Source organism: Mauremys reevesii, linkage group 13, assembly GCF_016161935.1.
Source record: "Mauremys reevesii isolate NIE-2019 linkage group 13, ASM1616193v1, whole genome shotgun sequence".
Taxonomy (NCBI): domain Eukaryota; kingdom Metazoa; phylum Chordata; order Testudines; family Geoemydidae; genus Mauremys; species Mauremys reevesii.
Genome location: NC_052635.1, coordinates 31,467,580 through 31,711,372, shown reverse-complemented (window position 1 = coordinate 31,711,372; position 243,793 = coordinate 31,467,580). Strand labels below are relative to the sequence as shown.

The window sequence follows — 243,793 nt, the reverse complement described above, 5'->3', positions numbered from 1 at the left end:
TTAATAACTCTGAAATGTTCATAACTGAACAAAACATGGTTATTTCAAAAGTTTACAATATTGACAATACAGCTTTGAAACTACTATGCAGAAGAAAAATGCTGTTTTTTTGTTGTTTTTTTTTAAAGTAGTAGAGTCATAGAATATCAGGGGTGGAAGGGACCTCAGGAGGTCATCTAGTCCAACCCCTTGCTCAAAACAGGACCAATCCCCAGACAGATTTTTACCCCAGTTCCCTAAATGGGAAGTTCTACTAGAGTTATTTTCTGGGGTAAGCTACTCCAGCTCCTCAGGCAGCACAGCCCAAGGAGTCAAACTTTCATCCCCAGTGGTTGCAATGCCTATATCATCATTCACAAGGCCCAGGGGCAGATCAGCCAGTGGCAGCACTCAGATGCCTCCACCTAGCAGTGGCCCCATCCTCTTCCTCCTATAGTTTCAGGCAGCATCGAAGCAAGCCCCTCTCCTGCCTGCCTCCACTACCCTAGCAAGAGGTTCATGCAGCCCCACATCTCTGGAGCCTGTTACACACCAGGTGTGAGGCAGGACGGCTTGAGGCAGGCCCTGCATGCCCCATCAGCTCTTCCCCATGCTCCTGCCTGCAGACAAAGCTGCTGCTTCAAGCCAAGGCCATGCCTCCCACCCCTGCACCTGCTGCCCCCTTAGAGGAGCACCACCCCTAGGGTTGCCAAGCATCCGGTTTTCAACCAGAATGCTCAGTCGAAAAGGGACCCTGGCTCTCCGGTCAGCCCCACTGACCAGGTCATTAAAACTCCAGTCAGCGGGGCTAAATGGTTCCGCGTGGCTCCTGGAAGTGGCTGGAATGTCCAGCTTCTAGGCACAGGAGCAGCCACGGGGGCTCCACTCACTGCCCCAAGCACAGGCTCCGCAGCTCCCATTGGCTGTGAACCACAGCCAATGGGTGTTGTGGGGATGGCAGCCGCACACATGGGCAGTGTGCAGAGCCCCCTGAACCTTCTGCCTAGGAGCCAGCAGCTTCTGGGAGCTGCTTGAGGTAAGCTCTGCCCAGCTGGAGCCCAAACCCCCTTCCCCAGCCAGCACCTCACCCCCCACACCCTATCCCAGCCTTTCACCCCCAGCTCTGAGCCCCCTCATGCATCCAAACTCCCTCCCAGAGACTGCACCCCAGCCCTGAGCCCCCTCCCACACCCAAACTTCCTCTGAAAGCCAGCACCCATCACCCCCCTACACCCTAGTCCTGCACCCCAACATCCCACACCCTAATTCCCTCCCAGAGCCAGCACCCCCCCACACCCTAACCCTCTACCCCAACCTTCACCCCTTACCCCAGCCCTGAGCCCCCTCCTCCACGCCCACCCCCCAGAACCCCCTGCCACACCCTAACTCCCCCCCAGAGCCAGCACCCCCCCACACACACACCCTAACCCTCTACCCCAACCTTCACCCCTTACCCCAGCCCTGAGCCCCCTCCTCCACCCCAACACCCCACCCCAGAACCCCCTGCCACACCCTAACTCCCCCCCCAGAGCCAGCACCCCTCACACCCTAACCGCCAGCCCTTCACCCCTGTCGCTGCCGGATTCAAGTGGGTGGGGCGGGGCCGCGGGGAAAGGGGGTTCCGTTTTGTGGGCGGGGCATTAGAAGACGGGTAACCGTAGCGCCTGCCCCAGGGGGCCGCTCTTACCTCAGCACTGGCACCCCGGGGGCACCAAGTCCACGAACAGTAAGTGGGTTTTGGTGGTTTTATTTCGAACCCACCAGAGCCAAGCCAGGGCTTTGTCCCGCCAGAGAACGAGCTCACCCCTCTCCCCGCACTGCGACCCACGGGCGGCTGAGGTGGGGCCAGGCGGCCGGCCACCCTCTCGCCGGGGGAGGAAGCTCGGCCAGGCCTCGAGTTAAACACCCCCGGCGCTGCCGGGCTGCCCTCGAGCGGGCACCTCAATCCAGCCGGGCCGGGCCGGGGCTGCCGCCCCCATGGGGGATCATGACTGGGAGCGTAAAGCCGGCAGCGGGCGCCGTTCTCAGGCCTCCCCGCCCACCAGCCTCCTTTATGGGCTGGGCTGGGGGAGCTGTGAGGGTTAAAAGATGACTGGGCGGGTGCCTCGGCTTGTTAGCGGCCCGTACTGCAGCCTAGCAAGTGCTGCGCTAATTGCTCTTTTCTCAGGTGTGACGCTGGCACTAAGCTGGGAGCGGGCTGGGCGTTTCCCTGCCGCGTTGGGCCCCAGGGAGTGGTTGGGAGGGACCCTCTGCCCGCGCCCGGCAGCCTGGACCCGGGGGGCGCGTTTCACATGACAGGGATAACGATGGGGTTTTGTTGCCATCATGTGGCTAAATGTAGGAGCTAAACTAATGTAAAGGCGCGGGCAGAAAAGAAAAAAGCGTTAGAAACTAGTATAAGCTAGAGAGAGACGGAAGGCAACAATCTAACACTGGGGTAAATCCAGGGAACTCCCTTTGCAAATTTTTTTTTGCAACGCATTCGTTAGCTCAAAAGAAGCAATTTTGTATATCAACATTATTCCGAATTATAGTTGTGTATAGATTATTCACATGCTGGTGATGGGCCACGGTTTGGTTTCACAAAATCAAAGCTGGTTCAGTTCTGGATTACATTTTAATTGAATGACTAGTGGGTTGTGGACAGAGAGTTAATAAAACATTTCTGGTTTTGCTACATCTTGTCCAACTGTTATATATGATTTAAGTACTATTGGTTGGCCCTATATGCTATATGAAGCACTGCTTGCTGCCTAAAAGATGCAGTTGGGTAATGATGTATGGATAGACCCTGAGGATGATCTCATTTTAGGAAAACTAGCTGGTGTGTGCATTTGCGTGTTTGTGAGGCTCACAGATGAAGTGGGTCTTTAAAAGGGATCTGAATAAGAGGGTTGGGGGCTTTTGGTACTGCTGTTAGGAGATCATGGAAGGAGGTGTGAAAAATGGAAGTGGGAGAAGAAAAGGGTGATGGTGGGGACGGTGTAACCAGTTGAGCAAAGGAGACAAGAAGGGGAATACAGTAAGAAACTGATATGTAAGCCAGGGTGGAGCTTTGTAGGGCCTTGAAGCTGATAACTTTAAATTTGATGGAATGGGCAAAAGGAAAAGCAGGGGCGATATTGGAAGAGGAATGACAATGGCTGTTTTATGCTGAATTACACTGTAGCTAAAGGCAGCGTTTGCAAGGAGGAGGTGAGGAACCAGGCTTTTCTGCTTATGGTTCCCCTCCTCCAGCCAATAGAAAAACTACCTGAAACTCGGTTCTTGGGGACCACATGGACTCCAGCCTGGCCTGGAGCCATGCTGAGCTGAGAATCCCCTCTACAGGTCTGGCACTTTTAACTGCACTCTTATCATCCATAATTCTGAAGACAAGATGTCACTTTACATTGGTGACAGTTTGGCCATTTATTGATGTGTCCCCCAACTGTTTCCTTCTAATGAGTCCAACTGGCATGCTTTCCATTGTTGGGGGTAACAGATGTGCTCACAGCTGCACCTGCTACTCTTACTCATTTTTCTGAAGAAAATATTAATAAATATTCAGTGGGAAAAGGTGAAAATTGACCAGGTTTGGTTTTTTTTACATTCATTTACACAAAATGCCCTAAGTTAACATATACAATACGCTTGCTTTATAACTTAGCATCTTTGTTTTTAACTCCTCCTCGTGTTTAGAGGCATGGCATGCAGGTAAACACCAGAGTAAGCAATGGTAGAGAAGAGATTTCCTATATCATTCATTACTGTAGTGAAAGCCCGTGCACAATTATTGTAGTGAATCTTTTGCATGATGTCCCATGTGTCTACTGAATACCTGTGCCCTATTGAAGTCAGTGGCAAAACTTCCACTGACTTCAAGGGTGAAATCCTGGTTCCACTGGAGTCTGTAGAATGTGGACATAAGAAGAATTAAGTAAAGAAAGTCCCAGCAGACAGAAAGGAGATGGGGGTGAGTGAGGCATAAATTATCAGCCAGAAAGGAAGGAAAACACTAATAATATAATACTTTAGCACTCATATAAAGCAGCAGGAAGAATTAATCCAGCCCTAGCAATCTGCCTTTTAGGATGACAAGCTGTAACATATCTGTCAAAAGTAATTTATTTCAATTACAGTGTTTCCCAAGTCTGTTACAGCCCTGCAGCACCTGTGCTGCTCTGGTAGGCAACAGATTCAGCAAAACACCTACAATAAATCAGCATTTACAACCTACATCCCACCCAAACTATGTAACAGATGAATGATTGCCCTTAATTGCAGTAGCATCGTAATACAAGTTTGAACTGGATCACAGAGTTTTCTTCCCAAGAACTCTGAGAAACTTAATGAGACTTGAAGTAAGGGACCTGCTGCTCTGCATCACCCACAGGCATCATTTGTTTACAAACACTTATTTCTGTGTTAAAAATGCTTACAGCAGTGGACCCCAAGCCCAACAGTAATGGTATTGTGAGGCTATAGCATATTGGTCAATACCTCTAGAACACTGTAGTATATTCTTATAAAGTCTGCATCCAGTTTAAAATAAAGCCGACAGTAATGATCAAACATAATCTCAATTTATGGATTAAAAAAGTATTCAGCAAGAACTTTTTTCATGGTTCAAAATGTATTTTGGTACTTATGCAAATGCCTTGGCTCCTGAGTCTATGGAGAAAGTGACTTTTTTGAGGCATGAATCATAACCCACTGAAGTCAATGGGAATCTCTCCATGGCTTTCCACAAGCTTTGGAACAGGCCCTTAGTGCATGTATGCTTATTTGAATGGAGCAAATTGACAGCTGATACAGCTAACTATTCCTGCTTGTTATAAAACAGCTTTGTGTTTAATAGCACATTATCTAAATCTCAACTATAAATGGTGCTATCACTCCACTACAATAACCGTGATAGGTGGTTTAAATGCCTGTGGCTTCTTTGAATTATATATATATATATATATATATAGCTCATTTCTGGACTTCTGGGAGTGGGTCCCTCAACCCTGCTGCTTTGCTGAAGTAGGAATGATTAAGCTTCTTTGGGATTTCCCATGACATAAGTGCACTGAGGTAGGGGCAGCGGGGGTTAGTTTAGTAATTACTTAGCCCATTAGCCAAGCTAATGGTTTAAGGCCCAGTTTGTGGCTGGCATAAATAAATGTATAACGCTGAAGTTAATGGAGTTTGCCTACTTACTCCAGCAGTCAAGTCGGCCCTATAGGTTTCATTTCATGACTGACACTTGAGAAGAGCTCTCCACTTCCCTTACAAGATATTTTAAACTTAGAAGGAGAAAGTAATTTTCACGCTTGTGCTGTGGAGTGAAGGTCAATAGGAAAATGATTATTTAATCAACAATAGATGGGAAGATATAAAGTCTTCTAAATACAGTGCTACACAGTGAAAAAGGAACACAGCCTGTGCCTAAACAATGGAACAAATGGTTTCTCTGGAAATGCAAGGCAGTGACTAAACAAGACACAGCTTAGTGCAGCTTGTTTTTCCTCTATGTTTGGAAAGGTATTTTGCTCCCTGAAGTGTTGACAAGTCAGTGGCGACAGCGTTTGCTATATTCTGCAACTCTTATAGTCCCATTCAAGTCTTAAGAGGCCAGAATATAATCTACCAAAAAGGATAGCTATCTTTCACTGCCTCATTTTTACGTAAGAGGATGGTTCAGAGGGAGGAGTGCTGATCCTCTGTAAGTGGAGAGGCTCGAATTATTAGCAGTCCTACATTAGTAATGTCATCAGTATGTCTGTTAGGCAAGGCTCAGTTTACTCACCTAGGGCTCAGAGGTGGCCTACACTACACTTGACTCAAGGGTCTTGGTCACCTCATAGCTGCCCCTCACCTGGTTGCTAGTGTAGTTTATAAAGGGCCTTAGGCTGCAACAATGTTTGAAAATATTTTTAAACATGGCTACAAACAATAGTCTGGACCAAGGGTTGGCAACCTTTCAGCAGTGGTGTGCCGAGTCTTCATTTATTCACTCTGATTTAAGGTTTCATGTGCCAGTGATACATTTTAACGTTTGTAGACGGTCTCTTTCTATGTCTATAATATATAACTAAACTATTGCTGTATGTAAAGTAAATAAGGTTTTTAAAATGTTTAAGAAGCTTCCTTTAAAATTAAATTAAAATGCAGAGTCCCCCGGGCCAGTGGCCAGGACCCAGGCAGTGTGAGTGCTGCTGAAAATCAGCTCGCATGCCGCCTTTGGCACACGTGCCATAGGTTTCCTACCCCTGGTCTGGACTGTGCCTAGGGAATGGGTATTCCCAACTGCTAACCCGGGACTGATGTGTATGTGCAGGTAGCCAGCTATTTGCCAAACAAAATGTTCCTAGATTCCCTCAGACAGGGAAGGCTGAGGCCATGCTTTTTAGTGAGAGGAGGACACCTGTCACTCTGTGTCTGGAAGCTGGTGGCATGCCAGGTCTGTGGCACATCATTGCTCTTGCTGGCACATGCCACTCAATGTTACTGAGTCATAGGAGAGATGGACACAACCAACGAGGAGAGCAATGAATGAATATGGAGAGAGCATATGCAGCAATACACAGGGGAGAGCAAGGGTGGGTGTGTGTGTGTACAAATATGAGAGCGACCAAGCCCTAGAACTCTGTTGGGGTGGGGGGTTGGGGGTGATGGAGGGTGCAGGGAAGGAAAACCACAAGCACATAAGCGAGCTTGAAAATGTCTGAACACGTTCAGAAAGCAGAGTCTCTTAACTCGCTTCAGAAAGAATGAGCTATTGGGTAAAATGAGCCAGCCAGTGCCTCCGAATTCCATAAGAAACAATTAGTTGATTGGCAAGTTCCTAAAAGCTGCAGCTTCACTGTCTGTCAATGGCCTACAATTCCCTAGAGCTGCTGCCTTTTGGAGGTTTTACTCACACTTGTGTTTATCTCATGAGAGCCTGTCAGTCAGATTTCCCCCCGTTTCTCTGGTTTCTTGTGCTAGTTTTGTGGTCAAATTTAATCTCTATTTATGCCAGCCAAGCCTATTGCAGAAAGACTTTGCTTTGTCCTAGATTCCCTCTCTCAGCAGGCCATAAGGCTAGCGACTCCTCTGCTGGAGAACCATACTTTGTTTTTGTTTTTGTGCTGTGCTATGCCCAGACCCGAAACAGATTTTTTCCCCTCCTACCTACTGTAAGCGAGTGTGGATAACATACTTTGCAGATGCTGCGTGGCTGATACTTTTGAGCCAGATGCTGAGATTAAATTATTCTGTTGTCAGTACTCCACACTCACCCTGCAGGAAACTCTCTCGCTCAGAGCTGGCAATGGATCTTTATTTCCTGTAGTGGCAGTTTTGAGATTCTCATCAAAGGCTTGACCGCTGTAGCTGTTGTATCTTTAAAACCTATTTAGCTTCACACCTGTGTGCAAACAGTAAATATGCTGCATTGGTAATGAGGCCAATACATTGTTACTCTTTCTCTGTTTTAGGGAAATGCCCATTTAATCCTCTCCCATACGTCCTTCTTCCAAACCTTCCTCTGCTGTGAAATCTACAAATTACTCCCATCTGGCATTGAGTAGGCAAGAGGCAAACTCTGACTTCTGCTGATCTGCTAAACTTTGTTTTATTGTTACTATCTCCTCCCAACCAACATCCACCCAATTTGTCTGTTTTGTACACCAGTGGTGTCGTGTATGATATGTAGATTGTGGCCTCTCTGGGGCTGGGGTTGTTTTACTTGTCACATGTCTGTAGACTGCCTGGCTACATGAAGTCCTGATCCTTGACTGGGGTTTCAAGGTGCTACTGTAATAGAAATAAATAATAATAAAATCTGTGTGGAGAATGAGAGATTTATCCAAGCCCAGGGAGCCAAAATGTTTGACATTGAGGGTTGCCAAGGCAGCTCAGCAGGAGCTTGTAGGCTGAATCTAATTTGCATATGCATTTATTTACATAAATATTTTTGTCAAAAATAAATGTGCCGAGCTGTAATATTTGCTTACAGTTTATCTTCCCTTAATAGATGAACAGATGTTGTTTGTTGGCCAAGTTCTCTGGCACTTAACATAATTCAGGTGACTGTCTTTGCTCCTCACCCTGCCATCACAGGGAGTTCCCACAGACTGTAGTCTTTGCATCTCCAGTCTAAGTTCTCCTACTCCATCTCTAGCTCAGAGGGAAAGCAAGAATTCTACACATCTGCTAGGTCCAACAATGCATGGAGAGAAGAGAAGGCAGGTGTTCTATTCCCTCAAAATGTAAACGTAGTTTTATTTAATGCCTTTCATTCATCACAAGCTACTTCTCCCCACCCACCGAAACCACCGAAAACAAGATGGCAGCATAAGGCACCGTTTAGACACATGCACAGTCCACATACCATCTAGATCAGGTTTAAAAAACATAGCTACAATTCTTACCAACAGTCCCAAATGTCCTCAATACTAATGTACACAATATGATTGTCCACAGAGTTTATCATAGAGAAAAGAATTATTAAATTAGAATTGTAGGACCCTCTGCCCTCCCCCTCCCCAAAAGAAGATAAAAACACAGATACAGAGCTTAATACCAGAGTAATGAGATTAGTTCATAAATTAAAAAAAATACAAAAAACCCCAACTATTTCACTCTTATTTTCAGAAAGTCCCACATGATGTAATGAAGAGTCCAGTGAGCATGCCCAGAATTCCATGCTGTGTCCTTTTCCCCCATTTCAAAGCAAGAAAACTGACAAGTAGACCCAGGACTTCCAGTCTTTTGTGTGCTTCAAAGTCATTCACATGGCAATAAAACAGTCAAGAGTCCAGTATCAGCTCTAAGAATCCATTTTAGCCAAAAAACTGTAGGATCCCCACTGGGTGATTTGAAGGTTTTTCCCTCCATCCAATAGAAGAAGGATTTGATACATTGCTTTCCTGATGCAGATTCTTAAAGGCTTCCATACCATGGGTTCCCTTTGAAGAAAGATGACTGCAATTGTTGTAGGATCAGTTATTTAAAATACCAAAGACTAGGTTGAGCTGATGTCTCTCTGAGTGAAGCTTGCCCAGCGCTGAGACGTTGGGGTCTGCTACAAGTACTCAAGTTCCAGGGCGTGCCTGAGAGCCTCCAGGTCAGCGTGACAGGAGATTCTCCAGAATGGCATGTTGTGCTGGAATGAAACCAAAATATATTTTTTAAACACAAGGATCAAAAGATCTTTCACAATTTGCACCCTGAACAATGGGACGTGTTACACCCTTAGCCATCAACTCACAATATTGCTATAGAGATAAAGGATCATCTTAGAACTTAAAAGAGGGGGGGTTGGTGTCCCCTCTGCAGGTGTGTGTGTGTCTGTAGAAACTAAAAACATTGCAACATGCTGGAAATTGCAGGAACTTCCTGAGTTTGTGAGGCACTTTCACATGCTGTCCTGCTTCAGAGGAAACAAGCGGGGCAGGGCAAGTTTCTGGATGCCTGCAAAGATTTTTGTATTGTTATACACTACAAACTTTACTTCCCATTTTCCCACTGGGTTTAGTGTGAATGTTTCTAGAATAATAATGTTCTTCGAAACAAAATCTTGCTGCTCCTTCCTGATGCTTAAAATCCATTGCAATAGGTGCCTTAGCAACATGACAGACAAGTGCTATGAGATCCTCCACACAGCTCTGCAATCCTTTCCTATAACACATGCTCCAGGCCATGAAAACCACCTTTGTGTTGCCACCGCCCCATAGACTAGGAAGTTATGCAATAAAATGAAGTTGTTTACATAATCAAAAGCATGAACCATAAAGCAGTTGGTTTTATAACAATTAGAGTTCACTCTGCAGGAAAGACAAACCAAACCCCACAGCAATCCGTAGGTACATAGGAATTGCCATAATAGATCAGGCCAGAGGTCCATCTAGCCCACTACCAGCTGTTTCAGAGGAAGATGCAAGAAACCTTGCACCAGGCAGTTATAGGATAACCTCTTGGCATATACCAATGAAGTGCTCCTCATGGCCCAGGACCCAGCAGAACTGGCATGGGTGAAGACTTGCCAAGCCATCTATTCAGCGCCTCCTTCACCCCAAGTCAGCTGGGTCAAGAGCTCTGGCCTGATGGTTGAGGACAGGTGCCAGACCATCCAATGGAGGTGCAGGTCCACTGTTCTATCTGGATGTGTGCCTGTCTGCCACTGATCACTCCATGCTAGAGAATTGGATTGATCTGGAGGCCAGGGTGTCTCACCAGCTGTGAAGATGGACAGCGCTGTTCTGATGCCTTGCCCTTTGAAGGAGACTCCAGTGCCCATAGTCCATCATGGAGCATGCTCACGTACGCCTTCCTCCACCACTTCTGAGGATGCCGAAATGACCAGCAGCAATTCTCTCTCCACTTGAGAGGTCTCCCTCCCGACCCCTCTGAGCTGCCAGTCTTCTACCAGGCCTTCCTCACGATCTGGAAGCTATCTCAGCAGCCGGGTCTGCAGCACACACTGAGGAGGAAGATTTCCTAACAGACCCCTGCTATACAACCTACACCTTCATGTGCAGGCAGTGGAGTCTCACTGGTGCACCAAAGGATGGTCCTGGCTGATGCCACCAGAATCTGAGACCTCCTGGACTACAGTTAGGAGGACACAGCAGTGCTTGGCTAGCGCATGGGGTTGCCCAATCTACATGTCCCCCCTAGTGTGCTCCAGAAGGAGAAGGCAGCCTTGCCCCCAGCTTCTCTCACTTTTCTCACCTTGGCCCTCTGGAGCTCATCATTGGCCTCTGCCCCATGAACCTCTCTGGTCCCCCTCAACACAAACCACCTGAGTTGGCTGAATGATATCCAGTGGCCCTGTCTCCAAACTGCACCCAGAAAACATCTGTACACACTTGTACTTCATACCATCTACTTCCTTGCCCTGACATGCTGCCCCTACTCCAACCGGTGGGGACTTCCTGTTCCCAGGGCCGGCTCCAGACCCCAGAGCGCCAAGCGCGTGCTTGTGGCAGCATGCCGTGGGGGGCGCTCTGCCTGTCGCCGGGAGGGCGGCAGGCGGCTCCGGTGGACCTCCCGCAGGCGTGCCTGCGGAGGGTCCGCTGGTCCTGCGGCTCCGGTGGACCTCCCGCAGGCGTGCCTGCGGAGGGTCCGCTGGTCCCGCGGCTCCGGTGGACCTCCCGCAGGCATGCCTGCGGAGGGTCCGCTGGTCCCGCGGCTCCGGTGAAGCATCCGCAGGCATGCCTGCGAGAGGTCCACCGGAACCGCGGGACCAGCGGACCCTCCACAGGCACCTCTGCAGGAGGTCCACCGGAGCCACAGGACCAGCGACCGCTAGAGTGCCCCCCGCGGCGTGCCGCCGTGCTTGGGGCGGCGAAATTCCTAGAGCCGCCCCTGCCTGTTCCACTCTTGTTCCTTGGCCTGCCAAAGTTTTTAGTTGGTGGCTCCTTCCTGGAGCTGTGAGCAGGGCCGTGGAGCTGGTGCATTTCATGGAATCTCCCGACACCTGCCCTTTCTGTGAAGACAGGGAGACCCTGGCACATGTTTATGTAGCATGCCTTCTGAGGTTCTGGCTGCATCACTTGTAAGTGATGTACAAACACCAGGTGGGTCTGGTTAATATTCTGATAACTCTGTAGGTACAGTTTTGACAGTTGTGACTCGTGTTTAGTACTCTCTGTAGTTTTTGTGGTCACTTCAGTTGAAAGGGATGAATCTCAGAAGATTTGGAAGTTACATTCAGATCTTTATCCAAACTTCTTTGATTTGCTCTGGGTGGCCTAAGATTTGAGATGGTTCTTTTCTTATCCAAACCAGTTCACTCATCCTAGGTTTGTACCAAAGACTGAGGCCTGGTCTACATACACATTTTGTACTGGTATAATGATGTCAGTTAATGCCAAAATAGTGATATCGGTACAATCCCCAGCATGCGTTATAGAAGTATGAGCCTGCCTTAACTGGTTTAGCTTACTCCCCTTACCACACAGAAATAAGTTTAACTGTGGGCTTGGCTACACTTACAAATTTGCAGCGCTGCAGCAGGATGTGAAAACACACCCTCTGCAGCGCTGCAAATTGCGGCGCTACAAAGCGCCAGTGTAGTCAAAGCCCCAGCGCTGGGAGCCGCGCTCCCAGCGCTGTCCGTTATTCCCCACAGGGAGGTGGAGTACGGACAGCGCTGGGAGAGTTTTCTCCCAGCGCTGGCGCTTTGACTACACTTAGCGCTTCAAAGCGCTGCCGCGGCAGCGCTTTGAAGTTTAAGTGTAGCCATAGCCTGAGTCACTAGGGGGATTGTACCACTTTAACTGCACCCATACAGATAAAGCGGTGCAACTTGTGTGTCTAGCTAAAGCCTTAATCTGGTTTCTTAATATTACACATTCTCATTTCCCAAGCAGACAAAATAATTGAAGGAAGAGGATTCTTTCCCAGGGCTACTACCTCCTTAGGACACTGTAGTGACACCAGATGTTCATTTTACATGGTGTCTATTTACACTCCTCTCTACTTAAATACAGTTCAAGCTCCTCTCTGCTATGTTGCCCATCAGTAAAAAAAAATCTTCCCTTGAAGCTAATAATAAATGGAGATATATCTATCTCACAGAACTGGAAGGGACCTTGAAAGGTCATTGTGTCTAGTCCCTTGCCTTCACCAGCAGGACCAAGTCCCTGACAGTTTTGTTTGGCCCCAGATCTCTAAATGGCCCCCTCAAGGATTGAACTCACAACTCTGGGTTTAACAGGCCAATGTTCAAACCACTGGGTACCCCTCCCCAATCAAGTTATCTATTTATCACTTTCTTTGTTCACTTCACACTACACACAGCAAGCAAACACAGGGGCATCTGAAGTGACTACAGTGCATTGCTCTGCAATTTCACTTTATAGGGGAAAAGTTATTTCCTCTCCCATTTCCTCAGACCCCTGGTGGATATAAAATCCCTTCCACTTAAATTATCTATCTTCCTTTCTTTAAAGAGAAGAAAGCTTGGACACTCAGCCACGCCTGCTGTTCAGCTCTTGCAGATTTATCATTTGTGGCTAGATGAAGAAAAACGACTCACTTAAACTGAGATATTATCAGTGCTGCCAGCAAAACAGTGAAAGGCTCTCTCTGCCCGCCCAGTTTTTTGTTTAAAGTCAGGTGTGTAGCTAGCAGCCCTGACTAATGATTGTCATCAATCACAGGCTGTGACAGCTCCAGCAAAGAATGTGTTCTCCTAATGGGAGAGTTGATTAAACCAGGAGACACTAGCAAGAGGCCTCTTGAAACCCTGCCTGTAGAAGGCTGCTGAACCTTCCTGCTGCTTCATACTGCCATGGAGCCTGGCAGCCTTTGATGCAGTCATGTGCACTGACCCACTACCTTTGAAGTATAGTGCAGGGCTGTCAAAAGCGGCAGGCTATTATCACTTCACTTTCAGTCCATGCATTTTGGGTTCTTCTTGGAGGGATTCTTAACCCTTAACGAACCAGCTACGCACCTGGGAATCTGGCTAATTTCCAGAGGTTTTTTTTGTTGGTGACAGGAATTGATGTGTCATGGAGGAAAAGGTTTTCTGGCTGCTTCAAGGCAGGACTGGGGTGAGACCCTGGGGACAGAGCAAGTGCTGACCCACCTTGCACCTGCTGAGATCCCCTCCTCCCTGAGCCTGTGCTCTCAATATGACCAGCCTTGCCTGGCTGCTGCTTCCTGCCGCCTCATTCAGCCTAGGAACCGGCCAGGGGAAGTTGGGTTACACAGGATGGTCATGCCTGGAGCACAAGAGTCTTAGATGGGGCTGCAGGGGGAAGCAGGAAGACACCCTGCGAGACTAGATCTAATGGTGTTTCTGGCAATGTTGAAACCAAAACAATGGCAGATTTCCCATCAGGTTTCCACCCCACAGAAACCCTCCTGACTCTGGGGTTCTTCTCTGAACTGTTCAGGGACTCCAACCCCCACTAACAGGCAGAAACCCTCACAGCCAGTAATCCAAGGATTTGCAGTTTGACAGAGAAGGGAAATCAACAGCTCCACCATCCTCACCCAAACTCGCACAGCCTTAGTGAGTGGCACCCTTGACTCTTCCTCCCTGCGCCCAAAGTCTCTGACTGTGCCCTGCCATGTTCTCTTATTTATCTTTTTTTCTACCGTGAAAATCACTGTAGTACCCCCAGCCTCACCTCCAAATCTATCTTTCCTCATCGCCATAAACCTGGCCCAGCCCTGGATCTTCTCATGCTATGCTATTGTTAGCTCTTCTCTCTGGCATCCTCACTTCTCCTCTCTCCCTCTTCCAGTCCACACAAAATGCAGTCACCAGGATGATCTTTCCTTCTCACTACTCTGGTAATATCCACAGCAGCGGTTACGCATGGATCATACAGGCAAGCTACACAGGGCACTGAGTATGTAAGGGCACCTCTGGCTTAGCTGTCCTCCCACCCTGCATTGCCTGGGAGCGACACCAGTATGGCTGTAGCCCCTTCATCGGTGCCCACCACCCTGCATCAGTAGCACATGAGAGCTGCGGTACAAGCACAGCTCCAGTTCAACTGCCTCCCCTCCACCACAGCTTTTCAGAAGGGGGAAATGTCTGTCTCTTTAAGGGCACGCTCCCATGGGCGCCAACTTATATGGGCTCGTGGAGCTAAAGCCCCAGGAATATTCAAAATCAGGGGCTCTGCTCCACCAATATTTGGAGCTAGGTTTCGCCCCTTTAAATCCCAGCCGCCGCTGGGAATCAGAGGGCTCTGGGCTGCCCACTGCTGCGGAGAGCCCAGAGCCTTTTAAATCCCAGCCGCCGCTGGGAATCAGAGGGATCTGGGCTGCCCGCTGCGGCGGGGAGCCCAGAGCCTTTTAAATCCCAGCCGCGGCCGGGAATCAGAGGGCTCTGGGCTGCCCGCTGCGGCGGGGAGCCCAGAGCCTTTTAAATCCCAGCCGCGGCCGGCAATCAGAGGGCTCTGGGCTGCCTGCAACCGCGGGCAGCCCAGAGCCTTTTAAATCCCAGCCGCGGCCGGGAATCAGAGGGCTCTGGGCTGCCTGCAACCACAGGGAGCCCAGAGCCCTTTAAATCCCAGCCGCGGCTGGGAATCAGAGGGCTCTGGGCTGCCTGCAACCGCGGGGAGCCCAGAGCCTTTTAAATCCCAGCCGCAGCTGGGAATCAGAGGGCTCTGGGCTGCCCGCTGCTGCGGGGAGCCCAGAGCCTTTTAAATCCCAGCCGCGGCCGGGAATCAGAGGGCTCTGGGCTGCCTGCAACCGCGGGGAGCCCAGAGCCCTTTAAATCTCAGCCGCAGCTGGGAATCGGAGGGCTCTGGGCTGCCCGCAGGGGCAGAGAGCCCAGAGCCCTTTGAATCCCAGCCGCGGCGGCTGGGATTTAAAGGGCTCAGGGCTCCCCGCGGCTGCCAGCAGCTCAGAGCCCTTTGAATCCCAGCCCCTGGCTGCTGATTGCCCCCTCCCCGGACCCCCACCCCCTATCTAAGCACCACTGGTCCTTGTCCCCCGTTACCCACTCCCGAGACAACTGCCCCTAACTGCCCCTTGGGACCCCAGCCCCTATCTAAGCCTCCCTTCTCCTTGTCCCCAACTGCCCCCTCCTGAGACCCCACCCAACTTCCCGCCAGGACCCCACCCCCTACCTGTCCCCTGATAAACCCCCTGGACTCCCATGCCTATCCAATTGCTGCCTGTCCCCTGACTGCCCCTCCGAACCTCTGCCCCATCCAACCCCCCCTGCTCCTTGTCCCTTGACTGGCCCCTGGAACTCCCTACCCCTTCTCCAACCTTGTAATCTTGTGGCACTGACGCGTTGTAGCTTCATTTTATATCAGCTTACAGGGCGGGAGTGGGGGGGGCACCACCATTTTGGGCCCCACCAAAAATTATACAAACCTGCCGCCTATGCACGCTCCATCCCCAAAGACATACTGTACCAGCAGCCAGGGCTCAGAGCCACTGCACCACCCCAGCAGCAGCAGTAGCACCACCATTAGTGACTGTCTTCACTGCCATGATGAGAAAGGCATTTCCTAATAGGCTGGAAAGCCCACGAGAGCCCAAGTTGAATGCCATATTTCAGCAGTTTGGCATCTGGTGCCAGTGGAAAGCAGGAAAAGGAGACATAGAAATATTTAAAAAATGAAGAATCAAAATGTTTTGAACTTCAATTAAAAAACAAATCAGTTTTGGATTCAGTTAGAAATCTGGGCAAAAGTCTAGGTCACATCTTACTGTATCTGAAATGTTCTGCTAATCCCTAACTGGAAGTCTCATCTGGTACCTAAAATCAGGTTGTGGCTTTACTTGGACTTTGCCAGTCAGTTGGCATGTGATGCAAAGAATACTTGCTCCGCAGTGTCTCTTTAGAATGCCAGTGACAAAGGGCTGTGTCTGTCCAATGAGTATGTAATACTCTCAGGATTCTAGGTTTGTTATCCCTGATCATGTCACGTTCAGATCCTTCCATTTTTGTTTTATTTGCATTTGATGTGCCTCCCCAGTTTTTTGTTTGTTGTTTTTTTTTGCTTGTTAAAATTAATCAAATAGCTCCATAAAATCATTAATAAAAGAAAAGCAGCCACTCACTATTAGTCTCCTTGGCATTATTTACTGTAACAACATTAGCCTCCATGACAGCACTGAGTATTAATATCCTGAGAAATTCTGCTGGAGTTTGGAAATTATAAGAATGTGGCATATAGATCAGAAACTCCAGAATTCACCATGGTTGCTTCAGCTGACATCACACAAGCAGGGTTTGTTTCATGTGTCTAATGCCATCTTTATTAATCAGGAACAGTTCCTGGAACATGTAATAGCAACTAGCAGTGCTTGAGACCACCTGAAAGGTTGCAATGGTTGCCAGGGCTATGGAAGTGGGATTTGCAATAGGAAATTGCTCACGGTGATGTGAGGATTTGCAAACGGGGGAAAGAGCCTAGCTGTAAACAACGTGGAGGGGAAGACGTTTCATTTAATGCTTAGTTAAATAAAGAGCCATTGAACTGAAAACTCTAAGAACCCGAAATTGTACATACAACTGTACCTTTTTTGCTCCCTGTTCCTCTTCAACACCATCTCCTATTACAACATACACGGCTTTCCTCCCAAACCTCTGCATTATCCGTTCAAAACAGCTCTCTTTCCCTGATCAACCAAAGAGAAGAAGTGTTTGTTATCTAAGAGAACTGGGCAGCCGGGCTGGAATTCAGCTGTGAGGGCTGGGGCAGGGCCTGATTTCATTTGTTTCTTTGCCTTTGTAATTTGGTTCTCAAATTAAGACTTAGGCAACATTCTCTGAGATGCCATCACACAAGCTAGCAGCATCTTCTTTACCTACCTAGTGTTGCCAACTCCCTTGTGTTTACCACAAGTCTTGTGATTTTTGGTGTATTTCTTAAAGCCCCTGCTGCTGGAGACATGCAATTCTCTGGGAATCTCAGCGTGTGTCTATACAGTGGGGTAATGTGCACTACCGGGGGTGTGATTTCTAAAGTGCACTAACAGGTTGTGCAATAATTGGTCTGTATAGACCATGCTGGTGTGCACTAAAGGTTCCCTAGTGCACATTAATATATCAGTACTATGTTAAAGTGCTGCTTAACACACATTTACAAAACAAATTAGAAACATTAATCTTCACTGCACCATGGGAAGTAAAGAATGATCATCACCTCTTTACATACTGGGAAACAGGGACCCCCAGAGATTAAGGCCAACATTCTCAAACTATTTTAAATTTTAAAAGTTTTAATTTAATTGCTCTGACCACGGTCACACAGTGAGTCACAATGGCAGAGAGAGGATGAGATCTTGGGAGTTCCTGGTTCTTAGTCACATACTCAGAACTCTAGACCAGGGGTAGGCAACCTATGGCACGCGTGCCGAAGGCGGCACGTGAGCTGATTTTCAGTGGAACTCACGCTGCTGGGTCCTGGCCACCGGGCCGGGGGGCTCTGCATTTTAATTTATTTTTAAATTAAGCTTCTTAAACATTTTTAAAACCTTATTTACTTTACATATAACAATAGTTTAGTTATATATTATAGACATAGAAAGAGACCTTCTAAAAACGTTAAAATGTATTACTGGCACGGAAAACCATAAATTAGAGTGAATAAATGAAGACTCGGCACACCACTTCTGAAAGGTTGCCAACCCCTGCACTAGACCATCCTGCTTTCTCTATAATCTCTGCATCTTTATACTTCTGGTCACTATAAAAATGAACTCACCAGACTCCTGACCATGACTTTGGAACAATCCAATAAGTCTCCCCCCAGAAAATCCATCACAGGTTTTATATTGAGTCTGGTGCATGCAAGGGAGGAGTTTAATGGGTACAGCATGTATATACTCGTGTGGTGCAAATGTGAGCCATGAAATTCATAGTTGTGCATCTCAGCACTGAGTCCATATGCTTTGATTTAAAAGAGCTCTCAGTCAGCTGTCACACAACATTATTACAAAAGGCATTTCTTTAGGTGCTCACCAAGTGTCTCAGCCTTGCAAACAATGAGCTTATCTGCCCAACACTGCTGTGACGTAGGTGAGTATTACTAGCCCCAATTTAACAATGGGAAGCTGAACCACAGAGCCTAAGTGACTTCCCCTAGATCATACAGAAATTCTGTGGTAGAGTCAGAAATTGAGCCTGCATCTCAGTCCAACGCCTGAACCAAAAGACCATCAGTCTTCCTTCCTTAGGCCCTGTCTACATTCAAAGATTGTAACCAGATATAGCTGTAAACATGGTCGGTGTTAGCAAACAAGATCGTTAATATCTGCTAGCAATCACAGCACATAACCATGACTTTTCTATCTTGATCCATGGTTGCTTTTCTATAACTGGTCCAGTTCACTGTCCAGCCCAGCCCTCCAGTGTAAACAGGACCTTTAGCCATGTTTATGTAACAGGTTTGATTAGAATTCCTTCCTCTCAGATGTGTGAGACAGGGTGTTCCAGAACATATGGCCCACTGGCTGCTAATGCTGTTGGGTGTACATGTCTCCTAGGCACTGTATCGCCCACTGAGACTCTATGGCAGGGCCGGCTCCAGACCCCAGCGCGCCAAGCGTGCGCTTGGGGTGGCATTTTGCCGGCAGGGCGGCAGGCGGGTCCGGCGGACCTTCCGCAGTCATGCCTGCGGGAGGTCCACCGGAGCTGCGGTTCCAGCGGGGACCTCCCACAGGCATGACTGCGGAGGGTTCGCTGGTCCCGCGGCTCGGGTGGACCTCCCGCAGGCACGCGTGCGGATGCTTCACCGAAGCCGCAGGACCAGCGAACCCTCCGCAGTTGCGGGAGGTCCACTGGAGCCGCGGGACCAGCGGACCCTCCGCAGTCATGCCGGCGGGAGGTCCGCTGGTCCCGCGGCTCCGGTGCACCTCCCGCAGGCATGACTGCTTGGGGGGGCCAAATTCCTAGAGCCGCCCCTGCTCTATGGGACAGCTTCCTTGATTCCTCTCATGGTGCACTGATACAAACATGGGCAGTTAGTCTGTTAGATGTGGAGGCACCAACAGGAGGATCATGTGATTGTGTTGTGAATAAAGCTGCAGGAACACAATTCTGCCATGCTCGCTGTAAGTGGATCAGATTTGAGGGCCACAACCTGGTTACAAACAGCCAATTAAGGCCTTAGCTGCATTGCTCTTACCTGTCTTTGTTGCACTGTAGATGTTTTCAATGGGGAAGACTGTGCCCAGTCCATATAGCAGCACTTTAGCAAGGGCTGGTATGAGCTGAGTTGTGGTGACTAACACGTTTACACAGTTAGGCCTAGAAAACAAAGTGGATAGTTGGAATTGCAGTGAGTGAGGCAATCTGTGTCCTTTTCTTCTGTTTGCCTCTGTGGTGGGAGCACAGGGCAGGGTGCAACTGGAGAAAGCTCCGGAGAAGTTGGTGATTACGTGATGGAAGATGACTGAGGTTTTTTGTATAATCTCTTTATTAATTCATTAGAAATGAAATAATTTAAAACAAACCAGTGACAAAGACGGAGACTTACAGTGCATATCGCAACCAGCCACTGAGGTGCTTTAAATGGTGGTAAATCTCCAATGTCATTTACACTGGGTCCCTTGGGTGAACTAAGTCAGGGCTTGTAGTGCTTCTATTTCCTCCTACTGGTCTCCTGCAAATCTGTTTAGTACCTTCCTGGGAATGCTACAAATGGGGTGTCCAGCAGCAAGACAGAAAAACTAGCTGATTTTCTTTTGTTTAGTCCTTTGTATCAGATTGAGCTCACCCCTACCCTGGATAATACAAATCTGGAAAACATGTGCAGATGGGCCTCCCACAGATTTGGCCAGCAAAATCCTATAAACGTGCCCTGGTTTGTTTGGAGGAAAAGAAGGGAAGCAAAAGAACTCTTGGATCTCGTATGTAGGTGATTCCTTAAGCTGTTCTTACCGGGAATGTATCAAATTCAGAGCCTTGAGAGCATGAGTGAGCCAGAGATCAGTCAGAGCTTCCAGTTCTGCTCTTAACTGCAGCCAGGTTTCCCTCTTAGGAGCGCCTATTAAACCTGCAAGCAGGGAAATTAAGCAACATTATTTGTAGGTGCACGGAAAGGGAATGTCTTGCACAGCTTAGTACACAGTATACCAAAGGGCCTCCTGCTCTCTCCTGACCATGTTTGAATCCTACCTCTCAAGCTGCTCCTCTTTCATTCCTGGTGGAGACTCCTTCTAATCTTGCTGCTAGGGAGTGTTTCAAGGCTCTGCCCTGAGTCCCCTTCCCTTCTCCCTCTTGAACCTGCTGCTAGCCTTCTTTTTGGACATCGCTTCGAAGTATCTAGATGGTGCCCTGAATGCCCCCAATGTTTCTCACTCCTATTCATCCACTTCCCTCATTCCCCCTCCCATCGTGACCCCGTCTCTTCTGCACAAGTCACAGTTGAGGGGCATTAATCTGTCACTGGTCTCCTCTTCTTCAACCCACTGAACCTCTAGATGGCTGCTGTGCAAAGTGTTTCACGACTAAGGGCCTGTTGTATGGAGAAACCTTCTCTGAACTACATTAATTGATGTGGTAGTTAGCACTGGCACATTTAGCCAGTATTTTGCTCCACTCTATCTCTGTAGTTAGCAATTTGCATGGCTCAGTTAGAATACTTTTCTGAAATTTCCCGTAGAACTAAGCAATAAAGATTGGGGCTACAGGCATTTCCTGAGACTTAACGACCAGTGCTGAGGGGATAGAGGTCTGAGCAGAAGCAGACTACTGTTGGGTCCTGCTGGTCATTAATCCCCCTGAAAATCTGTTCACAAGGTCGTTATTCCCAGTATATATGGGAAGGTCATTATTCCCACTAAATACGTAAAAGGCAAATATTAGGAATATTATTATTTTTGGTTATATGTTGTTCTGATTCTAGCTCTGGGACACTTGTGCAGAAAAAATCCCAGCCCAGCCTAAGAGAGAAACTAGGTTACCTAAATCAGATGCTCTGAGATCAAGGAGGCTAGACCATCCCATTGTCTTGTGATATCATTTTGATGGGATGTGGGTAGGGAACTGTGACTCAGGAATACTCCTTCCTACCATATACACCAGAGCTCATCTATGCATCCCTTTGTGTGATACCCAAAATATTGGTTTTAGGTTGTTTGAAGGGTGCGTGTATGTTTTGATTTATTGTATGTTTGGAGAGGTGATGAACATAATGTTTTCTGCACCAGCTCTGGTGTTAATTTATTGGGTCACACAGCTTTCTTTTGGCAAAGATATGTGGTTTTAATTGTATTTGTTAGGGATCCCAAGGACTTTGGAGATGGGGTACCCTTTAATTAGGTGCACAAATATCAGCGTGAATGAAATGTACATTTAAAAAAAAAATTATTAACCTATTGCCAGGTTCATCGCATGGATAGGGAATTAGTGCCTAGGCCATTATTATTCGAGTGCTGAATGTGCTAGGCCCTGTACAACAGAGAACAGAAATTAGCCCCTCTTGAAAGACCTTACAATAATTTCATTTAGAGTAGACATAGCAGGCTGTGTGTAAGGCTCTTGAAGCAGGGCTTGATTTCTCCTCTCGTGTACAGGGGAACAGGCATGGGGAACACAGAACTTTACAGAGCCCTCTGAGGAGCAGCAATATTTCATTTCCTGCTAATTAGAGATAGGCCTGAACAACAACCTCTTGTCTGATCAACTCCTGACCTTGGGAAGGGTGTGTGAAATCTAGATCCAGATTTTGTTGCTTGGTTCACTATCTCTAATGCCTTTCATGGGACCTCAGAGCACTTGGCGAAAGCTAACCAAGCCTCACAACACACCCATGTGAGCTAGGTATCAGCCCCAGTCTGCACATGGGAAAACTCTAGTGTAGACAGGCTGCAAGTTACCCACCCTGTTACAATGTGTCAGAGATGGGAATAGGGTAAGGAGCAGTCTTGATTCCCAGTCCCTTGCTCTAAGCATTAGACTGTACTTCCCCCTATAACAAATGAGTTTGCTCCTTGGTTTTGGAGTACCTAGGCTATTCTGTCATGCCCACTGTTATTTAAGGATAACACTGCTGAATTCTTCTGAAACACTTGCCTAGCAGTTCAGTTCCCCAAAGATCAAGGTGCCCTAAGTATGCTGCTCGCTACACACCTGCCTTGTAGTGTTTATCCTGCTAAACAGAGAGAGTTTTTTTGAAAGATGAAAGGGGCCATTCCCTGGCTGGAGACACTCACCTCCTACATTGTTTTTGTAGGTATTGTACATCTCTTTCACCCGACGGTAGCGGAATGCTAATTTCCTCATCCAGTCAACTCCCCCATGAACTCCAGAGCCCAGACACAGATTTGCACCAGCAGTTGAACTGTGAAAGCCATCTGCTGAGAAGTTATATGTGCTGGTGGTGGGGAAGCAGGGGAAAGAGGAGGGGGAAGAAACGGGAAAGAGTGTTAGTGCAATTATATAATACAAGGTTCTTTCCAACAGGGTGTAGAAACAAGTGAAGGGGGTGGGGGGAGAGGGAGACCAGATGTTGCTGGAGAGTAATGGAGGCAGCTGGTTAAGCACAGGAGGAGGAGGGATAAATCTCTTCTTGCCCTACCGGTGTTTCTGGTAATACCTATTAATTTGTGGTGTGCTAATTTATTTGTTGGACTAAATCTTCAGTCAATTCCCATTACCACTCCCGCTGAATTTGTGGGTACACCTATTTGCATGCACAACTCTCCCCCAGCCCTTCAACACACACTTATACAAGCAAATTAGGCAGACTGACATAGAGGGCCATTTTTTTAATCAAATGCGGGGTATGTACTTGCATGCGCATTTTACAATTGTGCATCTGACGGTTTTAAACATCTGGCATGATAATGCCAGATCTGTACAATAAAAGGTATGGTTTTCTTGTGCAACTGGATACAACTACTGATCCTATATGGGGATTAATGGGGTGAAAACCTATTTTCAGGCATGAAGAACTAACAAGATTGCCAAAGGTCTGGAACCCAGCACTGCTCCCATATCTTCATGTGTCTAGTTTCTACACATCTCTGAAAACAATGAGGAATTTATGGGGCACAAACAGTGAAAATGCCTTCTGATGATGACATCGTACATGTTGGTTACTACCACCCATTCATTGTGAGAGTCTTAGAACTACCTTGAACACAGAGAAAAACAGGACTGTCCTCTACATGAAAATCACAACTGGGCACCGAATCACTATGCATGCCTGGCTTACTGAAACACAGCTGCTAATGCAGCTATCTGTCTGCAGAAATACTCTGATGTAGATCTTTATGATTGTTTGGCATTATATGTTAATACCGGGCTTTGAACCTGTTTTAGAAAAAGAAAATAATTAACAGTGGAATGAAAGGGTAGTGGCTGCTTACAACACATGGTCCTAAACATTCTCCACCAAAATCTCTTTAACGCTGCCCAAGCAGAGCCCAGAAGAAGAGAATAAAATGGGTATGGCATATAGGAAAGACGACAAAGGGCTTGTCTATGCAGGAAGTTAAGTCAAATCAACTAAAGGTGAGAATTTAAAGCACGTTAAACTCCTGTCTGGATGCTCTCATTCAGAAGTAAAGTGACATTTTATTTTAATTTAGCTTAATTCACTTCCCAACATTATTTTGGTTTAATTTCCCTAAGCATATGAGAAGTATGTGAAAAGCAGCAGAGATCTTTTGGGCTGGGGCTTGTTGCAGGATGAAAAGAGATGCTGTTAGCAGATTGCTTTCCCATATACTCTCAGAACAGGCGAGGATTATTTGCACTAATTTACTTAAGGTAAAATCCAGTTTATCATTTGTATATGTCTGCACTCATACTTGGATTTGCTATGCAGTAGAGCCTGCTTATAGGCTAATAAAACAGCCTGAAAGTGTCCCGTTCTTTCAATGCTTTGCAAAGCATAAACTACACTCCCAAATGACATGAGACCTCCTCTCCAGGGCCAGATTAATTCAGGCTTTAGGAGCTGCAGCCTAGGACTCTAGGCTAAGGTGGGGTCCCGCAGGCCAGATGCAGCCTGCTGCTTCTTTTCATCCAGCCCACGGCAAGTCTCTACGCCGTGGGCCAGACACCGGTCCCTGAGCCTCGACGCGCCCCCCTAGGGCTGGCACTGCGAGTGCTAGCTCGCCCATGTGCCCCTGCGGCCCCTAGGCGAGGGCATTCAGGGAATCTCTGCCCCTGCCCCCAGTGCCGGTGCCACAGCTCCCATTGGCCAGGTACCGTGGCCAATGGGAGCTGCGGGGGCAGCGCCTGTGGGCACGGGCAGCATGCACCGCACAGAGCAGCCTGGTCCCTCTGCCTAGGGACTGGACATGTTGGCCACCTTGGGGAGCAGAGCAGTGTGGAGTCAGAGCAGGCAGGGATCCTGCCTTAGCCCTGCTGCGCCGCCGACCAGGAGCCGCCTGAGGTATCATAGAATCATAGAATCATAGAATTCAAGATCAGAAGGGACCATTATGATCATCTAGTCTGACCTCCTGCTAGATGCAGGCCACATAAGCCGATCCACCCACTCCTTTAGCAAGCGACCCCTACCCCATGCTTCGGAGGAAGGCGAAAAACCTCCAGGGCCACTGCCAATCTTCCCTGGAGGAAAATTCCTTCCCGACCCCAAATATGGCGGTCAGCTGAACCCCGAGCATGCGGGCAAGACTCTCCAGCCATACCCTCTGGAAAAAGGTTATATCCTATCATTGACCCATTGTACTATTTACCAGTGTGGCACTTAATTGACCTATTGACTAAGCCCATTATCCTATCATACCATCTCCTCCATAAACTTATCTAGCTTAATCTTAAAGTCGTGGAGGTCCTTCGCCCCCACTGTTTCCCTCGGTAGGCTGTTCCAGTATTGCACTCCCCTGATGGTTAGAAACCTTTGTCTAATTTCAAGCCTGAATTTCCTGACTGACAATTTATATCCGTTTGTCCTCGTGTCCACATTAGCACTGAGCTGAAATAATTCCTCTCCTTCCCTGGTATTTATCCCTCTGATATATTTAAAGAGTGCAATCATATCTCCTCTTATCCTTCTTTTGGTTAAGGAAAACAAACCGAGCTCCTCAAGTCTCCTTTCATACGACAGGCCTTCCATTCCTTGGATCATTCTAGTGGCCCTTCTTTGTACCCGTTCCAGTTTGAATTCATCCTTCTTAAACATGGGAGACCAAAACTGCACACAATACTCCAAATGAGGTCTCACCAACGCCTTATATAACGGGACTAGCACCTTCTTATCCCTACTAGAAATACCTCGCCTAATGCATCCCAAGACCGCATTAGCTTTTTTAACAGCCACATCACATTGCCTACTCATAGTCATCCTACGATCAACCAGGACTCCTAGGTCCTTCTCCTCCTCCGTTACTTCCAACTGGTGCGTCCCCAGCTTATAACTAAAATTCTTGTTAGTCATCCCTAAATGCATAACCTTACACTTCTCACTATTGAATTTCATCCTGTTACTAATACTCCAGTTTACAAGGTCATCCAAATCTCCCTGGAGGATATCCCGATCCTTTTCCGAATTGGCAATACCTCCCAACTTGGTGTCATCCGCAAACTTTATCAGCCCACTCCTACTCTTGGTTCCCAGGTCAGCAATAAATAGGTAAGCGCCTCCTGGCTGGAACCTACACCCCACACCCCCTCCGGCACCCCCACCTGCACCCCAACCCCCTATCCCAGCCCTGAGCCCCCTCCTGTACCCAAACGCCCCCCCAGGGCCCGCAACCCAAACCTCCTGCTGCACCCCAGCTGCCTATCCCATCCCTGGCCTCACCCCAGAGCCCACCCCCCCAGCTGGAGCTGCATCCCCTCCCACATCCCAATCCCCTGCTACAGCCCTGAACCCACTCCCCCCACTCCAAACCCCCAGGGGCCCCACAAAATCTAATAGCCCCGGGCCCACAGGAGAGTTAATCCAGCCCTGCTCCTCTAAGTGAAGCTTTTCTGTGTGGGAAGAACTGCTTTCCCTATGAGGCTTCCATAGTACTCTGTACTGTGTAGCTACATCCATTCATCATATAAACAACCCGTTGGAAAACAGCTTAGGGCTTGGCTACACTTGAGAGTTGCAGCGCTGGGAGTTTACAGCGCTGGTCATCCAGCTGTGTAGGAACAGCGCTGGTGTGTGGCCACACTCACAGCTACCAGCGCTGGTGTGTGGCCACATTTGCAGCATTTGCAGCGCTGTTGGGAGTGATGCATTATGGGCAGCTATCCCAGTGTTCAAGTGGCAGCAACGTGCTTTTCAAAAGAGGGGGGTGGGGTGGGGTGTGACAGGGAGCGGGGGAGAGAGAGAGTGGATTTTTGGAGCCAACACTGTGTGTTAGCTTCCTGCCTTGCAAAATCAGAAAATGTTCCTGACCCCTTACTCTTAACTGCAAACAGCCTGCATCCAACGGACTCCCTTTCTCCCTCCCCCCCGCACAGTTTCTCTCCTCAAGCAAACACTCACTCCCTGCCTGCCTCATTCACAGGGGTTATCTCATTTGATTGTTCACAGTCAGGTACAGATTGATCACAGCAAACAGGAGCTGTTTGTTTTTTAGATAAGCAGCTCCCGGAGCACCGGAGCTCCGAGTTCACAACAAAACAAAGAGAGGCTGCATAACAAAACAAAGAGAGTAATTTAGTTAAAAGCATTCTGGGATATCTGCTAATACCCTGGAGGCCAATAACAGCGCTGGTGTGTGTCCACACTTGATGAGCAGCGCTGGATCACCAGCGCTGCACTCGCTACACCCCAAGCAGACCAGGTGTTCAGCCAGTGCTGCAGCCAGGGAGTTGCAGCGCTAGATGTGCCTTGCAGGTGTGGACAGTTACTAAGTTGCAGCGCTGGAAAGCCTCCACCAGCGCTGCAACTCTCAAGTGTAGCCAAGCCCTTAGTGTAAGCATAGGTCCTGGTTGCCAGGGCTGCCCAGAGGGGGTGGGCAAGTGGGGCAATTTGCCCCAGGCCCCGCAGGGGCCCCCGCGTGCCCTGGCCCAGTGGCCGTCCAGGTCTTCGGCCGCCATTTCAGCGGCAGGGGGCCCTTCATTGCTGCTGAAGACGTGGAGCTACTGAAGGGCCCCCCAGCACCGAAATGTCCCGCGAGCCCTGACCCAGAGGCGGTCCGGGTCTTCAGTGGCATTTTGGCGGCGGGGGGCCCTTCAGTGCTGCTGAAGACAGGGAGTGACTGAAGGGCCCCTTGCTGCCGAAATGCCGCTGAAGACCCGGACTGCCGCCGGGTGAGTACAAGCGCCGCAGCTCCCCCACTTTGCCCCAGGCCCCCTGAATCCTCTGGGCGGCCCTGCCGGTTGCCATACAATGTAGGCAAACAACTGCACATCCAATTTGTACACACAATTACTGTGAATGTACATGCACACTTGGCAAATGCACATGCAAATGTATTGTGTGCATGATTACCTGATTTACATACACACAGTATTGGTGTATGCAAATTTGGAGTAATATTTTCATGACAAAGCCCATTTTTACTGGTCTACCTGCCATTCACAATGTAAGATTGCTGGACACTAAAAATCACTCCTTTACATCAAAGAGGACATTTTATTGTGACACTGAGTTCTGGCTGTACCATTCTGTGCTTTATGATAGGTGACAGATAAGCTTAAATTGCAGGATTGTTTCACTGTGGAATATGTCTAACATCTTCATGAGTTTCTGGTAGCAGTGATCAAATGTACCACTTTTTTGGGAATAATATTCAGTGCAGTATGAAAGAGTCCAAAATGCAGGACTACATTTTCAAAGTACTGCACGGTTCTTAGCCATGAAGCTCATGTCGGGCGTAATCAATGCTATGACCATGGAGTTGTCAACATATCCCACATAAAGAAATGTCACATGGAAAATAAGTGGCTGGAATGCATAGCATTGAGGCAATTAATTCTCAAATTATATAGCAAGTAGAGTAGGGTGATGTGTTAATAGTACAGTTGCCACAGTAACCTAGAGATCTTACAATAAATAACAATCCTGTAACTAGGAGTCAATTCCAGTGGAAAATATGATAATTACATTGTAACTCATAATCATACGATTTCCTTGTAATACCACAGAATATGGGGATACATATTGGACCTTCAGCTGCAAAAGTGGGAACTCTCCCATTAGTTTGGGCAAAGCTCCTGGGAATTCTGGGCCTGAGTTTCATACTATCCAGACACAGCACTGCACAAGTCTAAGGCCACGTTTACACTTACCTGCTGGGTCGACGCGGCAAGTTCGACTGCTCGGAGTTCGAACTATCGCGTCTGATCTAAACGCGATAGTTCAAACCCCGGAAGCGCTAGTTCGAACTCCGGTACTCCACCGCGGCAGGAGGAGTTGCCGGAGTCGACCTTGGAGCCGCGGAGTTCGCTTCCGTGGCGTCTGGACGGGTAAGTGAGTCGAACTAGGGTAGTTCGAATTCAGCTACGTTATTCACGTAGCTGAATTCGCGTACCCTAGTTCGACCCCCGACCTTAGTGTAGACCAGGGCTAAAGCTCAAGTATGGTTTTCAAATGGTTTGGTCCAATCTATGTTGGCTGGTCAAACCATATTTGAAACTGATGTAGCTGAGTTGAGTTCAACCCATTTTCAAACTTGTTTTCCAATATGGTTTAAAGTTTAGTATGGACAGGGCGTGAGAGTAAGGCCTGGGCATATTAGTGTGAGAAAGAGGAGTTTTGTGCTCCCATGCATTGATGAATGCAAGGAGTATGGAAGGGGAAAACAGCAAGATCAAGAATGTTATTTATATTATACCATTGCTCATCCTCAAGCCATTTCCAAGGAATTGTGGACTGTTTGAGCTGGAAGTTCCAGTCTAGAGATTACCTACCTTAGATCTTGTCCATTGTCATCTGATGATACGTCGTCTATGTGTATTTGGTCACAATCCTGCAAAGCATAAACAAACAAACACAGCAAAACCCAAATGAATCAGGAAATGATATTGCCTTGGAATAACAAATTTGAAGGAAGAATTTTATCATAGAATAATCATAGAATCACAGGACTGGAAGGGACCTCAAGAGGTCATCTAGTCCAGTTCCTGCACTCATGGCAGGACTAAGTATCATGAAATGAAAAACACATTAAGGACAGATATTAAGGTAAAATCAGGTCCCCCATGTATTGCTAATACTCTCAATAAATTCCAGTCAATTAATTAGATTACAAGCCAATTTCAGATGCTGCTTGGCCACAACATGAATAGAATTACTGTGCATAAGCAAGAATTGTCTGAGATCACAATAGTTCTTGAATTGCACATTAAGGTGAAAGTGCTTCCTCTTCATACAGAAATGTGTAAAGCCCATGCAAAGGAACTTGTTTCTCTTAACCAGTAAAACAGAGAAACATTAGTAGTTTACATGCATTGTGTGGTATCAGAATCAGCAGCCTTCCCCATTAAAGAGCATTACTGTACCAATAAGAACATTCAGCCTTAATTTAATGGAAAGAAGAAAACCCCTTTTTCTAGGTCTTTCCACAGAAATTTCCTGTCTGAGACGTGTCTTGCTCCTATAGTGTTTCCCCTGTCTTGCTGGGGCTTTACCCTCTCCTGCCCATTCATCAAGAGAAGGGACCCTGTCATACCCCCATTCCACAGAGAGAGTTAAGAAATAATGCACATAAGTAATAAGGAAATCAACACACAGGAAATTTAAACTGAATAGATTATGCACTTGGAGCATGAAATATGTACTCTAGATCGTATCATCTAAATTCTTCATTGTTTGAGTGGTGAAGGCTTTACCTCAAAATCTCAAGAAATGTTATTTCTATGGTTTCTTTCTCTGACTTGACATTGTGATTAAAAGGGGGATGGGAAGAAAGTCAGGAAGGCTTTTTCTCTCTCTCTTCTTTGACTCTTGCAGGGTAGGGACAATGTATGTTGCAAAGGCCCTTGGAAGTCAGCAGATATTGTTCTGGTTTTTTAGCTGATCTTCCCCTGAATTGCAGAAGTGGACAGGGACTCTAAGCAAAACCCATGACACTTAATGTGGGTTTATCTGCTTCACTAGTCACTCTTTGTTATCTACACTGTGAAGCTCTACACAGCCAAGGATTTTCTATTTAAATCCACCCCTTCCGCCAACACACAAAAAATCTTGTGGCTAGATTTCCAAAGGGAGGACATCACAGACGTTCCTTCAGAAATGCATGTAAGACAGTTCTGTTCACGAATCCTACATTTCTGCAGATTGGGTAAAAATTTCAAAATCACTTAGGTGACTGAGGCCATTTTGAAAGTAGAACTTAGGCTCCTAACTCCCATTTTCAAAAGTGATTAAATCGCTCAGGTGCTTTTGAAAATTCTACCCACCATCCCTATCTAGGAAGGCAGAGTTTCCTGAGCTGCAATTGCACTTGAGGGTTGTAATGCAATGGAAGTACATATAATTTTGTGCACATACTTTCCTTTGAAAATGTAGCCCTAAAATTTCAAGAACCATCATGTCAGAGATGTATTAATGCTGCTTCCCTTATGGTATAATGCTGGATCCCTTATGATACAATTCCTGACTTTTGCTGAGTAGGGGTTTCTAAAGTATCTAATCCAATCGGTTCCCATCTCCTCTGTTCCTTGCTTTATAATTAAGGGCAGTATTTTAAGTGAGTGCCGACTCTACAAATGAGAGCTGAGAAAATAAATTAATAACAGATCTCTGCTGGCACACGCCCCCATTCTAAAATTAAAAAAACATTCCCAACAGTGGTTGTGAGCTGTGAAAGCCACGCTGGAATAATATTGTCACAGCCCACTCAGCTTCGGTTGCATTGTGCTGTGCATTATGTAAGGGGAAAGGTATTTGTGGGGGATCTGCTTTTCTCATTTACGAATGAATTGTTCTGTACACTGAAGTGTGACAACAGTAGCTATCACATTTCTGACTTAATAAAATACCATGACACTTGGTGAGACGCTACCTCATAGTCCACCAGCCGACCCGATCATGTTACTGGGTAAAACACAGAGAAGCTAAACAAGGCAAGAATGTAGACCGTGCTTTACTACTTGGTTACCAGACTAATTTTTCATTCTCACAGAATTTACTTGAGACCTTAGTGAGAGGGAAAGTAGGACAGGAATATCTGGGCAGCTGAACAGAAGATCCAGATTGTTTGAATGAAAGTCATCAATGAGGACATTTCCGAACCCTAGTTTTCACATCTGTTGGCTTTTTTAAAATGATACTCTGGGATCTCATAGAGCTACATGATTAGTGTGGTGCATACAGGCTATACCTGATTCAGGAAATATAAGGCCCCAACTACCATACTGAGCCCCTGAGAACCGAACCTTTTCTAAAGTTCTGAAATGTTTGGACCATTCTTTTATTTACTTCTGCATCCAGGTGGGGCCTGATGCAGACAAGCTAAAATAACAGGAAACAGCCTGCGCTCATGATACGTCCAAATTTTACAAAAGGCTCAAGAGGTTTGGAGGAGGATCCAGACTTATTTTCTTAACCAAAATAAACCAGAATTCTGAGCATCTTGAGGGTGCACATGCCCTTACAATTGACATCAGGATATGCCCCTTAGTGTTTTCTCAGTAAGTACAGTAAATATGCGGTTCTCCCAGGTAAAACAGCCACTGACCTCTCATGTATGTGTAGACCAGTGTTTCTCAAACTGGGGTTGCTGCTTGTGCAGGGAAAGCCCCTGGCAGGCTGGGCCAGTTTGTTTACCTGCCCTGTCCGCAGGTCCAGCCGATCGCGGCTCCCACTGGCCGCGGTTTGCTGCTCCGGGCCAATGGGGGCTGCTGGAAGCGGCGTGGGCCAAGGGACACACTGGCTGCCGCTTCCAGCAGCTCCCATTAGCCGGCAGCGGTGAACCGCGGCCAGTGGAAGCCGTGATCAGCCGGACCTGCGGATGGGGCAGGTAAACAAACCGGCCAGGCCCGCCAGGGGCTTTCCCTGCACAAGCGACAACCCCAGTTTGAGAAACACTGGTGTAGACTACAACAGCTGATATTTAGGATATCTTTGGTTAAACAAACAGCTATCCTTCACTGTAGCAACAGGGCCACTGAACAACACTCAGAATGCTTAGCCCCCAGGGATTGCTCCAAAAGGTAGGTTTATAAACACTGTACTAATCTCTCTGACACTTGCATGTTTTTCTGTTTTGCTTGTCTAGACTGCCCACCAAACACATGTGTAAGAAAGAGATGCATATCTTTCTAGATAGAGATGCATAGGGAGCCAGCAGGGTCTAGTGAAATAAGGATGGAACTTGAAGCTGAAGACACCCGAGTTCTAATTCTGCTCCTGCCTTGTTATATTGCCTTGAACAAGTCATTTATCCTCTCTGCTCTTCCATCTAATAAAATGGAGAATGGATAATACTTGCCTCTCAGTGGGGGTGTGAGAATTAGTTCATGTGTTTGCAGTGTTCTGAAGAGGTAAAATGCTATATGACAGTGTTTCTCAAACTGGGGTCGCCACTTGTGTAGGGAAAGCCCCTGGCGGGCCGGGCTGGTTTGTTTACCTGCCTTGTTCACAGGTCCGGCCAATCGCGGCTCCCACTGGCCGTGGTTCGCTGCTCCGGGCCAATGGGGGCTGCTGGAAGCGGCACAGGCCGAGGGACATACTGGCTGCCGCTTACAGCAGCTCCCATTGCCTGCAGCGGCTAACCGCACGGCCAGTGGGAGCTGCAATCGGCCGGACCTGCGGATGGGGCAGGTAAACAAACCGGCCCGACCCGCCAGGGGCTTTCCCTACAGAAGCGGCAACCCCAGCTTGAGAACACTGCTATAAAGAGCTGTATACTGTATCCAGTTGGTGCAGCTATTAAATCAGGCTCTAGAAACAGCTATTGGCAGAGCCTTTGAGTAACTTCTCTCTCCAAGGGGATGGAGTTCTGGGAGTTTTGTCTTTGGGACCCTCCTGATGGGTCAATGTTTTTGATCCACTGCCACTGTCACATGCTCAGCTCAGCCAGCAAAGTCCAAGTTCCACAGGCAAAATGCTAAGAATTCAGCTCCTCCATGGTAAAACAGTGGAAGTTTGGTGGCTCCAGGCCACTTAAACTCTTGAGCTGTTTGCAGCTAATAAAAAAAATGGGTGAATTATTTTTGCAGTAATATCTTCCTAAAATCTCCCTAAAAGGCCCTCTTGGCTTTGTTCATTTTTCATGTGAGAGAATTACAAAAAAATTAGACTGCTTAGTATTTCCTTAGACAAGTTGGCAGCACATCCCCTAAGAGGACAACACTGCTGTTCCCTCCAGCTTTGTCAAAATGTTTAACTTAGAATGTCACACAATTGTGTATCAGCCAAGCAGTCATTCTCGTCTATGAGCAGGCTAGCTTTGGTGTAAGCAGAAGGCGTCCTCCCCCAGATATCTGATTCAAACTGTGAATTAAGCGTTTAGGAAGCCGCATCCTAATCTGGTTGCAGATGATCTACACAAGTGCTAATTGGGCTGTGGAAAGTTTTCAGCCTCACTGCAATGCTTCACAAATGTTTTTCTTTCATCATGCATCCTCTGGGTGTGCTTTAATAGGTGACACGCTATCACCTACAGCCAGCACCCTCAGCTTCCACTGCAGCCCTGAAAACTGCAGCTTATAGCATAAACAGTTCCCATCTATTAAATGGGGATAAAGCTCTTCCTGTGAGTGCCATGTCTACTTAGATTATAAACTCTTCAGGGCAGGGAAGTGTTTGTACAGTGCCTAACACAAACAGGCTTTGATCTCACTTGGAGCCGCTGGGCACTACTGTAACACAAAATACACAATAAATAGCAGGGGGTATCTATCTTATCCTCTTCCTGCTGCTTTAACCCTCAAATTGCCAGCTGGTCTTTGCTGTCATTTTATTTACTTTTAAATATACCTCACTTCACAGTCTTTTCTTGGTAAGGTAACCAATGAATTGGCAGGAGCCACAAGCACTGGCTCACCGATGTGCTCCTGCAGCCCCTAGGCGAGGGGCATTCAGGGAATCCCTGCGTGCTGCCCCCGCCCCCAGCGCCGGCTCTGCAGCTCCTATTGGCCAGGTACTGTGGCCAATGGGAGCTGTGCGAGCGGCGCCTGTGGGCACAGGCAGCGTGCATCTTGCAGAGCAGCCTGGTCCCTCTGCCTTGGGGCCGGACATGCCGGCCACTTCAGGGAGCAGAGCAGCGCGGAGCCAGGGTAGGCAGGGATCCTAACCAGGAGCCATCCGAGGTAGGTGCCTCCCCCGCCCGCCCCCGCCCCCCACACCCCCCCCCCCCCCACCCCCCCCCATCCTCCCCCCAAATCCCCCCTCCCGGACCCCGCCCCCCCCCCCCCCCCCACCCCCCCTCCCTGCCCCACCCCCGGGGCCCCACAAACACTAATAGCCCCCCACCCACAGGAGAGCTAGCCGGCCCCCTGCTCCTGGGAACTACTAGTAAAACTAAAAAAAAGTAAAGGCCTTGTATAGATCAATCAGAAACCTCTTGAAGTCACATGGGGTAACTCTAATGACAAACGGGCATCCAAGCGGCCACCACCCACTGGGCTGGGCTACTGCCGATGCTACTCCTGTTCAGCAGATGGTAGTAGCAGAGATGGGAGAGAGGAGCACTCCAGCCTCCATGTCTGAATGTGTGAGAACAGACTCAACTGCTATAGCAGCATATAATGTGTGCAATTGTTTGGAAGGTGAGCACAGCAGCAGCATTTGGAGGCTCAGCTCTCAGCCTGAACTGCTAGTTCAATATAAAGCTAGGCAGGAAGGTTGTAGACGGAGGGACCTTCGTGCAAGGGGATAACGGGAGACAAGGAATGTACCCAGCATCAAAAAATCCTGGAGCAGCTATTACAGGTATATTCACCAATAGCTGGGAACCACTGTTCCAACAAACTCACCTTGCCAGGAAAGAGGATGGGGTGAGTGTATACAACACACTAGTCTGAATTCTCTCTCTGTGATCTGATAATATCTGTGGTTCCAGTACAACATCCGTATGCAAGTCCTGCAGCTGACTGCAGGGAAAATAGGGCAGTCAGAAGCTTTGCTGTGCCATTGCCTTCCTGGAAATAAATAGATGCTCTTTGTGGACATTGTACTACCACTAATGTTTTAAAGTCCCTCAGTTTCTTCGTTTGCCTTAGGGCTGGCTCAAATAAATGGTTAGTTTCAGTAACTCTGGCCTTTTACAGCTGTGCAGAAATGAAGGCAGCTGTGCTTAAAATGACTGGTCTGAACACAAGTTCTCTTGCTCTGGGGTTTAACAGTATCAGACATCACATTCACCTCCCTGCAGTTTTCTTGTTCCTAATACAAGCTTCTCTTGTGTATATGCTTGAATGCAGGGCAGCCCCACAGGCAGTTTCAGCATTGTACCACAGTCTGGATTTAGCTTACTGAGCCCTACTCACGTCACCATTATGCCACTTGATGGTGCTGCTGTATACTGTAATCTCAGTAGATCTAAACCTGAGTCAGTCTCTATGCTTGTTTTTCTGCTTGTCTCTTTTTTTTTTTAAATAGAATATTGTTCATTGTATCTCTGTCAAGCCCAACAGTTGGTGCCCATACAATCCTCAGCTATCACTCTGCGAATACTCTGGCCTGAAAGTCATTAATTTATCATCTAAGATGCAGGAGCAGCATGGCTAGTGAATAAAGATAGTTGACATTTTTGTGTTGCTTTCTTGAGGGGGGACGGGAGGAGGGCAAGGCAAACATTTTTGTGGAAAGTTTTCATTTCTTCTGAACATTTCAGTTTTTCAGTGAAAAGTCTAATGCTCCCTCTTTCCCCCCCAAAACTGAGGATGTTTTCATTTAGACAACTGGGAAAATTCTGCAAAAAGGTTATGGGAAGAAAATAAAATTTCATGGAAAACACCTACTGCTTTCCAACCAGCTGTACTACAGATATTTGTTGACAACAATCTTCAAAGTTGTCTGATAAGCCTGTCTCTCACCTCAAATCCTCTTTGGGTAATTAAGGTTAGCTGGCGGTAACTGTTCTCAGAACTGGGTTCTGAACAATTCATGTCCTGCAGTCAGACCTTCTCTGCTGAAGGCTCTTGTACTGCTATTCACTCCCACTGACAGGTCCATCAAAGCCATGATGAAGGACCCATTTATTCAGTTTTTTATTTTGTTGTTCTTGTGTGTTACATTTCTGAAATAAAGCAGTCAGACTGACAAGTGCTATAGAAATCAGTAAAATCATTTATTTTCACCAGTACACCTATATCCCATGCTCACACAACTTTGCTATGGATGTGCCAAACTGGCTCAGATAACATAAAATTACCCCACAAGCCCAAGAATCAAGCTGAAGGTTTTTAACAGCACAGGTTTGCTGCTCCAGTGGGCTTGGACTGTTTGGAGAGGGAAGCAGCTGGAGTCTTTGTGAATTTCTTAATACCAAATCGGACCTTTTTGAGGTTTATGCATCAGCATGTATAGTGACAAAAAGAACCACAGAATACTTCCCTCTTTGTGAATTTAACCTGGAACCAGCAAGTTGTGACTAATGTGGACAAACTTAACGGTGACAGAACAGTACTCCAGGGAATGGTTTTACTTAGGCCTGGTCTACACTGAAAAGTTATATTGACATAGCTATATCAATCAGTGGCGTGAAAAAACACACACCCCTGACCAAGGTAGCTATGCCAACATAACCCCCCGTGTAGACACAACTATGTTGATGGGAGTGGAGTTCTGTCAACACAATTAACTTCTTTCAGGGAGGTGGTGTTCCTACACCCTTCTGTTGGTGTAGGCTGTGTCTACGCTACAGGGCTATGCCAGCATAGCTATGGTGGTATCGTCTCCATAGTGTAGACGTAATCTTAACACTTACGTAGTCCTCTTCACCTTCACAGGGGCTATGGAGATATTAATTAATTACTCACTCTACCTGTCTAAGGTAGAAGGGTGCTGTCATCATCACCATCTCCATTTACAGATGGGAAAACTGAGGCAGAGAGGGGCAGAAACTTATCCACTAGGTCACACAGTGCGTCAGGTCTTGCAAGGACTACAGACTAATTCTAGAAATTTTTCTGATATCCCTTCATTAAGGCACCAGAAGCTAAGACTGAAAATCCCAAATCCTGGGTCACTTTAAATAAACCTTCTTCCAGTAGTTATAGGTGAATTTAAGAATTTTTCACCTGCTAAGACCTGAGCTAAGGATTCTGTTCTGCTCGCAGCAGCTGAAATCCTCAACTGACATTTGTAACTGTGGAGGCAGTGACACTCCTCACCCTGCTCTGAGGTGCTTGGCAAACCATCAACTGAATTCAGGTCTTGAAAGATAAGTAAACAAGGGGGAAAATGTTCTCAAATGTAATGATGTGCAGGTTTTAATCTTACACAGCTGTGGTACAGGTCTAGTGGAATGAGCATGGTGCTGCTGCAGTGTAAGCTTGGACAAATCGCTTCCCCCTGCCTCAGTTTCCACACATGTGAAATGGAGTTAACACCATCTACCCACCTCAGATGAAGAGTGTTGGGTATGTGCTAAATATTATCACTTTTAATTTAGTGCCTTAAATAGTTTCTTCCTCTTTTTCTCCATGAAAGATTTTCACTTCACACTTTATGTATCCCCATCACTAAACACTTCTTTGGAAAGCTGGGAGAGGAAGGAAATGTCAGTTCAGGTGCTACAGACCATTTGTCTTAAAAGGGAAATGAAAATTCTTAGCAAGTGAAGTCCCAATTTCTATAGAGAGCAGTACTAGGAAAGTTTTAACTCCTTGTAACCCACATAGCAATTCAATACAGCTGAGAAGTGAAGGACAAAGGAATTAGAAGCCCTCATGGGGCCCATTTCAGGCAGGCTCTGGAACAGTTAAATTCTTACTTTTCCAAATGAATAAACAGACTGAGGAGGGATCTCTGCCCACGGGATGCAGGCACAGAACTGATGTCTTTTCCCCTAGACCATTCCAAGCAATTTCCTGAGTGTATTGTGCCCAAAGCACCTGAAGAGAATTCTAACTCATTCCTTTCAAAGAAATGTTGTCCGGCCTTAGAAAACCCTGGACAAAATTATTATGAAACTCATTTAGACCCATTCCTTATGATGGGATGGTTATAAGCTCAAAAAGCTTTTCATCAACACTCCATAGCTAGTTGCTCAGCTGTACATATGCTAATTTTTCTTGAGCTTCAGCACATGTTCTAAATGGCCTTTGGTGTGTTTTACATCAGTGATGGTATATTTTTACCTAATGCTTCATCATCAGAGCTGGCATTTCCTCAGTTGGGGAAGACTTTCTGGCATTAGTGCAAAGATGCACACATGCTCTCATTCGTGCCATGAGTTTGACAGTCAGGAGCTCTTCATTTTATCTTGTGTGTGTGCAGAATAGAGCTTGTAGAGGAACAGAGACCATTTCAACAGCTTCTGTACTCGCTCAGAACTAACTGTAAACCTTAAACCCCCATAAGATCTGTGCTAATTTAGTTAATGAAATTATGAAATCGCAAATTTCAGAAGGACAAACAACATTGTCCCCATTATTACATTTAGTAAAACTACCAATAGACATCACTGTTACTCTGTTGTTGTTTTTTTAAAGCTTTAGCAAAGCAAAGTTGTCAGAGAGATGTGCCAAGGTATGTTTCCAATGAGCCATCTTAGGCCCACTTCTTTGGGTCAGTAATGAAAGTTTCAGGACCAGAAAACCAAGGGATTCTAAACCAGATGCAGATGATTAAATAGGAAGATGTTAAATAAAATATGCAGTTACATACCTCCAGGTCATTAAAGAACAGATGTGTATCTGCAAGGTTGAAGATCATTTCTTCCATCATAAGACCTATCCGCACAGACGTGGTGGTGTCCTGTTCGAAAGAAAAAAATGTGTGTGGTCTTTAGTCATTTTAATCATCCTCTTCTCCTGATTTCTGGCTATTGGGAGTGAATCTGGGACCTGTCCTACTCGTGCAGCCATTAATGTCATTTACTTCTCAAATATATTTATCATAGGTTTCTACCCTCGAATTTTACTCTGGTATATGGTTGAACTTTGTCCTTTGGTAATGCTTGCAGCTCCCTTTGAACATTAACTCTCCGCACTTAGCACATTTCAGATGAGGACAACAGGAAGCTTTAAAAACTTTAAGCTTCTGGGCTCACATGGGCGGTCAGTATTGCTCCTCATTTTACTTGTAAATGTGACTTATCTAAGGTCAAATAACAAGTCAGTGAACAGAACCCGGGAGTTCTGACTTCCAGCTCCCCTGCTCTATCCATAAAGTCAGACTCCTTTCTCTGCAGGGCATATTCACATCATTCAATCAAGAAAATGTCTTCACTGCACAGTTAACCTGGGTGATTGGCACCTGAGTTAGGCTAGCCTGGATATGAGCATCCCCACAGCAAAGCCATACTTGCATCACTATGTCCTCACTGTTTCTACGTTTACTCATGTGTGTCTGGGGGTATATCCCATGGTTCTTTGCTGAGATACTCTAAGATTCTTTTCCACCTCAATTGTGTGGGAGAACTTGTTTGTACTTTGCGGGAATTGTGGGAAGGACACTGGAGGACTTTCTGCACTTGAGTGATTTAGCCTGCATCCTCACTACAAAGTGGGTGAGTTCTAGCCTCAGTTAAAGTGTAGCCTGGGTTTTAACTCACACTTCCGGCCAGGTCAAGGCACTGCCAAACCTGAGTAAAAGGTTTGTATGTGTGTGAATGGGGAAAAAGAAGGGAAACGGGGGGGAGGGCTAAAACATGGTAAGAGCCAAGGTTAACTCTGAAGTGAAGTTCTTATATCCTCAGTTCTATTCTTGAAATGCCCACCAACTGTAGTGGGGTGAACAGACTAAGTGTTTCTTTTAGGCCTCATCTACACACAACAGCTGTACTACTTTAACTATCCCAGTACAGTTAAACCCCCTAGTGCAGACACAGTTATATCAGTGTAAGTGTGCTTCCGGGTAGAGTTATTCCTATACAGGAAACATCTTTCTACTGGTCTAACTGCATCCACACTACAGTCTGTACTGGTCTAACTATAAAAACACATGTGTAAACCAGACTTCTTATGCTGTGTGTTAGAAATAGCAATATGCCTCAGACACTGCATACTCCAGTTTGACCAGCCCTAAGATGTTTGGTTTTTTTCTGATCACTTCAAATATCAGTAGTACCACTAACAGTAATGCTTAGCTCTTGGACAGCACTTCAGATCTCAAAGTGCTTTACAGAGGAAAAGTTCAAGTTCCCTAGCCACAGGTCACAACACCTCCAGCTTTTACAAAACAAATTTATATCAGTGAAAATTACACACAGAGAGTTATCAAGAAGTCCACATAAATGTACATATCCCATGCCCTGATCCTGCCACCAATGAAACCAGTGGCAAAACCTCCACTGAGTTCAACTACAGCAGAACTGTGCCTCCTGTGGAACTGTTATAACCTTCATCCTCCTAGTTCCCCAACGTTGTTGCTTTCATTCATTGCATCATATCAACCCTTAGATTGTAAACTCCTAGGGGCAGGGACCATGTCTATTTTATTTCTATGCAGTGCTTTGTACAATCAGAGCACTGTACACATTAGAGTAGAATTCCTCCTGGTCACACCATTCTACCACTTGGAAAACAGTAAATGTTACCAAAACAAAATTAAATGAAATAAGATAATCACTTATTTTTCATATCATTAATTTTAAAGCAGCGTTGGAAGGAAGCTCTTCTCATCAGATAAGCAGTCCCACTGTATGGGACCTGCTCTCCACTTGTTGGGAATGTATAACTCCTGATAACTCCTTAGTTTATGAGTTCAAAACTGACAAACGAGCACCTGACACAGCCTCTTCTGTGATTTGTTGCTCCACATTGCTCCTTAGGAATCTGCTGTGACCTATACCTCAACCTAGCTCTCCACAATATTAAATACAATTCTGTCATTTTCCATGTCACAACTTCCCACACACAGACCTTCAGCCCCAAATAATTAACTTGCTGCTCCAAGCCCAGTGTGAAATAATAGGAACAAACATGACATAGAAGAGTCTTAAGTGCTATTCATGTGAAAATTATTTTCTTAATCACTAAATAAATATTTCTGTGACACAAACAAAAATACATTGTTGTTAATTTGGTAAACACCCTCCTCGCTCAAACGGATTTTGCCTGATCAAGTTAAACAGCAACAGAGAGCTTGAAAAAGGAGAGTTTCCACAACAGGCTTTCATTTGTCATTCATCTTTATTAGGTCAGGGATCTCTCATCTTTGTGTGCCTTCAGTGTACATATGCGGTTTTCTCCCACTGAAGTTACAAGTCCTGCTAAGACAGTACAGATTTATATGTGGACTTTGCCCTAATTTTCTGCAGATTTCTGTGGAGTCATGTTATTGCATGGTGAGGTCAGTAATGAATTAGTTAGGGAGGTCTACCAGGGAACACAATGTTTGGAGGCTGAGTATGTTTCAATCAACCTTTGTGGCAGAAGCTGTTGACACGGATGGTGTATCACACAGTAACCTAATTATTACGCATTCTTGGTGTAGCTCTTTAATTAGAGGACAATGGCTGTGGTTTCAGCTTTATGGATGACTCATAGGGACTGCACTAAACTAAAGAAAAGCTCCATCACTCATGCTTGAACATGCTTACCACTGCCCTGGAGAGAACGGCACTTTCTCCTATTGGGTGGAAAGTAAAAATCAAAAGCTTCTCCTTGAACACTCCCGATCCACAATGTTGTCATCAGAAGTCTAAAGTCACTCACCTGCAAGTCTTACATTTAAGTATTTGTTTATTTCATGTCAGTGCAACAATTTATCTCTGAGAATATTTATGTATGGGGATCAAGGATCAGAGTAAGAGCCATGTCTATGCTGTTGATTTCGGCTACTGGAGTAGCCACCGCCATGTGAAATCCTAACACAGACTAGCAAACCTGCTGTTAATGACCAGGATATAGGTCTCATGGATGCAGCAGGCAAGAGTTGAGGATTAACACCAGAGTCAACTGCTAATTACCAAAGCCAGAGTCAGAACCAGGAATCAAAGCTGAGGGTCAGGAATGGGATCAGATACCAAGAGTCAAGCCAGAGTCACAAGTAAGAGCCAGGACTGGTAAATGATTGTCAGAAGTGAGGCATAAAGGCAGGAACTGGAGAAGAAGAAAGGATCAGGCATGGAGCAAGGGCAGGGGTAAGGAGCAGAGTAGGAATCAGGAACAGGATTGAATGCAGGCACCAGTAGGGTCCAACACAGCAGCAACAGGCAATCACCAAGTTGCTCAGACAATTTCCTGTGCCTCCCTCTGTCTTAAATAGCATGGTTGGACCAACTGGTGAAGCCAGGCGATCCTCCAGTCAGGACTCCTGTGGGTAGTGCCTTGTCTGAGGCTGTAGTTCTGCTAGCTCCTTGGCCCACCAGGTTTCAGCTGACATCAGGTGGTGGCCAGGATGCGGTGGCTCTCTGGGAACTCACAGGCCTGGGTTTGAGGATTGGGACATCACACCTGCTATAAGCTGCGATCTGCCTCAATGCAACTTTACCTCTGCTTGAAACTGGGGTAAGACATACTGTTGCAAATCGTGCCTTAAAAAGGGCATTGCCTGCCTACTCTGGGAGTTCACATCAATGCATGTACCTAGGTTGGTACCACCAATGGTTGAAATCAAAGGAAATCATCAGCGTACATGGCGCCATCACATAGTGACACAAGTTAGAGCACGTTAATTCTCTTAAGCATACTGGTGCTTGGGAGGCTTTACTTAATATTTTGTGTATGTGTTTTGGCTATCATAAAAACTCTATGGGCTAGTCTACACTTACCTGCCGGGTCGACGCGGTGAGTTCGACTTCTCGGAGTTCGAACTATCGCGTCTAATCTGGACGCGATAGTTCGAACTCCCCACGCGCTCCGGTCGATTCCGGTACTCCACCACTGCAAACGGCGGTGGCGGAGTCGACCTTGGAGCCGCGGACTTCGATCCCGCGGCGTCTGGACGGGTAAGTAGTACGAACTTGGGTACTTCGAGTTCAGCTACGCTATTCACGTAGCTGAACTTGCGTACCCTAGTTCGACCCCCGCCCTTAGTGTAGACCTGCCCTATGTGAATAACACTGAACTGAATTTTATTATCATGGACTAGCACATAGGCAGTCTGATCTGGTGGTCAGGCCTAGTGGTCAGAGCAGGAGACAGGCGCCTGGATCCAGAGGCAGGGGTTGGAAACAGAGTCAGGAGTCAAGCCAAGGGTCAGATCTGGAGTCAGCAGCCAGGGGTGGGGGTGCAGAACCAGGGATCTGGTACAAGGCAGGATCCAGGAGTAGGCCAGGAAGGCAGGAGTCAGACAAGGTCCAATGTAGCAGCTAGGCAGGAATTCATCTAGGTCCTCAGACAACTTCTTTGCCTCCTTCTGGCTTAAATAGCAAGTCTGAGCCAACTGGAGAGGCCGGATGTCTCCTCCAATCAGAAGCTTTATGGGCAGTACCTCCATTTTGAACTAGGATCCATCAGCCCACACTCCCTGTTGGTACAAGCTGCTAGGTGATGGCTGCCTCTGGGGCGGGGGCGCCAGATTCTTCATAAAAGTCGGGGGCCATGAGGCCCTGCACCCTCCATGGCTCTGCTCTTCCTCTTCCCTCTGAGGCCCTGCCCCCAGGCCAGAAGCCGGAGCCTGGCCAGAGTAACAGCTGCCCAGAACCCTCCACTTGCCCTGAGTGGGGGGCGCGAGAGCCCATGTCCCCATCTTCCATGGCCCCTCACCCAGGGTAGGTGGAGAGTTCAGGGCTCCCCACAGCTGCCTGGGTTCTCTGGATGGCTCTTACCTTGGCCCAACTTCATCTTCCAGCCTGGATAGAGGCAGAGCCTCGGGGTCCAAAGAGCAGCAGTTGGGCCCAGGTAAGAGCAACCCAGTGGGCCTGGGCCGCTGTGGGGAACCCTGGACCATCTGCCTGCCCTGGGGGGGTGGGGACATGGCCAGGGGCTGCTCTTGGGACCCCCACCTAGGTCAGGTGGAGGGTCCATGGCTCCCCACAGCTGTCCGGGCCCCCCAGCTAGTTCTTACCTCGGCCTGGCTCCAGCTTCCAGCCTGGTCGGGGGCAGGGCCTCAGGTGGAAGAAGAGGGGTAGGGGGTCAGGGCCTGTCCTGAAAAGTGGACAGACCAGGGCCTCCCATTTTCAAAAGGCCTGGGTTCAAGACACTCAAAGTTACATCAAGGGACCTGTTTTTGAAGAAAGACGTTGCTAGGAAGGAATCAATTTTTTGTTTTAATGAAGCAATTTATTTCTTCTGTATACCAAGGGCCGTTGCCTTTTAAACCTCTTTTAGCATATCTCATTGTTCGGTATCCTTCATTTGGTTCTTTTCTTTGGGTCTGTTTGCAGCTTTACTGGTATCGATGGCCAAAGTGGAGTGGGGAATGTTTGTGCATAGCAGTGTATGAAGTTCACTTTCTCTTAAACCAAAACAATATGTAGATTAAATTGCAGAGGAGAAAAAAATCTTTCCCTTGAGATAGAGAGTGTGATGGAATGAAAATAAAAACAGAAAAAAGGGGAAGTCATTTGGGGAAATAATTTGGCACTAATGCATAGCTCTGTATGGACACTTCCTCTACAGTGGGATTCTTTTCCAAGTCTTAAACAGCCTGACAAAGTTAAACAGGAAAATCAGCACTTCCAGTATTATTTATTATATGTGTTTGTGCCCAGAAGCACCAGCCAAGGCTGAGGTATCATTATACTAGATACTGTTTTTACTTGTAGATGCATGGATTTGAATTCATCCAGAAATAAGACCGTTCAATATCTGAAGGCAGGACAGACTCTGTCCTCCTCTCTGGGAGGACTTGACTTTCTGGAAGATCACTTTGAACAAGTTGGAAGCACTGTCAGCTCAGTATCAAGCAGATATGTCTAGGGTAGGACACAAAATCGGTGTCCAGATACAATTGTTTGAGATCCATGTAAGCCTATGTAAATAGTTTGAAGCTGATGTCAATACAGGTATCAGCACACAAAGACAGACTTAAGGCCCACAGTAATTGTCATATGGAGACTTTGCTCCACAGCCAGCTTTCTCTTTGCACTCCCTTCCTACCAGGACAGGCTGAGTACTGGACTCAGTCCTGCTCTCCTTTTATGCTGACTGTCACCAAGCCTAAAGAGCTGTTCCAGCAGCCAGTAATCGGCCAGGCAGAAGGGAGCACTGGTTTTGGGAGAGCAGGTATCATAAAAGTCGCTACAGTGGCTCTGCGTTACCTGAGGATCCCCTCAGGCTGTAGGGAGATGCTCTAGTAGCTGGCTAACAGCTTTCGGGCAGCTTTGTATCGGCAGAGGAGTGCAAAGTTGCCCTAATACTCTGGAATGCTGAGCCCTATAACTCTCAGGGATCTGTTTCTTCCCCAGTGTGTTATGCTCGTGTGCACTGAGAACAATTAACCCGAATTGCCCAGTTCAAAGTGATACTTTCACTTTGCACAGGAACCCACTGGGGAGACTGGACCCTCGGACTGCTAGAAAATGAATCTCCTCCCATCAACCAGTCCTCACACTGAAAATGAATTAAATGGGAAATACAAGCCCTGAGTGTTTGTTTAGTAACATTAGAAGAGCGAAGTCCTACCTTTTTACTAATCTCTGGTTATGCTTCAGCAAAGAAGAACAATGAGAAGGTGGGAGAGAAAACAAGAAATAAACCCCTTATACATAAATGCTAGGCTATCACAATCCATCCCTGAATGTGTCACCACACCTCAGCCATACACAGCTACTGGCCTGGCACTTCCTAATGTGGTATAATTAAACAGCCTCACTCAATTACCTGTGAGGTTCGCTTGTGGCAGCGAGATGATCCAGGAGCCCCTAGGGATGTCAGCTGCTGTGCCACCATTGGATGTAACACCTGCTCCTTCCCATGGGACTGGAGAGGCTAGCATAACGCATACAGCAGCATCAGTTTGGAACAGTCCCTTGTGCACTGGGAAGTACAATACAAGGACTGAAGCTGTGCCCATCTAATGCAGGAGGGAAGACCCTTGCACCCTTACCTCACCTTGCTCTCCTGCCTGGGCTGGGCACACCTGAGCGCTTAGCTTGTAAAGAATAGAGAGGTTAATTACACACTCCTGCTGTCAAACACATTGCTTCAGTATATTTCTTCATGGGCAGGAAAATCTCCAACTCCTTCTCCATGAGCAAGGTGGGCTGCCAAAAATGGAAAGACATAACTTTTTCTACAAAGATTTGGACTGATAGTATTTGAACTGGTGAGTGACATTAAAACTGTCTGCTTGTGATGTGCTCAGGCATCGCTGTCATTTCTAGCCAAGGAGGGCTTCAGGATTACATGCTACTGCACAGTTCAAGTCAGGTGCCTGATGCTGTGAGATGCCTTGCACCCCCTATTCCTATTAGACTAAAGGCATCCAGAACCTCCTAGGATCTGGCTCCATAGCTCTGGGGGGAATTATGTTTTGTTCTCTTGCTATAAGAGCAGCCATACTGGAGAAGACCAATGATCTATCCAGTTTCAGGGCTAGCACAGCTTCAGAGGAAGGCAAAACATGCTCAGTCCATCAGGGTGAAGTTTCTTCTTAGTGATTGTGGTGTTATTTTAAGAGAATGAACAGACTCTTCAGAGTGTGGGAGCTGATAATCTGAGGAGGCAGTTGGTTTTAGGTTAGACTGATAGATTGACCTGTATATATGTTCTGTATAAGCAGCAGAGAGTCCTGTGGCACCTTATAGACTAACAGACGTTTTGGAGCATGAGCTTTCATGGGTGAATACCCGCTTCGTCGGATGCATGTAGTGGAAATTTCCAGGGGCAGGTTAACAATGGACTTTATTAGATATACAGTTAAGTTACTAACAATGAATTATTATTAAGACTACTCGAATATAAAACAACACTGATCAGCTAATGCAGGTAACTACAGAGGTTGGGGGGCTTGTTTGAAGCTACCTGCAGACCAGGACACACCACCTCAAAGCAGCACCAGACCCTGTCAGAACAACAGATACAAAACCTGTAGATATAGCTCCACAGCTACGATGATCAACACACCCCACCACAACTCACCTTTCAAGACCCATGGGACCCACACATGCTCTATCACAACGTGTGGTATACCTCATCCAGTGCACTGAATGCCCCAATAGCAACTATGTGGGTGAAACTGGACAATCACTACGTTCTTCAATGAACTTACACAGGAAAATGATACAAGACAAAAAACAGCATATCACCTATGGGTGAACGCTTTTCACAAAGCGATCACTCTATATCTGACTTCTCAGTCCTCATCCTCAAAGGAAAACTGCACAACACTTTCAAAAGATGAGCCGGGGGTGGAGGGGGGTGTGAGGGGTGTTAAATTCCTATAATTTTGCAAGATACTAAAAATCCTGGAATGAATAGACACACTGGATTTATGGTTTATTATAATCTGTAACCTACTTAAACTACCTCCCCAGTTTTTGGGGTTTTTTTGTTTTGTTTGTTTTTTGCCTTTCCCTCCTATGCCTGGAGAGGTGTTAATGGGCCATTTCACCTTGAATGCTCCCTTGAAATATGTGTTAACTACTTATGCTAAACAATCTGTTCCACCTTGTATTTATCTGTGACACTGAGCATCTTTCCCAGGCCTAAAGAAGAGCTCTGCGTAAGCTCAAAAGCTTGGCTCTCTCACCAATGGAAGTTGGTCCAATAAAAGATATTACCTCACCCACCTTGCCCTAAAGTATGCATTAAAAACACATGTATTGTTACCACCTGCAGCTACTATCCCTTCAGTTGGCTGGCCCATCAGAGCCAGTTACCTCCTACTTTATAGCTCTTGGTGATCTTGTAAAAGGAAGTGAGTAGGCAGATTAATCTCTGGCAATCTCTCAAGTGTAAGTCATTCTCTCCTCGGTTTCTGCTTCCAAAACACTCTAGTTCCAAGCTTCTGTCTTGTAGGTAAATTGTTCAGACTTGCATGCCATTAGCAAAGGGGCAGAGCTGGCTGCTTTGATAACACATGCAGGATAACACATTGAGGCAGCTTGTTGTCTGAGTTTGTCTCTGTTTAGATATGTGCCAATTAACCTGACATTCTGGATGTTAGGACAATGTAATTCTGAGCCCACATCTTGAATTCAGATTTTTTTCCTCAAATAAAAAAAAACCCCTAGTATTTAAAACCAATCAGACTTTAAGCTCCTGCCAAATACCTGTTTATGCCGTGAACAAATAATTACTTTTCTACAAGGAAGAAAGTATTAATTAAAAGTATTCATCAGACTCCTATTCTGTGGGGTTTATCTGATGGAGGTGTCAGCCAGAGGTGAGAGATGGATTAGTACACAATCAAGGACTTTCCAAGCTAAATCTGCTCCTTGTGGTTAGCTGTTAATAATGAAGTTGTCACTAAAAGAAAGAATTTAATGGTTTTAATTGGGTTTAATTACTTGGAAACTCCTGGAAAATGGACCAGTTTGTTTGGTTGAAATATATAAAAAAGTGAAGGTTGTAAAGAGCGAGAGAAAGAGAGGGCTGGGCCACATGTTTGAACAAAGACTAGTTGTAAGAATCATTTATTCTTTGGCTGTTGAGTTGCATGCCCTGATCAGAATATGAGAGATAGATGTGGCTTTCTCATCCACAAGTAACCAGCAGGGGTGTGCATGGGTTCTGGTTATTTCTAGTTCAAGTAGGTGTGTTTCTTTATATTGGGTTTTGTGAGGAGGGGGATCCTTCAAAAGTCCAGGGGAGGGGGGGGCATTTATAGAGCTAGACTAATGCTAGATGTAGTCTTCTCCAAGCATTTCGGTTCCTAAATGGTAGAGCTATGATAAGATGGAGGTAAAATTTTCAAAAGTGCTTAAGTGACTTAGGAGTCAAGTCCCATTCCCAAAAGTGATTTAGGAGCCTAACTCTTATTGAAAGTCAAAGGGACTTTTTGAAAATGGGACTTAGTCACTTAAAAATTTCACTCCAGATATACAGTAATAAGTCACCAGGACCAGATGGTACTCACCCAAGAGTTCTGAAAGAACTCAAATGTGAAACTGCAGAACTACTAACTGTAAATCAGCTTCTGTACCAAATGACTAGGGGAAAGCTAACGTGACACCAATTTTTAAAAAGGGCTCCAGAGGTGATCCTGGTACTTACAGGCCAGTAAACCTGACTTCAGTATTGGGCAAATTGGTTGAAACAATAGTAAAGAATAAAACAGAAACATAATTTGTTGGTGAAGAGTCAACATGTTTCTTGTAAAGGGAAATCATGCCTCACTAATTCTTTGAGGGAGTCAACAAATATGGACAAGGGGGATCCAGTGGGTACAGTGTACATAGATTTTCAGAAAGCCTTTGACAAGGTCCCTCACCAAAGGCTCTTAAAGCATAATAAGCTGTCATGGGATATGAGGGAAGGCCCTCTCATGGATTGGCAACTGGTTAAAAGATAGGAAACAAAGGGTAGGAATAAAGAGTCAGTTTTCAGAATGGAGAGAGATGAATAGTGGTGTCCCCCAGGGGTCTGTACTGGGACCAGTCCTATTCAACATATTCATAAATGATTTGGAAAAAGGGGTATACTGTGAGGTAGCAAAATTTGCAGATGATACAAAACTCAAGATAGTTAAGTCCCAAGCAGACTGCAAAGAGCTACAAAAGGATCTCACAAAACTGGGTGTCTGGGCAACAAAATGGCAGATGAAATTCAATGTTGATAAATGCAAAGTAATGCACATTGGAAAACATAATCCCAACTATACATATAAAATGATGGGGTCTAAATTAGCTGTTACCACTCAAGAAAGAGATCCCAAAGTCATTTTGGATAGTGCTCTGAAAACATCCACTCAATGTGCAGCAGCAGTCAAAAAAAACTAACAGAATGTTGGGAATCATTAAGCAAGGTATAGATAAGACAACAGAAAATATCATATTGCCTCTAAATAAATCCATGGTACACCCACATCTTGAATACTGCGTGCAGATGTGGTCACCCCATCTCAAAAAAGATATATTGGAATTGGAAAAGGTTCAGAAAAGGGCAAAAAAAATTATTAGGGTATGGAACGGCTTCTGTATGAGGAGAGATTAATAAGACCTGGAACTTTTCAGCTTGGAAAAGAGATGACTAAGGGGGGATGTGATAGAGGTCTACAAAATCATGACTGGTGTGGAGAAAGTGTTATTTACTCCTTCTTATAACACAAGAACTAGGGGTCACCTAATGAAATTAATAGGCAGCAGATTTAAACAAACAAAAGGGAGTATTTTTTCACACAATGCACAACATGTGGAACTTCTTGCTAGAGGATGTTGTGAAGGCCAAGACTATAATAGGTTAAAAAAAGAACTAAAGTTCATGGCGGTCCATCAGTGGCTATTAGCCAGGATGGTGTCCCTAGCCTCTGTTTGCCAGAAGCTGCAAATGGGCGACAGAGGATGGATCACTTGATGATAACCTGTTCTGTTCATTCCCTCTGGGACACCTGGCATTGGCCACTGTAGGAAGACTGGATGCTGGGCTAGATGGACCTTTGGTCTGACCCAGTATGACCGTTTTTATGATCCCATTATGCCAATCCCATGACCATTTCCCATATGCTAAAAGTGCCCCTGAAACACATACACATGTATTTGCTTTACCTGAACTCTGAAAAATTCAGGTTTATTAGCCATCCTGTGGAGCCTGAGTGAACAGCCCTAATAACCACTACCACTGTAAACTTTGCCAGACAAAAGTAAATGCCAGACAGAAGAAAACCTTCCCTGATTTCTTTTATTCATAGCTGCCTTTTTGTATATCCAGCTAATGTGATTTCGGAAATAACAAAACAAACCCTCCTAACATTATCCAGGGCACCTGACAGGTACCTAAATACCAGCAGTAAATCCCAAAGCTAGCACTGAATTAAATCAGATGAAATGTTCTTTTTGATCTGTTTCATACAATTGACTTGGCTCCTAAAATCTTTTTCTACAGAGAATGTCTAATGGAAAGTTACTACAATACTAAAAATAGTAAGATTTTTTCAAATCCATTTTAACATAGTTGCTCATAGTACAAGCCAATCTTTATGTCTGTATCTTTAAGAACTGCTGAAGTGCTTTTTGCGTGAGTTTATTCCAGTCCAGCCTCTATTGTTTTTCTTCATGGAACTCCGAGTAAGAAGAGCAAAGAACAATTTCTGGTAGCGATTGGCTTAGTTTTAAGCACGCCTTTCTCAGAAGACTGTCCTGATCTCCCCACGAACGTTCCACAATCCTGCAAGTTTGGCTTGCGAGATATAAAATAAACATCTTGAAACATCTTTGGGGCTGAACTGACATTGTGATGTCTTGACACCGAGTTGTAATATGGTACAAATGCTAAGATATCAGAACACAACATGATGATATGGTGACTTTGTCCGAAGAGGCAATGTTCTAAAGATCAATTGATTATTTGTGTTACAGTAATAGCTAGTGGCCCTGACCAAATTCAGGGCTCCACTGCTAGGCAGTGTACACACACAGGCCTTTACTAGACTAATACTTTCTAACTAACATAATTGCAAAGTCTTGGGTAGACAAGGCAAGCTGCCTTTAACATGTGTTAAGCTGATGGGGTTAGCTGGGAATACGGCAGCCTAGACTTTAACTTGACCATTTTAGCATATATTACAGTATGCACTGCCTTGTCCACACTGCGATTTCTCAAACACGTTAGCTAACGTATTGTAACATCACACCTTTAAATCTTAGTGTAGACAAGGCCACAGTGAAAGTCATTCACTACCCCAAAGAGCTTGCAGTCTAAATGCATTATCATCCTCATTTTACTGATGGAGAACTGAGGCACAGAGAGACTTAGTGACTTGCCCAAGGTCACATAGGACATCTATGGCAGATCAGGGAACTGAATTCAGATCTCTTGCCTCTCAGTTCAGTGGTTCCTCTGGTCCACTAGACCAGGGATTGGCAACCTTTGGCACGTGGCTCGCGAGGGTAAACACCTTGGCAGGCCGGGCCAGTTTGTTTACCTGCCACGTCTGCAGGTTCAGCCGATCACGGCTCCCACTGGCCGCGGTTCGCCACTCCAGGCAGGAAGCAGTGCAGGACGAGGGATTTGCTGGCTGCCACTTCCCGCCGCCCCCATTGGCTTACCCTGGAGAGCCGTGTGCCAAAGGTTGCCAATCCCTGCACTAGACCATGCTGCCTCTTCTGAAGGTATCCTCCTTAGTCTGTCATCACTAACTGTAATACAGGGAATGTCCTATTGAACATTAGCAAACCATTAATTTCTGATTGCAGTCCATTTACAGATCTCTTGCTGTTGGAACCCTCATTCACAGCTTATTCAGCGTATGATGCAATTCAGGTTCGCCTTCAGAGGAACTGATCAGCTTATCTGGCACAATACTGCTGTGTTCTTTTCATATGGAGTTTTGCTGGCTGGTGACTGCTCATCAGAATGTAAATAAAGCTGGTGCTTCCTTAAGACTTGCATCTGGCCCCAATTCTGTTTTGGTTATACACATTGCTGCTCCAATTCTCTCATGTTGCATTATTTGTTTTCACTGTGATCTTGACAACAAACATTGTGAAGGGTCCATTCCTTGTAGGGGTTAAAAACTGGCCCCTCAGATTAAAAAAAGGCCTGCGATACCTTTTTGACCTAAAGGAGAATATTCAATATTGGTCAGCAGTAATGTGGATTCCTACTTCTAGGCTCTGGCCAGTGGAGGGCAAACCTGCTGGAATCCTGATTTCTCTTGCTTGGCTAGCAGCCTCCTCAGTCTTCCATGCCATCCTCAGTATACCTTAAAGGTGGTAATATGGATATTTTCACACTGTTCAAAAGCAAATTCTGAAAAGACTCCAAATTATTGATGCTCCTTGAGTTGTGTTTGATAAATATTTCCCGTTGGAGATAAAACAAGAAAATGCACTGTTCAGTTATACTTTGCTGCCAGCGTAAGACAGCTAAAGCGGCAATTACAGATGTGATGAAACCAAAAGGCAGTTTCTTTAGATGAAAAACTCTTTTTTGCTCTTTTGTTATCCAAGCAGCAGATTTAACTCGGACACATGGAGGTCAGATTGAAAACGGCAGTATCGTGCTATCCATCCTGTGTCACTTTTCACACAGCAGCAGCATGTTGAAGTCCAGTGCAGCACTATATGTTAGTTATTAATCACACTTATTACAGTAGTGCCTGAGGGCCAACCCAGAATAGGGTCCCCATTGTGCTAGGTGCTGTACAGAGACTGAGTAGTAGATGGTCCCTGCCCTGTAGAGCTTTCAATATGAATAGACAAGACAGACACGGGGTAGGGAAAGGGATAGAACACACAGGCAGGTGTGGAGTGAAGATGAGGCAAAGAGACAGCGGAGGAGGGGGAGGGCAAAGATGGGAGCAAACAGCCATTCAGCACAGGGCAGAAAAACTCCAGCCAAAATGATGGAAAGTTCTCTGAATGTCCAGAGGTCCCTGCTTGTGCTGCTTCTGGTCCTTCTGTCTGGCTCCTCTCCTGCAGTTTTCCCCGCAGGCCACATTGTGGGGGTGGCCTGGGAAGACACCCTCTGGGTCCTTGGACCCACAGATTGGAAGGGTCTCTCCAATCTAGATCTGGATCCAGGACATGCTTGGGGGAGGGTTGGCCCCAGCTGGACTCCATTTTGCTCCCTGCTCCCATGCAGCAGTCCTGCTTTGACTGCTTCTGGTCCCACTGGCTGGAGTCTTACATAAGAGACTCCTGCCTTTATATGCATGTACCTGTCCAGATATAGTTGGGGACAATGCCTTGAAGCTGTTCTAGTTTTTATCAGAAGATGGATAAAGTTCATTCATTGAGCAGATAGGGCTAAAGTGGATGGATTACTGTGCCTGTCAACAATAGGCCCAAATATGTTCCTGCTTTAAATGTGCAGCTTATGACACGGCAACAAGAATTTCATGGCAATTCAAAGGATCGCTGAGCAAAACCCCAGGAGTCTAATGACCAGAAAAAAATCTATCCTCAAAACTGCAGAGGCATATGGTTCTTAAGTGCAATGGGAAATAATTCCTGTTATTAAGCCATATGAAAGAGTTTATGCTCAAAGGTTTTGTGAGTCTACAATTTATTTCTCATCACCCTCCCTTCTCCCTCATCAGGAATGTAGAAATTCTCATCCAAATTCCCGCACAAAGAAAAGGGCCACATTTTCTCAAACAAGCTCCTGAAGGCCGCATGCAAAACACTGTGCACCTGGGTGGAGACAGGTAATAACGGACACCAAACATTTACACCAGGTGTATCACATATAGAATTACCTGTTTGTGCCTGCATTTTACATGAGGAAGTTAAGGTTTTTAATACCTGCCCCTAAATATTAGAAGAAAACAAAATGTCATGCTCTAGAGATGCTCAGGAGCAGGTCTTCTTAGCTAAACACCATTTCTGAAATGTATTTTATGATAGAAATAATCCTTTAATACTCCTGGATGCCACACGTGCACTCTGCTTGGAAAATCCCTGGTTTACGTAAACTCTTCTACAAGAGATTAAATCTATAATAGCTCTTCAGACCGTCTCCTGTGCCCATCATAGAATCATAGAATCTCAGGGTTGGAAGGGACCTCAGGAGGTCATCTAGTCCAACCCCCTGCTCAAAGCAGGACCAAACCCAACTAAATCATCCCAGCCAGGGCTTTGTCAAGCCTGACCTTAAAAACCTCTAAGGAAGGAGATTCCACTACCTCCCTAGGTAACCCATTCCAGTTCTTCACCACCCTACTAGTGAAAAAGTTTTTCCTAATATCCAACCTAAACCTCTCCCTCTGCAACGTGAGACCATTACTCCTTGTTCTGTCATCTTCTACCACTGAGAACAGTCTAGATCCATCCTCTTTGGAACCCCCTTTCAGGTAGTTGAAAGCAGCTATCAAATCCCCCCTCATTCTTCTCTTCTGCAGACTAAACAATCCCAGTTCCCTCAGCCTCTCCTCATAAGTCATGTGCTCCAGCCCCCTAATCATTTTTGTTGCCCTCTGCTGGACTCTCTCCAATTTATCCACACCCTTCTTGTAGTGTGGGGCCCAAAACTGGACACAGTACTCCAAATGAGGCCTCACCAGTGCTGAGTAGAGGGGAATGATCACATCCCTCGATCTGCTGGAAATGCCCCTACTTATACAACCCAAAATGCCATTAGCCTTCTTGGCAACAAGGGCACACTGTTGACTCATATTCAGCTTTTCGTCCACCGTAACCCCTAGGTCCTTTTCTGCAGAACTGCTGCCCAGCCATTCGGTCCCTAGTCTGTAGCAGTGAATGGTATTCTTCCGTCCTAAGTGCAGGCCTCTGCACTTGTCCTTGTTGAACCTCATCATATTTCTTTTGGCCCAATCCTCTAATTTGTCTAGGTCCCTCTGTATCCTATCCCTACCCTCCAGCGTATCAACCACTCCTCCCAGTTTAGTGTCATCTGCAAACTTGCTAAGGGTGCAGTTCACACCATCCTCCAGATCGTTAATGAAGATATTGAATAAAACCGGCCCCAGCACCGACCCTTGGGGCACTCCACTTGATACCGGCTGCCAACTAGACATGGAACCATTGATCACTACCCGTTGAGCCCAACCATCTAGCCAGTTTTCTATCCACCTTACAGTCCATGTTTCAAACTGTCATGGGTCTGTCTTTCCTATTTTGCATTCCTGCTTCCTGACAGCAGAAATTAATATAATAGTTTGCTCCCGAAATACACATTAGAAAATAATTGAATCACTGCAATTATTTGTCCTTATATAGTCTGCCCTCCCCCCAATAATGAACTAATAATTGATACAATGACATGTCTAAAATAACAGACTCTTTATTACCTGCAATGACTGAATGCTTTTTTTATTTAACTTAAAAAGGCATTAAATACAAAGTTTAGCCTCCAGTGGGTAAAAAATCTCCAACTTCCTCAGAAAATCCTTCCCAAATTGTAGTCATCTTGACTTAATCCAGGATCTACTGAGTGAATTAGGCTGTATTTGTTTTGAAAATCTATTTTATAGAGTTCCAGGGACTCTGTTTTCCTTAGGAAGGGCTTATTCTGCCTTTTTGACCAGGATGCCTGCTAGCAAGCTTCAGCCTAGGTCTCTGCAGGTTGTTAACGTCGTGAGGTACCCAGCACATATGACTAACAAAATGTAAATAAACACAGCTGAGCCAGGGAGAAATTGGAAGGTTTTCTCATTAAAGAAATAAAATAAACAGATGTCCTTAAGCACTTTGGCTCATGTTTGTCAAAGGAATGGAAAACTCTTAGATGTTTGAACAGCAGCAGTGATATAGGGCCACATCTCAAGCAAAAGAAGAAGAATGGGGGGTGGGAGGGAAATCCCTTGGCACTTTGAATTAACTAATAGTCCTCAAGGGAGAGCGCTTTTGATTTGAACCTTAGCAACTTCTACAAATAGTTTTTAACTGCCAAGTAATAAAATGGCTTTTTATTCCTTCTCAGTTTGTAAAGTAGTAAAGGACAGATCCAGCCATTAGAACCATGAATCACCATCAGATTTGATTAAATCCCTATGGTGTTTCAATTGGATAGTAGCTTTGGGGGCCTGTATGAGTACACAGCAATGCACAGCACAAGCTGTTTTAGGCATAAAAGTGAAGGCAGAAAGAAAATCAGGGCTGGGATTTTGAAAGGGCCTTGTGTACAACTGGTCGGAAGTTCTTTGATGATATATTTTTTGTCTGAAAATGCCAATTCCCTTTTGTCAGGAAGGTTTCTTAGGTCCAGGATGGAGTTTCTGGACAAAACAAGAGACACCCACCCACCCACCCCAGGATAGCCAGTAGCCCAGTGGTTAGGGTATTCACATGGGATGTGGGAGGACACCATGTTAAACGCTTGCTCCAAATCAGGCAGAGCAGGAATTTAAATGCGGGTTTCCCACATCCCAGATGAATGGATGACTGGCTACTCTGGGGAAGGTCTCTCTCCCTTGTTTTTCCATGAAAAAATTAAAAAGATCTCAGGTTTGTCAAGGTGCAGTGAATCTATGCTCAGTTTTGGGCAAACCTGAGCCAATGTATAGTTTTGGGTGGAAGCTGTATAAAACTCAGCAGATTTAACCTCACTTCAACTTGAACCTGGTGATTCTAGATTAATTTCACTTTGTAATCCAGGGATCATTGTTTGAACCCAAAACACAGAGCAAGACAGCCAACCTTGCCTGTGTTATCTCATAAGATTAGTTGAAATTGATTCATTTCCACAAAACAGAAGCTTTTGACAGATTGACATTTTCCAATGGAAAAACATTCAATTAGAAAATTTCCAACCAGCTTTAGTATTTGCAGTGGTACAGATTACACCTGTTTGAAACTGGGGTAAATTCCACTGTGCTTTGCACTGGCGGTTGCTAGCCACTGATGGCTGGAACTGAGATAAATCCCCCAGGCAGATAAGGCCTGAGATGGTATAGTATAAGAAAGATAGCTAATTTTAAATTCTCCCATTCTCAAGAAACTAACATCCAGAAAATGAGTGTCAGGGCATAACTGTTTCCAAGGTTTTTGTTTAAAAATTAGACACAATGTGCTCTGTTATGCATTTGCAGTGGTGTCTGTTAAAATCAAGTCACTCTGAGATGCTGTCTAATTCCAGAAGGTGATGTGCATGTTACGTTCAAATTTACAGATCAAAACCCCTTGTTGACTTTTAGACAATATTAAAGGGTTGATGAAGATCCATCAAAATTCCATGTTCTGATAGCAACATCAGCTGTTTTCTGAAATTTTCAGTTTTTTAATTCAGTGCTAAAACGAAATCCATTCCATTTGTCCCCAAGGCTTGTTATATGGAAGGATTATAATATAATATCATTATAATATTAGATTCAGTTCATTAGTCACTTCTTTTTAATATTACAGTAGCACTCAGAGACCCCACCTAAGATTAGGACACCATTGTGCTAGGCACTATATTAACAGAGTAAGAGACATTACCTGCCCTGAAGAACTTAGTTTAAATATACAAAACAGAAAAAGTGTGGGAGTAAGGAAGTATTATTATCTCCTACTTAACATGCCAGAAGCTGGGTAAAAAAAACATATTTAGTGTCCCTCTTTTTCTCTTTACCATTCATTAAAGAAGTATTAGAGTGAACTATGAAATAATTGTGTTTCACTGCTACTGGGAAGGAATGCAGAAAAGACCCCTAACAACTGGGAAATGCAAATTAAAAAATCTGTTGACAATTAAGATTATAGAAGCTATGAGGAACGGGTTTAGAAATTTCCCAAAATTTGGGCATAGGGACAGGAGAATAGGTCGATGAATTCTCTTGACAAGAGTATTTGCTACTTCCTTTACCAAGTATTAAATTAACAGCACCTAAAGAGGCACTTTTCTGCCCTGTGTCTGATTATTTCAAACCAAAACTTGGAACAAGAGGCCAAACCTGGTAACGTACCATCCTCCTGTCTGAGCCCTCCGCACTGAATTCAGCTAAAGTGTTAGTAATATTACAATTGGTTTTAACTCACTTATTTCCCTTTGTGTTTTCCTCAGAGGCCTGTACTTCAGTGTTCAGTTCTTTACAGACCTAGTAAAGAGTGCAATCATCCTTTCTACTGCATGGAAGCTCTCTTTAATAGGTGCCTGAAGGGATTAGAAAGGCTGGGTGGGGTGTATATAAAGCCATAAAAATGAACTGCTATGTCTATTGAGCATTCTAGTCTCACAGCAAATACTCTACACCCATACTGTAAGCAGAAGCTGTGGAACAGGTTTCTAAACTCTACTGAATGCAATATTCAGGGTTAATTGGATATAGCAGTGGAACCTCTGCATCCAGGGGCCTCCTGCTGAGAGGCAAAGGGGTGGAGAAATTTTCTCCGGCTTGCCAACTTCTTTACCACATTCAGCTAGATCAAAAACTCACTTTACCTGCACATGGAAGATATTTTGTTATTTTGATAGCTATTCCACTTCACAGTGGGAATAGAAATGGCACATCCCCTTAATCACAAGCATGGCAACTGAGGATCAGCCTCTGTCCTGACAGGCTCAGCTGGGAATTGTACCCTCAGCATATAAGGCTATCTTTTGACTTCCAGGATGACATGGTGACCTCTCTCAATACAGTCACAACTCATAGGTGCACAGAAGCTTCCATTGTACTGCAAGTCTCACCTTTCCTACAGCTGCTCCTTCCCAACCCCCTCTCTACGGCATAGGATACACTTTTTAAAAAAACTTTATCCCACCTGTTGACATTTATTTGTGAACAAAATACCTGGAAAGAAAGTAAAGGGAGACTTGGAGCTCACAGGCCACTTTTGGTTTCCAACAGAGGGGATATGTTGCAGGGACTGCATGGGAAACCCATTAAGATTAAACGTAAAGAGGCTGTATAGTCTGCTGGCCAGAGCAGAGGACTGAGGCTGGGAGATAAGTAGAAGCAGAAGTCCAGGCTCAGCCATTAATATGCTGTTTGACCATGGGCAAGTGATCAGTCCACCTTGTGCTGCAATTGTTGTTATTATTTATTGCTGCTACGTGCTCAGTGCTTTCCAAACACTTCCAGAGGACTGTCTCTGCTCCAAGGAGCTCATTATCTAAGGAATGGCCTGGCTTTGAGTGGGATGTTCCTGCCTTATAGTTGTGACTTGGAGAGAATAACTCAGAGCTCCAGCACTAGATGTGGTCAGAAAATTTCAACCAAAACAAAGTTTTGATGAAACCTGGAAAATACTGTGAACTTTTTTTTTTTTTTTTTTTTTTTTTTTTTGCGCAAAAGAGGTTTCGGTCAGCTCTACCCTACTAGTATGGTCAATGAGGTACTGCTGGTAGAAGTGTGTGCTTTTGGAGGTGAGAGACTCAGGGTTCTAATCCCAGCTGCCCCAGTAGAAGAGGGAGATTTAATCATTAATGTGGCTGTCTAATTAGAGGCATGTGTATATTTAATAATGCTTATGGATAAAATGAATAAATTTTAGCCTGGATATCGGAGATTAATACTTTCTGTATTATTCAGGTATGAAATTTTGGCGCTCTATTCAACTCTGACTTGGCTGCTTCTCTCATATTTGTGAATTCAACTTGTTTAAACACTTCTGGATTGGGTTTATTATTTAATGGTTCCCATGACAGAAGTTTGGTGTGTGTTCCATTTCCCTTTTGACTTAGATCCTGATCCAAAATCAATTTATTTCAATGTAGGTTTTTAGATCAAAACCTTGGTTAATCATTGTTTTAGTTTGGAGCCATTTTCCTTATAGAAAAGTTCTATGGAATTCAAAAGAGATGACACCAGTAGGATCTGTAGAAATTCACAGGGGTTCTATAAAAGTTATTCAAAAAATCTTTTAGAACTTAATAACAAAGGAGCGCCTTTCTAACAATATTTTTAACCATCCCTTCAAATTCTATAATTCTCTATTCTACAGAATGCTTAAGAACTATCCTATGGAAAGGTTCTCACTTTATTTTCCATAGAGCTTTTTCATACTGGATAGCCTTGTGTGTTTTCATTTTCCTATTTTCTCTCCTCAATCTCTTATGCAGGCAGGTTTTCAAAAGTGCTCAGGATTACTCTAACTGCTTCCATTGAAGTAAAGAGTAAGACTCCCACTGAAATCAACATGAGTTTTACCACTGAAGTCAATGGAAATAGTTATGTCCATGGTAAGTGCTTTTGAAAATCCTAACCTAAAGTTCACTTTCTTGGTTCTCCCTAACCTTTGCATATGTTCTTTCAGAATATGCAGCCTCTGTTCACATAGCCTCAATTACAGCTCCCTGATCCAGAGACCAGTCTTTGTTGGCCCCAGTGCTGTATGCTTCAGATCATCTCATCTTAGTAGAGGATGTGTACAATGTAACTGAGCTCAATCACTACCATTGAATTACCTTGCCCCGACATACTTCCTGTGCCCAGGACGGCTAGCACAGGGGCTGACTTTGCACCAGCATGGAGTTGCCCTCCATTAGGGAAATTCTCCATCAGCCATTTACCACCAAAACTCAATCCTCGGTATGATTGCACAAGTTTATTTTTCTCTATCTTGCCTGTTCCTTTTCTATTTTTTGCATGCAGCCAGGTGAGAACTTACACAATGTCTGCTGCAAATTGTCTCATTCATTACATTCAGTGGGAAAAGAAACTATTCCAATTGCCCTGTACAACACAGGCCTGAATAAATCCCTGTTCGGAAATGTGTGCTTGATTTTCAGAAGGTGCTGTTAGAAGTGTTAGTGGCATTCCAAATGCTGCAGTGGATTTCTGTACCACAAACACCATTTTATATCCTTTACAAGTGTGCACATCTAACAGCGGACAATAAATCTATCTCACTAATTACACATCCAGGTTGTTATAACCATCATAAATCAAGTACAGCTGGTAAAGCCATAAAATGATGTCAAATCATATTTCTAGTTTCTAAAGAGAAATAGGATTATTTGCAGCTTCTTTGAGAGACTGGCAATGTTAAAAGTCATATGCAGAAACAGTTGTCAAATAGGTTATCCACCTTTAATTAGGTAATGATATTGTCTTTTTCTCTCTCCTCATTTAAAAATGCTTGACATTATGTAACTCAGTCATTTGAACAAGAATTTATAATAGGAAAACTGCCATACAAATAAATGAGGTATAGGCACTATTATTATTAAGTACCTGCTATTTCAGAATTCCTTAGCAGCCAAGGTAGGTGTATTTCAAAGCTTCCTCTATTAATTAAAATCAGGTTTGCTAAATAAATACCATCATCAGCTTAAATGCCAGATTTTCAAAGGTATTTATGTACCCTAAAGATGCCAACTGGGGCTAGTAGGCTCTAGGCACATTTGAGAATCCTATTATGTGCCTAAATACCTTAAAAAAATCTAGCCTTAAGTGGCCATCTGAGATCGTTAGTGGGAAGACGCAATGCTACACTTGGAATGAACTTGGGTTAATCAATATAAAAAGTCTCTTAAAAAAAAGAAATCATTTGTCTGAGATTCTTATGAAAACAATAGACCAGCAGAAAATATTACTGTGTGCAGGCTAGAGTTACTATTTTCTGGCTGCTGGATAAGTTATTTCTCCTAGGAGAAAGGCCTTGAAAGAACAGCTCAGTGTCCTATCTAGCAGCAACTGAACAATGCAAGCTTTTGAAGAAGAGGGGCTACATACAATATAAAGGGAAACTAAATTAAATTTTCACATGTTTGAGGGAAATACCACTGGACTTATTTATAACAAAATCTGTCTGAACAAAATGGGCAGCATCTGTTAGAAAAGCTGCCTTATTAACTGCCCCCACAATTCCCAATGCAATTTTGCTTGACAAACAATAATGTTAAAAAAATATGAATAAAATGTTACCTTCCCGTATCTGGAGGCAAAGGTTCCCGTGAGTAAGGAGTGAAAAATAATTATCGTCTCATCCAAATCCCACACAAACACCCGCTGTGATGAAAGACAAGGGAGAGGAAAAGAGACAAATACATTCACACTTTAAGCATCTTCATGAGTGCATTTAATTAGGAAAAAATGTTACCTGGCAACAACTTTTTTAAGGTAACAAAACCACTTTAAGCATTGATCACAGATGCCTTTTTAAGGCTGGTAAAAAAACAAACAAAAAACCCCAAACTCTGCTCTCCGATTCCATATCTGCTCTGACAATCTGCTATCCCAATACGCATAGAAATCCCAGTAGGATATTATGTCAGGAGAGCAAAATAACAGAATCCGAAGCTACCTTAAAAGCCAGAGTGCAGAATTTTGCCTATGACGATTACACTGAGACAACAATCATTTTTCTTTTAAAACTACATCAGCCGTGGTGGCTATAGGTCTCAAACATCTTGCCTATATTTTGGCGCATACCATTCTCTAGTCTAACAGTGGATTATTTGTAAATCAACGTAACAATTTCTCTTGGCTGGATTTACTATCAAAAGGAATTAATATTATTACCTCAATCTCACTGTCAACAGTAGGGGAAGGATCGTTGCTTCTTTTTGATCGGCCTCGTAACTTTCCATCAGACCCTCGGTGTTGCCTGTCTGTTTCTGTATCTTTTACTGGTGTGGTTGCATATTCCCCTATGGAGAGAAAAAGGAATCCCGCTGAAAGCCTAAATTTTGCAGTGTATTTCTTTTCACATGTGGTTCTTGCAATACTTTTATGTTATCCAAGAAGTATCTTTTAGCAAAGGCGTGACAACTGCTTTGGTATTTGGTATTTAGTTATTGCACAAGCCACTTTAGAAAAAAAGTTTGTTCCAAAGGTTTGTGTTTGGGTGGATCAAACAATAGAAACATTTCACAAACATTTAAGAAAATATATTTTCAAGTTAAAAAAAACCCAAGACATCAGATTTCACTTTTGTATGTGAAAATTTTCACACTTTTTAAAATCAGGTGGGGTTTTTTTTGGTATTCTGGGGTTTGCTTTCTCCCTTTTTCTCTTTTCTATTGGAAATGGGGAAGTAAAAAAAAGCAAAATTTCAAAACACGATTTTTTTCCAGTGAATTTTCATGATTAAAAAGGTCATTTTTCAACAACAAAAACTAGTTTAAAAAACCCAGCTCTAGAATATTCCCAAATACATGTGTGTTTTAATCCAGTTTAGCTGTTTATCAGAGGACAGGAGGTACACCAGTTTAGAAACACTTGAGAAGAATAAACAAGAGGTGAAGTCGCTGTGTAAAGTATCAATTGATAGGATTCACTTTCATAAAACTCTCTAGCTATCACTTACGTTAAATTACAAATCCTTTTCAAACATTTTTCTTTTCACCTTGCTAACTTGTGGCCTCTCAACCCTCCTGGTACAGACGCACTCTTCTTAAGGAGAGTTTGGGTTGTTCCTAACAAGCCTCTTTGAAATCACCGTTTCTCAAGTAGGCTGAGATAAGATCTAAGGAATAGAAAATCCTCCAACTGCTTTTAGAGCAATCTGCGATCACTTTTTAAAAGCAATATTAGTTTATTTTTCTTTTTGAACAACCACAGATGTTCGGATTTGTTCCATAAGTCAGCAGACCATACAATGGGCGTATATTGTGATCATCCACAAATTATGTGGTATTTTATATAAATGTTATTGCATGCCAATGAAAACTTTAGTGGAAAAGTGACATCTGAAAGCTGTATTCAGACAGTACATCGGAGGATAATGATCTGTCAGTAATTCCATAGACTGCTTGAGCCCTTGGAGTCTGAAAAGTAAGCACTCCAGGAGAGCCGAGATAATTTCAAAAGGTATTGATGCCATATGTGGAATTCATAATTGACATTTAACTCAACCTGTTTTCTCTTGATTTTTTTTAAAGAGAGAATCAGTTGAATTCCTTTTAACATACTTACGAAGTCGGATATTACGTTTAGTGGTTAGAAATTAGCTAAAAACTAGAAGGAGGCTGCAAAGTTAGGACCTTTTTAGATTTTGGGTGTGTTTGGATATAGGATTTTGGGTTGGGCTCATCACTAATAAAAACTATCTGTTAACACACTAGCCTGTTGTTTAAAAGTCATGATTAATAACATTTTCCCTTTCTATACCATTTTTTATTTGAAGGTGTGAGACCACTCACACCAGGAACACATTTGAGCTATAGGAAGCAATTAAGAAATACTCATGAAAAGAACATGGCTTATTCTCATAGAGATTACATTTTCTAACTTGTTCTCTAAATTTGTGCCTGCAGTTGTAAAGTCATCGTCCTTTGCCCGCACAAAGGAGATGTGCAAAATTGCAGGTGTAAGTAACAGATCTTTGCCATGAACTTTAATTTGTATTATTTGTGCCCACAGATGACTGAGCCTGTAAAACAGTGAACTGGTTTTAAATAATATAATGTATCCACTTACCAGACAGTGATTCTGTGCTTTGACTAGTGATGTTGTGTGAAGACTCTTGGAGAGAGTATGTGGATGTCGGGATGGCTGATGGACTGATGCTATTTGCTGATACATAAGGAGAGTTGTAGGAAGAGGTGTAATACTGAGAGTACTGGCTTTGAGGAAAGCTTGGATAGGACGAGTATTCCTTTGGGGGAAAAGAGACATAAGTAATCCTTCTGCATCACAGGCTTTTACTACACAGACAAGTGGGTAAGCTAATGCACGTGGCAGACACTTTCAAGAGTCATGGGATCTGAGCACACTTTTTCCAAAGAATCTTGTTCAAGTCACTTTGATAGGTATTTCTGCTTCGCTCAGGTCTATTTCTGCTTCATTGGCATCAGCAGAATTTACAAGGAGACAAGAGTCATAACACGCCCTGCCTTTTTCTGTGGGATTCGTTGACCATGGCTGGCCCTTTCTGAGCACAGGGTGCAGCAATTTTATGCAGGGGAGTGATGTGAAATACTGTTTCAAAAGGGACTGAGATGAGACAGGTGGCCACTGTAAGCAGTTCTAAGCACAAGAGTAATTAAAAGAACAGGTGAAAAATGCAGAGGGGGGAAAAAATCACAAAAATATTTGCAATTTTCCTCTACTTGTTATCAAAGTTTTTGATCAGCAGTAGAACAGGTTACAAAATGAAAAAAATAATACCCAGCTCTTATAAATCGCTTTTCATCAGTAAATCTCTAAGCACTTTACAAAGGAGGGTACCATTATTATCCCCATTTTACAGATGGGGAAACTGAGGCACAGAGCTGACGTGATTTGCTCAAGTTTACCAAACAGGCCAGGCACAGAGCCAGGAATAGAACCCAGGGCTCCTGAGTCCCAGTCTAGTGTTCTATCCACTAAGTCACACAGAAATTCCTAGAAAATATTTTTAAGTGTTTTCCAAACCATTTAGTTAGTAAACAACAAGGAGTCTGGTGGCACCTTAAAGACTAACAGATGTGCCACCGGACTTTAGATGTCTTTAAGGTGCCACTGGACTCCTTGTTGCTTTTGTGGATACAGACTAACACAGCTACCCCCTGATAGTTAGTGAATGAATCCCTAAACAATCTCCCCTTCCCAAAGATAAGTTAACTTCATAAGAGGTGCAGATGATCTTTGGGGGTTCGGGGAGGGGGATTAATCCCAATACACCTCACTGGAACTCAATTCCTGGGAGAGAAACGTTTTAAGCAATCTTAGGCCTGAAGTTAATGGGAAGTGTCCATTTACTGATTCAGTAGGAGTTGGATCAGGCCTATCACAAAAGTATCACAATAAGAAGTCCCTTTGCTGGGTTCAGCATACAGCTCATTTCTAGGCTCTCAACTAAAGTTGCAGGGCCTCTCCGTGAGGGATGAGTGTACTGAATACTACTTACCACACTCTAGGATTTAATAAGACATATAAATTAATTAAATGGACAGCATCAAGGCCAGGAGGTCTAAAATAATACCTTCCAGCTGTGTTTTGCTTTTCAGGAGCACACATGCCCTTCACAGCTTCCCTCCATTCTGCCTATCTGCTCCTTCCCTGTGAGGAGGTGGGATATTGAAGTACACAAGATTATTCCTCTCTGGGCACTTCAAAACATGATTTTTTTTTGTTGCTGTTGTAAATTTCAGACCCTAGCATATTCACATCCATTGATCTGAATGGAGTGACAAAGCAGTCTGCATGCACGTATGGTACGGGGATGCAGGTACCTGTGACCTCTAACACACTGACCACTGGGGTGGTTGCTGGTAGAGTGTTTGACTATCACCGCTGTAGCCCTCATGTTGGGAGGGCTGATGAGGGTGCCAGAATCAGGAAAAGCAGTTTAAAAACACCATACTTTTATTTTTAAATTAAACAATAGTTCTGCTTTGGGTATTTCAACCCTGAAAAAAACAAATCACAGGTTGAAGGTGGCCTACCAAAGGTGGTTGTTTTTTTTGTTTTTTTTTTAACTTTGCCCATTTTTGCTTCTTCATGACATACAACGAAAGACTGAAAGGTAGTTTTTTTTTGTTTTAAAGATTTGTCAAAAAAATTTTTTTTTTTACTTCAGAAATAGCAAGAATGTCAAACCAGATCTTCTCTGGCAGTTGTGCAGGACAGTGTAAGGGTCTCAGATGTATCTTGTGAGCTTTCACTCTTTAACTTAAGGGCTGGAATACTGAATTATTAACAAAGAGGCTTTCTCAGAAATGTTCATGCGACATTGATTTTAAATAGGTAACTAAAAATCCCTCCCTCCCTCAACTAATTGTGTTTGATAATTCCACTAGTTCTCAGTCAGTCACCAGAGAGTCCTCAAGGGCAAACAGACCTGAGTTTCCAATACAAAATAAAGCTGAAAAGAAAACTAAGGCTTTTTTCATTTTTTTCTTAATGTCTTATTTATCCCATCATTTAAAAAAAAAGGCACAAGCCCAATTATTTTTCCCTTTTGCAGGTCACCTTCAAACTTCAACCAGGTGCATGTCTATGGGCCTTTACTGACCATACTGTCTTTCAGAAGAATATGAAACAAAGAAACAATCCACTATTGTTTTCAGAAATACAAGAGCCACAATCAACTCCTTGCAGGTAGGAAATTGGAATTTAGTGTTCCTTGTCTGCAAGGTGACTTGCTAAGGACAAAGTCTTCATGTTTGGTCCAGCCAAACTGAGCAACTGGCTATTAACCAGCCTGAATTTTCTTATTGTGTGTGTGCCTTATATAATACACACACACACACACACTATATAAGGTGCCAACAAATGCAAAGTGTGAAGCTCACAGACAGGTGGACACTCAAATAAGGAAGAGTTCAGATGGCTCAGATAGCTCACTATTCACCAGGGTCTGTGTATGACACTTCCAGATTGTTTATTCATATTTATTACCTAAAGCCAAGAGACCAGAGGAAAGGGTGCAAAGGGGGAGCTCTCTATAGATGATGGAAAGACACTGCTTTTAAGAAACCTGTCATATGATACCATGGGCTCCCCATAAGAATTCTGAAATGCTTTCAACATTGCAACCCAATTACTGCCCAGGTCAGAGAACGCCAGCAGTGAGAGATACAGTTTTGGCAGGGCTCTGTTGCAAAGATCCCTGCCGAGCCATTGCTGTGCATATATGTATCCATTTATTTAAAACAAAAAAGGCCAGATGTTAGGTCAATCACCAGGTCAGATATCCATGGATATAGATGGTGTCTGTGACTACATAGACTATTAGCCTCCTTAAATACATGTGAAAATAGTGGCAGTCTCTCTGACCTGGAAGATCTCTAAGTCTTTAAAATAAGAGACATTGTAAATAATTACTGAGGCTGTACCTGATGCACAGTGCTGAATCCTGCAGAATTGGTCAGGCCGTTGGCTCCTTGGTAAATCCCTGATGTGCCTGTGAAAAATAATATCATATTTACATATAACAGATTTCCTAAAATCAATGTAACAGAATATGCTTACATCGACAGTCACACAACGGTAGGAATAATGCATTTATCCTACAAAACAGTAGGTGGCAAGTCAAGAAAGCTAGGGGATTGCTTCTACTGCCAAGGTCTGGGCCACTGCTGAATTCAAAGGTAACTGCAAAATCCATTTTAAAAATATGTAAAGGAGCCAGGAAGTAGCCACACGCTGAAGCTGGAAAACTTGGTTGAAAACAAGCTTGCAACATGGGTCCGTGTGTAACATGATTTTTATTTTTCAAGATACATCAGCACAGAACTTTCCAAATGTCTCCCTAAACTATGCCTCTAGAGTTTACATCTTTTCATCCACATAAATACCTGCAATTGTGCATCACCTTAGTTGTTTGTACAAACAAAGACTTCAGGTGCAAGCCATATGCCCCACAAATATATGTCTTGGTAAACCAAGTACACATGAAGTTTGAAAATTTGGACTTACATGCCTCTTTTCAGGGTTAGAATTTCATTGTCAAGGTTCCTGGGCAAGCAGTGACTGGAAGCATTGGCCCTGCTTAGTCCTGGTGTTATTAAGAAGAGGGATGGATGCCTCATATCACTCTTGCAGTTTCCTCTGGTTGATATTTGCATCTGCTGCTGGGGGGTGGGGGCGGGGGGAGAACTACTGCATCTGTGTGTGGCGATGGGAGGGGGGGAAGGAGAAGGGGAGGATTGAGAATTCAGCATGAGGACAGGAGGGGGAATTGGGCGTGGTGCAGAAACAGAATATCCTGAAGCTTCCCATCCCCTAGATTCTGCCCCCTGGAAATGTCTAGACTGTTATTTTAACTGCAGTCTACAAAGTTTCAGCTTCAGGAGCTCTCTCTTCAAATGATTGGAGAACCACATCCTGAAAGCTCCTCTTCCTTCAGTTTGTGTGGTACAACAATAGCTCAGAACCATGTGGTTCGTCCCCTAATTAGTGAAGCAGGGCTAGCTCCCAGAGCTGGTCCCAATTCTGCTTGTAAGCTACCCTCCTGTCTAACACAGAAAGAACATATAGTGCTCCATCTTGATGGAAACCTCCAGCCAGCCTCCAGAAAGCATTACCTTTTGTGACCCATTATCTCTGTGGCAGCCTCCACTTCATATTAGTGATGAGGGCAGCTGTGATCTGCAAGCTAGATGTTATTTTGCTCCTGGCAGCTTGTCACTGGTCCTTGGCTGGACATCATTTAATCACCCTTTTGTTTTATTAGGCTAGAACCTGAGGACCCTAATTGCAGATACACATTCTGGCTAGTGCCATGTGAATTGCTCTCTCTCTCTCTCAAACTGTTAGGATCTTTATGCCCAGTGCAGCTCTAACCAGAAGTTGTAAACAAATGCCTCTCAATGTCTTCACGTGGTGTTTCTTCTCCAAAGATTGGCTTGTTTGTTTTTATTTTAAGACCCTAGATTAGCTGAGGAATGGACAGCTGAACAAACTGCAGCCCGCCAAGTGCAGTCACAAAAGCACATGCAGTGAGAAATAAATCTCATGCCAAAAAGAAACAAGGAGGAGGATCTGCATCCAGAACTAATTTGTCGCCACATGTAGCCTTTAAAAGCCTTACAGAAAAAAAGTGGAAGGAGGAGGGGAGGACGGGCTGATCAAGAGCTAAAGTTTTCTTCCAGTGCAGCCCCCTGTAGAATGCCACACTCTGCCATTTCTTCATCTGGGGACCATCCCACATTATTACACACACACACGATTTGGATGCCTGAGAAACACATCAAAAAGAACCTGCAGCTATTAACAGCTTTTTTTGTTTTCTGGTGAAACAGGTCTACCACTACGCAGAAAGAATGTCAGTGGGTAAATCAAAATCTAAGGCCTGGTCTACACTACGGGGGGGGGGCGGGGGGTCGAACTAAGGTACGCGACTTCAGCTACGCGAATAGCGTAGCTGAAGTCGAACTACCTTAGTTCGAATTTCCTACCTGTCCAGACGCCGCGGGATTGAACTCCGTGGCTCCCCCGTCCACTCCGCCACCGCCGTTCGCGGTGGTGGAGTTCCGGAGTCGATGGGAGCGCGTTCGGAGTTCGAACTATCGCGTCTAGATTAGACGCGATAGTTCGAACTCCGAGAAGTCGAACTCTCCGCGTCGACCCGGTGGGTAAGTATGGACCTACCCTAAGAGATTAATAGGCCAGGCCTGGTTTTCAAACAAGCAGTGCCAGTAATTGCATGGGTCCCTGGATACACTCGGTGGTCCAGATCCTCAGTTTGTGTAAATGCTTCAGTATTCACTGAAGTCCACTGCTGAGGATGTGAAGCAGAGAGTCATGCCTTGGTGGCATTAGAAGAGGAAGTTTAACATGAGCAGATTTCACCTGCTACTAGTGGTTCTCAAGGACATAGCAACTCACTGCCCAATCCCACCCTCCCAAAATGGTCAAGCCAGCCCTTCTGTAGCAGCCTGGAGGAGCATTTCTGTACTACAGCACCCTCAGCTAGACATTCATCCCACGCTCAGTTTTGTCATTGCTTCTTTGCACATTTTTTAAAAAGTGTCTTAATACTAAAAACAGGATGAATAGCTTCCCAGAGTAACTGAACAGAGTATGAAGGAGAGTAATAGAGCCCCAATGCTTACAGGCAAATACAACTTTCACAGAACACAAAACAGCTCTTGTACACCAGAGCTCAAAACAATACAAGAGGGAATTTTTGATCTTCCTCAACTGTCAGTTTAAAACAATCCATCATCCTTTATTAAAGCTGTCAAGAGGGGGATGAGTTAGCTCGAGGGACTCATGTGCTATGTGTAAATTGTGATGAGAACATGTTTATTGCTGTGCTATTTGCAGATGATACTGTACTTCCTGTTTTCCAAACGATTAGAGGTAATTATGTAAAAGTCAAAATGTAATATGGGAATGAACTTGCATTGAACTTTGCACCTGCTGTGTAACCAAAGTGTGTGTTTGTGTGGAGGGGGATTGCAGGAGTAGTGCGTGGGAGGGTTGAGCTTCATAGCCGCCTATCAAATTCAAGACCAGATTCTACACTATGGATTAAACTACTCCAAAAATAGCATAGTGCAAAAAGAAAAGTGTTGGAGAGTTAATGTCTCTTTGAGGAAATCTATGCTCAAAACCACAAAAATATTCTGCACACAAAAGTAACATGTCCCATAATTTTTTTTTTATAGTTTTCTTTCTGGTTAAACTGTTGTGCTGCATCATGGAAAATGGAGTCTGGCCTGAGAGCCCAGCCTAGTGAGGAGACGAAGGGAAGTGGGCACGAGGCACTGCAGCAGTTCAGGAGAACACAGACTAATGGTGGTGACCCAACCCCAAATATTTTGTTTCAGGTTTTCCTGACTGAAAACTGAAAAAGTTCAATAAAAATCAAAAGTTTGCCACAGACAGTTTTGATTTTGTGGAAACTTCATTTTCCACAAAAAAAGAAAGGGGGGGAGGGAGAATTCTCAACGAGTTCCAATAGTGACACTGTCAAATGACACCCCTTCACCAAGCCATTATCAAGCACCTCCCTTCCCTTCCTGTTGTTTTCTGTCACCTGTCCATTTATGTCAAACTCTTTCCCAGGAGGTAGGATGTGCTTCGATAACCAGCGATGGGCTTGAGCAGCTTCTGAAAAGTTGGGGGGGGGGGGAAGACGGAGAAAGGGGAGGTCCCTGGAGTCCTTGGGATGTGTCCCATGTTTAGAATGCCTGGGCTCTCTCATCTCTGAACTCATGCTGCCCTGTTGTGTAGGGCTATTGCTTTCAGATGCTCGTAATGGATGGCACGATAGCCCAACCGTAAGCTAACAGCAATTGGCTAATCTTTAATAGTGTACTTGAAAGTAACCAAGATGGGCCCAAATAAAAAATCTGGAGTCAAACTCCCCCAAATTGTGACACTATGAAACTTAAGCCAAACTCTACAGCTCCAGCCCATCTATAGGAAATACCAAGAGGAGGCACTTCCAGAATTTGTATTAAAACATCAAAGCTTTCCCATGACTCCTTAGTCCTCCAGAACCTGATTTACTAAGGTCTAGGATTGCTATATGGTGCAGGAAGGGAGTAATACAGCAAATCATGTTGTACACTGAAATCCTCAGCCATTCCTAATAATAATACTACTATTCTATAACACTGAAACACAAATAATGAAGTACACATTTATTCAGTACTTCTCCCTTTCAGAGATTCTCTCTCGCCTAATGGATACATTTACTGTACCATGGATGAGTGAGTAAGAAACATTTATCTACCTTGCTGGGTCTGTGTCACCCAGCTTGCATTCAAACTCCCCACTTTTAAATCAGAAACACAGACCAGGATCTCTCCCTTGGCATCTTCTCCATATGGAGTGTAGTTCACATCTGTGTTCAATCAAATCAGTTGCTAAATGTCACAATGCCCTCATTCACAGGTTGCTTAAAGAACATTTAGCTGGTAATAAAACAATCTGGATTCTAGAAGAGAACAGTTCTTCAGACATACTGTACAGTAAATGTTCCCACAGAGTACATCTACCACAAGCAAACACAAATGCAGACACCATACAACAGCTGTGCATGCTCTGTAAAAAACCCCTCTCTGTAGATCCAGTGCCATATACTTTCTTGTGATGGGGAGAAGAGAGATACACTAGAGTGCACAAGGGCAACACTCAAAGTGAAAGTTTAGTGAGTTTATTAATGTTATAGCCTGGCCCTCACAGTAAATGGATTCCCTTTGCTATTCCTCTACGCTTTTTTTTTCTTCAATTAAAATAGATTTTTTAAATGTGTGCCAGTACAATTTCATTTGTGCCTGAGCCAGATCAGGGCTGCAAGTCACTGCTGGGGAAAAGCTGTCATGCTGAGCATTCAAGCCCCAAGCTGACAGGGCAACTTGCAGGCCTGCCAGGTGTCCTGGACCTCCTGTGGCACTCACGCATGCAGAACTCCCCACGCATTCCCACAGACTCAGTGTCTCGCGTGCAGCTGGACTGCAGAAATGGTCTACAGTTGGGGCTGCTGTGGCACCTGCTGAGCAGGCACACAAGTGGCTTCTGTCTTGCTATGCCCCTTATAAGAAATAAGTGGGGAAAAAGCAGCTGTGAGGGAAGCCAAGTGGCAGCAACAGCAAGTGGAGGCAGGGACAGGTGGCGAAGGGGACCCAGTACTGGCCCCAGGCTCCCTCCCACAGCCACCAATTTGACCCCTTCAGCAGGTTCCACATTCCACCCAGTCCCCAGCCACTCCACCCAGCTATCCCCATCTTCCCAGGCACTCCCACAAACCCAGCTGTCCCCGGATTCTCACCCAGCCACCCAGCTGCCTCCCTAGACATCCCCACAAACCCCACCTACCTCTTTCCAGCTTCCCCTGACACCCTGAACAACCCCCCAAACTTAACTATACACAGCTTCTCCCTCCCACAATCTCTAATCCCAGCCACTGAGCTTGTCTCTTCTCCCTTTGCCCTGCTGACTCTCACAAATCCAGTTTCCCCCTCCAGTTACCCCCGCAAACCTAACTACCCTAGAGCTATCCCCCAGCCCTCATGGACATTACCACAAGCCCAGACGCTATGGTACTCCCCTGTCCTCTGAAAGCTCTCACCAATGCCCCAATATCCTTCAGCACTTGCCACAGCTGTCCTTCCCCACACCATCATCTGGGACACAGCACAATGACCATAAGCTGAAGCTTATGGTCATTTACAAACATGTACATTTTAATGAGTAATTTGCATGCTTGCAAATAAATAGGCACAAAATGTCCCATATGAATCTGCACCAAACTTGGCAGCCGTGAACTTGCAAAAAAAAAAAAAAAAGTAAGGCCCTTCAGTAGTAGTCCTTTAGCTCTCCCTTTCAGCCATTAATGGATTCAGCCACAGGCTTTGAGAAGTTAATTGTGGCCTTTGCCCCTCAAGAGAGCCCCAACAAGGTTTCAGACAGGCTGTCAGTGGGCCCTGCCTATAGACCTCTTCTGCTGCTTTGGTCCTCTTTGGAAAATATGCAAGTAACCAGCTGCCCTGCACTGCATCCCTGTGGAGAGAAATGCAGTCCTTGCAGGGGCAGCTCCAGGCCCCTGCACGCCAAGCGCATGCTTGGGGCGGCAAGCCGCGGGGGGCGCTCTGCCGGCACCATGAGGGCGGCAGGCAGGCTGCCTCCGACGGCTTGCCTGCGGAGGGTCCGCTGGTCCCGCGGCTTCGGAGGACCTCCCGCAGGCAAACCGCTGGAGGCAGCCTGCCTGCCATGCTTGGGGCAGCAAAATCCCTAGAGCCGCCCGAGTCCAGCAGCAATACTGTTCATTTTTCTATGATTTCTCCATTTATAAAATGTCTCCATTCTTCTCTCCTGTACCTAACTCCTCACTTCCTTACCTCCAATAGCTTCTCGAAATCCAAAGACCACAGTAAACTGCCCAATCTTTTACGCAATCTCTCTATACTGCACTCATGGTAGTTTTGGAATGCCTAACAAATTCTACGTGTTAGATGTTACAAAGTTCTCAGTTTCTTTCCCCATCCCATCTCCTTAATGGTAATTTTTTTCCATCCCTTTTCCACTCAGGAAAGTAAGGATGATGAAGCAAGTTTGGCAATAAGATGGATGGCTGTTCTCAGTGTTTTCAGGAGTAAGTTCCACCCAGGCACTATAAAGAAAACTCTGTCTCTGCACTTACTAGGCTCACTCATGCTGCTGAGAGTTCCATTGTTTCAGAGGAATGTAGTTGTCATGGGATGCTACAGTTGTGGCAAATGAGGTGACCTGTTAGGTAATGTGGAGCAGTCCCACAGACGGTTCTGAAGATTAGGGCTATACCCTTGAACTTGACAGTCTGTGGGGACCAGCGTAGGGAGGAGAGCACCACGGAGATATTCTCTCAGTGGGCTCTGTTGGTGAGTACGTGAGCTGCTACACTCGGAACTAACAGGAGCTTTTTCTAGGTCATGTTTTCATTCCAGAACTGAATGCACTGAAACAATCAAGCGTCACAAAAATGTAAATGGCCAAGTCTGAACAGATGTAAGTGTGGAACAGGGCATTTTTCACAGACTTAACTATTTTGGTTTACAGTAGCAGTGAGGAGTCCAGGAACACACAAAGGATGCACAGTATCTAGACTACCTGTGGCCGCCTTGAGTGGTGGCTGATGTTATGGTGGTGACAACTTGCAGAAGTGGTTGAAAAGATACAACAAAATGATGATCCACTGATTCTTTCAGTTCACAGATGATCAGTTCCAATGAAAGATCTCTGAAAGGGTTTTTTTTATAATCTCCTAATACTAATAAATTAAATGTCCCTTGCAATAGTGATACACTGGGTTTTATAACCCGTACAACATGGCATGTGCTGTTTTATACACAACATGTTGTTCAGACTTACATTAAAAACCTAATGCTCCTACAGTCAGTAGGCAAGTCAGTGATGCAAGGAAAAGTACCAGTATAACTCCCAGTAGTGTTTGCATTACTTCATTCTATGGCCAACATCTGGCTGGTGACTTCGGTGGTCATTCAGAAGGTTCTTTGCAGCATTTTACCTCTCTGACAAGCTAATGTTTCCTGCAGTAAATATTGCCTTCTCCAAGCTGATACTTTTTTAGATAGAGGTTAAGCACCCGTCAGAATTACCTCCCACCAACAATACTCCAGTGCCTTGTAAGAGTCTAAATCCTACGACATCTGCCTGCATTTATTGGGCAAGGAATCTCATAAAATGTTACACTGCTGTCAGCTGTGAAGTTATTTCAAGTGAGTATCTGACCTGCTAAAGGAGAAGATAAACTCAGCCCATATGTACGCTGTGTCATACGGCTCAACTGTTTGCCATTAAGCATAATGTTCCCTTCCACCAAACAGCCTGCTCTGTATTTCTATCTGGAAGGAGTTGGATACTACTGAGAAGAGCACATTGTAAAAGCCTATATGGACAGAGTGGTTCTGCACAAGAGCACTGTGGCATTTTACTGCAGTAGCTTCTGCTAAAGCATACTGCTCTTTTAGAAACACAATGAATCTCGCACTAACAAATGCCTCCTGTAGAATACCCTGTTTTACACCACCAATTTAAAATATCCCCATGGGGTTACCACTACGATTTTGTTCAACCTTTGGCTTAGAAACCATCTCTATTAGGCTGACTGATTTTTGCTGGACAGTTGGGTGACTATTTAGGACATATTTCCTTGTACAACGTTTCTCGACCAAAGTCTCCTCCTTATGCTGCTTTGGGTCTGTGACCCATAATTCATTACTCACCCATGTCTGTAAAGCATGATGAACAAGACTGCTGTAAGGGTTTGGCTTTTATCTTCCTTTTTCTTTTTGTAGGTGACCTGCTCCACGTAAGTCAATTCATTTTAAGAGTTTGAAAGTTCCTAGATTGCCTGCATTCACTATCTGGAGTCTGGTGCTGGGAAAGTGTCCCCTATATTATTTGTGAGAAAATGTTCACTCTAACGAGCTTTATAGGTTGCTGGTGCAGGTACCATAGGAAATAAAGTTACATTTTCTTTAAAAATACATCACAAGGAAACTTTTTAAGCAAGTAGTAGACAATGCTGCAACAAAAACTTAGCTGAATTCAGTACAATTCCACATCACAATCTTCACCATCAGAAAAACCTCTTGTTGGACATCTCAGTAAAGGGACCAAATACTAAATAACCCTTTCATCCTAGCAGTGGTCCCTTGCATGATCAAGTTTGTGGCACATTAGTAGGACAACATGAAATAAACTTGTATTGCCACTAACTGTGCTGTACGTGTCTTGTGGTGAGAAGACCTCAGTCTCAAGGGCTCTCTATCAGACACCTTCAGCCAGCACTAATATCTAGTTACACAATCTAGACTTTATGTGGTGAATAACAGACATGAATGTTATACAGGAGCTGGTAGCAAACCCTATATTTAGGTTGTCCACTATTTTCTGGGGGCACCACATGGGACTGGAACCTGGCCAGGTGCCCTGCAAACACAAGCTTGGACCCAACAGCCCCTTCCCCTTGGGGGCACCACAAGGAGTAGGAGTTCCCCTAATTTGTGGGGACAAGGAGGAGAAAAAAAGTGAGCACTGGCTCTCCCATCCCTGGACCCAGCACCTGGACCCAGTGGGCCATCCTCCTTCTGGGATAACAGTCTTCTCTCTCCCTATCAACTAGTGTAGTTAGTCCTATAGGTCAAGTGGCAGCAGTTTGTGCTTCAGTGCTGACGTTCCAGGGTTCAAATGCTGCTGATAAATATATCATAGCATTGGACTAAGGTTTGTTACAGTTGTACATAATGTAGTTAGTTTTTATCTTTTTTCCTTTAAAAAACACTTCAGACAATTACATTATTTTATTTTTTTAAAAAAAAAAAGACCTAAAAGGACATTATTTGGTTGTAGCATTTTACAGTTAGGAAATAGCAGATTTACTTGTCTGTGCAAACACATGTTGCACCCCTTTGTCCAGATGCACTGTGACAGCCTTTAATCACATGATCACATTTTTCCCCACAGGATCCCTGCCTCATTCAGTGCACAAAACGGACGAATGCACAAGAGGGAAGAATTAAGATTACACAGACCACCGTAAATCTGGCATTTTCTAATTTGAGTACTTGACCTTGCAACCTTAATGTTTCTTAATGTAGTTTTTTGTATATAATTTTATCTAGACTATATTAAAATTCCCTTTACTTGATAAATATTTTAATGAAAGCATTGTTAGGGTTCCCAGTCAAGTATTCAATTAACCTTGTGTAACTTTTAGAATATTCTATTCAAGCCTAAAATAAAGCTGAGTAACCAAGAAAAGCTTCCTTATCTTTCTCCTCTTTCTTCCCTCCCACTAAGTTATTTTTGGTATACAACATACTCTGTTGCAAAAACAACACCCCCCAACAAAACAATGCCCCCCCCCACCCGCAAAAGCATACACTATCACCCCCATCTTAAATCTCACTGTAAACTTAGTCAATGTCAGGCACACTTCGTGAAGGAATTCTGATTGCAGATGAACTTGCAGCAAGATCTTTGGAATACCAAAAGTCCTCATGCATAATGATTGCAGAGCTACGGAGTTTCATGGTTTACAACTCCGCCTTCTGCTTCTGTTGCATCACTTTGTACCACATGCTTGTAGATTGGGTTAATGATGCAAGTGTGGACTAAACCCTATTTTCTACTGTGATATCAAATGCACATGAAATAGAATCATCGATAATTTCAAAACTAGATGCCCATTCCCCATTCAGGTATTGACACTATATTCTGAATTTTTTTTATTTTTTGGCAAATGACCCAAGAGGTGCAAGATAATCCATGTAATTTAATTCTGCTACCAGAAATTAATACATTTTGGAAATTGAGTAACACCTCTTAACATCCTGTAGTTTGATGTATTTTCAAGCTGAAATATGAATTTCGGATGTGAGCTGATTCAAGTATGTATTCACCTATATGTATTAAATATATTTCTATTAGCCCTCAGAAAAATATGCCCTTTTTCCTGGCCTTCTTCTTATGAGTTATACATCATTCCATTGCTTACTAGAGATGGGGAATTGAGACCCAAGATCTTCTGGAAGCAAAGATGTATTGTTTCCTTTAGGGTGTATGAAATCATTTGGTTTGTAATTCAGATCGCAATAGAAACAATAGTATAGATTCATAGAAAGGAATCTCAGCACAAATCTTTGAAGTGCTATATACCTTAGAATTCTTCCAATTTCTTTTTAATTTTAAAGCTGCATATATATGAAAGAGTAAATATAGATGGTCAATACAGAATTCTATTGCTTTGGTCCAATGAATTAACTGCATTTTTAATCTAAATCCTGGGAAATTCTAACTATATTTGCATTTCTAAAGTACTCATTGATTATGGTGCGTAGGCACAGTCAACATTCCTTGTAATCAGGTTTAGGGGCTTCCGAACAGTCTCCTCTGTATTAGAAACTGCTTTGTGATGGGAAGAATTAAATGACCTGTGCTGTCTGGGTCCTGATGATCAGAGGGGAAGTAAGTCAGACAACCCTTTAATAGCACTTGCCAACTAAAATCAAATCTTAAAACTGAAAATAAAAGGGTGAGCATAACACAAACTGACAAGAGTCTGGAAACTCAGAAGTAAGGTGGGTTCCCAACCTTTGCCCATACTATTGACAGGAAGAAATTGAACAGGTGCTGAGGATCGAGTGCCAACTTGGACTTCACACATCCAGGACTTCAATGTGTCAAGCCAACACTATTTTGCATGTGTAGATCCCTGTTCTAATAATTGTTTATTGTTAACAGTCACCTGGAAAACAAAGAATTTAAACACTACATTCCCCTGTAATATATTCTTATCGAGGAGTGTTACGTTGTGAGACACCATAAGCAACACAGCAGTTAGGCTCTAGTACACCAAATCCCAGATTTTCAGACTAGCCTCAGCCAAGCCTTTCTTTTTGCAACAGGTGATGACCCAATCTGTGCTTGCAAATCAGTGAACAGTCCACATGCTAAAATTTATAGCCACAATTCATCTTGGTCACAGAAAAAAAAATACAGGATAAGAGGGAAGATCCTTTCATGGATTGAGAACTGGTTAAAAGACAGGGAACAAAGGGTAGGAATAAATGGTAAATTTTCAGAATGGAGAGGGGTAACTAGTGGTGTTCCCCAAGGGTCAGTCCTAGAACCAATCCTATTCAACTTATTCGTAATTGATCTGGAGAAAGGGGTAAACAGTGAGGTGGCAAAGTTTGCAGACGATACTAAACTGCTCAAGACAGTTAAGACCAAAGCACACTGTGAAGAACTTCAAAAAGATCTCACAAAACTAAGTGATTGGGCAGCAAAATGGCAAATGAAATTTAATGTGGATAAATGTAAAGTAATGCACATTGGAAAAAATAACCTCAATTGTACATACAATATGATGGGGGCTAATTTAGCTACAACTAATCAGGAAAGAGATCTGGAGTCATCGTGGATAGTTCTCTGAAGACGTCTATGCAGTGTGCAGCGGCAGTCAAAAAAGCAAACACGATGTTAGGAATCATTAAAAAAGGGATAGAGAATAAGAGAGAATATCTTATTGCCCTTATATAAATCCATGATACGCCCACATCTTGAATACAGATGTGGTCTCCTCATCTCAAAAAAGATATACTGGCATTAGAAAAGGTTCAGAGAAGGGCAACTAAAATGATTAGGGGTTTGGAACGGGTCCCATATGAGGAGAGATTAAAGAGGCTCGGACTTTTCAGCTTGGAAAAGAGGAGACTAAGGGGGGATATGATAGAGGTATATAAAATCATGAGTGGTGTGGAGAAAGTGAATAAGGAAAAGTTATTTACTTGTTCCCATAATATAAGAACTAGAGGCCACCAAATGAAATTAATGGGCAGCAGGTTTAAAACAAATAAAAGGAAGTTCTTCACACAGCACACAGTTAACCTGTAGAACTCCTTGCCTGAGGAGATTGTAAAGGCTAGGACTATAACAGGATTTAAAAGAGAACTAGATAAATTAATGGAGGTTAAGTCCATTAATGGCTATTAGCTAGGATGGGTAAGGAATGGTGTCCCTAGCCTCTGTTTGTCAGAGGGTGGAGATGGATGGTAGGAGAGAGATCACTTGATCATTACCTGTTAGGTTCACTCCCTCTGGGGCACTTGGCATTGGCTGCTGTCGGTAGACAGGATACTGGGCTGGATGGACCTTTGGTCTGACCCAGTATGGCCGTTCTTATGTTCTTACATTCTTATGAAGAATCCACATTCTGTTCCAACAATTTATTCAATATTTGTTTTGTATTTTCCAAGAATTTTTGAAGTTTCACACAATTCCATAGCATATTTATTAAGTTTGCTGGTGCAATTTTTCCAGGCCAAACTGTGCCTGCAAAAAGACAGAGGTCTGTCTTTTGAAAATCTGAACCTTACATCTTAAGATGCACAAACAGCAACCTCCAGTTGAAATTAGTTTTGGATGGGTCTTTCTGCTCAGCCAGCAGCTCGTTCCTCTTATCTCTCAATACTGCTGCTGCCCAAAGCCTACAATGATCCTAATTAATCTCATCACAGATAACATGCAGGACTTGTGCTCAGCAAGTCCAGCTATTGAATATGGGCTCAACTAACATGTCCCCATTCCGCACCACTGTCTTCCTCAGCTGGCAGGCTAGATAAAGAATTTTCCATAATTTCACAAATTTTAAGGCCAGAAGGAACCATCAGATCATCTAGACCAGGGGTCGGCAACCTTTCAGAAATGGTGTGCTGAGTCTTCATTTATTCACTGTAATTTAAGGCTTCATGTGCCGGTCGTACATTTTAACATTTTTAGAAGGTCTCTTTCTATAAGTCTATAACATAGAAAGAAACTATTGTTGTATGTAAAGTAAATAAGGTTTTTAAAATTTTTAAGAAACTTCATTTAAAATTAAATTAAAATGCAGAGCTCCCCACCAGTGGCCAGGACCCGGGCAGTGTGAGTGCCACTGAAAATCAGTTTGCGTGCCGCCTTCGGCACCCGTGCCATAGGTTGCCTACCCCTGATCTAGACTGACCTGGTATAACACAGGCCATGGAATTTCATCCAGTTACTCCTGTACTGAGGCAAATAACTGATGTTTGACTAAAGCATATCTTCCAGAAAGGCCTCTAGTTTTTTTGGAGAGGAGGGTAGATATTTTTAAAGCATTAAGAATCAAGCGAAGTGAATTTTCATTTTTATTGCATCTTACTGAGTGTACAGATAATATAGTGACAACAGCCATTCACATATAGATGGGCTTGAAAGAATCCTCCTCTACCCTTGTCTCTGGAGGGCTTCCTCTTATCTTCTCTTGAACATTTCAACAGATGATACCTCAGCCACCACCCGCAGGAAATATTCGTCTTCAAAATGTATGCCTACTTTTGGTTGTAGAAATTCTAGGATGCAATAAAAACTGCTATTTTTTAATTTAACGTAGTTTTTGGCAGTGGGGTTTTCCCGGTTCTCCACTGAGCCTTGAGAATCTGCTCCCATCCAACCCCAAACTTGAAACCCCAGCAACCACTCTGGTGCCCAAGACAGATCATACTTCCAGCCACTGGCCAGACCAGGTGGAATGGATGTTCCAAACCATTTTTTAAAATTAATATCTCATTGAAAAAGACTCCCTAAATTACAATCAGCCATCTGTATGTCTATCTTTTTCGCTCCCCTCTATATCCAATCACATCTCCCTCCCAAGTTCATGAAGACCTCATTTAATAAAGGTTTAAGAGTACATTTTTATGACCAAGTTACAACAAACAACGACAACAAAAACCATGAATTTGAATGCAAGTGTCAACAACAGTGTCTCTACAGCAGCAAACCATGGCAGAGTTAAAGCAGGGTTTTCTCCGTAGGTAGCAGTAGCACAGATTCCCTTGCAACATACAGTGCAGCATTGTCAACACCTTTCTCTCCCCGTCCATGACCCCCCCCGCCACAAAAATGCCTGGTTTGAAAACAAAGTAAATTTAGCATGGTCAACCTTTGGTGTTTTGAAACGTTTGAAAGGGAGACTGTGCTGCTATTCTAGGGGAACATGTATTTATACTGTAAAAAGTGAGGTCTGACCCCTTCTGACGAGAGGCCTCTCCCCCTTGAACTCACTGTGATATGGGGCACAGCTCTGCCGCCATAGTCTTAGACTGCGACTAATGCGAACCAGCTGGTGGAGCAGAAGACTTGAAAGGGGCTACTCATTTTCTAGGGAGGTTTTAATTTTATGAAGCTAAAGCATCTTAGTGACAGTTTGCTGAGAACATTCTCTCCCTCCCTTTCATTTTGGGAGACTTCAGATGGATTTATTGTCTACATCCTATAGTGTAACTCACATTACTCAAGTGTGAGCTTAAATTACCTCACCATATACTTGTATATTTCATCACTAAGCGTTTAAGACGCTAGATTTTCAAATATTAGCACTCAGTTTCTCCTTGTTAAACACACATATGCACACCGCTAATCACTTGTTACATGGGTCCACAAGTACCTATTTTGTACATGTGCAAGCGTTACATAACATTACTAACAATTTAGGCATCCATTTTAAAATGCAGAAAATATTACCTATGTTGTACCTAAATCATGAGCTAAAAATGTTCCCTTCGTTAGAAAATCCACATCTGCCTACTAAATATATATTAAGTTTGGGGCGGGGGGACTAGTGGGGGTGGGGTTTAAGGTAGGGCAATATTTCATATCACAAATATAGGTAACATATGCAGTTAAGTCCAATGCAAGTCATCACTGCAGATATGAAATCTACTTATCTGTTAATTCGTTATGATATCTGCTATCTGCACAAGGAAGCTACATTCTCAGCAGTAACAAAGAATTCCCATTTATAGGTTTTTGGCCCCAAATATATGTGCACAGAACTCAATACTGCCCTGCAATCTCTTGCCAAAGACAAGTTATTATAGTTACGTAACTGAACTTTTCCTTATAATATACGAATTATTCTGTGGCTAAAGGGATTTGGATTTTTTTTGGTTTTTAAATGGTGGGCAAACACTTTCCTGCCCAAATAAAGCGTTTGGAATGGTCTCTGGCTACAGTTTACGTGTTGTGCAATTTCATTAGCACGTAGTTTCAAACCAGCAGTTGTTTAAGCAATAATAATTGAAGAGCTGGGCATTTCCTGGGGATTAAGGACCAGCTGGGAGGAGATGGCCTGAGGTGCAATTAAGGGACCACACCCGCTCACTAATCCACAGGAAATGCCCTGCAGCCTAGTCCTTATTGCTGTTTCTACACAGCTGATGCACTGTATGTTAGCCAGCATGGCTGCTGGAATTAATATTCCATTCAGCTGATCAAATGACCGTCTTGTCTTGTTGCAAAAGTCTTTTAAGAGTAAGGAGTGACAATTTTGTTTTTACACAGGACCAGACTTTGTTCTATTACATCAGTGAAAATCCAGAGGAAACTCCACTGAAGTCAGTAGAGTGACACCAGTGTCAAAATCCACAGTAACTGAGGGTGAAACCAGACACAGAGTTCCTTTCTCTCTTATACACACAGACATGCGCATGATGGGGCACCATCAGTAGTTGGCGCCAGGAAAAGGAAAGGTGACACCAAAAGATACAAGAACAACCAAACAGCAGAAAGGGAATAGCAAGAGGGATGGAAATGAGAAGGGACACACAAGAATTGTTAATACACGTGGTAGAGCTGGGTACAGCATGGAGTGTTAGTGTTGCTAAGAGGGGCCGCCCTCATGTATTGGATGCCAGTTGCCTAATGGCTGTCAGCTGTGGGGATGGATCCTGTAACAAAATGAATATAAAATCTGCTCAACATTTTCCAAGTTTCAATCTTTTAAACATTTTCTCAAAATTCTGAATTTTAACAAAGTGGTTGAATTTAAAAAAAAAATATTAAGTAATGGAAAATTTCTCCCATACTCTGACCGGCTACCATATTAGAGCTGGCTGGAAATTTTGCTGAAATCTTGAATTTTGGCAAAAATAAACGGCAAACATTTTTCCTATTTTTTTGATCAGCTCTAATGGCTAAAACAAGATTGGCAAGGAAATGTCCAGGATTATTATTATTATTATTATTTTTAATTCCCTTTGCTAGGATTGGTGGCACATTCCTTTTTTTCCCCTCCCTTGTTAATGAAACATTAAGGGTCAGCTTTTTTAATTTTATTTATTTACTGGCCATATTAGGAGTCTAAATGCCTGCATTACTGTGCACCTATTTTGCATGTGCAATTACCACAGTTGCAGGCAAAACAGGTAACTGGCTAACCGGATGCATTTAGGGATTTGCTCATCTGATGTCTGCACTCAGTTTCGTAATTGGCCTTTTAAATTGTTTAGGGCATGGACTGAATTTAATGTGTGTGTCTTGTATCATGTTATCTGTGCTAAACCAATAATTTCACAAGCAAATTAGTACATTGTTGTTCTTCTAAAGGGTCTGAAGATTTGTTAAAAGGGTACAATATCTCTCGTCTATTACCTAGTCTAGGATGTCATCTTTCTGGGAAAAGCGGGACAGCTTGTCTCCCTCACCAACAGAAGCTGTTCCAATAAAAGAGATTATCCCACCCAGCCTGTCTCTCTAATCTTTCTGGGAGTCAGTACTGAAGGTGTGTGCCTAGATGCAGGTCCACTGAGGGAATGGTACAGGTCTTCATACCCAAAAACCTTAATTAGGGATTTCAGTTAGTGAGCACTAGGGCACATTACCTTGAAAGTAAAAGGGTCTAAAGCAAGGCGCCCCCTCCTCTTTTCATTTGAAATTGCCCTGGGAGCAACTGGTACCCCCAAATCAGTCACATATCTAGCCTGGTTGCTCCCATTTTCCTATCTGTGTATTCCTGAATTTCCTTCATCGTGAAAAACATTTTATTTTCACAAAGATATTGGTTGTATGTAAATTTATATGCCAGTTACATACATTCACTATTTTAGAACAAACATAAGGTTTCAGGGTGTAGCCATATAATTCAAAGATTGATCACATACTAAGATCCATTGTATTACACTGCAATGACATTAAAAGAGATTTCAGTTTAAAATAGCTTTGTTATATATTTCATTTTATGCCATATGTTCCAAGATGTGAAACTGTTTAGTCCTATCCCCTATGTTTTACATATATGTGTGACATTGTATCAGATTTTTAGCATATGGATACTGGCACCACATTAGGGTTATTTTCCTGTCAGGGGCCAGGCCCACCTTTTCTATTTCATTGGGTTTCCCCCACTATTTCTGCAAAATAGTGTCCCTCTTATTCTGCAGATCTTTAGTGACAAAAATTATTTTTTTACTCCTGTTAGCACATGATGCACACAATTGGCATCTGGAGTTCCAAACGTACAGTCAAATTCTACCCTATAACAATGACTAATGAGATTGCACAGGTGTAAGGGAGAGCAGATTCTGGCTTCAAGAAACCTTATTACTTATAATGATGGACAAGGAGGAGAGATTCTGGCTTGATTCTCATTATCCCAGGCTAAGGCTGTGCTGGCATTTGGGGGGAAAAACCTCAATTTTAACTTGGGACCTGAGAAAATGTGATCTAGAGTCAGGGTAAGACAATGCATGTGGAGCTCATGATGGCGTTTGTTTACAATCTTGATTGGCACAGTACATCGATGGTATGCTCCTATTCCCTGGCTGGATGTGTGTAATTCTTAGAACCAGGGTTATGGTACGAATTGAATATTCTGCAGGATTTGTTTAGAATTCATGGTTTCACCAAACGCTCCTGCTCATGAACTCATTCGCTAAAATATTAACATGAAATCAGCACTAAATGCGGGCAATCACAGTTGCAGCTAATTCATTTACAAATTTGCACTATTATATTTTTCAGTAATTTTACATCTTTACCCAGGAGAACTATTTTTCTCACAAACTAAAATGCAAAACTGTCCAACATGGGGTGCTGTAAGAACCTTTCCTGATCATGGTCGTGCATGTGTCACAGTCTTTGAAGAGCCTTTTTCTCTTTTAAAATGATGTAAAATGCTTTGTCCTGGATGCAAAGTTTAGAGTTTGACTTTTAAAGCCCTCCTGAGCTTTGGCTTTATAAAAAGTAAATAAATAAATTGTGCTTTCAGCTGTTTTAGCCCATCACCATGACTCACTCTGTGGTCTCAACAGCAGGGTGACCAGCAGGACTGATCTGAGCTGGGCAGAGGTCCAATAAGGTCCTGGAGACAGAGTGAGCATGGAAAGTCACTTGTTAATGTCAGGGAGAGAAAACGATCTGCCCTCGCCCCCTCCCTCCCAGGTGCACTAGCGTGGGAAAGCTTGGAGTGCACATTCCTCAGTAGCAATTGGGGCAGGAAGGCTCAGAGCATCCCAGCCAAACCTTTCACCAGCACTCAGGAAAGGTAAATAAACTTTAGAGACAGGGAGTTGGTTAAAGCCCTTATGCTTCTGAGCAGCTAGGACGGGGGGAAATGTTTGTTTACTACAGGAAACAGCCTATTTATTCCTGGACAGTTTCCTGGGGACCAGCACCTGCCACTATAAAAATTCTTTTTACAATACCAGCTTTGAGAGGCTGCCTGAAATTGTCCAACTGGGGACAGCGATAAAGCATTGTGAAATGATCTGATATAACTATACAGCCTAGACACAGTGGACACTTGAAAGACTTCTATGTGTGCTGACATGCATGAAGTTCTTTCCAGTTCATTTTAAGTATAATTTACACTATTTGCCTGTGTCAGTAGTTTTGGACAAGTAGCATACAGTATTTGCATTCACAAGTGATAGTGCACAAGATTTGCTCATACAAATCTCCAGATTGCACAGAGGCCATCTTTGAAAATGTTGGTCCCAAGTGAGTAATGAGTACCTTCCAAAACAACGCAGATTTTTGTAGCTAATACAAAGCACATGTGCAGACCCTCTAAAAGGTCTGAGGAAACAAAAAGTGGGCAGGAATATTACCAGCCTTACAAGACACCATTGGAAAATGCCTGTACTTTGTCAATAGCAGTTTTACAGCCATTAGCACTAAATCTCACTGAAGTTAATTGGGACACAGTACAGCTGCTACTGCTGCAAGGGGACATCAGGCCCAGCATTTCCTGACACAGATGAAGCTGCATTCAGTCTACAGCATTCCCATATCTAGAGCTGGTTGTAAGAACAAATGGATGCTTTTCCAATGATACACAGAAGGAAGGGTCCTTACTGCAGAACAGCATGCTTATTGTTCAGAGTTACTATAAGACTGAGATGGAGAAAGTGGAAGCAACCATTAATCCAGTGACAGGGATGGTCAGGAAGAATCCTTTACATTTCAGGACAGAATAAATATATAGCTTCCAGGGATGTGATCAGCAGTTGATAAATTCATTCTGGATTCCTCCAAATGCCTCAGTATGAACCTGATCCAGAGTTCACTTAAGTCAATGGGAGTCTTTCCGCTGATTCAGTGGGCTCTGGGTCAAGTACTAGATAAGGCTGATGTTTACAGCCAATCCCTCCAGCGCCCCTGTATGTCCTACCAGTGCTATTGTGGTTAAGGATTCATCAGTTTCTGCTGGCCCACATACTCTAAGGGGTGTAGTAGCACCCTACAATGAAAACTGGCTCTGATAATCTTAGCATATGACATCTCAGCCCAGGATCACCTCTCCCCTCCCAACTTCCCTAGATCATTGCTGTATCTACATTTTAAAAAATTCTGTTTATGGTTATGTGTCTATTTAGGGTTTGATTTTTTAAAATTTAAAACAAAAAATAAAGCAGAGCAGAGGACAAGTTATACTCAGTGTGTCCGTCCACCCCTTCCCGGTTGGGCAGGAAAACAATTCCCTTTCTCTTTCTTTGCAGAGCGTCCGTGGATAGTTTAGATGTAAACAGAAAAGGGCACTGTGGTGACAACAGGGCCATAGTCTAGAGATCAAAAGAAAGGACTGGAAGACAGAAGACATGGGTTCTCTTTCCTCTCCACCACTAACTGATTATGTGACCTTGGGGCAGTCACTTAACTTTTCTGTGGTTTAAGTTTCTAAAATGTGTTGAGACTCAGAGAAAGGAGCAAGATAAGTGCAAAGTATTATTATCATTTGTATTTTGCTTTCCCTCTCCCCGTTGAATCCTGGAGTGGTTTGCTCTGTCTCTCTAACTGCTTGTCCTTTCCCTTCTATAACCACAGAGCCTGCACCCTTGGCTTTTTGAGGCTTGCACAGTCTAAGAAACAGCAGAAATATTTTGCATATAGATCACAAGTCCTCAAGTACTCAATCCCTTAATGTTCATTAGTTTAATTTAGTCACAATTCTTCACATCACAGAGAAGTCACTGGCACTTTAAAATGTAGGTGCACTGAAGTCTAGTGAAGGACAAAATTCCAAGTGAGGAGAAAGAGGAGAAAATACATTTTTTTCATCCTGTCCAATTCAGTGCAACCTTTATATTGGACTCAAAGTGGTGTGTCACTACTCTAAGTGAAAATGAAACTACTCTCCCCTTGGATATTTTAGATTACTTCATGTATAGGAATGATGTGACCCACTTTATATCAGTAACACAAAATCAGTTCTTACATACTGTGCCCCTCACTGTAAAAAGCAAAAGCACACTGGTACATAAAACTGAAATTATTGTGGCATATTTCCTCTCTCCAGATGCCAGTACATTAGATCTAATCATCACTTCCTGCAATGTTTTCTGGGCAAGCACTTTTAGATCCAGATTATTAGAGCTACTGCAGAACCCAAACTGTAGTGCAGATTGCCCTCCCCCGCCCCCACACACAATTTTTTTCCCCTTCCTGTAAGGATTTTGAAAATGAAGACACATCCCCCATCCTCTTGGTTAATGACACAAGCAAGTATTAGAAAATGAATACTATTCACTAAGGTCAGGGACCGCAAATGCCCCAGCATAAAGCAGACAGAATATATAAAGTATCAAGAAAGATACTGGAAGTGCATCAATCCCAAGTCAGGTATCTGACTGACAGTACCGAGATGTTCTGCAAAAATCAAATTCCATGGCATCAAAAAAATGGCCTAACAAAAAAAATCACAAATGAAATTCCAATATTGTAATGTACTTTATGAGTCTTAGGACTCCAAATCGAAACCAACAAATAAAAAGCAGCGTTAGCAACTCTTGTGAGTCTCATGATATCTGGTGTTTTTCTTAAAGCCCCTGTTCCTGAAGTCAAAGTAATTAGGTTGAAACTCAGGTTTTACAGGGTGTGTGGAAATGGAGTAAATTTCTGGCCCTCCCCTCATGATTGTCGAGAAAAGCTTGAAAATGTGACCCAAAGCTGTGTAAAAATCTCAAGCTTTTTAAGCCAATCTCATTATTTGATTTTTGGAGCCTGACTCATCATCTGTGGGCACCTGGGGTTGTCAATATTGAAAATGGTTCTTCCATACTCAGCATATTTCAGATCAAAACAGCAGCGATTTGGTACTCTCCTGTTTTTCTTCATACTTCCAACAGATGGAACCTGATTTTGCTGCCCGGTGCTTGAAGCTGCAGGCCTTAGTAGACTATAAACTGCAAGAAAACTAGCCATACTGACCATGCATCTGGTAGGTGTAAGGTGCTTGTCCTGTTGTTGGGGTACTGTAGGTGGATCCATAGCTAAGAAACCCACTCTGTCCTGGAGAATGGCTCAGACTATCTTCTGTTTTGATGCCTTTGGAGAATATAAAAGGAACCAAATGCACAATGTTAGGGTTCTGCTTGATCTCATCATATACAGGTATAACAAAAAATGTCAAAGCTTATGACATTTTAGCTAGAGTTGGAGCTGATCAAACTATTCATTTTTAATATTCAGTTTGGATTTAACCTTCTTTTTTATTAGCAAACAAATCCCAATTTTTGAAAACTTTTTCATTATTCACTAGTGTTAGCCAAATATTTTTCTGAAATAATGTATGGCCTATATGTTCACCACAAACTATTTGTGTTAACTATATTAAGTAGTCATTATTGTGTGATTGGTTGCCATGATACAGTTTCTGCTCTCGGAATGGATGACTAACTTAAAGACAGGAAAATAAGAAGTAATCCACTTTCCAGAAAGATTTTTTTGGACAACTAAACACTTGTGCCAAACTTCATTAAACTTTTGCAGTTGTGAACATTCTGAGGGGTTCTCAGAATGCTGGTAACTGCTAACAACGTGGTCATATGAATTATAGTAAACTAAACTCAGTTACTTCTATTCACGTAAAACACTCATGATTGAAAGATTTTTTTAAATTAAATTATTTCATCAGCTCCATTTAGAATGAGATAACACAATATTTGTCAGCAGGTCATATTGGATGGATATCAGTTAGGTGTGAACACTAGATAGTCACATATAGTTGACAATAGTAAAGCTGAGCAATGCACAAATCCCTAGTCAAAATCTCCTTGGTACTAAAATCAGGCAAGTAAAACGCATGTCAAATCACAGGAGGAGCGGCACTAACTGAATTTAACATTGCAAGATGGAATCTTTGCAGGTGGTGAAAGGGTCTGATATTTTATCACCCGGGCCTGCTGAGATCATGCTGCTGTATTTTTAAAGTAAACAGCTGAAAGGTGTGTCTTTTTTACAAATCTTTTGGCCTCTGCCTCTTTGCATGTGTATTTGCACAAAACAAAATATGGTCACAAAACACACTCTAAGCGCCATGGTTAAACAAAGAGACTATTGATGGTCTGCTCTTGGATTTATGAGCTGCCCAGGTTGCTGCCATTTTTGTGCACTTCTGGGCAAACCTTCCAAAGGGACATCAAATTCATATGGCTTCAGCCAACCAAGTTGTTGCTGTCTATCTTGGCCAATCCCTTCAACCTGAGAAAGTACAGTGAGTCTGCACTCGCTGAGGGTGGGAGTAAATTTTACTGAATAGCTTCTCCTGGGACAAAGTCACTTATTTCTAAGGAGAAATAATCAATGTTAGATGAAATCCATGCAATTTAAATGCAGATTACCAACGGGATAACAACATTCCATACTGAAACCCAAGAAATTTGTTTGGACAAAGAGTGAGCGCAGGCTGTGGTAGGTGTCAGGCTCCATTATTGCTGGTAGAGCCTGTCTGCTAGGGGGTTTGTGGGTGATTGCAAAGAGAAGCTGTTTTTCATAACATCACATTTGTTTTTCAATTACATCAGCACCATGCATGTGAACACTCAACCTATTACAGCCCCGACCACAATTAATCTTCAGTGACTGGGCCTTTCTGGAAGTCTAAAAATTGTTGTCAGACAGTGAAATAACTTAGCACCAAATTAATTTCCACACAATGCTCTGTTTTGTCTAGAAACTGGCCTAGTTTTATATTTGTATCTAAAAACAATACTGCTTCATTGTTCTTGGTCATCAGCCAGGTGGGATTTCTCATATACAGTATCATATATATTATTGAGGGTGGGGGCAAGGGAGGGAAACCACTGTTCAAGGATGGTAATAGGTAATCTACAGGATTTATAAACAGTATGTGGGCCTGACATGTGTGTGCCCTAAAGACGCTAGCCAGTAGCAAATGGCCATATTTTCACCTGCTCTAACAGGGACAACTGTTCAGCGTTTGCCTTGGAACCCATCCAGACGATACATTTGTGTTTGTAATTCCAGAAAATCAACTCAAAACATCCCTCTAATCGTCATGATAGATTTTACTTTCCCAAGCCTGTTACCCAGGCCTTTCACACATTGTTAGGTTGAGTTTTCCTTAACTAAAAACGTTGTCAATAGCTGTGTAACCGGTTTGTGTTTTTACGGCTGTATGTTGGGAAGCAACACTGTATTTACCAAATAAACAAGGGCATGGGAGCTCAAAGACTGTCAAAACTGACTGTAGGATTGGAAACAAAACCACACAGCAGTTTTGGGTAGTACTGAACGACTCAAAGGGGGCTCACGATTTCAGCTGGGGATAAGCACCCACAAGTCTGGCTGTCCACCGTTTCCAAGCCATAGCTAAACAACATGAACCTCTTTGGTCTACAAAACTGGGTATGACATTTCCTAGGAAGAGACTTTCCCTGTAGGATTTTAGGGATTTCCATATGGGGCTATGAAAACCAGTTTTGTGAAAAATATATTTGAACCTCAAAAACGTTTGGTTAATGTTTGGGTGATGGTTCAATTTTATCCAACCTGAATTACTAACTCAAACTTTGGTCGTTTAGCCCCCTCTGTCATTTTGTCTTATTTACAGTCAACTCTGAGTATGCTATAAGCATGTGAATAGCACAATTTCAGTAGCAAGTAGCTCTACTGAGGCTTTACAGTGTGACTGAAAATAATCAAACCCACCCAATAGATCTCACATGACATCAATTTACACTGAATGGAGACTGGCTCCCCTACAATTTGCACACACAGAGGAGGTGGAACAGATTCTTAGATGTTGAAAATGGTAAGACAGCCTCAGGAAAAAAATCTGCTTTCCATTATCTTTACTATACAGTATGTCTGAAACCATTTATTGCATATATAGTCTAAATGTATATACAATATTTACTAATAATATCTTGCAAATGTATTAGTCTCTCTCATCACAAAGCATTGTGCAGTACAGAGATCATTTCACCCACCACTTGTTAAATTTACTCATCTGCAGCGTACAATCGTTCTGTATCATCAATGATACACAACGGTTTTTACGAAGGAAATGAAGACTGGCTCATGTAACTGAAACTGCAAAGTCAACGTAGAGAGGCAAAGCATAGTTTACAAAAGTAGATTTTTTTACCACCTCCCCCTGCTATCTTGCAAGACTGGACATACAGGTCTAGATCCTCTGCTGATGTAAAGCAGCACAGCTCCAACTGCAGTCCAGTGAGGCTATGCCAGTTTGTGCCAGCTGAGGATTTACCCCAAGGTCTCCAATGGTCACAAGTGGTCAGAGCCTCATTTCAAAGACGGTACCGCCGAGAGAGGCACTTTCTAGGGGGCTGGGCTCAGTAATGGGTCACAGGAAACTTCACCAGCTACTGACTCCCTACTGTCACTCTTTGCAGCACCTGGATTTTTCCAGGAATTCTCCTATTCTGCTACTGACCAGATCCAACCCTACTTAGTTGATAGGATTGCAACTCAGGCTAGTATGTGCCATTCCACTTGAGCTGAATATCCGGAGAGTACAGAGGAAAGTCTTTCTAAAACTTTTGACAAATTGGAATTTTTCTCTAAGCCAAAAGAGAAAAGGAAGAAACCCCATCCACGACACAATTAAAGAGTTTTTGTCTGGAAGGTTTAATCATTAAGTATGTTCTTTTTGGGTCAGAAGGATGAGACATTCTCTAGTGAAAGCAGAAGCTCTTCGAGATAACCTAACAAAGTAAGATTACTCACTGTAGGAGGGTATTCCATAAGGTTGTCCTGGTGGAGGGTACGCAGCGTAAGTAGCGGCTTGCTGGATTCCTGCACTGTACTGGGTCTGTCCATAGGTTGCCATTGTTGGAAAAGATGGGACTGTCACTATATGGGGATGATGTCTGTTCAGAACAAGAAAACAGATGGTCTGTGGCAATACTAAATGTATATGGTTTTCTAGAGTAATCTCGTTAATCTAGCTGCAAAAACTTCCAGTGACATATTTAACTAGAATGGCTACACGTGGTGTTATGCTGTGTATTACAGGCATATAAAATATGCCACACTGGGTCAGACCATTTGCTCTAGTACCCTGCTTCTGGCAGTGGCCTACAGAGATATCACTAAGTGAGAGGGCACAATGCCATCCTAATCTTTGGTCAGTTCTATAACCTAGGGCTGCACAAAATATTTCCAACAATTTTAAAAAGTGACAATCTGTGATTTTCAGGTTTCATGGAACACCTTTGAAATGTCACATTTTCCACTATAGTCACTTATAAATGATCCTATGTTCAAAACGATAAGATCTGCATTCCCAGGGTAGAAATGAGTTGTATGGAGACCTCCAAGTTTCTTTGACTCCCTGTCCAACCTGATTAAGAAATGGTTTTCTGGGGCTAAGGCCAGGTCTACCCTACAAACGTTTGGAGGCACAGCTGTATTGGTCAGAGGTGTGATGAGGAGTTCTCTGACTGACATAGCTGTGCTGGCAAAAGGCCCTAATATAGCATATTGCTAAAACGGTCCTTTTGTTGGTATTGTTTATTTGGCTCAGCGGAGCGGGAGGAGGTGAAATAAGCTATACTGGCAAAAGCATGAGAAGCTTCACCGGTATAACAGCATCTACATTAGGAGTGATTTTGCTGGGATGGCATACCAATATAGCTATACCAGCAAGGGGCTCCTAGGGCAGATCTGGCCTGCGACTTGCAGCAGAACAGGTGCAAAGGCTGAAGGATCATGTTCTTCAGGCTTTTCAAGGTTGCAGGGGCCCTCGCAAAATGGTTAATCAGCAAAACAAAGTTTATAATCTACAGTACTTGAGCTCCCCTGAACGCTGTCAGAAACACTCACTCTGTGGAGCAGAGATGGAGAGGACACTGTGACGCAGCTTTGCTGTTACCTAAAAAACAAAATTAAAGTGTCTCTATTTTCAGTAACATTCTGTTATATGGCTAAGTTGATGCCACTGTTCTGATCATTGCTAGACACAGAAATTTACACAGTAACTAGAACAATATTTGTACTGAAATCCTCAAAGACTTTTAAGGCACTTATGAGAAATGACAGGGTAACTTTAATAAAATCAGCTTTATGTGCACCCAGGAACCTATCAACTGATTGACTACTCTACCGGGTTTTTCTTGATATAGGTATGGAGCCACATAATGCTGGTGGGTCCAGTTCTACAGCCACAGCAGTCCCAGCGATTTCACTACCACTACTCATGTTGACTACTCAGCAATGCATGATATCAATAGGACTACTCATGTGACAAGGGGTGCAAAAACAACCTCTTCAGTTGTGAAATGACATTTACAAAACACACCATGTTCTGCCTTTAAAATTTCTTTTGTATTCCCACCATTTGGTGTCTCACTTTCTTTAAATGCATCAGGACAAAGGTTCTTTAAGTTTTCATCTCTCCTTGTACTGGATCTTGGAAGACAATTATTGCCTAGCCTATTGATTAAAATATTAGCACAGGACTGAAAACTGGTAATACAAGTGAACACACATAGGTTGCCTTCCCACATACAATATGTTTATATTCAGCAAAACCAATAAAATCTCTTTTAGAGTCAAATTTAGGTTTAATTAAGACTTAAAAAAAGCCCTGTTAGGTTAACTTCTGAGTTGCCTTATGCCACAGGCATGCATTCAGCAGGACACACAACAATGTGTCCTGATATACCAGACACGCATGCATCGGGGTGCACTCACAATGCCCCCTTGTGTACTAAGCAGAATGCTTCAACAATGCCATCCAACATGCTAGGTCACAATTCCTAATTGAGGCCTTCAGATGTTATAGCACTATAAACAACAAATCATAATCAGTAATGTCAGGCAGGACTCATCCACCATGTTCCTGATGTCAACAGTGCTGTCCAACATGCCAGGCTAACTGCACAGTATGCCAAGGAGTACACACCTAATGTCATATTGCCCAGCGCCAGCAGTGTCATTTAATGTGTCAGGGAGAACATGCATGACCGTTACATTACTCAGGGGCAGCCCCAGTGCTGGCATTTCGATGCAATTTGCTATGCAGGATTCATAAATGGCACCCAACTTGTCAGGCAGAACAGAATGCTCCTGGGCTGCAGGCCCCACAAACCAGAGCGGGGGCACCTGCAGCACCTCCCAGTGCATGCAAGTTGCCACGTGACACATGAGGCAGGAAGCATCTGCAGCGCAATCCAATGCATCAGCTAGGACATACCCACAATGCTACAAGAGAATTATCCTCATTAGGAAGTCATCTAAAATGATACGACTTCAGTGTGTTCAGCAATGCAAAAGTTAGTGAATTAAACATTTTAAACGTGTTATTTAATGAAATATGCAAATATGTATAAAATCTAAATATATGGAAATAATCCTATGGGCTCAAGTAACTTGTCATTCCATTAATCTAGAGAGAACATTTCCAAAATATACAGCATGCTGTTATATAAAAGAGTCATCCTTCCCGGTCTCTTCTCCAGCTGTCTCCTGGTAATTAAATTATCCTCCTCCCCCCGCAGCATTTTTCATGGTGGTTTATGTGGTTTTATCATTTTTGTCCTAAAATTAGGATTAAATTGAAGTATTAACAAAAAAAGACATTAAACCCAATGGAATTTTTTAATTACAGACTTAATAAAAAAATATTTTTATCTGTTGTAATTTTTCTGTTTCCTTATTTATGGGGAGTCATGAACATATTAGCAGAGCAATGGGTACATGATAAACAAAATTATTATTAATAGTAATTAAAAGGGAAATTATTTTCTTTCTAAATTTTAAATGTTTATATTCTCCTTCAATAATATTATTACTACAAATGAGTAAACAGATGCACTTCCTGAAAAATAATTATTTATTAGAGCTGATCAAAAGATAGGAACATTTCTATGAACATTTTTGCAAAAAATTCATCCCTTTTTTGGTCAAGGTTTCAAATAGTTTAAGAAAAGTTTACTCAAAAAAATCAACATTCATAAAATGTATACGAATTATTTACTCATCTGTCTATTTATATAGTTGTGTCAATGTTTTTACAGAAGTTAGAAGTCAACTACTTTAAAGCTTAAGTGACTCTATTTAAGTCCTTTTTGCCATATTTAGGCATCTAAAGAAAAGCTGCCTCTTTCCAGAGATGCTAAGGAAACTCTCCCTACTCTTCTCATTCGCTGTCACAACACTCTATCATTCAGGCCTGAAACCTGGAAGTCATCTTTGACTGCTCTCTCTCTCTCTTGCCCCACACACTGAAGACAGATTCTCCCACTTCCTTCCCACGCAATGTCTATGAGACATCTTTTTTTCTATGCCTTTCTACCCCCCAATTTGGTTACTGTAACCTTTCCTTCCAGTTTCCCTGACACGTCACCTGCCCTCTCCACTCTCCAGGACATAACAAACATAGCTCCTGAGATCATATTCCTTGCTAATTGCTCGGACCATATCACCTCCCTCTTTGAATCCCTACTCCACTCTGTGCAGGGCCGGCTCCAGGCACCAGCGCAGCAAGCAGGTGCCTGGGGCGGCCAACGGAAAGGGGCGGCATGTCCCTCAGTCCCTCTCGGAGGGAAGGACCTGCCGCCGAATTGCCGCTGAAGAACGAAGTGGCGGCAATCGTGGCTTTTTTTTTTCTTCCCGCCACTTGGGGTGGCAAAAATGCTGGAGCGGGCCCTAACTGTGTGCCACTTTCTCCCCAACCTCTTCTGCATCTAATTCAGCTTCTTGTCCTTCCCTTCAGAGCCCTTCCTGATTCTACTCCTCCCTACCATCCGCCACACCTCCCCTAACCCTCTTCCCTCTGCCAGTTATGGCCCCCTTGACACAGTGAGTGAAATCCTGACTCTATTTAAGTCAATGGCAAAACTCCCATTCACTTCAATGGGGCCAGGATTTCACCCCACTGTTACTTCACTGCCCCCACAGCCACCTGCATATCTTCTTCCAGGCTATCGGTTACAAATAGAAAGCTCTTTCTGTGGCAACCCACAGATCACTACCCTCTCCACATCCAAATCCACCCTAAAGGACCATTCTACCATGATGTCTAGGACAGGGGTTCTCAAACTGGGGGTCATGACCTCTCAGGGGGTCATGAGGTTATTACATGGGGGTCGCGAGCTGTCAGCCTCCACCCCAAATACCACTTCACCTCCAGCATTTATAATAGGGTTGAATATATAAAAAAGTGTTCTTAATTTATAAGGGGGGGTCACACTCAGAGCCTTGCTGTGTGAAAGGGGTCACCAGTACAAAAGTTTGAGAATCACTGGTCTAGGAGAAACTTGTCAGCTGATAATGGCAAGGTAACTGTTGAATCAGGTCCTATGCCTTTTAAAAAGGAAAACCATTGGGCTACCTGACATTGTATTTAATGATGCATCTAATCACCACCTTGACTACTTTATACTTTGTTCCCTTTTTGTCCTACCCTTCATTAGTCTGCCTGTACCTCTCATATTTTAGAATGTGATGTTTTCCGGGCAGGGTCTAGCACATTATCTGTTCGTACAGCACAAACTGCATGGGGGTACCGAGGGAAACAAAGTAACAGTAATAACTCCTCTAATGGCCTTGGACAAATTGTTTAGGTTAAGGTGGGATTCTCACAGCAACCTAAAGGAATCGGACATCCCCCTTGGAGTTGAGCACCTAAATCCCTGAGGCTTTTTTGAACATCCCAGCCCTAACCTCTCTGCCTCAGTTTCTCCATCTGTAATATGAGGATGCTACTTACCTACCACAGTGGGGTGTGACTGTAAGGATTATTTCATGTTTGTAAAATATGTAGACAATAAAAAGATGTATTAGTGATAAGGAGATATAGGAGAAAGATTCTCTTTAAAAAAGTAGGACTTACCTGATTCAACAATGATTTCACTATGAGCAATTTGCTTAGACTTACCTGCAAGAAAGTTTTTAGTACAATTAGATTTTAGATTCTGAAAATGAATTCTTACTTTTTCTATTGCCCAGACCCTCTTTCCCCTAATAACACTATATTTTTGTAAAATACTTCCTTTTTATTTTTCATTTTTTAATGCCTTGTGTGTTGGAAAATGGTGTGAGAACTAACAGTCCAACAGCAGCAGGTTCATTTTATTTCTGCATATTTTTTAACATTAAAAGCAGGCTCAGGGTTGAATATGTATTCAATACATTCTTTCAGAATGAGAAATAGGCACTTCTTTTGTGGGTATGCATGTCGATGTATAACATGTGTTACTACACTGTTTTGGACCATTGCTTTAGAATACTGTCCGTTTTTAATAGGATGTTTTATTACTTATACTTTATGTCCTAAAGGAAAACGTAAGGTAAGTTAAAATATAACATTTTGATCCAAATACTCTGGGCGAATTTGCATATACAGTTAATATGATGTCACATACAGTGACAGTAATTGCACATGAAAATGACCACATAGACATCTAACTGGACATCTGCATGCACAAACATTGCAACTGAACTTGCAGCTGTGACAATTCCATGTGAAACTAAGGCACATAAATTTGTATACATTTTTGCAGATGGAACTCTGGAAATCTGCACCCTAATATTTGCACAAATATTTTCATTTTCCCCAAATTAATAAGTAACATTTTTAAGTGAAAGAATATAACATATAATGTTGTTTGGGGGAGCTTCTCATAATATGAAAAAAAAATAGCTACAATATTTCTGGTATAAATCCATTAACAGCCGTTCAAGTGCACAGCTTTTTCTGTAATGACTCTTACGTAGCACAATAAAAGTTTGTAACACTTTACAGACATATGAGAAGAAAATGTCTTTGCCCCAAGGAGTCTGTAAGTTTTAGCAAAAAGAATGAGGAGTACTTGTGGCACCTTAGAGATTAACAAATTTATCTGGGCATAAGCGTTCGTGGGCTAAAGCCCACTGCAGTGCAGATCAGGTCAGACCTAAAAGTCGCAATTCTTCAACAAAAAAACTTCAAAAACAGACTCCAATGAGAAACTGCAGAACTGGAATTAATTTGGAAACTGGACACCATTAAATTAGGCTTGAATAAAGACTGGGAGTGGATTGGTCATTACACAAAGTAAAAACTATTTCGCCAAGCTAATTTCTCCCCTACTGTTACTCACACCTTCTTGTCAACTGTTTGAAATGGGCCATCCTGATTATCACTACACAAGTTTTTTTTCTCCTGCTTATAATAGCTCACCTTAATTGATTAGTCTTGTTATAGTTCGTATGGCAACACCCATTTTCTCATGTTCTCTGTGTGTATATATATATATATATCTTCCTACTGTATTTTCCACTGCATGCATCTGATGAAGTGGGCTTTAGCCCACGAAAGCTTATGCGCAAATAAATTCGTTAGTCTCTAAGGTGCCACAAGTACTCCTCGTTCTTTTGGCTGATACAGACTAACACGGCTACCACTCTGAAACCTGTAAGTTTTAGCTCTAACATTTCTATAAATATATACATTTTAAAGGTATTTCGTATAGATTCTGATCCTTCCAGCAAACCTTTTGAATTGGTGGTCATGCTATACATGCGTCAATCCAATTTAATTCCTAAAGGCTCAACAAACACAGATACAACATGTGGCTTCTAACATACGCAGCCAACATACAGTGGCTTCTAACACCCTGCAAATAAAGGGTTAAACATGATAGTTAAACATAATAGTCAGTGCCTTTTGCTAACTCTGCTCCCACAGGAAGGCTGAGGGATCCTGACCACAGCAAACAATAGCTGGAATTGTACTGGCGAGAACTAGTTTGGCTGCATCATTTGCCAATAATTTTTAAAACAGATTTAACATTCTTCTGTTTCCTTCACTTGAACAGTATAATGGGGTAGATGGCGGGGGGGGGGGGGGGGGGGAGGTGGAGAGCAGATAAGTTTCCATCATAGCCTCAACCACTGAAAGAATTTGTCCTTGGTACCTGCCAAATATGAAACTCCAGACCACAGATCTGGGGACTAACTGTTCAGAAATGACAGCAATGATCTCAGCTCGACATGAACCGTGGCACGGCAACTGCTTTGGTAAAATGTTTCATATTTGCATTCTGGGTGATTAGGAATGGCAGCCTCTGTGCTCTCACCCCTTCTCTCTTCCAAACAGCAACAATACGACTAGAACTCGGAGTTCAAATTAATGCTGCCCTTAGGGGTTGATGGACTGGTGGGGGCCAAAAATAGCACAGCCAGCGTTGATTAAAATACACTTTTATACACACATTATTCTGATGGGCGTGTATCTCTATCATTCCATTTCTAACTGCATTCAGATCAGATTCAGACACAACCGGACTTGTTACAAAAACATCAAATAGAAATTTTAACTGCTTCTTGCATCAAAGGACTAATTCTTACAAGCACAGGCCTCATACCTGGTCAGTTCCATTTGTTGTTCTGTATACCCTTGATGCTAACAGTTAATAAACCATAAGCAGAAGAGGCAGCCTACCTTCTATGTCATCTGGAGCCGTGGCATAAATGTTGGAAAGGTTAAGCTTCAGTCTATCGGGGCACTCTCTATTTACTGTCAGGCTGGGTGATATCACTAGATCTAGCATTTCCTTATACCTGAAGGAAAACAAAGGAAAAATATAATTTATTCATTAATTATGCATGCTTACTAATGATTCCATTTTTCCCTAAGAGTATAAATATTAAAGCTGATTACCTAAACCCAGGCTTCATATAAATTCTACATAACAACATTCACTAAAGTTTTCATCAAAGGGAAACGCTGAATTAAAATGAAGTATGTGTTTCCTTGGAGATTACACCCATTTGATTAATGTTTCCCTCTCTTCCTGGATTTTGCCATCACAAAATTAAATTTCTGAATCTCTTCAATGCAGTCAGAACAAGCAATATATTTAAGTATTAGCCACACCTCCTTATGTGTGCAGTGGTATCTGATAAGGCTCTGGGAATAAGAATTAAGGACTAAATATTGAAGCGGAGGGCAGTTAACAATACTATCCAGCCTTAAGATACAACAAGAACAAAGTTATTACTTGTGATGGGAGAGGTTCGAAGGTCCAGGTTAACTCTGATAACTTTTGGATGTTTCTCTAAAAGCCACTCTAAACCTCTGGGCTGTTCTGACCATCAGGTGGCAAAGTTCCACAAACACAGGCTCTCTCTTGAAAGTCACCTGATTTTGGTTAAATCCACAGGAGCAATTGCTGTCATGTGGGGTTCAAGTTTTCAGATGAAACCAGATATATGTGTATATAAAACATTCACACAATGGTAATATAACAACAGATCAGATAAACTAGTTCAGATAAAATAAGGGCCACCACCAGGAACATTGCTCAAAACTCAACACACACACACACTTCAAACTTAAGTGCCTAACTTCATGCACCTACATTTTCAGAAGTGCTCCCAAGACCTCCCTTTGAACTACAGTTGCTCACCACCTTTGGAATTTCAGGCTACTTATTTATGGGTCTAGGTGCTTAACTTTGGGCACCTAAGTTTGAAAATTTTGGCCACTGTGATCAGGGGTAGACAAAACTAGGGACCCATGTGTCACATTAGAAAAGTGCAGGCAGTTTTACATAAAATAAGTTTCATAGACATCAATCTCCTACAAAGGTCGGCAGTAGGAATAAGCCACTTGTTTCCTGTGCAGACATGGAAACCGCCCCTCAGTTTTGAACTCTGAAGAAACCCAGTGGCCTATGAGGGAAACCCAGTGGCCTTAGAAATTCCAGAGCTCAATGGGTAAAGTTGAACTGTTTACAAAAACATGATACCATAGAAATCTGTTTTGCATTGTCAAATACATCAGTTTATTCTGTAGCATTTGATTCAGGCCCCAAACAAACTATTCAGACCTAATAATTCAAAGACTCTGCAATATTTGTTTTCCTTTGCACTTCGCAGCCATACAAGCAGCTTGCACCATTTGTCAGGCTTGTCCTCACTCCAGTCCCCCAGAGGCTATAGCATTAAGAGAAAGCATGATTCTGCTTTTAGAGGAGTGTTCCAGAGCAGGGACTGGGAGCAGAACCTGGAAGATGACAGCTGGTGGGGGGCAGGGAAATTAGGGAGTGGGGGGAGGGGAGAAGAGGTACTTCAAAAGGCTCCCACTGCCTTGAATGGATCAAAAGCATATGGAGGGTCCCAAGTCAGGGCCTGAACCAGCTCACCTTCCTATTTACCACTGAACACATTGTTCAGCTAACTCAGCTGCAGACAACTCCCTACTCCACGATAAGGATCTGTCTATTCAGTAGTATAAAGGCAGCAGATGGTGTGGCAGCAACTGTGGAGCTGGTATTAAAATGCATAGTACAGTATACTTAGAATGTCATGAAGTTAAAACTTAGCAACATACAAATCTGAAGCCTGGACATTGTATTTCTAGACTAGGCACTTCCATTTGATCTATTATTTTTTCTTTTCTTTTTTGCTTAAGGGAAAATATCAGCATGTAAAGTGACCAGCATGGAGAGATCAAGAACAATAAACTACGTACTTTTCATCTGAGCACTTCCAATCACTTTACAAACAGCGCAAGCCCCTGGGAGGTAGGTTAGTATTGTTATACACCGGGGTAAGCTAGGCACAAAGAGGCGAAGTGTGTTGCCCAAGATCAAACAGCTGAGACTGAAACAGGATTCAGGAGTTCGGACTTCAAACTCCTCACTCTAACTACGCAGCAACTGCTCCCCATCAATTCATACATCTATCCATTAGGGATGTGTACAGTGCCAACAATGGATACCAGATAGCTTGAATATTTGCATGGGATTTGGATACCAAAAATGTTCAGCAGCATCAACTCCATCTTCACAGCCCCTTCTCCCTTTTCTTCCTCCAACCTGACACCTTTGCCTTCCCCTCATCTGCCTCCCTGGACTGTCCACACACACCATTACCTTCTAGTACAGTATCACACGTGCAGAATCAAATCTTGTGCTTCAGCAAAGCCACCTAACTGTGCACAAACTGGGTGAACTGAAATCAGCAGAAACCGGCCAAATCTGTATGTCCCCTGCTCCATAACTGCAGTGTCTTACAGATACTTTCATTAAAAAGAAAACCTCCCATGCAGAGTATTAATATTTTGCATTCGGATTGCCCCTTTCCCTTGAGGACTTCAAAGCATTTTACATAGCCTCAGAACGGCTTGGCAAGCAAAGTTAAATGCTATTCTTGTTTTACACATGAGGAAGCACAGCAAGACAAAAATCAAAAGATGTATGTGTGTGTGGGCTTTTAATTACACCCACAAATAATTGTCTGTGCAGTCAATTGCATTTAGATTTATCTAGCTATCTGAGTTATATGTGGGTGCAAAACTGGCCTCTGGCTTTAAAAATCTCTCCCTACGTGACTTGTCCTAGGTCACACAGTGAGTCAATGGCAGAGCTGGAAATGAAAGTCACGAGTTCTGACTCTCTAATCTACACAATCCAGCGAACTATCCCTACAAAGTCAAACAGTACACTTTGAAGAAACAGTGAAATACACCCTGGTTCCGCCATTATTAACAATAATAATCCCATAATGTATAACAGGAGAGCCAATTACATTTTTGCATGACACATACAAGATTTTACATTTTCCTTTGGTTAGCAGCGTGGTGATCTGTTGGATTGTGTTACATTCACTTGCACAAGCTCAAGAGCAAAGGCAGACATGGGTTCCCTCACTGCTTATGAGATGAAATATCCCTTTTACTGCTTTTCATAACAATAGTGCAAGCTTCTTCTGTGCCACTCCAGCAACTAGAAGGGAGGGGAGATTTCCTGTGATCCCTAGTGGGGGAAACCTTGGCAGTTGGAGAGCTGGTGTAGCTAGCTCCCATCCTCCTCTCCTGGCAATCCCTAGTCCAGAGGGCATGCCAAGGTGGGAAGGAGGACTAGCCAGAGTCTGATAGGCTCTGACTATCTCCAGAAAGCTGGCAAACCATTGGGAACTGTTGTCATCTTGTGCAAATTAGAGCAGCCCCTAGGAATTAGGGAGCTGTAACTGACTCCCTTGCAGACCAGTCCACTCTGCTGTGCCCAGTACAATACAGGATCTGTCCCTGTGTATTTTAAGAATGCCAGTGACCAGGAGGCAGAGTCCTGAAATGTACCGGATCAGTTTAAAATATTAGAAGTGCATCCATTAGACAAATCTGCAGGCAAAGCCTTTAGGTTACTGTATGTTTGTCAGGCTTAACACTAGGCTTTCTATTCCATTGTGAAGTGACGTCCAACTGTCTCATTTATATTTTAAAATCTCTACACCAGAATTAGGAAGGGGAGAAAAAACTATTTAGTTCCAGATCCCAGCCAAGACTGGGATGCTCTATACAATTTCTCAAATAACACGCACCGTTCAATGAACTCCAAAATCCATTATTCCTGACACTGCCCAGATTGTTGCCAAGTGAATGGGAGCAGATGTTTAAGGGGGGGGATCTTTTATAATGATTAATGCACTCTAATTACATCATTGTTCAGGGATTTCATTAGCCATTGCCTGATTGATGATTTTTCTATTGTTTTTCCTCTGCTCGCTTTTGTAATACCAAAGTCGTATCCCACTTCCCAGTATTTGCTCTTTATCACTTTTTTTTTCAAATGTTTCAACTAATTTTTCTTAAAATTGTATATTATGGCATGTGCAAAAAGTTAATGCGTGTAAAATTTGTGTGTGTGTGCGCAAGTTTATGCTTTCGAGTACTATTACCTCTCTCACACACAGTTACCAGTGTGTGCAAGTGTATCTTGCTAAAACATCTAAAAAACAACATTTTGAAAATTTTATGCCAACAATCTAAATAAAATCTTCAGTAAAACAAGGGAGCCTGGATGAACTTGGGCTCAGCAAAATGACATCTGAGAGTGCAATCTGTGAAATGACGGGTTTTATTTATTTATTTAATACTGCAGACAACAGTTTCTGGGTTGAGTAACATACAGGAGAATCAGCAGTAATGGTTGCTGAATCTGTGCTTTGATTAAAACCAGCAATGGTAGCATGTTGGGCTGAGAGACATCTGGAAGAGCTTTTGGTTTTTATAATCTTTTAAAAAAAAGAACCATGTGTGAATTTGGTGCTCAGCTTTTCCATTAGAATCCCCTTCTCAAAAAGCAATATTTTGCTCTGAAAGTCGGCCCACAGTATCTCGGCCAAGAAGCAGAAACTTTTCTTTTACTAATGTTTAGAAAAAAAAACTTTTCGGTCATTTTGAAGTTAGAGAAGCCAAATTAAACATTTTAAGGTTTCAGATTCTTGGCTGAGGTGCCAGGGTAACTTACAAATCACATTTTCTTTTACAATGATGTTTGAAGACTGCAAATCCAGACCTCAATTCAAGGCATTCAAAAACGTGCCTACGCTTAAATAAGTGAGTAATCCTATCTCTATTCAGCAAAGCACTTAAACCCGTGCTTAAGTGCTTTGCTGAATTGGGGCCACAGCGTGCAGACCGAACCAGACAAGCACTCTACTACTATGGTACTGACGATCAGATAGATAGCATTCTGAAAAGGTGAAACCAAAAACCAGCCTAGATATTGCAGGTCAGATCCAATTGCAACACAGCTCTGCTCAGCACTGCCGAAAGGGAGGTGTATGGAGGAGGGTTGTGGCTCTTTTCTGCTCCTTGGATCCCTAGGATTTGTTTGACCTTGGCATAATTTAGAGCAGCCCTCAAGATGCTTTAAAAGTTCCACTGATTTTAAACACCTGCAGCACCACTAAGTGAGGTTGGGGATAAGGGAGAGCTAGCTAGGCATTCCTATCCCTCCCAGGAGAATACTTGGCTGCCTGTTTGTGCAAAGGAGCTGGAAAAGGGGACAGGATCTGGCTGTGTGTGTCTGCATATTTCACTTGCCTCTGAAACGCAGCTCTTTCAGGAGCAAGATTACAGTAGCGATTCTGGGCCAGCAGCTCAAAACAATACAAGTTTAAAAGCATGTCTGCAGAGTTACCAAGATTTTATTTTTTACAAGGCAAAGAGGATTTTGGATCCACCACAAGCAAGTGGGAGGGCAGTAGGGGGCCAAGTTTTCACTGGGATGTTAGCAGTGACCAGGACAATAGGCTAAGAGCAGTGGCCTAGTTGCCCAATGATGAATAGTGCACAGCATGAAGGGGTAAAGAAGGGCTTTCAACTGGTCGGCTTTACTATACGTGCTTCTGTAGCAGAGGGTCTTTAGAAGACCTGAATAAGAAGAGGCTTCTGGACTGGCTGAGGAAGGACATTCCATGGAGAGAGGGCAGCATGGAAGAAAATGCTGAGACGGTTGTGGGCGAAGCGGGGTATGGAAGGTGCTGTCAGTGGATGAGCAGATGAGATGGGGACAAGATAGAAGGGAAGGAAGGAAGAAAGGTGGATCATTAGCTCTTTGAAAAAGTCAGCAAGATCCTGCAGAGAGAGGGAGGAGGGCACTGGAGCGGGAGAGGGTTTTTAGGAGAGTCAAAGGTTGCAGAATAAGCTATGCGAATAGTGGGGAAAGGCCTGCCAAGAGATAGCAACAACCGTATGTGGGGATCCCCTAAAGAAATCTTAATTTTCTCTGGCTAGAGGCCAAATACAAGCTGAAACCACCAGATTTGCCTAACTACGTGCATGTGCCAGCAGAGAGCCCTGGGCAGGATCGGCACGTGTCTAATCCTTTGCTTTGGCTTGGCTTGGGAGTGGAGGAACAGAAACAGAAGGAACATTTTTGTCTTTCTGCCCTGATTTTGTCTGGTTTTACTAACCTCGCTGATGAGTTTCACCTTCCTTCTCCTCCCAAACTGGGAAAAGGGTGACTCAGTAGATGTTACTAGCTTAGGACTACAGACTCACAGGAGTTTTCATTGTAACAACCTAGAGAGCTTGATCTTTTGTCTTGCTGATTTCAGAGGGAGACATATTCTTGCTTAAAATGCCCTGGAAAGAGTCCCTGTGATTTCCAGACCAGAAGTTTACAGCAGCTGAAGTAGAGGCAGTCCCCTCCAAAATAGACCCACACAGGTTTTTTACAAGGCTCAGCATGTATCATCACAGGACAACTAGGAAAACTTGTTAGTATTTATTATATATATTGAAACAAGCATGGTGTGCTGTATGCTATACAGACCAATATGGACCTCCAGCCAGGCCAAATGCTGTAATGATGCTGGATGTGTTAAAAACATCTGAAAGGTGAGATGCAAAAAAAGAAGAAAAATGGATCTCTGCTTCTTTATGATACACAAGAAGGCCTGAAAAGATTTTGTCCTTAAAAGAAAGAAAAGGCCAGAGGTTCTACTTTCTTTTCCTTTCTTAAAAAAAAGTCTTTGGTAAATTTTTCAAAAGTTCCTAAAGGATTTAGGAGCCAAAGTTTTATTTTTAAAAGTGACTTAAGCATTGAGGCCCATATCTTCAAAGGTATTTCAGCACCTACAGCCCATTGATTTCAATGAAACAGGTTCCTAAATCACTTGTGAAAATGGGACTTAGCACTTACGAACATTTGACCTCATCTATACTGGGGGACTTGATGGTAGCTGGAGACCTAGTGAAATTACAACACCACAAAACATTAAAACCTGAAAAGTTGAAAGAGGAAGAATTTTTTTAGGCAGACAGACTTTAAAATGTTTGTTGCCTGTGTTTGTTAATGTATATTTAACTCCAATGCCCAATTAACACTTGGGAGAAAGCAACATCTTTGATACTTGACTAACACGGCTACCCCTCTGATCTTTGGTAGCGATTCAACATCCCCCACCTTCATTTAGGTGGGAGAGTTCACTGTACACATCCTCTGAGGCCCTTCCCATGAACTCCTCCAGCAAAACCAGGAGAGGAAAGTGTGGCTATTGCTGATAATTTCCAAGGTAAGAATGAAAACAAGAAAAAAAATAGCTTTAAATGCAAGAGAAGTAGCAACCCTTTATCAGGCCTTTTTTTCTGAATAGAAAAGCAGTAAAAAGGGGGCTCAGACCTAGTTTTTATGTTTTCATTTAAGCTCCCATTAATAAAAGGCTCCCAGGAATCCAGGCGTGAGCCTCACTCACTGACCACTACAGGCATCACCATACATTGTTCACATGCTGCTTTTAAATGCTTTGTTTCCTTGGATGACGCTTCAGCTCAGACAGCTTTTCTGGCAGGATGTGCCTTCCTAAGAGCTTGTAAAATTATCAAACAGCTTGTAGCTTCTATGCAGTTGCCAAATTTCAGATCCTCTTCTCCACATCCTCCCACGCCAAACAAAAGTCACTGGCAGGGAAAATCACAATGCCCCCTAAGACATCAGCAACAGGAGGAATCCCAATTCCCCTCTGCCTGGACACATCACAAAAGGGAGAATCTCCACGATCTCAAGCCCACCTCCCAAGTTATCAGCAGAGGGAATTCCCAGTACTGCAGATATTGGCTTCTCGCTTCCACACACGTCAAGTGGAGGTGAGCGGTCCCCTTTCCCTTGTTGCTATGTTCAACTATGCATCACTCTAATATTTGCTCTTTCTGTAACAGACTCTCTGCTCCTTCCGCATCAGGCACTCAGCCAGGTGAAAGTATCTCTCTCTCTCTCTCTCTCTCTTTCTCTCTCATATACATGAATCAGAGGATCCAGTGACGGAAAAAAGACCTATTAACTCACAAAGTCCATCCCTCAATACAGCAGATAAATCTATGCACTAAAGACCTGAACAAGCATAAAGTTAAACCTGAGCTGGCATAAATGCTTCTTCTGCAAGACTGACAATAAGCCGTGACGACGAGATATCATTTCAAGGTGACCCTGAGGGCACTGCAACTTGGGCTGTTTTTATTCCTGAGCTATCTTCTACTGACATGATCAAACTTAATGCAGTGACAGATTTTTCATCTGATAATTCCCTGGACCATTCCAAGTACTAAAAGCAGAGGTGCTCAGAGAAGCTTCTGATTGTTCTGTAGGAACACAGATATGAAATTACAGAACTACTAATTGTGGTATGAACCTGTTGCTTAAATCAGCCTCTGCACCAGAGGACTGGAGGGTAGCTAACGTGACACTGATTTTTTAAAAAGGCTCCAGAGGTGATCCTGGCAATTACAGGCCGGTAAGCCTAACTTCAGTACCAGAAAAATTGGCTGAAACTATAGTAAAGAACAGAATTATCAGACACAGAGAAAAACAAGATATGTTTGGAAGGAGTCAGCACAACTTTTGTAAAGGGAATCATGCCTCACCAATCTATTAGAATTCTCTGAGGGTGTCAACAAGCATGTGGACAAGGATGATCCAAACAATATTGTGTACTTGGACTTCCAGAAAGCCTTTGACAAGGTCCCTCACCAAAGGTGCTTAAGCAAACTAAGCAGTCGTGGGACAAAAGGGAAAGTCCTCTCGTGGATCAGAAACAAAGGTAGGAATAAATGGTCAGTTTTCACAATGGAAAGAGATGAATAGTAGGGTCCCTCAAGGATCTGAACTGGGACCAGTGCTGTTCAACATATTCACAAATGATCCGGAAAAGGGGGTTAACAGCAAGGTGGCAAAATTTGCAGGCGATACAAAATTACTCAAGATAGCAGTCAGTTTTGGATTAAACTAAGAGTTACAAAGGGATCTCACTAAACTGGGTGACTGGGCAACTAAAATGTCAGATGAAACTCAATGTTTATGTATGCAAAGTAATGCACATTGGAAAAAATAATCCTAACTAAACATACAAAATGATGGGATCCATATTAGCTGTTACCACTCAAGAAAGAGAAATTGGAGTCACTGTGGATAGTTCCCTGAAAATATCTGCTCAACGTGCAGCAACAGTCAAAAAAGCTAATAGAATGTTAGGAACTATTAGGAAAGGGATAGATAAAACAGAAAATATCATAATGCTACTATTTAAATCCATGGCATGCCCATACCTTGAATACTGTGTGCAATTCTGTTCTTCCCATCTCAAAAAAGATATATTAGAAGTGTAAAAGGTACAGAGAAGGGCAACCAAAATGATTAGAGGAATGGAACTGCTTCCATACGTGGAGAGATTAAAAAGTCTGGGACTATTCATCTTGGAAAAGAGATGACTAAGGAGGGATATGATAGAGGTCTATAAAATCATGATGTGTGGTGTGGAAAAAGTGAATAAGGAAGTGTTATTTACTCCTTCATATAACACAAGAACTAGGAGCCACCAGGTTTACAATAAACAAAAGGAAGTACTTCTCCACACAACGCACAGTCAACCTGTGGAACTCATTGCCAGAAGATGTTGTGAAGGCCAAAAGTATAAATGTGTTCAAAAAAGAATTAGATAAATTCATGGAGGATAGTTCCATCAATGGCTATTAGTCAAGATAGTCAGGGATGCAACTCCATGCTCTGGGTGTCCCTAAACCTTTGACTGCCAGAAGCTGGGACTGTACCACAGGGGATGGATCACTTGATAATTGCCCTGTTCTGTTCATTCCCTTTGAAGCATCTGGCATTGACCACTGCCAGAAGACAGGATACTTGGCTAGATGGATGACTGGTCTGATCCAGTAAGGCCATTCTTATGTTCTCTCTCTTCCACAGCACAAAGCCAGGGCCTTGAGTAACTCTGTTGTGGGGTGCAAATGGCTCATGGGGTACCCAGGACTGTGAGTCGCCTTGTTAACCCACCCCCAGGGAAAGGGAGTCTTTTTTATAGTATCTGAATGTCAGATCCCTGGCACTACTAGTCTTTCAGCCACTCAAGCATTCTTCTATGAGCTATGCCAGCCCTAACTTCACTTTGCAGGTTAACAATAGGTGCACTCCAATCCCCGATCCCCCCTTGAATCATTCTCCTGTGATTTCCAGCCCTTGACACTGGACACTCAAAGAAATTCCAGATCCCCTGCACACAAAGGGGCAGTGTACCCTAGTTTACCAGTTTTACCTTAAATCACCACTCCTTTAAACCACTTTGAACTTATGAGCACTTATAATAAAACAAGATTTATTAAAGGAAGAATACAGATTTAATTAGAAATAAGAGAGTGTGATGGAAACAAGCCATTACAATACAAAACAAAACATCAGTCGCAAACCTTGGTCTATATCTTTCCTATCTAATAAAGTAGATTCTGCCCTGAAAGTTCAGTTAGTTGCAGAGCTGGCTCATTTCCTAATAACCAGGGTTCATGGACATTTCCCCCTCCTCAGTGAATGGATCCAGAGTGTATTTCCCTATACTCCGCTATACTGAAATCAATTTTTTGTTTCTATTCACAGCCAGTGCAAAGCTCTGTCTGGTGTAACGGTCCTCTCAGAAGTTTTGATTGTTTGGTGGTGCCTCTGATGGTTTTCCACTGATAGTTTTGGGAGGGAGCAAGGCTGCTCAGTTGAGCCTTGCATTATCCCGCCGGCAGATGAGGGAGGAGTGACAGCTCCCTCTTGCTTGGATGGGCCACCCTGGAGGCACATTACCTCTTGGTGATTGATTTCTACTCTTAGTCCACAGAGCACACTTTCAATATAAATACTTTGTTCCTTGAATATTACCTGTACATACATCTCGCAATGAAAATGTTAAGCCCTGTGCAATGTAATTAGCCTTACCTAAGCCCCACAGTAGACACAATTTGGTCAACAGAAGAATTATTCCATTGACCTAGCGACTGCCTCTGGACTTACTACAGGGATGGAAGAACCTCTTCTGCCGCTGCAGCGTTTATGGTTCCCTTTCTCTCCCTGTATCTTTCTGCTGTTTCTTTCCTCCACAACAGAGGAAGGCTAGGACAGCTTCCTCTGAGGCCAGTTGATCTTGTTTTTAAATCAGTTGGGGGGGTACCTGAGAGTAATACAGAGTGCTCCTCCCACACATCCAGGATGAGGTGTACAGCTTCTGCCCCATTCTGAACTCCTACCACCCACGGAGTGCAGGACATCATGTACCCAGGACACTGACAGGCCAGCATAATGACTTCTGCCAATACCAGTACAATTACAATGCCAATGGCAGGGTTTGTTAATAGCTTTCCTATTAAGCAATTCAGTCAAGTACCCAGACAAAGTAAAAACCCAAAACAAAAACCATCACACCTGTCCAATGTTGTTGAATATTAACATTTGATAAGCATGTCTGGTCTGTTAAATATGCATAGGCAGAGATTTCACTCAATTTAATAAAATCACAAAGTAATAGAGGTGTTATAACGCTGCTCCCTCTGTAATACGGTGACACTGTGCTAAATAGAAAGAATGACTCCATTCCTGTATAATATCTCTTTAAACAAAAGCTCACTATTGTAATGATTGTTTTGTTTCTGATATTTACATGGCAAGGATTTATAAACTTGTTAGAACTTCCTAAATAAATAAATGGTTTTTAAAAAATCAAGTATCCTACGGACTAAATCAAGAAAAGAATCCACATGAAAGTCTTTCAGTGCCCTCTGAATTCATCCCAGTGGGCCCAGATATTGGAGGGCATCCAGTACAACAGGAAACGGCTCCCACTGCTCTCAGACACTTTCAACACCCAAGTATACGGACAATGGAGTGCAGTTTTGCATTTTTGTAACTGGTCTAATGTTCATGCTTGGCCTTATTTTAACATTGATTTAAATATGTATTTGTATTCAAGCTCCTCAGGGCAGGAGACCATCTTTTATTTTGCCATATACTTTACTGAGCACATTACTTTAATATTTATAACAATAATACTTCTGACATTTTGCAGTCAACAGGAACAGATAGCCTATGATTTAATATACTACAGCATTACTAACACTTTCTATAGACAAACTAATATTTTACAGTATTGCCAAATCATGCAGTTTTATCACCAGTCTTGTGATATTTGGTATTTTTGTTAAAGCCCCTGTTACTGGAATAATGTGACTGTGAGAATCTCATCTTTCATTTTAATAAAACTGTATTTTTCTAGCCCTCATGTTAGTGGAGAAAAGCATCAGAACAAACTTTAACAGCTTAAAAGCCAGAAGGCAAATAAAAAGAATAAAACATTATTTAAGGTCTAGTCATTTATAAGCCAATCTCATGATTTTTGAATGGTTGGGGTTGGCAAAACTGATTGTACATGTTGTCCCACCACAAGTTCTGAATTTCCCAAAGCGTTGGCTTGTTTGCCTTAGTCACCTCTTATGATTCCAGACCATTTCCCTATGTCTATGTACATCCTGTTTTTTCTTGCCTCAGGCCTGTAGGGTAAACAAGACAGACAGTTTTCCATGTAAATAAAATGCCCATCTTTCTTTCAGCAAAGCTACCTGGCACTCCTTCTTTCTATACACCCTCCCTGAGCCTCTCAATCCCCACACCTGCCTTGTGGTCAGACAGAGCAAAAGGGAGGTGGCCATTCATTAACAGAGGCCATAACTGGGCAATGGTCCTCTGTACACTTCCTGCAATTAACATGTGAAAGAGATTGGAGGAAGATAGACCAGAGGATGCATCCGCACTTTCTGGTTGATTAATCCAAGGTATGCTTGGGACTAAACTTCCCAAGAAAATTTAGTGTATATAAAACAAACAAGCCAACCCAGCCAACTGTGAATGTTTGTTATGAAGTACCGGGAAAATTCCCTTAGGAGACACAGTCTGAGGTTTGAAAGGTAACTTGGAAGTAAGAGCAGAGCTGATCCTAGGGCTTTGTTCTCCCACTGAGTATAGTGAAGTACCACTTGAAAGAGACTGGACTTGAAATGAAACAAACAAAAAAGTGTGGTTTGAAAGCAAAAAAACAAAAACAAAAAAAAAGTGTTTCTTTTAAAATGTTGTGAAATGCTGCACTGCAGTGTGTAACACTAACAGCATTTTAAACACTGGATGTCACAATGCAACATAATAAAGGCACAACTGCAAGGATACACAGGGAGGTGGATGCTTGGAGTCCTTCAAAACAAGGATAACATTCTCCTCAGACACTCACATGGAGGCTCTGTCTTCAAATAGCCTGTTCTCCATACGTGCACCAAAACACTACATCCGGCCTCAAGCACTCAAAAATCATGAGATTTAAAATAAAAAATAAATACAACGTGGACTATTTTCCTTCTGGTTTTTTAGTCGTTAAGGTTCATGTTATCTTGTTTCTCTACATACTTATTTAAAATAAAACACCTCAAATCTCACAAAATAGCATGACTCCAGGAGTTAGTGCATTAAGAAAAATACCAAGTACCATGAGAAGTGGCAACACTGACACATGCACCAAAGTACTCCATCTCATGCTGTGTCAATCTGCGGAGGACTTCATCCAAAGAAATCATCTGTTACTCTTATATCATTACTATTTTATCTAGTACTTAATGAATATTAGAAGGTGAATAATACTTTGAGAGGCTAATCCAGCTACCAGATCTTCATAGTTTAAGTGGTCATAAACTTCACTGGGATGCAAAATTCAAAGTAGGACAAAAACCCCATCCCATGAAGAGTTTCTGCTCATTCAGAAAGATCAGGTCTGTTTCACTTGTGGGTGTGGACAGTAGAAAGAACCATCTGTGGCAACGATACATTCCTATATGCAGAGGACCTTCTATTCAAAGACTGTTGAAAGAGAAAGTTCTCTCACGCATTAGACTCTATGAAAAACTAATGTCTTGTCTATGCACAAGTTGTATCACTTTAACTACAATAGTTAAAGCACTGCAACTCCCTAGTGTGGATGCAGTTGTGTCACTACAAAGGTGTTTTATGCCAGTATAGTTATTCCCACACAAGGCATAGGAATAAACTATGATTGCATAAATCACCTTTATACCAGCATAACTGTGTCCACACTATGGCTTTTACTGGTATGACTTTTTTTTTTTAAATTGAAATAATTAGACCCCCTAACTGAAACAGTTATACTGGTAAAACTTTTAAGTGTAAACCAGGCTTAAAAGCTACTGACAGAGCAGAGCGGAAAATGGGAAAATGTTCTGCTAAAGTTTTCAAACCTTTTTTTGTCAACATTTCAAACTTTCCCAGCCACTGAACTTGTTTTCAAACAGAAAGTAAACATTTCTACCTTCACAGATACTCAGGTTTTACTTTGGCCTTGTCTACATTGTACAGTGTTGTCGCAAACATTATTCTGCTTTAATTAAAACACTTCAATTAAACCACTGTTGCGTGTCCACACTATGCTCCTTGTGTCAGCAGAGTGCATCCACACTAGCAGCCTTGCATCGACACAGAGAGCAGTACACTGTGGGTAGCTATCCCACTGTGCAACTGGCCGCAGGGTGCTTTGGGAAGGGTTTGCAATGCCTCGTGGGGCAGGTAAAGCGTCACATGATGCAGGTTTCTCAATCCCATCCTTCCATGGGAATCTTACTAGATTGCTAGTTGCTTTTCAACTGAAGTGTGGAGGGGTAGGGGAGTGTGTGTGTGACAGGAAGCATGGGGGGAGGAGAGTGTGTGTTGGGGGAGAGTGAGTGTGTTGACATGTTGTCTCTAAGTTCAGACAGCTCCTGCCTGCCTCTGTGTTGATAGTGTGGGAGACAGCACCACTCCACGTTAATGATTTGCTTTTTGTTGCCGGAGCTGAGCAGCATGTTTAACTGTCAGAATTTTCCGGAGCTTTGAAATGGGAGGGATGCATGCCGGTGTAGCAGGCATGCAGGGCAGCCCAGTTCAAAACAGCGAGTAGAGCAGTCACGGGAAGGCATTGTGGGATACTGGAAGAGGCCAGTTAAGGCGATACAACAAACGGCAGCCTCTACACTGACGCTTTGTCCCTTTAGGTTTGCCGCAAAAAGCTTTATGCCCCTCGTCAAGGAGCTTTTATTTTGTCACCAAAACTGAAGAGTTTTGTTGCCAAAAGTGGCATTGCAGTGTGTACACCTCCACTGTTCCGTTGCCGAAAGCTGCCTTTTGGCAACAGAACTCTGCAGTGTAGACAAGGCCTTTGCTATTGCAGGCACATGTTCTTCAGTGGGCGTCCCAAGCGCTCATGTTGGCTACATATGGCCTTAAAGCTAAGCACATGTGTAAGTGTTTGCAGGACTGGCGCCTTACCCCTCTCATTAAAATGTATCTTGTAAGGTTTCACAGAGTTAAGCAATCACACTAGAAGAGAGAAATTAAGAAGTTTAGGGAAGTGAGGCCCTGCCTATACATGTGATTAGCCCCAATTCTGCCATGCAGAGCCAGAATCCAGTGCAGCTTCACCAGAGAAATCCCTAAATCTAGACAATTAAACCTGGGATTTCAAGAGTGTGCCTCCATTTCAAGCACAAGTGACCTCAGCCAGTGCAAATCACAACTTTCCTTGTCTATGGTTGGGGGTTTGTTCGCACCAGCACAGCGATATCTGTGTCTGAGTCCCAAATACAGCTAGACAAGGCCTGCGATTATACAAATCTCATCTGCAAATATGCTAAAATAGAGAGTTAACAGAAACAAAAATGCATAGAAAAGCTGTTCGAGATGGCAGACTGTGCAGTGGAGAAGGCTCTTACAGTAACAATACAGAGACTGTGTGAAGGTACAGAAAAGCCAGCACTAGACAAGAAGAGGGAAGATAGTGCTGAGGAGAGAATGAAAGGTCCCTAGGGTTGGCTGTAGAAAATCCACAGAGGAAGGGTAAATGGATGAAGCAGCCTTTTCATTTTTGGGAATTTAGGCACATTATTTGTACAGAGAGAACCCGTTTCCAGTGTGTGCTCCTTCCAGGGGGTCTGAGTTTTTGTTTGCAAACAGAATAGTAGTACAACTTCAGTTTTCCTTTGGCTACTTTGGCAATTGAGGGTAGGAGGAGAGGGGGCGGGGCTGGATGGCTTCTGAGTACCAAGAAGAATGAAGAATGTGTAACTCAGTGAAACTTGGGCCATTAGGTGGAACAAATGCCAAAGTGAACCATTCTCCAGGAAGTTTGGTGTCAGAATGTTTTACCTTGGGGAGGGGAGGCCCGCTGCAGGGAGTGTTGAGGGCTGCCGTTCTTCTCAAATGATAGCTTAGGTTTGTTGTGGGTTTGAATGTGCATTGGTTACCCATAAACATTCATACCAGCCAGCTCCAAAGGGACAACTCTTGATTCACATGTTCATGATGCATCATTTATGCAGATTTCCCATGGCAGTTTGCACTGAAAAAGGAAAGCAGCAGAACACACTTGCTCAAAATAGAGAGCACCTCTGTTCATCAACCCACAGGAAAGAATGCATGTGAGAAAGGGAGGTGTTCCCAACTAAACACAAGACAGGTTTATTCTTATACAAGAGAGAGTATATAATAGTCTACAGTGAGAAGCAGTGTAGTCCAGTGGCTCATGCACTAGACTAGGACCCAGGAAACCTGCGTTCTATTCCCTACTATGCCATTGATTAACCACAGGATAGTGGATCTTTATGTGATGTGCACAAGCAGCCCCCGATCTCAGCTGGGGCCTCTAGTTACCACTCTAGTACAAATAAAAATAAAGAAAGAGCCACATTCCCCCAAAGGCTGAATAGCAAGGAGTATAAACCCCTAGCTCCCAAAAGTTGGTTCTCCTAATTTCTTATTTTCTGTTAATAACTAAAGAAGCCCATTCCACTGGGAGTCAAGAAACCTGGACCCCTGTCCTGGTTCTGCAGATGACTTGCTGTGTAACCTTGGTCAAGTCATTTAGCCTCTCTGTGCCTCTATTTCCCTGCCTGTAAAATGGGCATAATCTTCCACCCATCTTTGTAAATGTTTTGGCTGAAATTGCTGTTTTAGTGCTAAGAATTACTGTAATATTGGGTGCACAAAAATGTATACTGTTCTGTGGTGAATCATGGATTTAGTGTTTAGAAAATCTGCTCTCATGTCCATTCAAACTAGACAGACCTATTGCCTTACCTTTCATTCCCTCCCTGCTCTGAACATCCTTAGTCAGGACCCTGGAGGACAAAGCTTTGTATGCTATTTCATAGCAATGGCCATCAAGATGATGAATTTGGATACAGTGGGTACTACACCTCTACCCTGATATAACGCTGTCCTCGGGAGCCAAAAAAATCTTACCGCATTAGAGATGAAACCTTGTTATATTGAACTTGCTTTGATCTGCCGGAGTGCACAGCCCCCCCCAAAGCGCTGCTTTACTGCGTTATATCCAAATTCGTGTTATATCGGGTCACATTATATCGGGGTAGAGGTGTATATACTATTAAATAACCCAGCAGCTCTCTCAGAGTGCAAGTCCTGGAACTAAAGTTAATCTGTCCCTGAATGGCAAGCCCTGAAGCTATTCAAATTTGCTTTCACTGTTTTGATTTAAAATATTTGATCTTCACTAAGACTCATGAATTCCACTCTCAATATATCTAATTCTGAGAACAAAATGTAACTTTTACAGTAAGTGAGCAAGGACTTATTCATCTCCTAGTGTTTCCTGAAATTCAATGTGATTATTTCTCAGTATCTTTTGTACTGGCTTTGAGTCAGGGCAGCAGTTTGGATTCAGCTGAATACTGTGGAGAAATGTTTAAACTTTTAATAAATCCACACTAAGAACCTCCAACATTTCTCTGCCACAACCATTCTTATTTATTTGATGAGAGCATGTGGTCTTTGAGCTGGAGAGTGCACCACCCTCTTTTCTTTATTTAAAAAAATATATATCCTCCCTGTGGTCTTCATATCCTGGGCCAGACAGAACACTACTTGGTTACCAGAAACCATGGGACAGACACACTATCTAGAGGTTACAGCAGAGAAGTCTAAGGCAGAACAACTCCAGGGTCCTATGCGCAGCTCTGCACCAACTCACTGGCCTTGTATAAATCATTTAATCACTTCTTCCTCAATTTGCATATGACCTAGCTCAAAATTGTTGAGATTAATTAGAACCATATATGCAAAAATTGCTTGCCTAATTTGCACACTTGAGTGGAATTGTGTGCACAAATTAATGCTGGGTCTTTAGCTGTCCATTTGAATACACAGTTTGGGCATGCAATACTGGCAACTATGCATGCATATCAGGCTTGCAATTTCACAGGAAATTCACCCGGGCTGCAGATTTGTCATGGCATTTTTATCAAAATCGTGGAGCAGCCGTGGTAACTTTAGTAAAAGTCACAGGTTTAATGACTGCTCCATGACTTTCGACTTGAACACAAAATGCCCTGACAAAGACATTCAATTCTTCAAAATCCTAGTAGACAGTCGTCATCCTGCTCCACTGCCACCACCTCCTCGCCCCGCTAAGGGGGCAGTGACCACCCACAGCAACACCCTCCACCCCATTACCGCAACTCTAATCCCAGCTCGGTGAGAAGGGGAGACCCTTGGGGTGGGCAGGGTGGGGTTGCTCAGTCCCAGGGTTGAGAGCAAGCCTGCCCTGCACTCACCTCAGCATTGTCAGCGATGGCTCCTGTGCCCCACAGAGGGTTGGCAGAGCCAAACCTGAGCAACGTTACAACACCTGCAGTAGGAAGCCAGGCTCAGACACATGAGACATAGGAGCTGCCACTGCGGGATGAGTGCATGGTGGGCTTGCTCTCCAACCCTCTCCCACAGGGGTCTCACCTGTTCACCAGGCCAGTCAGGTGACCCACCTAGAGCCTTCAGGAATGCAAGTCACAGTATCCATGACCTTTTCATCACCATGACAAGCCTGCAGCCCTAATCATGAGCTTCCATCCTTTATTCTAATTCTTATTTTTAAATCAGAACTTCATTACCTAAGTGAATGTCTTGTCTAGAATATGTAGCCGTGCAAAAATAAATATTTATTAGTGCCGGTATTTTCTGTGGCAGAATTCTGGAGCATGAGTGGGATGATGGTCACCTGGCATTGCAATGGGATTGCTTTGATCCATACTGGGAGGTGAGAAAACAATGCACTATTTTTTCTTTTGTAAGTGAGCACATGGTGTGTAAGCAGAGACAAGTAGAGCATAACACAACTGTGTGTTTGGGTCAGGGGAGAGCTCCATTAGATCAATAGCTCCCCTCGTGCTGTTCCTCCCATAGTGACTCACTGGAAGCAGTTTGATTCACACTGCATCTCTGATGGGCCTTGTACTGATCTCACATCAGTTTTTGGAGAAGCAGACAAACAAATTATTTCATTGGCTATGTCTTCATTAGAGACCTTATGGCAGCACAGCTGTACTGATGTTCTATGCCAACAGGAGAGGGCTCTCCCATCCAAAAATCTGTCTGGGGATTTGTTCTGCTTTGAGCAGGGGGTAGGACTAAATGACCTCCTGAGGTCCCTTCCAACCCTGATATTCTATGAACATAGCACTATGCACACTGCCAGTTATGTCAGTGTAACTTATGTTGCTCACGGGCATGTTTTTTTCACATCCCCGGGCAATATAAGTTATACCAATATAAATGGCAGTGTAGACATGGCCTTAAATTGGTGTTGGTGAGAGCAGAATCAGGAAACAGTGAGCTTTAAATGCATTCTCATCGTACCCAGGAAAGGTTTCAACGGACTGATTACTGATGGTAGTGTTGTCAACCAGCGAGCTCTTGAGGCACAGTCTGCAGTGACACTACTGCCCCAACCACTGATAAATGCCAAAGCTCAGCAAGACCCAAAAAAGGAGAGGACAAAACTAGAAAAACCAACAACAAATATTCCAGACACAGTACACACAAATGAGCCTATTCCTCTTTGTAAAGTCAGTTCTGATAAAGAATGGTACTTCCAGAAGGTGGTATTACTAAACAAAATCAAACAGGATCTGAATCCCCTACCAAAGATTGCAGGGATACAAACACCTGAACTAGTTCTTTTCTGTAAGAATTGCATTTAAATAGTTTAATAGCCTTCTTATTCCTTTTCCACCTTTCCCCATGCAAAAGGCCAACAATGCATCTTACAAACAGAATGCAAAGAAGTAACCAAAATGATGTTTGAAGAGGCTACAGCTCTCAATTACAGTAACAGACAATGTGCTGGCAGTTTAGCCACTTAGCCTAAGGAATTTTATTACTAGCTGCTAGGTTTCTCTGACAAAAGGTGTTACCATAATACAGGTCACTAGTGAAGTCTAGCGCATAAGAAAACCATCCTTTTGGCAGCAGGTATTCACTTTCACTTCCACACCAAACTGAACCTACAGAAAGCCTCTAGCCGGCTGTTCGCCAACCAAACCTTTGTGCAGAATCACAATTCACAGTGGATTGGGTTTACTCAAAGAAAATACAGATTTGTATGGAACAAAGAGAGAGCGCACAGGTCTGAATTAGTCTCTCTTTTCAGGGGTTCTTTACAAGGGAATTTTGTACTGATGGATGGTGCTGAACCAATGGAGACTGATGTTCTTTTAAAAATCCATATAACATCTTTAGGACTGACAGCAACAGTGCAAGTCTTCTGGTCTGCTCTCAGTGTTTTTTCACTGCTCTCCAGTTATTTTCCATGCTTATTGCAGGGGAGTGGGTTAGTGGTTTTTGTGATGTGGACATCTGCTTGGGACAGGACTGATGCCACCAGTTTATTTCACACAACCAGACTGCCATCTGATAACTTTCATTCACTACTAATCTGTTGTACATTTGCACCAGGACCTCCAGAATGACAGCTCTATATTCCATCCCAAATTCCCATGTTGGCGCCTAAGGGCTCAAATTCTGGTTGCCTGGTGAAGATGGGCACAAGTCAGAAATGGGGCCTTTGGTACAGAAGGTTTTCCACCCTGAATCTGGGCTACCACCAAAGCCAGAGTAGCAGAGCCTTGCAGGCACATTCCAAAGCAGGCCCTAGGTATTGAGGCTCATGCTCATGCATATATCTGTCTGATCCTCAACAGTAACTATGAAACTCTCACTGTTTTGTTTGTACTTGTTACAGGAATAATCCGTGCAGGCAGCCATTGCTTGTAGGAATACACAAGCACAATAAAACCTCCTTAACATGCATTGGCACATACTTGCAGGGCATTTCCATGGGCAGGCAGAACTTATTTGTTTTAAACAAACTGACTTAAATCAGCGAGTATATGCATCCCAACTCCTTCCTTTGGCTCTAATAAACTTGCAAAGCAAAACTGTCAGATCTAGTCATGTGCAAAATTTCCAATAACGACTAAAAATGATTATTACCTTTTAGAGCAGCAGTTCTCAAGCAGGGGGCTGGGGGCCCGCAAGCAGGTTTCAGGGGGTCCACTACACAGGACTGGCATTAGACTCACTGGGACCCAGGGCAGAAAGCCAAAGCCCCACTGTGCAAGGCTGAATCCGGGGGCCCTGAGCTCTGCCGCCTGGGGCTGAAGCCAAAGTCTGAGCAATTTAGCTTTGTATGGGGCCCTAGGCAATTGCCCTACTTGCTATCCCCTAATGCTGGCCCTGGCTTTTATATGCAGAAAAACAGTTGTTGTGGCACAGGTGGGCCATGGAGTTTTTATAGCATGTTTTTGGGGGCCCAGAAAGAAAGGTTGAGAACCCCTGCTTTAGAGGATACATTTACAGCTACAATGAAAGAATCCTCATCTCGAAGCCCATTTCTGGTTCCTCAAAGATTTCCCCTCCCACCCCCAACTACCAATCAATGAAACAGCTATCCTTGGAAATGCTGTTTCAGCTTTCAACATAGTCTTTGGCAATGAAGCTCATCATCTGTGAGGCCTCCTGTAGCTTACCTGTCAGGGATCCAATGCCAGATCAACTGGAGTCAGTCATCACTTGCAAACACAAGGCTGAAGGGATTCAAAATCCCAGACAGACAGCTTCATTCACAAGACTCCAAAGTAATTGCAATTCAAGAAAACTCTTTGCAAGTACAGCAAAATGGCAGCTCTCTAGTATCCAGTCAAATCATTTCAGAAAAAGCTTCATCCTCTATATTCAGTGGGAAATGTGAATGAACAGATAAATGCAAACTAACTTCTCCTTGGCTATTATGAGGGGAAGTCTGTATCATGTGCCACTAAGAAGGTAACTTTCCCTAGACTTAAATCTCAATTTTTTGATCTATGGCATCACTGTCTTGAAGCAAGTTCTCCAAGACATGTGCAGTGTTGATGGTTGAGTAACAATCTGACAGCACAAAAAAAAGGCAATTATCATAGGGATTATACATGGCAATAAAACAAATAAAATGCCAACCCCAACTCGTTAGATTTCTTTCTCTCACCTAGTTTTGTTCCCCTTGCAGTGTAGTACCTGACCACTATAGGGGAAAGAACTAAATAACCATCCCTTTTGGCTACTAACATTTGACACCTGTAAACTGAAACAGCCACCATATAACTAGTCCATCCGCAAGCATTGTGCAAGGATGCCTTTTCTTTATCCCTGTATTTCACTGACACGAGCCACCACAAACTAACCAGTACTCAAGCTAAGCATTGAGCAGGAATATCCAGGAGCCAAAACCTGATCTTGTGCTCAAAAGAAAGCACAATTCATCTCTCTCACCCCAAGCAAGAGTAGAGGTGTGGCTCCTCTGAAGCAAAGCAAAAGGCACAATGTTTAATGCTGTTTCACTCACGAGGAAGTTGACGGGGGATGAAATAGATACAATCTGAGAGTCTTCTCTGAGCCTACTTCACTTTAACAGCTCTGTACTGTAGCATTACAAGAATTCCCAACAACTCCTCATTAACACTGACCTCAAAACGCACCCTCAGCAAAATGCTTTTCGGGGAAAAGTTTTATGTCATTTCAATTGATCTAAAATGCAGCATTCAGTAACGGCAGCCTGATGAATGGTTCAGGCGCTAGCCTAGGACTTGAGTCCTAGGTTCAATTCCCTGCACTGCCACAGACTTCTTGCGTAACCTTGGGCAAGTCACTTAGTCTCTCTGTGCTTCAGTTCCCCATCTGTAAAATAGGGATAATAGCACTGCCCTGCCTCACAAGGATGCTATGATGGTATATACATTCATTGTGATACTCTCAGATACTAAGTCAATGGGTTGGCATAAATACTGAAGATGAAGGGCCTCAAAACCAATAGCACTTTCATGGTGACTGTCCATTTGTGTTTGTGCCTTATTATGCTTTTATAGATGGAGGTGCATTCTCCTAATCTGTGTGCCTAAGAGACACAGGGAGGCAGAGAAGGAACTCAGGAGTTCCTAGCTCCTATCTCAGTCCACTAGAGTGCATTCCTCTCTCCTCTGCCGCCACCTCATAAAGGCAACATTTTCCTCTCAAATCTCCCCGTAGTCTGCTTTCCCAACGAATTCTGATCTGATGTGTCTAGAATTGACCTTAGAAATGCTGTGCATTCTCCAGCATCAGTAAATTTTTCCATGTTGAAAATTAATAGACTTAGAAGAATTAGATTTTTTTTCCAACTCAGTAAATGCTGGGAAACATCAATTTCATTGTATACCCACAAACCAACAACAAAAATTTCCATCAATCTAAATGTACACATAGGCAAAGTAAAAGAAGTCCTGCTTAAGAATTTAGTAGAGTCTGATTTAAGGATATTTACTTTATATATTTTGTATGCGATGTTGACAATTTGTGTTTTAGTGGTTATAAAACTTTGTGCATCTCAACATCTACATTCATTAAATATTTTCCTGCAACTGTGAAAATGTAAATAAATTGAAAAAAAAAACCTTATAAATAAACATGGATATTATCTGTTAAAATATTAAAAAATAAATATCAAATTCTGCCAAGCCTAAGTATTAAGCATAACCAATGTCTTAACCCCTAGGACAGCTGCTAGTCTTACATGCTGGTGGCAGGAAGATTATGTAGGTCTATCTGTAGGTCTCTCATTCCCTGGGAGCCTAGCGACTAATGCATTCATTTCATAGTTGTTTATTTAGGTTTGGAATCCAGATGCTAGAACTAGGGAACTGGTTCCATTTAATGTGAGCTCCTGGTACTGGGTCTCAAGTGACATCTTGAAATCCTGGGTTTGGTTCCTGGCATAATTCCTGAATGTTAATGAATAACATTGGAGGCACATGTTTCGAAATATTGAGAAAGACAATGAGGATTCCCACATGAAGCCTTTCCCAACCTAACAAATCTATTAACAAAAGACCTTCTTACTCCTCCGAATTCTGGGCTGAATTTCCCTAAAGAGTGCTGTCAGAGGGAAGCAGAAAACCCTAATCTGACTACAATTATACAGAGATGGTTTTAAAAACATCTCTCTCTTTAAGACATCTCCCTAATTATAACTAAACTAAACATGGTGGCATCTCTGTGTAGTTATCATTATAGGCGGCACATATACCTTGACATACTTTGAAAAAACAAAACAGAACAACAGTTTATTTACATAACATAAAACCTACCCAAAGCAGCAGTAGCTGCATTTCTCTGTCCTCCTACCCTACCATGTGGTCCATTTGCTTTGAAATGCTCACACGCACCTTGATGTGAAATTATAATCCGGGATCTGATTTTAAAAAAAAAGTTTGATGCTGAGGACACTTAAATTTTCCTACACCAAAAATTTCAGCTCAGATTTTTCCATAAAAGAAGCTGAGTCATGGATATTTTTTAAAGTCATTTATGAAGCACAAAGCAATATATTTCTAATGCTGCTCTATAAAATATGACCAGTGCTATACAAAGCACTAAAACCAGTTCAAGTTTGAAAGTGACTGGGATCCACTGGTGTATCATGAGAACTTAAGAAACCAAGCTAACAGCTGGCTTGAAGCAGATTTATTCAGTGGGTTTATGGAGTTGTGTGACTCATCCAAAACAAAAATGAGTATTTGGTGGTCTCTGAGCTAGTGCAATACATGGCAGCACTTGAAATACCACCTGACTACTGGTTACTAAATTAACCAAATGGTTTTAGTGGAAGGATTAATTACGATTAAGCAAAAGGACCTGTCAAGGGAAAATCTAAGTGTAGGTCTGGTCACTTACAAATCACTTTATCTGATATGTGGATATAAAACTGAATCTCACTATCCATCCCTCTGAACCACAAACCGTGTTGCAGCATTGAAAAGAACAAACAAACAAACTGAAATGCTTCTGTAAACCAGTGAGTGAAACAAGGCAACTTAATATCTGCAAGAGTTAAACATTTGTACTTTGTCTGTGCCTGTTCTGCTTATAAAATTACTAAGGAGTTACACAAGAGGGGAAGCAATGTAAACTCATTTCTATTTACACAGCATCTTTCATCCAGGAACACCCCAAAACATTTTACATACACTACAAACCTATATACAGGGGTCACACTTGAACTCAGCACCTTCTGGAGCAGAACTTTCCCCTCATTTTAGCACTGCACGCTGCAACATCTTCAGATCCAAGAACAATTGAGACAAAATTCAACATCCAAATAAAACTCCAGGGGGACTCTAGATAGCCTGAATGTAATTATCCAGAATTTGGCAAAGAGACTGGGATGACTCTTGTGGGTAAGCCCACAGTTCTTTCCACAATTACCTCAAATTTAATTCTCATCCAAAAGTAGACATCTCTGCTGTTCATACTCAGCTCTGCATTTCTTCTCTTTAATACTTTAATGTAGTTTTGTGAACTTTAATATTCTTGTCCAAGATGTTACAAATTTTGAAGATTATTGAAGCACCAGTACACTGTGTCCAGACTGAGATCTGTAAACAAACAAATCTCAGTCTGAGCCAAATAATAGTATCCCTCCTCCTAGTGTGTCGGCTTCAGAAAATGGCTGATTGAATCAAGCAGCAGAGAGCCTCTGCTGATTTTGTTGTTGTTGTTGTTTTTTTAAGATTGTAGTCAAGAACAATACTGAGGCAATATGAAGGATGAGGTCTGGTTTCTTCTCTCCATTTCCCCTACACTCCTCCCATGATAGATTCAGCATGGCAGAGGCAGCATAGACTGTCTTTCATCCCAAAAGTCATAAATGAATTACAGCAGAGTACTGAAAATTATGAACTTGCTAATGATGTTAAGTCTCCAAACAGCACCGTTAGTACCTGTCTGATTTATGAAATGCCAGAGATGGCCCTCTCACAAGCGAGTGTTTTGGTGTGAGCTTTCCTGCAATCATTAGAAATAGTATGTTCTGGTCTCTGCAAAACACACACACAGTTTCTGAACTCTTACACATACATTCAACCCAGAGTTTGTCTTGGAATGTCTACTAGACTTGCTAGGTGATTTGCTTTACTTGGTATGCTGTCCTCTCAATATTTAAAGTGAGCGTGTGAAGGTACTAGCATCTTGAAAGAAACCTTAAAATGCTGGGGAACATGGTTCCCCTCCCGCACATCAACCTCCTGCAGTCATTCCCCTGCCCTTGCAGCCCCATGGGCCCGTCGTATTTTAATACCGACTCCAAAAACAGCCTCAAATGCCTTAACTTGTCGTATTTTTCAGGCAAATTCTGTGCAAATTCCCCTAGCCACCTCACACAATTCTGCCAAGGCACCACAGACCCAAACTGTAGCACTCAATGTAATCTTAGCCTTGGCTTCCTCTTGACTAGAAAATGCCAGTGATGCTGGGTTGTTGGTCTTAGCTTTAAGAGTTAATGGCTCTGAGCAAATATTTGATAAATTTTCTTTCCTGTGAAATAGCCACAGGCAGACTGCAGTTCCCTCATTTATTTATTCATTCATTCAAATTTATGCAGGCTGAGTTGTCTTTAACTGTGGAATTAATAACCCAAAATATGAGCTGTGTGCTTGGTCGTGACTGGTCAAGAGTCACAGGGTGTTATTTCTGTTCTCTGACTGGATAGCCCTAATCCAGTGAAGAAGACACTGAAGCTTTTAACCTATAAATGAGTGGGGATTAGGGAATTCTAGAAAACTTTTGAAACCTTTTCCTTTCTTGGTCACACAGTCCTTTTCCAAGGCTTCATTCCTAGAAAACTAGGTTACAGTAAAATGTTTTTGCCTGAGCGCAGTTTAAATTTAATCTGCTCTTGTCCCTTTCTTACAAGAGAATGTTTTTCCTGAAGGGTGTGCTCAGATCCAGGTCTGGCTTGTTTAATAGCCTCTGTAATACGAGTTTGGGGGATTTTTGGAGTCTTATCCACTCGCTGTCTATAAAATGTACCACATTCTGTGTGAATACTGAAGTGTGCAATCCTAAAGAATGCTTTCTGGGAGCAGGTGTGTAAGACTAGTTTGTTTCATGTCTGGGGATACAAAAGAGCTGCACAGCATGACCCGAGTGACTTATTCAATTCAAGTGATATCATTTCAGGTGGCAGCTCCTGGCAGTGGGATGTTAACTGGGCGCTGGCTCAACAGCCAAATGCAAACAGGATCTCCCATACTTTAGCCAGTGTGCAAAGCATAATTCTGAAGCTGTACAGCATCTTTTCCCAGGATACTGACAACAAGTTTATCTGGTCAGATCTTTGACATTAAACCAATCGTTTTAAACTTCTTGATTTTCATAATCACCTTTCCTCCGCTATTCCATTGTGTCCCCCCCACTTTTTATATTTTTGTTGGGATACTCCAAGGCACCCTACTAGGCAGGTTGCCAGGTGTCTGATTTTCAAACGGAAAATCCAGTTTAAAGAGAACCTGTACAGTGTTTGGTCAGATGTACTGAGCAGACACCAAAAGTCCACTTACCACGGGGTGGTCGGGAGAAGGGGGGCTGGGGTGGCACCAGGTCATCAACCCATGCCAGCCTCTGCTCAGCTAGGGCTGCCTCCTACCTGCATCTCATGGGAGGAAACCCAGCTGGGGTGTGGGGAGGGGCGGAAGAGGAGAGGATTGAGGGACAAGGAAGAAGGGGGGGAGAAGCAAGCGAGTTGGGGGGAAAGCATAAGAAGGGGGCGGAGCCTTGTGAGAAAGAGGCAGGGTGGGGGAGGTTCCAGTACTCCTGCTGTAGTTTCCAGTTTTCAGAAATCGGAAAGTTGGCAACCCTGCTGACCTCACCTATTTCTCCACATCTATTCCTGAAGCTGCCTCCTCCAGCCCTACAACAGCATCTTGGGTCTAATGTATTGTTCTGCAGACGCTGATGTCCCACTGACACTGTCTCAGATCATGACAACTGCCGTCCTAGAAGCTCTCGTTACCATGTCAAATATTCTAGGACCATTTTCAAAGCTCAACTTTAGTTTTGTTCTGTGTAAATAACAAAATGGTTGTTCAATTGAGAAATAAAAGTATAAGGAGGAGAGAGAGACAGCCAGGATGGCTCAAGGGACTGGGAAAGGGGTTTAATTGCCTTTCATCTCTACATGTCTTACTGGTCTGTGTAAAATGATAATCCAGAACAACTGCACATATTCTGTGTCAGGTTAGCCTTGATTCCTGTTTGCGGTTGCAGAGGACTCCAGCTTTATTCATGTGTAACTGCCTCTGAATATGTATATGACATGTTAGTCTGGTATCCAGTAGAAAATGGAGAGTAGAATATGTAATAAAACAGGTAACATAGAATGCTTCACACTATGACAAAATTACATCCTTCCTATCACACACAGATGAATGATGGGGTTTTGTATGCTTGTTTAAATAAATTTCAATAAAAACTAAACACATGTGAAGTTATGCACCAGTCAGGCAAGTGTATAACTTGGTGATGTTGTCCCTACAGGGTGAAACAATTTTTGCCATAAAAAGGTGTATTTTGTTAATAAGCCTATTATCTTCATTTTGCACACGTATCCTTACAAAGAGAACAAAGGAATTTGTACAGGACTTTGCCATTACTGGGTTCCTCTGTCAGTGAGATATCTAGAATGACAATGACTGTCCACAAATAGGATGCATAAGAGAAATGTGTCTGAACATTTAGAGCTGCTAAATGTTTCTTTGTGACTCAGAAGTCACTTTGTGCTGGGTGTTCTGTTTCCAGCTCTGAAATGATTCGTAACTTCATTCACAAAAGTGAGGCTCTCGGACCACTGCTGCTACGTTCCTAGCAGCAGTAATGCCTGAGCAGAGGTGAAGAGGTCAGACGAGGGCAAAGTCCAAAGTAATTTTAAGTGGTTCAGCTAAGTACAGAGGGCTAATGGGAAGCCATTTTAATTTATTACAGTCATCCCCAGTGAATATAAAGACAACATTTTTCTTGAGCAGCTTGATTACAAAGCAGTAAATCCCTTTGTGTATACAGAAGAACTATGGACAGTATAGATCAAATGTCTGAAAAGGACTCTACACACTGTTCTGTGTATTAGATCTAAGTGTAAATATTGTAGAGTTGGGAATAGATTGTTTTGGATGTATAGATTCATGTTTTTCAGTTCTTTTGAGTGTTTCTGGCCCAAGTATTTTATACATACATACACATGCATTAAAAAAAAAATCTAACATTTCTCCCCACACAAAGGTGAGGCATTGTCATCTTTGCAGAAGACATTATTTCTCCCCCCCACCCAATCCTGGCTAGAAATGTGTTCTGCTTTTTCAGAACCCATAAAAACTATCCCTCTATTCCCCCCCCACACACACACTAAACACACACTTTTGATTATTTTGCTGGCAGAGAGAGATGTCTTAGGCCTGGTCTACACTGGGGGGGTGAGGGGAGAAATCAATCTAAGATATGCAACTTCAAGCAAAACTTATGTCTTTTAAATGTCTACGTACTTGCCCCAGAAATCAGATACGTACCTGTCAGAAATGCAGATGCAATTATTTGTGTCCATAATTTCTGGGTATAAAAATAGATTCAGTTAAAGCTGGTTTGAAAACTAGTTCCTGACAATAGGAAAGTGTCTTGACACATCAATATATGAAACACAGGTATCAACAACTATTGATTTTGTATGACCCACTCTAATTCTGTGAGATCTCAAACTAAGACTATGTCTACCCTTCAAATCCCATGTCAGCATAGCTACGCTGGCTGACCCCCTAATGTAGACTCAGTGTACGCTAACAGGAGGAGGAGTTCAGGCGGTGTAGGAACACCGCCTCTCCGAATGACATTGGTTATGTCAACAAGCCCTTCTCTGTCAACATAGCTGCTTCTACCATGGAGCTTTTGTCGGCATAGCTGTGTCATATGGGGATCATAGGGTTGTTTTTCTTTCACACTCCTGACCGACATAGCTATGTTGGTATACATTTTAAGTGTAGACCAGGCTGAAGGAGGAGTAAGCCAATTCAGTTTTTGGATGGAGAAACTTCCAAGGATCACCTATGTAGTGTTGGTGATTCTGTAGGGTTATTTACATATGGCAGCACCATGTATACATTGTACTTTAAAGACAACCAAAACCAAGCCCTTTCTCTGAGGAGTCTGCACTAGGCATTGAGGAATTTACAGACCTCTCTCTGAGGAAAATATTGTATACTTATACCAGCATAGCATTAGGGTTTACAGTGCTGCTGGAAACATGGTGCCATCTCTTAGATAAGTCATAAAACCAACATCTTAATTACTCATGGTCACTAAAGACCTGACCATGAGATGTAAGGGTGGTAATTTCAAATCTGGCCAAATTCTTCTCTTGTAGTTATGTTCTGCCTTCCTAAAACTTTCTGGAGACATATGTCCTTTCCTAAGAGGTTGTGTAGTGTTCCTGTGCATTATTAAACAGCAAGTTGGGTTTTATCCCACAGGGGGCTCCAGTGATCCCTGAGTGTAGTCTGAGCAGTCAAGGGTTAGTTGATCCTTTGGGATGATAGGGTGCTACAGAGACTTGGTTATATTAGTAGTGTGAGTACGTTGACAGAGGAGCTAGTTACTGGCAATATATTTCTGTGTGCACTGCGCTATAGGGCTCAGAGTGTTCATTCTATTTGTGGCCGTGTGAACTAATTTCTTCCATGTGCAAATACAGTTCCATAATTCTACCAAGATTCCCACTGGTAAAAAGGGAAAGTGCTCATCAGTTGCATGGTTTTCAGCAATAAAAGAGTAAATGTAATAGATGCATATATGCGTCTGTCTAGCTTGACCGTGTACATCATAAACTATTCCTCCAAATAGTTCATAAAAATGCTTAAAACTATTATGTGAGTTTCCCTGAAATTTTTTAGTTGCATGGCTTTGGAAAGGATTCAATAACTAATGGCCTTTGAATGAAACTATGTTTCTAATATATTGTGCTTTTCCCTAATACTTAAAAAAATATAAAGTCTGATCCTGATTATTACAAATGAAAAATAATTTGAAATGTTTGTGGATGGCAGCTTTATATGCAAGACAAATATGCTCAGTCTCCTAAATCCAGCTGGAACTAGGTTTTCATTTTTCTTGTTTTTAAATAAATGTCATTTATTACAACTGTTCTGTCTTACTAAGGCAGCTGTTGGCAGCAAACTGTGAAATTAAAGTTGGGTTGGTTTCAATCAAGAGCCAAAATATAATACGCTTTTTTTCAGAGAGAAGAAGTTTTTCTTGTAGATATGTAGTCTATGCTCAGTAATTAAAATAGCTAGTCAATCAATTCTATTAACTCAGTTTAAAGGAGAATTGTCATGTGGATAAGCTAATTAAAATGTAGTTTCCAAAGTGTATAGACAAGGAAAACAAATTTAGGGATTGCTATAACTACATCTGGTAAAAAGCATAAGTAGTCAATATAGTGGTTAGTGCTGGAGCTTGGGTGGGATTCTAATCACAATCCTACCACTGTCTTGCGATGTGACCTTGGGTATGTCACTTAACCTCCAAGTCTCATTTTTCCTATGTGTAACGTGAAGAGTATAGACTTATTATGGAGAACTGGTCAGCCTTTAGATTGACTGGCTCATATCCACTAACCAGACCCACAAAGCTTTTGGAAACCACAATACTTATCAAAAGAAATTATCAATATCTACGTCGACATTTCCTCAAAAACCAACAGCGTTCGAGTTCAGGCACCAGACCAGCTCTACAGATGATGTTGAGGCTGGGTCATGGCCTCTTATTTATTCTGGAGGTTCCTCAGGTTGAGAGGCCAAAAGTCTAGGGAAGAAACATCCAAACCACACAGATTTCCAATTTATTATATTAATCAAACTAAATAAGCAACAAGATAAAATATATGTAAACCATTCAAATTAAGAAAGTGGGTTAATATCAAATCAAACTAATCTAATTACCAGGTTGATAAACCAACAACTCTTTATGTAATTTGGGAAGGCAGCAGTATTGTTTAGCTATCAGTGTCAAAAAGCAATAAGGCATTATCAAGCTTAGTGCCAATCAATATATTTGTTCCAACCAAATATCTGATACAGGGAGGCTCAAGTCACTCCCAAGCTGAAGCCAATGTTAAAACTACTGGCACTGATGCCAATTAAGGTAGTCTGCCCAACTTAATGTACTGGTTAGGTGACAGCCAATCCCTTCTCTTTCCCTAGCCCCCAAACATAGGTATTACAATAAAACATTCCCATACGATTAAGGACGATGCAGCTTGTTACATTTTAATATTCAACTGACAAATATAGGTGAAAATCATATGATTTCTCAGGATAAGCCATAACTCCTAACCCATAAATACATGCATGAGTGATCTTTTAGACAACACGGTTGTTTAACCTAGGGTTGTTTTAGGTATTTGAGGAATTATCCTATAGGCCCCATTCTTAAATTAATTCTGTGGGTTCTAGCCAAACACACTCATACACACACCCTCACTCCTAGCCATCTGCTGGAATTAAATACAAGTCTAAATGCTGAGGTAGATGTGTCCCTCTACTAAGAAAAATTAGAAAATGCAACAAAACCAAAAAAGATTAATACTTATGCGGGATGATTGTCATGGCTCTTGTGGCTTTATTCAGTCTCAGGAAGCTGGTACGTGGTTGCAAATGTTTACCAGTGGTCTTACTGGCACCAGTATTTAATGTTGATGGAGTTGCTGTCTGGCTACAAGTTACTTGCGAGTACATGTCTAATCTTAAATGTTGCATGTTGTTAAACTCCCACCCCTTGGTGGCCAGCATAGCTAGAGGCTAGCAGCCATTACAGGCAAGCAAGCCAGATGCTGCAGCAAAAGCTTCTTCCTTTCAATTTTAAGATGGTGCCTGACTGGTTCCTCCCGCTTGGAACTCCTCTTAGGAGCTTCTTGGTGAATCAAATGGAGCACTCTTCTGAGTTCACTGGCATCACCAAATGGGGCCTGATTAAGTACTTTTATGAAAATGCAGAACCTCCCCACTTCAGTAATTTCAGGCTCAGTAAGGCCATGGATCCAAAGTCACTAGGCCTGTAGGCATCTGAGGCCCCAGGTAAGTCCACAGGCATTATCTCAACCATCCAAAATCCCAACTCAAAAATAACTTTAAAAAATACCAGGCAAGCAAGAAGTAGGAATTAAAATCATTACACCAATCACACATTCATTCAACCATGCCCAGTGAAAGACAATTCCTGTTTTACAGACAGATGCTTGTAGTTCCCCTTTATATTTTGGTACTCAGCAGCTTAACTTTGAACAGCACTTCTTACATACAAAATCTGGGAGAAAGGTTAGACTATAACTCAGTCAGAGTAAGAAGTCTTTTTCCTCAAAAAATAAATAAATAAATAAAAGGTCAGATTTTTGAGGTTGTTTTTATATGCAGACCTGTCTGCAGTAAAACACTCCTACTATACAGGTTAGATGGGAGCCTAGTTAGTAGTACTTGTCAAGGGCTTTGAGATCTTCGATCTCAATGAGTGCAGATATTACTCTTATTATAAGACTTCCAGGACCAAATATCCAAGATTGTCCAGGTCATATTTGCAAGGAAAAGAATGCAAATATGGCAACAACACCCCATTTGTGTGAGTAGTTATCTAACTTACAGGCACAAATGTGAATTTCTGAGCATGCAGACAGTGCCGTTAAAAAATATAAAGAGCACAGGTAAGGGAAGCTACTTGAAAATGGCTCTCATAGGCCAAATCCCAACTATTTACTTCCTTAATTTCTGATTTTTGGACCATGTTCTGACCATAAGTCTTGGCAAGTGATTTATTTTGTTGAATAATTTGGGGATCTGGAAGGAATTTGATATAGTTCCAGGGCCTGATGTGCAGCCTGAATGCACTGAACTTTAAAAATGTGCACCATGAGTATTAAAAAACCCCACCAAAGTTCCCCATGACTGCAGAACCAGCACTTCATTCTCATTACATGCCATGTTTTCTAGCAATCTTCTTTTCGTACCGACACAAATCACAGCCACCTTCCTTAGTGAAGAGATCATCCATGTAGGGAAGCTCAAAGAGGGTTGTGCTCGTAGACTATCATTAGAAGAAGGGATTGTGCTTACAGGGTTAATAGTGTTGCTGCCTGTGGGAGCGGCCTTAGTAGATTGGGCTTTGGACCAGTCTTTGCAACAGGAGATGTTGGGTGAAAAGGGGAAGAACACATGCCATGCAGAAGCAGGTGTGAATGTCAGCCCTTGGTGAGAGAGAGAGAAATTAGTGTGGTGCTAATACCAGCTGAAGGAGGTGCAGTTCATCACTATATAGGGGGATGACTGCCTGAACGACCAAGAAAAACATACTCGTCTGCTTGCAGAGCGGCAGATGATGCCCTGTGGCAGGAATTTGGCTTGGAAGGATTGCATGCATAGGAACATTTCCTATAGCTGGTTTTTAGGTTATTGCTATTAAAATGCCTTCTCCCAACCCCAAGAGGAAAGCATGTAGGTAGATATTTGGGGGAAGGGGAGAAGGCCAAAAATTTTAAATATGTCTGTACAGCACCTGGAACATTATAATACATCATCTACACTTACAGCTCGGTCATCAGCTATTGGTGAGCTGCTTGATGAGCCATCTCAAGTAAACCCTATTCCCCCTAGTAGGAGAGAAAAGAATGCTGCTCTTTGTACCAGGACCTCTGCTGCATATTCCGCACAGTTCCTACACTCACAGCTTCCATCGATACTAATGTTACGTGCCTTGTTGGGAACTGAGTGCAGGACATATTCCCTTTGCAAGGCAAATCAGTTGGGAGAATTCTGCCATAGAAGCTGCATACAGGTTTGGACTTAGTTTTGGAAGTAAGGCTCTGTTCCTGAAGACAGTTTGAACAAGCCTGGGCAAAACACTAGATAACGCTGATGGGAACAGTCGTGCTGGCCGCTCGTGGATGGGTAAGATCACATACAGAATCTTTTCCATTTCTACATTCTATGTAAAACTGGTTGAAAAATTAGGGCAGGAAAATTCTTCCGTTTTTAGGCAAGTTACCTTTCCCTCCTCCTTCCCCTCAGTTCAACCAGTTCTAGTTCTACAATTCTTTGACAAATGGGAGCTTCTGCATCATGGGAAAAAATGACTGTACAATGCAGGTAATTGGGAGTCCTTAGCATTAAAGCACATACATGTACACTTCTGCAGTCAGCATGCTATAAAACTAACCAAGACTGACTGACTGGTTAGGGCTACGTTTTCCAACACTGCATCTAAATGTGCACTCAACTTTGTGTGCATAATCATCTACCTGGAAGACACTCAAACAGCACTTTGCCATCAATTCAGAACTCTTTGAAAAGGTTTTGGAGATCAGAAACTGCTCCTCATTATCAGACATGTCTCACATTTCAGAGAAGATGGAAAATAGTGTTATTTCCATAGTTTCCCTTCTGAAATACTTTGAAATGGGATGTGCTAGCACTCCAGATCACATAGTCTGATACAAACTTAAAATCCTGATTTTTTTCCATATGAAAAAAAGTTTTCATTCATCCATTTATTTTTTCCATGGTGTTTTGACTGAGGAGTTTACTAGAATTTCAAGAGGAAAAAGTGGCAAAAAGCCATCACTTCTCTTCCAGCGATTTGCTGTTGATGGACTATAACGTTTCTCCCACCTCCAAAGACCACTGAATGCAGGAGATTTCACGTTTGTCTCCAGTGAGAAACGTAGGACTGAATTAGCATCTACTTTCTTTGGAAGAATATACCAGTAAACAATACACACCAGGCAGAGCTAAAAATTTGCAGTGATACATTTTAAAGATGTACATTGACTTTTGAGAACACAAATAGTGAATACTGCAGAAATCCTAAATGTTGCTGGTTCCTCTGTATCAGATCATTATTCCCTTCTGTTACATGCAATGGAAGTGAGCATGATCACCTGAGAACTCAAGCAAGATCTTGTGTCAAAAAAAATAATCACTCACTTTCTGCACTATTACATTCAACATTTTACACATTACACACAACATTGCATGGCTATTCATGAGGAAAAAGGAAGAGTTAAGCCCTCAACCCAACACTTCCTGCCACTTTGAAGGCTCAGGGTGCCCTGGGTCAGGCCTGAGATACAGGTGTGATCTTAACTCTGTAAGGATTTTGGCTGTCAATAGATGTAGGTATATCCTCTGCCTAATTTATTAATTTAAACCACAGCAGAAATCTCAGATCAACACTTTTTTTTAACAGTGCGGCTAAAATTTAAAAATCCTTAGCTGCTAAAGACACTTTGCAGTTAATGTTTGGTCTCCCTGCAGTACATGCAGTTTTGAGGAGGGCTGAGAATCAATCTGAGTATTAATGCAGGTCAGAATTCTCTCTCTCAAGTGGTATCAGGTGACTTCCCTCCTAAAATACCATATAATTTATTTCATTGAAGTTTGCAGGTAGAATGCTTCCCTGGTCATTTTGCTGGTGACTGATATACTTAGAATCTTCCTTCATGCTGGGTGTATTGCTTTCAAGGTCTTTATGTTTCTCTTCTTCACAAGTCTCTGCAATGGAAAATTACACTTTGTCTTCTCTCTACAAACTTCTCCCGGAACTGACATCTCTGCGTTGGTCACCAAGGAACCCCGGTGACAAATTAATCGCTGACTGAAGAATATTTTCTTCCTAGTCCATACCAGGTGGAAGATATTAACATATCCAGAGGCTCTCTCCTTCTGTTTAAAAAAAAAAATCAGTGGGAAAATTCCTTCTACGTGACAAACTTTGCTATCTTTACATGATGACCATAAAAATAAAAGCCATAACTGTCTGGATAAGAGAACTTACACCATTATTTGTGATTAAATTTGATCAGGGAAGGCATTTCCATAAACAATAAAATGTGGGGTACACCCTGAATTATTTTGCCTTTTCAACAGGAACATTCCAAACTTTAAAATGAATGCTGTCAACTTGGAGGAGGAGATGGGGGGACAAGTTTCTGTCCGTCTAAAAAACAAATATTGTACCTACTGTGGTGAAAAGTAACAACTAAGTGTACTTACCACTGAAAGAAGTTAACAAAAACCTGTTTTCCTCTTTTTCTTCAGTTAGTTTACTTAGTGCGTGACAGCATTTTGTGTACAGCCAATTTCATTGTTTCATCAGAATAGTCAACAGAAAAGCTTCTTCCTTGCTGAAAAGGTCCTTAAACAGCAACAGTGGAGCAGGAAAAGCCTTATAAAATTGTAGAGTGAAATCTTGGCCTCGATGACTTCAACTGCAAAATTTGATTTCATCAGTAATGTCTTGGGTTTGTTTGTGTGTTAAAATGTGGTCAGGGTATACCGTTTAAAGCATGCTTTATCAAAGTGGATATTTTTTAAATTAAAGTAACTTAATATTTAAAAAATTTCTTTATATATTTAATTTTAGTGGGTTTTGCCATTTTTATTAGGAATATAAACTTCCTCATCATCTACTTAATTCTTAATATAGTTGGCTTAATGCAGTGGTTTTGGGTCAGCAGACTATGTAAAAGGAGTCCGCGAAAGATTGTCATTACCATAGAACAGTGGTTTTCAACCTGTGGTCCGCAGACCCCTGAGAGTCCAGAGACCATGTTTAATATTTCCAAAGGGGTCTTTTTTCGGCATATGCAAATGAAAAAAGGCTTAATGCAGCACTTCTAATCAAAGGGCTTCACATCATTAAAGCTCACAGTACCACCAGTTATGCCCATTTTTCATACTGGCAACAGACACAATGAGTCTAAGTGACTTGCCCAAGGCCATAGAGGGAGTTAGTGTTAGAGCCAGGATAAAACTCAAGTTCCTGTGTCCCAACCCGCGTTCAGTCCATGTCTGTCTCTGAATATATTAAGTACTAGGTTATGTAAAATAGGCAAAGAAAGGGAAGAATAGGCAAAAGTAGAAGCCATTTGTTCAATTAAATAACTATCAAGAAAATCTTATTAGAGGGCTGTGCTGCTGGGGAGGAAAAGTACATAAAAAGGAAGCAAATGGATAAGAAAGAAGGAAAAGCAGAGGCTAGCAGAGTTGGAGGAATGTGCTCCAACACACACATCCATAGCTAGCAACTGACCAAGTCTCATTTCATTGCTTCAGACTTCAGTTGCACAACAACATCGACCTTTGTGTTTATCATTCTTCTATTCTCTGATTCAAAGGGAGGCCGGGGGTGGGTGGGATTTGTATAGTTGACTACGAAGCATGTGTGCAAACATCTTTCTGTATTCCATAGTCACTTGCCTCGGAAAAGCTGTGCAACTGGAAGTACAATCTTAGCACAGATGTAAAACTGAGACACGGAACATTTGTGGCCATTTAAAATCCCATGGCACTTCTCACAAGAGTGGGAGCAATAACCCCTTAATCCTGGCTGAATTCTAGTTCAGGTAATTACATTCTATCTACTCAACCACAATCCCCATATAGTTCAAGTCGGACACTGTATTTTTTCGCTTCCTGGCCTACAGTACTGTGAAATGTTGCCGTATGCTGTTAAATGGCTATTGCATCCATGTCTGAATTACAGTAGTGGGTAAAGTAATCTTGATTATATTGAGTTTAAGAGGACTGGGATCCTTAGGAATGAAATAGTTAAGGATGGTAATTTATGATACTGCCCAATAGTGCTGCTAAACTTAAGGTTCTATCAATGGTTTAAATTGTACACTGTTTTCCCAGGGTTTATAACTTGTAAAAATTTGATCTACCCAAAGTCTGGCATGAAAGCAGATTCATATATATCAAATATTTTACACAGAAATCATTTTGTTCTATTAGGCTACTTTTTTTCCCAAAGTATATTAGACTGCTTTCATGGCCATTTTTTTTTAAATAAAGAGAAATCAAATAAGACCTAGTGAATATCCCATAGTGCTCTGGTTGGTTCTCCAGAACTGAAACCAAAAATTAAAATTCTGGAGGTAATGAACTGAGTGAAACATCTCAAAAAAAACCAACCAAACAAACAAAAACCAGCAAGTACGTGGCACAAACATTTCTTAGACAGTAAACATTTTAAGGCAGAGGACATCTCATTCTATTTTGTGAAGGGCTATGTACACTCACAGCACTATCTGAATGACCAGGTGTTTTTACTCTGCGGACCTGAACTAGCTCCTTAAACCAGAAAGAACTGAGGGGTTTTATAATATATATAGTATCTAAAAGCTTCTCGTCATTAGGAAAGTTACGTAACGAAGTCCTGAAATCCCACAACATAACCTTCTCAACAAAAATAAAACTTTATAATTCTTTTGTGCTCACATCTCTCCTCTACGACTGTGAGACCTGAACACCATACACATGGCATGTCAAACAGCTAGAGGCCTTGCATATGCAGTCTCTGCGTGCCATTATGGGGATCCACTGGCAGGACAAAATTACCAACCTGGAGGTTCTCCAAAAGTCAAATGCCATAAGCATTGAGGCCATGAAGATATAAGCCCAACTATGCTGGGTTGGACACAGCATTAGGATGCCTGAATATCAACTCCCCAGAAAAATTTTCTATGGAGAATTGGCACAAGGACACTGGAATCAAGGCCGCCCCAGAAAGTGCTACCAGGACAGCATCAAAAGCAGCACACACCGTGGTGCAATAAAACCGAATGATCTTGAGAAGGCTGCGTTAAATAGATCAGCACGACAACACACATCACTCAGCTTTTCAAGCCTTTGAAGAGGACAGAAATAATCGATTGTTAGCTGCAAGGGAAAAGCATCATACTACTACTATAGCTACCAAGGCGCTCACCAATGACATTGTCTGCCCAATCTGTTCACAAGCATGCGCATCATGCTTTGGACTTCAGAGTCACTCCAGAATCCACAAAAAGAGAGAGCATGAAAACGTCATCGTCAAACTAACAAACTCCCTCAGCCCGCGCCGCTTCCAGCAGTCCCCATTGGCCCGGAGCAGCAAACCGCAGCCAGTGGGAGGCGCGATCGGCCGGACCTGCGGACGGGGCAGGTAAACAAACCGGCCCGGCCCGCCATGGGCTTTCCCTACACAAGTGGCAACCCCAGTTTGAGAAAACTGCTATAAAGGTTCCTACGGCCTAGAAGCAAGTCATTCCCCCCTCCCCTCCTTTTCTTAACTAGAAAACTGAATACTCCCTCACAGGCACACAGCCATACCTATGTACCCAAAAGAATTAAATCAAAGGTGATGCTCCCCCTCTAACTCACGGCTGTGGTTTAGCATTATAGAGGTGAGGTTACTTACGCTATCACTGGAGGAGCTATGATGCTTATAGGCAAAGCATGTCAGTGAATGATAAGGAGCTCACTTCAGCCTTCCATCACCTTTGGATTTGCTGGCTTTTGTTAGCTTGTGTAAAATGAACTTTACAGAGTCATGAATAACATGCCCGATTCTGTGCATTGGAGACACTCTCTCCTTGTAATTTTCCAAACACACGGCCTAAATCAATAGGTGTTTTGTGCACAATGACTTCAGCATAAGACTAGCAGTGAGTGCAAAAGTTTTAAGGATGCTCCAAAAAAGGGCCCAATCCTGCTCTAAATAGCAAAATTCTCCTACTGCATTGGGAACAGCATTGGGCCCAAACACGTCCAACATTTGTCCAAACTTAAGTACTGTATGGGGGACGATGCATGTAAAAATAAATTATATGCACTAAGCCCCAGACATCAGCATTGCTTCCAACCCTATGCCTAGCTCAATGCCTCCAAGCATTTTAACAGTGCTTTCGTTTCATAAAAAAATATTTACAGAATAGTTTTGTTTCATTTTTGGTAAGCATGTCAAGATTTTGGCTGCTGCATTCCTAAGGAGTTCTCAGGGATTTAGAATTAAACCTTTTAAAGTTTTAAACTAATTTAATTTAGTGTGTGTGTGTGTATATTTATATAAATATATGATCAGATGCAAGGGGTGGGGGGTCACACAACTGGCTAGATAACTTAGCTCAGTTCTGAATTTAAATCTATTGCAAATTATTTAAGGGGGAAATATAATAAAGGCAAAGAATGGGTTACATAAAAATGCTGCACAGAAAAGAACTTTCAAAACTGTTTCACAATCTTGTGGAAACCACTGATGGGTGTGTTTGAGTGCTGCAGACACTTGTGAATAACAAGCCCCCATAATTGCTTTGCTTACTCAACTAAAAATTATTTTCCCCCCCCCCCCCAAACGCCTGCTCCACTTTCCCCTTGTTGGTTCGGTTTCTTGTGGGTGCCTGAGTAATACTAGAGGCATTTCCAGTTTTAAAGGCATTTGCTGAGTTTAAGAAATTCTCCCCAACTCCCCTCCCCTTTCCTACTCTGGTTAACTTCTCTGTGGAGTCCGCTGCATTTAGCAAGGAGTCTTTATGGTACGGCATCTCAGACTCAGCCAGTAACAACTTCACTTTCATTCTCCATTCACTAGGTTGTCCACCTTCTCAAAACTAAGGATGGTCAAACTGTTTACAGTACAAGGCTGCAAGTCAAAACCTGTTCTCATGTGTCCTGAAACAGGATAAAAGTACCAATTTTCCTACAAGAGTTTGTATGACTAAAAATGGGCAAGCAATCCTCTGGATCATAATTATAAGGGTTCATATGAGTACACAGTAGGGAGCCAAGACCTGTCTTACAGGAATCTCTATGCAGACTGTGGAACTCCATCCACAGAATGACTTTGCTCTAAGCCAAAGTTCATTATAACCAGCTTTGTAATATGCATGTTCTGATGCACTGAAAACAACCATGCAGTAGAATGAAAATTTTGAATTAAGTGATGTTTCAGTGAAGCCAAGTTCAGGTCCCATCATTTTCCTTTCCCGTAAAAACAAACTTGAGACAAAAAGCTTCCAAAATTGGCATGATGAAACACTCACTAACGTTTCATGCCATTCTCAGGCATAGGAACAGGACATAAAGAAATGTCAGGTTTATAACCAAGTATTTTAAACTCCTGTTTTTTAAAGGCAAACCAATTGTGCATAAATTGTACATAGTAGGAACGGACTGTCTAACACACACAAACGGGCTTCCAACCAGTCTCCATCCCTCAATGGAATAGTCATTTCATCTGCTTTTAGAATCCCTAACCTTGAAACCATATCCAAGGTTTTTGCTGCAATTAGCTCCATTTTCAGGCTTTGTATTCTGCTCTAGCATTAATAAAAACACAATACCCCAACAAAATACACACTCCACTTCCACCACCATCGGTCAACAAACAGGCACAAATTTCACAATGGCTGAAGTCATGCCCTTTTAGCAATTAGAGTTTGTGGGAAAGCATTGTTAGTGGCTTTAACTTAGTTTCTGCAATCACAGTTATGCTTATTTATGCATGTAGAGCATATGATCTAATACACTTAGGTTTAACTACTTTACTCCTTTGACATTCTTTCCAAATTATAAAAGAATTCCTGGGGTTTTCACTCCTTTGGTAAAGAAACAAAATTGCTGTCCAATAACTTCTTAAAAATACAGGGAGGGTACTTTTTGAAAATAATTCAGGTGCAACCCATAGACTTACATACTCAGATATATAAATATGGTTCTCATGAGTCCCTCTTCTACACCAACCTGAATGAATCCTTCATATTTCTAGAAAAGAAATTAGTAGTAATAATCTGTGATTAAGAAACTATTGTACACACTCAAAATAATCAGTGACTTTTTAGAAAGAGATACATTCAGACACTGACTTTTTCTGAAACACAACAGCCCTTATATGGTAAATTTTCTCATCTTCAAGGTGCGTTCCAAATTATGGGCCCAATTCTGCAAGTCCTCAAACAGGGAAAACTCCCAGTGAAGTCAGTGAAAATATTGCCGTAACAAAGACAGCAGGATTTGGACTTATTATTCAATGTTCTGTGTAGCGTCTACAGTCGCTTTAGAACGTAGTTCCTTCTATAACAATTAAAATATATCATAGCTCAGTTTGGTCCTGATCCTGTCTCACTGAGTCAAAAGCAAAACTCCAGTTGATTCCAGTGGTACAAAATTAGGCCATTTGACCCCAATTCAACAAAGATAATTCTTCGGGACAACCCAGGTTCTCTTTGTAGCATTAGGGCCCTTATTAATTTAATTTTTAAAAACATCCTACTCCTACATCCATTTACTCCTACTAACTAAAATCTTCATTGCCCAGAGTCACTTCTGAGGTGTGGGCTTTTTGTTATGAAAAATTAAAAAGATAATGAATCAGTCTGTAGGTTGTAAAGTAATATTCACTAGTCTCTCAGTTACAGTCCTCTATTTGTCCTTGCTGAAGATGAAACACAGAATCAAACACTTTTTTAAATTCAGACTTAAAAAAAAGGCATAAAACATTCCCTTTCCTCTGAGATAAAAGCAAAAACAAAAACAGAGCTTGGGTGGTGAGGGAATTAAGTGACTATTTAAGTGAGAACTGGACAACAGGGATTCCAAGGAGTTCCTTTAAACACTATGTGTATCTTACTGCGTGTGTGGCTGTGCATTTGTTTTGACTGGCACGGTCATAAACAAATCACAGTATTTTTCTGAATGTTTTAAGAGATTGCCTTTTCAATTTTGATCCTGCAAGTCACTTAACCGTGTTTATAATGTACCTGACTATTCTGAATATTTCAATCTGGCAAACAAGTTCGAGCAGGCTTCCAACCCAGCACAACTATGCCCACCAAGCCCCAAATAACCTTCATAACAAGACAAAAAGGAGACCACTTCTGCTACTGTATTGTGGGTCCTAAAGTGCCTCTTGTTAAAAAAACAAACAAACCACACACACACAAAAAAGCAGCTGTTAGGTGAAAACGGAGATAATTAACAGGTTCACAGACTACACAATGTGTGGTGTACAAAATTTTTGTTCTTAGACATCTCAAGCTTATGGTCCTACATCTTCACATTTCCGTAAGATGCTATGAATTAGTGTTAAGCTCTACATCGTGGGTGACATAACCAGGTGTTACCTGCCTCACCCAAACCTACTACTTTTTCTGTTATTTTTTGGTTCTCCGTTTTTTTTAACCCACCTTTCCTAACCATTCTCTGACTACATGAATCATCCATAAAATAAAAACCTAGTTTTACATGCTTCACATTTAACTTTACTAGAACTCTGAAGCAGACTTATGGCTTTCTGCAGAGCCTCTGCACATGAATGGAAGAGAAACTTGCTAAATATATTGCATTCAAATAGTGTATGGTGATAAAATGGGATGGAAGAGACCATTGAAGATGTCATATGTATTTCACAGCTAACAACAAAAAGATCTCTTACGATCTCTGGCACTCCACACATGCTATTAAACAGAAATTATTCCTCTGTGCTAACAAACCATATACAGTATGACTCAGTAACATAGCCATTAAATAAACTTGTTCATATGCTACTCTCAGTACTAGAAATTAAGCAGTTACACATTAGATAATTTAGATGGGAAGGGTGATAATCCTGTAGGTGTTTTTCCCCTTTAATTGATACAGCATTAAGCCGAGTATTTTTAAATAAAGCATAAAGATACATAACTAAAGCCAGAGTATAATACAGTGGATGAATCAGAGATCTGAGTATTTAAAATGAAAGAAGATGCAGTATGTGTGGCAGCAGATAGAATCCTCTGCCTAATTTTAGCTATGATTCTTCTCTCACTCTGCTTTTACATCAGTGTAATTTCAGTAGACTTACTCCTGAATTTACAACAGCCTATCAGAGAGGAGAATCAGGCCTTTCTTATTAACCTTAGGTCTAATCAGAGCAAAATTAATTATTTTGCAACCAGATGAAGGAAAATTTCCCTTTTTCCTTTCACAAAGCACAGTGACATCAGGTCCTCTGACAAGCGGCAGCCGCTCTGAGCCCTGAGTGACACACTCTTGTCACCAAACTGCAGTTATTTGCCACCTACTGAGGGGTTTATCCTCACCTGATTAAAACAGGGTGTTTGTTCAACACCATTACACAAGTTAAAACAATGCATCATCATCTTTATTTGTAGATCTTATTTGCGTTAAGTTGCCATCACCAATTGTTTTCTAACTGGACCTTTCAGCCAATAACTAACAAACAAAAAGCATCTAAGGATGGTCTTTCTGTCATTATGGAGGAGGAGGAGAAAAGGGGGATTTTTTTGTTAACTGTTCAGGGTTTGCTTAGCTCTAAATCCTATTCTTACTAGGGTGAGCAGTATGTGAAGAGATTTGTTGGACTAGCTCAATCACTACTTTTTTAAAAACACATATTAAGTCAAAACGCTGAATAGTGATTCTGCAACTAATTTGTTTATGGTCTACATATGCTAGTTTCACAGTTCTAGTTTTAGATATGCTGTATATTTAGCACATGTTCCTTGCTATTATTTTTTCCCCTGTCTTTGTTGTAGTGAATTTTAATGAGAGGTACCAGATTAACAACCCTAGAGACTGACATCCTACATTTACCCACAAAATATAGGCAATGACAGTACAACTTTTCCCTACACACCCTACCTGACCTGCAGGGAACATTTATTTTTGAATGTCATATTTGAAAACAAGATTCTTTGATTAGGTCATACACACTACGAACAGAATTTGAATTTGCAACTTAATTTAATCATTTGACCTTAACAGTAAATCCACTCAGGCAAAATTAATTACAAACTATTTTCCAGATATTTTTGAAAACATCTTTTTATTTTCACTTAACTTTTAAATGGTTTTTCACTGCACAAAAAATCCTAACAGTCATTTCAACATATTAAGTATAACAACCTGCGAATTTACTGCAGAAGGAGTTTACTGCAATGATTAATTAGTCTTCAACACTATTCTAGTTGGTTACTCCAGCTGAGGACACCTTAAAAACATCTGGCTATTGCAAAGTTTGGCAGAGAGGAAACTAATTTCACTGAAGAGAATTATAACCAATTTCAGATTAACTGTTGTACTACTGCATGACAAATAGATGAAAAGGCGTCAGAAAATTATGGAAATCTGTTTAAAAGATCTCTGTTGAACGTGCGTTTATCTATAAATACATACACAGGTCCTACAAAAAGGCACATACTTCATTTTAAGCACGAGTAGTCCCATTGACGTTAGTGGGACTACTCAAGCTTAAAGTTAAGAAAGTCCATCAGTGTTTGCAGGACTGATACCTATATTAAGCTATTTAATCTTTAGCAAAAACTAAAGTGTCAATCACTTATCTAAGCACAACGCAACAGCACTGAGCGTGCCCTAAATGACAATATTCTCAATGTCCCTTGTTTCCAGTGTGCATGTCTGAGTTTAACATGTCTGTATAACAGTAATGTGTCTGCACACATATTGTAGCTTTGTATAGATTCTTAGAGTCCCTCTCCAACAACAACTAACATTTTATTCCTCCAAAATGAAGCTCTTATAATGAAATTTAAAATGGCAAAGGTTCTGAGATATTTTAAACAGTAGCACATTTAGACAATTTCAACCAAATTATGATATAATTAACAAGTCATAGGGATCAAGTCTCATTGCAATATTTTAAAACAAAATGGTGGTGAGGGGGAATACAAACAAATGATAAAGTTTAATGGAGAAATATATTACCTGCTGTTCATTCAAATAAATTTGATGTCACATGATTTTTCCTTAACAATTTGATTTTAATTAATTTTATGACTCAACGTGGAATCATGAAGTACACATTTCGTAGTATTTTTTTTAAACTATTTTGGTTTTTGGAGAGAGATTAGTTTGTTTAAAAAACAATTATCAGTATTACTGGCTTTAATATGCCACTTCAAGTGAATTTCAATTATGAATTTTAAAAGATTATATTGGAACATATCCAAGGCTATAAATACTTATAACTTTGTAGGACAACCATAATGAAGCCTCTCATATTCATGTTTACAATATTATAGGACCAGTCATTGGTTTTTAAGCAGAAATGGAAATGATTAGAGTTGTCTTTAAAAACGGATGGTGCAAGGTAGCCTGTCCTGTGTTTTTAAATCTAAAAGCAGCTTGAAAGGAGCTAAAATGTTAGTTTGGAAATAAACAACCAGGTTAAATGTCTGCCATCTTCTTGGGATTAGCATGCAGGAATGTTCCAATACATATGAATTGCAATGTCACATGAAAATAGAAGCTACTCAATGTATTTGGAAACTATGAATAACAAAATCCTCCATGAAAAGTGTTCCAAAGGCAGAAAATTCTCAGTAAACCAGCAAATTCTATAAGGAAGTCTAAACAATAAACCATTCCTGCCAGTTACATTAGGAGCGTTAAGGGATGTGCATGCCTGATACTATACTGAACAAAACAGTTGTTAATAAATTGGATGTAGACCAATAAAAGTTTGATTAACCATATGTTTTCTAACAATTAAAATTTCATCCAAGAGGAATGTAGCATTAAATTAATAGATTAAGTTTGAAATAAGGCAGTTGTATACCTGAAATAATTTCCTTTAGAGGCATTCTCTGACTTAAACATTAAAAACATTAAATAAACGTTGAGTGTTACCTTTAGCGTGATTTATATACTTGATTTTTCCCCCTATGTTCACTGTGAACAAAGATTTTGTATTAACTAATTTCAAATCTATATTTAAGTTACTCAAACAGTTGTGGTTTGTAAATAAATTTGTTTTAAAATAGTTAAATGACTTGCACAGAGTTTCTTAAAACTACATTATTTTAGATAGATTCTATAAAACTTTAAATCTTATGCGCCAGTCAAACTATTATGTAACATGAATATTGCTACTACACTTAAAAAGACATTGCAGAATTGATGGCAGTGTTTTCACACAGCAGTTTTCTGACATTTTTTAAGGTTACTTTTTTTTGGCACTAAGGTATTCACTACATCAAACCTAAACCAACATTTTACATCCTCAGATTTCATGGTGAGATTTCATTTTTCAATTACTTTATTTTAATATTCTTGTCTCTGTTCAGCCTGTTTCTTAGCAAGAGTGAAGTGTCTCAGAAACAACTTATTTCAGATTTAAGGCTCCCTAACTATGGTATTTACAGCAATACAAACACAAGGCAATTTAATAGCACCCTGCTTTAAATGTATGACAATGAAACCAAAATAAGAATTCAATTAATTTGTAGGATACAAAATGCCAAGTGGAAATATAAATAAAAGTCCTTAAATCTTAACCATTATTATGAACAAATAATTTGTACTGTCTGTCCACCCACACCCACACACACACACTTTTTCCACATGGTTCAAAGCTATTACCGTCTGGGGTAAATCATGCCACCATCGACTTATAGCAAATAACAATTACTCCATGTGTTAACAGAAAACTGAGAAAGCAGAATCAATAATCACCTACCCAGAATGGCATGAGGCTTAAAATTAATTCAATAATCCACTCTCCTGCTTCTACCCCCAGGAGCTAACTAGTGTCACTAAAGAAGATTTTACCCACAAAGAACTCCCTCCTACTCTTAGCAACATTGTTTAAACCCCCCTACTCAGGCTAGTAAATGCACCCTCCTTGCCTTTTGCAAATTGCTCCAGAAACAATACTAAAGGGGGGAAGGGGGGCGGACTAAAAAAAAAAATTAAACGCTGATGAGTTTGATTTTTTTTAACTGCTTAATCAGTGAAAAATGACAGAGATTCTCCTCCTAGCCCCTGCTCTCCACTCCACACACAGTGCACCTCGCTGGGGTGGGCAAGGGGAGAGAGAAATAGTGGAGAGACCCAGGCACGCTGCGGTAAAGTCTCTGAGTTTCGAAAGTGGGGGAAAGAGTTTTTTCAAGCTCTGTTTCTGCTAGGAAAAAACCGTGCGTGTGTCATTACCAAGCGGCCAAGTGAGTGACAGTTTCCTTTTCCTTCCCTGCGACGGGGCAGGTGGAGGGGCACTTGGTCTGGGGGATGCACTAGGCTCCCCCCCCCTCCGCCCCCCAAGACCAAGACACAGAAGGCAGCAGCATGGGGAGGACAGGAGCCGGGTATTTCATCTCAGCGCCCAAACCCTGTGCCAAGGGCTGCACATTTCCTCTCAACGCGGAGCTCTTAGGAAGCGGCCCGGCTGAAATGCCCACTCCCCAGCCAAGGGCGTGGGGACCGGTGCCTCAAGCATCCCTCGCTCCTCCCCGCCCCTCGCAGGCAAGGACCAGTGTCCAAAGCACCCCCGGGTGCCCCTCTGCGTCCCCAGCGCCCCGACCGCACTGGCAGGGAAGGGGAAGGGGTCGCACTCACCACCGGCTGCGGAAGGTGCTCGCCCCGGGGCGCTCAGCTCCCTGTCGCCGCACCGCCCGCCAGGGGAGGGAGGCTGGGGCAGCGGCGGCGCGGCTGGGAACTCCGGAGCCGGTGTAAGAGCAGGCTCTGCCGGGCTTCCCAATGTGCCCTCCAAACTCCTGACACAGCCCCAGTGAGCATGTGCGGAGTGTGTGTGCACATGCCCGCCGGGAACGTGAAGCCTCTGCCCTTACCTCGTCCCTTGCCAGGAGTCCGCTCGCGAGCCCGGGGCTGCTGGAAGGGCAGGTGTTGGACAGCGGGGTTACAGAACTGGGGGGGTGGGGGGTGGCAGAATTCCGGTCTGCCTCTGCCGTGCTGGAGCAAGGAGGAGCGGGCATCCCTAGACTGAAGTAAAGGTTGGAGCCCGGCTTCATAAAGCAGCCCCCTCCCCCCCCCCCCAAAAAAATCATGAGATGGGCTTGAAAAATCACCAGCGTTTAAAAAAAAACCTAACAATAATTTGGGATTTATTTTAATTTGCCTTCTAGCTCTGAGCCTGCAGGGCGCACCTGGGTCACATATTCAAGCTTTTCTCCTCAAACATGAGGGAACGTTGAGGGAGAGAATCCTGAGATGGTCATGGAATCACTTGGCTCCAGAAGCTGAGGGCATAGGTAAAACCCCAGATTTTATTGCGAACCCTCGCCATAAAATCACCAGGGTTGGCAACACTGAGATTTTCATGGTGCCTTCACTTCGAGATTTCAAACAGTGAGATGCATGGGGGTTGTTTCAAGTTCTTTACAATGCAAGTACATTGTGTAAATAAATCTGCTACTAGGTATAATATGTTTCACTCTCAATTGTCTTTCAGATTACTCTGAATTCCTCTTTTATTTATTACCCTTTTTGATTTTTCTTTTATTTGTGCTGGCAGTTGTTTAGCTTATTTTCCCCTTCTGAATTTATAATGCTTCTTTTGCTGTTATCAAATCTGCCTCCTATTATAAATTGTTAATTGTTTCGCTGAAGAAGTACCTTTATAAAATGTGAAAGAATTCATAACAAAAGCCAATAAATGTTTTCAATCATTTGGTAAGGTGTAATAGAATAGTATGCTTTTGTCTGTATTATTAAGATAAATATGTAGCTATAAAATGGTATAAGTATACATTCAAATATAAAACATAAAAAAAAAAAAAGAAATTGATGCTTTAACTGATTGAATGGGAGATGTTGGTTTCCACTCCAGTAAAACAATTGTTTTGTGGCAGTTTCCTTTTATACACATTGCTTCACAGACTGGTGACTTAGAGTGCTAGGGCCTGATCCTGCAAACACTTACATGAGTAAGGTGACAAACCTGTGTTGTCCCATTGAGATCACTGATGCACAGGGAGCAGAGCTTTTCACAAACCAGGCAGTGCATGTGCCTCCCCAAGCAGCCTCCTCAGATTTTGCAGTTCCTCTGCCAGGAGACCCATCACATACACGCAGACTAGCTTGATACACGAGCCACCCATATACAAATAGAAACACTCAGACATGTCCCATATATACATAAAAAGACACATGAGATGCTGAGATATATTCTGATCCTCTCAGTATATACACCTTACTAAATCATGCATATCTCCCCATTCCTCCCCCAACCATAGATGTACAAGCGCATACTCTCTACATCCACTTCTTTCACATCCACCCCCCATTCTCACACATACAATCCATCCACACTCATTAATACACTTATGGATTTAACTCAAACTTTTGACAATGGAAAAAAAACATCATTGCAACTAGACAGCTGGTTTTACTATCAAAATCCCCTTGGATCAGCCTGACTGCAAAGTATTCTGACATTTCAAAGGAAATCTAGAGTCCAGCATCAGCTTGGAGCTGGAAAATTTCCTAATATGAACTGCCTTCTATAGCCCCCCAAAACCAAAATTCAGTTGTTATTCTCCCTTCTCCATAAGTTCACAGCACTAACCCACCACGGGTTTGCTGCAGTTCTGAATTTGTGTCACTCTCACATGTTAAATTAGCCTAAATCACTAGCCTGGACTACCCCTTCTCTGATTCTCTTCACCCTAAACTACTGATCCAGTGACTGATCCATAGGCTATCCATAAGTAACCATGCCCTTCAGGAATGGTCTCTGCAACTCTCCCTCCTTCCTCCAATAAACTGATTACCTGCTTGGTAAGGAGTCCTGCTAACAGGGCAAATACGTAATGGTACTTAAAAAAGTCTTACATACAAAATGCACTCAGGCCCTGATTTAACAAAGTATGTTAGCAGCTGCCCAGCTTTATGCATGTGAGCAGTTGTATTGAACTCAGTAGGATTACTCATGTACTTAGAGCTAGACACGTGCTTAAGTTATTATTCTTATTTGTATTAGTGCCTAGAACACCCAGTCATGTTGTGCTAGGTGCTGTACAAATGCAGAACAAAAAGACAGTCCCTGCTCCCCAAAGAATTTACAGGCAAAGTAATTATGAATTGGGGCCTGAATCACTTGTTATGAGCTGATGGGTAAACACATTTATATATTTTAACATGTTTATTATTTATCTGAAGTACTTTAGTAATATGTTTAGTAGAGCAGTTTAAAAAGAGGGGGGAATTCACTTTCATTTTTAGTTTAGTAATTCAAAATATTTTGATCAGTTCTGATATATAGCACCTTATATCACTTTTCATCTGAAGATCTTAAAGCATTTAGAATATCAGAAAAGCTTTATTATTTCCATTTTATGGCTGGAGAATCTGAGGCAGAGAGAGGTAAAACCATTTGCGATGGGTTACAGAGCAAATCAGGATTAGAAATTGGGATTTCCTAACTCCTAGCCCTGTGTGCTTATTCCAATACAGCATGCTGCCTCTGTTGATTAAACAACAAATGGAAGTTGTGCATACATATATGAATTAATAACAGTTCAGAATCTATATTTCCAATTACTAGATAGGTGTTTTATGTACTTATAGCTGTGACAGTTGAAAGGGGGCAGGAAGTACGGTACAGGCCATCTGGCTAATGCTCCCAGAAGGATGCTTTCCTTTAAAGGCATACAATTTTCTCCTCAGACACCTGGGAGAGCGAGTTGTCTACTTCACCATTACATGGGAAAAGGATCAAGACCATGAGAGTCTAGGCACAAGTGAAACTGTTCTCTATAGCTCATGCATAAATGTAACAGTGAAATGGACACCATTTAGTTGTTCATAGATTTTATTATTTACTAGATTTGTTATTCAAAATGGATTAACGCTCCAGCTAACTGTGGGAAATGTGGAACCATACCTGCTGCTTTATTTCACTGTTATAGTTGTGTCCAACTCTGCAAAATTGCTGGCAACCAATTTAGTTTATTGGTTTCTTATGCATCTCCAAGAGGGTAGTGGCATTCAGTTCAGAACTGGTCCTGTCTCTTCTAGGAACTGAAAAGATAAAAATATTACCCAAAATGCAACTGGAGGAATGCTGTATATTCACTAGAGCTGGGCAGGATCCTGAATTTCTATCCCATGGGAAATTTTGCATTTCTGAAAATAAGTTCCAAATTGGAACAAAAAGTCAGAAGAGCAAAATTTCCCATGGACCAGCAATATTTGAACAAATCTGTTCCAGAAAACTTGAAAGTGAATTTTTTGAACATTTTCTGCTGGCTCCCTGGCTACCAGTGAGGTCCCTGGCTGCCCTGCTGGCAAGCTAGTCATACATCCAGGGGCACTGGGCAGTTCACTTAGCTGCCAGTCAAGCAGCCCAGGGAGCGAGCCAGCTGGGGAGCTGACTGCCTATGGAGCCTGAAGTGTCCCAGTTCTGTGGCAGCCTGTCATGTGGACTACTGAAGAGCTGGAAGCCCCAGATCCACTGCAGCCTCCTAGTCAGGCTGCTGGGGAGCTGGAGCAGGAATTTTCAGTTTCGTACAAACTATGTTTTTTCTGTCACAAAATTATTCCAAGGGAAGATTCCCAACCAGCTCTAGTATTCACCTGGACAGGCAAAAAACAAACACTGTTACATCAGCCCAAACAAGTGTTTCCCCAATATAGCAAACCAGGCAACAAAAGAGAAACACTTAACTTAAACTTAACTTAGCAGCACCTTTAGCTTTAGCTGTTATGACCTTAAACCAACTTCTGATACATACCTAGAAAGCGAGACAGTCATATTGATTTGAGTGGGGTTAAAGAAAGATTTGATGGGATACTGATCCAGCATTGCCAACCCTAAGCATCCAAAAATTATGCACAAAGCCACAAACAATTATGAGGTTGGCTTAGAAATCGTGAGATTTTATAAATAATAAGTTTAGGGTCCTTTTTATTTGTCTTCTAGTGTTTGAATCTTTAGGGTGCAGAGTTTTTAAAACTTTCCTCTGCAATGATGAAGGCCAATAACTTCCTTTTTGCCCCCTAAAAATGAAAGCTGAGATTCTTGGATAAAAATATGACCTTAAGAGCTAAGTTTATTAAGAAAAACTCAAAATTTCATGAGACTTGGTACAAAAGAGCTGGTGGCAGTATGGTCTCATAACAAATGATCCTCTGGACTGCAGTGAAATTTGCCTTCCCAGAACTAATGTATGCTTTCTTATTTTTACATATTTTGTGAATTATTATTCATTATATAACACCATTAATTTATATCTGCTTTAAAAAAAGAGAAGAGGCACCGGGCCTCAAAGCACTTACAATCTATACGACACCAAAGTTATCCTAATCCTTACCTTTTATACAGATAAACATAGTTTAAAAACAAAAAATTCCAGATACTAGGGCTTAGCCCTGCAGGGGACTGAGCACACTGACCCTGATGCAAAAAGCACTTTAGCCATATACTTAACTTTAAGCACCCAAGTAGTCTCAAATTGACCTCAGTACAGCAGAACACCTAAGTACCTACATGATTATCCTATAAGACTATTCAGTTGCTCAAAGTTAAGCATGAACTAAGTGCTTTGCTGAATCAGTGACAGCATGCTCACTCAGCACTTTGCTGGACTGAGTCCTCAGTAGCTAAGCACATGCTTTAACAAAGACCCCTGTTCTAGCATCTCTCATGGATCATCAGAACTGGAGGCATCTATTTATTATATTTTTTGTATTTGTATTTATTTATAGTAAAGAAGAATCAGGTCATAATATTAAACAAATTCTTAGTGGTTTCTTTAGTACTTGTGAGGGACCAATATTTGTTGCTTTGCCTTCCACTGCTTTCAAATTCAGAACATTTGTAACTGATAAACAAAGTGCATGTTAGCAATTAAGGCTCAAAATTAGGTAGGCAGTAAAAAGTAATCTGAGAGGAGGACCATAGCTACTGATATTATTGAAGCTGTTCTTAAAACATATGGTTTCCAATCTTTAACATAATGCACAAAAATAAAACCCTGCACCCTGTGAGTGCCTGATCTTTTCATTGCAAAATGATCAAATATGCCTGGTTGGTTTTTAGTTTTATATCTTTCCTCTTTGTTTTTAAAAATAGAATTGTGCCATTTTACTTTAGCTAAGGAGTTGTCCCGTTGGTATCAAGCGGAGATGGGCTTTGTTAATTAATTTGCACTGCTGAACTGACTACAAAAAATTGAGTTTTTATGTTTGTTTTTTAATAAAATAAAATTGCAGATTTGCTTGAAAATTTCCACTGTCTCACAAAACAGGAAAGGCTTCTTTTTTGCAATGGAAAAGTTGCTTTCACTGTGAAGATGGTGAAATTTCACAAAAAGAACATGTGTGGAAAAAGTTGTGATTTATTCCAGGATGGAATATTACCATACTTTACTGTGAAAAACCATGTTTGTCAGTAGGAATAACAAGATTTCACCTGTGGCTAGATTTGCCTAAACAATGGCTTTGCAAGTGGAAAATTTTAAAGTAGAAACCAAATCTCACAAACTTTTGATACAAATATTTAAAACAAATGTGGGTCAATTTTTCATTTTTGCCCACAGCCTTTTTATTAGATATTTAGTATAACACTGCACAAACACACAGTAACAGGACACACAAATCTTCTGTTGTCCTAACTTATTAGCAGGTGTTGGAACATTACATGCAAATACTGACTGATTTCTGCTGACTCACTCTGACAGGTGCTGGTCACTAACCCTTCACAGCATATAAAGGAGATGGGAGTGGCTCTCTATGTAGAGAAAACTAGGATCTGAAATAGAGAGAGATAGTGATAGTGCCTGGAAATCTGAAGGATAGCGTACCTTGGGGAGAGGTCTTAGGTTGAGATTTGTTATCATAGTTCACTTATCAGTAGTTAATTACCCCAGGAAGAGTTTGATAGCTAGACCATTTTTTGTGTGCAAATGTTTGTTTTGTATTAGCGTGGTATTGGGCCTCATCCTGTTTGCATAAGCAGTTAGTAATTATCTAGAATTTGTAATTTTATTATCTTAAATATGTTGGAGAATCTGTTTTCCTCAATGTTATTTGCCTCACTTTGGCTTATTTCAAGAAATCTCAGCTGGCTTTGTACGCTGAACTGTTGCTTTAGCTAACTTCCTTCTAAGTTACATTACACTTGATGGAGAAACTAGGGACCAACTCAATTGTACTTTCAATATAATTTAACTACAGCACAGAAACAGGCTTTGAAACCTTTCACCAGGCTGATTTATGAGCGGAACTAAGGCTTGCTTAGTACAACATTTTCACAGTAAGAGTTACATTCCCACAAAAAGGAACACTGTCAGGTACAATGACCATGAGTCAATCCTGCCAGACTAACCATTCCATTCAGATGAGCAAATCTGGTAGCCCTAAAACTCATCAGAAATATTCCAAGTTTGGGGTTAGAATTCCAGAAATATTCCAAAGCATGTCCTTTTACTACATATTTGAAAGCTTAGTGAGAATGCTCCATGGTGGAAACAAGAATAAATGCATTTTGGAATTCTCAGAAGTATTTCTAACTAGTTTGTCATTTTCCAAATCTTAATTGGCTCATTTAACCTATTTTTAGATAAATGATAGAAGGGCAGACTCTGTTTATTGAAGAGTCACAAAACACCCATTTGGAATACCTTCAAAATGCCTAACTCTTATTAAAGAATGCAAGTGACTCCAAGCTGCAATGATCCATAAAGCAGTCTAATCAATTTAGAGGAAAGAGTACATAGACATAGATTCAGGTGGAAAGCACCAGTACCTTTAGTCTATGCTCAGCTTTTCTAGCCTGTAGGAATACAGTAGCTGACAGACTGTTTTGATAAAGCTGGGAGATCATTTGCAGGGACTTCTGTCTAGGCCACTCCTCCATATTAAGGATGAGAGTAGCCCATATCCTCATGGTCCATCACCAATGGCTGTATTTGGCCTTCAGATGATTCTTTGGTCACCCCCGTGGGGTGTAAAGCAAATCAATGGATTTATAGTTTGGGAGCTATGCTCTGCAGAGGATTTTCTAAGATCTGTTTCTCCAGGATAACTTTAAAAAATTACTTTTCTGGCCAAATGTTTCCTTTTCATTTGGTGCTCAAGTAGGCAATTTGTCCAAATGCCCCCTAAAAAATTGCAGCTTCTCATGTTTGGTTTTATTTTTTAAATCCTATTTTCAGCTTTCACTGATTACTGCTTAATAATGTAATGAGTGACCAAACAGGAGACCAGGCTTTGCGTATTTCTTCAATGGAGGGAAAGAAAAAGCAAATGTTAGCTTTATACACTACAGTTCAGTCCTGACCCACAAGATTCACTCATCTACTATGTTATCAGGAGAATAACTTTGGAATCTCTTCTCTTTGAGAGAAGGAGGCAGTGTGGTAAGATCCCTAGTTGCTTAGGGCTATCTAAGTATTTTTACTGGCTCAGAATTGGGATCCTTGTAAATATATGAAATATATATTTGAGTACAGTATGCCATCCAAAGAATAATTGTGTACATATGGCCTGTAAACTCAGTTTAGACTGTTATAATATTTTGCACTTTACATCTTCAAAGTGCTGTACAAATATTAATTAATGGATCCCCAGAACACCTGTATAAGGCTTTTATTATCCCCATTGAACAGATGGAGAAATGAAGGCAGAGAGGTGAAGTGACTTGTCCACTGGCCCCAGCTGACTCTCATATCAATGTTTGTTCTTCTTTGTTTGTCTTTATTTCTTCAAGTAGATTATAAAACAATATTATCTGGAGATGGATGGATACAGCCCCTCTAGGTTCTTCCATTAATCTACCTAGTGTTTTGTGCTAGAGATGAGTGAACGAGTCTGAATAAAATAAGAGCAAACCCAAAACTTAGGCTTAAGGCCAGTTTTTTCAGAAAGGTGACTGTATAATTGCACACCTAGTTCAGGTATGTAGACCCAATAATCAAATACGCAAACAGCCAATGCGAGTCTTATGCACATAGCAAAAATCACCATATGTTTACATGTGCAGTTGTGCACTTGGCATGTTTGAAATCTGATCATCAGTATTTTACTATGGCTCAAAAGACTTTGGTTAATATTTTTTCTTCTTCTTAAGAGTCTCTGCTAATTCCTGGCTTGGATCAGAACAGGAAGTGCCAAAATACAATTCTAAGTTATTCTCATGACAGTACTGTATGTCCAGCCTGACTAGGACCTTGAATATTAGAAATCCCACAAGGAAAAAACTATTCCTGCAAAATTTCTAACTCAATATATTCAGCGAAGTAATTCTGAGACGTACCAAATGACACCAATATTTGAATATTTCTCCAAATCAGACAGAGGCCCTGATTTTGCAGACACTTGAAGTCGATGACGTTACTCACCCAAGTTATACATGTGCTTACGTGTTTGTTGGGCCCGGGTTCACACAGCACACTTTTTGTGCAGTGCCCACCTAACTCTTTTTTTTTTTTTTTTTTTTTGGTAATGTATTCACAATTCCAACTTCTTTTTCTGCCCTTGGGAGTGTATGGAAAATGTTACTCATGTAGCTTATTTAACAGCTCAAACTGGGAGGTCAGCAACTGATTCTTCAGTCAGATTTCATGAGCCACTTTTTAAATATTTCAAATATTGCTGATTATAATGTAAATTTGCAGTGGCCCAGTATGCATTGCCCATACAGTATAGATCTGAAATACTGAGTACATTACAAACAGCAGGTTACACTTCAAAACAGTTGGTCCACAGTGTTCAAGACCATTCATCATTTTTATTATTCTAAAGGACTGGAAGGGCTTAGAAACTTTCCTAGGAAGCGGTATGGATTCTGAACAGCTGCACTACAATTTCTACTCACATTAGATTGCAGATAGAGCATTGATTTGCAGTAAATGTTCTCGGCAGCCAGGAAGTGCTGAAACTGGCAAACCCTCTCTCACAAGATTTTCACTTCTGAAATAAAAAAAAACATGCTGGTTATTCTGATTTAGATAATCACTATGGGCCTCATTCCCCACTGCATCACACCATAAAACTGGAATATCACAGGGGCATAGTTAATAGGGATCAGACACTATCAGGGTCATTGCAGAGGGCATGCTTGCTATTTATGTAAGGGTTTTTGTGGCTGCATAAATGGGCATTGTGTAAGAGGAGCAAACTTTTTGTATGTTATCTCTATATATACATTAAACAATGCAATATTTAGGAAAATAGATGATTGAACATACATACACATGCAAATCTAGATTTTCAGAATATCATAAAATTGCAAAAATGTGCATGTTAGCAGACATAAGTATCACAGCTGCATGCACAGTTATGCTAATTCCACATGCAAATGATGCAAGTATCTTTACATATGTAGTTCTGAAAACAATTTTAACATTGTATATCCAGAAGGATTACAGAGCATTTTACCTAAGGTGCATATGCCTCAAAATGATATTCAAACTCTACACAAATCACTGATGAAACACAGCACCCTCTGCTCACAACACTGTTCAACAGTTTAGGAAAAGTAGTGAACAGAGTTAATTTGAAATTATCACAAGAAAAATTCTCATGGGCAAATGTACTTTCCTTTTAAATTATATCCACAGGGAAATGTTAATTTCAATTAAATGTTCCAATATACTGAGCAGAAATTTCTAACTGAAAAAATTCATTTTGAGTCAATATTTTCTACTGGAAAAGGAGAAAAATAAGAACTTATTTTCAAGTTGGGAATAATCTACTCTTAGCACTGTTTTTACTGAAAACTTTCTTTAGATGGAAAAAAGAGAGAAGTGGTTTTTTCCCAATACTTTCTCATACACTTTTTGCCATCATCACTTTTTTATTTTAGCGGGGTGAGGGGAGAAAGTAAGGGGAGAGAAGACAAAAAAAACCCCAAATTCCCAATGAAAAAACAAAATGTTTCACTTACCAAAAACTGAAATGACATTTAAATTGAAGTGAAATGAAACAACATTTTGAAACAAACCAACAACAACAACAAAATCATTTTTGAAATGTCTTTTGAAGTGAAATGAAATGACAATTTTTGTTTCAAGTTTCTAGATAAAAATTCCTATGGAAAATCTAATGAATTTTTGGTCAAAAATTTTTTTAAAATTGTTTTCCATGAGAAAAAATTGGGTTTTCCAGCTAGCTCTACTAATGAAGTAGAAGGCTTTATCTAACTGAAGTAGGAAGAGAAATTAAGGCCAGCTTAATGTAAATTACTCTAGTTGGAAAAATTGAGACATTTTTGGTATTTGACATTTTCAGTTCCTTAAAAATCCCTGTGTGGCAAATGTATGAAGAAAGGTAAATTAAATGGCACATTTACTCATAGATTTTAAGGTCATTTGTCAAATATACAATATAAAAAGGGATCAGATTCCTAAATCAATGAGGCTAAATTCAGTATTGACAAGTGTTGTGATTTAATTGTGAGTGTCACAATATTTGATGTTATTCCTATAGCTCCAGCACTTGGAGTCAGGTTATTTCATGAAAATCTCAGCTTTTATTTAAAAAAAAAAAGGGTAAAGTAAGTTTCTAGCTCTCATAGCTTCAGAGAAAAACTTGAAAAGGTTAATCCTATAGGCTCAAAAATCAGAAGGCCAAAAAAGATAATTCAAATTTTATTATTTTTTAAATCACATGATTTTTTTTAAGCAAATCTCATTATTTTGGGATGCCTGAATTATCCTGATTATATACTTGTGGTTAGCAAAACTGTAAATGGAATACAAGACAAGAAGCCTGTGTATCTTACGTGTGAAGACACTTACATGTTTCTCTTCTGTATATGTCCTTGTTGTTTGTATTATGATTTCACCTAGAGGCACTAGCTGAGATCAGGGCGGCATAGTTACAGTTGCTGTTCAAACACATAGTAAAAAAGAGTCCCTGCTTCAAAGATCTTACAGTCTAAATACACAAGACAGACAAAACACTGGAGGGGGGACAGTGGCATTCACTCTTGCCTTGTAAGATCTTGGGAAATGAATGCAGAGGATACGGGAGTTCCATGGCCTGTGAGTGTGTTTTTTAAGACTGCAATTCTTCTGGATTGTACAGAAAAACAATTCCCTGCAAAATGCCAATTAGAAAATAAACTCACGTCTTGACAGTTTTCCACCGAGGCATGTATAACCTCCAAAGTTGCTGTTCTTCCGTAGCTTTTGGGATGAACTTTACTTTCATCACAGAGGGCTTTCTCCTTTGTTTTTTAAAGGCGTTCTCTGCCAAGCAAAGTAAGTGTTTTTCTCAAGTGCAGTTTTCTGAAGGTACTGAGGCATGTTGAATACAGACAAGTAATTTGTTACCTCAGGCTGTATACGTCTTGTACTAAAAATTACAAGATGGGAATCTGCGGCTGTGATGAGAGTATACTTTGGAAAGGCTGTGCTGTGAGAGGAGAACAGGTTGTGGCTAATCTCATTCATTCATTGCAGATAAGAGAGGCACTACCCTTTTTCTATTTTCTTGGCAGGATCAAATCCTATCTGTCTATCAACAGGAACAATTGTTTCTAAGTCGAGAGTGCTGTGATTAAAAATGATACGGCTGGAAAGGCTGAGGAGAAATGCATAAGAAAAAGGCCCTCGTGTGAGCTTCTAAGGAGAGACTGTCTGTTCAGCACACAGGCCAGTCAAAATATGCTTTCTGGCAGAGACATTAATAAATAGACCAGCTTCAATAGATGGAGATTTAAGGGTAAGAGACCGTAATGTTGTTCTAAAATTCTTTTGGGCTGGAGCTTAAATCCAATTTTAATGAGGTCATAGAAAATAAATTAATGTTCTACTATCTTCCAAACAATATCTTCTTTGTTAAGCATAAAGATTGGAAAGATTTTTTTTTCTTGCTGTGTGCTTAAAACTGTGTAAGAGCCACCTTCTCTTCTCTCATTTCCTGAGTACAACGCCACGTGATAGCCCTCACTTGACTACATAAATATATTCAATCAGCATTCACAAGTACTATGTACAATTGACAAGTCTCCACCTTTCTGCTTCCCTTTGTATCAGATGTCAAGAGTTAAATGAAGGAACCAATTTCTTGGAGAAAATACAGAACTGCTGAGTGACAGCAAAATGAGCATAATGGAATCTATAGTGGAATAGTCTCCAGTGGAAGTGGTGGAAACCTCATCATTCCAAAAAGTTAGCATTCTTGCCAACTCCCATGATTTTATTGCGAGTCTTACAATATTAGGTGTTTTTCTTAAAGCTTCAGCTCCTGAATTCCAGCGATTATGTGGGGATTTCTGTTTATACAATATAAAAAAAATTAAATTGTTTTTAAAAATAAGTCTTTTAGCCCTCATGGTTGTAGAAAACAGCTTTAAAACATGAATCCTCAAGACAATAAGACTAATAAAAAGGACACACAATTATTTAAAAAATCCAATGATTTTTTAAATCCTTAATAGTGAGACAACCCACTAGACAAAACACTGTCAGGAGCACCTCTGGACTATAAGGGATATAGATAGACTGGATAACTCGATAAGTCCTTTGCATTTCTTATGCCTATGATCCTCTGAACATGTGTAGGTGTACGGTGTGCAGTCTCTCAGTCTACACAGTCTTTTGAAGTGCAAGCTGCATGCAGTACCTGCACAAAACTGTTTGTGTAAGCCCTGGCCTATGACCTGAGTGTATGTCTTGGATTCATATCTATGACCATGATATAAATGTCCACTTAGATTTAACCACTTAGACTGAGTCCAGTTCTTCAAGTCCACATCAGCTATGAAAGCACTTCTCATCAAAAGACGGGTTTGTTTAGCAAAAGTGGGCCTAGCAACAGAAGATAGCTGTTTTCGCATTCTGTCAAACTCTTGTCATGAGGAGGATTAACAACACATTCAAACCTAACGCTAGTCATGTTCTGTCCAGAACAGAGTGAGAGTATAGAGAATGGTTGAGACGATTAGTGCAAAAGAAGAAAACTATGGGGTAGATGTTGTCTGGTGCCTCAACTTTCAGGAGGACTCGCATTATGTGTAAACAGGTGGTATTTTACTACAAATCCTAATGTTCATCTGGATTCCAAAAGGAAGTGGGTGTGAGGAGAAGGTGGATATTGGAGTGAGTTGTCAGAAGAAAGCTGTGGTGTAGTAATGGTATATTACATTAGCCACAATAGATGATGTTCCGCACAAACATGATCACACTGTTTATCACCTCTGGATAAATTTCAGGGTGCTTCATTGCTATAGACAGGCCTGGCTCATTTGCTGTTGATGATTTTTCATTAGCTGCAGCAGTACAGACTTAGTGTAACTCTTACTAAATGGAAATTTCAAAAAAATAATCAGAAGTGATTAGAGTTTGCTTTAACAGCTCTTCCGCAAGCAAATTCAACTAACAGTAGCATGGAAACCACGTCTCTGGCAGCTGCAACTATGGTTGCCAATTTTGGTTGGACATATTCCTGGAGTTTCATCAGAGGACATAATCTTTAATTCCTGGAGACTCCAGGACAATCCTGGAGGCTTGGCAACCCTAGCTGCAACCAGTTGGGACAAGTGGTCAGTGTGGCACTGATTGCCTGCTAGCTGTGCGAAGCAGAGTGTGTATTAAACTCAAGGTGGATGGTGCACCATTCCAGAGCATTTTGTGCAAATTAGAATACACTTACAAGTAGCTCTGTAAAATTTCTCCTTCCAAAGGGCTGAGCTAATCCTGATGGGATACGAATCTGTGATTCCAGGGAACATTTCAAACCTGATGCTTAGTTCACTAAGCCACCATATGCAGTGCCTGCACTAAATAGCAAAGAAGTGTTCTTTATATGTACACACAATTTAATATCTTTGCCAAACATTTTCACCTCCCTCCCTCCCCTGACCCATCACCTGCTGGTGCCTGCAGCGTACAAATTTAAGAGTTTTCTTTATGAGTTGCACATAAAATCCACACCTCTGGTCATGCATGAGAAACTGCTGAGAGAGCCTGATTCAGCCCTGAAAGCATTCAATTTTTTATGGGCAAGACCTTTATGGTGGTGTGTTTTTTCAGAAATATGCAGAGTATGTAATGCCTGACCCCCATAACCACTCACAGGTAGTAAACGACACACTTCTGGCAGGGAACCCAACTGACTAATTATCCACGCAAATTACTTATCCACTGACTTCAAAAGAAAGCCAGCTAAATGACCCCAGTTGTCAGCAGAAAATTAAGACATGCATAGGAGGGTGAAACCCTGTCTGTCCCCTCCACCACAATAAAACCAACCGTGATATTCAAGGAAGTGGTGAACAACCAAAAATAGAAAACTCTCAGGGATGTACTACACCAGGACGACCACACTGTATGTTGTAGCTGTTCAATCATCCATTAGCTTGCACATTTTTTTTTTTTGTGTGTTTGGAAAGAAGGGATTCCTCTATTATTTAGACAGAGAACAAGTCTTCTCTTCAAGTCTGCTTTCAGCTTAAGCCTTCTTTTCCAAAGTGGTGTGCCAAGACTTGCTAGAGTATCAAGTACTGAAAGTTTTCAGAATTCATTGATGGTAGCATCATAATCTGATAAAGTCTCATGGCAAATTCCATAGTCATTCAAAATGAATTGCTGACAACTTGATCAAAATGTATGTATTGGATCATTTGAACTATATGGCAGGAGGAGCCTATCACCTATCAAAAAGTTATGCTAGATGAATAGGTCCCACTTCATCTTCATGCTATATACTGCATTCATTCGAGTCACTCTGCTATTCCCATGAGGAAACAGCAGCATAAGAAGTCCATAGTGAGTATTTGCTCTGGCCTAAACACAGTACAGTTATGTGAATGTTTTGTATTTGTGATCACCATTTCATTGTAATTTTAATCTTCATGTAAAGGGATACTGCACAAATAGTCCTGATGGTCTCAATAGGACTACTTGCAGAGCAAAGTACTACTCAGCATGAGCAATAGTAGCAGAATCTGGCCCTTATGCAGTGGCCTAATTGTTAAAGGTTGTTATGGAGGCAGGGGCAGCTCTATGTTTTTTGCCGCCCCAAGCACAGCAGGGAGGCGGCTTTTGGCAGCGCGCCTGTGGGCGGTCCGCTGGTCACACGGATTCGGCAATGCGCCTGGAGGAGGTCCACCAGTGCCCCTGCCGCCGAATTGCTGCCAAAGCCGCGGGACCAGTGGACCTCCCACAGGCGCGCCGCTGAATGCAGCCTGCCTGCCACCCTCACAGCGACCAGTAGGCCGCCCCCCACGGCTTGCCGCCCCAGGCATGCGCTTGCTGCGCTGGTGCCTGTAGCCGCCCCTGCATGGAGGGATTGATATTAATTTTGCAAATCATCAAAGCTAGTTTAATAAGACTTTCCCCATAACTTTGTATTCTGTTACTTAACTTTCATTTGGAAATGACAATTTGTTTAAGTAACAAAAGAAGCAAAAGAGAAAACATTTATAACAATAATTATGAGGACCTTTTGGAATTTCTTCTCCCTCTTTTTAATGGAAGGTTTTTAGTACAAATACATATGGCCAGATGTTTGCGAATTGAGCATGTGATCCTGCACCTAGCCAGAGTGTGTGGTGGTGTGCACAACTCTAGTAAATGCATATGGAAATGACCATAAGTAGCTATTTGCATTAGTAATCTGATAGTTACACACCCATCTTTTAAAAAAGTCCTGTGGAGTGTTGCCTTTAGTCTCTCTGGGGTATGGATTATAAACAGGACAAAAGTTGGTGCTTGCCTATTCAAGCCATAGAGATCTTCCCAGTGGGAGAGCGAGGTTATCTACCGTGAAGGGACTGTGAATTCAGGTTCTGAACTGGGCTTTTTTCACACACCAGACTGGCAGCCTGCTCAGCGCCTGCTCACTGTGGAGCAATCCAAGGCACTCTTCTTCCCATAGGGCTCCATACTTCCGTCAGTATTACAATGGGATGGGGACTCCCCCATGGGTGTCACTCACTGGTGTTGATGAGCCTCCAAGGGAGGCATACCCAGCCCTCTTCAGAGACAAGCACCTCATAAAGCAGGATGTAACAGTAGGGGGAAGCTGAGGCTCTCCTCACGACACCCACACTGTCAGAGCTGCCAGTAAATGTCTTGCGCATTTGATAGCGAGAAACCAATCGGTGCTCACCGTGCTGCTGTCCAGACAAACATTTATTTCCTTCTTGTGCCAATAAAATAATTAGAAAAACTTCTTGGGGGAGTATGGGGGAATGATTTCTGGAAACTCGACAGCAAACTGTATTCCCCAAGTCACTACACTTGGTTAGTGTTTTTCACAACACTGCTAAGCTCTAGATAATGGTATGCATAACCCTGAAGAGGAGAAACAGAGAGACAGGAAATTATGGCTGAGCGTGTGTTTTCTTAGGGAGTTTGTGCTCACTGTTGGAGTAGTCACTGCCAGATATTGTGCAACACAGCAAGAAGTCCCTTTTCAGCTGAGTTCTGCTAAAGCTCAGCCAGATTGTAGTGAGATGTGAAAATCTCCAGAAGAAATGTCCTTTAACATAGGCAGCTGCCTCAGCTTGTGCCATGTTAAGAACCCCAGAGGCCTCACATAGTATTGTCAATCAGAAGTGTTCAAAAACCATGAGTCAGCCCTCCCCACAAATTATGAGATTGTGAAAACAATAATAAATTGTGGGTTCTTCTGTTTTTTGAGCCTTTTAAGGATTCATGTTTTCAAGCTTCTCTCCACAACCAGCAGAGCTATAAACCTACTTATATTTTAAATGAAAGCTAAGGTTGTTACATCATGTCTCCCGGGCGTGGGGCCTTACGAAAAATTCCAAATATCACAAGACTTGTGGAAAATCATGAGTGTTGCAGTGTCTGGTACTGTGGTTCTACCTGTATTTGTATTATCATAGTGCCAAGGAACCCTTCATGGACCAAGACCCTGTTGTAAGCTCTGTACAAACACAGAACAAAATGACAGTCCCTGTCCTACAGAGCTTACAATCTAAGTATCACATAAGAGACAGCAGATGGATACAGGCAAACAGGGGACTACCACGAAACAATGAGACAGTATTGATCAGCATGATAGGCCATGGTCTCTGCACACCAGCAGTCTAACAGTTGTCAAGTTTTTTGTAGGCCTCATGCATGAGGGGAGTTTTCAGGAGGGATTTGAAGGTGGATAATGAGGTCGCTTTATGGATGTTTAGGTGGAGCATCTCCCAGACGTAAGGACCAGCATGGGAGAATACAGAGGTGCTTGTTTGAAAATTACAAAAAGTAGGTGATGGGAGGCTGACATCACAGGCTGACTGTAAGCAGGTGTTGTCCTTTTGATACTGAATGAGAGATGATAGGTTGGGTGGGGATAAGATGTGAAGGGCGTTGAAAGTGAAGACGCTGGTCTTATGGACTTAATTTTTAAAAGGTCAGAAGCACATGACAGTGCACACTGATGTGAGCCTAACTTGCATGTTTAGTTTCTGTGAGTGTGCAAGCCGGGTATTTATGGACATATATGGCCTTTAATTGGTCATTTGCAAATGCATGAATGCACAGGGTGGGCATGTGATTGTGCATGCATGTTTGCACTCAGCTTTGAGCTGTTCTCTGTATGTACAGAGCAGTGAGACATTTTCTAATGAAACCTGAAGCCAGAGACAACTCACCTAATATTGGGTTTCCTTATGAACGTGAAACGCAGTTGATGGGTAGTTGCTGAAAGTACCGTATGTCAAAGCTTATTTTAAAAAAAGGGGAGGGGGCAGAGGCTTCTCGAGCTAAGGTATGGGATACCCCTTTCTTTTCCATCCCTCACCCCTCAGCAGTTCTCTGGATGTGCCTTGCCTTCTGCTTTCTCTAGGAAACAGGGGGGTTGGCCTGACGGCCTTTCTCCACGTGAATTTCTGATCTCTTCAGGAATGGCCATCTAAGACTTTTCAGGACAGGAAGGCATATTTAAACCGCTTTTCAAAGGAGACAAGGGAAGGGCAAGGGTCGGGGCATTATGGTGGTAACATCGGACAGAAAATACTGCCATTGTGAAGTTACAGAGGAAAAAATGTAAAAGGGCTAGATAGATCGATAGAATTTCACAGGAGCCCTGAGACGGTAGCACATTGCCCCAGGATACATATTGACAAAACCGGAACATACAGTTTAAAACTCCCCACCCCCACCCCCAACCAGTTCAATAATTGACTCTTTCCACATTCACCACAACACCAGGTTAGTCACATTGTTCTGCTATAATAAGTCTTCAAGATGAGATCTGGATGTGGAAGCAGAGTCTTTTATGGTAAAATGAATGTCTCAAGTAGAAACCAGCCTATCTGAGCTGTGCAAATAAATAATAGACATGAAATTTAGAGAGCACCATAAGGAACAGATCCAATTTACAGTTTCACTTACATGGGTTGTCCGTTTACACCTTGCATCACAGGCTAGTGGTATCATTGCAGTTTGCATCAAACCTCTAGACAACTGTCCTGATTCACCATTGCATTCCTTCATTTTTGCCCCAGGATAACTCCACTGCAGTCAGTGAAGTGACTGGAGTACACAGTAGTCTTTATGCCAAAAAAAAAAATCAATGTTTCAAGCCTTTGAGTTTCCTGACAAGCTGTCTTTCTTTATCCCTTCACTTCAATTCTTTATCCCACTTGGGGATCTTGGTGGGTTCACATAGTGTAGAAGATTCTTCTGTTGTCTCAGGAGAGCAAGTTAGGTGCTACAATTAAATACTGAATGCCAGATTTTTCATAGCATGGGAAGAACAAAACAAAACATCTGTCTGAATAACGCTGAAGGAGCAGGAACTAAGCTGCTCTTTAAAAATAAACGCAACACTGAAGATGGTGATTGAGATAAAGTTACAGCCAAAAACTATGCATGATAAGATGCTCAGAAAATGTTCTTTTGTTAGTGGTTTGCAAATGTAGGAACAATATATTAAAGCATTATTTTTACTTGGTTTGAAGTGCAGTTCTACTCTGAAAGATGAGCATGTAAAAATGCACCATTTCAATCACAAGATCTGCTGCTTTACTACATTCTATTAGATTGACTGACTTCATTGTGCCTGAAAAAGGGTTTTGCTGCTTTTTATTCCCATTAGCCCTGCAAAGCCAAAGCAACAGAGACTGAGTTCATTGAAGATTCCACTGTGTGCACCAGAGCTTACTAAAATTTACCATTAAGACAATATGGTTAAATGGGTGTCACTGAGGGTCTAATGTTGTTTGCAGAACCTTTACTGCTGGTGATGTTGGTGCAAGATTGAAAGAACCTGGAACTTGGCTTTCTGAGGTAAGTTTGCAGGACAGCACATATTTATTTATAAAAGATCATTTTACTTGTAAACATCACACTTGATACAGAAATCACCATGAGGAATTATGTATGGAGCTCCATGATAACATTTTTTACAAAGCCACTTTTCAGAACAGAACCACACTTTTTACTCTCAGCATACTACCCAGAGGAGCATCATCACAATGCACTCATCACTGCACTCTGTACAATCCTTAATGAACTAATGGCTTATGAAAAGTGCCAGATTGAATGCCCCAAGCTTCTGTTTACGTAGAGAAAAGGTATGGCGTAATCAGCAGTAGTGGAACCTATCTACCAGCCTTCGCCAACCTGCTAGCATGCCTCAAAATTGACTGACAAGGAGCAGCTCCAGGGCTGACAGTAATTCAGTTTCAATGGCACATTTGATCCCAAACTCCTCTAGTGCCACTTGTGAAGGGTCTTTATGTGATGGGAACACTTTTTCTACCAGGAACTGGAATGAGACCCGTCAAATATATTTTGCATGGACTGCTGAACAGCCATGAAATGATAATAACTTTTGGTCTGATGTTTCATTAATTAATGCTTATATACACCTCTACCCCAATATAACATGACTCGATATAACACAAATTTTAAAATAACATGGTAAAGCAGTGCTCCTGGGGGATGGGGCTGCACACTCTGGCAGATCAAAGCAAGTTTGATATAATGCGGTAAGATTTTTTTGGCTCCCGAGGACAGCATTATATTGAGGTAGAGGTGTAGTTATAGAATCATAGAATACCAGGGTTGGAAGGGACCTCAGGAGGTCATCTAGTCCACCCGCCTGCTTACTAAGTGTAAAGTATTATGAGGATAAATATTGAAGTCTTTCAGGGACTTCAGGATTTAGCCATTCATGAGTAAAAATATTTCCAATGCAGTAAAATGGTTTATTCTATTTCTAGGCATGCCCAAAGCAATCCACGGATCTGATCCAAGGCCTTTACGTACCTCTCTTCTATGTCTAGGACTGAATACACAGGTTAGAATGTGTAGTGGCATATCTGGATACAGCTACAAAGTCAAGCATATCTGAATTGTTTCTTTACGTTGGAAGGCCAATATGAACAGGAAGAGAGGTTTTTCTGGATTTGCCAAAAGTTAAGTCACTACTGATACAAACAATCTATCAGGTTACTGTCTGGGTTTAGAAACATTTATGAATTGCTTTGGATTGAACTCTTCAACTCTGAACTTCAATCCCATTTCCCTCCCTGACTGGCACCAAGGGATTGTTTCTATTTCTCTACCTTATTTCACTGGGGACACCCTAGAGCTGTGTTGTGTATATAGTGGAAGCAGGTTGGAGGCAGTGAACTCATTTGGTGTGATACTGCTGAAAAACTATTTCAGCTGGACCCACAGTGAGTGTTCAGAAGCTATCTTTCTTCTGCTTTACTGCAGCTGGATATGAAACCAAGTTCCAATGCACATGGTAAGAATTTAGTTGCAGACTAAGTAGACATACAGAAGCAATGGAAAGCTCTTTCCTGATGTGCTACTTGCATATTGTTTGAATGTTTTTTAAAAAATAGTCCAGGGGCAGGAAGGGATTTTGCACTAAATGTATTAATGTTTTAGGAAGTTTAATATTTTACCCTGGTCTATCAAATCTCTGAATCTGGTGAACAAGAACTTCCAACTGTTTGAACTCATTGCTGTGTCCCCCACCAACAATTTCCTAGCATACTCTGTATTGCTAGCCTGGAGTGATGGGGTAGGCTCCTGGCGAATGGCAAGTCTGAAATGGCACCTCTGGCTCTGAACCGCCAACCATTCAAACTGGAATATGCCCAGCATCAGAAACCAACCAGGAGAACAGCAAGAGTAAGAGTGGGAATGAGACCTCTGCCATCATGGCCTCATTCTACATGAGCTGAACATTAGGCTTTGCCATGTCAACAATAGTCCATTTGATGAGGAGGTTTTGATTACTATAGAGAGGGGAGGAGTTGATTCTGTTAGCCATGGATCTGTATGAAACTCTGACCTTTCGCCCCACAGGGATTCATACAAAATACTTCAACTTTACTCATGAGGGGGTGCATGTACCAATTATAATTCCAACTCCAGTTAGCGCAAACCCAGAATCAACGCAGAACTCGGTTGAAATTGTCACATTCCCCTGGTTTTGTGTCTAAAGCATCTGTATCTGACTCTGACTGGCTGAACAGGGACGAGGTGCACAAATCTTTCAGCAGGCTAAGGCTGGTACTGATTTTTGGAGCTTATAACAAAATACGAAACCATTAACGTAATATCGGGGTATTGAAAACATTTTGTATAGCTGCTAAATACAGCTATACCAAAAGCATGGTATTGCAGGGCTGTGTCAGGAAAGTTATGCTCTCTCCACTGTATGTTTGATGCCAGTCCTGAATACCACTTTGTCTGCTTATTTCACAATTATCACTGTAGTGTCCTTCATGCCATACTTTGCACTTGATAGCCCTCCCTGAAGTAATCCTCCTCCTTCAAATTCCTCCTCCAGGCCCACTTCTGTTGTGACACCTACAAGAAATGACAACTAATGATTGCCAGATTTTGCTGCTGCCAGGATAGTAGATACTACATAAGTATGTTCAAGTGATTCAGAATTATGCCGTTGTACACTGAGTTAACCCCATATCACATCCAAAAGAAATGATATTGAAAGACCATTAAGGTTGCAATGTCAAGTATTCGGAAGTTAGGAAATTCCAGAACTAAGTCTGACTGTGCAACTTTAATTCAGCCGTGTGTGTGTGTGCGCGTGTGTGTGTATCATGACACATTCTTCACATTACACAATAACCTACTGTTTTCCCCCCAGGATCCCTGCTTCATTCAGGAAATGGAAAGTAGTTATTCAATACTTCTTTTTATCCTCTTTCAATTTGTGGACCTAGGCCTTATGCAAACATCATGCAAACCCTGCACTGAATTCAAAATTATTAATTTTCGCTGCCTTCACAAAAACACTGAAATTAGGTGGCATCATCACCCTCATTTTACAGCTAAATGGAGAATTTAGCTGCCCAACTCCCACAAGTCCCTACTGAGCATGTGCAAGTGCCATTATCTGGAGACTTTTAACTTGGTCAAATTTGGGAAATTTTTCGCAAGAATGGCAAAGGTACTTCTCCTGATGCCCAGAATGACAATCCTGCCAAATGTCAAGTCCTCACCCAATAGCATGGAGGTGTTAGGGCATCTTCATAAAATGGTTGTAAATTATTTTTTTCGCATGAGTAAAAAATATTTTTCCTCAGCCACGTTCTTAGAAATGGGTGAACTGTTTTAACTGAAATTTTCAAAAAAAATTAATTCAGCCTGGCATGAAAATTTCCTGCCCAAATGGTTAAAGTCTGGCAAAGTTTTAAGCAATTGAAAACAGGGTCTTATAATGGGAAATATCACGCAACCTTAACTATAGGTGGCACTACCATCTCCACTTCTTAATGATACACTTCCCTGCTGCTGTCAGTTACATTCAGTTATTTTAGATTGTAAGCTCTTTAGAGACTGACATTTACTGTGTATTTCTCTGTACATTGTTCTGTACAATGGGTCCACAATCCTGACTGGGACCTTTGAGTACTACTCAGAATATATATAATCATGCTAAGGAAAACACAAATTTAAACCTCATGATGACTGTAAATGGGCTGCAGACAACAGAAGTGCCATTGAGCCAGTGTATAGAATGAGTGACTGAAGTACACTGCATGGAGCATGTCCTCTCACAATCATCCCTGTTAACTGTAGTTCAGTTCACTAGAATCATAGAATATCAGGGTTGGAAGGGACCTCAGGAGGTCCTCTAGTCCAACCCCCTGCTCAAAGCAGGACCAGTCCCCAACTAAATCATCCCAGCCAGGGCTTTGTCAAGCCTAACCTTAAAAACCTCTAAGGAAGGAGATTCTACCACCTCCCTAGGTAACCCATTGCAGTGCCTCACCACCCTCCTAATGAAAAAGTTTTTCCTAATATCCAACCTAAATCTCCCCACTGCAACTTGAGACCTTTGCTCCTTGTTCTGTCATCTGCTACCACTGAGAACAGTCTAGATCCATCCTCTTTGGAACCCCCTTTCAGGTAGTTGAAAGCAGCTATCAAATCCCCCCTCATTCTTCTCTTCTGCAGACTAAGCTAGGCAGCTGAGCAAGTGATTTTGCTGCATTGGCCTCAGCATATTCCCTCCTCCACACCTAGGCAAGCACTATTCCTCTCCCAGTTTCTCCCTCTTGTGATCACATGGGCCTTGATTTCTCTCTCCAAAACATCTTGTAGCAGCAAGTAAAATTTGTCCATCAATACGTATCTCACCCTTAGATTGTGATGTATTAGATTCATTTTCCCTAAGCACAAAGACAAAACTAGTTCTGCTTCTGAGGAACTTCCAGCTGGTTTTGTTTCTGACAAAGTCTTGCCTATTTTTGCTTCTGATGAAAATATCCTCATCTTCATTGACAAATACAGCTAATCATTCTGCTTTTCTGCAAATCCAAAGAGGAACTGGTCTGACTTTTGGGATGAAATCCGTTTGCACTGGTCTGACTGGGATATATTGCCAAGTTGGGTGGCAGCCAGTTACACGGCACATCTGTTTAATCTGTTTTTGAAACTGCAGCACATTACCTAATTTGAAGCAGCGTTGCTATGATATCATGTCTGTCCCATTTGTGAATGGGAAGTGACCAAGATGCTTTCAGTAAAGTGATATGTCCTCTACAGCTACATGTAATAGCTAGACTTGCAAATGTCTATAGGATAATTAAGATCTAATATTTTCAACCTATATGTGAAGGAAAAGAGAAACTTGGGCCAAATTGCTATAAGCAGATGAACCTTTATTAATATCAAAGTTGCATCTTACACCAACTCTGAATTCGTCCCTTTTTGTATATTGCCTAAATCAGAGGTTCTCAAACTGTCATCTGCAGACCACCAGTGGTCCGTGAGCTCCATTCGGGTGGTCTGTGGATACTTCCCTCTAAGATGTGCACCTGGGCAGCCGCACATGAGTGAATGAAATGCCACCCACCTAATTAGTGGAGCCGTGCAGGTGTGACTCCACTAATTAGGTGCCTGGACCCTGGAGAAGATGCACATGTAAGGTGAGGTGGTGGCCTTGGGTGAAATAGGGGGTAGTTGGGAGGGGGGCAGTTGGTCGAGAAGAGGGGGTGGGGGAATTTGGGACATTCAGGGCTGTGGCGGCCAGAGAAAGAGGCGACTTTCCCCAGCTCCAGGGCTGTGGATGCTGGAGAGAAACCCCAGGGCTGTGGCTACTGTGGTAGGGGAGAGACACCCCTCCTTCCCAGCTCCAGCTTGGGGGCTGCCGCAGCAGGGGAGAGAGGGAGAGACCCCCCTCCTTCCCAGCTTAGCTCCGTGGCTGCCATGGTTGGGGAGAGAGGGCACATCCATTGCATTAGAAAGGTAAGACTACTGATATTAAAATGAGTTGTGTGCTTTTATTTGTAGAACAAAAAAAGTTAATTATTATTAAGTTATTTTTATATAATGCTTTTATCCAAAGCGCTTTACAATAGACACCCAATGGTACAAACAACATTTGGAAAGATCATTAAGTGGTCTGCTGAGACCCTCAGCAATTTTCAAGTGGTCCGCGAAAAAAAAAGTTTGAGAACCACTGGCCTAAATTAAATTGCTTAGATACTACACTGCAATGTAGAGTAGGCCTGTAGAAGGGCTAGCTGCTTCCCAAACGCCCCTGAGTGGCCCAGGATAACTTCTGTGGTGCCTTGCTAACAATTCCTCCTTTCTTCAGGCCTCTACCCTTCATTCAAACCAAGCAGTCCCACAGGTCCTTCTGGCCAGGCTTTTATTCTTTTATTTTCACAATACAGCAAATCAACATTGAAAACAATGACACAGAATTACCTTTCTGGTCTTGAGTTCTGTCCTCAGGGGTCTCTCTTCCACAGCTTACTGCCGGGCTACCTGGCTCTGGCAGTCCCAGCACCTCTCCCAAGCCGCTGGCACTGCAGCTTCCTGCAGAGACACCTGATCCAACCCAGGTATGGCTCCTTCATAATCAGGGCTGGCTAGCACGAGGCCCTCCACTTCCTAAGGACAAGCCACCCTGTTACACCCTCCCCCACTTTAATACCATGCCTACCCCAGGGGAAGTTCTAGGTGAGGAGATACCTTTTTATCCCCTCCCAATTTACCAGTGTCACCGGCCATGTGAATGCACAGTCTGGGCTCAGAGCACCTCCAATATCCCTTCCAATTTGTTCATCATAATAATCAGGCAAATTCTTTCCCTTAGGGTCACCTGATGTGCCTCAGCTAACTGCTCCGATGTCCCCTGAGAAGGAGCTTGAGCTACCCACACTTCCCTTGGTGGGCCTTGAGGAAACGTCTGGGTGTCCACCACCTCCTCCCCTCAGGGTGTTGTGTGGGTCCTGGCAGCAACCCCGGAGCACAGTTTGGGTTCCCACTATCTCCTGATCTGGCACCTGCTTCCCAGGACTCCTCTTCGTCTAAGGCATAACTAACTCTCACTTTTGCAAAGCTTCTACTTCACCTATCTCACACCCTTCCTCTCTGGGTAATCTGACTTCAGGCTAAACTCTCCTGTTTCTAGAGAGTGGGCCAGAACCTTTTTGCCTTTCTGCAGATACATGGGGTTCATAAACTCTAGTTAACAAATTATACATGACACCAACATTTACCGGACTGTTCTGGAGAACACTTCCCATTTTTGCCAAGATTAGTTTTTCTCGCACTCCTCCAACTGACGTCCCATATACCCATGGTCCCATTCTTCAAAAGGGCAAGTATTCTGCTTACGACCTTCCATCCTGCTTTGGACACATGCCTCAGAGGGGCTCTTTCTCTTAGGAGGGGATAGCCTCTTAGGAGTGGACCCTAGCCTTCCTACATGGCTGAAATAACACCTCGCCAAGTCACATCCCATGAGAAGGCAGTTCCTCTGAATGCATCTTGCTTTCCCATACTGAAAACTCTGTAGGGGGGTCTCTCTGACATGCCCTATGGATTTTTTACCAATCGTCAAGGATAGAGGAGCGTTGATCATTCTTCTGAGGCCCATTAACCGGGCTAATCTTAACTTCCCACTGTGGGCTTCCTCGTGGTAGCGGTATCCCTGCTACTAGCTTTCCCCCCAAATTTGGTGCTCCTGATCTGGTCCATTGCTCCAACTGCTTGGCTCTCTTCATCACCAAGTAGGCTCCCGCCACTGATGCCAGTTGAAACTGCTTTACCCACATTTGAGCTCCTTCAGGCAGGACTCACAAGAATTGTTTTAAGACAATTAAGTCCTTGTCTTTCCCCAGAGAATTCACCTCTGGTCTCAGCAACCAGGTCCTGCACCCACTGGGCCACCACACAGGGTTGTGTTCTGTGTGGAAACGGCTCAATGAGGAATTTATGCTGGTAAGTTTCTGGCTTTGGCCCCAGCTGATCTAAGATGGCTGCTTTCAGCTTGGGATATGAGTTTGACTGAGCATCAGTTAAAGCTCTATAAATAGCTTGAACCTCCCCACTCGGAGGAGTCTTCGAGCCTGCAGCATAGGCAACTCACTCACAGGAAAGCTTTAACCTCATCCTCAGGCCCCAACTTTGCCAGTGCTGGGCCAGGCCTGCCTTGTCAAAAACCCACCACCACTTAAGGGGCCCATTTGCCCAGTTGCTGCTAAAGTTGCTCCTCTTGTTGTTGTCATGGAGTATCTTGCCACTACTGCTTGGTGAACAACTGCACCTCCTGCTGCTTCTACTGATTTTGCAAACATTGCAGTAGGAGGGCCTGAGTCTTTTGCTGCTGCTCTGCAAACAAGCAGACAACGTAGCTACAGTCTGTAGTGGGGTCAGCCACTTACCATGAACCCCCTTGTGGCCTGGGGTACCTCTGCAGTCATTGCTAACAATTCATCCTTTCCTCAGGGTTCTCCCCTTACATTCACACCAAACAAACAGTCTCACAGGCCCTTCTGGCCAGGTTTTAATTCCTTTTCTATTTTCCCAATACAGCAAACCCAAACTGAAAACAACACAACAACAATTACCTGCTGGTATTGAGTTCTGTCCTCAGGGGGTGTCTCTTCCACAGCTTAAGGCCAGGCCTCCTGTCTCTGGCAATCTCAGTAACTCTCACAGCCCCCATGCACACAGCATCTTCCTTATAGTAGAAACATCTCCCCCAACCCAGGTGTGGCTTCTTGGTTCGCAGGGTTGGCAAGCGTTAGGCCCTCCAGCCCTTAAGGGCAAGCCTCTCTGTTACAAGACCCTACATACACTAACTGCTTTGCATGATAGAAATTAGAACTGTAAAAGGCCTATCAGATCATCCTAACAGTCACTCTTTTTGCATTCAGTGCTTTCTCCAGAGCTTTGTCCTAAGTAATAGGATACTAAAACCATTTGTGCACCTCCACTAGTGAAAGTAGGGGGCAGGAGGAAGGGGGAAGTACTAGTGTAGATTGGCAGTCAGTGCATTAACCACAGTATGATCTAATTTTCTTCAGAGAAAGTCTAGATGGTACAATAGTTAAGATACTAGCAGCCACATATGCCTTATTCACACTAGCATCACCACCGATGGATCTTGTACCACAGCTGGCCTGGGTCAGTTGACTCAGGCTCATTAGGCTCGGGCTGTGGGGCTAAACTTTGCTTTGTAGACATTTGAGCTTGGGCTGGAGCCCAAGCTCTGGGATCTTCCATGCTTGCAGGGTCCCAGAGCTCAGGCTGCAGTCTGAGCCCAAATGTCTACACAGCAATTTTTCAGCCCCAGAGCCCGAGCCCTGCAAGCCCAAGTCAGTTGATCCTGGGCCAGCAGTGGGTTTTTATCCCTGTGTAGTTATATCCTTAATGTAACATCCATTATAGTGCTGCATATTAAGAAGAACACAAGCACTGGAAGGGCATTTACAATGCAGGAACAAAGGCACAGATGACCTCTGACATCATTTAAAGCTACTTTATGCCAAGAACTTCTTCACTTAATAGGGAGATTGAAACAAGTCATGGAAATTATGACTGATCCCTACCATATTGGAACAAAGAGATTAGCTGCTAATATGGAAAGTTACCTGGCCAGCTTTTAGTTCAGGCATGAAGGAAGAGAGGAGATTACAGGGAGAACTGCCTAGATGGTGAGGTAATGTAACCACTGGTGAACAACAGGGGAGTTAAAGGACCAGAGGACCAAGAGGGAAGAGGTAAAATGTTTTTATGCAAAAGCCAGAAGTATGTGTAATAAGATGGCTGAATGACAATTCTGCATTAGCGAGGATGTGCTTGATATTACTGGAATAATAAAGATGTGAAACTAACTGAGAGGATTTAAAATGTAAGATAAATGGGGGTGGGGTGGGGAAGGTAATACATACAAGTAGAGAACAAGGACTAATATAGAAAGCAATGATTGATCAGTCCTTAGCAAAATATAAACATACCATCACGGGAGGAGAATTCAGAGGATTGTGGAAATCATCAGAAATTCGTTCACAAGAGACTAGAGCATATCTACACTACAGTGCTATATCGGCGCAGCTGCATTGATGCAGCTGCTCCGCCGTAGCGCATCTGATGAAGATGTGCTATCCCAATGGGAGAGTGTCTCCTGCCAACATACCACTGGTGTGGATAATGTGAAACTTGCATTGCTCCGGGGAGGGGCTTTTCACACCCCTGAGCGATATAAGTTAGATTGATTTAACTGTAGTGTAGACCTGCCCATTGAGAAGGAAAGAAGAAATGGTGAGTACTATGGTACAGAAGGAATATTTCATGTGATCACGTGGTTACCAAAAGCATCAGTGGCTTGATAAGATCATCACTTATGGACATAGATTGAATGTCTAGCCAGACTGTTTTCAAAACCTAGCTAGATATAGATCGAGGTGGCAGTTCATCTGCAAGGAGTCTATCTCCCTTGAGAATTTGCCATGATTATGATGATGATGAATGTTGTGTGTGACGAGGTGACTAAACTACATCAGCAGAAGTATGGACTGTGAACCAAATTATAGGCGAAGTTACTGTACAGGGAACTGGTTAGACCTTATCTAGAATATACAGAGTTTGAGTTTGGCAATTGGTTAATGTTATGAGAACTATTGACTTGAAATATGATAGCCAAGAAAATGAAAGTGTGACACCCTGGCACCCCAATATTCACCATTGTCATGTAATTAGGATATGTTTTGTACAAAGTATGCCTGATGAGGTATCATTCTAAAAGTCTTGATCTGCTAGACAATATCTCATTGGATTGTATGTGCTACCATCATATGAAAAGTTATGAAGTTTGGCTGTGTATATGTTACTGAAACATGTTGTGAGGTTGAAAACACCCACAAGCAGCCTTTCAGGTAGAACAGTAAAAAGTCCAAACAATGCTAATGTCTTATTGAGGAAATGCACACAAGCACAAGGATTACCCCAGGAACTGCATACAATAGAAACCTCTCAGAGATAGCATTACACAATGGGAACTGTTTGACCCAGATCACAGCAAAAGACCTTTCCAGCAAGTGGGAAGAAGATATAAAAGGGGGACAATGACATCATGATGGTACCTCACTCTCCCTGCAACACACCGGGAAAAACCTGAGGGGCAAGGACTGAACTGTGGGAAGTGATGGTCCCAGGCTAGAGGGATTTTTAGCCTTCGTATGAAAACCTGAGAAAGCCAAGGTAGCGTGTGCCTTAAGAATCTGCCAGCCTGAGTGAGAATTTGCTAATTTCGCTCCTACCTATCTAGTGTGTTAAGCTCAGTTTGCGGTTTTGTTTACAGGAGGTCCTCAGACTTACAGCACAATTGGTTCCTGAAAATTGCATTCTAAGTCGAAACGTCGTAATTCGGAACCCCAATCCACTCCATTGCGGGACTGAGCATTGTAAAGTCGAAACCAATTGTTGTAATTGAATCAGGGTGTCAATTCAGAAATGTGATAAGTGCCGTTTGTCGTAAATTGAATGTCGTAAAGACGAGGACTGCCTCGACTACTAAGGTAATCTGCTTTGATCTGTTTGCTATCCCTTATAATCACTTAAAATCTATCCTTTTGTAGTTAATACATTTGCTTTTGTTTTGTCTAAAACCAGTGCATGGAAATCCTAATTTGGGGCAGAAAGCTGTAGCATATCTCTTTCCACACTGAGGGAGGGGGCGAATTTTATGAGCTCATGCTGTACAGTTCCCTGTGTAGTACAAGACTGTATAATTTTGGGTTAACACTCCGGGGCGGGGGGAGGTGCCTTGGCAACTGGGATTAGCTGAGCCTTCTCATGCAGAGCTGATCTCAGCATCTGACTGTGAAACTGCAGCTGGGTGTGTCTGTATCTGTGTGTATGCTGGTGAAAGAGCAAGCTGGGAGAGCTTAGCAATTTATCACAGAACCACAATGTGAAAGGGAGCCCAGGCTGGTGGGTCAGGCAGGCTCAGTGGAACCCCATTGCCAAGTGGCACCCCGGGGGGAACCCATCACAGAAAGTTTTAGGGATATTGGTTGACATGGAAAGGCCACAGAAGCAGAGAGGAGAAAATAAAATACTGGGTTGAAACCCAATAGTCTTTTTTCACACTTGTGATAATCCTGACAGAATCTTTGAGAGTGACCTGAGAGAAGTATTCAAAATGAGAAGGTGCTCACTTGTGTGATAAGATGGCTAGTGTGTTATAAGATGGAATGAATTAAAGTTGTATGTAGTGGTGAGACCTATGGCACATAATCTAAAAACCAGGAAATTAGGAATTAAAATGGAGCTCAGGAAAAGCCATTGTAATGAAAGTTCAGAGAACACGTTGCATGGAATACTATATTGTGAGAAGTCATCTCTGCACTTGGTATGTATTAGTTTAATACATAGCTAGATGATGTCTGGCTGTATACCTACCTATCTACCTGGGGTGGAGCTTACTTTTGATTAAATCGTATATTGTGAGAGAGTATTTATAGTGAGGCTGAATGAAAGTCCAGGTTTTTCTCTTTGTGCAAACTGGAATTTTTGTTAAATTGAATCTGTGCTTAAAGTGGCACCTTTAAAAAACACATTGTCTTAACTATAGGTTCACAGTTTAGATCTCCTAAAGGAGAGAGACCAAGGGAAAAACTGATAAAGAGAGGAGGTGGAACTGAGAAAATTAAAGAGCATAGACTTGTCTGGCCATGCAGTCACCTTTTCCTTTCTTTTGTTTTTTTCCCTTTCAATCCTTAATTTCATGATTTCCTGAACTGTTTCTACCTCCATGCAATGGGTATGTACAATGTTATGTATTTTGTTGTCTTAAGTTCTTATGTCACCATCAGAACTTCCTTCTAGTTCCTTTCTTGTCTCTGACCTTGGTGGCTGAAGTTTCTTTCAGTGTCATAAAACCTCAGGTTGTAAAATTCATATTGTAACTTTAACAGCCACATCTGTTTTAAACATTTTTGTTTTAAGAACTCAATGTAAATTTAACGATGAGGCAATAAAAGTAAAAGTTGAAGGAAATTATCACAGATTTGTAAAGCCATAAGATAGGTCTCTGCACTTACGTGACCAATCAAATTACAAAGAAACAAGCCAATTGCTTTTATTGTAGCAAATTCTGCTTTTAAACATTTCACATTTTAATCTGTTGGCTTGAACTAACGTTTCATTCACATTGGTATTAACAATTGCAATTTTACCCAGATATACAAAATTCTTAACTGCAAAGGTCCCTTTGAAAAGTTGAGACACACTATTTTCCCTTCAGTGCATCTGTTGAGTGTTTGATAGCTGTTGAAAGCTCTTAATAAGTTATCAACATATTTTATGCATTCTTACCGGGCTTTAGAATCTAGAAAGTGATTTGAAATGTATCTTCTCATCTTATTTTGGATAACTTCAGTGCCTCTCTAAAGAGGTACATAGAAATGAAGGACCAGACCCTCATTGGGTGTAAATCAATATAGCTAGAATGAAGTCAAATAGAGCTACCTCAGTTTACACAACGTACAGACAACCTGTGGAACTTGTTGCCAGGGGATGTTGCAAAGGTCAAGAGTATAACTGGGTTCAAAAGAGAATTAGATAAGTTCATGGAGGGTAGGTCCATCAATGGCTATTAGCCAAGATAACCAGGCATGCTACCCCATGTTGGGTGTCCCTAAGCCTCTGACTGCCAGATGATGGGAGTGGATGACACGGGATGGATCACTTGATAATTGCCATGTTCTGTTCATTCCTTCTGAAACAGCTGACACCGGCCATTGTTGGAAGACAGGATCCTAGACTAGACGGGCCTTTGGTCTGACCCTGTATGGCTGTTCTTATGTTCAATGATTTAATTGTGAATGGATTGCATATAATGTGATCCTCCTGATTAGGACTTAGTGTCTTAAGGAGCCCTGGGTCTGTCAGTGCCCAACAATGAAATGTCATTAGTTCTTAATAACCTTTTAGGACAAACATTTAAAAATGCTGCCTTGCAGGCATCCCAGCTGCCTCAGACCTGCCTATTTTTCTTTTGGCTGGGTCTGTGACCCCTAGAAGCAGGCCCACGTTAGCCTTCGTTACAAACCTAATGTGTATGTCAGGTGCCAGGATCAAAGATAATACCTGAAAGAGTGACTTTATGAAGAGAATCAACCACTGCAAGAAATAGACTAAGGAGAGCAAGATGTGCCAGAGCATCATCTTGAGTCCAGTAAACAAAAATTTCCTCTGAACCAGCAAGCAGCGTTCGGGGATTAACCAGGTGTTAAGACTCCTTTTATTTCTGGAATGCTACTCCTACCAACTTCCATAAGAAGGTCTCTAAACAACATCTGAATTTCCAGTAGAGATTCCAACCCAGATTCAAAACCAGGCACTATGTTTAATTCTGCGACTGCTGGAAGTAGCCAAACTATTTAACGGTCTTCAGCAGTACTCACAAAGGAACTTCCAATAGCACTGCATCGGAAGTAATTGACCTAAGCCCTCATTAGGTGCATCCTTCACTAGACCTCATGATTTATTTGCCCCTGATCTGTTCTGGGCCCTTCCCCATCTGGTATTAGTCTTCTCTGATGAATGGTGACCAAATTCAGAGCTATCAAATCTTTCCAAAGCATCCCTTAACATTGCACGTGATGGATCTCAAATCAGAATTATGTAAACACTTAGGTATATCAATTATAAAAGAGCAACTATCACTTGGAATTGCCTTTAGTATCATTTTCATACGTAAAGCCCTTATAGGCAGACTCTATTAACCTAGTCAATGCAATAAAAATTGTTTGTATAGCATCCTTTCTAAATGTTCACAAAACACTTTAAATAGAGTTACTCCAAAGAGGGAGAGAGAAAATGGGAAGGTGAGATGTAAAGAAGGTGTCTCAATGCCGCAGCAGAATTTCCAATTGTCTATTCTAATGCAGGGCTGCCTTGGGGGGTGGGGCTGGGCCCCTAGTTTGAGAGGGCCCCCAAACTAAGGTTGCCAACTCTGACTGAAGCTATTCTGGGACATTTTTCCCCTCAACATGACGTAATGTCACTTTCTTAAAATATCCTATTAAAATCTCCCAGATTGCTTTCAATAGTCACCGGGAGGTTGATGCCAATTTTTGGAGACTCCAAGCCAATCTTGGAGGGTTGGCAGCCCTCCTCCAAACCCATGGAATTTGACTGAGTGGTGCTGCAACCTGGCACACTGGGTTGCAGTGCCACTAAGGTTTGGCCTGGCTTCTGCATTCGCTGAGCTGTGCTGTGACCCCATGTGCCACGCACACAAATCCAGCCCATCTTCCCCCTCTGCATCCCCATCACTGTGGAGGGGCAGCCAGGTCAAACCTGAGTGGCACGGCAACCCTGTGTACCAGGTCACGATGCCCGGAGCCTGGAGCTGGACCCAGACCCACAGGACAGGAGCCTCCATAGTGGGGTGAATGCGAGGCAGGCTCACTCTCCAACCTCCACTCCCCCAGAGCCTCAGTTTCAGGATGGGGAGGGTGGGAGACCTCAGTTTTGGATTTCGCCCCAGGTCTCCAAAAGCATCTGTGTGGCCTTGTTCTAATTTAAGGACTTACTAAAATGCCTGTTGCCATGGCATTCAGCTGAGTCTTCGTTTGTCAAGACAATTGCCTTAGATGATTATCGGTTTTGCTTCTGTGTTTAAGAGACCAGTTTAGAGAACTATTTCTAAGATAATGCTTTCTCACATAAATACAGGTGCTATCTCAATGACAGCTATTGCTCATACAGTGACTTCGTAAGGATTTACAATAGAGATGCTGCTTCTGGATGTTCGTGGCTTACCAGTTCAATAGTTAAAAGGTTTATTGAAAAAGAACACAATCCCACACAGTGCGGATTTTAAATTACATTGTACTGCAGGTCAAAGATAAGAAAGATAAGCAGTGCTGCAGATTTCAAAAGTAATCTGATCCTGAGAGAGGCAACATTGTTTGAGCTCAAAGAAGTGTGTGTTTCACTGGCAAGTGAGGAGATAAGTTACCATGGTATAATGATTATCATGCTCAGGTCTGTTTGTGTTCTCTTGCTCTGTCATTTTGAAATAATTACCTTTTATTAATACATACTACCAAATAGCAAATACATAAGGGACACATTCCAGCAGACTTCCTTAACTGGTCAACAAAATTTGCATGCGCATAATGTGTAGTTTGATATAAGCAAATTGTCTTTTGCATGTGCAGTTATTCATTTAGTCTGCACAAATCCATGGCTGCAGCTAAGTAGGCTTGTTGAAAAATTGGTCTTAAAAAGCTCATGCTTATATAATGACAACTGATAAATAACTATTGATATTTGTGGAGACCTTCTCTTCTAAAAATCCTGAGGTGCTCAACAAACTTTCAAAACTGATTTATAAGTTATGGTCCTCACTTGCGTGTGCTTATTTGTCTGAGCTGCATAACTTCAGAGATTGGACTGAATGCAAAAATGCATCCAATTAGCCATTTGTGTGCACAGTTACCCAATTTGCATATAACTGTACATGCATTTGGGATGTGCATTATTAATCTAACTCTTTTGAAGATCTGGCCCTATGCACAGTATAGATAGCCACCACTCAAATATAGCAAAACATTTCCCCCATTTAAATGGTGTCCTACAGCCCTTCATGGCACTGTAGGTTAAAACTTGCAATATACCATATTCAACTGAAACTGAAGGGGGAATTTTAGAACAGTCAAATGCGTTTGGCCAGGTTACTGGGGCTAATAATCCCTCTCTTATGAAAAGTGTTATGAGATCTTGGTAGTCAGGAGTTGGGTTGTATGTGTCGTATGCCCATAATCTTATAAAGCATCATGTGTAAAAAATATACTGAAAAGGACAGAAGATGCATTAAGAATATTGCCAATGCCTGACTAGTAGGTTTGTCCTGCCGTAATTGTAGCATACAAACAACAAACATATTTCTATAATCAACAACCCATACAGAAAAAGACTTCTGGAAATTTTCTTACTTGTCTCTTTCTTCCTCAAATGTATATACGTATAGAGAAGATCCTTTCTATTACGGTATTGACAAAATGTTCATGGTCCTATCTTTGCATAGTGCTTCTTCACAGAAATGTAATGTCTGTTTCTGTAATCCAAAACTGCCCAATTTACTTTCTCTTCAGAAATTTAGTTTAATAAAGAATGCACCAGTTCAGTCAAGATTTAGGCCAAGTTCATTCTTGGTGCAACTTTGTTTACATCATGAGAGTTAATCCTGAGGTGAATTTGGACTTGAGAGTGAAAAGCTCTGTCCTATGGATTTCAGATCTGTTTTAACCTTATGACTTTGTGTGGTGGTAACTGGGGTTTGATTGATAAGTTATTTCCAGGCTCTGTTCGTGGGGCTATCACATTCTTTACCCCCCCTTTGTCCATGACTTAGGGAACACCCATTCCTCCTAAGCCTGGTCATGACATCTTATACTGTGACAGCCAGGGGAAAAGAAGTGAAGATATTGGCTGAGTTCCTTGATTTTAATTAAGCCACAGGATTTTCAGAATGATTGGTCCACTTTGGTCTATTGTATTGTCTGTGGAATAGCCTAAAGGCCCCATTTCCCCTCAGTTACACTCATACAAGCCTCCTGACTTCACTGAAGTTTCATTACAGCTGGTTGCAGTTTTTTGAATTGTGTGTTTTGAAAAACCAGGGAGAAAATTATAAAAAACCAACTCTTCCCCCGCCCCCCCATCCAAAACCCTTGTGACATTTTTTCCTTTCTTTTCCAGCCAGCAGTAGGTTTCATGGAGTGTAAATGAGGCCAGAATTTTGACCTAAATGTGCAGTTTGGCCTCTTACTTCTCTTTTCTGTCATTTCCACTACAAAGACAGACTTGTAGTATATCTGCACTTGCTTAATGCTATTGCTAATTGTTCAGCCGGGACTCCTAGAGCCCTCAAGTGTCCATTGATTGTAATCAGCTTGTCTCTGACAAAGTTGGCTCTGGAGCTATAAGCTAAGGCCTCTTTATGTTTTGACTGACCATGGCTTTCTAGTTTTGCTCTTTTTATGGTTTCCAGCTAGTTTTAGCTACTCAGACCACTGAGGTTAAGTGGGATGTGTTGTCGCCTATGAACTCTACACTCTGTCTTTGGCTCTGTTCACCCCTGAGCATCTTCATTGCATGTTTGTTAGTCATGTGGTATAGCAAATTCACTGTCTGTGCTCAAATGCATAGAGGTCCAAACTCAAGGGGATGAAAAGTAACCATCTGCTTTTCAGGTGTGCTGAATACTCACCACTTCAGCTGAAGTCAATGGGAGCTATGGATGCTTAGCACTTCTGAAAGTTAGGCGCTTGATCTTTTACTTTGTGACATATTCTGAAGATAGAATTTTTTTCTGCTCCAGATATGGTATTTACTATTCTGCTCCAAAATCATCTCAGTTCATCAGGAACTGAGAGTCCAGTTCAATTGCAGATGGCATGATTTTTAGATGGCTCTATGATTGTTTAGTGTATCGGTCAGGTGCTGTTTGGAAAGAGTTGTGCATTTTGACAACCCATGAGAAGGTGTAGAGGGGATCCAAAGCCTCTCCTCAATATCACCCTAACTCTTAGGGAAGGGTATTTAAATAAGTCATCCCAAAATTAGAAAGGCTGCTGTGTTAAGATACAAAAACGCTTTACAAAGAGAAGAGGAGCTGAGGAAAGGTCTGATCAGCAAGGAGCATTAGAGACGCTCTGTTAGAGGAGAGAAGAAAAATGAAGCAATATATAAGAAGAAGAGGGGCTGAAGAGAATATGGAAAGGAGATCATATGGGGAGAAAAGTAGGGAGCAACAAAACAGGAGTGAAGTGGAGAAAGAAAATTGGGGATGGCTAAAAGGAATGAAAAGAGAAGCACAATTTGGAGTGACAAGTGGAGGAAAGAGGTGGGTTATCAGTATGCACTTGTACCCCTACTGTTCCCTGCCACTGAGTGGCTGCCAATCTCATCTGCATCTGGCAATAACAGCATGCCCGGACCCATCACCAGAGTGTTGCTTAGAATAACAAGCAATTGTGGCACTTAATCAGGGTAAATAGGAAGACTGGAGCTCAACACCACAGATAAGTAACATGTATAAAAACATGACAATGACATGGTCTGAGATAGGGACTGCTGTGTTACATTGCTGCAAAACAATCAGGTCAACGAAATCTCCCCTGCTGGCAGATGTGCCCCATGGGGATAGTTCAGGAGTTTTTATGATAACACCAGGGTCGTACCATTTTTGTATCACCTCCTTTCTGACCCATGCTCATATTGTTTTCAAAGGGGCTGTTCAATTCTTTATCCTCTTTCATTTATGTTGGGGACATCCCCTGTGTAAACTACACCCTCTTGCTATTTCCTTAGGAGAGATTCCCCCCCCCCCCCCCGCCTTGTTTTCAATGCAGTAAAAAAATTGTTGTAACACATTGAACTGCCAGATCAGATTTCCTTCGAGTTCTGTGGCCTGCATAGGCTCCAATGAGATGACTTATTGATTCAAAGCTCTTAAGTGACCTATTAGACTATGTGTAGTATAGGCGGTTCCTATGTCAAGGAAATGTTCCATCTGCATGCTCTTTGCTGCACTGAGATAGTGAAAGAATCACCCATGTCAAGGTCAAAGTTATGAATTAAGCCTGCAGAGCTAGAAATCTCAGGCTTTTTGTGCTTTTGTTTGTGGACCTGTAAAGAGCATTGTCTGTGGGCTGCAGGAGGGGTTCATAATCAGAGAATTGCAGGTCTGCACTGAAATTATTTGCTTGAAATGCTCATGTAATTGTAGACTCTGAGCGGTCCCTGTGAAGGATGATTTGGAGATATGAATGACGGAGGCTGGAGAGAATGAAAGAGAGGGTAACTGCATTTTTACACACCAGAAGGTAAATTATACCCTACAACCCCCAGTTTGGCCCAAAGGGCTAGATTTCTTCCTTCTGGTGGAGTTACATTAGGGATGATTTTGGCCCCAAATGCTTGTCAGAGCTGGGCCCAAAGTTTGGATCTTCCCCAAAGTGCAGGGTGTGGTGGGATGACAATATCTGTGGTTACAGAAATAATGGCCAGCTGTAAAAGTTTGGATCCAAACTTCTACAAAGTGTTGAGGTATCTTCTCCAGGGGCTTGGGAGCAGGCCCACCTGTGCGTCTGTGAAGTCTGGGCCAGGGATCTGCTGATTCATGAGAGAGAACTGATTTTGACAATGAAAACAACTGAAAAAGAAAATGCTTTCTTTGTTTGTAGTGGGCAAGGGTTCTGAGATGTTGATGTTTCCTTTCTCAGGGAGCCAAGTCTGCATTGTGCCTCTGCTTTTTCTAAAGCTGTTTACTGTTAAATCTGGAGTTTATATCTAAACACCAACTCTGTGGGCTCCCTCCCCTCCACGTTAGACATTCCATAGCCTCTGATAGCTAAGAAGCATATTGACCATCTGTACAGCACAGGTGTGGGCCTCTGTGCGGCCATACTACACAACCTGATAGACTTAGCACACTACACCTATTGTTCTGCCAGTGTGCCACTAATTCAATGGACAGCTGCTTGGAGACAGCCATCTGTATAATCAAAGCTTATGTGGGGAGGGGCAATTACAGTGGGAAATAGACAGACTTTATGTTTGAGTAGCAGCCATTCAAGAGCTGACATGAACTAATTTATGAGAAATTGCTTTTAGCAGGTGCTAACCTGTCTCAGCCAGAGATAATAGGATAGTTGCTACTGGGAATCAAACCAAAGAGCCATACAAACTTAATATCATTACCCAGATTGCCAGAGAACACAGCTGTTGCGTTGTCATCATTACTGTATATTGAAGACGCACCGATTCCTGCTGAATTCCAGCCAACTAAAAGCCAGGAATAATAGCCATATGATTGCAGAATAGGAATTGCCTTTACTTAGATATATTAGATATGTGTGTATATCTATCTGCCCACCACCTTCTCCCTTCACATAACTATGCAGTTGACACCTGTTGCAAATCTTTGTTGGCCTGTCTGGCCATTGACAGCTATTTCTCTGTTACCTCTTAAATAAAAGGTGAATTTTCTTAGTCTCAATCTTCCTACATGCTCTAGTAATAATACTTCTCAAAATTTTGTTAGTTGCCTTCTGTAACCGCCAATAGAATACTGCAGGGATTTCCTTAGTAGCTAGATACAGGATATTCTGTTTCTTCCTTCATTCACTGGAGTAACAGCTTTGAAAAGCTTTGTGGACCTGTGCTGCAGTTATTTGGAAGGAACAGTAAAGCCAGTTGGGGGCTGTAAAACTAAATATTTCTAAGGTGACCTGCAGTAGAAATGGATAAGATCAGCAGGCTAGGCCTGAATTAAAGATTACAAATTGCTGTCTGGAGAGAGTTTGTCAACCGGAACAATGTTAAGTTTATTGAATTTGTTGTGTGAAAAACTGTTGCTCATTCATGCACCATGAACCATACTTCACTGTTAAATTAGGACTTTTGTCTAGCTTTGAATGTTTAATGCATTTTTGCTGCAGGATGTTTGGTGGGGAGTATCTGGAAATTAAAGATATTTGGCCCTCTTGCTGGCAGTTTTATCAGAGAGGCCATGGGCTGAATGGGCCAGAACGAATGAACTCCCTTCGCACTCCTAGAGATGATCCCTCTTGAGGCACACTGGTTAGGCTGGACTGGGGAGCTCATATTTCATCCCCAGAAATAATTCATCCAGGTCAGGGTTGGGGCACATTGACATGGTTGGATTGGGAAGCTCATGTTCTTAGTAGCCGTGATCTACCTGTTCTGCGCATAATGGACTTTAGTTTCTAGGGTTGTTTAATCTGGTGCTTTTCACTAACTCTAAATTTGCTTTAAAGAAAAAAAGTTGAAGCCACAATATGGTACAGGATGAACATATGATGGACGTTCCAGACTGGATTCTTTTTCTTCTCAGTGGAAGTAAATCCTCATGACAGCCCCAGACATATTAATTTTCATGTGATTTCTGCCCCGCCTTGTTTATCGGGTGTATGGGGGGGTTCTATGCATTACTGACATGGACTCATTTGCAAGCCCTTGCTCTTGTACATATGTGCAAGTTGCTTAATAAGACGAGAAGCAATGTGTAAAGTAACAAGAGAGTTGATGTAAAGTTCTCAAATGGCCAGCACTGGCATTAATAGTTAATGGCTTATTGACACAGAGTATTTATTGATGAGCACCATACGACTCCAATAACCCCAATATGGAGTCATTTCAGATGACTGTGTCCTCTTTCAAAAAATTGATCATCAGCTTACTAAGTGAAAAGCGTGTTGTTGTTCAATGCCTATAAAAGCGTCCTACCACAGGAATGAGCAACTTTTTATTGGAGGCAATAATAAAAAAAACACCCTAGAAATAAATACTGTGACTGAACTTTTAAAAAGAGCCTGACATTATTATCATGGCTAATAACTCTTTTAGCTGTGCATGATAAGATAATTATGAAGGAAATCAAACTGTGGGCTTCAGGGCACGAGCTGATCAAAAAATGTTTCCCAGGCACAGGATTGCACAGCTGTCTGGTTATGTATTTAAAATGAAAATGTTGTGTGTGCAGTCTGTGCGTGCACGGAGAGACGGGAAGGATTTCACTGTCCTCTAATGCACTAAATAACAGCCAGTGTTACAGCAGGATGGACCAACAGTCTGACCCAGAATGGAACACCCATGTTACTCAGATCATGCTGTTTACCAGTGGATGTCCTCCAACACTTTGACTATTTCAATAGCTGGGAAGTGGCACAAAACTGGAACTGATGCTGCTGAAAAGAATGAAGCACTCTGTGTCTCATCTGTGTTCTCTTCTTTCATACTGGCTGTGGTACAGAACGTGGTTACATGGAAAATAGAGCCTCACTGTGGAGGGAAGGAAACCTCCCATCCCAAGATACATTATGGGTAGGATAAAACTGCGTCACTGCAGCATCCTCAAATGCCTCCCATGATTAGTGCAGGAATGAGTTCAAGTGTGGTGATGATCAGAAAAAAACCTCATTTAAAAAGTGTTTTTACTGCACAGTTCAGGACTGTGTTCAATATCAGATCTGCTACAGTACTGACTAGAATAAATGGTCAAAAATTTTTACTCTTGTTTTACTCTGGTGAAGCCTATGAGAGTAGTGAGTTGGATTCTATTCTGGCTCATCCCTCATCATCACAACGGCTAATTACAGTCCAACTGCAGAATTGTTAAATCAAAGCAAACAGAGGCAGGCACATCAGTTGCTTTGTAACCACAGTTATTGTAAACCTCAATTGGATGAGGGTTAGGGGGATTATGCATGAGTTAGAAATAACCCAGCTTCACTGTCAGATCCCAAGGTAAGTTTGTAGCAGTGAAGATTACAACAATCATATTTTTAATTGTAAGATGTGCAAATTTGGCCTAGGCTTTTTGAGACAAACCTGGGGCATGATAGAGCTATTTGACAGAGTCACTTTCCAGACTTGAGCAGAATCTTATGGCATGTTGTTTCCCTAGAGCAGTTCTTTGTAACAATGCACCATGTATAGTTCCATAACTAGGAAATGTAAGCACTTCAGACCAGAGTTTGCTCTCAGTTGCACTGGTGTAACTCCACTGAAGTCAACAGAGTTACTTTAAATATATATTGTGTATGTAAGAGCAGAGTCTGGCCCTTAATATGTCTTCAGTATAGTCTTTGTGCTGTCTTCATTACAATGTATTGAATGGTCTGATAATGAGGACCCCTGTAGGAACATGTAGGGGATGGGAAGGTCTGGGTTTGAAAACCTCAATGAAAAGCAAAGCTACAATGAACTCATTTTGGTTTTTGGGTTGTCAGGAGCAAAGCAATGTGTAAACGCAATAGTCCTCATGCTGTCCTTTCGATAGGCCCAAATGCATCATCCACAGATCTTATGAAAAACCTCGTCTCACTCTGACCGCCCTCCAGCTAAGTGTACTACCTTTGTTTTGAGTAAAGACAAAAGCAAAAAAACTGCAGGCTAATATACTGCAGTTGCACATGTGTGCTCATGCCCTGACATGAACAGGCATACAGCTATGAACACACAGACACAAACACATGCAAAGACACAGTCACCTACACATCTAAACATGCGCGCATACAGATACGGACACATACATGCACGTATGCACATATAGATACGTATACACAGGTGTGCAGATTCATGCCCGGCCATCCATGTACATACAGACATGAACATATACTCTTGCACACACCAACACAAATATATACATATATGCTCCTGTACAGACACACATGTACACAGATTCACACCCTTACAGGTACACAGACAAACATACACAAATGCTATATAATTTCAGACACCCAGACACGCACTCACATCTGTTGGTAAGCTCTGGGCAATATATAGGTGATCTGACCTCTGACTCTGAGCAAGTACAATGAAAACTAGAAGTAGCTGGGCTGGGGCTCTTAATGAAGTGAATGTTAAATGAAAAGAAAGTGCCTGGTGCTGTGATACATAATTGATGAGACTCCAAGCAGGGCTTCAGTGTCTAATAAATTATTAAGCACTGACTCATTAGGGAAAGATTTCATTATGGGATAATTTAATTAAGTGGCAGGCAAAAAGAGGAAAGAGCTTTAAGCGATCAAGTCCTTCTGTTTGTTCTACGGTGACACTGATGATTGAAAGAAAGAGTGGGCAGAAATGATCCTGTAATGGGGAAAGTTATTGAGTGTGCTTGTGGGTCCAGCAGGTCTGATTCTTAGCTGCCCAGCATCTTGTTTAGTCATTTCCAGCAGCCCAAAGTGGGAGTAAAACATTGTCATGCCAATGTCATAGTATTTTACAATACCTGCATTTCACTGGGCTAAATGACTGCACAAGTTGCAGGTCAACCAAGAATCAGGCCCCCAGAGATGCGGGGCAGCTTAGTCGTAACTTGGAGAAAACCTGTGCATAATTGAGACATCTTGGCTGTGAATTGGCCCGACTGAGGGGACAACTTGTAAAAATGTCAAATGTGTATGGATTAGAACTGATTGTAGTCACCTCCTCTTTAATAAAGAACAGCTCACTGAGATTAGAGGTGCCGGTACTCAGTGCTCTGCCGAGATCTAGGCACACAGTGGCTGCTGATCCCCATTTAGAATTCTCCTTCATGATGAGTGGCTTTAAGCAAAAATAGGCACTTCCCACAAAGCCTGGGAGAAGTGATCGGCGGGAGGGGTGGGAAGTCCCCTTGCCACCTGCATCGCGGCTGCTCTTGGCTGGCTAGTATAGCTCCACTGACCAAGAGGGGTTCTGGTCCAAGTGTTCTGCTTCTTCCAGCGGCCTGTGCTAACCTGGCCAAATGTACAATGCATATAAAGGGAGACTGTGACCCAGATAATTCACCTGGAGTAGTCCAAAGGGTCTGTGTGCGAAAAGGACAGATGGGGCTGAGTTACAAAGTCCAGAGCAAGGTTCAACCTCCTACAAAGTTTAGGGCATGTTTGTATCCAAGGTTTGGTTCTGCCCATGTATTACAACCAAATAATACCATGTAACACGCTCAGACCCTTTAAGACTGAGACAGTGACACACCAAGATCCCTGACTGAAGATTCTGTGGAACAGAATAGGCTGTTCTAGGCAATGCATGTATACTCCCTGGCCTTCTGGACCTAAATTATGAAGCCAAGTCCCTAGATTCTGTGGCATCTGTTAGAAATTCTACAGCAACTTTTGATATTTTTTTTTAATTGAGATTTTTGTTGAAATAAGTATGAAAATGAATCATACCATCAGTACAGCAGCCCAAGGTTATTTATTCTGATATTAAATTAAATGTTGTTGTCTCTCCCTCCCCCCATTTCAGTTTTCCATATGCTGCAGATTGTTATCTTTAGGTTTCAGAGCTAACAATTTCTCTGAATATGCATGGGGCAGTTTACATCTGTCAGCTATTATTTCAAACTGTCTTCCAATGCACAATGACATCACTGCTTCTGTTTACACTTGGGTGATATTTTCACAATTTTCTCCACCATGGGAATGGCTAGAAACACAATTATAAGCTTAGATTCCACAGCACAATTCTGTGCAAAGGGGTGAATTCCAAGGCTATGGAATCACAAAATACACAGGCAGTGATCTCTGGTGAGCAGTGCAGGAGGTAGGGGAAATTGTGATAAGGGGTTGGAGGCCTCTCTTGTATTTAAGAGATGAGGGGAGGGGTCATTTGTCATCTGCTACCTTGGGACAAAAGACTTCAGAAAGAGGAACGTTATGGGCAGAACCTGCTTGGTAACTTGATCATTGGTCATATGGTATTTCCTACATCGTCAACATCTTATTTCAGTCCATTCTGCTCTGGGTTGGTGAAGGTTCAGTACATTTTCTCTCAGTCTTGTTGGTCAAATATCTTGAAAAAACACATAACAGATTTATGGGGTTTTGTTTTTTAAATCTCTTTGCTTCAGACTGTGAACTTATCTGGGTTGTTGACCAGCTGTTCACTTGTACTAGGAATTTTTCAAGATGAAACAGACAAGGTCAGGTGCATGCAAACTGGTAAATATCAAAACAGGAGCTTTCAAAATGACAAGCATAACAGGACCAGAAAATTCTCATTTCCAAGCAGATACATTAAGTATCTGTTTTACTTCTGCATGGAAAGATGCATGCAGCTGTCTAGCATTTGCTCTGTTCTGAATTTTGGGCCTCATGCCACTTTCTTTAAGCCTTCACAGAACCACAATATGCCTCCTGTGTCTGCAATGCAGATTAAAGTATGTTTACTTATCAAAATCTTGCAAACAGTAAGGCATGCCTGAAGACCGAACAACCTCTATTACGCATCTCAAGATGCATGGGAAAATAGAGATGACACCAGAAGAGAGAGACTTATTCTGGGTTGATACTGTTCATATATTTACAAGGGAAACTGTCTGAAAATCATCCAAAAGGGAAAGAGGTGAGGTTATGATGCAGCTACTATACAAAGCCACAGAAGGAGGAACGGTAGAGTGGTATCTCCTTAATTTTGGCTTCAAATGACAATCGTAGTGTGCATAACTTTGTGCTTTCAAAGATATTTCTGGCAATATGATCATAATAAAATGCGGGGCTAGATACGGTTCTTAGTCAGTATTTAGTGGGTGGGGAAAATATTCTACCATCTGCCATACTAGGAAATGAATCCCTAATACAGAGAATACTGTATTTAGTCACAGGTCTAATGATGCACTCTTCAGAGTGCCTCAAACTACCAAATGCACTAAGCTAGAAATTCCAGCCTCCTTTTAGGGGCTTGCTTACTAGTACGTATAGGAAAACAGGAAATGGCTGGTAGTTCACTGCAGAACACAAAATTAATTTGAATTTATCCAGAAAATTTGAGCTGTTGTCCAGAAATGCTGATTAATTTTTTTAAATTCAAAGATTAGGTGAAGAAAAGAGAGCCAAGAACAATTTTTGCTGTCAGACAAGGGAGAAATCTGACAGCATCTGTCACTTTAAAATCACCTTAAATTGCCCCAGGGAAAGAAAACCAGTCCAAAAGCACTTATGAACACTATGGAAAGAGATCATCCTGTCTGGAACTGACTGTGTCAGATTTGGGGTCAGTGTCTCCTTAGGTGCATGGCTAACAATGGAAAGAAAATGGTTTAAAAAACGGTCCTTTTTGCTGCGTGTGTCCAACCATTCTGTCTTAAAACAAATCATTTAAAAAATGACATCAGTGATTGAAAGTGCTGATTCTGTGCACTCTGGAAGAAGCTTTTCAGAGGACAGTTTAGAATAGTATGGATGGTCTCACACTGGCAGGATAATGTGGTACTGGAAGAATTCAGATACAGTGGTAGTTGGTGTGAAATAGCTGATGGATGGGTAAGGAGTATAAGAAGCAGGAGAAACAATATTCTGAGCTAGCTGCTGACTTTGGAGAATGGAGGAATTGAGAGACTGCTACATTTTGGAAAACACCAAACTTCAGTTGTAGAAATCTTTCCTAGAGGTTGCTTAAAACGAAAGGATTTGCCTGTTATACCCAGCTGTTCTCTTTGGCAGGTGACCTGTGTGGCTCACTGTGATGCTTACTTTCTGTGATCAAACTGGTAAAAAAAGGAATTGTGACTTAAAAGAAAAAAAAAACCCTTTTAAAAATATGGTAAAAAATGGATCCTTCCTATGAATTTCATTGGACATTTACCTGGGCAATGGTGTTTGCTAGACAGTCTTACAGTTCCTCATCAGTGAGGTTTGTGAAGTATGGATGGAAACAAATAATTGTGCTGCATATTCAAAGTGCTGCCTGCGGCCATTTCATCTGGGGTTGTGATTTCATCATGTCCCACAAGCCACATGTTGTAAGGCCAATATTTAGATGGGAGATCTCCAAGGAAACCCATATGGTAAAAGGCCATAATTCAATACATGGTGCTTCGCCATTGTCCATACTGAGCCAATGCTAGAAGGCAATCCCAAAAATATTGTCTTTCATCTGAGATATAAAACTGGATGCTATAGGAATATGAACAATAATAGCACCTTCCAAGAACATATGGGTGTTAGTCCTGGTATCATGGCCAAATTCCAGTGGGGGTAATTACAATCTGCCTTCCTACCCAAATTTTATATGATATTCATCAGCCCTTCCTCTCTAATTTTTTCAGCAATCTTGCTGTACATTTTTCGACAGTGTTCCACCCTAGAGATGCTTATATTCCTGTGGAGGGTGACAAAATATATTGTGTATGTCCATTAAAACCTTTAGAATGGCTTTTTGCATGCAATTAACAAGAGTGTCTTTTTGTTCTGTGTTTGTACCACATCTAGTACAATGTGGTTCCGGTCCATGTCTTGGGCTCATAGCCACTATGGTAATACAGATAATAATTTGAGATATTCGAGGAGAGGGATTATCTTGGAAGCCATGCGATAAAACTACAAAGACTTTAACGACTTCCACTGTACAGATATTGAGATATAAAATGTTTTGAAGAAGTTTGGGGTGAAAAGCACTAAAGACATGTAAGATATTATCTGTAGAGTATAATGCACAAAGAAATGTTACCTCCTTGTTCTCTAGCTTACAATGGGCCATATTCTGCCTCAGGTAGCAGTTCTGATATCAATGGGCAATGAGCTATGGCAGCAGCTATCAAGACAACATGTGTGTATCCCAGGACGAGATTTTGCCTTATATTATTCTGAGGGAGAGGGGTTGCTGAGGTTCTATGCAGTATATTAAAGCAAAAAACCTAAAGCAAATTTTTACCTACCAGAGAGACTACAGAAAAATGAAAAGCAACAGCTTAAAGCCACACACACGCACATATTACTCTAAACTTGTTTTCTTTCTTACTCTTTTGATTTTAAATCCAGTTTTTGTCTCCCCTCCCTGAAAAAAAATCCGTCTCTAGAAGGGACAAAATGAAACAGGTAAACAAATAAATAAATCTCCCATGTGACTCCAGAACACAGGCTCAAATCATTCCACCTGCATCAGGCCCAGACAAATGTGACCAGGAAATAGTATAGCAAACTAGCAGCTGAAGTCCAGAAACACTTTCAAAATTCCTTGTTGGGGGAATGAATGAGGGGAAGGAAATGGGGTTTTACGAAGTGCTAGAGAAGGAAGGCAAGAGAAACAGAAATAATTCCATGATTGCTGGAGTTATTGCTGTTCTGTCGCCTCAACAAACACTCAGTAGGTTTATGATTTTCCATTTAATACTCAGTAGTGAACTTCCTTAACACCCCAAGAAAAAACATGTTCCCAGATGGCAACATGAATTTAAATCAATATCTATAGTACAGAAGCCAAATTGTGAGGCAGGAATTAGAGAAGTTGTGGCAGCCAGGACAGATTCTCCTATGTGCCAAACACATGCATTGACCCTACCACTCACAGGTCTTATCTACACTGGGGATTGTCTGAAATTCTCCTTCTGTTCTAGCTCTCCTGAAACTCTCTAGTGCAGACTGTCCACTGGCATTGTTACGCTGCTCAGAGCAGGACTAGATGACACAGAGGAAGAAATGCCAGCAGCCAGTCTTCACTCATCACACACTTTAGGAAGACATATGACCTATACATCCTCCTCTTCTCATCACGCCTTTGTGTTTGAAAGCAGCTTTTCATCTTATGACTTCCAATTACTTTGCAAACAACCAAAGAGACCACTGCCTACTATGCTGCCAGTATTGCCTCATTGTTTACTTGTACTCTCCCATCTGTATTTCATCCATCCGATGTCCCTTGTCTTATAGAGCCCCATGAGGCAGGGACCATCTTTTTGTTCCGTGTGTACAGTGCCTAGCGCAATGAGGTTCTGGTCTATGACTGGGGCCCTGTAGGCACTAGGTTATACAAACTGTTAATAATAATAATTAATAACAATTCATTGATTAAGCCTCACAGCATCTATCTTACAAATAAGTGAAGTAAGACACAGAGAAGTTAAGGTTCACAATAGAAGCTGATGGGTGCTGAACATTTTTGAAAAACAGGCCCTTATTTAGGGGCATAAATGGGAGCTGAGCTCTCTTGAAAATCTAGTCCCATATGACTTGTCTGAGGCCCCAGGGTCAGGAGAGCTGGGTAAATAATTTGCAGCAAATAACATATTTTGAATCTTTTCGCTGTTTATCAATTGTCTGTGAACAGCTTACAACTTTCTCATGTGTATTGATTATTTGCTAAATATATTCTGTGAATAATTGTTGGTCTCTAACTCATTTTTTAACTTGCTAGTACTCAAAATTTGAAATTCAAGCTGCATTAGTTACTGTTGATTGGACAGATAGAAACGAGGTGTGTTTTTATTCCCTGAATTGCTGAATTTAAGATCATGTGATCTGCGCATGCATTCCCTTCGTGGATTGAAAATTCACTTTCTACACGTTTTCTCCCTGGGATGCTGGGACACCTTCCTTTACGAACACCTGATCCCTATTGCAATTCATCAACAGGGTTGCCCTGATAGAAACTTTCTCCCCAGCATTCCTTACTGGTGCTAACCCATTAAATTTGACAGAGCCAAGTATCAGTGGCCATTTTACAACTGGGTGCTGCTTGGTGCAGCTCTCTACTTTCAAGCTGCAAGGATCCTCAACTCCTGTTTTTCCTTTCTTTCTTGTGTATAACAAGATGGCACATTCTTCCACTTCACTTTTTCTTAAAATATAGTTTCTGTGATATTCCTAATTGTTCCCAAGAATGTGTGTGGAAACAAACCAGACATGGGGTATAAATGTAGCTGTGGCAAACTTGGTTGATAATTCGAATGAATATTCCTGCATTTCCCTCCCAAACACAGTATTTGCTCATTTCTAGTAACAAGTCTGTAGCAGAGTCTATACGCGATATATCGAACTCTGAACGTGCTCCCGTCGACTCCGGAACTCCACCACCACGAACGGCGGTGGCGGAGTAGACGGGGGAGCCGCGGACTTTGATCCCGCGCTGTCAGGACGGGTAAGTAGTTCGAACTAAGGTAGTTCGAGTTCAGCTACACTATTCGCGTAGCTGAACTTGCGTACCTTAGTTCGAACCCCCCCGCAGTGTAGACCAGGCCACAGTGTTGCTATGTACTGCAGTTCACCACAGATGCTTTCTTGTTCGTTTTTAATAAAAGTTTTATTCCTTTCTCATTTGCTAGTTTGTTGTTTAAGGAACCCCAAAATTATTACAGTGTATCAGCCCTTTCTCTTTCTGTCTGGACCTCAGAAGTGAAGGGATACAACAATGGAAAATAATGCATTTTGGGGACTGGGGGAGAGGGAATGTTATCCAAACATTATTCAGTTTTTGCAAAACATTAAATTTAAGCTCTACACTTAGGGACAAATTCTGCTCCCACTTACACCAGTGTAAATCTGGACTAACTCTACCAAAGTCCATTTCTTTTAGAAGCATCTGGCCTATTGCCTCCAAAATGATTCTCTCATTGGTAGCCCTCTGGCCCTTCCATTGCTTTTGGATCATTTTCACGAGGCGTTTCGCTGCTGCTTGGTTAGGCCTTTAACTTCCATAACAGTTAAAGCAGAATTAACAAGAATGTGCTGGCACTCCTTCCTGAGACTGATAATTGTGGAAATGTTGGCTGAGGGTTTATAGTCTACATTGTTCTTGGCCATCATGATTACAGTGGATTACTATAGCAAAGCTGGATTTGGCACAAGTCTCCTGAGACTTACTGCAGAGACAGGCTGGCAGGAATGTCTGGCACTCCTAGGCTCCCATGTTCTTCATTGATGTGGGAAGTGTGGCAATTCAGTGTTTTGGCCTATGAGGTTTTTTTTCTCTCCATATTGGAGGTGGTATGCAGACGGATGAATGTATTTGAGACCATCTCCACTTTGTGCTATGTTCTGATGAAGTTCCTTTCATGTATATATTAACTCTCTAGCCTTTTCTCATTTGGAATATTAGGATACTCCTCTATTCATAATAAAAACAGTTATAAGAGACTGATCTAATGGTATCTTTGGTCTAGGGTGCAGCCTTGTGTTTATGGCAAGAGATCTGAGTGTTACTCCTGACTCTACAAGAAGTCTGGCTGTGTGACCTTAAGAAGTCATGCCACCTCATGGTGCCTCAGTTTATCCATTATAAAATGGGGATTACAACTCTTACTTCAAAGGGGATTGTGAAATTGCTTGAATGCCTGAAAAGTGCTTGGAGATCCATGGCTGCAAGGACCCATATAATACTAAGTTTCACTTCTATGGCACCTTTCATTCAAGGAACTCAGATCTCTATATGCACATTTATGAAGTCTGACAACAGCCCTGGAAAGCAGGCTGGTAGTATCATGGTAATCATTTGACAGATGGGGAATGTAGATACAGAGTGATTAAGTGATTTGCCCAAGGCCATGCAATGAGTCAGTGGCGGAGCCTGAAGAAGAACTCGGCGTCCCTCAGGGGACTGGTTTTGCTACCTTCATTCCTCCGTGGGTGAAGCCACGAAGTCCTTCCACTCTTACATTGGGTTTCTGAACTGCAGCTCCCTTGTTTACCACCCACGTTAACACAACAGCTCCCGCTATGTATGGGACTGGTAGCCCTTTTCTTCCTGGAGCCAGCAGCTGATTAAAGCAACTCCCTCTTCAAATGTGAGAGGAAAGGGATAAAACAATTAAAGGCCTTGTAGAAGGGTTTGGCCGGGTTCGGCCCTCTCCGGGGCAGCGGGGAACCAGACCACCTTGCTACGTCCGTCGGATTATTTCGGGGAACTAGCCTGGCCTGGGTTTCACGCCGCGGCAACAGTAGAGACCAACAAACAGCTCTCTTCTGCAGACCCAGGCCCTAGTTCAGGGTGGGGCAGTCGAGAGTCTCTGGCTCAGGTTCTTATGCAAGGGCTGAGCAAACAGTTTTAACACAGGCCCTAGCCCTGGGTTGGGGCAGGGCAGCAGAGAGTCTCTGGCCCAGGCCCTTATGCAGGGGCTGAGCAAACAGGGGCGGCGGGGAATCAGACCGCCTCGCTACAGGCCTATTTGCCTGGGTCTTGTCTAACTTTATTCTTTCCCTGCAACCTTTGGGTAAGTGCCTCTCAGCGCAGACCCCCCTGCTCCTAGACTGGGAGTCGGGCAGCCCCTGACCCATTCTCTAAGTGTCTCCCTGTCAGAGACTCATCTCCAGCCACTGCTGCCAATTCATTCCCCTTCCTCTCCAGTCCAGAGTCTTTAACCATTTAGTATCCCTTTTGAGCTGAGGTTTGGGCCTGGGAGGAATAAACCTTGCTAATTTGGCTTGAGCTAGGCAGTTAATAGCGCCTCCATTGTTTCCTTCAGAGCCATTGGTGTTCTCCGCTGGTACCTTATCTTTTTCATTGTATTGTTTCTTGTTTATTTTGTGTTTTTCAAACAGCCTCCTTTGATTTTACTCCATGAAGACAGACAGGCTTATATCAAGCAGGTTAACTGAGGAACATATGATCTCCATTAAAAAAAATAGCTTTCTCATTCACTACACAAGGGAACAGGTTTCTCAATGGATATCTTGTCTCTAAGCTCTGAGGTCAATGAAGAGGCTCATTTGGTCAACATTCCCATCTTGCTTCCTGTTCCAGAGACAGTAGGGTTTGGTCTAATGAGTCTCAGGAAGTGAAGAATGATGTGAACTCAGCCTCCCTCACCCCAGAGAGAGTGAATGTGTCATTTCTGAAAAGAGTCCCAGGCCTCGTCCTCGAGATTGCTTAGAAAACTTCAACCAATAGGTTTTTAGTAAATGAAACTGCACAGAGAAAAGTATAGGAATTAAGTGGTCTAGAATGACAGCATCAGGCACCACTATCACGTTGTGAGTCATGCAGAGGTCATTGTTCATCCATGTAGTAGGGCCAACGCCTCAGGCCACCTGGAAAAGAGCATATGTGACAAGAGTCAGGTACTAAGCTCACACATGTATGTACCTTTATGCATCTTGGAGAGTGCTTGGTTGTGCTGATGCACACAGACACAGTAATAAAGTGTTCAGACTATGTCACAGCATAATATACGGTGCAGCTTCTGACTTTAAAGCTGATTTGCACAGGATTCACATCAGATCTGATTTGTGCTTTTTGAGTTATATATTTTTGCTGCTTTGTGATGGATAAAGAAAGCAGAACAGGTTTTCTGTCTTTTAGATTTTTTTTTTCTGTCTTGGTATTTCTAAGGTAAAAAACAATGGCAAGTCTGGTCCTTCCTGGTTTTGCTGGAGGACCTCTTAGGAATCTCTGAGCATGTTTGCTGTGAGCGCCCGTGTCTTATCTCAATGGACGGGGCGTTGAATCTGTAACAAAGAAGTCCTTTTCCCATTGGTCATTGGAGTTACATAGGTTTTAACATAAAATTCAGAGTTTTCAAATTCTGAACAAAGGTCAGGCCTTCTCTGCGCTACCCTTCATCCCCCAAAACCTTCCCACCATTCGCTAGTGCCAGTACACCTCCACTGTGGATGCAATAGTTGCTGTGGTAGCGTGGAATGACTGCCACTGGCTGCCTGCCTTCCGGATAACCCTTGTATCATCTAGATCTATTGCGATTTCTTCCATTGGCCCATGATTGCACAGGGTTAGTATACCCATGGATGGTCTTAACTGTTAGTATTCACTAGTTAGGAATGTTAAGAAAAACAGTCTAAGGAAGAGACAGCATCCTCAACTCATTCTTGAGCCCAATGCAGAGCTGAAGGAGGTGCAAACTATGCCTCCCCTATCATGGAGTTGCTGGGAGCTGGGTCAGCTCCTGGTGCAGGTTAGGGCAGTCCTGAGTGGGCTGTGCCAGTCTGCACAGAGTGGTGAGAGGGACTTGTAGCTATTTTGTAGCCTCTTTGCACTGGCTTAGCCATTGCAAAGTGGTCATAGGGAAATGAAGAATTTGACCTATCCTCAGCTGCTCAGCTTTCAGTTTCTTGACTCCTATCATGCCAGAGTTTCTCTAGTTTTTCCCTAGTTTTCTAGGGTAGATATCTACATTTCCAGTTAAAATCCTGTCAAAGGCAGCTGAAAGCTCTTGGGAAATGTTAAAGCTTTTTTCCCCTCTCTATCTGTGCTAAGAAGCCTAATTTTTCAGCCTTTGCTAGTCATCTTTCAAGGTATTTAGCCGCAATATATTTATTGATGATGGTCTCCTCATCTGCAGTGTTTGAGTTAGTCAATGAAGGAGTAAAGGCAGGGCTGAGATGGGTAGAAAGAATTCAGACTAGAGCCAAGGTAGTTTCATTTCTGGCTCCAAATCACATTTTCCAACCCCCTCTATAGGCAGGGGCTGCCAGTCCTCATTTAGCTTCTGAGGTGCATAACACCTGAAATAAAACGTAGATGCTGCTTTGTTTGTAAGTAGCGAATCAAGTTTAGAATTACGGCATCTAAGAGCCAATCGAAAATTTTTAGGTGCTACATTTGGCTCCAGAGCTGCCATTTCCCAGCACAGTAGAATATTTCACCCCCATCCAATGGGTCATGGCAAAGCATGAATGAAGGTGTTAATGAAGAACCCAAAGTCAACAGACTTCTCCCTGATTAAGGAGCTGACTCAGCTTTCTAGGAACTTAGGGCTGGACTTGCTAAAGGGATGAAGTTAGAAAAATATTTTTCATTTTTTGAATGTCGTAAATTTTGTAAGCGCCATCCATTCCTGCCAGGGACAGTTCAGTAGTGCTGCTGTATCACAGAGCACAAATCAATGTAGTGAAATTCTGACTCCATTGACGTCAGTGCAAAACTCCCATTGACTTCAATGAAGCCAGGATTTCACTGTGGTGTTTTCCTTTGCCCCAGGATATATTTGAAGGTACAGAAGGGGAGGGGGATCTACAACTACAAGGATCCACCAGCTATCCTCTTATGTAAAAACTCTATTCAATTTAATAGGGTGAAACCAATTGGGTTCTACAGATAACGAATAGGCTTATGTAGAAATTACTCTAAATACCTTTGAGAAAGAGATCCTTTGGAATTCTCTATTAAATTTTCATTTTCTATTATTTCATGCTACAGGGTATTTCCATCAGGAATATCCCTGGTGGTGGGTGGCATTGCAGACCCAAGTGCTAGAGCAGCTTTGAGGCAGTATTAATACCCCATTGAGCAGTTCTACTTCCTGGGAGGGCTGAGATTCCTTTCTCTCAGACCCTACAGAGAAGTTTGGTTTACAACCCACTCACTCATTCAGTGCAAAGGACAAGGATTTCCATCCCTAAATTAAAAGAAATTCATGAGTCCATAAACATTACATATGGAGATATACCTATCTCATAGAACTGGAAGGGACCCTGAAGGGTCATCAAGTGCAGCCCCCTGCCTTCACTAGCCAGACCAAGTACTGATTTTGCCCCAGATCCCTAAGTGGCCCCCTCAAGAATTGAATTCACAACCCTTGGGTTTTGCAGGCCAATGCTCAAACCACTGAGCTATCCCTCCCCTCCTAATAAATTACATTGATGCTATATGTGGTGCAATACATAGGACACATAGTATATGCCAATTATTTATCAATATAGAAAACTTTACTATTAAATATAATTAAAACTGATAATTTCTTATTGTCCTGCAAACTATAATATCTAAGGCCCTGCTCTTGCTCCCACAAAAGTCAGTAACAAAACCCCCATTGACAAACAGTGTAGGATCAGGACCTACAATCACCATTTGTTTGCTAAATTCAAATAAATCACTCTGTCTTTTCTTGATTATCTCTTATTTAACTCTGGCCCTTCCTCCCGGACCAGTTCTCTACACAGCAGATAAAGAACGAGAGAGCCAACTAACCAGGAGACTTTGGAATGAACAGCTGGACTAAATCTTAGAAATCAGGGGTCCAATCCTATAAGGTGCTGAGTGGTTTCAACTCCAGTTGATTCCAGCAGGTGTTGAGGGTAGGGTAGGGTGACAGCTCATGTGAAAAATTGGGACAGAGGATGGGGAGTAATAGGAGCCTATATAATAAAAAGACCCCAAAATTGAGACTGTCCCTATAAAATCGTGATATCTGGTCACCTTAGTTGAGGGGATTCAGTATTGGCCACTGCTTGCTGTGTGATCTTGGGTGAGTCGCTCCACCTCTCAGTTCCGTAGCTTCTCCCTCTCAGGGTATGTCTACATCACAGATAGACACCCACAGCTGGCCTGTGGCAATTGACTCAGGCTTGCAGGGCTTGGGCTATGGGGTTGTTTAATTGCAGTATAGACATACGGGCTCTGGCTGCAGCCCAAGCTCTGGGAGCCGCCACCTTCACCTTGCAGGGTTCTACTGCCCAGTCTCCAGCCCAAACAGCTACATGGCTATTAAACAGCCCTACAGCCTGAGCACGCCGAGCCTGAGCCAGCTGGCCAGCTGTGGGTTTTTAATTGCCATGTAGACATACTCTTAAACACAGTATTACAGAGAGAGTAGAAGGCTTCCAATTTTAAATAAACAAATAAAATAAGTAAATCCTTTACTGTTGCTGATGCAGTTTGAGGTCATCATGAGAATCCTGATGTGTTAGTGCAAAGCATTATGGTTATTCTGATTGAGCTTTATATCCTTGCTGGGATTATGAAGAGGTGCTCTCTGATGCTGGTATTCTGCAGGGACGGGAGGACTCAATTTTTTTAATGGGATACATACTGTTTTGATGATGCTTTTGACATGCACATGACTGAGGGCAGAATTTATACCTAAACAAAGGAGTCAGTGGAAGTGGCAAAGGATTCACGCTACGAGCTAGATTCTGATCTGACATACACCAGTATAAATCCAACCCCACTGAATTCCATCCAGATTGATGAGTAATGCTGTGTTTACACTGTTGTGAGATCAGAATCTGGCCTGTAGGTCTAAAATCCTTCTACAGCATTATGCAGAAAGTAATTGTAACAGGAACATTTCCTGTCATGGAATGAAGAAAACTAGCCCATGGACTCTTTTTAAGGAATCCACTATAGTAATGAAGTGAAATAATTGTGTTCATAGCTGAATTCCTGAGAATTATTTCTGGAAATAGGAAAAGGGTTTTATTTAGTGATTCCCTATCAACAACAACAACAACAATGAATAAATAGTTAATACTATAATTAATTATATGCTTTCCATGCTAAGGGCTCCTTCCTATTGTTCCATGGGTAGCAAGTCTCTGTGAATCCCCAGGTGACTCTCACTCTGATAATACTGTGTAGCTGCTGTAACTTTTACATATTTTTGATGCTCTGACCTCAACATCAGTGAGGAGTTTTCCTTCAATGGCTCCTTCCCTGCCCTTGGTAGCCATCTGCCACGGTGGGTGACCGCAATGTGAAGGTAAAGCCTCACTTTGACATGAACAATGATGCATAGTTTCTATCCTGAAATCTAATCCCTGAAATTGATTGCATAGTCACAGTAAATCCATTACTGGAGCAACCCTCCCAACCAATACCATGTTTCAAATAATTTATTTTAGAATAAAAGGCTTTTTAAAGTATCAGATGAAACTAAAGCTAGTTCTTTGATAGCTGTAAATACTGGAAGTCCTGCTTCAGATGGAAGCGTCCCTCTTTCTTGGAAACAAAATTGTATTTTAATACAGATAATAGAAATTAGAGATGTGTGGGGAGGGGGAACCTCTTAGTTAGATGTATCTGTGTGTTTGGGGATAACCGATCCTCCAATTTTTAAAACTCCCCATTGACGTCACATTATTCATGTGCTACATATTGGCAAAGCCTGGAAGATTAGGCTCTTCTATAGCAGCAGAAATGCAGAGATGCAATGAAAGTATACAGTGAACCTTGTCTTTATCCAAGATTGGTTAGATTGCAGCTGGAGAACTAGGTAAAAACTAGGTCTCATGCTATAGATCAGAGGTGGCCAAACCATAGCCCGGGAGCTACATGAGGCTCTTTTACTGTTAAAGTGTGGCTCTCGGAGCCCCGCCCCTCCATTCTCCGTGTACCAAACTGTTTGGGGGCGCTCGGGGCTTTTGCCCTGTGGCTGGATGATGGGGCTAGGGGCTTCTGCCCAGCAGGGAGGGGGGTCTCAGGGCTTTAGCTCCACAGGAAGCACCTGCTGGGACTCGTGACTTCAGCAGGAGCGAGACTGAAGCCCTGAGACCACCACCCCTGACCCCGCATGGCAGAAGCTCCTAGCCCCCCTAACTGGCCGCAGGACTGAAGCCCCAAGCCTGAGCAGGCATGCCCCGGCTCCCGAACTTCTGAAGATTGTAGTATGCGGCTCGGAGGGTCAGCAATTTTGGCCACCCTGCTACAGATGATATAGGGGGAAATAAAAGGCTGCACTACACGGAGGAGACACTGCTCTCATTAGTTAGCAAAAATAAGACAAAACAATAAATATTAATTGTAACAAGAAAAAAACATGTAAATAGGAGGAATGCTCTCAGGGGAGATTGACTAGGGAATGAGAAACTTTGGGAAGAGGTGGTGGGACACAACATGTGACATTTTGAGCTCTGTGTGGCATTGTGGGTCCCTGTTAGAAATGACATAATAGTGACATTAGTAAATTCTTTGGGGCAGGGACTGTCTTGTCCTGTGTTTGCACAGCACCTAGCACAATGGGGCCCTGGGTTCTTAGGCATGATGATAACACACACAAATAATAATTAATATTAATTAGTCCCTCAGAAAGAAAAAATGCCCTGTGTAGCTGAAGCATTCTCTGAGTCATCATCCTCTGTCATTATAACCAAGTTCTAACCTTTCAACAAGGTTAGTGGTACCCTCTAGCTTTATTGAGGTTTTCCCATAACAGTAACCGTTTCCAAACGTGGAGACTGGTATCTCTCTTGGCAAATATATTCACAAAGGCCCTGCTCCTGCTGCCGCTGAAGTCAATGGCAAAGCTCTGAGTTTGAGGATGAGTCCTTATTCACAAGGATCAGTCCCATGAAGCCTAAACTCACCTACCTGTTTCTCTTAGATTCTAAGGGGGTCTGTAGTTACCTGGCCCCGGACATGACCTGATTATCTGTCCAGCACACTAGCTTAGGACCCCATAGAATCCACTTTGTTGTGAGGAATTCCATATAGTATTTCAAACAAGTGTGATCTTCAAGTTTGTCAATTTTGCAAAATACAAAATAGTTATTTTCTAACAGTGCCGTGTGTGTGTGTGTGTGTGTGTGTGTGTGTGTGTGTGTGTGTGTTAATCTGGATTGTGCAGTCCAATACAGCAGTGCTAAATAGAGCCAAATAATTTGAGAAGTTAGAGATGGAAAAGACTCATTAGTCCATCCTCCAGTGTAGGATTGTTCCCAAGAGGATATTTTCTAGTGCTTTATGTTCATGAGATACAGTGCTGAAGGTAAGAGTGAGGTCATACTCTTTATTTTGTGGATCATTTCCCTTGAAATGATATTAACATAATTAGTTTTTCACTGACCTTTCTCTGGGATAATGTTAGCCCGCCTCCTAACTGGGGATGAATTGAGGATTTGTAGGGCTTTGTGTCTTTCCCTGTAAGTCTGTCTTACTTGAGATAACGAAATAGCTTGAAGGGAACAGCAGCTCATCATATCTTTCTCATGCACACACAAATTTGTATCGATGATCATAAATTCTGGTACAAAATAGATTTACAAATTACTGAAAATGTGTGCAGACATTTGTCAGATGCTGATTAGAGCATCATTTATAACAATCAGTTTCTGGTTATGACAAGATGCATTAACCTAGTTTTATATTAGTTCTATAACCACAACTATTAATTTCTTCAATGGCAAGCTGCTATATTGCATCCTTCTTCTAGTTAGAACAGCATTGATCTGTTGTAAATGATCAGTGTGATTTTTAAGGCTAGTGAAGGATTATGTATTCCCCATGTGATGCCCAGGAATAACAAGTAATTGGAGCTTGTTTTAGGAAGTCTGAAAGTTAAAATGCAAGGAAGGGATATAGTCACATCTTTAATAAACATGTAAAAATGTATCCTCCAACTTCTGCCTGTTTACAATACAAATAAAATGAGCTGGCCTGGGTGTGACATTCCTGGCATTTTTACATCAATTTAACCCTGGAAAAGCCTAATCCTGGTTTAATGGTCTTTTAATAGAAGTGGTCAGTAGTTTGGTAAATGTTTAAGTGACAGGTTGACAGACATGGAGTTAACACTTTAATCTTGGCTGCAGGCCAAATGGCTACCCAAGCGGGTTTCCTTTAAACCTGAGAGTGGGGCATTTATTTCCAAGTCAGCCTCAGGTTAGAAGTGAAGCCTCAGGGAACACAAAGTTTGCTTTGAATGTTTCAAGGTGGGAAATGGCAGTGGCATTGGTTTCTCCAGGGGGCTGGTGGATGGAACATCTTTATAGATATAGCATTTAATAGATAAGATCCTTTCAACAGGATTTTTGAACTCATCTAATTTAATAGAGAAGAATCCTATAGGCTGGTTTAAACATTCTATAGAAATGTTACCTTTATTAAATTCTATGGGAGTTTTTGCCACCAATCTCTAGACATTCCAAATTCAAAATGTTCATAATAATAAATACTTTACTTTAACTAATAGTATGTCCATCTCAAAGGCATCTGGGTACGTCTAACACAAAATCAAACAATCACTGGACAAAGGCTTCGCTGGAAAGATGATTCCTACTCAGAACCCAAATGCATAGGTAGGACTTCAGATATCAGACACACCATCCCAAGGTGTAAGTCTGAGGGCTTGTCTACATTACCCGCTGGATCGATGGGCAGCGATCGATCCAGTGAGGGTCCATTTATTGCGTCTAGTCTTGATACGATAAATCAACTGCTGAGCGCTCTCCTGTCAACTCCGGTTCTCCACCAGGGCGAGAGGCGCAGGCAGAGTTGACGGGAGAGCGTCAGCCATCGATGTACCACAGTAAAAACACCGTGGTAAGTACATCTAAGTACATCAACTTAGTAGCTGAAGTTGCGTAACTTAGATCGATTTCCCCCTTCCCACCCCCGAGTGTAGACCAGGTCTGAGAGAGCCTGCCCACCAGCTCTCAAGATTGCACATCTAGGGGGCTGTCAATGAACATACTTCAAGTGATGCATAGAGGGGTGGTCTCTAATGAAGCCAGGTCCCAAATTGTACAAAGCTTTAAAGAATTAAACCAACCCCTCTGATTGCACCTGGAAGTAAATGGGATGCCAGTGCAGTGCACACAACACTAGCATAATGTGCTTGCACTGACCTACTCCACTGCCACAGCAGACAGCTGCATACTGACTAGCTGATGCTCTAAAATGTTCTGCAGGAGTAGCTGCAGCACCATAGGAATGATCCAGATGTCAGAAGTATGGGTAACTATGGTTAGGTTGGCATCAGCAAGGAAAGACCACAACCAACCTTCTAACTGCTGTTGGAAAAGTTTGCCATCCATAGTTCTTATGTTGAAAAGTAATCAGGTGTCTATAACATTTATTTGTATTGCTACTGGCACATCTCATGGTCCTTTAAGCCTTGTATATGCCATCATTTGATTTAATGCATTTCTTATGCCAAAAGTTCTCTGAAAAGGAGTGAAATGGTTTCTTTAATGTTCCAGGATATGCTCTGCTTAGCTCGAAGTTTTAATTTTATGGGAACAGTCTCTCTACTCTTTTTTCTTTTTGGGGGTGGTGGTGTAGCAGATTCATTACTTGCTACTTACTTGAAAAGCAGTGAATTGGTTTGAACAGACGGCTTGAATATATTTTAACCACTGAAAGAAACTTTATATTTTTCAAATGTATATACCACATATTTAGCCATGCTGTATTTTTTTCCTTTCAGATTGGACTTTGTCCTGCTAAGACATTTTTGTTTGAAAAAGAGTGTGTGTGTGTGTGTGTGTGTGTGTGTGTAGTAAGTTTATTCAGTTTGGAATGACTTATTCACAAGGGAATACATTAAAAAAATTCTCTACCAGTGATTGACAGTTGCCCTCAGACCATGAGGATTATGGGGGATCAATGAGGATTATCTCATTTACTTTCATTAACCCTTGAATTTACTTTACCGGTTTTCTTGCAAATGCCACTCACTTGAATGTTAACAGTTTCCTTTAACAGTCAATTTTGCTGCCAAAATTAAAGTGATTTTAAAAAAAAATTTTAGTGTCCCAAACTGGTTAGAGATAAACAGAGACCTTTAATTTAAATGTCCTTGTGTATTAATATTTCTGCTGTGATAAAAAAAATCTGTTTTGGAATTAATCCATTTTACCTAATTAATGCTAACCTACTCAGAATATATAATAATACTTTGAACTTCCATAGCTGCTTTCTTTCTAGGATCTCACAACTCCTTTGTAAGGGAGATAAGAATAAAATGCAACCTCAAATGTCAAGCATTTCCCCCCATCATTTGCAATTTATAACTACCTATTTAGCTAGCTACATGTATCTTGGAATCTATCTTATTACAAACTTTAAAAAAACCAAATTAATAATAATATAAAAATATTCAAACTAATTTCCTGCTGGTGAAAGATACCTGGAGAAGCATCGACCAGATACAACACTAGTGGATGAGATACAATCTCCTCCCATACTGTCTACCAATGTGCCTATGACCTGAAGAGAGTAAGGAGTAAGTGGGAAGTACAATTGCCATGGCCTGTTGAAGTCTTTGGCCCTTTTGCTGAAGTTGCTAACAGGTTCTAATTTGTACCAATGTGATGGCAGTTTTTCTGATGTGGACATCTGTCCTATGTGCACAAGACTGAGACACTCAGATAATCCTGTATGGCCAGGTACATATCCGATGGTAAAACTTCTGACAATTATCAAACTATGTTACTAGAAGTTTGGAGACGTAGCTGTTTTTCCATTTAGAGTCTTATTTGCAAGGCAGTGTTTTGTTCAAACCTGCAGTGTTGCAGATTTGTGAAAATCATTCTTATCCCAAACATGTGACTTATTAAACCCTTCCTTTTCCCTCTCCAAAAAACAAACAACAAAATAGAGACAGCATGTGAAATCTGAGACTTCCTGGTATTATGGATAAACTGAGTTCCTTTGCTGAAGATTGTGTACCACGGTTGCATATTAGGCTGAATATTACATGAACAATACCAATAACAAAACGTATAGAGAAAGCTGCTTAACACTAGTTGTGCTCCTGTGAGACTATTCTGTGGGAACATCCAAATTCTGAAGACTTGGAACTAAATATAAAATGGATATGTAGGTTCACCTAGGCTAGAAGCTTCTGGACTCAATGGCTAGATATGATTTTGGTCTGCCCACATTGCAAAGCTATCTAGTGCATTTCAAATTTGATGTTATCCATTTCAGATTACAACTGAAATATACACTTGGATATGAGTAGACAGATGCAAAATTAGAAAATGCTCCACCAGCAAAATTACTTTGCTACTCAAGGCCCAGTTTATGAACTTCATTTGTTTAAATGAGCACTTTAAAAAATATTTTCTACTGAAGTAAGAATAAGTGCGCAAATGTTGATGCATACATTTACATAGTTCAAAAATGATAAAATAAATATAGAATCATAGAAATGTAGGGCTGGGAGGGAGCTTGAGAGGTCATCAAGTCCAAAACTGCGCACAAAGGCTGGACCAAATAAACCTAGACTAGCCCTGCCAGGTGTTTGTCCAACCTGTTCTGAAAAACCTCCAATGACAGGGATTCCACAACCTCCCTTGGAAGCCTATTCCAGAGCTTAACTGCCCTTAGAGTTAAACAGCTTTTCCCTAATATCTAACCTACATCTCCCTCGCTGCAGATTAAGCCCATTACTTCTTGTCCTACCTTCACTGGACATGGAGAACAATTGATCACAGTCCTCTTTATAACAGTTCTTAACATATTTGAAGATGACTTCTTTTCTCAGGACTAAACAGGCCCAGTTTTTTTAACCTTTCCTCATAGGTCAGGTTTTTAAAATCTTTTATCATTTTTGTTGCTCTCCTCTGGACTCTCTCCAATTTGTCCACATCTAAAGCGGGGTGCCCAGAACTGGAGTATTCCAGTTCAGGCCTCACCAGTGCCAAACAAAGTGGGACAATTACCTCCCGTGTCTTACATATGACACTCCTGTTAATACACCCCAGAATGATATTAACCTTTTTCACATTGCTGGCTTATATTCATTGTGTTTGTTTGTTTGTGTGTGTGTGTACATATGCAATGGGATGTGATATTACTAGCTAACTGTTAGTAAGGAAGGTATTAATGGTGCAAATATGTATATTAATTATCACTATATGTAGCTTATAAAAATGTTACCAATCATAGTCTGAAAGGGACTCAGAAATAAAAACAGGCATTTTTAATAGAAGCCTAAAAATCTATTTTTATGTGTTTAGTATGTAACTGGCCCTATGATCTAGTACTCAATCAAAGAATTACCCATACATTCTTAACCTTATGCATGTGAATGTACTTAGTGGGACTACATAATGCATGTGTGTAAAGGTTTGCAGGATGAGATCCTTAATGTGTATTTTGTCAAACAGGTTCCTGAACAAAATGGTTCCTGAAAGTAAACTCAATACAAGAATGATGTGTGACTGTGAGCCTAACACTTCCTGAGAAACAGAGGTTGCTCCTATTCTATTCTGCATCATTGTTTTTAAAACGTTACACATATATCACTAGACAATACCAGTCAGACAGGCATGTTTGAAATTCCCAGGCCTTAGGATTTAAAATACACAAGACTGACCTTATTTTAAAATAAATTTCCAAATGTATCTCTTATCCTTTGACATTTAAAAATATATATATATTTCAAGTGATTGCTTTCTTTAGTGGCTTTTAATTCAAACTCTTCCAGCTGGAATTTGCAACTGCCCGTATCTAGGACCTTAAGAAAATCTACCAGGGTATATCCTTGATTAAATAAACCAAGAAATGTTTAGCAATGAAAGAACATCTGATGTCAAAGGCAGCTTCATGCTCTTGGGGAACACAATGCTAGGTGCCTAAAGGATTCTTAAGATAGGACCCATTCCTGTCACTAGGTGAGTGCTCTCCCTACACTTCTGTTAGCAAACTGCATGATAAGGTTAGATGTCTATAACTACTCTCTACTGCTAGGAAATAAAAAGCAATTTCACTTTTCACTCTCAGCATGTCATATCTAATGTAAGATGTAGGATTTTCCTTCAGGTTACACAGCTACTTATTCTGCAGTCAACCAATTAGTGCCAGACAAGGCAATGACATCTGGATTTGATTAGTAAGGCATTAGTCGTTCATTGGGATGTTTTGACTAGACTCTTCAATGGATTTATTGTACTTTATAGTTGTTTATTTTCCAATCAGAGTCAGCCTTTAAGTCAAGATTGCTGCTTCAGCCCCTTCTGAGCAAAAGGAAACACAAAGAAATAGTCTCCTCCCGACGCTTAGGAATAAGGTCTCCCATCAATTACACCTAGGCTTAAAACACTGCAGGTCAGACAAAGTCAACAGTACGTGCTTACTACACATTGATTAACAAAGGGGAGATGTCAAAAGGGGGGGTGATGTATGATTAGCTACTGGCCAGGTATGTTTGGAAATAGATTTGGTACTTTTTCTTCCCTCCTCCCCACCTCCCCCCCCAAAAAAAAAATGTTGTTCATTTAGTACTGATTAAAAGTGCCAGAATGGGATCTGCTGCATCCTCTGTTTTTCTACAGACAGGTACTGCACAGGCAGGGTCACCGCAAGCTGGCACACCCTGAGCTCCCAATGTGCCTCCACTCCAGCCTGGAGGGACTGCACCACCAGGAGTTAGAGGGACGTTTCCATGTACATTCAGCCCATGTCTTGTCTGTTGAGACTGCTTCCAAGGATGACAAGCTGTGTCAGTGAGCTGGTGGTTTTCTAATGCAGATGACTGTCTTCTCAGAAGTGGACTAAGCTCCATCAGCTCATTTCACACAGGCCAACAAACAATCATCATCTGGAAACTGCTCTCAGTCACTTCTGACCTGGGCCAAATTTACAGACCTAGAAGAGAAGGGCTGCCTCTCTGATTACTAGTTTCCAAGCCATCCAATCACAGGTTGGGGTTCTTGGAATCAGCCAGAAAGTGAGAAACATTATTGTGAAAAAAAGTGAACCCTTTTAAATCTTAAGATTTAAAATGAAAAGGAAGTATAGAAAATCTGTCAAAAGTAGTAAGGAGCAAGAGACATATATTTCTTAGCTAACTTTTTGGAACATTTTAAGCAAAGGACAAAATATTTCAAAAGCAGGCACTTTAAATCAGGCTCTAAGGGTGAGATTTTCAAAAGCTCCTTAAGTCACTGAGGAGCACAAGTTCTGGTGAAAGGCAGTGGGACTTATGGTCCTTAGTCACTGAGGGTCAGATTTTCAGAAGCACCTAAGTCTATTTAGAAACCAGCCTGATTTCTTCAAAAGTGATGGGCACCCATTAATTTCCATTGCCTTCAATGCTAATGTGGAAATAGGAGCTGAAAATCTTGGTGAAAATAAATCCCCCCCATCTGAAAAATGATTATTTCCAGGGTCACAAGCCCACTCATATTTCAAAATATAGGAGGGGGATCAAATTCATCTTGGGTTTCCTCTATTAGGAGACAATCTGGCACTTCCTTGACTTGGGGGACAGTTTCCATGTAGAATTTGGGGGCCCCCCTTTGGAATGCAGACCTTCATTGACACATCTATGTGACTACCTTCAATCCATTGCTGCCAATGGAAACAAACATATATGATGTTGCTGGGCTTCCAGTTACACTGTGCATGTGGAAGAGAAATGGGGCAGGTTGACTCAGCCAGGCAGATTAGAGGTGTGACCTCGGGAAACTTCATCAGGTAGAGTAGGCTGGTCTGGAACCTTACTGGTATCCCAGGCAACTCTTAGTCCCTGGCAGACCATACATGAAATAAGTGCAGAGGAGGCAGCACACTTGCACAATACAGATGTCCATGGTGCGCAAAGAATCATAATTCCAGAGCTCCCTGAGGAATAGCTTGTTAGGACACCAGTGAAGTAAACCTTGTTGCTAAACTATGCAACTTGTTGACTACCTTTCTCTTCCCTTCTCCTAACCACCAGCCACTCATCAGGGGGCCCGCTTGAGGTCCTCCACCAATGCTTTCCCTCTTTAAGTGAGCCTCAGAAGCTTCATGAGTCTGTCAGTTAGCTTGGCAGACCTTCAATCTAATTCATTAAATCTCTGGCCAAAAAATGTTCAGTTGCAGACTCACCATGGCTCCCAAGATTCCACCAGGATAATAACACTCCCAACTCTTTTATTGCTAGGGTCTACTTTTTCTGTAATTTGTATTATATTATCTGGACTGAAACCCAGCTATACACTGAGCATGTTTCTATGCTGGCTACATTTCAGTTCATAATCATTGTTCAGGAGGCTAGAATTTCTTTCTTTTTTATTTTTATCAGTGTTTCCTTTGGGTTTGCATCTAGCTGCTTCAGTGATATTCAGTCGAGATTAAATGTTTTGCACTTAACATCATTTCTGCTATGTTTTTCCAAAGTGAAGTGTAATTCACCAAGGAATGTATCCTCGAATTATAATTCAGCTGCAGCCTAGCCATCCTTTTTTCTAAACTGATCCTGAAATGAGAGTGCCTTTGAGCTCACAAATGAAAAGCATTATTTAAAATCAGGCATTCAGAGTTAAGTCATCACCTGATATGTTATCCACACTAGAAAAATAACCTAAGCCTGATATTCCTAGGGCATCACATTGGTATTCTAAATTGGTTAATAGATAGGACGTTTATTTTCCACTTACCACTGTGCTGGTAATTGTTGGTTTTATACCACAAATGTGATCTTATGGAGCACACAGAATTTGACCTCTCCCTTTACTTACCACCAACCACTTGCACATGCTGTTCTATTGCACTAGCATCCCGGGTTCATGTGAAAAGAGACCACATGGAGTGTTTCAGATTATAGGGAGTGTAGGTGATCTTAATTCATTCTGATTTGCTCGTGATTTCAATGTGTGTCTGCAATGTCATCAAGAGCATCTGGGGGAAACTGCTAACCTTGCAGCCTGTCATTTTTAATGTAGGGAATAACAAGTAAAATCACCTAATTTGCTATGAACATGAAATGGCAAATTAAAAACGTCTGTGTCATCACATTTGTCTTGAAGTATTTCCTGGCCAAACAAAGCCCCAAATGAATAAGGCTTATTCCAGATTTTTACTAACTATCCTGGCTGTTACATCATAAAGTTGCAATTCTTCTAGTCCTACAAGAATCAACTGGGGCTCCTCTATAGTTCGACTGGTAGAAGGGCAGAAAGTATTTAGGCTGATTAGGCCATAAAGCAGTGGGGTGGGTATGTGTACGGTGTAAATTTTATAGATTTTTTTTTTGGCCACTTTTTGGTTTCTTTCTTTTTGCAGTTGTGTCTTGCTACTGGCTGCCAACGTAGCCTCTTCTGCAAGGAAAACTCCTGCCCCCTTTTTAATTCTATTTTAAGATTAAAGTCTTTATATTTAAATGTATATTTAAAATGTTACATTAATCAGACTAACAATAGCATGATGTAGGAGCTGTGCTTTTGGAGTTAAAGTAAATATTTTAAAATATTTTATCGACCTATTGTTAGTCTTTTTTGCTGTCTTGAACAGAGCTCTGTGCCTGGAAGTTCAGGAACTTACTGCAAAAGTTTTGTCAATATGACTTAGTGGCAATTGATAACAAGACTCTTTTCCATCTCTGTTGCCTGGTTGAACAGAATCTCTTTCAAGTGACTAAACTCTGAAGTCCAAGGAAATGCAGTGTAAATTCTCTTAGCTGGCAAATTTCCATGTGTTAATGTTACTGTCATAGAACTGAATTGCTTTTCTTAAAGTAATTATTATAATAGAAACATTTCACAAGAGATTTAAAAAAAAGAATAAGAGGGAAACAGACTGTCACAGAGTAGGACAAGCAGAACTGTTAGGAAAAAAGAAAATTATTGTCATCTTTTTTGTATAGTTGCATGAAGCCTGATGGATATTTGTTGGCTCAAGGAAAAGATGTTGGGATTTTTTCCCCCTGCTGCTACTTTTCCATACTTGCATATAATTGATTTTATTAAACTGTAATGATAATCTCAATGTCTAGTACCAATTTGTCCTAACATTTCTCTGGGTGTTATGAAGAGACCTTGCAATTTTTTTAACATGTGTGACTCTACTGCTCACTCAGAAGTTTGATTTTATAACTATTATTGATTAAGATAATAGAATGTTAAGGATTAAAAGGTTGTTGATGGTAAAGTCTCAGACACTGACCCTGAAATCACGAACCATTTTACATATGACATATGTAAGAGATCATGAGGCCTTTCTGACACTACCAGCATCCAGAGAGTCTCCTGAAGGTGCACTAGAATTTTTTAGTGCTGCCATTAAAATATTTATTTTGTGAATGATCACTGGGAAATAAGAACTGACCAAATTCAAGTAGTTATTCCCCACCACCACCCCACAAACCAGAGAGCTGTTGTCCTACTTTCTGGCTCCCTCTTTTACGAACAGAAGCATGGGAGAATATGCTGCTTATGTCATGCACTGTCCCTTGTGAGGAAAGCAGCACAGGAGGAGGAATCAGCCAGGTACTATCAGGGAAGAGGGAGCACAGTGTTGGGTACCTGGACTGTGGCAAAATGGCAGTTGGCAAAAAGCCAAATTCTATGGAAATTTCTGTGACTGCAGAATCACAAAGGGCCCTGGTTATACAGGGTCATTTGTGCTTAGAGTATCGCAAAATGCTTTCCTAGCTAGTGAACTACTAGTTGCTGATGGTGTAGTGACTGTGTAGGTAAAGGGAGAAGCCAGGATGCTGGCAACAGTAGCTCTCACACAGCCTGAGACATTAGAAACTGTTGGAATGATCTTCCTGAATTTGAGTTGAACTCCCTCATTGTTAACTTATACCAGAACAGTTACCAGAGAGAAGCAGGAGTCACCTGTACTTAATATCTCACCCAAAGGAGGGTACTTTTGGCAGAATTGTGGTTCTAGATTCCCATTGTTCTTTGTGTGATGGTTCTCTGGGCAGGACAGCTTCCAGATCTCCATAAGAACGTCCATACTGGGTCAGACCAAAGGACCATCTAGCCCAGTATCCTGTCCTCTGACAGTGCCAGGTGCCCCAGAGGGAACGAAAAGAACAAGTAATCATCAACTGATCCATCCCCAGTCTACCATTCCTAGCTTCAACAACTAGGGCTTAATTCTGGGATATCAGGACAGAAGATAAAACAATGGCTTTAGCAAACCTGGAAATGTTAGTAGCTTAATAAATATTTAGCTTGCCTGCCTCCCAGATGTCTGCTAAATCAGCCTGTGCAAAATGGTTTCCTGAGTAGCCTGGATAATACTATAGTATTTAGCATTATCACAAATCTGACCAGTGCTAGCTTGAATTTCATAATTTTTCTATTTTTCTTGTGCCTTCTCTCGTTAGTTCCCCCCCTTGAGAGATCTTAGTCTAGACAGTGACCTGGGAATGGAGCTGGGAGGCGGGGGTACGGGAGGAGAGAGAGAGAGAGTTTCCTAGTGCATTTGCCTGCATCATCAGTAATCAAAGCTTTGCAAACTTCCTTTCTCAATTTTTTTTCTTAGCCACCACAATCTGTGGCCTCACTGACCCAGGCACCTTGGACAATTTCCTTCTTTTGCAGGGGCCTAAATCTTTCCTTTCATCATTGCAACCCACACCGCTCCAACCTCCCCACTTGAATCTAATCCCATTTACTAGCTTCTGCTTAAATTTTAGGATTGAGAGAGGAATTCCAAACAGAGCAGATGACACATCACTCCTTTCCCCTAGTCCCTCGTCCTCTTTTTAAAAGTTATTCATTAATTTTAAATAAGCAACAATGGGACACTTCAAGATCAAGGACTTCCAAAATGTCTGGTTTAAAAGAAGTGAAAGACTCATTCGATCATCCAGTCCATCTCCAGGGAGCAATGCAGGACTGCTCCCTAGAGCACAGTTACTAGTTTATTATCCATGTGTTTGTAACAAATGTACATGAAACCCTAGGCCTCATCCATGTAGAGAGAAAAATAAGAAAGTATTAATCAATGGGACACACTTTGTATTTTTAGATAAAAACTACTTTAAACTGGAGTTGACTAAATTTCAGTAATTTAAGGATAAAAACATTACAGATATGTTGTAATTAGCCTGGAAACACACATTACAAACCCAACAAATTCTGCATTACAGTTAAATTTAAATGAAATTCAAACATGTCAAGGTATGGAAATACACAGTTAACGCACCTAAACAATCTTAACTCCATCTTGTAGTGATGCTATGCAATCAGCGTAAAATAGGATTTGTGCATAACAGTGTTTGTAATCCAAGATTAGATTAAACTGATTTTTAAAGATACATTTGCTTTGTTTTGTTTTCATTTCTATCTCTACATCCTGCCACTGTGTAGCCACACACACAGCCATCCCACACCCACACCCAGATACTTCCCTCTCTTTCCCCTCAAACTCCTTTGAACATCACTCCCTGATTTTTTTCCTTCTTGCCTATATTTTTTCCCCTTGACTATATTTGGTACAACAGGTAGATTGAAAATAATATTTTAGGATTAACTGACATTTCTGCTATTATTCTTTATAACTGATTTTTTTCCATTCAGTAGCTCCTGAAGAATAATGTTCTTCAGCTAGGGTTACCACCTGTCCAGGTTTTCCCAGGATTGTTTCCTTTCTGAGATAGCTGTCTGGGGAAATCTGTCCAGGGACACTACCAACTGTGCAGTTTTATTGGGTCGGGATCATCCCAGATGTCCCAGTTTTTTGTACCTCAGAGGTGGCAACCCTATCTTCAATAGGGAAGTCCAAGAACTGCCTTCTTTCAAAATGGTAGATGTCTCTTATTGTTGTTAACGGGACCGAGGTCACCAGTGCCCACAGTTAAAATGGCCACTTTCAAAATGGCCACTGCCTCCTATTGTTATTGAGAGACAAGGTGCGTGAGGTAATATCTTTCATTGGAGAAACTTGGGTTGGTGAGATAGACAAGCTTTTGAGCTTACATAGAGCTCTTCTTAAGAGGAATGAAGCCAAGCTGTCCTCAGAAGATGGTGGCCCCTGTGTTGTCAAGGCCCACCAGAGGGCGGCTGTAGAGCAGATGCTGGGTGGAGGCAGTGCCTTATATAGCTCTCTAGTGACCCACTGTGGCCAAAGTCTGCAGCAACTATCACAGGTTACAGCCTTGTCCAGCCACTTTAGTTGGAGGGAATGCTGAAAAGTGTAGATAGGTCGGAAATAACACTTTTCTTCCTAAAACCCATCCCTATCCTCATTAATTGCAAGGACCCCAATGTCTCCTTCCCACCTGAAGCAATAACATGGAAAAGACCTCACAAAGGAGTTTATAAGGGTTTGTCTCTTTACATCTCCAGTTTCAGCAGCTTGGGGATAACCTTGGCCTCCAGTTCTGGCCTCTGACAGCAGAAACACGTGAACTCAGGAAGCTCCGCTCCAGGGTCTCAGATAGGGAAGCTGAGCACTCAAATCAACACTTCAAATTTATTGATGTCTTATACAAATATTTATGGGGCTGTTTCCTCCCCCAGTGGCAGGCAGGGAGCCAGCAAGCCTGGTAATTTATACCACAGCATCTGCTGACAGAAATATATAACTGTTTTATGTTTGTTAAGAAAACTGGGCACTGGAGTCTGTGACTCAAGGCCTTCAAAAGAGAACTCAGAGCACAGTGGGAAGAAGAGGAAATGCAACGTGCTTAGCCAGAGTACAGAGCAATGTCATTTCCTCAAATGGCAAATTAAAGACATTGCAGGAACTGTCAAGATTGGGGAAAATGACTTTAATATGCAATCAATTTTTATGGGGTGTGGGTGGGGGGAGAGAGACTTTCCTAAAAAATGTATGGGAATGAATTGTTTCCTCAGTCCTTCCTTCAGCAAACTCCTGTTGAGTTTGACTGAGCAAAGATTGAGGAAACACTGAATGAGGATGGAAGGATTTGGTCCCATGCAATACTTTTAAACCAAAACTAAAACCTTCTGTATATACACGGCATGAACACACACATTATCTCCTGTAAAGTGGACACTGTCAAGGTTGTTTGATAGAAATATTGATTTATCCTGACAGTCGTCCTCCCATACTGAATTTCTTACTGTCTGGATTCTAGCCAAATTCTCTGCATATTGCAAACTGATTGCTGCCAGCAATGGGATTATATATTTTAGAAGCACATGTGCAGCATACTGATAGAGTCCCAGCCAACCAACTAGTGCCCATGGGCTATCTTCTGTCGCAGCCTGTGTCCTTGTTTACTAAATGGGCTCCTTCCCTAGGCCAGCAAAGCACTTAACCATATGCTTACTTTAAGCACATGCTTAAGTGCTGTGCTGTATCGATGCATTAGTGATGGACAAACCTCAGAAGGCTCAGAATTTGGAGACGCACACATATGTTTTGTTGCTTAACTGAAGCTTCTGCTCACTACCTTGGGCCAGCAAGACTGAGCAGGAATAGTTTTTCTCTTGAGATTTTCAGTCCTTGCTTCCTCATAGCATTCAGCCTCTTGCCCTGGCTAGAACCTGGACATACAGAGGAGACACATGAGAATGTTTAACTTCCCCCATTATATTTTAGGCTTTTTCAGACTTCAAAATGGTTTGGTTTCTGAAAAAAAGTTTTGTGAAGTGTTTTGTGAAAAAGTTTTCACTGAACCATAGCTTCCTCCAAATCCATTTTGTCACTTCTGTTCTACCTTTATGGAGGTCTAGTTTCTTTGTTGTGAGACTTAGTTGTACATCCCATTCCTACTTTTGAAAAAATGTCTTGAGTAGCAAAAATTCATTTTTGATACGGAACCTGGACAGTAAGAATTTCGTTGTGAGACAACTGTCTAGATTGCTTTGCAGCAAAGCAACTTTTGGGACTACAACAAGCATCCTTTAGATATTTTTTTAAAATTCACCTTCTCGGTGAACTTTTTGCTCTCGCTAAAAATGACTCGGGGATCATAGATTACAGATTTGAGATCTGTGAAAACTAGCAGACTTAGTTTGCAATAGTTTGTGTGAACCAAAAAAAAAGCTGAACTGAATTTAAATTGTCCCATATTCATTCAAAATGTTGTCCAGGTTTCTCAAAAGACTTGTGAGCAAAAGCAGCTCTTTTGCCAAACCTGGATAGAGCACTGGATTTTATGTCAAAATATTTGGCCCAGCCCAAGCCCATAAAGTTATTATTACTACTACTACTGTGTAGCAGTGCATTTTCTCGGGCAAGTGTCCCTTGCAAGCCTTCTTGGACTTGTACAGCCCATGCTGAGGGTGCGGCTGGGGCAGAAGGGAAGTAGTCCACATAGCATATGCTGCTATGGCAGTGGTTCACATAGCAAGCCTCTGAGTGCAACCCCCCCCCTTATAAATTAAAAACACTTTTTAATATATTTAACACCATTATAAATATAAGCGTGGTTTGGGGTGGAGGCTGACAGCTTGCGACCCCCCCAGGACCTCCTGAGCAGTCCCGACCCGCAGTTTGAGAACCCCTGTGCTATGGGGTTTCTGGGCTGCTTTGGGTTACCAAGAACCCATAGGCTGTCGGGGTGGTTGGGAGTGGGGGAATTATAAATTAGCTTCTGCTCTAACTTATGCCATTGACCGCATCAGCCCCTAAAGAAACTCAGAATAGGGAGTCTGCAAGCATGATTTAAAGCTACCTTAGTCCGCTCGCCCTCCATCTGGCTGTACCTTTGGCATGCACTTCTGGGAGACTCAGCCCAGAAAGTGCTGACTTTTAGTCTATTTCTAAACATGAATGAGCTACAAGACACTTAAAAATATAAGCCCTGTAACAGTATGATAAAAAATACGACAAAGAAAAAGCATCCTTCCTGTGCCAGGGTTTAACTGGATTTTTTAATTAGCTCTGTCAATGGCATGTTTTTTTTTAAAGCATTAATTTTAAATAGAAACCATATTACAATAACTCTGTTTATAGTGAGAGTTTCAATTTTAATTTTAGTTCATTATCTTTCCCCCTTATTAAGAAAGGTAAATCTGCTTTGTGTTTTCATTATTCCATTAGCTCAAGAAACCTCATCAGTAGCCATGAAAGCTGCCAACATAAATAGCACAATTTTCATATGTGAGACGGACTAATTTGCTTAACCACCTATTCAGCAGAGGCTGGAGCTAACAATTAGAGAAAGCAGCATGATTTGAAAATAAGTTACAATTGATTGTGTTTCAGTGGAAATGAAGTTTGGAATGTGCTAATTGGATTTTGCCTAAACATCTGAGCTGCAGTTAGTTGACATGAGACTTGGGACACTTCAGGAAAGGAGAATCTTCTTTGGAAATCTTCAAAAAATTGCTTAATGTAATATTTAAAACACAATTAAAGCACCATACTAATGACACCATCACTTCCTAGAGGTGAATGGCAAACAACATCTTCTTCGACTTGTTTTGGACTCCAAAACTGGAATGTCTTAAAAATGTGCTGCCAAACAGGACTCCAAATTCGCTAGAAATTCTTGTGAATATTTTTTGCTTTCAAACATATATTTTTGAATATTTATCATGTAACACCAATCTGGCCAAAATATCTGATTATCCCAATGAATGTGTCTCCTTCATTAATGATGTTTGGAATAAACTGATATTTGATCCAAGAAATACAGGGTAACTTCTGAGGGATTGTACAGTAAACTGGACACTAAAATCAGGGGGAATTTTGCCTTCTAAATGACTGCATGATTCGGGCAGGCATTTTCAACAGACTCCTGAAAATGTTCAGGTAAATTTTTGATGCCAGCTGACTATCTGGGCCTACGAAGGGCTATGCTTTCTCAGGGTGGCAGAATAATGCTGTACATTGTTTCTCTTCTCCACCTTGTTTTCTCACCAGTGATTCTGTTTACATACAAAAATACCAAAGTAATTTCTGGCCACATTCTCCAGAGGAACAGTAAGTACAATTGATAACAAAGCCTGCAAGCTACACACCCTTGGGCTTTTTCAGAATACCTTACGTAATGTTCTCTTTGATGTGCAGTTGTGGTCTGAAAAGTGACATGGTAAGACTGGCTCTTTGGCACTTCAAATTACCAGCTTCTTATAAACAAAAGATATGAATTACCTTCCCACTCTATATGGGAGCCATCCAGATCAGGCACATAGATAGGAGACATCAGAGAGTCTGCTCTACTGCTCCCTGTGCGGTACCTGTTCTGGGGCTTAATAGAGGATTCAGTGCCAAATTCATTATTACCCTGTGCCTTGTGTAGTCATTTACACCAGTGTAAAGTGAGTGTAAGATGTTACCAAAGTGGCTTTCTGAATTTAACACGTTAAAGTCTACACTGTCTTGTCTACCGGAGGGGGCAGAACCTCAGCTGGTGTACATTGTCCTAGCTCTGTTGACTTTAGAGGAGCTATGACCATTTAAACCAGCTGAGGACCTGCTCCCTAGAGCATTAGAACGTGTTAGTTAGAGCATATATGCAGTGCTGTTGTAGCCATATCAGTCCCAGGATATTGGAGAGAGAAGGTGGGTGAGGTAATATCTTCTACTGGACCGACTTCTGTTGGTGAGTGAGACAAGCTTTCGAGCTACACAGATCTCTGTTGCGGTCTGGGAAAGGTACTCAGAGTGACACAGCTAAATACAAGGTGGAACAGATTGTTTAGCATTATTTAGAGACAGAGAAACTGCCCATCAGGCTAGCAATTGCAGCTGTCCCTCCCTGCACTGCCATGTGCTGCTCCTGCCCTCTGCCTTGGAGCTGCTCCCGGGAGCGTCCTGCTTGCTGTGCAGGGGGAGGAAGGGAAAGCGGGGGCTCATTTCAGGGTGTCCCCCTCACCCCTGCTCCTACACCTCGCTTACCCCTTCTTCTCCATATAGAGCAGGGTGGGGACACAGATGGAGAGAGACAGAGAGAGCCTGGGGCAGCAGCTGCTGTCTCAACTTCCTGATCCACTTAAAAAGACAGACGTATTGGAGCATGGGCTTTCGTGGGTGAATACCCACTTCATCAGATGCATCCGACGAAGTGGGTATTCACCCACGAAAGCCCATGCTCCAATACGTCTGTTAGTCTATAAGGTGCCACAGGACTCTTTGCTGCTTTTACAGATCCAGACTAACACGGCTACCCCTCTGATACTTAAAAAGACAATGCACTTAAGAGTGGGTCAGCTTACTTAAAGGGGCAGTGTGCATCTCTCTCTCTCCCACCCACAAGGTGTTTCTGTCTCTCTCTGACATGCTATCTCCCCTCCCCTCCATTCCTGCTGCCTCACAGAGTGAGAGGCTACATTAACAATGTGTTAACCCTTGAGGGCTAGGCCGAGTGCTAGTTCATCATTTAGCACAGGGATTCTCAAACTGGGGGTTGGGACCCCTCAGGGGGTCACGAGGTTATTACATGGGGGGTTGCGAGCTGTCAGCCTCCACCCCAAACCCTGCTTTGCCTCCATCATTTATAATGATGTTAAATATATAAAAAAGTATTTTTAATTTTATATGGGGGGGGTCACACTCGGAGGCTTGCTATGTGAAAGGGGTCACCAGTACAAAAGTTTGAGAACCACTGATTTAGCAGCAAGGTATTCCCTGGGAAATATCCCACCCTCTTCCATCCTCTAACTTTACCACCTCAACCAAGCTTCACAATCATCATAGCTGTGAACAGTATTAAATTTTTTGTATAAAACGTATACTGTGTGTGTGTATACATAATATATAGTTTTTTGTCTGGTGAAAAAAATTTCCCAGGAACCTAACCCCCCCTATTTACATTAATTCTTATGGGGAAATTGGATTCGCTTAACATCATTTCGTTTAAAGTCCCATTTTTCAGCAACATAACTACAACGTTAAGTGAGGAGTTACTGTATATGTGTGTGGGGGTGAGCGGGGGAGAGGAAAAATAGTTACATGGAATCCTGATAATTACTTCAGCTTTCACTCTGGCATCTCCTTCTGGATTTGGCTTGGGAGATTATATAAAATAGAGTGTAAAGATGGAAAAAATGTGTTAGTAGTAACTAATCAATATTACCACTGCAGGTTTTAAGCAAAGACTGGGAGATCCTCTCCTACATCTTCCCCTGCAGTTGATTAAGGTGGAATATTCTGCAGCTGGATACAACCACAATTAGCTGTTGCATTAATAATATCTTGTTTTCGTGATTTGTATTGCGGTATAATTTCCCAGAAAATATAGAAGGGATCATAAAAGCTATAAAAATATGACAGCATTGCAGATGGCACATTTAAAGTTTAAGAACATTACAGGACACAAACACAACAGTGAGAAGGAAAATTACTCCCAAATTGCCAAAGCATTATGGGGAATTTAGGATCCAAGCTAGATAAACTTTGAGATTTGACCATCAGGTGGTGTGCTAGTTTTTGAGAGAGAACTTATCTAACAGTTCATGTGTATGTGTGAGGACTTACTATCATGGGCGACCCAATATCTAGATCTCTTAAATAAATGTTTAGCAAAATATTTTAATCCAGCAACTAAAAGGTTAATTATCTCCATCTCTGCATATGAAGTATTTAGAATACTAGTATGTGTTGTATTCCTAGAATTCAGAAATCCTTCTAACTAGAAAAAAGATTCAACATTGATGCAATTAGTATTCTAGACTGCACTTGTGTTTAGTCTGGAGGTCTAGTGAGAGGGCAATACTAAGAAGGGGGATGCCAGTGAAAAGTTCAACACTTGGCTTTCTAAGATGGCTAGACTGCTGTTGTGATACTTCAAGCATTGGGATAACTCTTCATGTGTTTAGTAAAAGTTTAACCTTGTTAAGAAAATTCAGGTGATTTCACTTGATTTTTTGCTGCACAGCATGAACCACATAGTGCTGTAGTTAGCTAACAAGAGAAGATTAAAGATAAGGATTCTGAATTCAATTCAAGGTGTCAGTCTGTAACCTCATAACAAATGAAACATTTTTCAATTACTGGTAACGTGAAACAAAATAGTGGGAAATAGAAATGGCAATCTTTTTACGTAACCTAAAGGCCATTTCCAACAGGCACCATGCATTAACAGAGCAGTGAAAATTTTTACTTTACTATTTTCCCCTGTGTCTATAATAGCATAAAATAAAAAGATTTTAGATAAGATTTCATTCAGTGAATCACTTGCAAAACCACACAGTGCCTTAGTGGGCATTCAGTCCTCAATCTAATGGAAATTTTTACGAGGATGTCAATGCTAAGTTGATTCCTATAGCGGAAAGCACATACAAAGGATCCAATTACAGCTGGAAACCTCTTGCTCTCTAAAAGATATTATTAACCCCTAACTCTCTGAATGTTCAAGGGTTAGTTAAAAGCCTTCTGAATGACTAAGGGGCTTGTTTATAGCTGATCATTCTTCCTCCTTCAGCACATATTTTCTTTTTCCTTATGTGTATACAAGGTCTGGTGCCCCTTAAACAGTTGCTTTCATTTATCCTAAAGCCAAAGCAAAGCAAACAAATACACGCAACCCTAGCAAATGGGTGACTTCAACACATGAACACACATGCTGCTTCTTTGGTAAGCAAAAGCCAGATTGAAGCATGAGATCCATCAATAAATGCATGGAAGCCCAGAAGAAATGCAAAGGTCAGGTGAATCTATTTTGGGATGCAAGGCATTTGCCAAAAGATTGTAACCCTAAACAAAAATATAATTCCACCAAAGGATCCACAAAGAAAAAAATGTGCTAATTAATACTGCACTAGTTAGATTTAAGTATGTTCTGTTCACTTCATGGAGCAGGGACTAGGACCAGTAGCAACAAGAGTGGGGTCACACACTCAGGTTGGAAGAAGAGAGGAGGTTCACAGCACCCTCCACACGCCTCCCTTAACAACTGGTCTGTACTGAAAACATTTTGGGACTTTCCAGTCTCCTCATGGTTAGGGAGGTTATCAGGTCCTATTCTAAGTATAACATTCCACTGTGGTTTAATCATAGATCAGGGAACGCCCTGCAGTTAGGAGTTTCTCTTCCATTTAGAAAATGCGCTTGATCAGAAGGAGCTGAAGGAAAGCACTACAATATCTTGAAAGCAATATGCTTGGATCTTTTAGGGCTGGAATCCTACTGTTATCAGTTCATGAAGAGCTTTACTTTAACATGTCTCTCTCTCTCTGTGGGACAGTACAGGTGCATTAACCCTGTGGCATCTCAAATTCAATGAATCCAGCCATCTTCAAGGCAAACCTCAACTGCCCAGTGGGAGGCAAGCCTCCATTGTACAGATGCATGAACAAAATTATACTGGAAATTATATGAGGACATTCTGAAGTAATCCTCTGAGCCAGGGGTTGTGTAACAGACCTCAGTGTCTGTTCACTGACAGTTCCAATACTCTGGCCTTTGCAAGGAGCTTTGGCAGAAGGAGCATTAGAATTTCAAGCTCAATTCTGAACATTTACTGTGTGCCTCCCTGTAGCTCTGCCACCTTTTTATCCTTTTTTTTCCCTTTTAGAACAACTGCTACGTATACATTCTTTCTACCCTAAGATTGTTTAGAATCTAGGCACTCAGGAAGTTAGCCATTAGGATCGTAACAATAGTTTGGATGTACATCTGGTTGCCCTGTGAAATATACATATGTGAAACAGTCATTAAAAGTATATTTCACCCCCCAAAATATTAGTAAGAAATATGGTATGGCTGCTTATAGGAACAGGAGGTCCAATTCTGATCTTCCTTGATTTCATTGGAGTTACTATTGATTCAGACTGGTGTAAAGGAGAGGAGTATCAGTCCAAAAACATTTGTGTACCACAATTTTAATTACATCCCTGGTAATGGAGTCAAACCACAAGCTTCAGAGCTGGAGCCGGATTTCAGGAGTGTTTGGATCCAGGGTTTTGTTTTGGGTCGATCCCTCCATCAGAACTCAGGGAAAAGTCAAACATTATGTTTCCCAACATCAGTTCTTCCCAGCTCTGCCAAGGTTGCAGATATGAAAACAAGCCCTACGTGCCCCGAGCAGCCTGGATGGAGTCCAAAAGGGAGGTCATCCCTGTGGAAAGGATGAAGAGAGAGCCTGAGCCAGGATGCTTTTTTCCATGTGTGTGGTTTGTTGGTGCTTTAATTTGAACAAAGACAAGAAGAATATAGGGCAGAAGATCTCTTAATCTCCACTGATTTTGTTTGTGTTTAAGCTATGGACATTTGAGACGTGGGAATGTGAAGAATGCCTTATGGAAGCCAAATTTTCTCACTTAGTCCTTACATTGTTTCACAGACTTTATCTATGTTTCCAAAAGCTAACCTTGCTTCCAGACAGGATGAGGAATGGGAATCAGTTGCTGCTTATTTTCAGTGGTTACAATGGGCTGCTTGCACAGATAATTATTTGTATTGAGATAGCACCTAGAGGTCACGATCAAGAATCAGGGCCCCATTGTGGTACATGAGAAGGCAGTTCTTACCCCAAAGATCTTACAATCTAAGCAGGCACCTTTTATTTTCTTACTGTAAGGTCATCTCATCTGTTCTACCTACTCAAACCCTGGAATATGCACAACTTCTCTTTCAGTCCTGTTCCATTTGGCAAAATAGTGATTCCACCAACACCATCTTCCTTCCCTCAGAATGAGTTGAAATCATCCTTGGATTTGATTTTGGTTACTTATTTCCCGCTTTGTTCATCGACATCAGCAATGACACCATTAGGAATTCTAGCATGGTTCTAGATACAGGGAATTTTTAAAAAGATGTTTTCTCCTGCTGGCGCTGCACTGCTACAACACAAAGGCATTATGGTACAAAATTTTTAATGGTTTCCTATTTTTGCACCTGCAGACAATGGTATGTACAAAGTTATCTGATTTAGATATGAAACTATGTGTACCAGTAAATCAGTTAGTTAGGTGTTTAATTACCATCATTTGCACCTGGATGTTCTATTCTGTAGGTGCAAAATTAGAAGCTAGAACAGGGGTGCAGCCTTCAGCACGCAGCCCATCAGGGTAATCTGCTGGCGGGCCGCGAGACATTTTGTTTATGTTGACCATCCGCACACCCGGCCCCCCGCAGCTCCCAGTGGCTGCGGTTCGCCCTTCCCAGCCAATGAGAGCTGCGGGAAGCAGTGGTCAGCACGTCCCTGTGGCCTGTGCCACTTCCTGCAGCTCCAATTGGCCGGGAATGGCAAACCATGGCCACTGGGAGCTGCGGGGGAGGGGGCGGGCCTGTGGATAGTCAACATAAACAAAATGGTTCTCGGCCCGCCTGATGGGCTACGTGCTGAAGGTTGCCAACTCCTGAGCTTAGAAGGTCCTTTGAAAAATTTGGCCCTAAAAGTGCTAATTGAAACAACAGTAGTTGCTGGTTTTGCATTATTTAGCAAAACAGCTATGGGTTATAAGAAGAATAGCTTGATCCTGGATAAAGATGTGTCCTTTTGCCTTCTTATATTCCCAAAGTTCATTGTTTTTTCCCCAGAGTCAGGATAACTTTCTGTGCTTTAGTGTCCAGTGCCTTCACACCCCCATTTACTCCTTATGCAGATTTGGCTTCCATTGTGTTGGTTTACAATGTTTAATTTCCATAGCTGACACCACAACAGTTTCCCTTGTCCGACTCAAAACCTGATTGTCCACCCTGCCTTGAATTAGGCAGACATTTAGTATGTAAACACAACTTTTTAAATATCATCTGTACATATATTACACAATGATTATGAGGATCAGCGTGAACCTAGCTTTCATTTAAGATATCACATGACATTCTTTATAGATAAATACTATGACAGCCGTGTGCTAGGTGTAGTGAGTTTGTCAGGCCTGATAGGGAGTTGCTGTGTAGAACAGTGAATCCTTTGCCAGCTAATACTAATGGGCCTTTGTGTCACACATCGTAAAGCTGCTCTCCCCTCCAACATCAAATTAGAATTATTTCAAAGTTAATCAGATGTTGAACATAGAATCATAGAATCCTAGGACTGGAAGGGACCTTGAGAAGTCATCTACTTCCGTTCCCTGCACTCAAGGCAGGACTAAGTATTATCTAAACCTTCCCTCGCAGATGTTTGTCTAACCTGCTCTTAAAAATCTCCAGTGATGGAGATTTCACAACCTCTCTAGGCAATTTATTCCAGTGCTTAGCCAAATTCTTGTGTATGTGTGTGTTTGCTACCATACAAAGGGTGAAAAAGGAAGAAGTGCCCCCTAAAGCAGTCAGTCTCTAGAGACTGTGGATGCCAGGTCTGTCAGATGTCTGCAACTTGGACACAGGACAGAAAAATAGATTTTTCTTGGAGGTGGGTGTGTGACTCCCAGTAGCCAGCGCCTTGCATTCTGGCCCCACAAAATGTTGGAAACCTTTTGAGTTTACCAGACATAACTAATTCCATCTACAAGATAGAGTAAGTGAGAATAGAGCTCCAGGGCTTGCTTGGTTTCTCCTTCAGCTGGTCTGCTGTTATTGAGAGGAATCTTGTGAGGGACCACTGGTCTGCCTCTGTGCAGGGATTTTTACGTACTATTTCTCAACCTCCCAGTTATTTGCTTTGTCCACTTGTATCAGCCACTACAGGACAGTTTACAGTCACATGACCAGAAATGATACAACATGCCATACAGTGTAATGCATGCCTATAAACCCAAAGAACAGAGTTCCGACCTTGTCCTCCAGGTTTTCCCATCCCTTTGTTGAGATAGTTGTCCTGGGGAATCTGTAAGGATGCTCAGTAGACACTACAAGTTGTTTGTTTTCTTTCTTTCTTTCTTTCTTTCTTTCTTTCTTTCTTTCTTTCTTTCTTTCTTTCTTTCTTTCTTTCTTTCTTTCTTTCTTTCTATGGCTGTCCAGGGAAATCGATGAGGGTGCACAGACACACTACAATGTGTTCAGTTTTATGGGCTCAGAAGCATCCCAGATGTCCCAGTTTTTTGTATCTCAGAGGTGGCAAAGCTACCAAAAAACACACATTTTCTATCTTCTGCCTTTCAAAATATCTTGCTGAGATTTTCTACCAAAACTATGATTATGTGGCTGACTTTTCTGTAGTGAATTTAAATTGTAAAATCTTGAGGGCAGGGACTGTCTTTATTTGTGTGCACTGTACAGCACCAAGCTCATTGTCAACACTACACAAATGATGGGTAAAAGAGCACAAAGGCTGCAGGCTTTAGAAAACATAACCTGTGGTGTTAAACACTGCCAGGGCCCACTGATGTGCTGACTTTTCTATTTATTTTGAGGTGATATCGCATGTCCCTTTGTGTAAAAGGAAGATATGCCCTGCCACTAAGAGCAGCTATGTTTAGAAGAAGACAAGAGGACTGCAGCAGGCAGTGGGGAATGCTGACTTTTGGCTGTAACTGATACCCAAAACTGAGGTCAATAGCTTGACCTTCATGCCTGCCAACCAAACAGCTGAGCTTTTTGTTATTCTTTTGGGACAATTGCAACAGCAGATGCATGTTCAGAATTGCTTTAGTTAATTTCCTATTAGCTGCTAAAAAGACCTTTACAACAAAGAGCTTAATAACTTAGTAAATTTATCAGATGTTGGGAGGATAAAAGTTTATCTGCTAGAGAAAGGGTAGGCAACCTATAGCACAGGTGCCGAAGGCGGCACGCGAGCTGATTTTCAGTGGCACTCACACTGCCCGGGTCCTGGCCACCGGTCCGGGGGGCTCTGCATTTTAATTTAATTTTAAATTAAGCTTCTTAAACATTTTAAAAACCTTATTTACTTTACAACAATAGTTTAGTTATATATTATAGACTTATAGAAAGACACCTTCTAAAAACGTTAAAATGTATTACTGGCATGCGAAACCTTAAATTAGAGTGAATAAATGAAGACTCGGCACACCACTTCTGAAAGGTTGCTGACCTCTGCGCTAGAGGGCTACTTTTCAGTGGTAACCGCATGTGAGGCTGTCTGAGTTTAAATCTCCTCTCTCCTTTTCTACTCTTGGGTAGTTTCCTAGGGCAGGGGTTCTCAAACTGGGGATCAGGACCCCTCAGGGGGTTGTGAGGTTATTACATGGGGGTCGCGAGCTGTCAGCCTCCACCCCAAACCCTGCTTTGCATCCAGCATTTATAATGGTGTTAAATATGAAAAAAAAATTAATTTATAAGGGGGGTCACACTCAGAGGCTTGCTATTTGAAAGGGGTCACCAGCACAAAAGTTTGAGAACCACTGTCCTAGGGTCTCTTGTCTCATGATCACATAATAAGCAACTTCCAAATCTTCATTCATGGGCAAGGCCCAAATTCTGAAGTTCTTCAGTGAAAGCCCTCATTGAATGCAGGAGGCATTATACCTGAGTAAGGACTGAGTGAAAACTGAGGAAGGACCTCTGGGTTTGGCCCTGGGTTTTCTGATGCACCATAAAATAGTCGCAAATAAAAAAAAAAATCACCATTAGTCAACTTCCATCTTTCGAGCAAAATCATAGTGCTCCATGCAGTCTCTACACATCCAAACAGGCCCTAAAATGCAGAACAGTCTGTTCAGAAAAATCACATTATAATCTGTAAAAAGAACAGAAGTACTTGTGGCACCTTAGAGACTAACAAATTTATTTGAGCATAAGCTTTCATGGGTTGCAGCCCACTTCATCGGATGCATAGAATGGAACTTATAGTGAGGAGAGAGATGTACATATACATACAGAGAACATGAAAAGGTGGGAGTTGCCCAACCAACTCTAAGAGGCTAATTAATTAAGATGTATATGCTTTTGGATAACTCCAGTGATAGAGTTTTCATCAGAGCCCTTGAAAGGCTATCCCAGAATCTGACCAGTTCTTTAGGAAATTTTGTCCTAGTGGCCAATCTAAATTTTCCATTTACTTAATTACATATCATTATTATACATAGCTGTTTCTTCCTGAACTACTCCAAACTAGTTCTTGATATCCTTCCAATACTCACAGATATGGTTTGAGCATTGGCCTGCTAAACCCAGGTTGTGAGTTCAATCCTTGAGGGGGCCATTTAGGGATCTGGGGCAAAAATCTGTCTGGGGATTGGTCCTGCTTGAGTAGGGGGTTGGACTAGATGACCTCCTGAGATCCCCTCCAACCCTGGCATTCTATGATATTAATCAAATCACTGCTTAGCCAAGATCTACTTAAAAAAAAATCTATCTTATCTATCTATCTAGTCACTGTAGCATCTGGGCTCCCTTAACACCAAATCACAGTGGAATGAATCAACCTCACATGCAGGGGCAGCTCCAGACCCCAGCACGCCAAGCGTGTGCTTGGGGCGGCATGCCGTGGGGGGCTCTCTCCCGGTCGCCGGGAGGGCAGCAGGCGGCTTCAGTGGAGCATCCGCAGGCACGCCTACGGGAGGTCCACCGGAGCCGCGGGACCGGCGACCGACAGAGCGCCCCCGCCGCCGTGCTTGGGGCAGCGAAATGGCTAGAGCCGCCCCTGCTCACATGATATCTGTACAAGAGTCACAGCAGAAATGCTTTTACTGATCACATTGCGTGTCTAATAAATGGACATTTTGTGCACACACTGAGTGTAGTTTGGTATTTTGGAGGGCTTGTATATCTAACATTGTGACCAAGGAACAAAACCAGAGATCTCTCCAAATCTCTTTGCCCTGCACCCAATGCCATTTCCATTGTTATTAGTTGCCTCTTTCACGTGTCCTGTGTGAGTGGCACCTTGCTGAGCTGCCAAAGATAGTAGGATTTAACACAGCTGAGCTGTTTTCATTTCCTATTCTCCTGGAACTAAGCCAAGGAAATGCCATCATCTCCTCATCTGTGGTTCTCCCTTTTAATATCTCTCATTTTACATTAAATCTCACTTTTGCTCCTCAGGAATGGTAAGAATTTTTTGGCTCCAGCTCTGGGAGGAGAAGGATTATGAGGATGCTTCTTAAAGCCGTGTTCACGCAGACGTCCAAGCATCTGAGCATGAGGTGTTCTCCATTTGATCCTCCCTCTCCCTCACGGTGTGACCGCAGACATCCTAGGGATAATTTTCACCAAAACCAAAAGAGTTGTAAACTGCACTTGTACAAGCGATGAATTGACCCGGTTCTGTGTATATGTTTTTCTCACAGTGCTTCTGCTTTTGCCCTATAGCGAGCCTCTGAATAGCAACAGAGGCTCTAAATTATCCACCAATAATCTGTTTTCCTCTCATGGTGGCAATCATAACTCCCAAGCTTCAGCCCTGCTGTAGTGTGACACCAGCAATCCAAAATGTGGGACAACTGTACATTGTTGTGTGCTGCACCATAATTTACAGATCATGTTTTTTAATTATGAAACCTGTTTCTAGGGTTGTTTTCTCACTATGTGAATTAAATGAACCAGTTGAACCAGTTTTTACTAAAGAAAACTGACAAGTGCAGCCATAAAGTTCTCACAACAAGATCATAACCCCAGCTTTCAGATCCCCACACAGACATCTACCCCTTGAACTACAGGAGTAATTGCTATCCTCCCTGTGGACTAGCCACCAGAGGGAGACTCAACATACATCTTGCCAGTGGGCTGTACAATGATTTGTTAGACAGCAGTGGAGTATTGGAGATCAGGAATACTAGGTTCCCTTCTCTCCCTGCTGTTGGGAGGGGAGTACGGTATAGTAGACAGAGGCTAACCAAAGCACAGTTATTTGGCACATTCAGTCTGAAATCCAGTGTGTCTATGTGAATAAGATGGGGGTCTGCTGCAACAGAGACATGGTTTCTGATCCTATCTCTGCCTGAAGTAACCTTGTGAAACCCCTCTGTTAAATGGGGGATGAATACCTGAGTGCCTTCTAGGGATGGCTCAGGTCTTAGTGTCAGTAATAAGGGCTATGAAGAGCATGTAAAAATCAGTAGAGGTTAGATTTGAACTCATGGGCTCAGCTCGCTTTCTTGTAGCCTGCAGGGCTTTGGGTGGGGCTCACCCTCTGTCTCATGTCTGTGGAACACTGCCTGACTTGCTGATGCAGCAGAACAGGCAGCCTGAGCCAGCCAAAAAAAATTAACATCCCACCCTAGCCAGTCCTGTTGAAAGGTCTAGTAGCAATACTGATTCTCATGCTGATTTTACTGGGATTAGTACTATGTGGCTAGGCGAAACTATGTAGCTGAGTGCTGAGGATATTTGGGTTAGATTTACCTATAACTGTATATCAAGAAGGGCAAAGTTCTGAATGTGCTTGTGCACAGTTCCATACATGGTGTGTAGGTTGCATTTTTGATACGCCATCCCTTCTGGTGTGTCCTTAAAGTAGGGAGATAAATAACACTTAATGAGAGTTTTTATCCAGGAAAATAGGGGAAATGACAATTACCTGCCTGCTGCTATTCCTTAGCTGAACTTGGTCTATTGACTTAGTGCAAAGAGGTTGACATAGGTTAGCTGGCCATCAGTCATGAAGACTGTTGTGTTCTTATAGATACAAGCTAATTGTGTGCTCCGTACGGCATGTAATGTTAACACCATTCAGGGTATTTCTACACTGCAATTAAAAACTTGTAGCTGGCCCATGGGCTCAGGCTAAAGGGCTGTTTAATTGCGGTGTAGGTGTTTGGGCTCAGGCTGCAGCCCAAGCTCTGATACGCTCCCGCCTCCCAGGGTCCTAGAGCCTGGGCTCCAGCATGAGCCTGAATGTCTACACCACAATTAAACAGCCCTGTGAGCCAGAGTCAGCTGGCATGGGCCAGTCGCCAGTGTCTAATTGCAGTGTAGACATATCCGCAGAGACCAAATCACAGAGAGGGGTCCAATCTACCACCGGCGGACAACAAATGCAACTGAAATGAATGGCTGAAACCCCTGGCAGCAGCATGTCCATGTCCAGCAGATTAATTATTATTATTACTGTTATGTGTTTTATTTGCATAGCACCCAGAGTATGTGAGGTGCTGGGTTTCAGTGGGAGATTATTTGAGTTATTAACAAAATCCACAATTAGCCTCATCCTCAGAATATTTTCTGTGATTCTGGCATCAGTATGAACCTGGAGCTGGAGGGATCAGAGGTTTTATAAATGCCATGTTCCATGATCCCTCACACACCCAGAGAGAGGCTGCTATCTCAGCATGTATCTTCTCATCAGAAAATTCCAAACCATGAAATGAAGAGCACATGTACCCGAGACCCAAGTTACATTGTTCAATTCTTACTGCAGAGATCCAGGACTGCGTCAGTCTGAACTTGGGTTTGGAAAGTATTGCTGTACCATGCTGGGCAGATATACATTTGGATTACCTTCCTGTTTATGTATTTTTCTTGGCCCTTGTGACTGTGTCTGCATCTGCATTGTGATTAAAAAGTATTTCATTAGCATATGAACATAAAATTAAAAAGTGTAATAGTTATTGTAAAAATAAAACTGCTGCAAACCACTCAGGCAAACTGTGCCCTGGGGAGCTGGTAAGCTTGGACAAGCTGGAAAAATAAAAACTACAACTGTAACAGCTTCTCCCAGAGGAGGTACAACAGGCTAGAAAAATAAAATTCATCTAGTGCAGCCAACAACCATCCTGAGGACACTGCAGCAGGAGAAGTAAAACACAGATCCAATGTTCAAGCAAAGAAACCCTCCCTCTGCTCCCTCCGCCCCACCCCGCTCCCAAAGGCTAGGAGCACAACCAGCCAGAAAAGCATCAGGGCTTTTTTTGGAAGTCAAATACCAGAAGATGTGGACAGTGGACCTACTGCATTGCAAATCTGAGGGTTAATGAATGTAAAGCCACAAGGCTTGTTCCATTTTGGGATCACTTGCTCCTGTCAGCATTGGGCTGCTCTGGTTAAATGTAGCCTTTCCAAAAAATAAGACAGAAAGATAGTGATAGATCTTGTCATTGTTTTCTAAACAAGCATAATTCGGAGTATGCAAAAATCCCCTTGCTATAACAGCAAGGGAGCAGTATTAAGAACCCTGGCACCTGTATTCTACAATCATCAGAGGTTTACTCAGAAATCAAATGTGACAAACTCTCAGGGGTTTGACAGTACACATGTGGAGAGCAATCAGCATTTAATATTATTGTAACAGGTGCATGGCACCATAGGCTCTATGACCTAAGTTGAGCAGTTCTGATTCCATCCAGTAGAGAACAGTGATATGCGTACACACACATAGCCAGTTTATTGCAGTGCATTTAATAAGAGCTGATATAGTTAAAATCAATTTTAGCTTAGGAACCCCTGCGCTATGAGATGTACTAAAATAGCACAAAGCGGCTATGACAGTTTGAAACTGATTCTTGGCTTTATCTATGTTCTTACACTTACACACATCCCTGTAGTATCTGAGTTGTTATTGTGTTGTCCCTCAATAATCATATCGGGCCATGAAATTTGGGAATGAATTTGGCAGCTTGTGCAGGGTCCTTTTTTTGACACATGGCTAGGAAGGGTTAAACATCCTGCAAAATAAATAACCCTCAAAAGATATGTGGGGAGATAATATTTGTGTTTTTGTGTATTTACATATTTATGAGTAGGGTCCACAATGTAATCAACAGTCCCTGTCTATGCTGTATTCTGATAATTCAGAGGTCAAAAGAACATCCTATCATTTAAATTAATTGCAAACACAGGATATCTCAGTATTCATCTCTCTTTGAAATGTACTGTGAATGGTGGAGGAACAAGCAAATGGCCTTATGTTAATTTGTATAGCTAAGTACCAGTGATGGACCTCCTTCAAAGTCATCCTAATTACCTTTTGTTCCCTGAGGAACTTCAACTTGTCAAAAGACATGCAATTGTATAAAAGATCCTTAGATCCTGATTCTGTCATCTGAGATCTGCTTAGGCTTCATCAGGGGAAGTTTGAGTCACAAGACTGAGGTCCCAGTTATGCTGGTATGTCCTGAATATGATATTTGGACATTGGACTATAACCTACAGACAATTTCTGAAATAACTCTTTGCAACTACAAAGGTCACCATCTCTGCTATGAATCTGCACCTCAATGAATTGAACTAAATCTCTATGTATATTGATCTTTTAACCATACTCTCTCTCTCTTTTGTTTTTTAATACATTTTAGTTTAGTTAATAAGAATTGACTGTAGCGTGTATTTGGTAAGATCTGGAATATTCAGTAACCTGGGAGGTAATGTGTCCGATCCTTTGGGATTGGTAGAACCTTTTCTTTTATATGGTGAAATAAAATTTACAGAATTTTTCATCATATTTGATGTGGGTACCTGGATGAAGGCCTGAGGCTGGATCACTTTAAGGGAACTGGGTTGTTTGGACTACCAGTAAAGTAATAAAGAAGCTGTTTTATGCTGGCCTGGTAAATCTAAGTATTGGAATATCCACCAGCTTTATGGGAATTGTCTGCCCTATTCTTTGCAGTTCACCCTAATTGAGTGACCACAGCTGGCTTCCCACTAGGACTCCAGTCACACCTTTATAAAGGCTTGATCCAGGGTGTCCAATCTGAAAAGCTTCACTTTCCCTATGATGTAACATTCAAAAGCATGGGAAGGTGTTAAAGCCAGATCCCAAAACATCTTGGGCATATCCTGGTTCCATCTCTACTGATTTTCATTTCTGCAGTGCACCCTGTCCACAATCTCATGATAGTGGATGTTATTAGTATCTAAATACCTCCCAATTATTTATATAAAAAATTCATCCTTCCTCTTTTCCTTCTCAGGAGATAGGAATAAACTGTTTGAATAGAATTCAAGGGATTCATACATGAGATAGAGAGGAGTGTAGTGAGGGAAACCTTTGTCAAAGAGATGAATTTGGCAATTAGCTCTGAAAGCTATCAGGTCTGTGGTCATTC

General features: G+C 42.2%; 1 protein-coding gene across 7 annotated transcripts; it reads right to left on the bottom strand.

Annotated features, from left to right (window-relative positions):
• Nucleotides 1–7,831: 7,831 nt before the first annotated feature.
• On the bottom strand, nt 7,832–156,429 carry EYA2 (EYA transcriptional coactivator and phosphatase 2). 7 transcript variants are annotated; one of them, XM_039498143.1, is made up of 18 exons: nt 156,342–156,429; nt 154,913–155,049; nt 102,094–102,212; nt 99,502–99,546; nt 95,490–95,538; nt 94,392–94,534; nt 90,609–90,725; nt 68,477–68,544; nt 65,136–65,313; nt 63,237–63,364; nt 62,640–62,723; nt 39,066–39,155; nt 29,195–29,253; nt 22,579–22,739; nt 20,303–20,417; nt 19,548–19,669; nt 16,937–17,037; nt 9,014–9,094 (listed from the first exon to the last, which is right to left on the bottom strand). In XM_039498143.1, the coding sequence occupies exons 3-18, from the start codon at nt 102,200–102,202 to the stop codon at nt 9,014–9,016; spliced, it is 1,650 nt and encodes a 549-aa protein (XP_039354077.1). In that variant the 5' UTR covers nt 102,203–102,212; nt 154,913–155,049; nt 156,342–156,429. The 7 variants fall into 7 exon arrangements, with proteins under 7 accessions (XP_039354080.1, XP_039354077.1, XP_039354082.1 ...); XM_039498146.1 differs by lacking the exons at nt 154,913–155,049; nt 156,342–156,429 and adding an exon at nt 151,627–151,802 and having other exon boundaries at nt 7,832–9,094; XM_039498148.1 differs by lacking the exon at nt 99,502–99,546 and having other exon boundaries at nt 156,342–156,425.
• Nucleotides 156,430–243,793: the final 87,364 nt, after the last annotated feature.

What these genes read in the sequence shown, in the direction of transcription:
- EYA2 (XM_039498143.1), bottom strand. Translation starts at nt 102,202, where the DNA reads ATGCTAGATCTAGTGATATCACCCAGCCTGACAGTAAATAGAGAGTGC. An exon ending in GATTCAGCACTGTGCATCAG is followed by an intron (nt 65,314 to 68,476) that starts GTACAGCCTCAG and finishes TTTCCCCCAAAG; the next exon opens with GAATACTCGTCCTATCCAAG. An exon ending in AGGAACAGGGAGCAAAAAAG is followed by an intron (nt 9,095 to 16,936) that starts GTACAGTTGTAT and finishes GTTTCATTCCAG; the next exon opens with CACAACATGCCATTCTGGAG.